General features: G+C 34.1%; 4 protein-coding genes across 10 annotated transcripts; 2 read left to right on the top strand and 2 right to left on the bottom strand.

The window, feature by feature from the left end:
• Positions 1–359: 359 nt before the first annotated feature.
• DIP-lambda (Dpr-interacting protein lambda) lies at positions 360–201,809 on the top strand. Of its 2 annotated transcripts, XR_012998994.1 has the most exons (12): positions 360–576; positions 63,323–63,384; positions 96,326–96,372; positions 156,254–156,356; positions 170,572–170,687; positions 170,962–171,147; positions 174,724–174,910; positions 183,167–183,298; positions 188,889–189,008; positions 190,891–191,061; positions 192,505–200,685; positions 201,668–201,809. XR_012998994.1 is itself a non-coding variant. In XM_031970408.2 (11 exons), exons 4-11 carry the CDS (start codon positions 156,302–156,304, stop codon positions 192,858–192,860), a joined length of 1,323 nt encoding a protein of 440 aa, XP_031826268.1. In that variant the 5' UTR covers positions 360–576; positions 63,323–63,384; positions 96,326–96,372; positions 156,254–156,301; the 3' UTR covers positions 192,861–201,120. The 2 variants fall into 2 exon arrangements, 1 of the variants encoding a protein (XP_031826268.1); XM_031970408.2 differs by lacking the exon at positions 201,668–201,809 and having other exon boundaries at positions 192,505–201,120.
• On the bottom strand, positions 201,136–204,200 carry Dbp73D (putative ATP-dependent RNA helicase Dbp73D). Its single transcript, XM_076369297.1, has 6 exons — positions 203,851–204,200; positions 202,944–203,659; positions 202,597–202,809; positions 202,305–202,512; positions 201,769–202,203; positions 201,136–201,582 (listed from the first exon to the last, which is right to left on the bottom strand). Exons 1-6 carry the CDS (start codon positions 203,871–203,873, stop codon positions 201,216–201,218), a joined length of 1,962 nt encoding a protein of 653 aa, XP_076225412.1. The 5' UTR covers positions 203,874–204,200; the 3' UTR covers positions 201,136–201,215.
• A 3,191-nt stretch (positions 204,201–207,391) lies between these two features.
• LOC116424210 (annexin B9) lies at positions 207,392–217,293 on the top strand. 6 transcript variants are annotated; one of them, XM_031970304.2, is made up of 8 exons: positions 207,395–207,561; positions 211,567–211,601; positions 211,841–211,882; positions 212,316–212,697; positions 213,051–213,130; positions 213,416–213,662; positions 213,931–214,112; positions 216,580–217,293. In XM_031970304.2, exons 2-8 carry the CDS (start codon positions 211,569–211,571, stop codon positions 216,628–216,630), a joined length of 1,017 nt encoding a protein of 338 aa, XP_031826164.1. In that variant the 5' UTR covers positions 207,395–207,561; positions 211,567–211,568; the 3' UTR covers positions 216,631–217,293. The 6 variants fall into 6 exon arrangements, with proteins under 6 accessions (XP_076225413.1, XP_031826164.1, XP_031826166.1 ...); XM_031970306.2 differs by lacking the exon at positions 216,580–217,293 and adding an exon at positions 215,770–216,026; XM_031970305.2 differs by lacking the exon at positions 216,580–217,293 and adding an exon at positions 214,858–215,223.
• A 1,830-nt stretch (positions 217,294–219,123) lies between these two features.
• CSP1 (chemosensory protein 1) lies at positions 219,124–221,332 on the bottom strand. The gene is made up of 3 exons (XM_031970314.2): positions 221,183–221,332; positions 220,338–220,567; positions 219,124–219,393 (listed from the first exon to the last, which is right to left on the bottom strand). The coding sequence occupies exons 2-3, from the start codon at positions 220,552–220,554 to the stop codon at positions 219,227–219,229; spliced, it is 384 nt and encodes a 127-aa protein (XP_031826174.1). The 5' UTR covers positions 220,555–220,567; positions 221,183–221,332; the 3' UTR covers positions 219,124–219,226.
• Positions 221,333–226,508: the final 5,176 nt, after the last annotated feature.

The raw sequence follows: 226,508 nt of genomic DNA, 5'->3' as shown, positions 1-226,508 counted from the left end.
GCAAGAGAGAGAGGAACGCAGGCTAGCTGTAGGTGGAAGACAGAAATCGAGTTACAGGATAAAGGGAGCTAGGTTGCGCGCGCTTTGGAAAAGGACGGCAGCTAACGACAAAAGCCAGAGAGAGAGAGAGGGAAAGAGAGAGGGAGAGAGAGAGTGAGAGTGAGAGGGAGAGAGAGAGAGAGAGTGAGAGAGAGTGATGGTGAAGGAGAGAAGTGGTGAGTGATAGAAGAAGAGAATAGAGGATAGCGAATACCAGGAAGGGGCGGCTGAAGTGGCGGCAGAGGGGAACGGTTGAAGCGGAGGGATGGAAAGTCGTGAGAGCGTGAGAGGGTAGCGATTGTGCTACAGTCGCACCGCGACACCCCCACGAGTGAAACCGCCGCGCGCGTGCCAATCCTCTGCCCCCTTGGCCGTACACGCGAGAGAGGGCCCGCGGAACAGTGCTATGCTTTTAAGGATCCCGGCCGAGGCTCTGCGAAGCGATATCCCGTTCTCGTGCCAGCCGCTTCGCCGTTCGCCCCGTGTCGTCGTCTCGGCCGCGGGAACTCGACGATACCGCTCGCGGGACACCTTTCGGTAAGTGGTTCGCTGCGTCTCCCGCCGGGATTGTTTTTCGATCAGGACGGCTGCTCTAGCTCCTCTTCCGTCGAAGAGGATGCCTGTTTTTTTGAGTGCTAGAAGAGGACGGGTTAATGCGGGTAGAATATAGAACGCGGTCCGAGGATACCTGTTGATGACCTCCTTAGGAGGCTGACCGCAGGTACCTTTACGTGTTGAGGTTACTTTGAGCGTTTCTCACGTGTGCGACGGAAATGTGCGGGACTTTGTGACGGCCAGTGTGATGTACCAGGTGATGGGATGTTTGGGGCAGGTTTTCGGGAGAGTTTGATTTGTTTCTGGGTGGTACCTTCCTGAGTTTTCGGTCTTTTTAGATTTTGGACTGTGTCGTGAAGCTCACACGTGACCTGCAGGTTTGCTCTTGGTGCGGTTGGCCTGTTCTTTGTGGGGTTCTTGAAAGGGTGATTCCTTTGAGGGGTACTTTGGGATGTTTGCGTGCTACGGAGGATCTTTGATTAATTGTTGACTGGCGGAGTAATACGGGTCTCTGGGTGTTCGTATGGTTTGATTGTAGAATGTTAACGCATTGCGGATCGGATATTTTGTTGTTAATTTTGGTTGGTATTTATCATCCAGTTTGTAGGTAAAAATGTGTTCGAGTAATTTATGGTTTGTATACAGTTATCATTGTCGTGTCGAATATTCTGTTTCAAGAAATGATTCGATATTTAACAGCATTTTTATAATTTTCCTATATTTTTTTGTAATCATAATATTTTTGAAATATATATCATTTTAAAGTTTTTATGTGGCAAAACGACGAAACGCGAAGTATTTCGTCACCCGGTCATAATATGTAAAAATTGGAATTTTCAAATCGCGATTAACCCTTAATGACTCAGAATTGGAAGAAGTGTAAATCGGTTCTGTATTAAGAGTACTCATTTAAAATATAATTTTAATCATTGGGAAGTGTATATAATCAACTCAATTTTAATTGAAGATTACCAGGCACAATTGTTAATCGAATTAACTGTTACATTTCAATCGTCAGGATTAATGTGAACTGAAATTACAGTTCGCTCGATTTTGACGGCTTGGTATGTTTTTGTACAGTAACTATTCAATAACGTAGATCTGAGTTGTTATGTAGTTTTTTGGAAGATTGTGAAAATAAAAAAAAAACAATTTTTGGTTAACGAACTTTGATAACATAATTTGGAAGGTGATGTAAAAATTTTTGATTTTTTACGTGAATCAATTTGATAATCTCGCCGTCGAACACTACTGGATTGTTGAGGGTTAAAATGCTACCAATACAGGAATAAATTAAATAGATTTTATTCAACACAATTGACAATATCATAATCATAATATATACAATTTTATACTTCAATGATTGTTTAAATTGTCGCATAAACGAAAAGTACGTGAATCAGTAGCGTATTATAATCGATCTTTACTCTAATGATCGGTTTTTCTTACTGAATTTTTTAGGATATTAATTATTGGTTTACAAAATAATTAGTTTGAATCATTTTATTGAATATGTAGGCACGATGATATTTGCAGTAGAAAGTGACAGAACAAGTCAGACACGGTCACCACGTTACCTTTGAACATGTTTTGAAGTTTTAATAAAATAGCCCCTTAATGGCGTGAATACACTTCACAACCGCTAATAAACTTGCAGTGCATTACAGTAACTAGACTGAGTCATAATTATTGGTAATAATAGCGAGAGAACAGTGTGGTTAATTTCTTTTAATACTTATCAATGGACTGCAGGTTTTTATGCAGATTCGTATATTTGATAATATCATTACAAAAAGTAGGGCAATTAAAAATGTTTTATATGTTTTATCATTCTATATGTGCTTCATATAATTTTAACAAATGATAACATTCAAATTACAAATTACAACTTTCTCCTATAAAGACTACTTGTCCACTTACGTTTAGTGTCTTGTCGACAAAATTCTGTAAATTCGCGACACATAATGTAACGAATAGCGACCGAGCGAAATTGGTTAACACAGAAGAAAGCTGTTCGGTCGATTTTGATTTGAAAACGCTTTCAATATTATAATTAACGAGGGCTGCGCCGGAGCTACGGGTTATTAAGCGTCTTTTGAAGATTGGCTCTTTGAAAGTCTCAGTGAACAGACTTTTCGGGGAAAAGTTTCGGAGCGATACGGTTTTACATAATAAATCGCCGTGTAATAGAGTCGGGAACCTGTTGAAGAACCTTCGCGTTATCACTACGCTTGATACGAATTGCTTGGCCGTGTGAGTAATGTTGACCGACTATAATCCGATTTCGAGATATTTCGTTGGAAAAAGCGCAGCTATATAAAAATTCGATTAAATAAATTATTATTAAAATTTTTTGAAGATACAAACCTTGTACTGTATTCGATCAATTTGTTCTTACGAAATAGACTCATACAATCGTGTTTCGAGAGTGTAAATTATTAAATAATGGAGGCAATTAAATATACTCTATACAAATAACATGATTTTTTGGAAAAAATTAAAATGCATATTTTACTATATATAACGATGAATGGAAATACTGTTAAAGTGAGAAAATTCTTACAAGGGTATTTACTAAATACATAAATGAGTAATTTCATTTTGAAAAATATTGTATGATATTAACACTAATGTTAAGTATAAGTAAATATGTAAAGATCAAACTTACATTTCGTAGTATATTGACTAATTTGAATAGAAATTCAAGTTTTTATAAATTAGCCATTCATGTAATTACACTATTGTTAATCATCTATTTTCAAATCAGTTAACTAATTTTGAGGTACAAATTTCATTTTTTAATACTCGTGTATGTTAAATATCGATTCAAATGTTGTACAAAGTTCATTGAAGGAATGTTACTCATTTACCGATTGTAATCACCTTCCTCGGAATTTTCTCACTGTACGAATACTATTTACTGCCGCTGTATAATTAATTTCTTCTCTTATCACACTTCACCTTACACATGTATAACAAACGCAAGAAAGTTTACTGATTAATTCTCGCAATCAGATACGATTGTTGCTTTCGTGATTCAGTTGGTGATTTACGTTCGGCGACTGCATATTCAACATACGTACCATTGTTTGACAAATTTTAACAATTAGTAGTTTATAATATTCGGAATCAAGTGATTGTTCTATTTGAATGTGTGTTCACAATGAAGTGATTAATCAAAAGCACAATTCGCGAGTTAGTTTATAATGTTTACCGAATTAATTTCAATTTATCCCCCTACTATAAACCTGAAATTTATTACTTTCCATTATTCATATTTCTACTATTATTTTCGAAACATATAATTTACAAAAAATTCGAAAAAAGTTCTCACAGAACCACTCGTAAGTTTAAATTATAATTTTCCATGCATTACGCACCATTATTAATTAATTCATCTACATATTTACAATTGTAAAGAAACGTTTCTCAAAAAACTGCAAAATTCCTTTGGAAAACCCTATTTTCAAATCAAATTACTTTACGTCCATCGTAATTATTATTTATATTCTCTACTCATTACCTTTATTAGAATAATTATTGCATATATTACTATCAGCAAAGTAATTATTTACCTCCTCTGTTCATTACTAATTACAGCAATCATGTGTCTTTATACACATTTCAAACGAAAACCGGCAAGCGCCAGATATACCTATTTAAAACGGAAGAAATAATAAGTTTCGAAAGCTAATATCTCGCTCAAAAAGAAAAAGAAATGAAAAATTCTTTGCGAGAAGCGCTGATGAGACACAGGGGAAAAAAGAGAAAATAAGAAGAGCGGGGAGGGAAAGAAAATTCTTTTAAACGGTCGGTGCAGAGGTCTTCTTAGTGAACGCAAGGACTTTGTATGTACGAATGCCGTAGACTTCTTTTGTTCGTGGCACCCTTTGCCAATTCATTCAGCGGCGACATATATGTAGCGCTCTTTCCTGAGCCACTGTGCTCGTTCCGAGCACCTGTGGACCGGCGTCCCTCGTGAACTCTCCTTTGGAGAACTGCCAATGACTTCCGGCTGACTCGTAGAACCTGTTGATGATCCCTCCCTACTTCTACGTTTCATGGAACCGAATTAAATTAATTCTCTGCCCCTCTTGTACGCCACAGTTTCTCTCTTTCTTAATTGTCCTGTCACTAAAATAACGCGCTCCAACCCCTGTCTGTTGAACACCTTGAATGGATATCTGGGACGTTTGAATGCCGGAGAGTGTCGGTCTGAATATCTCCAACTGCTGGGACTCACTTATTCCGCGTTGTCGTGGTGGTACTGATACTTCTGAGATTTCCGTGATTCCTTTTCCTTTATTGTCTTTTATTGTAACATTCTTTTTATATGGAATATTTGCTGGAAAACTTACTTTACGTTATCGTTGTGATTTCAGTACTTTACGCATTTCTGTGATTCTTTTTCGTTTGTTGTCCTTTATTGTAATATTCTTTCTTTTCTGCAATATCGGTTGGAAAAATTATTCTGTGTTAAGCAATGATGCTAATAGTTTTGGGATTTCTGTGATTTTTCTATGTTTATTGGCTTTTATTATAAAATTCTTCATTTTTTGGAATGTCTGATGGGACTTAATTATTTTACATTGTTCTAATAATTTTCATACTTTAGAAGGTTTCTGTGATTCTTTTGTATTTACTGTCTGGTGGGGTAATAATACTTCATTCTGGAATATTTATTAATGCCTGTTACCTTTTGAATGTTTTGAAAGCACATTTAGGAATATTTTGAATAAAACCGGGGATTTTAAGTAACAAACTTATTATTGCCTTAAATATATCAAATTGCAGACTTCCTTATTCCATTCTATTGCAGTAATTCTAGATTCTTTATTATTTATTAATCCATATCTTATTCTCAGGCATTATTAAATGCTTCACATTTTTTATATTATCAAAACGTGTAGTAAGTAAATTTATTTGTATCACAATTTAATAAACAACGGAAACCGGTTAAACATAACATCATACAATATGAAATCAATACAAACTCTGCTGGTGTAATCATCGTCACACCTTTCTCGTATTATCAATAGCACATAATCTTGCCCATCCACATATTAATATTTCGGTGTAGTATCATATAAATATCTATTATTTCGTATGATATTAAATGATTACCGATACTTTCGTAAAGTACCCAAGAGCTAATCCATACTTTTCGATATCCACGTGATCAATACTATCAGACTCAGTATCACAATTAGTCCACTGAAATCAATGATATTCTTTCAATATTATTCCGATTATTATTCATGTATAAAATTCTCATTACGCTTAACAATAGACTTACAAAAGTTTATTGTATACTTTATTCCATTGTTCCTAGAAAAATAGGCGTTTATTCGCATAGATCTCGGAGATTAGAGCTTCAAAAACAGAGAACTAGGATGCGCATTCACATTGTATTGTTTGCAAATTTAATATCCGACAGATTGACAGGTACCGCAAAACACCATTAAAACAGTTTAAACTTTATTAAAAACCTAAATCGCCAACTGAGTTGGCGTTTTAACAATGCTTTCCTGGAAACGAATCAACGAATTCAAACTTTCATTGTTATTCTGAGAGTTTCGTCACAAACGTCTCATCAACGATTCATCAGAACATAAATAAACTGCGGATTTGATGCAATTATAGTAGAATACATGGAACGAACTACTTCAGTAAAGTTTAAATGGTCATTCTGGTCAAACGACCTACGACAGTGGGCAATATTTAGAATTTTCTTTCTGGCAGAAAGAAATTAACTATAATTTTAACTCCCTTTTTAAATTATTCACTGTTCATCTGTGTTACAAAAAAAGTCGTTTTAAATATCGCAAATATATATTTTTAATAAACTTCTTTTTTTATACGGTGTGTTTGAGGTATTGCTATTTTCTACCGTGGATCGACAAAATGCCACCAAATTACGTTTCAACTATCGAAATTATCTCATTCTCCCAATAATTGATTAAAATATTTTGAAAAGTTTGAACCTTTTGGAAAACTTTATTTAACGACATCGTAGACGCGAGGGAATAATGTATTTTTTGTTGAAACTTTTCTTCGCTGTTTCTTACCGTTTTCAAGATAATCCACAGGAAAGAAAGATTTGTTTTTTTTCAAGGGGTAGTTTGAGTTCCTTCAAAGTAAAATTCGGCGGAAAAAATTGACTAGGCTTGACTTACTCTATTTACACACAAAGTTTTATAATTTTGTGAATTTCTGGGTGATACCTTTCTTCGTCAGTTGAGGTCAACAAAACATAGACCATCTTCCCAGATGAGAAAAATGTGTTAACACTAGGTTTACTGAACGTGTCAGTTTGACGCACGTTGAATTTTATAAACATTATTTGCTAATTATTTATGTCGACTTTGACTGATACAGTTGCATGATTGTGTATCCTAATAGTCTATATTTCAATCTCTAATTTCCAAGATTTAAATGAACGGTTATGCATTTTGCTAGGAACCACAATATATCATCGAATAGAAGACACATGATTTCGAACCCTGTTCTTTACGCTCGCAGATGTACGCCATAGAATGATCGATTTTTGAATAACTCCAAAAAGAACTGTGACCGTTCTTAATTACTTCCCTTACTGTATATGTTCAAGGATCCTGCTCCAGAAAAATGTTTTCAGCGGACGTTTCATTTGCCTTTCGTGGCCCGAATTAATATTCTACATTTTCGTCCGCCTCCAGAATTCTCCTCGAGTATCCTCTAAATGACCTTCGCCCGGAAAATATGCGCGTCCACGAGCGTAAGTTAAATATTGTTCGGGGAAACGACGAAAACAGAACGTTCGTTACGTCGCGTTGGTGTTTCCTTGATTCATTTATAACACTCGCAAGAACTTTCCCTTCTCGTGTTTTCTTTCGCTGCGCGGAACAAGTACGACTCCTCGCTGAATCCTTGTTCATTTTGAGCCGACATTGTCGTTCGCGAGAAAAGCTTTAGAATAGGACTTGGTAGATTGTTGAAAGCTCTCGAAATGAGAATATACAGATAATATTAACCCTTTGCATTTGCGGGATTTTTTAATAGAAATATTTAACGCTTTCTAATGATGATGGCCATTCTTTGAAAATACCTAATGAGGAAACGTATATAAATTAAGGAATAAAGTTATATTTGAATATTCCATACATTGGTGCATTATGCGAAGCTTAATATTATATATTAGTGTTTTTTATTATGCTATATCGAATCAAGTCATGACTGAGTGGTACGTCTTGAGTGCAAAGGGCTGACACTAGATCTGCTGAACACGTCGGCTTCACGAATATTAAATTTTGTAAACATTGTTTAGTACAATTGTGTGTCGTTTTCGATCGAAGTGCAATAATGCAAATTGCGTATTTTAATTCTTCGTCTTTGAAGTTCTAATTTCCAAGATCTATATGAATGAATTTCTTTCTACGAACCATATTTCTATGAATAGTATAATAAATGTCCATAGACATAGCATTAAAACTATGGAGTATTCAAAATGATTTACATATAACTTCTTATAAGTTATTGAATTAATTTCTTTCAGTTTCTATGGGAAGTTTATTACACGATGTAAATAAAAATATTAATTTCTTAAATATTATTGAATATAAATAGTTTTGCAATTTCTATGGTTGAAAGAAGATCATCGCGATAGATGATGAATGAAAATTTCATTTGAATAATAATCATGTAAAACTGCTCGGAATATTGAAATCGCGAGTTTCTTAACGGGGGTCGAATGAAAAACGGATCGCAGCGATGTGGTCAGCAGAACAAAGGCTAAACGCGTACCTAAAATGGAGTTACTGCATTATATCACGCGATTATCAACAGGTCCCTTACGTTTAAGCATTCATTGGCAAGCATCCAGCGGTGAGATCGAAGAGAAGCAACTTATATGCTCGTTCCTCTCTCGCCACTCTCTTTGCACCCTTAAATCTGATTTTCTTTGCAATAAAAGTAGCCATAAATCAAATTGACTCTGAAATGATTTTTAAACGAAATTATCTCTTTTCGTACTTTAAGATTACTGATTTATTTCGGTAACGTTGAATTGATTGAAGATTGAAATTACTGTGATCATTATTAACCGTCAATTACAGAAGTGATTATGTTTGTCGATGAAGACGTTCGTAGTAGTAGACTTTAGATCCTTGAAAGCAACTTTTTTGGAAATTATATTTTGTGTGCTCCGATGCTTCGAGTCATAACTTGAATAATGAACAATTGGTACTAATAAATGTAAATATTGATAGATAAGCTTAATAGACAATAAATCAAGCCAATAATTTCAAGCTTAATTTTTATCTTAAACCATTTATTAATCATCAAAAAATGTAAGGATTGATGAAGTTTTTCAAATGAAAGTCATCAGCCGTCACTAGTGTCAGAATGTTAGTACACATAAGACAATTATTTGTTCGATTAATCGGTTATCTGAACGCTAAACTTCCGAACGTTTGATATTCAACTACTTATACAATATTTTCCAAGATCGAGTAGATCCCAAGGATCATAGAGATCTCCCACTCATAGTGGAAAGCACTCGACACTATACGGGCCGTCGCGTTGTAGCCGCGACGAAGCCAAGCGCCTAGAAAATAAATGTTCCCCAAGCAGGGAAAGAAAAGCTACGAACGATCAGCCAAAGAACTTTCGAGAATACGTTCGCTAACACCGAAATCATTAACGGATTGCACGTGAACTCTATAAGTCTCATCGAAGTTTCTACTTCTGTTGTGAATGAGGCTTAAGTTGAAAGTTCCCGTTCCGTTGGCGGTTTTCAAACTATTGATATAAGTCGAATTTATCCTTCGAGTAATTGCAACGACCGGAGAAGTGTTCTCTTACTTCAGAGTACATCTTTCACACCAAGTATTTTCGATCTTTCGAAAATTATTTTAAATTGCTTCGCAGGCGAACACGGTTATTTGAACTTTTGTTAATAAATGTCACTTACTATTAATGTTTTATCGAATATTTTATTAAGTCGAATTGATGCAATGTGGGTAGTACCTTGTTCAATGTCTTTTCACTTGTCCAAAAATTTGGAAGATTCTGCTCACTAAAAATTTTGTAAATTTTATTTATTAAAAATTTCAAAAATTTTCCACGTTTATTGCTTTAAAATCAAATAAACTAAAATGGAATATTATTTTACATTACTTTAAGAAAAAAATGTTTATTGAATTATTACTTTTTGCACTTCGGTTTCGTTGTACCGCAAAATTCTAACCCTAAGGTTTACTCGGAAGCTGAAACACTCGAATCTGATCCGGGTCTCATATTCTTTGAACAGCTAAAGCTGGTCGGTGATTGGACGTCGCTCGGATTCGGAGCGAGGGAAGACGATTTCGCGATTAGCGGCTTGGAAATTGAATCAACCTTCCAATCGAGAAGCGTAGGTGGGCAAGGCACTTGTAACAGATAACCGTGGAAACTGTGGACGAGCTTATCACAAATTGACAGAAGCTACACAGCTGGGACGAACAGTGGTCCATTGTGCGCAAGTGTGTAGATTAATTTTTTACTATCAAAGTGTTTGACCACTTGGTTTGAAGTTCAATTGACGATTGTGCGAGTCACGCACATTTATTTAAGTCCTTCTTTTATAATACGATGACTTAGAGGTTTGTTCGCGAAAGAATATAGATAACAGTTACTTTCTGTAAAGTTAAAATTAAATATTTTAAAATCAAGTTAAAATTAAATATTTTCTATTATTATTATTTAATATGTAGTGATTTTTTACTATTGTCAGTGTTTGCGAAGTAACTTGGTGGCATAATCACTTAAAAAAATCATAAGGCAAGAAGTCTTTGTTTGACAGGTACATATTTCAGTTGTTTAATTTATTGCGCGTAAAACGAGAGATTTTTCAAACTAAATTTCACAGTTAACTGGTTAAAAGAACTAAAGAGTTAGTCATTATACATTTTTCCTTCAAATAAAAATGCGAAACGACGTTTCATTCGAGAATCAGTAATACCGAATGAATTATTGTCGACTTCATTTGAACAGAAAAATTCATTTCGTCTTTGGCAACGTTTATGGCAACGCATTTGGATAAAGACTTGCTCGACTCAGCTTATGGGTCGAGAATATCTCCCGCGACCGTAACTCTGACAGTATTCTTCAGCGAGTTTCGGTGATATATAGATCTTAACCGTATCTCCAAACGGAAATCTCATGAATTTCGGTCTTGATGGTAAATGAAACTCTCATGAATTTTGGTCTTGACCGTAACTGTGAGAGTGCGAATCTCCCATGAATTTTGACCTTGACCGTAAGCGCAGGTTATGCGTCGTTTTAAACCTATTTTCGATGAGTCAAGTTCATTATTCTGCAGTTTACAGAAGTATAGGACAAGTCTAATTGTTCATTACCGTTGAGATGATTATTATAACAATTACATGTTACTTCGATCATCAAGTTAGCCAAAAATTAATTATAGTTGTATGAAATATAACGATAAAATATAATAATATAATAATTTGTTATATATATATATAACTTGAGGTCTTCGGTCATTTAAAATTCGTCGTTACAAACTGTAAAATTTTGTCGTTAAATACATTATAACATTTACATCTATAATTGATAAAGAACAGTAAAATACATCTATGACTATTTTCTTCATGCGTGCATCATTTATTTATATGTTAATATGCTTTTTCTATTAAAACTGCTCCCAGTTGCCGGTAATATCAGCGAGAAAAAGCGTCGACGGTCAAGGGTTCATACTAAAGTATACCATAATACAATTATACACGAAACATTAAAATAAAATAGTTCTATCCTTTACTTCATACCATTTATATTTACATCAACTATAAATAATATCAATATTCCATTAGAAAGTGATCAATATAATGTTTCCATTATTTAACCTCTTCAGGGCCGAGTTTCTTTTTGAAACGGGCAAAGATGAATTTAGATTTCGTTCGAATGGAATTTATTTTGTCCATATCGATACAAATTGAACAATACGAAGACAGTGATAAAAATTATATGGAAATAAAGCAAGCGTCCGATCGATGGACTTTAACGTTAAACTAAAGTCAAATGTACACGTATGTGCCACTATTCTTGAGGAGGTTAAAAATTTAAAGACTTAGAGACTTCCTATAAATAAATAAATAAATAAATAAATAAATACAACCGAAATAATTTAACGCAACGAACAAACTTTTGACTGCGAAGGTTTAAAAAATCGAATTTTTCCCAGAAGTATAATTGATTATGGAAACTGCACCAGCTATTCAGTTGCTCTAAATAGCGAACGCCGATTCACCGGCTGTTTTGTATAAATGGCGGCCTTCAAGCGTGACCCCTTACAAAAACAATTTGCGGGCCCACGATTGGTAGACGTTCATTCCATGTATACGCAACCGGAGAACCATTAAACGACCATTTGCCGCGCAAATAATAGCTGATGCGCCGATACACTCATTGCACTCGCTTTTTTTTACTCTCTCTCTCTCTTTCTCTTCGTCGGCCCTACTTCTGCCTTCGTCCCTCGACCACCATGGTGTGCACCGTCGAATTTCAGATCGTGCTTTAATATCGGCAGCCGCTTAATCCGCAATGACGGTTTTTCTGGGATTTCGCCACTTTATTACAAAAAAGCTTCACTCCACCGGACGGCAGATGTCACGTATGCTTTTTTTGTTGGCCGCCGACCGTGCCACGGCTACCCATGCCGCTAGTGTGTAGCGACGCGTCCGTTCGTTTCAGATTTTCTTTGAAACGTGTGTTTGCCGAAGGCGCCGGGTATTCCGGCCATTCGACGTTAACTCGCGCGAAACCTGGCGTCCACGTTTGTCCACTGTTTCCATTCGGGAAATTCTTATTTCGATGATTTTAGCGTGCTTTTTTCAAATTTTTAGCCCCTTGCGCTGGAATATCTTTCAACGGAAATATTCATCGTTTTCTAACGAGATATAGATGACGTTTTTTTTAGCATTGAGTTGAAGAAAACTCGGATATAAGTTAGAGGACAGAGCTGATTTAATGCAATGTTTCTTATATTGGTGCATTATGGAAAACTTAACACTAAACGTATCGCGACCGGTTTTTAAATTTGATTGAAACTTCTGCGCTTTCTTTTGTTCATTTAACTTTATATCAATTCTTACATTGTCCGGTTAATCATTTTTTCAATTTTGATGTTTTCTTTATTTTCTGTTTCCACTAAGAATTTATCTTCTAATTTGTTTGATATCAAAATTCGAAAGCTTCAAACGAATAATTTTATTATATAACGAGAGATTGATATGTAGTTTTTTCCTAGTATTTAAGACTTCGACGTGTAAATCAGGTTTATTATGGAAAAGGTTTTTAAAAGTTTAAGAAACTTTCGTTCGCAAAGGGTTAAATATTAAACTTAAGAATTTTTTTTAAGTATGAAAGGTTAACTGCTTTATTTAGGCAATCGTAAATGAAAAGAACTGAATGAAAGGATGTTAATGAAATGAAGAGAAAATATTGTTACAATTAGATACTTTTGTCTTGAGATTTTTGTAGTATTTTATTTTTATGTATTTTCATTATTTCCATGTGTACATAATAATTTATACCTTTCTAGTTTTAGATATTATGATAGGTATTCATTTGTATTCATACCTTTTCTTTTCACGTTCTCCTTTAATATATTTTTCTTCAGTTTATTATATTTTTGTATTATACGAAAGTAATTTATTTTGTGATTATTTTTGTTGTAAGGGAAGCTATGATTATTCATTGAGAAGCGCACGCATCTTCCGATTGATATTATTCCAGAATTCAGCATCGTCTGGCTTGCGGCTGATAATGGAATAACTCGTAAAAACGCTGAACGTGCGTTGCTCAATGTATTCGCGGTGTTTGATATTTGTAGGGAAAATTAAAATCTTGACAAATGGGCGCCGCTGAATCGAATCGATAAAACCGCGCAATGAAACGACGATCGAATTAAGAATCCTACAGTTTGTGAATTAACTTGATAATTGGAGGGGACAAATTTATACTTCAAGGACAGTACAAGTTTTTATTCATGTTCTTATTTCAAACGTCATAATTAAAAATTGTATTCTAGAGAAAAAGTAGTAAAAAACAAATTCTACTGGAAATCGTTTATTTTTATGGGCGAATGTCAAAATGGAATTTAAAGAATATATCGTATTTAAATAACGATTTTTTAAATACTTTATCATTTAATATTACATCTAATATACGGTCCAATATATGGTGTCCTGATATTTCAGAATAAGATAAAAATAGAATTGCAGCTTTAACTTCGTTTTTAAATTATCCAGGCTCAAGAGTCTGTCAGAACTACGACGATCCGCTATTGAAGCTTGTCAGTCAGATTTAGGTTATGTTAATTATCAACGATCTCGGATGGTTAGAGATGGGAATTGGAAAACTATCAAATCGATACTATTGATTTGTGTCCTCAAATTATAACACTCTATCCGAAGATATCAAATATGTAGATATTAAGAAATATCGACAACTTGTTGGTCGAATTATTCTTCTTTTACGTTGAAAAGACACGAATACTTTGAAATTTGAAAATTCGATTATCATTATAAACAATTGCGTTCAATAAAATGAAACATGGCTTCCTTAAGCACTGAGATATAGTATCATGCTCTGGTTAAAGTACAATAATTTATAATTTCGCTCAGTTTCACGTATAACGTGCAACGAAATACGATTTCAGCTTTGGTTCATTACGAAATTCATACGCTCGACAGATTCTATATTTTTCGAGGCTCGCCTCCGTTTCAGGGAACAGTATCAGATGGAAAGCTTCGAGATTCGTTTCAATATGTACAATTTGTCGCCGGCTGTATGCTATCGTTCCCTACGAAGATCGATTTTGTTCTTACTCCACGATTCTATCCATTATACGGAATCGCTGAACTTTACATTTGCTTCGAATTTTATTTCGTTCGATTTTCTCAGCTCCTGCTGAACTTCTGACAAGAATACAAAACTCGGGACGAGAAATGCACGATATGTTTGGTAACTTCGGAGAAATTGAACCTCGCGATTCTTCAAAAAGCAGACGTATGATATCGTTCTCGTATTCTATGCCTGTCCGTTATTAACTGTTCTCTGTTGGAAGAAGGAGAGACTCTGACATTCGTTAGAGAATTAGAAAAATTTAGTTATTAAATTACATTTAGATTGATATATACTTTAGAATGAAGAAAAAACTTTATAGTTTAATTCAATCGAAGCATATAAGTATATTTTAGACTCACATGTTGCAGTAACATGTGTCCTAATATTCGGAGGTCATCGGTAACCCCCAAGGCATTCAGCGCGTTAAGAAACATAAATATTACTCCATTTTTTTTAATTCAAATGAAATCTTATCCACTCATCATTAACTACTATAATAGTTACACATTAATATACATTAGCCAACTCTTTGTTCCATAAATTGTCCATGACAAGTTGTATCGATCATAGCTGAAAAAAACCACAAGGCAAGGGGTTAATATTGACCTTGAGTATACGTTGGCGATTATCAATGCGCCCCCGATATTACCCGGTTAACCCCTTGCTCTATGATTTCTTTCCACACTGTGAATAATCTAACTACATTATTATTTATAATACATTGAAAATAAGAGAAAATTTCAGTCTAATTCTTTGTCAACATGTGCTCTAAGGTATAATCATTGATGACAGAAAAATAATATGTAATTTGCATTCAAACAAATTGAATAATATTTATGTTTGTTACATTCTGCTAGAAATCTTCACCACGAATCTAACACGATATTGTAGGGCAAGGAGTCAAGTTAAAGGACATGAGCGTTTTATGTATCACTCATTCTTTTCTTCTCAAAAATAAAAACGAAGAATTATTAATTCTTCGGTACCACAATTCTTACCACAGTAGTATCTAGTTATTTACGCTACCGAACATATTATATTATTCCACATCAGTTATCTTATAAATTATAATTATTTTCTTCTAATTCGGAAGTTCCGGTTATTGATGACCGTAGCAGTCAACGTGTTAACGGGTCAAAAATGCATCGATTCTATTTTTTCTTCTTCCGGAGAAATTCCCTCGGTTGCGAGACACCGGAATCGGTGAACTTTACATCCGGCCTCGACAGTTTCTCCTGGGATTCCATTCCGTTCCGTTCCATTCCGCTTTCCCCAGCTCAGTTTTCATCCCTTTTCTCTCCGCCATTCGGTCGGCTCCTTGTCAGAGCATAGAGTGGAGGTAGCCGAAGGATACCGCGGCGAGAGCATGCTGAGCATTTCAATAAACGACAGCAAGAATAGCGCCGGCTGCATTCCTCCTCTCCCTGTATCGTTCAGAATGCCTCGGCTTAACCGATCACGTGGGCTACCGTGGGACTCGCTCGCTCGCTCGCTTTCTTTTCTCCGGTTCCTGCGTGCCCGCCGCGCCGGTTACTAGTGGCTATCATTTCCGGTTTAACGTAAACCACCGGATACGGGACCGCGAGGAAGATAAAGCGCTGATGGCGTGATCTATCGTTGCTCCCGGTCGTACCGGTGAAAAAGAAATATGGCGGTGCATTTGTAAGTGTACCGCTGGCGAAAGTGGCGCCGTTAGCGGCGGTGTTTGTTATCGTTGTTTGATCATTCTTCGTGTTGTTTTTGGTATTGTGGAGGGAATGTTTGTGTTTTGAAAATGTGTGAGGTTATTGTCGAGAGTGATTTTGTTTGTTAGAAATATGATGTTTGAGTTGTTTGAGATGAAATATTCCATTAACCTCTTCAGGACCGAACTTTTTTTTACACAGACAAAGATGGTGTTAGTATCCGTTTAACTGCAGTTTATTTTGTTCAAATTGATATGAATCGAACAATACGAAGATGAACGAAGACAGTTATGGAAGTTATACAAAAATAAAGCAAGTGCCGTTCGATGGACTCGTCAAATTAAACTAAAATCAAATGTACACATATCTGCTAGTATCCTTGAAGAGGTTGAATCAACTTTGTCCTCCAACTTACGTACTAGTTTTCTTCAAGCCGATGCTAGAAAACCTCATCTGTATCTCACTGAAAAACGACGAATGTTTCCAGCGAAAAATATTTCCACCATACCCCATTCCATATTTTAACCCGTGCTCGCGGAATTCGAGCGCGACGCGAGAAAAAATGTCTACAGGTACCCATATATCCATATACGTATCAATTGCATAATACCTCCATCGGGACGGCAGCCGAAAAAAGAAGGATCTAGTCAATTCTGTATATTAACCATGGGCAATAAAATTTAATTAAGCTGTACTTGGTAAAAGCCCGACCCGCGCGTTGGCGTCGACGAATTTCGTGTGATCGTCGCACGGAAAATTGTACCGGCAGCCGTGACGCGCGGAAGTGGTGGAGGTAGGAAAGGGGTGGACTATTACATCGTCTGTAATGGAGTAGAAAGAAGGGTGGAGGAGAGCGTCCCGGAATCGCTAGGATATTCAAGACAACGCGGATTTCCGGAGGCCGATAATCGGCGGTGCATTAAAATCATTCGAACGGCGGCGCGTATCGGCGAATCTTGCCAATGCATTTAGCCGGCGAGCCCCCGCTGCATTTGCGCAGCGATACGCGGACGTATTAAAGCGCGGAAACGGGTCAGCCCGGGAAAAAAATCGGGAAGCGACGAGGGTACGAGAGGATGGGTGGTTGAGGGATGCTTTTAAGATCGGAATGCGCTGCGGAAGCTGCCGAAAGCCGGGAACAATATGTTTCGTGACACGGTCATGTAAGATTTCGACGGATCGTTTAGGCAGGATGTAGCTCGAGATCGATAATGCTAGATTTTGCTGACGACACGTTCAATATGATGCCGCTCTTTGTGAATATGTTCATTATAATTTGTAGGAAAGGTATCTAATAAAGGTAATTTGAAAAGAATTTCATTTACTTAAAAAGGGTTATTAGTAGAATTTAATAAACTTTATTCGTTTGAGTTAAAGTTATATGGGAACGGAGAGCGAAAGGGTACATGGAGGGATCGTAATGACACAAATTGTGGGTTAATAATGTAGATTCTAGAATTTTTATCATAGCTTAGGATATTTTTAACCTGTTAACTGTGATATTTTATTTGAGAAATCTCTCGTTTTGCGCGGAATGTAATGAAAAGGTGAAGGGTGTACTCGTCAAATGCAGGACGAATGCTCCTTGGGAATATTTTAATGAAAAACTAAAGCAAAACTTAAGCATCCAATATGTAACTTGACTTCATCTACTGAAGGTTTTGTGTACTTTAAACAATGTTTGTCCGTAAGGGGTTAATTCTTATAATTGATTATCCGTGTAATTGAAAGTTGGATAATTGGTGTTGGATAACGCTTCTTCGTAATGATGCTAGTTTGTAAACAATTTTTGTCGTTGCATAATTATTATTGACCCAATGAATTTCTTTGTTTCAATATTTGGTTATGATAATATAGATTAGAGGGTTATAATATTACTAGAGGTTTTTATTTTCTTATAATCTACTTGAAAGACACACCGAGTATCTTTCAGAATTGTTTTTAATAAACGAAGAATTCTAAGAAGTTTGTAATTATGGAGTATATTTTACATAGAACTCGACTTAATAGAATTATGTACAAAGTACTAACTCTAATTAATTGAGGAAGAATTTCTTGAGAAGATTAACAAGAAGTATACTGAAAACAGTCGAGAAATATTAAGGGAACTATGTTTAATTGGGAATGTAATGGCTTCGTTATCGGAATATTTCAATTTTTCGTATCAATGTTGGGCAAGGTCTAATCTACCAATTCCAGCAACTTTAAGAATCATCAGCAAACTGCAATGTTTCAAACAATAACAATTGTATAGCAATTCATTACAAATAGAAACTATTTTCTAAGTTTCATAAAAATCGATAAACACAGCAGACACAGCAGAATTATAAAAATGTCGAATTCAATATGAAATTTTATATAAGGCATGGGCACATGAAACATAGAAACAATACAGTTCTATTAAGAGTGGTATTAATTAGATATAAAATAGTTTTAATATTTCTTAATTTACTCTACATTCTTCTTGATACTATTTGCAAATAGCGTTACCGATATTTCATCAGTAAATAATGAGTATTTCTAATGAAAAATATTATCCAGTGCAAAGAGTTGAAAGGTCATTGCCGTGTGAAAGGTGAAGTGAGCCTCACACTACACTAAGGTACCGTCTCGAGGGTACATCATACAAGAAAGTATCATTCTTCGGGGAAAGATCTACGTGTTGAGTGCGAGCCACGCGCTTTTCCCGATAGGGGTGGCTATCGCTAAACGAACCACCCCGGATTTCCTACTCGAAACTCTCGAACTTTCCCCGACCATAAAAATGACCCGGCGGACGTTGAATTTTGCCGACATCTGGCAGCCACAGTCGGGGAATCCCTGTTTTCAACTTTCGAATAACGGACCGACAATTGGAGTTAAATGGACGAGCCGAAAACTGGAATACTTCAGCGTCAATAAAATGAATCGAGAAATATTTGTAGAAAATGTGCCAATATTAAATTGTTTAGAAGAAGGAAAGTTACCTAACATTATATTTAACGTTATGTTGTATTCACGTCATTTTTTAATACTATCAGTAATATGGTTAACTGCTGTTACCGATGACTTGCAAAAGGAAAATCGTATTTAGCATTGAACTGCATACTAGTATAAATGACTGGTCTCGGTTTCCTTGTTTTGCAGTTACTGATACCTTAAAAGCATTGAACATACGAAATGATTTCGAAAATAAATAGTTTCACTTGAACTGACCGAGTTCAAACTGAAAGTAATCTATTGTTACAATATTTATATGGACTACATATCAATCATATTAAATGTTCGGTGGTTCTAGAGTTAAATTGTAAATATATAAATATATAACAACAAACAATGAAAATTTGTCAATTTTGGCACTTTAATTTTAGAGTTTCGAAAAGCCTTTTGTAGTTTCTTTTTTCGATCGTTCCTTCGAAGATATTTAGATCTAATTAATTCATTCGCCGCGGCGGTCGACTTTCGTCGACTTAAGTTTCTACAATCAATCATTCGCCAGTGAAGCCGGGGCGAAATCGATTTGAAAGTTTTCCGTCGTTGCTGACGGAATCAGTTATTAAGCGGAGCGTAATATTTCACGAGATTTACTGTTATGTGTGTATACTTGTAAAAATCCGTGAATTTTATTTCCGGGGAATCCAATGTGTAGTCTTTTTTGTTTAAAGTTTTGCGATATATGGAAATTTAATTATAAGTTTTGGGAGGAATTGAAATTATAGTGGTTGTATTTATGGGCCTCGATATACTCCTGTCACCGATTGCATCAGTTTAAAAATTGTTTATGTATTTTGTGTATTACGAGAAAAATTTTATGCTACACGAGTTTCCAGATTTTACTCTGGAAATATTGATTATGCCATAAACTTTTTGTCTGCGAGCAATCTGCTGAGATAATCCAAGTTTCCTAATGCTTTCAATCAAATTTCATTATACGCTTTAAAGAATTATGATTTTCTTTTCACGAAGGTTATTAAATATAAAACGAAATGTACAATTTCGACTTTAAAAGTCTCCTTGGGTTTCTCTAAATAATTGACAAAAAGATAATACTCTAAATCGATGGTTCCCGAACTAATCACAATATAAACTTTAAATATACCATAAAAATATAAAATAAAAATATGAAAAAATATAGAAATATAAAATTTACCTGTTAGCAAAATATTTTCTACAACTCAAAAAGTACGATTCTAGATCGTAGATACAAGATCTTCTCAATAATCATTAACACTGGAACCATGTATTTACCACAATCGTTAAAATGGCAGATTTCAGTATTCTTATATACCAGTTATCGATATCTGAATAGTATTAAACATTCCAAGTGATTTTCAAAATAACTAGTTGAAATAACTCTTGAGTATTACGATGAATAATATCCATAATAATAAATATAAAATAATAAGGAAACCGAAGAAATATGTAGTGTCATAATTTTTATAAACATTACATATTAACCTTTTGCAACTTTGACTTTCCGAAGTATTCGAAACCTTTAACAGAGAAAGCTAAATAATACATTGAACTTTTAAATACTAGAAAAATGGAAATTATGTATCGAGCTATGGTTATTTAAATAATTCGATGATTCGTTTGCACTTTTATCTATTATTAGAAGATTAATCATATTACACGGTTGGTAGTTTTAATGTTACAATACTAAACTTTGAGATTCTACTTATCAGAATTAGACTATTTATGAAAATCTCTAAGAAAAATAAATACGAACTGACAAGAGAAATTACCGAACCCGGAAATTTGAAAAAATTATGAAAATCATGTGTAAGTAGAGTAAAACAAGACTAATACATAGCAATTTTTTTCGTACCAAATTTCACTTTGAAGGGATGAAACCACCCCCTGGAAAAGATGCAAATTTTTTTTTCTCGTGGATTATGTTGAGCACGGTAAGAAATAGCGAAAAAAGTTTTAAACAAAACATATCGTGTTTTTTCATGCCTATAAAATTGCAAAATAATATTTTTTAAAAAAGGTTAATGTTGGGGGTATTTTGAAAAACTAAATTTCGCAATTCTATAGACGTGAGAGAATAATATATTTTTTGTTTAAACATCTTTCCGCCATCTCTCATCGCTCTTAAGATAACCTACGGGAAAGAGAAATTTGCATTTTTCAAGGGGTGGTTTTATCTCATCAAAGCGACATTCGGCACGAAAGACAATTGCAATGTATTGACTTCCTCTATTTATACACAATGTTTCATAATCTTTTAAATTTTCCGGTTCGATAACTTTCAGAGATAGATCAATCCTCGATCTTCTTAGAACGCTCATCTCGATTCCGCGTTAAGAAGACTGCGTGCGTGCGTTGGGGGGGGGATTAGATCGATGTTGTCCTGACGCAGCGATTCCCCAAGGGACAAAAGGCAAATTGCGAAATAATAATTCAGCAATACGGAAACAATAGGCACTGAAAGGCGCATGCGGTATCGTTGTGTCGGGGGTGCACTGCCGCCAAGAGAAAAACGTTCTGCGGACCCCCACGCTGAAGCGTTATAAATTGTTCCATATGCACTGCATTAGAGTATAACGCGGCGGCTCAACCACGCGCCGGACGTACCGCGTATTTATTGCGATAGGTTTTCGCCGGACAAAATGCCGCGCACCGCTGAATTTATCGTTCCCACGCACAAAAACCACTTCTACCTCTCCTTCTGTCATCATTCCGTGTTCCCCCTCTTCATATTCATACTGGCTCTCCAGTAACTGGCCGCGTAAACGGGCACGAGGCTGATTTTACGTGAAAAAACGAGTCGAATCGGAAGAATAACGTTTATCCATTGGGAGCTTCGTTTCTGAGGAAATCGAGTTTGAAAATCTGTTCAGTGGATGTGGATTTAATCGACTATGTAAGGTAATTGAAGTTATAGTATAGACCAGCATAGAACGAGTTATAAACTGATGGTGTTTGTAAATATGTTAACGTAAGAGGGGTAGTTAAGGTAAAACGGGACAGTGATGTTTTTCATAAATAAAGAGCTCGTATCGAGTTGATATCGCGTGTCATGATTCTAATAAGTCCTCAATGTAGTTTGAGATCGACGGCAGAACAGTGCATGAGTCATGTTTCGATTAAAAACATTGGATATTCAGTAAAAATGTTTTGATATTACATAGATATCTGAAGCATTTTTTGCCTTCCGATTAAAAACTTGAATAGGATAAGTACAGTATTTTTGATACTTGAGTTATTTCTTTATCCCATGCCAAACTGTAAATTTTGAATGGTTTTCAAAATTATGATGCGCGGGGAAAAACGAAATATTTTAGGACGATTAATTGTATTAATCATTCCTTAGTTTTAGTGTTAACGAACAAATTTTATTCTTTCGTACAAAACCAGCTATCAAGTTGTACCACCAGTTGCCGGACACCCTATGCATCTACTTCCCTGTCTTTATCTTCCTCGCATTTCCAGCCTTGCACTTACTTGGTCTTCAGCGCGGTGTCATCAACCCCGCTCTCTCTCTCTCTCTCTCTCTCTCTCTCTCTCTTTCTCTCTCGATCGTTGTCGCAATTGTTTCTGTCGTTGGCCCGTACCTTGTCGTTTCTGTCTACTTTGTGTAAACTCGCCGGAGAGTGAATATATAGGTCGTGGGTTCGCGACTCGTCCGCACGATTTTGCGTTCATAGAATTAGACCGGGGGCCTGTGAATGAATCCGCGAAACAAGAACGTGAACTTCGCGGAAAATTTTCTGCGCGAGTTGAATCGGAATTTTGTGGTTGTTGTGTAGTTTCGTTACTATCGGTTGCACACGTAATTGCCGGTGCACTTTGAAAGGTTTCTGATTGGAGGTATAAAACCAAACTGAAATGTGGAATAAGTATTTTGCGTGGTGTTGTTCCTTTCTAAACGAATTTGAAAATTGGTGGATTTATCGTGGTGTTTATTATAAAATTAGTTAAGTTACTGGTTAATTAATTGTTACAATGCATTAGAACCTGATTAAAAATGATCCCTTCGTATTATATTCGTTGGTAATCTTTGAGAATGAAATGATAGTATAATTCGTTAATAATTTAGAATTTTTGTTATTTCTCGTAGTTCTTCGCAAAGTAAAGAAAAAATGTCCAAAGTGTTAAAAAGAATTCATTGAGAGAATGTGCCCGACTTTTCGTCGAAATTAAAGAGATGAAATTTTTATTAAAAGCTAAACAACAAGCTCTGAAAAAATTAAATAAAATTGTAACTCTATCCTGACTCAAGATATAAATTATATTAATTTTATTCTAAAATCTATTAAAATAGACTTAAGATAAAAAGTTACACATTCGGTATATAAATTATTTGTATTGTAAAGGGTACTACTACTAATGAAAAGATTAAATTTGAAAACTGTATGTGTTACCTTGATAACGGATTAAATAACAGAGTGATGGAAAGGAATCTGAAGCTCGATTAAAAAGTCTTTAAAAATCCGATTCACCGTTTCACGCATCCTCCTGTGATCATCTGCATTAGCTCGGTGGGATTTTAAACAAGGGGGATACAGTTTTGTTCACTTTCCATCGAGTTAAGTCGCGAACTAATCGTCTTTTTTCAGGGTTGATTATACCTGATGGATACGATTGAGCACGCTTCACGGCGCCGCGCGTCTTTTTTGCAGAAAATGGAACGAATTTTCTCTTCGATGCTTTTAACGGGCAAAATGCTTTCAGGATGGTGTGTTTTATACGTACGTCCTCCTTCGTCGGCTGCCGTGGCCACCGTAGTCTCATAGTTTTAGACGAACCGGGCGACGATGATTTTGTAAAATGTAATTCCGAATTAAACATTTTTACTACAATAGAATGTCAAAACATTACACTAACGAAAACTGTCGGTTTTGCTAACAGAAGTACTTCAATATTTGAATTTTCGAATTTCAACGAACAGAGAATTAAAACTTATTCCGAATAATAATTATTAAAATTCAAGAGTTCGATATTTTCTTTTGGAGTTTGTGTTTTTCTATAAAATGTTACTTTAATTTGAAGTAATTATATTCTTTTTGAACCTGATACTTTAGATGATATTTTATTTTTAATGTTATATCCATGATTTAAAATGGAACAGATAGCATTTCTTGTTTATTATTTCGATGTGTTTCGTACGTGTTTAATTTGTATGCGGAAGCAACTATTACTATCTTGTTGTTTCACCACATCCTGGTCTCACTTAAGCATATTCGGGTACAACCGCATTAACACTTTGAGCATATTGCTGCATAGTCATCGAAGTGCATTTCCAAATGCATTCAATGATACAGAAGACTACCCGGACTTCCGTGTTAGTAATACTCATTACGGAACACACGTTAAACGCAACTAAACAGACATACACGAGGTACAAGTTTCGCAGGTGCAATTTCCTTGCGGTTTACATCGGATTATTCTAATCTAGGCGATGCACTTTTCATCCAAAGCGTAGTGAAACAAGGATGAAAATTTGTTTATCAATTTCCTATATCTTTTTCTTATAGTTTATACATTTTTATACGAATCAACACTAGAACTACCGCAGTCGTGAAAATGACGAGTTTTAATTTCGTTATTTCGTATTTATTAATATCTTGAAAGTGTTGAATATCCGAAATAATTCTTAAAATAAATAGTTTCACTTGAATACCATAATGAGTATGTGAAGAAATCGCAAAAAATCTATTGTTACAATTTTTATAAGAATTACATGTTAATTATATTAAAGACTTGGCTGTTCTAGTGTTAACTGTTTGATTATTTGTATATGAATTTGTAGATTATACAGTAGATTAAGGTAAATTGGATGACAGGGTGCATTGAATCGAAACAAGAATCCAGGCCATATTTTTTATTTAGGATATTGTATGTCTGCCTTTTGTTCCTGTTTTTTAAAAGAAAGAATATTTATAAATTCTCTTTTATTTTTTGTTATGAATATTCAAGTATTTTAATTTGTTGACTATCAAACAGAAAATGGTCCAGTAGCTTCGGTCTACCGTGTAAATTTCAGAAACAGTATTAAAGTCTGTAGAATCGTTTGACGTTGTAAAATTTTCGAGAAGAAAAGACCATCTCGACTCTTCTATCTTGTTTCCTTCGGTAAAAGCATCTTCGACGAAAATCAACTTACGGGGGTGAAAATAGGGGCTCCACCCTTCGAAATCACCCTAGATGGATTATTGCAAGGTTCGCCTTCGTGAAGTTATAAAATAGAAACGTGTATCTTTATCTTTTATATTTAACTACTTGTAATCATTTTTCTCTTTTATATTTAATTATTTGCAACAATTTTAGTCTTCTACGTTTAGTTATTTGTAATCATTTTTATCTTATATAAGTAGTTATTTGTAATGATTTCTCTCTTCTATATTTAATTCTTTACAACCACTTCCATCTTTTATGTTTAATTATTTTGAAACAATGCATAAACTTTACTAATATTCTCACTTTCTTTTGCAAAAATATAATTTTATTTTCTTCGAGTACGATACTTCGTGAATTTATTATCTCCAGATAACTAGATACTGATCTGTAATCAACTACGAGACTGTTATAAAAATGATGAATTAAACAATTCCAGCATAATCTGTGAAAATAATATTTCTCTTTAATTGCGAACTCTGCTGCATATCTTCGAAACAGGGGGACTTACAATACACGCAAAAGAAACAAATTAAGGAGCACAGTCTGTATACATGATAACAATTACAAGTACGATAAATTACTTTGTTGTACTTTGCGCAGAAATTTATTATTTCTCAGAACATGGATGAAGAAAAAGCATTGTATGGGTGAAACGAAAAAATTCAGTAGATAGAGAAATTCTTTACGAAGAAAAAAGGAGACATTTGGTAGTACACTGAAGTAATTTCATTATTTCTCGATGCTTTTAGTCACTGAAAACGTTTTCCATATATTCGCGATATACATGTATGCTCATAAGTATATGCGAGTGATCCTCCTTCTTTTCGTTTTCTTCTTTCCTGCTGAATGATAGGGAGAGTTTTTGGTAAATCACCTAGATTCCCTTGTACCTACTTTTTCAAATTGATGCCAGGGATGAACGCGACTGCGCACACCGGCGAATGTTACTGTTGATTTAAGCGCAATCCCGCGAAAAATAAAGCGGGTGTTAGCCGGTAAATCACCGAACGAAAGTATCCAGCATTTTTCGACATTTTCCGACGGCGCGGATATTTTAGAAGTAAATTTAATTTATGTACCGCGCAACAGAATTAAATTTTTAAATGCAAGGAATTTATGAGATAATCTACAAATTTATATTGACATTATTTAGACTTATTATAAATAATGACAATAAACGTCAAACCCGTAAGCTTAAACAAAAGTACGTTACTTTAAAAATGGTCATTACTATGTAACTTGTACTAAATAAATTTGATTTATAATAAATATATTGAAATATTAATAAGCAAACATAAATACAGATTTTAATTAATTGGACAGTATCAGAGAGACAAACAGAATATGCAGTAAATACGATACAAATATTAAAAATCATATTTAATAAATTTTCACTAGCTCTAAGACTACACAGTTTCAAAATAAATTTCCAATTGCACCAGAAGCATTTGTAAGTTGAGTAATAAAATTTCCATAATTCAACAAAAATAACGAACAAAATCAATACCAAAAAAATTGATTTATAAAATATCTTCTCTATCTCTATAAAATATCTAAATAATTTAAAGCTTCGCTGAAGCCATACACATTTTCTTTCCGTAATTATTTGTTTCATTATCTTTATATTTTATTTTTGTCATAAGAATTGTTTGCATAACACGAATATAATATAAGTATAAATAAAAAAATTGGGAATATCATTTTTTATTCTATTTATCTAATTTTGAAATTTCTTCTTCTATGACTACGTAGGCGTACCCCGAAATTTTTCTTTGGAAAATATGCCATAGGAGTGAAGAGATTGAGAAACATTGTCCTAGAGCCTGATCAAGATTGAAATGAACTCAATCCATTCTCCAAATAAACGGTTCGAATAAGCATAATGAAAACCCCCCTTCAATGGAAACAAGTGGCAACAATCGGTAGCAAGAGGCCTGTGAAAATCTCTTTTCGAAAGGCTAACGGTGGGATTTTCCGGGGTGGCAGTGGGAGTGGGCAGATTGTGAAATCGATATGCCAATAATATTCGAGCCAGAACCGTATGCGCGTCCCCGAAATTCAAATTCCCTGGTCGGCTATGGCGCGGCCGATTATCGGCGGTGACGAGCCGGCAGTATATATAACGGGTGATTAATGAGCATGCCGATAGATGCGCGGCCCGACATCCTCTCGCGCCCTCGTCTGATCGGCCATGGCCGACGGATAATTTATTAAGATTCAAAAGGCGGCAACCGAAACGCCACGGGCTTTCTGCCAAGCTACTGTTGCTCCGGATTCTACGGGTAATCCTAGTTCACCGATGGGTTTCCAGATAATTATGTTCGACGTATCGTTGATGCGGCGGAAGTCCTTGAACCACCGCACAGCGGGCTGGATCAATGAAGTAGGTGACGTTTTGCCAAAAAGTCAACTTTCTGAAATCGATATCTACTGAGAATGTGCTGTGATTCTTACAAGGATGAAGAATTATAGCTTCTGTAGCATTTTTATAAGTTTTCGATAGTAGTTTATTAAGCTTTATTGTTGGAATAGACAGCAAACAGCAGTGTTTAATGCAAGTGTAATTTTAATTAGAAAAGTATGCTAAAACTCTGTTTTTGAATGAAACCATATGTATGTTAGAGTACGTATCTAGAAATGAAAAACCCTCACGGCTTTTTTGACAATGGCCCTCCTTTTTCAAAACAAATGAATTTTAAGTTTGTATGTTACTCTAATTAGGTATCATATGAGAGTCAGAGTCAGTACAAAAAGGGGGGTTACGTTCCGAAAGCTTATTAAAAGCAAAAATTCTTTTTACAATTCCATGTAAGCAACTTAATTTTTATTCAAAACATAAATGTATGTACAACACAAAATGAAGTTGATTAAACCACATTATACAAAGGTTTCCGCAATTTATCTTATCGTGTTAGAGCAAAACCGTTCTAGGATGCCGTGCTGTAGGAGGGCTGTCTGTATTTGTAACTTTCAGTTTCCTATGTCAAAAGTTCATGTCACCAATAAGAAGCCAATGTTCATGAAGCCAATGTTCATCCCCAAAGGATTCGTCATCCGGATCACATTTCGCCCGGCCTGTAAACATGGTGTTGCTTAAATGCCGCAGATTACATGTGAATATTGCTCGTCTCGCGATTTTCGAGTGATCCGACCGTGATTCCTAATGAATAGTCACTTCGTAGCGGCGACGAGTTTAACGCGAACACACGCGGGGGAAGATGGATGCGTGAAAGAAACGCGTGGCCCCCTTTCGCGCGAGCCGTCCTCGAAAAGGGGGATCCATTGTTTTCAGTTGTCGAGTACGAAAGGAGTATCGCGATAGCTGGGGTACCGGCAACTTGAACAGCCGAGAGCCCTCGAACGGTCGACCCGACGATTAAGTCGGAAAGTGTCTTGAAACTACTCGAACAGGACGCAAATAACGAATCGAGAACCACTCGAGACCAGTTTTGTTCCAGGTTTTGTGTATTCGAAATGGTTGATCCGCTTTGAACGTTGCACTCACCGCCGCGCGGGAGCTAGACGATTTTTTACGCTTCTTGTTCGCACCCCACGCTCTGGAAGACATTTATTAACCCTCGCGTTAGCAACAGGGTATCCATTTTTCAATTTTCTCCCACGTAATTTGCCCTTTTTCCGTGAAAGATCTGATAAAATCAATTCGATTCACGAGCTTTGTAAGGAATTTGGAAGCTCCGGTCATCAGTGACCACCGTAGCAGTCAACGCGTTAATTATCTAACAAAAGTTCAATATATAATTTCTATCTTCATTCAATAATGAAATAATCACCGAAGAGGTAGATACACAATTTACCCAAAAATGTTATAACAGTTTATTAATCTTAAAAACAACAGCTAACAATACTTTAATCAAAGAATTCAAATTTCTGTAAACCTCTTCAAGGATACTGGTACATTGTGTACATTTAATTGTAGTTTAACATTAACGTCTATCGAATGGACACTTGCTTTTTGTCAAATGATTCTCTTAATTTCAACCAAACAAATTGCAGTCAAACTGAAACTAAAATCGTCTTTGCCTTTTCTCAAAAATAATTCGGCCCTGAAGAGGTTAATTCGTTTAATGACTCTATCAAATCTCACGCGGAGCGCGTTAAAATGAAATTCGCCCAATTATCTTCGCAACACCGGAACATTCCCCCGTGATCATCGTACAACGTAACTCACACGCACGCAACCCTCCGGAATATTTCTACAAATTACATTTACACGATCCCTCGTAATCTTGGCATCAATTATATCCACGTAATTCGTTTAAAGTCTCTTCATTCTACGAATATAATACAAACTGACGGCGCCCCGGCGAGTATAATTCCCGTCTACGTTGAAGTGCAATTACAATCGGAACGTGACCGAGTAAACTCCGGTGTTTCAGCGGCGAGGGATGTGCGTGGCCGCATCCGGGATTGTGATGAGTGCGCGCGTATTCGTTCGGCTCCTCCGCGGAGTAAGGAAAACAGAAGAAAATCAAGGGCCTTCCCCGAGCGTTATACGATCCCGCGCTGAAAGCTCAGCTGCCCAAACCGTTCCCGACCGCTCTGCCGAGGAAAGCTAATCCCATCAAAAGTTTTCAGTATGTTTATAATCCACTAATCGCTCGCCTTTTCCCGGAACAATTTAAAACTTTCGCCGACGCCCGTTATCCCGGTCTCTCTCATCGCCCTCGGCCACTCCAATCCGTCGTCCTTCACGGGCCCTTCTCCTTAACCCAGACTTCATTTTGCGGCTCATAGATTGCCGAATTTCACGGAGTTACTCACCGTGCACCTTGCCCCCCGTTTTTTCTCTGTCCCTCTCGTTTGAAAGGTTTCTCTAGAAGGCTGGGGAGGTTTTTAACACTAATCGTACCGCGACCGGTCCGATGACCGATATTAAGATTTGATATAAATTTCTTTTTTGTTCTTGACAATTTAACCACTTACCCTATGATTTGTTTCGCAACTGTGCTTGATAGAATTATTATTATTATTAATATTAAAACTATCAAGGAGTTATACTGACTTTTTGAAATTTCTGTATAGAAACTCCAAGAGTGCACCTATTGAAACCTTAACTGATTTTCAATTCAGTTTGAGTATTGTTAAATCAATTTCTTTAATAAATTTATTTCTTAAAAAAGAATTTCTACTAATTGCAAAAAGAAGAAAGCAGGAATGAGTCCTTTTAACCAGTCTGGTAGTTTAATGTTAATTTTATCATTGGAATATAAATGAAATATTATTTTTGCATTATTAATCGTTAACCTTTCGAGAAAACTGGAATGAGTGTTAACTTCTATTCCTTGCCTAATAAATTATTAACACTAAGACTACTGTACAAATCAAAGTGACTGGTTTCGGTTTCCTCGTTTCGTAATTATTGATGCCTTAGAAGCATTGAATGTTCGAAATGATTTCGAATATAAATAGTGTCACTAGAATAGTATAAGAAAATAATCTATTATTCCAATTTTAACAGGGATTATTGTTTTATAGTTCTATAATTCTGCGATTTTTAGTAGGGAAAGCGTGTAGTTGATAGATGAATAATTAAAATTGAATTTTGAATGAAGGGGAAGATAAAAAGTTTGTTGATGAACTATTTTAATTAGCGAAAGGTAAATAGGAACTGATTCTTCTGAAATAGTTGAAGTTATTATTGTGTAGCTAATATTTGAAGTTGTTGAATTAGTCAATAAACCAATAAATCCTTTAAGTAGTAATTATAAATTTATGCAATGAGTAGAAACAATATTGATTATTTAAATGGCAGAAAATTAATTATTACAAGTTTTTACTAGTTTAAAAACTTTGAAGTCCTGTCCAGTGAGTATCTGAGTATAACGGAAACCAAGGGTAAAATGAAGTTGTTGAACTTCAGAAATGAAAGGTATATAACGAGCTTTTAACTTTTAAAACGTTCCTTTACTGTTTTATCTTAACTCTGTACATTGACACTTTAACTGTGTTTTAAGAATTCAGTGTTAAAGATTCGTTTACTTTCAAACGGATATTCAAAGGTAAGATATAAATATTAGGAATAGTTTTTTCATTGGAATTGTTTAAAACATTCGAAGCAGGATAAATATGGGAAATAAAGCACATTGTAATCTTTTTATATTAATACACTGCTTCGATCTCAAAAGCTGAAGGTCTTATCTTCAAATCCATCTACACCGTAACATCTCCAAGAAATCTGTTTGTCGCAAGTTGAACTTTCTCAGTGCAGAATAAATTTTCCTGTTTAACCGGAACTTCTTCCCACTTTTAAGAAAAGAAAGATTTCTTATTTACATAAAAATGCATAGACTAAAAGTTTCAGTTAATACGCTGAACTTTATAACTGTTCTCTCGGGACAAGAAAGATGATAGTCGTGAAATTAGTTATTTCATGTCGATATACTTGGAAGTCTTATCTTATCTGTTTTACAGGTCTCATGATCACAAAATTATTTTGTGATTAATTATTTTTTTTAATTTGATTTAAAATTTCCCGTTTTTCTTCGTTCATTTGACATTAAACCAATCCCTATATTATCCAATCGATTAGTTTTTCTGTCTTTTCTTTTGTTTCTCTTTCCAATATGAGAAATGTATCATTTAACTTGTTTAACTTCATTTTCCAGGTGATAAACCCGAAACAGTATTTATATTTATAACGGTATCTTCAAAATTTATTAATTCTAAAAATTCTGAATTTTTTTAAAAAAGGGATATATTTATTAAAAACAGTTTAACAGAAGTGTATTTATGAGTATTTAATCGAACAGGTGCATCTGTTTCGGTAAAATTCGACATTTCGTACGCATCGATCTAATACAACATGTTGATATATTTAGCGTTCATATGAAAGAGTTTTCTTATAATTGGTTAGAATTGAAGTAATCGATTCCATGAAATTAATTTTTCACCCTCTCATTTACGTGTCACGCGACATGATTGGTGTATCATCGAAAGAAATGGCAATCCCCCGATAAACGTGCTATTAAAATATTGCCGAGCGAGATAATCGGCGACTTAATCGTTTCGAGCTACAATCAAACCAGGTTTCTGCATTAATTTCACAAAACGGCGTGCGATATTAAATCACCTATTGGCCCAATGTAAACGAAGGGGAAGGGCTAGGGCAGCAGAGGATATTTGCCGAGAAGCTCATACACCTGAAATGGAAGTTTACTCACCTGCAATAACGAGCTAACTCCGAGGACTGGCCGCGAGTACACGCGAAATTGATTGAAAGCAAAGATAATTTTCGTTACTGCACAAAGGGATTAAAAGGGTATATCTGTCTATCTGGAAAACTCGCGTCGATATTTGGAATAGTTACTGTGAATCGTTGCTACGTTTAATATGTTCTCTCCTTTGTTTGGACAGCTCGACCGTTCGGTTTTATAAAATGGAATTAATAGTAATTAAAGGCAATGTTCAATTCTAAATATTAGACATCTGTGCGCACGTGTTTGCGTTACAGTTCTCTGGAATTTTCAAAAATGTCATGTTCAAAATATTGGAGTGAAAAGTATTGAGATTTGAAGTTTGAAATTTCGAACTTAAAATTTACAGTGTAAAATTTGAAACTTGAAACTTATTTAAAATTGTTTAAAGTTCAAAAAATAAACATCAATCTTTCATTGTTTGAATAATTAAATTATTCATTAGGCCTTTCGATTTTAGGTATCAAGGCTCGAAATGTTTAACACAGAAGCTCTTTTTCTCGAGATCTTTAATAGTGCTTGTTAAATAAATTTCTGCGCGCGTTTCAGGAACAGAAACAACCAATAAGTTGGCGGAACGTGCAGTAAATGTTTCAACGAAACTTTACGAAACGAATCATTTGATTTCACGGGGAAACGCACACGTCGGTAGCAGGTACTACGGTCTTTTTACGGGTCAGATACTGCATTGGATACGAATGATAACAGCCTAGCACGGTGTATCGCCGGGAAGGAGGGTAGTATACGTTTTCACGCTTCGTGTGAAATGCTTTTCTTGCATACTTTAAACACGCTTTAGGGATATTGAATAACATGCACGGTTTACCAAACTTACATGGTAGTTTCTAAATATACCATAAACCAATTTACTCGAATATTAAATGACTACAATACCTAACAAATTTATTCTCAAATATTTCCCTCATATCAAGGACAACTTTATTTTTTTGTAAAATGTATTAAGAAAAATACATACATCACTAAATATTCTAAATTATTAATCTTAATATTAATTATTATTTTAAATATAATAAATGATCTAAATTCTTAATAACAAGGTAGTTAGATTGACCAGAGCCCAGAAACAAATCATAGGGCATGGAGTTAAAATCGCTGTTAAAAAACGAATTGTTTTTATCTAATTTAAATTTGAAATTTATTTCTTTTTTGCTTGTTATTTTATTACCTATTGTATTATATTGTAAAACTCTTGCTTTGTACATTCTTTACACTTCATTTATATTTTTTCCATTTCTACAACTAGAGGGCATCTGCCCGTCAAATGAATAAATAAATAAATGAATAAAATGGACGAAAGAAAACACAGAATTTTCAATCAAATTTAAAAATCGGTCATTTTTCTGATTCATAGTACGGTTAATGATGAAAAGTTACATCGAGAGGCTATTAAAAAGCTAAAATTCGTGACGACATAAGCCGATATTAATCCTTTATGAGTACTTTAAAAGTATTTCACTGGTAATACTCAACATTTTCTAATGAGATACAGACGACCTTTTCTGAAACTAACTTGACGAGAAATCGCATATAAATTGAGGAACAAAATTATTTTATTCGAATATTTCGCATATCGATGCATTATACAAAGTTTAACATTAAATATTAAATATTACATATTAAATATTAATCTTCAGTCATTTAATAATTTAACCCTTTGCAGTCGAATATTGCCGTACTGATAACTTTGAGATTCGATATCTAAAATCGAAAACTGCGAAGGAATAATTTAATTATTCAGCTAACGAGAGGCTAACATGTGGTTTTTTTTTAATATTTAAGATTTCCATGTACAATTCAGTTTTTTTCCTGAAAAGAAATATTAGAAATTTAAGACAGTTTCGTTCACAAAGAGTTAATAGAAAATTGTCGACGATTAAGGATTAATATCAAATATTAAACTTCAATAATTTAATTATTGAATAATCTAATAAATTAATAATTTGGTAATTTAATTATTTACTAACTTAACAATTTAATATTGAATATTAAACTTTACAATTTTATTATATTAAATCAATTTGCGTTGAGAGGCACCTCTCAGAGTGTAAAGGGTGAAGAATGAATGAACAAGCTACCAAACTTTTCGACGTTCCCATCGGATGACGCGGAAACTCGATTTACGAATGGTTAATTATTTCGGTCTCACGAGCTAAGTGCAAAATTGAATTTTCAAACAATTCGTTACGCCGCGTTCGGACACGTAGGTATAGAATCTCGCACGCACGTCCGTTTATTATCACATTTGTTTTTCGTATCAAACCGACGTTACGCCTCCAATTTAATCCGCCCATGGTCCGAACTGTCCCGATTTCTCCCTCTACCCCTTTTCCGCTGCGATTTTAGTTCCAGCGCCCACCATTTTTCAATTTTATCGGTTCCAAAAAACTGGTCGGTTGACAGTGACGCATTTCGAACGCATTTCAACGTAATGCAATTCAAAATGCTTTGAAAAAAAGGGATAACGAAAAGTTTTCATTTCGATTCCGTTCCGCCGTCGTAACGTTTTGTTTTCGCTCGTGCATTTGAATGGCCCTGACGCGTGCACGTCCCCTCTCTCTGTAATTTCAACGGACGATATTGTTATTACACGGATCGTTTAATTGATTACAAATAAATTACCCGGAGTATTTCCAATCGTAGGAATTATAAGGTCTGTCGATTGTGTTTCGCGTGTAATGCAGTCCAGTTGATATGTCTGGAATATTGACGTTCGTGAATTTATGTTAAATTAAAAATATACATGGCAGCGAACGGAATGTATGAAAATATCGGAAACGTTTGTATCGTTCTTCTTTTTCAGAGATATCTACCGTTAATTAATAATTGCAAGAGAAACGTTGTAGAAATTAATTGTATTTATTCTCATATTTTTCATTTAAAATTCGAATTTTCTGATACCAATTTATAAGGTTATACTGTTAAAAAAAATCTACTTGGACATTTGAAGTTTTGAAAATATAATTAGAAACATGGGAAATAGTATTTTCTAATAAATATTATAAAAGGCATCACATTTTGAATATTGTACTTTCTTTTTGTACGCAGTTTATGCAGTTTTCCACTTTCAAATTTTGTTTTTATTTAAATGTATGAATAATTGTTGAAAATAAATACACTGATGAATGATAGAAAATTTTAAAAAGTGTTAAGTTATTTTATTTGGAAAACGAATGCAATTATTCAATTTCAGTTAATTTAATTTGTTAAATTATCAAAGTTATTTTTTATGTGTCATTTAAAAATACAGAGAACTTGTTAAAGAGTTTAATACTTTTTATTAGAGGACTCGTGTTACAGCGTCATCTTCCGTGCTATGTTCCCGTCTTGATGGCCGTCGGTCATCATTGTGCGTTCGACGACCGGTCGTACCAAAGAGGTTCAGATCAGTGTTAGAAGAAAATTTCACTATTTATTGAACGCTCGTCGTAAAAATGCCTTCGAGGGACAAGGATTGGCGAGTAAGTTGTATACTGCGTGGTAAATTCCAGAAACCGCTTCGTGATTGCACCCCACCGGCCAAGAACAGGTCGGTTTACGATCCCTCGTGGCAAAGTTCAACACCACATTGTTTATGGTACACGATTTCATTGAAATTATGTTGACTTCTCTTGTCCCTCTTTACGATCCAATGAAAACAAGCGTGTTTCTAGTAATCAATACACAGGAGTAGCTAATAAAATCGTTCTAAAGCACATTCTTCAAATTTTATCTAAAGTATATTTTCAAGATTTTATATAAATTGATATATTTCTAAGATTTTATATAAATTGATATATTTTTAAGATTTTATCTAAATTTGTATCTTTTTAAGATTTTATCTCAATTTGTATATTTTCAAGATTTTATCTGCATTTGTATATCTTTAAAAGTATATTTAGCTCATACCATTTGTCAATTTATTCTAATCAGCTATACTTTCTTCTAATATAAATGAATCCTTTCATTCTCCACAACACAAACTATTATTTATAAAAGGATAACAAACTCTATTCACATCAGAATAAGACCAAAAATATTGTCGGTTTTGAAATAATACAATTTTTTAGAGAAGATAAAACTATTTAGTTAATAGGATGTTCTATGATAGCAATCATTTTTAAAAATTCTTGTAGGGGGGTACAGTATAATATGACACATTACAGAGCTACTTTTTTCCATCGTGAGAGAACCACCGATTTACTCTCACTATTTTTTGTTCTCTCGTGCTCTCTCGTATTGTCTGCCACGCTCGGCGTTATCTTAATTGCCATCATGTCCGGTATCACTGGAAAGCTACTCTGTGGCTACACAGAGTAGTACGTAGCTATCTGGTGGAGTCTGTTTTAGTGGGTTGTTTTCATAGTGTCGTGGTTGGTGTTTTTAAAATGTCAGATTCAGACCCAGGCACAATAATAACAATGTTTGAAGTATTAATATGTGGATTATCGAAAAATTTTTAAAGTTAAATTTGTCAAAAAGTATTACTTTTGTAAAGGACACTTTTATACGACATCTTTTATTCAGATTTCCATTCATTTTATTTGTATCTTTGCATATTTCTTCAGGAATAAAAAATGAAGAGCTAAGAGTTAGACAGTAATTAAAGTCTGATTGTTTATATTGTCAATGAAATTTAAATATCCTCTATCTAACTTTGTATCATTTATTTCATTGAAATAACATTTAAAGTTTCGTTTACCATATACAAAGAGAACAGACTGAGGTATGCATTAGCATATTTTTTATGAAATAATCGCTTTCAATGAAAGTTTAAAGTATAAATTATTTTTTGACAAATAAACATTCTACAAAATAACCATTCATGTGGTAATCTTACCTCTCATATATTGTGAGGAGAAGCGAGAATCTGTGATTTGGAACAATTATCGAATTCAGTAACAAAATATGATACGGATTGAATGAATCAATGAGTTGTACAATAACTGTGTGTTTTTGTGAACAAGTGTTAAAAATGGAAAGTTGGTTAAGAATTTTCCTTTTATAATATTGAAATTTGAAATTTGAAATTTTCTTTTTGTAATATCGAAATTTAAAATTTGAATCTTGAAACTTGAAACAAAATATGAAATTATTAACGAAAAAGAACCTATCTTAAAAATTCCTCTTAATTCTTCAAAGCAAAAGAAGCACCCGAAAAACCTTATTATTCCCAAGTCAACCCGACACAATAATTCCATCATGCAACCTTTACTATCCAATCAAACACAAACCCTTCTCCGAATCTCGCAATCCGTCCACAGTTGCCCGAATATTAACGCAAAGAGCCAAACGGAATCCGAAACAATTCTGAAACAATTGTGCGCCGTCCCAGCGAACCTGCCACGATCGAGAAATTGAAACAGCGTTTTCCAAGCGGGCTGCGCGCTGGCAAAACTTCTAAACCGTAGAGAGAGCACAGTTCGCGCGCGCCCGTTTCATTTTTCGGTGGCACGTGCGAGTGCACAGACACGCGGAGAATTCCGTTTTAAAATCTGACCGGTTTACGCGTTCCGCTGTTCCCCGGTCTAAATAGGGAGGTAAACTGATACGGAAATTGAGATTCGCGAACAATGCAACCACGACCGTGGCCCATTGATTGCGCGCTTTCCCTTCGGCCGCGTAACGTTTCAATGAATAAAGTTAACCAATAAAGCATCGGAACCGTACACACCGTTCGCAAAGATTGAAGGTATTCTCGCGCGGCAATTCGACCGCGTTTCGTTGAAATTAATGCCATGAATCGTTTCCCAACGGCGCGCGCGGCTCACGGAAATTACAGGACGAATCGCGGGAGCGAGCTGCTCCGATCCCTCGGGTTTTCCACACGGAGAAACGGATCCTTCCTCGTCTCGGTTTAAACGCTCGAAAATTTCATTAGAGGCTCGCTCCCTCTTTTCATTCGAGCCTTCTTTGTTTCGGTTTTTTCTCCTTTTCCCGACCGCACGCATCCGGAATACCAAGCAGCCTTCCTCTCCGATGTTCCTTTCGGAAAATCGTTCTTATTGGTTCGATGTAAGAAGCGCAATCGTGATCGTTTCACTTGTTACCTTCGAGACTGAGTGACTCTGTTTCGGGCTGAATTCGTTCTTAACGGAATTCTTGGGATTTTGGGAATTTATCGTTGCGTTGGTGGATGTCTTTGTGCGGTCTTTGTGCGGTCTTTGTGCGTTGATCGTGGATGAGGGAAGATATAATTGGGAAAATAATTAGACAAAGCTATGGGCTTTGTAAATGTAATATTTATTTATATGGGTTTAGAGAGAATTCTATTATTCTTAGGAATTTTGTTTTTGATGTTTGCATGTATTTTTGAGTGCGAGTTAACAAAAAAATTTATATGTTAATGAGTTTTTAGGTAAGGGGGATATATGTTATTAAATGTGAATTACAATACAGTTTTGTTATTATAGAAATGATGAAACTTCAAACGTGCTTTGTTATATTCCCATTATAGTAGCTTTGAGAAATCGTAAATATGTGTTCATTGTAATGGAATTTTTCTTTATTAAATAATGCATCTTTCGATAATTTAGCAAGTACCGTGGATGCAGTAAAGACTGTTTTTAACTATAAGTGGAAAAGAACGCTAGAGAAGATTGATTGATGCTTGAGAAGATTGATTGAATATAGAGAAGTGAAACATAGAGGCGAAAATATTATATACAGTCATTTCATTTGAAAACATAAGATAGAAGAATAATTTTTCTACGTAATCTCTATTGTTTCCTTAATATTCTATGTAACCGTATAAAATGCAATATGCATATGCACTTGATAGTTCATCTGCGGGTTGTCGTCAGCAGTCACTACCAGAAAATTTCCTTGTATCTAGGGAAAAGAGACACTTATGCGTCAGACATTCCTTTGGTTAACAGCGAACGGGTGACATAACGCTACTGACAGACGACGAAATTCTCAGTGAAATCTCCACGTGTATAATAATCGGCAAAGCGATGTATGAACTCCTGCCTATCTCAAATCTTCTACCACTAAAACGGAAATTGTAAAGTCAAATACGTGTTATTTTATTAGAACATGTTCTTCCTTGGATTCTTAGAATGAACGTTCTTTTGTGTTTCAATATCTAGTAAAAATAATAAAATTATATCAAATATTGAAATATGTTTAAAATATTATGAAATATGTTTCAATGTATTTTTAGAATTTTACATATATTGGTAATGTTTAATAAAGGTTTGAAAAATATTGAAAGTAAAATGAAATTTGATTATTTGAAAGGGAAATGACTTATCACCAGATTATAGATGTTTGCGCAAATATTAATTCTCGTGATTCAATTTCGAGACAATTTCTACTGAAATTAAATAGAAATTAGTTTAATTCGTGAAGTATTATGAGTTTAAAATGAAATGAATATTGCAGTAAATTTTGTAGGCTATTAGAGGATGATATAATGTAAAAATCTTGCGCAGTCATTTATCATGAACATTCTCATTAACTTATTTTGTAACGTAAATGCAATGAATATGCGACATATATGAATAATTTTACAAAAGTTTATAGATGCGCCTCCGAATTTTTGTATATAAATATAATTTGACTCCAAATCCGAGCTTGAAAATTTCAAAACTTGCAAAACTTTGTTGTAAACATAAGAAAAGATAAAAATCTCTTTTTTCTAATTGCATTCGAATTTAATGAATTACATATAAAGGAACTTGTACCTGGAATTTATTGACTTATTTCTATTTTTCATAAAAATATGTTAATTTTAGCAAAATCTTCGAACATGTATATTTTCTAAGAATGTCTAAGAATTTTCTTTAAGGTACGCAAAAAATTGTAAGATACTTATTCCAAGTAGAAATTTATTGTAAATTTTATTGTAGAGTAATAAATCGAGGAAAACATAAAATGATAACGCGAATAAAATTCGTATCAATTTTTCACTCCACGTAAAATTCTTTTAAGCAGAAAAATAAGAACGATCTTCATATAACTCTTGAAAGCTAAAAACGTCATGGATAATATTTGAGAGATTCAAGTGAAATTGTTAACATTCCATTGCCAGGATATCTCCACTTTATATCGAAAAATTTAACACTGTAGACTTCGCGCCTCGACTTCAATAGTATTTTTATTACGCGATACACCATAAGCGATAAATTCTTCCGTTTTAATTGAATTTTCATCGGGCACCGCTCTCCCATTGTCAGAATTTCGCTCGAATATTTCTCAAGCAGATAAGTGTAATATTTAATGTAAAGTAATGTAATATTTAACGTGAAACTATTAACGGATTTATATACGTTTACACAAATTAGCTGCGATAATAATTCATATATTCATATATTCATATATTTGATTCATCTCTATTTTGTTTTTATTAATAATTCATGATAATTACATAATCAATTATTATATTATATTCATCATTTCTGGTATTAACTGTTACCAAATTTTACCAACAAAAATGATTACACCAACTTCCTCTCAATCCTACCATCTCCAAAAATTCAATTATCCAAACACTTCTGTATTACAATTAAAGAAAATTACAACAAAATTACAAAATTACTATCAACGTTCAGTTATCATTCACAACAAATTTCAAATAGAATATTCTCCAAAAATCTTCTAATCTCACATCACAGTGAACATTGGACAATTACAACATTTTGGTCTTGATGAGTATTTCAACAATCCAATATTCACCATAAAGGAGAGTAGGACTAAACAGAACAGATAATTGAACATACTTTTCAATTATAGGATAGCGATATCGCTCGCAACAGTTTTAAATTGTTTTTCCTCCCTTCTTCTCCCTTCTAACGGTCTCCTAGAGTTGTCACGGAAACGATTTACCCCACCTTGTAAACTAACTTGAATGCAATCTAACTGTACTAAATAAATAAACATTCAATTGTTTGAATATCAAAAGCTTCTGTTTTTCTATAATACACTCGGTAGATTTTATGCGCGATCTGACTCTGGTAACACCGACTAAAATGTACTTTCATCTTTTAAAATATTATTATTATTATTTTGTTTAGCTACATGAAATAAATAAGCATTTCTAAAACTTATACCAGCTTTTCCCTCCAATAATCTCTTTTCCCTCGTACCAATAGACTCTATTTACGCGTAAATAAGCAATTCATTCGCGTAAAACGAATCCACGTGGAACAGATTTCCACATAAATAAAAAATCAGGTGTACCCAACAAAAAACATTAGTGTTCCATTTCAAAAACTTCGAGTCACACCGTAAAATGCACTAAAAACCGCTCGAGTTAATAAAGAAAGGGAGTTAAAGTTCCAAGCGGTACGTGAAAACCTCGGGACGAGACAGATTTAAGAGGTCGGCCGACGGTTATTACGGTTCGAACATTAAAAATCCGTTACAAGGTAGCCGAGAGCTTGGTCTCATTTCTAATCGTCGCACGTTGCGAGGCACTTCCGCGTGGGAACTTCGCCGAAGCGAAGTCCGCGTGCCCGGGAAACTGCCGCACACGTGCGAACGGCGGAGGAAAAAGGGGTGGCCGGAGTGAATGGCGGCCGGCGAGCAGCTCATTCAGTCCAGAAGCGAAATCCTTCGCGTTTCACCGAGGCCGGCGTTGAAGATGTCGGGCACGTAGCACGGTTCCTGATCATTGCCCGAAGCTTACCGGCGAAGATATATGAGAACGGGGACGCAGGATGTCACGGCGCCTCTCACCGAAAAGTTTCGCGCGAACTCGAATTCCAGACGCCGCGGATTTCCCTCTCCCGCGGTCGTCGTTCATCATGCGCGATACCGCGCTGGAATTCCGCGAACGGCTTCAATTTTTCAACGCGCGCGCGACATTGTGCGCACGGAATGAAAGCATTCCGTTGCGATGCTCGTCGGACGGGCTTGTAACGCGACATTTCGCGGAGGTTTCGATGAAGTTTTTTTAATCGAGATGTATTAGATTTTGCATTCCGCGAGTTTTACACGAGATGGGTTGATGTTGAGGGTGGTTAGAGTGGAATGGAATGTGGATGAGTGATGGGGATGTTTTAGCGAATGTGAAGATTATTGTTGTAATTTTATGAAGGTAGTAAAGTAACTTCTTTGCTTTGTGCATAATATCTGGTAAAAGAATTTCAATTGAATTGTAAATTAACAATAAATGTACCGCGACTGGTCAACTGACCGGTTTTAAGATTTGATTTAAAACTCTGCATTTTTTTTCTTATGTCAACTCTTGCGTTGTGCAATTAATCAGTTTTGCATGAAGCAAGAAATACTAGGAAAATGTTAAAAGAACTTGCATACCAATAAATAGATGAAGGACACGAACTCAGGGTGAAGCTTGTAGGAGCAAGAAAGAGGACCATCAGTCCGGAGACAAGCCTGAGAGACGCTAGGGTGAGTGTTGGAGGGTGTATACACAAATCATGAAGGACTTGGACATAAGTGAGAAGGGCTCTTAGGTCCGCGCAGCCTTCTATTGACGGAGTGCTGGAAACTTCCGTCATATTACATATGTGCACATAATTCTGTACAAAAATCAGGTCTGAAGCGGTTAACCAATGAATGATCGGTACATTTACCTCAACCGCGATCGAGATCCGCAAGTGATACTGCGGAATGGCTGAATCCCATCGATGAACCGGATCGCACGGTGGTCGGAGAGAGAGAGACCAAGCCGGTGGAATCAAGTATTGGGGATGAGGGGGCACGCGTTGGAGAGGAGATGGTTGTCGGGCAGCGTTCCGCTGGGTTCTGGTCGAAAGCCGTGGGCAGGGTGTAGGAAGTCGGAGGCGAGGAGGTGGAGGCCGGCGCGCGGAGGACGCTCGAGGGGGTAACAGGTCGGATGTCCGGCAGTCCGTCACCGGTTATCCCCCAGTATCTCCGGCGTGGTCCACCGCGTCACACCGGGGCGGCCTCTGCAGCCATATCGCCAGCTACATAACAAGTCCTGAATATGCATATATATTCGACCGTGAGAGTATGTCCCCGGCGTGGGCGTGTCTGTGTGTGTGTGCGTGGATGCACGCAGTCGCTCATGCCGCTCGCGAATCTCGAAGTACCGACACGCGGAACAATCCTCCCGCGATCTATTCTCTTCCTCCCACGGTACACGCCAACATATTCGACCCTACTCCCCTCCTACCGTTGTGCATAGCCAATACTATGTACGGGGTGGCACTAAATTAGACGTAACGGAAGGTGATTCTGTAGATTTGATTAGTAAGGATGTTCGGAAGTGACCTCCATTGGGGTTGATAAGGTTCTGAAAGTAACTGTTTCGAACTGTTGCACACCTGACCCTCGATTTACGCGAGAATCTGTTCTACTTGGATTCGTTTCACGCGAATGAATATCGCGTAGAGTCTGTCGGTATAAGAGAGAAGAAAATATTGGATGGAAAAGCCGGTATAAGTTTTAGAAATGCAAATTTATTTCATAGCCAAACAGAAGGTATATTGATGACATTTTAGAAGACACATGTACACTTTATTCGATGTTACTAAATTCAGGTCACGTAAATTAAGATTCTGCATAAAAACTAGTGCGTAAATAGTGTTCTGATTTACCACGTAAAGAAAGTCCGCGTAAATCGAGGGTCATGTGTATGTTGGCTCTGAATGAAGTTGGTGTGGAAAGTCGGAGCGAAGTTATAACTGTTGCAGATATATAATAAAGTTGTTAGGTCGTTGAGCTATATCGATATTATAGTGGTTCTGTGTCAGTTATTTCAGAAATTACATAATTATAATTATAATTCAGAAATTACAGAAATTACATTTCAGAAAAGTAACAATTGTAACATCGTTAGAGAACTGATATAGGTCAGAACCAATATACCAAATAATAGATATAACCCTATTTCAGTACCTTATAACCGTTTCCGGAACCGGGAACGATATCATATCCGGTTTCAGTCCCTGTGACTATTACAGTATGGTATGGACATAAGAGGATATCCTTTACTCCCACATGCGAACTTTACTCAATCATTTCGTTCAAACCCGTGATTCATTCCAGACTATTTATCCCCGTGACGAGCAAAATAGGATACGATAACAAACTTTTCACCCCTTTTCCAAGGTCACAGTGAATTTTTCAATCACTTTCTTACATACTTTTCCATTAAATCACTTAAGATTACAAAATAAAAGTAAACAAATTAAGCGATAAATGTTTTTAGTGGAAACAGAAACAAAAGGAAAGACAAAAATCGAGAAACCGATTAATTGTACAATATAGGAATGAATATAAGAAAGAAACTACAGAATTTTAAATCAAATTTTACAACCGGTCATTTGATCGGTCGCGGCACGTTTAGCGTTAGCCTCTCCAGTGCCGAATTCTTTTTAAGAGCGGACAAAGATGATTTTAGTTTCCGTTTGACCGCAGTTTATTTTATTCAAAGTGATACGAATTCAACAATACGAAGACGGATGGAGGGAGTTATGAAAAACATACGAAAAAAAACAAGTGTCCATCCGACGGACGTTAATGTTAAACTAATATCAAATATACACATATGTGCTAGTATCCTTGAAAAGGTTAATGAATTTTCGAACAGAAAATTCAGCTTTAAAGTGCCTCCTATATATTACAGGCCACCCCGTGTAATATGTAGATCTCGCCGGCTGTATCCGTATTCGTGCTACCATGGTTGAAGCGTGCAAGCCACCCCTTTCCCTTTTCGGTCTGCTTGATCATGGCCGGTGGTCGTCTCTGTCCATCCCTCTAGCTACTTGACTTCCTGCCTCCCTCCGTCGACACCTCGCCGAGTCGTCCCTCCCGTTTCCACTCGGTCATCGGCGAAGCACCATTGACGCCAGTTCACTGCTTGCCAACACAGGGATTTATGACCGTGTACCCGGGTCCTGTGCCGTCGTCTCATATATTTACCACGCAATTTTGACGTATTGGGCTGCATTACGGGGATTCTAATTACTCAATTTCGGCGGACGACATTGTTTGGTGTCTTCGTTCGCTTCATACATTTTTTTTCGACAGAATCGAAAAATTGATTGTTCAAGTTGGCCGAATTGAGAAGTCGATCTTTTTCTGCTGTCAAGATGTTTTTAATCCTTTTCTAGGTTTGTTCGGTTGGCAAAATCAAGGATCGATCTTTTCGGTTGATAGAGGTAAGAAATTTATTTTGTCTGCTGTCAGGATGTTTTCGTTTATTTCAAGATTCTTTTAGTTGGCAAAGTCAAAGATAAATTTTTCGCTCGATAGAGTTGAGAACTTGATTTTTTTACTGTCAAGATGTTCTCGGTCGTTTCAAGATTTTGTTGGTTGACAGAGTTGAAAAATCGATTTTGTCTTGCTACCGAGGTGTCTTCGTTTCAAGATTCTTTTTGTGGACAGAGTCAAGGATCGACTTTTTATGTTGATGGAGTTGAGAAATTGATTTCTTCTGCTGCCAAAACGTTTTCGTTCGTTTTATGATGTTTTTGGTCGATAAAATTGAAAAATTGAATTTTTTTATTATCGATGCGTCTTCATTGGGTTCAAGTCTTTTTTGTGAACGGAGTCGAAAAATCGATTTTTCCTATTATCAAGGCTTCGTTAACTTGGTGGAGATTTTTCAGGCTGGCAAAGTTTGAAATTTCGATTTTCCTGCTACCAAGGTGTCTTTATTCGTTTCAAGATTCTTTTTGGTCGATAAAAACTCATTTCACGTAAACTCATATCACGAATAACAATAGACTCAGGACGTATCGACATATAAACGTATAATTTGCTCAGTACCGAGACTAATTATTGCGATTAATCAGTATCGTGTTACACACGCAACTAATTAATTCACAATTGATGGAAACATACAATCGTCGGACTCGTATCATTAAAAGTAACTGTGTCCTCGTAATCTGTGTTAATTGTTGAAAATGTGATTGAAAGATCCAACCAATTTATCTTGTAAACGCAATTTATAAATTTGTTTCGAGAAAGGTAATATAATTTTCGTCGATCCAAATACTTGTCTACTTGAACAAGTAATACAATTCTATTTTAAAAAACGAAAGTAATCTTAAAATTGTAAATTCTAATTAGAACATCTTCTCAAACAAATGGTTTGAGAAACAATTGCAATATAAAATAAAACACTATTTAACAATTAATTTATAAATAATTATAAATTTCATCCTTTTTTTAATAGTATCTAAGTTAATAATTTCTAGGTTAATAATATCTATGTAAGTAGTTAACTTCAAATATAGGGAAACATAGACGTCAATTCGAATCACATTCACAAAAAGAATCAGGTTAATTGAAGGAATTAAATTACATTTTTGGACGATAATATGTGTCAGGACTTTCCATTCTGCGCATTACGCATTATTGGTTATATCGAACAGGAATTAAGGCAATACCTACATTGACAATTAATTATTTGTACTAGAGAGCTTTGATATGGCACGGATTAACGTCGTCGTTGATTTCCAAATTTGTCAAGGCACTCTTCGCTAATTCGTTCATTAAATAAATGTTCGGAAGGTCTCATTTTTTGACGATATTTCGGTTCAATAATTTCGAGCAATTGTATTTTAACTCGACGTTCTTTCAAAAACATCAACGAAAAATGGTAATATTCATTATGAAACGTGAGCGTACGTTTACTTCATGACACTTCATTTATGATACACAGAACGGTCGGAATAATACGAATTAAGAGATTATAAAATTTAATTTCACCTATAGAAATATCTTTTTTTCATCTCTTCATATTGCATAAAACAGAAGTGTGTTGAATTTGTAATTCCTTTAGGCGATAAAGAAAAATTGGTATAGATAATTCCACTTTTGAAAATAATTGCTTCTGTATGGATTAAGATTATCTCTGATTCTTCCTTTCCGGATAAATATAAAAATATAAAGACATAAATAAACAATTGCAAATGATAATAAGAATGTATGAAGTAATAATAATAATAAGAAAAAATTATAAAATCATAATAATAAGAAGAAATTTTAAAAATTCTACAATACTAACAACAGTAGGACATTGCAAAAATAATTATAAGTGATAATAAAATATTATAAAATAATAATAAGAAGAAATACAATTGAATTATAAAGTAATAATAACAGTAGGAAATTACAAAAAAATGATAAATAAATAATTACAAATCATAATAAACAATTATGAAATAATAATAAGAAGAAAAAATTATAATTAAATCCCAAAGCAACAATAATAATGAGAAATTATAAATGAATAATTCTAATTGCTCGCTAAGAATATTAAAGAGGGCTGGAACTTCTCTTAACTTATCCAAACAATTACTCTTCACCCAAGAACGCAACCATAACCACGTGCACAAAGGCGCCAGGTAAATTTCCGAAAACACGCTGGTGGCTCGCCGAGCAAAGCTGGTTGCGCGTCAAACGGCACGCTGATTTAAAAGTGATTCCCGCGAATGCGCACTAAGAAAAAGGCCGTTAATGCGATCAAAACGCATTTACACAGAAAACGAAGCGCGCTACGAGCATCGGCCGCAAACAAAGCAAAGGTGTACAGGCATTAGGAGCAGTCTGCATTCGTGACGGGTCGACGTCCATTAAACTTCCAGGCCTTTCTTTTTTTATCAAGTCTGACCCCGCTTCGGGCGGGACCAGGAAGGGACTACGTCTGTTTCCTCTGGTAACTTTCAAATGGTCCGCGATCGTCGGTGTCAAACGGCGGGCGCAGTTGAATGAAAAAGGGAAAGACGTGGAACGATGGCCGCGCGGATAGCGAAACAGCGGCGGCGACGGGCTAGACAGGTAGTAAATAGACAACGGGGGGGGGGGGGATGAAAGTAAAGGAGGCGAATGGGCGAAGATGGGGAAAGTAGGGAACTTCACGCTGCCGATCTAACTTTGGGTTAATGAAGTTACGGAGACGTATTAACGCGATGAAAATGTTGTCTCGTTAGAGATAACGTGTGTATGTGGAAGTTTGAAGATTTTCTTTAAATTTTTGAGATAAGAATTTGAAAATTGAGAATTATAAAGGAATGATAATAAGAAGAAGTTACTTGAGTTATAGAGCAATAATAATTGTAAGAAATTACAATGAAATTATGAAATTGTAATAGTAGAAAATTAAAGGAATTCTAAAGTAACAGTAACAATAAGAAATTACAAATGCATTATAAAGTAATAATTCTAATTGTAGATTAACTGTGCCACGAAAAAGGCTCTTCACGCTGCCGATATAATTTTTAGATAATGACGTTACGTAGACGTATCAACGCGACGAAAATGTTGTTTTGCTGGAGATCACGTGTGTATGTGAAGTTTGAAAATGTTTCTTCCATTTTTGAAATAAGAATTTGAAAATTCTGGTTTTGATAAACAATGATTGGAAAATAGAAGATGGAAGTTGGGATAAATATTTTATTGTATAATAATATTATTGGAGGGAGAGTAAAAATAATAGGAAATGATGTGTTAAGTAGTTAATTATTGATTAGCTTAATTTTAATAGCTTATTGGTTGAACCGAAAATAGAAGTAGATATGTTATTCTTGTGAGTTTGATATTTTAGAAAAGTTAATAATAGTATTCAAGTTTACAAAATTCTATGGAATCTATGTCTACGAAGATTTGAAAAATTCTATTTTTTTTTTAGTGTCTAAAAAGAGTATAAACTCCACTGTATAAACTACGCAGTTAAAGTCTTTGAATAACATATATTTACTAGTGCTCTTAAATAATGAAACTTAATTTTTTTGATGAAGCTATATATTTATCACACTTCCCACTTTTTCATTTTACCCTTCAAATGATCGCTCCTAACGCAGTAGGTACGAGCAACTGAAAGTGATGCCGTATTCATGAAATTTAGCCAACTTGCTGATCGATGGCGCCCAGCTGTGAATATTTACGTAAGCTCGCGGGAATGTCATCGGTAAATATTTTTTATGAAGCATATCAACCGCGGACGGGATCGAGTTCAATATGTACTCGCAAATCAGTCAATTTAAATACGAGATAATGTTTCGCTGATTATATTTGCAGTGTTTTCGGTTTGCATAACCTGACTTCCATACCTAGGATGAGTAATTTGTAAGTTACAAGATAAATATTTATAAGTATTGATTAAATATTTTTACACTCATCAGACTTCTCTGCTTTCTAATTTAGCACAATACTTTAGTTAACTTGTGAGCTGTGTTTAATGAGTATGCACGTCACGAAAAAATGACAAGGTTTTGTAATTTTATAGTTATACATTACTTGAATGAAAATGTTTGAAAAAATCATTTGTCGATATGAACACGTGCACATACCAGAATAAGTTATATTTTCAAGGAGATCGCAATAGATAACCGGTTAATAAGAAACATCGTCGTATTAATTAAGATGAAATAACCCCAACATTCTAAACAAACACATATATAACTATATAACAGCCATAATTCTATATTTCACATAGGTAATATTAAGAAGAGTTATTGCATGCCTAAATACATATTTTATAACTTTAAATCACAATGTCAATAACATTAATTTCATACATCTATTCCATTTATCCATTGTTTGAATATTTTATTTAAAAGTTAAACGTACAAACACAGCATCTTTTTAATATCAGATCAATGCATAAGTTCTGCTCCAATTCAATCAACGAAATATTCGCCAAACACTGAGTAATTATGTATCTTAATTGAAATTATAATGACGAGCCACATAGAATCAAGACGAATCCTACGAACGACTCAAACACGAACGAAATTACAATCGAACCTAACGCGTAGTCTTCGTTGATCGTTACCGCGCTATAATTAATACCATCCTCGGCTGGCATTATCGATGAAAATTGCTTAATCGTATTGATTATCTCGCGGAAGCGAGACCGGTTCGAGCCGATATCAACGGACATCTAGTTTCCTGAACGGTGGGGCCGGCAGTCTACGATATATCATAATACGTCAGCTTTGTTCGAGGCATTCGTTAATTCAGTGACCGTCAAAATGGACGTGTGATTGACCCAGGTAATACAGTTAATTCGCATGACGAGCCGAATTGTATGAAAATTCAAGCGAACGAGCTGCCCCCACTCATCAATGGAATTTAATGGCCCGGGACCGGGGAATGGCAATCGGATAGCACACCGAAATCCGCTCGGAAGTGGATGCGCCGATGTTGATATATCCGTGCTCTGTTTACGGAACGATAAAGAATATTAACTCTTCGGCTGTTTTCACACTACAATTCCTGAATCTCGATTCATGTCGCCCCCGTACAGCGAGGGTGCTATCGCTACACACGCTCGAAAACTGTCGACTCTATAAAGAAAGCAGCTATTGACATTTCAATTGACTTAAGATTCAATTTACGTATTAAGAAATCGATTTCTTTAGTAATTTCGCAGAGAAGCATCTGTTATCTTTTTGATAACTGTGGAAGAAGAATTTATGAATGAGTCAATTTGACCCATTTGGTAGTTCTAGTGTTAAAAATTATAGAGGGGTTCCTCAGTGGGCCTCCTCGCGAGCCACAATCTGTGTCGATGTGACCGCGGGCGAATGTGGGGGTAAAGTCAGGGAGAGCTATTTGCGAAATGGAAGAAGTGGATTTGTGTTAGTTGGATTTTCCATGCAATTTTTGATTACTAATCATTATACATTTGAACACTATGAATTACAAAAGTGTAAACTTCATGTCTTAAAATGAGCTATGATTTCTTTTCAGAAAGTTACAACATGTTTGAACATCGGTCATTTATTATTTAAATTTATAGTACGATCTATATTACACTCTTACAACATAGAACACCATGAATACTTTTATGTCCTGTCAATGGCAGAAATTGAACGCACGATTCTTTTGCGTACAGAATGTTGCATGCCGGTGTTACTATATAAAGTGGTATTGTCACAATAATTTCACTATGAACAGCATTTTTAAATTTGTGTTTTCTAAGCAGAACTTTAAAGAAATTGATTATACTTTGCTTAGAATTTTGAAGTTATTATTTTAAACCGAAGTGGATGAAATATAAATTTATTTATTATTATATTGTTCGGAAGTAATTTTAAAACTGAAACTATAAGTTTCTCAAAAAGTTCAATTTTTTTTATCAATATAAAGTAAGAACGAGCCGTATATGATTAATATCTTAGAAGTATCAGCTAAAATGGTTGATTTTGATTTTATTATTTTACATTTATTATTATTAGAAAGCTGTTAATATTGAGTATGTAACATTAGTTATTACAATTGTATAGTTGTGTATTATTGATGAAAAAAATAATTATTTTAAATTATTTTAAAATAATTTTAGATTTTTATCTTGCATATATTTTTATAATTCAGATAGTATTTATAATACTTTAAAGTTTGAACTGTTGAAATGGATTCACCTAACTTGTCAGGTAAACGGTTCATAGACAGAACAAGATGGCTGAATCAAATTGGCTTCCACGACGATTCCGAGGGAAAGTTACGATCGAAGAAGGTGTACGCCTATACTTCGAATGCAATGTACTTAATGGACGAATAGCGAAACACTGTTTCATGGGTTTACCGTAAAAGCATTTTCGAAAGCTCCATTACGAGAACCCCAGCCCGAATTCGCCCAAAAGCGCCATTAACGGACCATAGTATATCTTCGTTTCGTCTAGGGCGAGGTCGCCGGAACTCTATTATTCGCAGTGTGTTTATTTACTTCTTCCTTTTATTTGTTATTCGTTAGTACACTCAAATTGATAAGAAAATGAACAGTTAATTATTTGGCAAACTTCATAATTGATAGACTTCTTCATAAAAACTTTAATGATTTTTGTCACGATAAATATCTCGAAAGTGTGTTCAATGATCGGACCAAACTAGTAATTAGTTTATTATGTTTCTTATATTATAAAACGAATGTGAAAGATATTACGAACGAGTTATGAAAATACAATTAAAAATTTAATATCTGAAGAGAGTTATAACTGAATAGGGCGCTTGATAAAATAAAATAAGAGGAAATGGCGTCGTAATTGCAATGAAAAAGCGTTTTGCTTGATGTAAAATGTTTTCCCAGATGTGCTGTTAACGCATCGCGAAATGTCTCCATTTAAAGCAGAAGCAGTTTGTTTCAATTAGCTTAAAGAGGTGAATTACCAACGGACTGTACAAGGAAAGCATCCATTTTGCGGACATTAATTGTTACTCGACGTTAGATTGTTATACTTTTAGTAGCATTTACACCGACTGCGAAAGATTAAAAATTCTGTTACATCAGTTCCACACTTTATTACTTCTTTTTCTGTCATTGTAATTGAAAAAGATGTTCTGTAATACTAATCGTAAGAAGGCCTTGAAAAATTTGTACCTGAATTTTAAAAATTAATAATATTGTCACGCCACTTATGTAATCGATAAGAAATAAGGAATTAAACAATCCATATTTTTTAAGTTATACAGAATTTGAAGAATTTTTGATGACGTTAGAATTAAAACGGCGCTCGTGTCATCATGGGAAATACTTACACTTTTTAATTCAAAATTTGATTATGAAGTTATTAAGCTATATCAGATGATTAATTCAACGACGCTATCAAAAACTAAATAACTAAGAAGTCAAACACTGAATGATTAAACCCTAGAATAAGCAACTTTATAAAACAGTCTTCACATATACATATATATGAACAACAGTACAAAGCCAGCAAAAAAACGATAAAAAATAAATTACTCTAATTAAAAATCACATCCATGAAACAACTATTTCCTTTTGCAAACCTTTGCATTCAAGAATATTTTTTTCAATGAACATAAATTATTTTCAGATGAAACGTTACCGATATTTTTCACCACAGTTTAAATTTTTCAAAATTCTTTAAATTCGAAAAATTGTTTAAAAATCTTATTTTGCAATTTTATGAGTGTAAGGAACAATGTACCTTTTGTTTACACTTTTTTCGCTATCCCTATGTTCTCAAGATAATCCACAAGAAAGAAAAATTTGCATTTTACAAGGAGTGGTTTCACCCTTTCATAGTGAAATTCGGCGGGAAAAGATTGCAATGCATTGACTTACTCTACTTACACACAAAGTTTCATAATTTTCGTATTTCCGGGTTCGATATCTTGTGAGTTAAACAAAAATAAAGAACTGTTAAAAAATAGAAAGACAAAATAAAATCGAAATGATTAGAAGATTTAAGCCATTCTCGAAGTAAACGGTTCATATATCTGTACCGGATATAGTATCTGTGATAATATACATTAAATTGTAAATATGATGCTTTTAATATTGAATTATTAGTAAAAAGTTTTAAGTATAGGAAAATAGAGATTTAATACAAGTTTCACATATAGCACAGTTATGTGAGTTAAATCTTTATTGTGGGTTAACCCTTTCGGTCATGGCGTCCTCTTATAAGGACATACTAAATAAATGCTTGGTGCGCCTAAATTCGGTAAATTTTATTGTTTGTAAACGTTGTTCTCATATTATCACCACAGATTCTATTTGACAATGGTGTCGACCTCTCTTGTCAAATTGTGTAATCACAAAATATAACTAGAGACGCACATTCAAGTGGACTCTTCCCAGCTGTCTTCGGTTAAATGAAATCTGTGTCTGAAACGCGCCTCTCGAGTGCAAGGAGTTAAACATGCAGATAATACTCTCTTCCCGGAACGCACTGAACAGTTCTCGCGGAAGAACTTTGTCCTAAACGCGAAGAAGTTATCGCGCGAAATCTGTAACGGGACACTTCGAGGGGACTCGCTTGATTCGCGGAGCAACCGGTCGTAAAGTTGACTTTACGGGATCCGGTGGAAGCATCATTTTTGAGGATACTATGGTCCCGGTGGAATTGTTGGCATAATCGTTCCATTGGTTCGCTGTATGACCGTTCTGGCCTTGCAAAAACGCCGACCGCAGTTTCCACCGGAAGTACCGTCACCGATCGGGAGAAGTACCGCAAAGCAGTATGGACGGCGCGCCGGTTGCCCGGGAGCCATTGCGATTCCGAAAACTTGGACGATTGTAATAACAATTCGACGAAGCCGTGGTATTACCGAATGGCCTCCTTCCAGGAGTATTGGCAGTGGTTCAGCGCCACGTGACAAATCCTTGGACGGGATTGACGGAGTAAATCAGAAAGTTTAATTCGATGGGATTAATGGCTAACAACCGGAGTAACTGGGGGCCGGAGTATAAAACAGCGTTCTTTATTGTCGAGTTTGTCTATTTGAAATGTAAGCACTGTGATTTTTACACCCATCGAGGAGATATCCGATTTTTTAGAAGGCAATGGAATAGGATTCGTGGCGGAGGGAATATAATTTTGAAAGGAATGGACTCTAATTTTGAAGAAGTTTGACTTTATTGGTTTTGGATTTAGTTTCGTTCATTGATAGGATATCTTTTTATTTTTTAAATGTGATGGAATCTTTTATAGATGCAACGTTTTATACTGGTTTTATAAATAAGAATCTATTTTTTTCAAGAATATTGTTAATACTCGTGGTTACCGGAATGGTGATCGAGTTTTGTTGAATTTTGCACGTGGGGTGCCGACTAATAAAACTTGTACGGTTCGAAGGACCACCCGATATAATCGGGAACAAAACTTAGAAATGAGTAGGAGGTGAAGTGGACTTTGACTATAATGCTATGTGCTTGATCGAAATTGCTAACTGATGCTTTGTAATCCGTACTTCCTACTCCGTACTCTGTGCTATGTACAATTTGAGCTGATACTTGTCCAAACTTGTTTCTCAACTGACTGGGCCTCCCAGAAACGTCTTCGACGACACCTCCGCAAGTCGTCTTCGCGGGGGTGAAGTCGTTCTGGTTGGCCCTTTAATTCTAGAAGTTTGTGGAAGGGAGAGACAGTCCCCTCCCTTCTTGGGTCTCCAAGTTGCTAATGTTAATAACCAATTCGTCCCGTTCGCAGTCGTCAACCGTGGCAGGTAAAAAAGCGAGAAACGCTTAGGCCCTTAAAAACACATGCTAAACGGGCTAGAGAGTTAAAAATGCTGGTAACTGGACGCCAGATGTGAACAATAGACAGCGAAAATGTACAGTAAGAATAGCGGGCCTTATGGGTCCAGGGATTTATGGCTGCCACGGTCCCTTCTCGTAATACCGTAAGAACGACTGCAACTTGCGACGAGACGAAGGCTCTTATTGCTACGAAAAAACTAACAAATGTACAGCTAAGTCTTAGAAAGATAAAAGTGTACACAAAACTAAAACTACGGTCGTTCGAGGGCCCGGACGAAACGGTAAGGCTATAAGTGGCCTTAACAAATATATTTCATGAAAAATAGTCTAATGTATTCATGTATAAAGTGATTCAATATTTTTGAACACATTCCAGACGAGTGCTTTTTTTAAAGGCGATTCCCAGATGTCGACTCGAAATAATCACTTCTACCATTACTGTTGCCATTCAATAGGAAAGGCATCACCGTGATATATCTCCTGGCCGTGTTAATCCAATTTACTGAATGTCTTTCTGGACAAATTGTAAAGGTTCTTAGAACTAAAAAGGAACCATTACTGTTCACTTCTTGTAATTCCAACGATCTTGATTGTAGGTTACCCCTTTTGAAGTTTTAGCTTGAAACGTTTTAATTTGTACACCTTTAACCTTTAACTTTTACCAGCAACTAGTAAAGTAAGTTAGTTTTTCGCTACTAACTGATAACTGCAGTTTAAAATCATTACACATATAGTGAGTAACTTGTCTAATTCGATAAGAACTACATTACACACACGATGTGTAATTCGCCTCGAATGGGTCAAATAATTTGTTAACAAAACCATAAATATTTAAGAAAGTTATTTACCAATTTTCTACCATTCAGATTATCAGTTAAATTTCACCATAAAAATCATCCATCTTGCTAACAACGTATACTCTGTAATTCGTACTATTCATCTCCGAATACTCATCTTTCTAAACACTCCAAATGTCAATTTCCCCCATGAAAAATAATCCAAAAGCACCCGATCTAAGCCTGCAAATCACATTTCTCTACTTCCAAGATCCGTCTCAACTATCAAAATCAGCCTTCACCGTGGAAAAACCGGAAAGCAGCGACCGCGATCGTGTCGAGCGAGCACTGATTCGGTTGTAATGAAAAACGCAGCGCAGTGTTACAGGGAAATAGGTATTCACGTGAAGAGAGCGTGTTGGGCGTGAAATGGAAATGTAAACGTTAAAACGCGTTAAACGACGGGGGAGGAAGGGAAAGGAAGGAGTGGCGAGAAAGGTAAAGAGAGAACCGGGTTCTTTTGCCTGCGTAGTCCGCGACAACCCACCCTCGGACCGAAAGCACTTTCATCGGCACAGATGTATGGGCATTGTGCATCATTACAAAACATTCGGCAATCCATTCATGGCCAGCGGTCTCGCTCTCGCGCGTAAATGCATGGGGCGTGAAAGGGTACGCGCCCGCTGGCTGCATGGCGAAAAATGTACCGCGGGGATATATATAGATATATATATTTATATACAGGCACGTAACCTCTCGAGAGAAAGAGCTCTTTACTTTCACCCTTCCTGCCGCGTTTCTTTCATCTCGGTTCTCCTCGAATCTCGTTTGATTCGTTACTTCGAACGGCAGAATTCATTTGTTTCAATGAAAGGAGTTGCTTTCTACGGTATTCTCGCTTCGATGGTTTCATCATTTGACTTTTACAAGTTTTTCGGTAGGATTGTTTTGTTGTTTATAAGTCGTTAGGAGAATGGAATTTCGTGTTTGTCGTATTTCTGCGTTAGTTCTAATGCATCGCGATTAACTCTTTGCCCTATGATTTATTTCGTAACTATAATCGATACAACTACTTCATTGTTAATAATTTATTAGGGAAAGGAAACATTTTTATCCTTATCCTGCGTCTACGTTTACTCCAAAGATTAACGATTGATAATAGAAAACTAATATTTAAGTTATATTTAAAAACAATAAATAACATTTAGATTTCTCAAATTGAGTTTAAAATCTTCCTCACGAATTTGACACGATATTGTAGGTCAAGGGGTTAACCCTTTGCTAGGCGACTCTCAGTCATCGCTTGATTTGATGCTGCGAAACTGTAAAATTTAATATTTAATATTGAACTTTACGTAATGCGGAATAATGATTTCTCTTCGAGTTAGTTTAAGAAAATATCGTATTTGTCCCATTAACATGGGAAATGTTAAATGTTTCTGACAAAATACTTCCGGGTACGAAGGGTTAATAATGGAAGATAAAGTTTAGTTTGGATTTGTGTGTATTAAATGATATTTGTTGTTGTTTGATTTTGCTTAGAATCTTTGCTACGAGATTGACAGAATGTTGTAAGGCAAGGGGTTGATTTTCTTTATATCTTGTTTGATGTTTCTCGTTTATTTTGAAAGCGACGTAAGTCCATTCACAGGCTGACTGCCACGGTAGTCACCGATGACAATTATAAGAAGAAAAGTGATGTCGAATCAAAATATTTAGCAACGTAAATGACGAAATAATCGTGTACCTTAAGAACTATGATGTTAAACCGTTAATAACTAATTCTAACACCACTTTCCTTTGTCATAAAAGAATAAGTGATGTACAAAATGCTAAAAATTCTCGTGGCAATAAACGCGTTAAAAAAACTAAGAACTGTTAAAAAATAGAAAGATAATATAGAATTGGAATTGTTATAAGCATTAACTTGGTTTTTTAAAATTATATTACATATATACTATCTATGATATGATACATTAAATCTAAAATATGGTGCTTTTAACGTTGAATTATTAGTAAAACGTTTTAAGTATAGAAAAATATAGAATTAATACAGGTTTTACATCCAGGAGAATTATGTCTTTTAATTTCTTTTAAACGTGACGTTCGCCCACGTGAAGTACCTTGGACAAGCGTTTTCTATAATCGGGTGGCATAAAAATTCCATTCAATGATGAACTCACGTAAATCCGTTACTTTCTGGTACGTGTAGTCGCATATGCATTCACGTAATGAAGTTTTCATGACGGTTAAGCATAGATTATGCTACAAATTCAAATTACGTATGTCGTGATACGTAAAATGATCAACGTATAAAATACAGTTTAATAAGTAAAACTATTATAGCTCAAATATTTTAGTATTGTGTTCGTTCATTTTGCAAGGAGAAAGTTGTCAGGTAGAAAATTAAGAAACCAATATTCTCATTACTACCATTCAATTATTAGGTTAACTGATATTCGTTATTGCTCGTAGAAAAGAACATTTACTCAAAGTTGCGTTCACAACGCCATATTAATTACAACAATTCTCCTTGTTTATAGAAAATAATACATTCTAAACATTGCGTTAGAAATTGCACTAGAAAAAAAAATACACCAAAAAATCCTATAGACATAAATATTTCCCTAAAATTGTGTTCACGACGCAATGTTTAGCAAACACAGCACCATAGAAAAGATACATATTAAATGTACAGCTGAATGCGAATGTTCGCCGCACAAGATTTTTAAAATGGCTGCTCCGTATTTTTCGTATAACTTTTTAATAAATCTCTATGTGGCCTATGTTTACATAACATTCTCTTCTTATTTACTGCCATAGAATATACGAACAAAGTTTCAGCATTAAAACCTGAAACACCCTGTATACTGCTCGTCGCGAATATTCGCCGCGTGAGATTTTCAAAATGGGCGGCTATACCTTCGCAAAGTTTATTCCCGGGGGTGGTTTGGCATGATCGCAGGCGCGCGCCGCGCTGCGACGCGCGTTTTGCTTTTCAGTCGTCATTTTCGTGGCGCCGGTGCTGTGACAATGGCTCTGCGATGATTTCAAACACGAGAAGCGCAGTTACCGCGCTTGAGAGTGTAATTATGGATGCCAGCCGAGGAAACCTGGAGTGCTGGCTGCATCTCGCCGTTAACTTACACGCGCGCCAGTTTGCGTTTCGTCTGCGCGTCGCGGCAACTCGCGAACTATGCCGCGTCAGTTCCCGGTTGACTTTCCGCGGGAGCCGTGTTCTTGAAACGGAACCGTCCCTGATAAATATATACACCGACTTCCCTAAAATTCTATGCGCCAACTTATATCGTAAAAGATAACATTTCAGCGGCCACTGATTATCAGCTAGTTGCAGAACAATGTTTGGACTAATGGACTAATTATTTTAGTTTGTTTTGTTATGTTGTTTGTTACGTTTGGGAAAGATATTAGAGGAAATGTTTAGTTTATCCGAGGGAAATTTGATTTAGAGATTGAGGAATATGAAAGCACAAGGATTTGGGATTCTTGATGTTTAGAGTTAGATTATGTTATTGACGTTATAATGATTTGTGAATTGTTGAATAGTATTTTTTTAGTAATATGTGCTGGAGTATTTTATAGTTTATTGTATTGTGAGGGTCATGATATTTGATCAGGCAAATTTCTATAAGATCAATCCAGTAAAGTAGTTTGAATAAAGTTCGAAATGTTAATGATTGTAACTGTAGTTAGAATTCTAATTTTATAATTTTCCTCTATTTGTACATTATTAAATGTAATTATAACACAATTCTTCTCTAACTCTTAGAATGTCAAAACAAATTATAGGTACTTAAATATACTGAAATGAACAAAGAGCTCAAAGTAATATATATCTTCATATGGAATTTCTAAGTATACTTCACAAATACAAGTTGTAACGAGCTTCGTATAATACCTCTGCTATTAAAAGGAGACATTTACTTCTGCAAATATTTAGCATGAGAAGCATGCTTGAGAAACATGCGTAATTTAGATAATGTATAAAAACGTATTTCATTGTAATGCGTGCGCAATCTTCGGACGTATGCAACGCGAGATGCATTCCGTACAGTTATTCCGGTTCAACTCAAGATGTCAGAAATTCCATTTCATTTTTCCCCTTCATACCTCCTCTATCGCCAAAAATAAGGTAAAAAGATCGAGATAAAGTCGTGCACTCGTGTTTGATATGAAAATTTCTCTCTCTCTCTCTCTCTTCCCCACGGAAATTTAACAGGATTAGAAGAATAACAGATATCATGAGCGGATGTGTTTAATCCATGTAAAATGCGATACCAAACTGGGATTTAGCGTTTCAAGAACTCTTTGTTACATTCGCGCATGCTGCAACAAAAATTATAATTTATTCCTGCGTTGGTTCTTTAATCTTCTTTCTAAAAAAATGGGCACTCCATTAATCCATTGGAACATGCATGTTACATAGCAGAATGTTTGTTTCATATTGAATTAATTTAATGTGGAAGTAGAGTTTTAAGAATTTCGTTATTTATATACATTCGTTAGTTATATCATTGAATAGTCTCGAGGGCGAAGTAAAATGCAGATGTATTTATTACATAAATTTTCATTTATTAATACATGTGAATTGTATGACAGAAACGAAGCTACGAGCAATTAAAATCCATTTAGATCTACCATCTCGGTGGAATATTGGAGGATTTTATGACAAACTTTTAAATTAACCGGATTGTGAACTTCGTATTTTATCATCCTACTTGTGCAGTACCTTTTATTAAAAATCTTCCTGTACAGCAAGCAGAAAATATTATTGCCTTCCCTCGCAAGTTACGTCTACGAGTGGAATTTATGAATTACTTTTATGAATAAAAATTGTAATTTTATTTAAAAAATAAGTAAGGACATTTGAGCGTCTTTTCGCGAAAAAAATTTCAACGGGTAGGTAAAATTATCCTGTGAAAGAGATTAAATGGATATATACACCTGTTTTAACGATGGGATTTGCAGTGGAATCTAACCTTCCACTTATGATGTATTAAGCAGCGACGATTTACTGGAAAATTGAACAGCTTTACTCGAAACAGCGACGAAAGTTTAAATTCGCACCTGAGACCGACTATGCTGTCACAAAAGTAGCCGAGAAAACTATTTTTGAATAAAAGCGAATAAAAGCCCAGAAAATATGTGAATGTAAGCATTCATTAGATAGATTAAAAAATGCGTGAATGGGAATGCTTGTTTTCATTCTATAGTCTAAATATAATTAAGGATTAAAATGATTGTGGCATATATTTTGTATTTATTTCTTCTTTCAGAGCTTAAGTAGATTCGCACTGTTAATCTAAAGCTATAAAATAGAACAAGTTTCGTCAATACACTATAATTTTTTACTCCAGATCTAATTATGTTAACATTTTTTTAAAAAAGAAAATTTAAAAATTTCAAAGATTTCAAAGTTTTAAAATTCTCAAGTTTTCATTTTTTCAAATTTTCAGAATTTCAAATGTTTAAACTTTCAAACTTGCAAGTTTTCATATTTTAAAATTGTTAAATTCGAAAGCTTTTATATTTCCGAATTCTAAAATTGAATTCAAAATTTAGAGAAGAACATTTTTATCGAGCTGACACTCTATTACAAAATCCAAAACGTCTTCACAGTTTCGTCGATTTCAAACAATTGTGCACCGTTAAAACTTCCACGAACTTCGAGAGGATTTATCTTCCCATTCTGGTCCATCGTTCCGCGTAATGGTAGTTTTGAATCAGACTATTCATTATTATGTTCTCTCAATAGTATCTTGTCAGGGGAAGATTTAAACCGAACAATATCGCAAGGACAATACCGTAATACTGCCGCAATGCAAAATGACTCTCTGTAGTGGTAATGTTATCTTATTAGTGAACATCTTGCAGAATCAAGATGGGGTTTTGTTATTTAGACGTAACTTAAACTAAAACTATTTTCAATGAAAAATACGTCTGTAGTGTTATTCGTTACTCAATAACAAATCACAATGAAGTATATCAGTCTATACTAAAATTTCAAGTTTCACACATAACAAAAAAGTAAATAAACACATCCTTTTAAAAACAAATTGTCCTCAATAATCAAAATTATAGTTTTTTAATAGTAACATTAGTAACATTAGTAAAAGTTGACCCCAAGCCGCATAATTAAAACACATATGCTGTAAACAGTTCAGAATGATTCCTCCGAGATTTCTGACAGCCAGTGGCCAGACCCCGCGGTGTATAAAATTAATGGGAACGCCGACAACAGCGAAAGGATTGATTGCTCGACTGAATAGAGGAAACGCGCGCCTAAGCTCGGTTATAGTACGGTTAGCTCCTCTAGGAACCCTGGTGGATGGCTGGTGTAGGGGGCCAGTCATTCGTTAGATTGGCCTCCCGTGTTAAGTAAGTAAGTGGACCATGAGGATGGGAGGGTAGGAAAGAGAAAAGACGGGAAACAGGGGGAGAGATAATACGTTTCCACCAGGAAAAGGGGACGTTCGACGAGTTCTTTTAGAAATGTCACTTTATCGATTCGTATTAAAAGTCTCTTCGGGGCAAATCGTCTTTCAATTGGTTTGCCGAAGTTGTCCTAAACTTCACATTAACAGGCCGATGCGGTTTGAATGCTGTGCGTGGTCATTTTTAATAGGGGGACCATGCGAGTGGGTGTTTTTGTGAGGGAGAAACATGGAAATTGATTGAGAACTTTCTTCTTATGGTATTGAATGTGAATTACTTTAATAATTATTTAGTTTATTTAATAACAATTTAGTTTATCTAATAATAATTTAATTTACTTAATAATAAGTTAGTTTAGTTAATAATTAGTTTATTTAATAATCATTTAATTATTACTCAATTAAATTATCTTTAGACCATTTTGGATGGCAAAGCTGAGATAATTCTGCATTTTCATAAATGAGAAGAGAATAATATGGGAGATTTGATTCAGAATTCTTTTTATATTAGGAACTGATGTGAATTACTTTACATCTGCTATTCATTTGTTTATTGATAATTCAGTTGTTGATTGATTAATTAAGTTTCTTAGGATTAGCGTTTTTTTTAAAGGCAGTTGTTAAAGTAAATCATTCCGTAAAGATATATCCTTAAATAGAGGTTATAAGAATTTAATAATTATGTATAGTATGCAGTATCTAATAATATTATTTATTACAGGACTACGATGCGACTGTCAACTTGAATCCATTCGAGGAATTTCTATCTTCTGTGGTCGCTGAGTAAGTGTACTAATTATTTGATATTCTTTCAATAAATTATTTTAACGATTTTGAACTATTCTCATTATATTCTTACAAAATAACAACAAATAAATTTTACCAATTAATTTTAACACTTAAATTTGTTGACGTATCCAATGTATTTCCATTTCAATCGTTTCAAAGAACGATTCCAAACTTTTGGTCAGTAGTTATCGTTCCAAATTGAATGATGGCGTCGTTACGTGTGTTGACGCTATTAAGCGCTTCAATTCACCATACTTTCTCGATAATACAAATCAAGTTACATATTCAAGCTTTACAAATTACTAAATTTCTTTCAACATTTAATGAACAGAAGAATATAATAATTTTTTTATTTATTTTATCAATTTTCTATTGTACTAACATTTATTAATCCGAGTTAACTCAGGATAATTTCAGTATTTTTGATGGCTTCATTGTTTCCCTAGTATAATTGATTTAACCTTTGGTTGTGAATATATTTTTCATAATACAGTCGAATGCTAAAAGACACGAATAAGAGATAAATCGCATTTTTAGTGAAATCATCAAAATATCTGTGCACGAAATATTCTGCTATTAGATTACCCGGAATTTTTATTCCATCAACGGAATCCGCGTCAATTTATTCTTTCCCTGTGACAACTTGATGTTAATCCGGCTCATTTAAATCACTTAGCGATGGAATTCTTAACGTAGTTGGTCACTTTTCGACCCAAAAAGTTCGCGCAACAGTGGGGAGATGTATTCAGCAACGCTCCACGGAGAAAACTTCGTTTGAATATATTCTAAATTCTTTCTGGCACGAGTGGATGGCCGGAAGATTTATAGAGGAAGGTTGTACTATTGACAAAATCCACAGTAATACCCACGACGGACCATAGATACTGGTTACATAAAAATCCCCGAGCATAGAATTTCTCTGGATTTAGATTAATGACACTGGATATTTCGATATATCCTGGTGACGACGCTTAGTAGCTTGGAAATACTGTGTGGCTCTCTTAAGAAAGAATTTCTACGTTTGAAATGTAAAATCAAGAAATTTCCAGTTTTTTAAATAGAATATTTAAAAAATAAAAATTTATTTAAATTTTCAACGAATGAAAAAAAATAGAAACGTGTTGGTATTTTTTATATGCTATGTAGATAACGATCGCCTGATGTTAAGAGATGATTTGTTGAAATGCGGGTAATATTGTTATTGTTAATGTATTTAAAGAAAGTGTTGCACCTACATCAAGTTGTAAACATGTGTTACAGTATAATCTTTCAATCTATAAACGTTTATATATTAAATTCAAACAAAACTATTTTCCACAATAAATCAACCTTCTCTACTAAAAAAAAGCCCAAATTCTAAGACTGAATAGTTTCAAAAAGGCATCCATTCTAAATTGGCATTGTCTCCAATAAACTCAAATAAAAATATTTTCCATGATGAAACAACCGCTTCAAAACCGAAAAAGTTGAAATATCACAGCAAATAAAATTGACCATCCTCCATTGCCACCAACCAAGTTTGAAGTCAAGATCCCGTCTCTCGACGGCAGAAATGGCCGCGATCGACCGAGCTGTATGCGGCATCCGATATGCGTGGCTTGCGGCTGCCGTCGAATCCGGAGCATGATACGTGTTCGAAGCTTCTCGACTTAAGTGCAACGCCGTTAGCCGGCGAAACTGACGTAACAATTAAGGCCGAAGTTTGAAAGCACGTGGTGAGCCAGACCAATCGGACTGGTTGTACCCGGGCGATAGTACGTTGCGCATTGTTACCGACAAATGCTTCGGGGGTTCTCTATAAGAGCAGACGGCGGGGGCCAATCATTCTGCTATTATTGGCACACCCTGAAAGGCTACGGCCTGTCCAGTAAAAGGAACCCGCGGAAACCATTTAATGGATAATCTATATACACTCCCGGATTTGCCAAACAATTATTCAGTTAACCCTGTTAGACGTAAAATTGTTCAGTGCACGGTGAAAAATCCTTGAAAACTTTCTTTGGTTCTGTGTATAGTTAACTCCTTGCCCTATGATTTCTTTCCCAGTTGTGCACTTCAGAGATAATTGTCCATCATTTATTGTGAAAAAAGAAAATTCTATATTTCTCTATGTCTATATTTACTTGGAAGTACTACAATTAAACTTTTCCGGTATGATTTAATTATGAAGATACATTTGTGCATGATAGATACATTTTATGTTTATTAAGGAAAACAGTATGTTTCATTTTATGATTTGTACATTTTGTTAATTAAAAGAATATTAATTCAAAGTGATCTAGCAAGGTACTACCAAATATTATGCCAATTTATTGTCAATTTTGTGCATGTCAAAATATGTTGGGGTGTATTCTATGTTTGCTCTAAAGTGGGTATAATAACAGATAACAGAAAGATAATTTATTTTAATTCAAGAGAATTGAGTAATATGTAGGGTTGATAGATTTTGCTTAAAATCTGTGTCATGATTATTATCTCTTGTTCTTCGATTTTCTTTATAACTGCACTCATTAGATTAATTTTGTCATTAAAAATTTACTGGAAACAAAGAAGAATTCTATATTTTTGCATGTATACAATATTTAAATAAATAAATATAGTTGAATCAGTCAAGTTATATTAACGTAAGTTTTTATTTGTTTAGATAGTTTCTCGTGAATAAAGGAAGAATTTTGTGTTAAACATTTATCTCCAACCACACTAGTTTCTAATATATTTAATAAAATTAAATTTTTGCCGTTAATTTCGGGGACTCCACAAAAAAATCATTGTCGAATATTCTTCAATAGCCCATATTCGAGGCAGATTTTATTAAAATCTGCATGTTTGAACTGGCCGATCTCCTTTGTCGGATCCGACAGTTCATTGGGAGCTTTAACTTTTACTCATTCAGCCCACCATAATTCGAAAACAAAAGAATTTATCCAAGGTTTATCGTATTATTCAAAAGGGTATAAAATCAGCTATTAAATCTGCTTTTTTAATAAAATTCAAGTGATCTTTTATTTTCTTTCTCTAGAAAGGAACATAAAAAAATACGAAAAAGTCATTTATACAGAAGTTAACGTAACGTTTATTAATCCAATTAAAGACGTTATATTTTGTGTCATAATATTAATTAAATTAAAAATAACCAAATGTATATTCTAATACTTCAATGTGAATTATATTAATTTTATTCATTATTGCACAGAATTATACATTGTAATTTACAATACATTAATTATACGTTAATTTATTATATAATTATTAATATTATGTATGATCAAATATTAATGTATCATTAACGTATTATGAATTGATAATAATTACAACCGATTCACCGAATTTCGCATCGTAACTTCAGAATGTCGAGAACGTTCCACTAGGTTCATTAAATTTGATACTTTTTTGATATTGTGTCTTAAATGAAATAACGAGTATCAAATTCACATTAAACTCATGTTCGGTTTAACATCACGCAACTAGCGTTAAATCGTTATCAATACTTCGCAAGCAAATTTATGTGCGCGTTAAGGCATTTCACATCTCTAGACGGAGTTTAAAACGATCCCATAAATTGTACAAGATTGTAAAATATGGGGAACGGGTTATCCAGTACAAAGTTGTACGCGGACAATTTTCTAAGCCGGAGTAAGACAGTTTTGTATGATCAATTTTTCGATAAATATATTTACTTACGGTATTAAATGACTTTAAATCAATCTCAATCAGCTTAAATCAATGAAAAATTCAATATTTTACGGTTTTAATTCATTCGATGGGAACACGAAGATAATGATAAAGTAATGAACAAACTTATAGAGGTATATACTTGAGAAGAAGCTATATTATTATTATTATATTTCGAATACGTAGAAAAATAAATGGAATATATATACTCTGTGAATTTATTTTGTGACAGAGTTCATCAATAAATATTTGTAAGAATGCTATATAGTATATAGTACTGGTATTACTTAGATGCTAATTAGAAGTAATCAATATAAAGATATTATTTTATATTACGTATTAATATTACCATAAATATTTATTGATAAACTATATCAGAAAATAAATTTTCAGATTATGTCATATACTATTTCTTTTTCATTTCTAGTATACTCATAAATAAAATAATAATGTGGACAAAATTCTTCCTTGTTATCCCCGCTGTACAAATTCGAATGAAATGTACGAAATTAAATTTATAAGTAGATTATATCTTAGTGGTTTACAGGTTGGTGCACCAGTTTTTCTCTGTTCTCGCGTGAACCACTAGATACTCCGGGAATTTTGTTAAATAAAGAGAAAAGTAATCACAATGTTAATTCAAGCGTCGCGAGGACGGTAAAAACGATGCGACTGATGAATTTTTCATCAATCCATGGGATGGTTATCATAATAGAAGTACGTTAATTGAATCTACCCTTACCAGTAGAATTTTCTTCTATCGTAGGAGGATTAAATTCTCATTATTCTTATCGTGAGGTAGCGTTACAGTCCTCGGTATGATCTAAATGAACTTTTATTGGAACTTTCTTTCGGACCCTTACATTATCTTACATTTTTCTCGAAAGTTACATATGCATAAAAGGAAAGTCTAATTACGTGGGTAATTTGACATTTACATATCAATGAAAAATAATCACATACATTATATATACATTATACACAATATCATTATGTTATTATATTATTACATTGTCATAATATTATATTATTACAATACAAACTTCGCGTATAAAATAATTCTTATATTCTATTAATATTAGCATTTGAATGATATCGCTAAAGTATATATTGCTAGTATAGATGTAATAATCTATAATCCGCTTCGAGTTACTTCAAACAATGAAAACTGCAAACAAACGAATATTATAAGTGGCAGCTATCTCGAAAGACCGCAGACCGCATCATAGATGGATGTAAACTAACGGCAAACACATAGAGTGTACAGAGCGACATAATTTCGTGACCGAAATCGTGTTCCGAGCGCTAACCGAAACGAGGATATTAACAAGCGCCGCGCCCCTATATTCCAAATACGTCTCTAAACCCATTACAAAACCGAATCACGCACTCTGTCTGAGAATGAAGACATTTACATCGACAAAACACACCGGAAACGGAGCAAAAAACGAAACTGGTTTTTTCAGTGAACTGTTCCAACGTTTGGTGACCTTAATTGTACTATGAACTTTCTTAACAGTGGAACTATCACACTGTATAAATTAACGGGTTTCAGTTTTCTTATATCGCAATTATTGACACGTTAACACTAGATTCACGTCCATTGTTTGTACAGTTTGTATATTTTTTGTTTTATTGTTCTTAGAAAAATTGGTGTGATAATACACTTTCAGTACAATTGCATCAATCAAAATCGACGTGAACATTCGTCAAATAATGTTTGTACAATTCAATATGCGTCAAATCGACGCGTTCGTAAAGTTAATATTAAGAGTGTTAAATATACGAAATAATTTGAAAAATAAAAATTTAGCTTCACTTTTGTACTGTAATGAGTATATGGAGGAACCAAAAAAATATATTGATACAATTTTTATAAGTAATAATTTATTTTTAATCTCTTAATTATATTTTACAATTACTTCCGTAGTCAATTTGGAATACTATAAGTGTAATATGTGGTATGAAAGGGTAATTGTAAATGTGATTATTTTGGTTTAAAATAATGCTACAGTGTCTGTTGAAAATGTATAGAAATGTGAATAATACACGTATAGTAATTGTCACAGTAATAATATGATATGATAAAATTAGAAATTCATGTTACTCGCTGAAACAACGATATCAAACTAATTGTAAGTTAATTGATAGACGAATCGATAGACGTAAATTGATTTGTGATTTACGGTCAGTCGGTTAAAATAATTATTCATCTCGCTGACTGATTCCTATAAAGCAAATTGGCTGAGTAACTAATTACGTAATGAATCGCGGTGACCTAGGAAATGTAGGATTGACATCGATGATTTTCAGTGATTTTGACCAATATTTGGTCGGCCAACCTCGCGTTCGGTAATTCGTGTTGGAAAACTGAAAGAATTCGTCATCTACTTCTAAGTCTGTGATCAATGATCCTTTTAAATATCGTTTCTATAAAAAACAGTGACAAATTTTTAATTCTCAAATTCATAAAATTCAATATACAATGTATATTCCTACTAAAAACTCGCGTAACACCGTGCATAACATTATCACAGCAATATTTAAATTAACTTCTGATTAATTGGAATTATAATCCGCAATTAAAATTCTCAAATAAATAATTTCAATTAATTAAAAATTTGGTAATATTAAAATTCAACAAATCTTCATCAAATATCTTATGCAATTAACAGTTCCTTAATTACATGATTTTGCCGAAATCTATCAAATTCCAATTAACAAAGGAACAAATAAAGTATATAATATGTCCATAAAATATCAAACAGTTTTCTGTCGAATCTTTAAAAACTAGCAGCTGCACATTGCTGTGATGGATTGCATTTTTGGAATTTGACCCAGAAAAACAGATCCGTCGCTAAAAATTAATGACACCCAGTAACTGTACCTGAAGTTAATCCTTTGCAGACGAATGTCGACATTTCCACGAGATAGAATTTTCATATTTGGAAAACTAACACGAAAAGATATTGAACTCAGGAATTCAAAAAGTTATGGAACTTCGTGTCTAAGTAGAATAAGCCAAAGGGTGAAATCACCCCTTGACAAATACAAATTTTTCTTTCTGGAGCATTATCTTCAGAACTGTAAGAGATAGCGCAAAAAAGTGTAAACAAAAAATACTTTGTTCTTTCACGTCTACAAAATGGTAAAATTAAATTTTTCAAGAAATTAAATTATTTTCAAAATTTTGAAAGATTTTATTTTACCATTATATAGGCGTGAAATAGACGTCATCTCTTACCGTTCTCAAGATAATTCACGGAAAAGAAACATCTGCATTTCTTCAAGGACTGTTTTCACCCCTTCAAAGTAAAATTCGGCTCGAAAAGAAATGCAATATAGTAGAATTGACTTACTCCACTTACACACAAAATTCCATAATTTTGTAAATTTCCGGGTTCGATATTTTTCCTGGTAAATCGCAAACAAATGATTTAATTATTTATACAGCAAGGGATCAGCGGGTAGTTTTCTTTCTTTCTATTATTAAGCAGTTGATGTATGGTTTAGCTTCATCGGCTGCTGTATATTTTAAAGAATCTTCGTCCGCAAAGGGTTAAAGATGCAAAATAGCTGTACCTGCGACATTAAGAGTGCAGCGGCGATGTAAACTCGACAGCGACTCTGATAGAGCTCAAGTATGTAGTTATCAGAGGCTGGCGCGGCCCGAGTTTCGTCTTGTTTCAAATGTTTATTCGCGGCCGGCTCGTAGTCGGCCAACACAACGAAACTAACACGGTTTCCGGACGATTTTGTCCTTGCAGCCTGTCCAAATGAACCGGGCGGCCAACTCGCCGCGGATGTTTACGGCGGACGTATGTAACACTCCCACGCTACCATCCCGTCAAGTTATGTACAAGCGGTTCCGGCTGGTTTGCGTTTACCACCTAGACTAGGCGAGCGGAACACAATGCCGAAAAATTGGTTTTCAACGTGCCATTAGCCCTTTCTACTATACATCTAATACTGTGTTTACATGAACTTTTTGCACGAGTTTGAATCGATACTTAAAGTTCTGAGAAAGAATTGCTTGCAGATTGAATTTGAGAATTGTTTTAGTGATTTCTTGGGTTTGGAATTAATTTATATCTTTTGGGGTAGAGTATAGTTTTTTATATGGATATTATATTATATTGTATAGTTATATTATATAATTTATATCTATCTATCTAGAAATATATAGAAAGAGAATTGGATATAATTGATTTTATAGTTGTCTAGTTAAATCTGTTTTCATTGAAGTTAACATTATCATTATTAATACCGTATTGGTAATTTAACAAACTATCTTTTGTTGCTACGTTTATGTGTTTAAAAGGAACATTTTCTTTCCCTATTAGAAATATTCGTCGCAACGATATAGGCATTTTGCGTTTCAATCTTAAACGACTCACCCTGTATACTGCAGTCAAGTCGTGTTCTGTTCCATACATTTCATTCCGGCACAATCTGAATATTTGCAACGTGCATGTGCAGGGAAATGTCTCCTCCAACTTAGAAATATATGTATGATCACATACAGTGTATCTAGTTGGTCTCAACGTTCAGTTCAGTCTAGCTGCTCCGTATGTAATAAAACTACTGGTATTGTCAGAAATGATATTATACGTATTACAAAATACGAAGATATGAACTATTAATCTGCAAATGTCGCTATAAATTATATGTATTAAATAAAAAGAAATTGACAAAATTGTTTGGTAGACATTCATCGAAATTAAAAATACTAACTTTAAATCAATTTCATTTCTTACTGGATTAAATGAAAAATTTGATAAAAATTAACTTGTGCTTGTTTGTAACCCAGACAATTAAAAACTTCCAATTTATTAAAGTCCATATAATACACAATTACTTTGATAATAGAAAATAAAATACCCTAACAAATAACGAAGTTGTTGATATAGAAATAATTATCGTAAATATAACTGAAATTTACTTTATTCTAACATTTTTCATTTTTTAAGCACAGTATGTTAAGAAATATATAAATAGGTACGTACAATTACATAAAAATCAAAGTAACATAAAGGTCTCTTCAAAACGAACGTCCACCAAGCAATCGACCAAAGCGATAAATCTCAGAATAAAGAGAAATCCACTGATTACCCAACATGTTGAAAATTCAATATTCAATTATACATTCAATAATTCAATATTCGACGAAAGCTTTCACAACAAACGTCCACCAAACAATCGGGCGAAGCAAAAAATCTAAGAATTAAGTAAAATCCGTCGATTATCCAACATGTCGACGGAAACTCGATCATCGACGAAGACGCGCGTGTAAGTGGGACGCAATCGTGGATTCCTGGAACGTTCGGGGACTCGGACGGATATACACCGGGTATTTCCCCCGGACAATGGTCTTCCGGGGAGCTGTTGATCGGCTCTTCAGTTCGCATAGTTCCTGAATAATCGGCGCGCGCCGGCAGCCGATAATTATTTCGAGTCTAGGAAAAGTTTCTGGCTCGCCGCCCCGAAGTTCGGATCGAGTTCATGGCTCGCTTAGCAAAAGAAGCAAAACCGTATAAAACCGATGGAACCAGCCGGCCCGCGTTCCGCGTCTCCGCTTCGTCCCGTAGGAATCGTGTTACGCTGCGATCATAAAGCATCACGAATAATCGTGGATTCTTGACCGGAGGAAAAAGTCCAGGAACTTAATTGGACGATTACTTTTTTATGCCCCCGTTCCGCGGAGAACTACGTTGCCCTCGAATTGTTTGAATCGTCGGCCGGACCCGTTGCTACCGCTCGTGAAAACGGGAATATTAAGGGTCCGACAGGCACGACACGATTCTAAAATTACATTGCGCCCAACGAGTGCATAGTCGTCCCTTTGAAATGCAGAACTTCCGGTGAATATAACCGACTCTTTTGGGCGTTTGAAGGATTAACGGGAATTCCTGCGATGATCAGTGAAAATGTTTCGATAGGTTTTACTTTGGATATCTAAAAGAATCTTTGAAGTTTCTAGAATGATTAGGAAAGCTATTCCTCGATTTATACGGTAGATTGATTCCCCGAAAATGTCGTGTAAATTGAAATTGTGTAATTCGAGTCCACTCTTCACATTGAGAAGAAATACACATGTAATAAATTTAACGAGTTCATATGGTACAGTATTATTTACTTATTTGTAAAATAAGAAACTGTAGACATATTTTTAGATAAACATTCTTTAATCCAACAAGATTGCATATATTCACAAAACAAGCGAATTAATGTAACTTCTGCATTTGTCTGACCTGGCCATGTTAAAGTGAAACGCAACTGCCGTGTAAATGAAGTTCTTCCACTCTTCTTTAATCGCGTTAAACCGAAATCGTATAATTCGAATGCCGTGCCAATTGACGGCTATGTATACACTTATTCCCCCATTTACATCGGTCGGTTCTTCAGAATACCGTGTAAATCTAAATCGTGGATCTTTGTATGTAAAACCATGTAAATCGAAAGCAAACCAAAATGTGCATAATTTAGTCAGTTACGTATTTAATTCTATAAATCAAACTAACTAAACATTGTGACAAAAAGCAAACTCGAATCAATGAAACTAATGAAATTACCATTTTCCCCAAAAAATTCTACAACTCAATACTGCTTCAGATTCTAAGAAGATCATCCTCCATTCACAAAAATGAATGCAAGTGAACAATGTGAATGAAATGAAATATCATCAGTGCTGTAATTGTTGCGGAGCGTACAGTACTCAATCGACTTCGACGCTAGGAAAATAAACAAAAACGACAGGAAGCAATCATATCAGTCTCTGTACACAGCCGGTAATTGAATGGCAATTCCGTCGACCGCAAGTGTGTAATGACACGAAAATACCCGTCTCGCGGGGACAAACAGAAACGAGTGTAAACGACCGCGAGTGTGCAGTCGGCCGGTGGCCCGCCAAAAATGAGTAAAGGCTGGCCTCCACTGACCAAAGCTAAACGGCACGTCATTAGCCACCGATAAACAACCGCGACCGGTTTTGGCGGGATTTCGTTCAAATTACGCCGGGCAGCTGGTGGTTTTTAAAGGATCTCGGGCCACATGAAACGTACCCGGCGCACAGTGCGGCTAAACCCCTGTTTTCTGAGCAAAACTCAACAACTTAAAAGGTATGAGTGATACAAAAAATTGCTTCAGACAAAAGTTGTATGGCATAGAACTACACATATGGTGTTTTTTTTTTTACATTATGAGAATATTATAAAACTTTTTCAATGACAATGGATATTTTACGTTTCGATTCAGACATTATATAAATAGAGAAATGGAATTTATTTGTGCAAAATTTATATTTTTTAAATGAAGATCATTTTGTATAGTAGGGACTATTTAGCAATGCATTGGCAACATTCAATTTTCGTTATGTGAATAATCGAATTTGGGGATTTTGTCCACAGGTGGCCGCACTGTGCGGCGTAATGGCGGTCCGACTGTAACGAAATATCTTGTTTCGATGAAATGATATCGTATCTTGAGAAAAGAAAATCGAGAGGTCTAGTATATAACACAAACGATATTTTATAGAACATTCTATTCTCAATGAAATCATTTGCAATACGACTCGAGAAGGAAGAATATTATGGTCCTTTTCGCATTTCGTATGTAATAATTGGACTACAGATTTTTAGGTGTTTATTTGAAATATAAATATAAGAAACATTTTGAATGTTAAAACATTTTAACATTTTGAAATCATCAACGAAAGTATTCTCGTAAGAAAATATTATTTTGCTTTATATTCAAATAATTTTTTATTATTTCATTTAGCATGCAGTGTGTAATATAGCAAAGTTTAGCCTTGATCAGCCTCTAAGGTCTTTTTTGATCCATATCGAGATTAAATTTTACTGTGACCTTTTTTAAGGGATCGATGGAAGTTAATAACAATTTTTTATTGATGCTCATGAGGTGTCTTCAAATTATCATATTTTATTTTAGCTGTATTTGTAAATGTAGAAAATATTAATACACTGCATATTGGGTACTTCTAAATTGGATCCTCTTCATCACTTATTTAGTAAATGTAATGTTGTAACCAAGAATTACGTTGACGTTTCCGCCATTGCCGTGACATTTCCCCCGAGTGGTCAGCTTCTTAGAAATCTATATATCTGTCTTTACCGGACGGTGACGCTGAAACGTTCCTCAAAGTTAAAACGGAACCAACAAACAACGTGAATCACGTGTGTGCGTCGATTCGATCGGTACATAAGTCTTTAAAAGCACACGCCCCGCGCGGAGGTGTAAAACAAACCGTCATAGGGCTCGTAGTCGAAAGATATCGACGCGCGGCTATCGCACGTTTCGCTTACCAGCCAAGAGTTATGATACTGACAAACGACTCTTACCGTTTCGTGTTTCCCGAGCCGTCGTAAAATTTGCTCTCGCGTGTGCTGCCTTTTTGCCATTCTGCAGCGGACACTGTGCTCACCTGCGTCTCGTTCGAATACAAACAAACTTTACGAGCTGGCTGTTCGTTAATCTCGGGATCCTTGGAATTGAATAACGCAGGTAATAAATGAAAATATCCTGTTTGCAAATATGAAAAGGTAAACGGTTTCTGTTATTCGATTACGTGGACAGTTGTCAGTTGACAGTTGTGTGGATAAAACCTTAATTATTGTAATTATCACGATTAAGGATTTATGTATAATAATAAACATAGACGAAAATTCTTTCCGACATATTTGCTTTCAAGTAAATCAAACTTCAATTGAAGACTTTTTGTATGATTGATAAGATCTCTAGGTTAAGGTCTCATTTAGCCAAAGCCTTTAGCTACCCAGCCATTGAGCTATGAAGGGTATGAATGGTCCAAATATGGTCTAGACTATGTAATCTAGATGTTATGGAAGGAAATTTGAGAATTTGGTTGGCTAGACGATTATCAGGACCTGGAGGGTTCTTTAACTTAACAGTGATGGGATTTCAAGCTCAAAGTGTCATTAGATCTGTAGCTCTACTTAATTAGCCATTCGTCTGGAAAGGTATGAATAGTTGAGAATGAGTTCATACTATGGTATTCAAACTCCATAAAGTAGTTTTGTATCATTGGCCTCATTTGTCTGTTCATTAGTAGTTATGTCTACTTATATTAAGAGACTTGTCTATTATACAAATCAGAAATATTGGACTTTGGGATTTTGTTTTAAGGGAACTGTTAAATTCAAGGCACGAGAAACAAAAAGATTTTAGATAAACATTTACTTATGGTTGGGAGTAACAGGGAAATGTGAATAGTATGTTGTTTAACTTCGTCCCAGAGTTGGAGAGAGTTTATGAGTTCAAGGGTATGTTAGGTGGAGAGGAAACGTTAGGTAACAGTGCAGCATAAGTTTAATTCGGTTTCCACTATTAAGTCTGTAAATATTACAGAAATAGAAAAAGCCATTAACTTGCTTAATTTTCGAATACGAGCCAGACTCAAAATTCATAAGGTTTAAATAATATTAATTTTACTTCGTTCTTGGACTTTAGAATTTCAAGTATTACATATTAATGTTTTAAGACGAAAGTTGGACGACTAACATGGACACTATACATCAGACCTTTAGACAATAAATTTAATTGAACAAATCAGAAAATCAAAAACAAATAATTTCAATGAACTCTGGCGAATAACTGGTATTTTGTAATTGTAAATTTCAAAAATGTATTAACGTTATAAACATATTTGACAGTAATATACAATGGAAAAATTTGCAAAATATTTCTTACAGTAACGTGCAACGGAGAAATTAAAAAAATTCACTTATATGTATTACTATACTTTTGAATGTTAAGTAGTTTATAAACATTTAAACGTCGACAATCTGATCATAAGGTAAGGTATTACGATATAACCTCATTATGCAGCAATCTCAGTGCGCCCAGTGTATTGTCGGATCTCATTTCAGTTTGTATTCAGTAATGAAGTCTTACGGTCGAAACTTCTTTCGAGTGTACGTCGAAATCTTCGTGAGATAGAAATAGAGCGAGAAAGTTCGAAACTGACTAAATCAAGTTACCAGAGATCTAATTAACGTTACCTTGGAGTAATGGATATCGGTGGAAAATAACTCTTCTTTCTGTTTTCTCAGGAAAAGCACATTAATTGTGAAATATTTCTTTGCGCAGTTCCTGTACATTAATTAACCGACCGGCCATACCCACGCTTGGACGATTACACATTGAAAATTTATAAAAATCTTCGGTACAGAATTCCAGTGAATATAATTACGTAAATATTATGATAATGTTATGATAATATTTTGTTTTCCGCATGTAAATAGGATATTATTTAATCTGAAATACGCTTATTTAATTAATCAGATATGTTTGTATTTTATAATCGAGTAAACTCTGACATTTGATATCTACTGCATAACATTAAGGAATCTATTTAAATAAGTCTCGTGTATGTATGCAATTACCTACTGCATCGATGTTGATTTATAAACATACTCTCTCATTAAATAGTAGAAATCTCCTCAATAAATAAAGAGAAAATGTTTTATGAGAGTTAATCACTAGATTGCGGTTTTTTATGCAATTATAGGAAATATAAGGTACAATACACGCGTAAAATGTAAAATACAATAAAATACAAATATAATACAATACGAAAAACAAGAAATATCGAAAGTGCAGTGCTCTTTATTAGATCTGAAAAAACAATTTTCAATTACACAAAACAAGTTTCAATTACACAATTGTTCAATTCATTTAAACAACGTCAAAAGTAATTTAATTCTTCTACTCATACAAAGAAAATCAACACTACCTATAAGACATGATGTATGAATACATTTCAAACATTATTATAAAAATAGAAACACCTGAACTATTAACAAATTTTCCATGAAATGTTCAAATTCCAATTATCCTCATCTAAATAAAAATAAAAGACTTGTTAATAGTGTGGAACTGGACGTATTGACGAACGATAAACGATGCGTGCGTGTATTTGAAATAAATGTTCTCGGCACTGGAATATTCCAGACTAAATTGACTTTTATATATTAATAATATTCATGATAAATGAATCTAGTATATTCAAAATGTACGTGAAGTCAAAACATTCCAGCGGGATTGAGATGAACGTACCCGAACGTATACATCGTACTTGTGTTTCGATTTTGATTCACTGTTTTGTTGCAAGTCGCGTAGTAAAAATATTCTTTATACAAATAAAAAATAAAACATTCCGTTTCCCCTGCAGTAGTCAGTGTGCTTTTATTTTTTCAGTGACATTTCAAATGTATTTATAAATCGTATACCATAGATAGTGTTAATCTTCTTCGCGTAGATACAAAAAATAAATGATTTATACACGTATGTTTACGCAACTTCGAGCGTAGCTTCGATCCGCTAGAATAGAAGGCGAGCAAGAATACTCGGGATTCCGCGAGAGGCAGGGAACGGTAACCGTCCATTGGGACCGGATGCTACCCATCGGGAACGAAAGAAGACGACGACAATCTGCTCAAGGAAGGCTGAGGAGAACGATTGGCGCCGTTGATACGCCGTCCATTAAGGAAAGCGCCTGGCGAATGCTGAACTTACGAGGACGAATGATGCGCGCCGCGCATCCTGGGAACGAGAGCCAACTCGCGTCCTCGTCTCCTTCGGGCGTTCGTGAACCGAAATACGATATACGGAGAGACGAGGTTTACGATGGAAAGGAATCTGTCGGAACGATCGGTCTCTGATGGTCCTCGATCCGGAATACCGTTCCAGACCGGCCGTCGTCAGACACACTCCGCCAAACTTCCACCCTTTGCCCGAACAATTTTTCCGCGTGCTCTAAACGTACACCGTTTCAATGCCACGGATATTCGTAGAAATCTGTTTTACCTCTTGGTTTGCGGATGCTTATTCTAGAGGTTGTTTCATTGTTTCTGGGACAATTGACGTTTCTTGTGGAAATCTGATTTGATAATAGGTTTGTGAACGTTTATTGAATAGTTTATTCTATTGTTCTTAGGAAAATTGATGTTTCCTGGGGAAATCTGGTTTGAAGGTTTGTAGGTGTTTATGGAACAGGTTGTCATATTGTTTTTGAGAAAACATTACGTCTGCGCACGTTTATTCTACAAGTTGCGATGTTATTTTTAGGAAGATTGAGGTTTCTCGTAGAAATTTGGTTGAACACTAGGTTCATGGACATTTATTGAGAAATTGAGAGAATTTGCGAATTGCGAGAGAGAGAAATTGATATTCGTTTATATAAATCTTGGAGATTAAATGTTTAAGGATAAATTAACATGTATGTTCATCAAGAAACAGATAAGATAGAAGTAAACGGTTAACCAGTTAACTGCATTTGTCCAGTGCACACGCCATCAAAATTTTTGTTTCGAGATTTCTGTGCTCGTAAAGGGGAAAGGAGTTTCTATGAAACGTGTGTTTTTAAGGTGAAAATGCTACATCGACGCTTTTTGGCTGGGTTCCAGATAGTTCGAGTGGAATGATGAATGACAGGGTATTGATAGTTCATTAATTTAAAATGAAGATTGTTAGTTGTGAATTGATGGTGTCCTGTGTTTGATCGGAAAAATGATTTGCTTTCAGAATTCAAAGTTACTTAATCGAACTAATTACAAATAACAAAGTATTAAATTATCAGCTTCAACAATTATACAGAAGTTGTAGGTATTCCTGTAATTTAATGAAATTTTAAAGAACGCTTTTCCGAAATTACGTATTTCTCAAACCAACAGCTTTATCTCTTTTGTTTCAAAAAATCTTGAAGCTTCAAAAAGCTTGAACAACTTTAAAACCTTGTAACTAGGGCCATAAAAGAATCTTAATTGTACAAATTTTGCAAAATATATTTTATCTTTCAAATAGAAGCTTTCCGCAAATATTTCTAAAATAGTGTTCTTCTCGATCGTGTATTTCATAGGAAACGTGAAATCCCATATTCTCACGCATCCCTTTTCACTGATCTGTTCTCCTAGGTATGCGATTCAGCAGATTTGCACACATTGCGTCCGAATATGGTCTCTCCCGTGCGATGACCTACTGACTATTCAGCGGAATCGCTAACAGTTGGTCACCCTTCTATCCAGTTTCCTAAAAATTCATGCGTCAAATAGAAACCAAGAAATTTCCATAGGTGTGTAACAAGGGAAATAATATGACTGTAAGAAAATTATTCGAACAACTGAGATTTAATACATTACTTTCTTTTCAAATCACGGAGAATGATATCCGGATCATAAAAACAACAACAAACAAATATCACATTACAATGGAAAATACAATCAAACACTAAACATTTACCACAAGTTCAATATAATTTTTTATACACACCGAAAAAAGCAAATTCTTAAACTTACTATTCAAAATTCTATTAAACCATTCATTAGAAACAAAAATTCCTTAATTCCCATTAACACTACAACTGCCGTACAATTCGCTATAACTGCTATCAGTTTCTTTACTTCGCAATGTAACTCATCTCATAAAAGTCTGAAATACCCGGAATTATATTACAATTTGTATAGCAATCACATATCAACCATATTAAACACACAATATCCTACCATTCCAATTGTCACAACAATCACATATAAATCCTACTAAACACTCAACATCTATTCCACCACTACAATCGCCACAATTACAATCACAAAGCACTCTACCGAAACACTGCCAGCACAAAAACACTGCGAAGCAGCCCAAAATTTCACCCAGGCAGTGAAAATCCGCGTGTCAGAACAGCTCAAGAGAGAGGTATCAAAAAAAGGGTGAAAAAGGTAGGAACAACGGGCGCGTGTCACGTGTGCACGTCAGCGCCCCAGCTCTCAGCGATAAAACACTAATCTCCGTCTTGCGCTGCGCGTTAATTCTTTTTTTTTCCCTGCCACGTAGCCTGCTGTCTACCTTTATTCCCTCCCCCTCGCTTGCGTTCCATCAATCCTGTTTCCCGCGTGCTTTTCCACTCTTTCAATCCTTCTTGCCCGAGCCATCCCCGCGCCCCAGCCGCCTATCCGGCGTGTAGGTATCTTGAAGAATGCAAGGGGAACACGGGGAACTGCGGAAAAGGAGATCGAGGTGTAGACAATGCGGCCGACCAGGGAAATGCTGATTCGCATTCCCGAAACGCCCGGTATTCCGGCGGTATTGCACGAAATTGCTACACTCTGTCCGCGTCATTCCGCGGCTGGTTGTTGCAACAACACGGTTATTTCCTCGTTTCCTTCTACATTCCGCTTCCCTTATCTTTCCGTTGATTTTACGCCCTTCCACCCGCGTTCTTACCTGCTCCAAGTTTCTCCTAGCTCGCTGATTTCATTTAAGCCGCGTTGATTTCTATCACGAAACGTTCGTTTCGATGGGAGCGGAGTGTGCTCCTAGTTGATTCGAAGTTTGCGGAGTCCCGTTGGGTTCGAGGGTTTTGTGTCTTTGGAAGTAGAGTTAGGTAAGGGTTTGTATCTAGGTGATTCTTGGTTTTTTGGAAGCTTTGTGTGGTATATGTAACGTACGTATGAGAGTTGAGAGTAATAGTGGTTTGAATAGTGTTTCTGAGGTGTTGGGGAGAAGTGGAACATTCTATTGATTTGTTAAATCTAAATATAGGTAACTTTATGATGTTGGTAGTCGTATTAATTATTATTAACTGTTAATGTTGGTAGTGCTTAATTGTAAATAATGAATGGTAAATTATTAGTATTAATAGTGTTGAATTAATAGTAAATAATGAATAGAAGATTATTAATATTAATAGTATTTAATTAATAGCAAAATAAATCTCTTAAATGAATTATGGAAATAGACTAAAATCGAATAATAGAAACGATATGTGTCTAATTTCTAAATAGACAATATCAAATATCAAATAAACTCAAAATTATCAGCAAAAACTGGTGAATTTTGGGCGTATTTTTCACTTTGCGTTTACAGTAACATTTCTGCAGTATTAAAGCTTGGAAAGTATTGATACAATAATTTCGTAGATTTGATTTCGCTGAACTGAATTAAAGTCACGGAGGGTAGGTGTTTCGTGCCCAACTGCAGCAGACATATCGTTTCATTTTTCTTTAGCTCGGTTCTCAGGTGCAGACCTGGTCATAAACATACGACTTGTAATAATGTCGACCACGATAACATAATTTACTTTTACACTGAACAGATGCTTGCCCTTTTTTTTGCATCAAATTATGCACACGATGAGGCACACGATCAAAAGCTCTACAATTGCTCGTTCATTATCGCATTACCGCCGTACAATTAGTATAATAACGAAACATTGCTTTATTGTCCAGTAAATACATGTTCAGAATATTAAGCAAATATCCTTAACACGAAAATTACATTGTCACGAATATAAAATTACATTGTACATACTTTATGCTCAACGAACAAGATAAAACGATTATGATAAAACGAAGTGCGTTTTGAATAAAACTTATTTAAGTAACTGATTGTTACAACTGAATGATATTAATGTAATCGATTATGTTCAAAAAAGAAAATATTTTATTCGGAATAGATTTAATTTTTAACAAGATCAGAGAGATTGAAACAGGTCGATATAAACAAAACAATGTTATCGATTAAAAGGAATAAATGCTTTGAACTTTAACCCGCGTTTCGAATATTTTTTAACAAATTACATCGATATTCGAAATTGCAATGTAATCGAGAAACAAAGACGATTTTCTAAATAACTTATCCAGAACAGAATAGATGACAATAAACAGAATCAAAATTTAACATAGAAGAATCACTCAATCACATATTTTATCAAAAGACATAATACCTATTTGTAATAAATATACTAAGACAACTACAGTGGAACATTTACTTCTTCATTGCATCAGATACAAAAATCTCCGTATCAAGCACATCAACCCACTACTAAAGGAAAACCTCAAGACAGACAAAACAGGAATCTCATATAATTTATAAAAATAATAATAACTCATGAAAATATTGTATAATATAAACGATGGTCGCTAATAACCGCAGCAATTAAATTAAAAATTGTATTGAAAATTCTGCGATTTTCTTTGTTCATTTAACTTCACACCAATTCTTATATTGCCCCATTAATCAGTTTTCAATTTTTGTTTTTCCTCCTGTTTCTATTTTTAATAAGAAAAATTCATCGTCTAACTTCATCTTTATTTTATAACCACTTATTTGACTGATTACAGTAGCAACAGATATATGCAAAGTGTCGGTACGTTTAGTGTTAACCCCTTCCTCCGTAAATATATATATATTTTTTTTTTAATATGAATTTTCTGAGGAGAAGCTTACAACTGTGCACTAATTAATCAAAACACATGCACTGACAGCTGATTTTCATCGGTTGATCGGTTCAACTGTCAGCCATAAGCAATGCTCCCCGTGTGACACAATTTTTCTTCATCTTTAAGTTTTCTAGCTTTCCGGTAATGTAACATGTTCGCGGTATATACCTATGTGTACCACTCCGAATGAAAGGATTAAACATGATTGAAAAATAGAACGAAGACGATTTTATAATAAAATTTTCTACTTATCGCGACCACGCACTCTGAAAAATTATATTTCCGATGAACATCGATTTCCATCAAGACAGAAAGGTAGTACGTGCACCGTTTCGAGCTACGCAAGTTCCCATCGATAAAAGGCGAACAAGAATTCCCCTCGATATCGGCCGAGCAAAACATATTCCGTTCTTCTATTTTCCATGGAAATTACTTTTATTTTCTTGTCATAAGAAGTCTTCATTCCGAGTATTTCGTTGTGTACAGAAAGGACAAGCGTGCTATCAATAATGTAAATAAGTACTCGAGAAGTGAACGTTGCGAAACTACGGTCGATCCTAATCCAGATCGGTTACTTGCAAGTCCTTTTCCTCGTGGCACTTCAATGGAAATGATATCAGTCGATAAATGTAAGAATCTGTCATGTGTCAAGGGTTTCACCGAGCTTTTATGTAATATTTATCGAGATTTCGATTGACTTGTATTTTAGAATGTGCACTAAAAACGATTTAATGAATGAATTAATTTAATTGATTTCTTAAGCGAAGCGAACGAGGACATTCATGGTCTTATATTCGTCTTTTGCATTGGCAGGTTTTTAGAGTTACTTTAGTATTGATGCCGAGTTATTTTCAATACGTCAGAAGCGAAACTGTTAAACGATAAACAATTCACTTCTAATTTTTGGTTTTATAATTATTGAAATTATGAAGACGATTTTGTAAAAGTCTATCAAATGTATTCATTGGTTTATTCGAATATTATGTAGAATAAAAATGGTGTCTTAAGAAATATTTTTGTAGTTTTCATAAGATGTTAAAAATATTTTCTCTGCCCGCCAACACTGCCCTTAGTAAATTATATTACCTGAATTCTATTATAAAGCCCTATTTTAAAATAATTTTAATTTCATTAAAATTCTATTTCATCCTATGATAATTCTAAAGTTATTAAGATTCCATTATGTTCTAATTTTATACTTATATAAATATTTTTCATGGAAAAGTCGACCAATTTTTAATAATCAATTACTTTCACACTATATAATATCCTCAAAAATTGATTCACCTAATTTAATACTAATACATTTAATATTAATATCAATTAACCTGTTAACTCTAGAGTTCAGTTTAATTAAGTTCTCTTCAATTTAATTTAGTTTAATTTAATTGAATAAAAATCTCTCGTGCTGCGTGTAATAAAATCAAAAATTGAAATATGTGACCGTCAAACGCGTAACGAATACACCTAGGGTATATTTTAATGAAGAACCAAAGCAAAACGAAAAAGAATCACATGTTGATCTGAAAAAATAAAGAGTTCGTCTTTGAAAGAATTAGTATTATTTCAAAGTTTAGGATGACGTGTACACTCGTCAAACGCAATTGACTGGTTCATTTATTTTAGATAATAATTCTCAGAGGCGTATAATATTCTCATAGAAGATTCTGCATCTTGTCAATAATTGCGAGAAGAGGTAAGTATCTGAAATTTTGATCCACCAAGTATTTCTGATGTTAATAGACAGTCTGCCGTAGCGTGTACAGTATTGGAGGCAGCTACATATTCGATATATCTCTATACTGGCTATATAATCCTCATCCTATGCCAGTAAGGTGATAGGATCAGGGAAACCCAGGATCGAAGTAACGGAAATTTGATTCCTCTAACCAGTAATATTGTACGTGACTGTTTATGCGTCTGACATATATACATATATTAAAGCTGTGCGAACACGTACACTCAGTGTACAGGGTGGGACGTTAGGTATAGGCATTTAACGATTCGCGAAACTACCTATAAAGATCAGACGCCGTTTAATTCGAATAAATGTTCATCCATCCAATGGCAATCGTTGTACCAAGACATCGTAATCATCTTATGAGCCATTTCTTATTTTTATGTCAATTTATCTTAATTTAAATATAATTTAACATGGTATATTTAATAATTTTTTGGAAAATATTCGGGAAAAATCAAGATTATGTTAGGTCTACCGGAAAGTTCTATTCGATAATGTCATCTCTAGTTTTCAAAAATAAACGTTTTCAGTCATTCTATAGAAATGGAATTTACGAACTGTTCCATCATTACCAACGATGGAAATTATATTGTTCAGTAAACATTACTAAATGTATTATTTTCTTTTAATTCAACATCGGTGGACCTCATATTTTTACAAGATTTCTTAACTGCCACTTATACATTCCTGTAATTTCGTCGAAGTAAAGGGAACGTTAACATATTAACCCATATATTAAAGCAACTTACAATTATACATAAACAATTCAGGCATACACGTTTATTCACTTAAAAAACAACAATTTCTGATAAGCTAAAAAGGTTTTTACACCGCAGGAAGCCTCATCAAGACAGTTTCATTTTATCGAATATCATAAATCTTGGTACAAAGCAATACACTGAATTTTCTTGAGGTATTGGTCTCCGCTGTTTTCATAATTGCTAACAACGCGCGAATGCGATAGGAGGAAAGGATCCCGCGGACAATTCGAAACTTTCGTCGGAGTCTTTCAATATTCCAGGGGCAAAGAACGTTTCTTTGGCGAGACAGGTTCGTCGAGAATTTCATTTCGTCATTCGGCAGCAGTCAAGACTGTTTCACGGGGCGCGTCGTGCACGTGTACGGGTCCGTGCCGCTTTACACGTACACGTGTGCATAAACGCGCCCGTCGATGTATATGCCGGTAGTGCAATTCACATTGAATGGAACGACGGGAATTAAAAGCTTCGCGAGAGAAGCTACACTCGCTTATGCCCGCAATTGCCCTTCTCCGTACAATACGTAGGTATTTCTCAACTATCCCCCCCCCCCTCTCAGTCCATCTCTTTTTCTCGTTCTATTTCTTTCATTTTCTTTGTCTCTCACTTTTTCAACCATTCTTCTTTTCTGTTTCTTTTCCACTCCCTCTTTCTCTTTGTCTATTTTCCACCCTTTCATTTTCTCTCTTCCTTTTTCTTTCTATATTTTCTACATTCTCTTCTTTCCTTTCTATTTTTCATCCTCTGTGTTCCTCTCTCCATTTTTCATTCCCTTTCGCTCTTTAATTTTTACTCTCTCTTTGTCTCTTTGTGTTTTTTATTTTCTTTCTATTTCTCACTCTTTCTCTTTCTTTTCTTTTCTCTATCTAATACACTCTTTATTTTTCAGTTTCCCTTTTTCTTTCTCTATTTTCCTCCCTCCCTTCTTTCTCTCTTCTCCTCTCTCTACTTTGCACCCTCTCTTTCTCAATTTAATCTTTACTCTCTCTTCATCTCTTACATTTTCTATTTCCTCTTTATTTTCCACCATCTATCCTCATGCCTATTTTTCACCCTCTCATCTTCCATCGCTATTTTTCACCTTCTTTCTCTCTTTACTTTCCATCCGTCCTCTCCCTCTATTCTTTGCTGCACCTTTCTCTCTCCTTTCTACCTCTCCCTCAACTCTCATTCTTCTTCCACCCTCTTTTCTCCTTCTCCCTCCTATCCTTTTCATTCCCATCAGATCTCCATCGCAATTGCTCCCTGTCTTTCCGTTCGTCGAAATACGTCTCCAAAAGAGTTCGGAAGTCATTTTAAAAAGGAACACCGGACCGAGCGAAAAGTTTAATTTCTCGTTCGATGCCATAGTGAACTGTTCGTCCCACAGCTCTAGGCGCGGTCCAGCGCTCGCGCACGCGCGCGCGGACCCTAGACCTATACGCGCATAAACGCGGCATTCTCATTTAATTCAATGACCGAATTAAAAGTTTTCTACGAGCGCTGTTCTTCGTTGATGCACACAATTACCATCTCCATGGAATTCTAATTTTAAACTTCTCGCCCGTGACCCCCCGCGCGGGCGCGCGTGTGTACGCTATTGCTTCGTTCCTTTCGACGAAACTTATGTACCCTCGGTTTCGGGAGTTAACGACTCGCCCGGAATGCAAGCCACAATTCAAAAATACCGTATCGCGACGCGACCGTGGAAGATTCGGGGATACTTCGACCGGTGATCAGACTCGGAAATCTGTCTGAATCAGGGATTAGGCAGTTTTAACAATATTTTGTGTTTCTTGTTATTCGAAATCTTTTAACACATTTACCGCCTGACGAAGACAGAGAATCGATGTAGTGAGTGGAAGCGAGATAGATACTGTCCGTCGAGCATCGTGGGTCGAGACGCGAGATTTTAGAGCGATGCCGCACGCGTCAAATATAAACATGCAATGAAGAAAAATTCAATTGTAGTAATTTATCCTTACCTTCTTAAATATGGTGCCGGTGAACTTCTGAAATTGTCGTGATTAAAAAGAGTCCAAACACGATGGAAATCGGACTAGTTTTACCGGCTTAATGTTATTAACGAAATTGAAGGTTTATTTGTCCCAAATCGATAGAACTAGCCCGAGTTTACGTCGTGTTGGGACTCATTTTCATGAGGGAAATCTTGACATTCCATCGGTGCTACGATTGAGGAGGTAAGGTTAAAGTTATTGCAATAGAGTTATTTAAGAGAAAATTCTTAAGATCGTTTTTTCATGTATTACTATCATTATGAAGATTATTAAATATAATAGTATAAGAAGTAAATATAATAAATACTTAGCGAATGAAGAGAATCTATTACTCAATCAATGATTATTATCTAAAATAATTCTATTATCAAAAATAAGGTAAAATTGTTCACTATGAATGTAGAGTTAGACTATTTTTGTTATTTAACGCTAACTTGAATTCCTCTACAATTTCAAACAAATTTTTCCGGTTTCAAAATTTTTTTTTTTTATTTTTCCCGCTGAACAGAAGAATTTCCATGTATGTGAATTTTTTTGCTGACCTCGGAAACCACGTGACTCATTTTGAACCTTATATTTGTGATCGCAGGCAGTTTCCGCACGTTTATTTGCCTTGCTTCAAGTACGGAAACGCTTCTTACTAATTTATTGTAGCGCACATTCAGACTCTTCGTAGACAGAATCTGTTTCAGGACGGACATTTGCAGCTGCTTTATTTTGGAACACTATGCTCCCAGAGAAACAGTAATTTACGTTGAGAATGGAAAGCCATTAGTAAACTTCTCATAGAAGGAGTGTGATATTCTATTACAACTTTTTATATATTTTAATCATATCCAACCGCTTTTAAAATTTCACATGAAAAAAATCAATTATTAATTAAGTGGTTTTGAACGAAAATTATTCCGCTGAACGTTTCATAAATGTTAACATTTGAAATATCGATTATTTCATTGGAAATTATGGATGAATATATTCAAGAGGTCAACAAAGTATCTGTCACAATTTTCTGTTTAATTAAAAAATACAAAAAGTTCGTGAATACGATGATAAACTAACAACAAACGATTTAAAAAAGAATTTCTTTTAATTAATTACCTTTTTGTTACACGAATTAACTTAGTATTAACTTAAATTAACGTAATATTAACGAACAAGTAATAACACAATTACTGCAATTTGTTTGTAATTTTCTCAACAATGCCTCCGGTATTTACACGGACCTCTTTATTTACTTTTGACTATCGATACAACGTTTCAAAAAGCGATACAAGACTATTTCAATTATTCATTGTTCAATTTCTGTTTTATACATACGGGAGCCAGCTCTTTTACAAGAAATGAATTATTTACGCGGCGGGTATTCCTTCTTAGATTCGAAGTCAAATGATTTTCCCTTCAAGTATTTGTTTCAGAAAATTATTTCTAGACGCGAAGAATGCTTTTCTTCGATGAAATTTAATAGTTAACCTCGGTACAATCCTCGAATATTTCGTTCAGTTAGGGTGCGCTGGCAAATTAAAATCAATATTCTACGCTACGTTGAATGGTTACGTAGATCCAGAAGAATGACGAAGGAATCTGTTAAAATCTCGGATCAAAGTGATGGAACTTTGATCCCTGGATCCGCCGGGACCGCTCACGCGTGCTTGTATTTGATAAATATGTACGTTTTGCGCACCAACGTCTGTAAAAATACTGCGCCACGTGAATTCCAATACACAGAGGAACCTGCGTCAGAAAAGTTGAAAATAATTTATGTTTCATTAAATTTCACTCTATTACTTTTCTTTTCTTTTATATTTAAGTTTAATTTAAGGTTGTCACATTAACAGCAAAGTCATTAGTAACCACCATCATTTGGATACATTACTTATTACTGAATAATACTTATTACATAATGACTCATTCTATAATAATATACTAGTTGTATGAATAATAATACAAAATTTACCGAATTTAGAAGGTTAATTTTTCTGAAAAATTTGAGCACATTTTGGATGCTGTTGAAATCATTTACGTTCGCCTTCACATCAGATTTAATGTTACAGTTGTTTCTTTTAGAGGAGAAATTGAGAGAATATTATTATTGCGTTTTGTTACTCGAAAATAATTTTAAGTTTATACATTTTTCAACTTTGTTTTTTCAAGTTTGTTCGGAACAATATTCCAAATTATTGGATTATTGTGTTTTATCTTGAGTTTGAATTATACAGAAGTATAATTAATAATTATATTAATTATATACACGTATAATTAACAATTAATAGAGACAATAAGTGTTCGCGAAATTGCATTTAAGAAATTTTACAAAAGTTTCTGTAGAAGCTTCCAATATTTAAAACACGGAAGGCTGAAAATTTATGAAAATTGTAACATTATACGAATTTTCTCAATTTTTCTTCTCTGGACTTAACCGCATTGGCTTCTGACCGACTCGTTTCGGAAACAAAGATGATCCGTATAATATGCAACTACCGAACTACTATCGAAAAATCGATTGCCTATGCTTGCACGAAGATCCTAGTTATTAATATTCACCCTATACAGCCTTGCACTTCATGTATCGCGTTTCAATTTCCCGAACCCAGTTGTATCGTTATGATATCGCCAACTTATACAGGGTGCAGGTCTACGCGGTGAGTATCGGGGAAAAGTGTAAAATGAAATTCTGGCTGCGGAGTCAATCGACGTCTGCGTCGGGATAGCCTCTCCCTGAAAAGCGAACTGGGTATCTACAAGCTACTTTTTTTCCACCGGATGGTAACAGCTCGCGTGGGCGCATATGCGAAGAAATACAATCCGTACGTGTGCGTGTACCAGGTGTGTCGAATATACCTGGCGCAGGTCGGTTCTGTATACGGTGAGCAGCGGACGGATCCGTTCGCGAAAAGCTGTTGCATTTATTTGCCCGAATTATACAGGCTATTCCACGCGTGACGCGCGGAAAACAATTTACCGATGGTTTTTGGTGGTGTTTTCTGTGCAATGAATTTACAAATGAATTAACACTTTGCGCTCGTGTGTCATGCCGGAGGTGACGATACAAATTTGTTCTAGAACTCGTATGTCATGCAAGAGCTGACAACACTAATTTACTTTGATGCACGTACTTAGATTATGCTGGAAATTGTTTGAAGAAGTACCACAGTTTAAACGATTAGAAATATTCAATCTTATTATGATAATAAAAATAAAGTAAATATAAAACGTTGAATTCTACTGTTGTCAATTACTTTAATTCATTTCTCTAAAAATAAATACAAGTTTACACTCATTGGAAATAAATCGAGTGCAAAGGGTTAACCTTTAACACTAGCTTTACATTATACAATTTATTTTGTTGTCCCTAGAATAATTGATATATGTTTGTTTAGATTTTGGAGATTAGGGGTTTGATAATAGATAATTAGTATATATATCCATGTAATTGCATCAATCGGAACCGTCGTAAACATTTACAAAATAATATTTATAACATAAACTCTATGCTACTAATTATAGTTACTTAGTTATAATGAATGCTTATAACATAACTCAACATATTAAAGGGATTGATAATTTTCAATAATTTATATTAATTTCATCCTCCACGATTCGCTTGCTGAAATGATCAGCTAGCAAAAATGGTTGCAGTCTAGTTGCACCATTCATAAAAAGTTGATATTGAAAAATTTCCAGCGGCAAGCGTGGAACGACTTTAACCACCGCGTGCGGTTTCGCGTACGTATGTTGGTGTTTCATTTCCGGTGGATACGTTCGTTTATAGATAACGACTTCCGCGTGGCAGCAGAGCTTTTTTTATGCGGCTCGAATCTTTTTCGGGTTTTCCTCTAAAAGCGCAGAGAAAAGGAGAGGAACGTTTATTGGCGACGTCGCGGAATTTCTAGCGGTTGTTTTAATAATGTGATATATCGTTGCAATTTAATAAAATTTATGACAATTTCCACGGGTATAAACGCCGGCAGGTTCACGGGGGATATGGAATGGACAAATAATAAACGGATAACGCGGATGACAACAGTGCTATTGCGCTTGATGCATCGCCATAGAAGAAGTTAATGGGGGTTCTCATCTGAATGACGCGTTCCGGTAAACTCGAACACGCTGCTGAGGTGTTACGGCGCAGTGACGAGTGGAAAAACTGGGTTATCTTTATTACGAGAATTACAAGAGAAGTGTATAATGAGATTAATGCGGAGTCATGTGGTTTAATCGTCTACGATATAAACTGTGAAGACTTGCGTAGTTACCGTTCCGTGGATTTGTAGAATGTTAAGAGTGTAGGGAATAATGTTTATGTCACAGATTTTGTGTATTAATGTAATTTTTATCTTTATTGTACGATTCGAGAATGAAATCATTCTTTCGATCGTATAATAATTAATCTCTCGTTACGCGAATGATGAAATTATTTATTTGTAGCTTCCAATTTTAGATATCAAAGGGAAAGGTTAAAAAATTCAAATAAATTTGAAAAGTTGTAGGGTTTTATTATTAATCAGTAAATTTTTATTTAGGTTGGCTACTTTATGAGTCAGCCTCTTCTAGATTGAAATAATAAAATAAAAGTAGGAAAATCCAGGATAAAAAAAACACTGTGACAACGACCCCACAGTAAAAAATCAAACTAGATCTAGAAAGTCATACATTCTTATCATTAAATCTTAAGACCCTATATTAAAAAACTATAATAAACAAAATTTGTTCGTTTTTATTTTCAAACGATGATTTTGTAATACTATTTTGCTAGGTTCTTCCAGGTGTCAGCTAATTCAAGCATAAAATAATAAAATAAAGGTAGGAAAGTCCAGGATCGAAAAGACCACGGTGACAACGACCCCATATTCGAGTATCCCCCCGGCAAAGCTCTTCCGGAGCTTATTATTATTTGTTCGACGACGGGCTCCGTATGCTGGGCTATGTCCCATGGCGCGTCCTCTCCTTCCGTATCAGATAATCCTTGGGAAAAACACTGGCACACACTCGTATACAGTCAGGAAATAGGCATAGGGGTGGACAGCTGCGAATCTGGAAGATACGAGAATGGTACCTCGGTCGGAAAGCCAAGCTTCGGCCAGGTTCTCATCGCCGCACTTCTTATCCTTCGACCTTCGTTCCTGTTTTTCATCATTTTCTCGATCCCTGGAAAACAAGCCGCCGTCCGGTAGCCTAGATCCTACTATAATTAACCCTTTGCGGACGTAGATTGTTGAAAGTATAGGAAACCTTCTGCAGATTCTGCTAAATTAAACATTCAATGCTTAAATCGTAGGGAATAATGAAACTGTGTACTGATTTCTTACTGGTCGAATAGCTAAATCATTTGTTTGTGATTTGGTATTCCAAACATGGAAGTTTGATTCCGACAAAATGCCGACGTTCGTCCGTAAAGGGTTAACCTTTTGCACTCGTATATCATGCTGAAGATAACAATACAAATTTGTTATAGAAGGTTGGAAATTGTTTGGGTTAAGGGTTCTTTGCACAAGTAACTCAAATGTATGTAGTACACTAACAAAGAGATGGAATTATTTTATTTCTTCATTCCATTTATAATTGCATTATAGGAATTTTGCTATCGCATATCGAACTTTATCATTTCACTGCACCAAACCAAATGTTAACTGTAAGTCGCCTTTCAGACGCAAAGGGTTTAAGTAGAAGAAACGTCCAAAATGGAAGGTGAATAATTATTATTAATGAACGTTTCATGTAGTATATATGTAATTATTAAATTTAGTAATAAATTTAATAATTTTAAATTCAATCTGTTATAAATTCATTTAAAATTTCAACAATCCTCCGCCATTTTGAGATCTTCTATTTTTAATTTAAGTATGGGATAAAATGAGAGTAATGGGAGCTTCCTTGATTAGTTTTTTAAATGGATGAAATTTGGTCTACGAAGACATTGAATTCATTGCTGTACCTAATGGCATGTTTTCGATTTTCTCTATTATAAACAAATCATTAGTGAAACGAATAAGAATGATTCTAAATTTCTTGCTGTACGTGTATTAATTACAAAATTTGTATACGTAAACACCGTCATACTTCGAAAGTTATTAATCCTAATAATTCAATTTTTATTAGAGTTAATTCAGAAATACATAATAAATACAAACTATCATTGCGATAAATGGAAAAATAATGTAAAATTCTTTTCTCCTAATTCGCCAATCTGAATCACTGTGTGTCTTTTTCAATTTTAAAGTATTTTTTAACGTTAATTTCATCTTAATGTCAAAAAAACTTGCACTGAAAATAATAACATACCTTTTAAAAACATTGAAAAATAATGAAATATCTTCTAAAAGAAGATTTAAAAGGTAATAAAACATCTTCTAAAGGAAGACTTTAAAGGTAATAAAACGTCTTTTCAAAAGATTCATAAAATAATAAAATATCTTCTGAAAAAGAAAGAAAAAACTCGTTTCACAGTCAACAATGACATAATGCGAGCATGCCTGTCACATTTGTCCCGGCGAGGAAATTAAACGCGCGGCGAACTGATGTCGGTAATGAGAGCCGAAGAAGGAGCGCTTCATTTTTCTCGTTTCTTCGCGATAACAGCGCCACCCTTTTAATCCTCCGTCGTCCCTTTCAGAACATTATCAACGTTTCCTCAATTAGAGTTTTAAGCGAGCGTTTAAGGCCGTGTAAAACTGGATTCAGAGTTTACAGTTTCGATGCGCGCCGCAGACGACGCGGTGCGAAAAACGGTTTGCTTTCATCTGTATTTTATTTTGAAGCGCAGGTCGAAAACGACAGATGGAGATAGGGGAGCAAGTTTCTATTTTTGGCGAATTGTCTTTTCGATGAAATTGAACTTGCCCATTTATACTTTCCCGATATAACATATAATATTCCTTTTCGTTACGGTGATGAAAGGTTGGAGTAACTACTTATAAGTAGTTCACATCTACCTCTTTTAAAACTTCAATTATCATTTACAAGTATTTAATGAGACGAAATATTCAAAATTTTTATAGCTACATATTCGAGCATCTCTTCACTAATTTCTACGACAAATTTGAACTGTTTATCGTTTTTAGTTTTTAAGTAATACTTGTTTCCTTCTAAACTTCGACCGTTTGTACAAAAAACCACGTTCTTCGAGAACTGAGGGTGGTCCAGCAATTTGGTTTTCGGATTCATATTTGGGGCAATCTTTCGTAACTGAAAACTGAATTGTGCGTGAAAATTTTAAATCTTTCATTATTAAATAATTTGTAGCTTCCGATTTTAAATATTAAAGCCTGAAGTCGCCATTATTGTGATATTCGTCACCAAAAGGTTAATTCAGTATTGCTATTCATTATCTACTCGTAGGCATGTTAAAAGTCGATGAAATAAATTCAGCTATTAGATAGTTGTAAATATTATAAAGTAACGAATTTTTATTGATTTTGTTTATTGAACTTTTTGTGCGATGAAATGTGAATCGCGGATTAAGTGACATTTTAGTATTCATATTTAATGAACGATGTTCGTTACGAGAACATGACGTGAAGCAATAGAAATAGTTGTCGAGGACCTGTAATACTTATGTGCATAAATAAACAGAAGTTCAGGAGTCGTGTAACCTCCGTCTCGGGCTTCGTGTTCCGAATATGATACCTCGATACTGGAGAGCTAATGAGTATCAGGTGAACGGATGATATTAGATGGAAGAATAATGTCCGTTTTGTCTGATATTAAGGAAACAATTTTCAGCAATTAATTAGTGACGATACATGCCGAATCAATTTTAGTTGTAGCGCATATGTAGATTTATTTTAATTATTACGTCACTGTATTAATTGCAACTATTTCTACCACTTTGCAATTATCGATCGACAATGAAAACGCCGCAAATGAAAACATATAAATGTTTAAAATTTTCACTGTAATATAGTATTCTAATTACACTTAACATGATATGCAATTTGTAAACAAAAATTTTAAATATCTTTTTATCTTTTACAATAAAAAGTAAAATATACGAATGATATCACGGAATAAATTTAGATTTGAATTTAAAAGTTATAGAGACATCAATTGGAGTTTATATATAAAAAGAATATTCAATATTTAAAAAAAAAGTGCTCCATTAAATTTATTTGGTACACAGATAAATAAAACTCACAAGTTCTTTTGCACACGTCGAATTATGTTTTTTTTATTTATTTCATAAATCATAACAGAACTGTACTTTGGAATAAAAAATATCCTGACAAAATATTCATATTTCCATTTGTATTCATTAATCTTCAATCATGTTCAAACACGTAAAGTAAAGAATTGGGAAAACTGCTGCACATGTCATTATTTAATTTATTGTGCACCATCTGCAGCTCGATTCATTTTAATCAATTATACAAATGTCAAATGTACTGTTCCATGGTACTTTATTACTTAGAATAACAGCGAGGAAAATGATGTATAATAAGTTATAAACATTTTTATGTTATTTTACGTATGCTTCGCATATTCCGTCCTGTACGTTAATTACTTTTACTTTTGTTACAGAATAAATAATAACGCTAACCGCCTCCAGTTTTGATGAAACTATACAGGTCAGTGGAAAAATTCAATGAATTAAATAAACACGTTCCTTTATTCGCAGTTTTCATTCCGAAAACAATCGGCTTTTTGATTAACTAGAAAAAAATAAGTTAAGATTTAACCAATATGACAATATAGACTATTCTTGTTGAAAATCTCGTTTCTTCTTGAGTTTCTTCTTGAGAATTTTTAAAAATTTTTACAGAATTCACAGGAATGAAAAATCAAATCTGACCATAAAAGATCCATATTGTCGACCACGTCAGTGAAAAACAGTGTTGCCGGGGGAGGGTTAAATCTGTTGTAGTTTAAAATCTTCATCACGACTTTTACAGAATATTATTGGACAATGGATTAAATAGAGAATCCTACGGTTGTTGGAAATCCTCGTCTTCAATTTTTTTTCTATTGAACCAGGACACTTCCAATGGAAAAGATCAAAATCCTCGTACCAGAAACAGCTGGCATTTTTTGCATGTTTTCTACGTGACAGTACATTCCCTCAACTCAGACCGAATCATATCCTCGGCTTCGGCCGCCATTTTTGTTTCAATTGGAACGCGAAAAGAATACAATGCCTGACATGTTTGCTTTTCGAACGCCATTGTTTTCGCTGTGTTGAACGGGGTTAGTGTTGCCCGTTTTGACAAGTTCCCTGTGCGTGACCACTTTTTTTACTATTAACGTTGACAACTCGAAACCATGAAATGACGGGAAAGTAAATACTTACACCTGAAAAAGCAGTTTAGAATTGTTTGTTTCACTTTATTTTGAGTAGAGAAAAGGGAACGTAAACGTAATTTAAAATCCAAAATTTGAAATTAATAATTTAAAATTTCAACTTTGAAAATTAATAACTTCGAATTCCAGCATTGAAAGTTAATAACTTAGAATTCCAACTTTGAAAATTAATAACATAAAATTTCAAAATATTAAAACCATTGCTGATCGCGAATGCATTAAAGCAAACATTTTTCAGCACAGCTTCGTGAATAATTAATAACGTAATCTCCAATTTCGTGAACACACGTTCCATTCGGTATGATATTCTTAAAGTTCTAATTGCGGAAGACACGCAAAGGACACGACAGTTCGCATTCCAACTACAGAAAGCTCTTGTGTGAAATTACATTGTAGCTACACCGTGCATTAAGTGATTCCCCGATGAGTTCATATCAGACTCAGTTACATGTTACGCTATTATGTCTCGGTTTTCCATATTAGTCAATTCAATTACGGGACTGAACGCATACCTGCGACGAATACGTCCGCTACATCCCACGATTAATCAACTTGTTCGGTTAGTACGGTTACATGCTGGACAATGTTCGATCGATTCAAATGAATCCCTTTGAAGTAACCGGCGCTCGAAGTATGTATTATTCGCTGCAACTATTTATTCACATTCCCGAATGATGTAAATTTAAATATCTTTTATACTTGACATACTTTACACCACGCGCGGTTTTATCTAATTTCTATCTATCTGCGCTGAAAGGATACTAAATCTGACTTGAGTATCTTATCTTTTTGCTGTTTGATCGTTTATTATTAGAATTCAATATTTTTTTGCCAATTAAAGTATCATCTTTTAATAAAATATTTCTGTCTTGTTTAATTAAAAATTGAACTATGTTTTACTCAAATGTTTTTGATTGTAGGTTACTTAATAACGTTATAGGTTCAATTTTGAAATTTGAAATTTGAAATTTTTAAATTGAATCTTGAAATTTAAAATTAAAAATTTGAAATTTGAAGCTTGACATTTGAAACTTGATAAAGAAGTTGTATTGGATAGGAATAAAATGGCGAACAAACGCTACGAAATTTTGGGGTAAGCCAATGCTCAAAGCGGTGTACCATTAGCATTGGTCGACCGCTAACGACGCAAAATCATTAATATTAATTGTTTCCCCGGCAATGGAACATAAGCCGCGTTATCGTTTCATCAAGGTAAACATGGAGTTCGGGAATTAACTGGAAAGTATCCGTGTAGTTCAGCGAAGTTCAACCGTCTGACCAAGTCAATCCATCGTCTAACAAGGTTATCGGTAGCGTTGATACATTCACTACTACTATGAAGATATATACTAGAATTAGTATTTACTAGATTCTGTTCATTCTAGGCTGATGAAATTCCAACCTTTATTTAGCGGTCTGTTTCATCCTAGCTAATCAAGTAGCTCCTTTTCCTCTGACTGTTATCCGACTCTACATACGTCCATCTTTAATCGCCTTTTGTGGCATCGCAAGAATATTGAAACGTTCGATTGGAACATCTCATTTAAATAAGATGGAATCTTGTTTACTTGGGTAATCGTTATCGGAACATTAGTTATCCAAACATTTGATTATCCTAACATTATTAAATTCTGAGTTAGATAGTAATAGAATTTAAATTGAATATTAGTTTTATAGATTGCTACACGTAATTGGAAATTTGAATTTTCCTAATAAAAATTTGTAGTAAATTGTAATAGAAATATGAAATTTTATTTCAACGTTTGATTGTCTCAACGTTAGTTATCCAAACGTTTGGTTATCCTAATGTTATTAAATTGTGAGTAAAAAGGTAATAGAACTTAAATTAAATCAGTTATCCAAGCAGTCGATTATCCTAAAATCATTAAATTCTAATTCAAAAAAGTATATAATTTAAATTAACTCTTTGCACCCCGTAGGCGCCTCTCAGTCGCCAATTGATTCGACCCAGCAAAATTATGGAGTTTGACATTTAATATTAAACTTTGTACAATCCATCGACATGTACAATATTAAAATAAAACAGCCTCTTTCTTTAATTTACGTGCGATTTTTCGTTAAGTCAGTTTGAAAGAATATCGTTGGTATTTGATTAAAAAATGTTGAGTATTTCTAATGAAAAACTTCTGGACTGCAAAGGGTTAAATATTATGTTTACAAATTGATCTGTGGAATTAGGAATTCAAGTCTATGTAATACATTTTTTTATTAAATTTTAGTAAAAACATAAAATGTTACATTTGAGCGAATATCAAATTACCCAAACATTCTAACTTAATTTTAACAATCAAAACTTCTGGTAACTCATTTAATATTTAGTTTTTCATTGTCTTATATATTTCTCTTCTATTTCTAATAAATTATTTAAACATTTCTATACTATCGACTAAGGTCTTAATAAATTATTTTTGTAAACATTTCGATACTATTGGATAAGATCTTAATAAATTATTTTTCATAAATATTTCTATACTGTCAATTAAGATGCTATTAAATTATTTTTCATGCACATTTCTATACTATGGACTGAGATCCTAAAGACTCTATAACATTTCAAAGAAGCTCAAGCACAAAGGACTAAACACTGTCGCCTCCGCAGCTCCGCAAAACTAATAACAACAAAAGGAAGAAAAATCGAATAAAATGAAACTTATTTACGTTACAGCCCCAATAATTCAATTCATGGTGTTATGGAATTAACATCGATCTCGTAAAAAGCATTCCGTCGAAGCTCGTAGATTTTGATAAGTCTCGAAGAAGGAGGACGACGTTAGAGAGAACTGTCGGAGTGATTTCTACTTAGTTCGAGCGAAACTACCCCCTTTCTCTACCCCCCTCTCTCTCTGTCTCTCTCAGTACAATCTGTCCATTGAGATTACGTTCCCGTGGCAAATTGGAGAATTAAAGGGAACGGCTTTCGTTCGACGTAGCTTTTGCTTTAATTCGATAACTAGAATGCAATTTAATGAGACCCAAAAGGGCGGAGGGATTCGAGCGTGAAGCGGCGAAAGATGGGAAAAAAAAGAGGGAATGGAAAAAGAGAAAATGGATGGTAGAATGGTTCTGATGGCACAACCGCTGCTTTATACGGCTTAATCGCTGGCGTTTCGTTTCTGCGGATGCAAGAATGTCACGCGAAAGCAGCGACGAGGCGTTCGTTTTCAATGGGGACACTCAGAACGTATGAAGAATCGAGAATGATAACGGAATTGCGGAAAGAATGGTGACTCGATTTCATAGAATTGACTTCATTTGCGATTAGAATGTGGATATCTCGGCGTTCGCGCCTTGTGGAGGTTTTTTTAACGGTGGCACTAACCGATGGATTTAAAGTGACTTTCGAATTGAGAATTCAGAATTTTTGCTTTGCAAATATTCAAATTATGATGACGTTTTCGTAGCAGATTGTAAAATAGATTTTGTGTATTTTATCTGTGCAGAAAACCTTTGTAAGAAAACCTTTAAATTTTGAAAAATTTGTTGTTCTGATTTTTATAAACAATTAGGATGTTTAAAGCTTAAAAGTTTAATGTTAATTAGATGTCAACGTAAATACGTTCGTTCTAATTCTAAAAATTTAATTAGTTCTGTTCGATTTAAACTATTTCTGTTTCTCAGTTTAATCGAATATTTACAATCAATTATCGTACAATCGGGTAAGGATATTATTCTTCTAAGAAATTGTGAAACAAATGGATTTAGTAATATGTAAATTAAAATTTCTCATATTTTTGTCAATTAGAATATTTTTATTGGAACGAGGAGCAACATAAATTCAGAAATAATAAGCAGTGAGACCCGTTTTGTGATTGTATTATCAAATACTGCTAATATTTTCAATGCATTTTTCAAATGCACTATTTAATTTATTAACCGCATGTGGTCAGCTGAATCAAACGGATGGCACAATCGCAAAGGAGATCCTCGATAACTCAAAAATATCGAGTAAAACTTGTTCCAGTGTTATTTCGTTTTTGGAACAATCGACTTCGAAAGTAGAAGTAGTAACAGTAAATCATAAATCGATGCGTCAGCCCATTCCTACCCAATACTACTTGCACGGAACGACCGTTCGAAAAAGAGCAACGTTGGGCCAATAAACTTGCAATCTTATTCGATAGCAACAAAAGTTTACAAAAATTACAAGTGAATTTTAGGAAAATAATCGATAAAGATGATATCCTTGATAATTCTAAATTACATAAAAATTTGCAGTCAAATTATAACCTTCGACCTATTAAATGTAGAGAATATTAAGATTATAATATAAACGTATTTTATCTATTTATTATATTATCGAAGATATTTAATGATAATATCGTGTTAAACTCGAAACAAACATTTTAAACCGAATTTGACAAATCTAAGTGTTATTTATGTTTCTTAAATCTAAATTAAATTTTACTTTCCTATTATCAATCGTCAATAATTCATTAACGGTTTGAAAATAATTTCTTATTCATTTGCAGCGAATTTAGACAGAGAATAATCATCAAAATGTTTTATGGTATACTATTTACAGTATTAATCATTTCAATGAACAAAATTAATGAAACTACTCTAAAATTATTGCATTGTATACATAAATTTTAAACCCAGCAAATAAAATAAAACATTTGAGAATCGTTATAATACAGTTCTTGAATTGTCATTAAGGGTACTATAAAAATGACATGAAGTTACAAAATAAGCTGGAGCGCTAACATAATAGCTAAGTATTGCTAAATTTAGATTATATATAAAAACTAAAATAAATCAGAGAAAATAGGCCAACGGTTTAAAAAACAATACTCAAAAAAACACCATAAAACAACCAACAAAAACACACTCTCGAAGTCCCTCTGTTAACACTAAAACTACCAAGCAGTTAAATCGACTCTGAAATTCCTCTACAAAAACTCCAAGAGTACGTCTATCGAGACTTAAATCGATTTACAATCCAGTGTGCGTATTGCTAAATCAATTTCTTTAATAGTTTCTCTGAGAAACATGTATCTTTTTAATAATTTCAAAAGGAAGATATCAGGAACCGATAATTTTGACCGTCTAGTAGTTTCAGTGTTAAATTCCGAATTCGAAGACACCCGCGGACCATTTGCTTCTCATTTCACAACGGCAAGCCCCGCGCGCAAGGGGAAATTTCATTATTACAATCTGTCAGCGGAGATGGCGCAGGGGAGGGGGGGGGGCTTGATCCTATTATTATGCCTGTAAGGAGTAATAAAGTGGCTTCGAAGGGTCGAGTTTTCGTTAAGCTGGACTAAAAATGGCAGCGAAATCCATTGGAATCGGCGGAGACGTTTCGAAAGGAGATGCGGTTTTCTCCATCCGGCCGTCATCCTGAAAACGAGTTTTCCGGACCGGCGGAATTCCCAGTCGGGAATTACTATCGCGAATCTCATAGCAGGATGTTCGTTAGCAGGATTTCTTTTCCCCCACCACCGGGCTAGCCGGCCAGCCAGCTGGCCACTCGACTCGAGTGCATTCTTATTCATCCGTTTTCCAGTCATTGTCAGGATCCCCTTCGTATAAGGCGCGATTCATCATTCGTTCCAGAAACTCCCTCGTTCGCCGAAGAACGGATGCTACCGGCGCGATTCAATAGGAGAAATTACGTCCCGCCGAAAAATCTCCTTTCGTTTTTCTGGAATTTCAAGAAGCGTTTCATTATTCGCGATCCCTCTTCCTTCTTTTCTTTTTTTGTCTTCTTTCTTCTTCTTCTTTTTTTTTGTTTACTCGAGACGCGTGCTTTAGCGATTCGAAATCGGATCGAATCGGGGAAATATATAATTGGATGGTGGTGGTTTTATTCATTTAGAATTTTGTTATTTCGTTTCATTCGGTTTGGACCGTATCCGATTACGGGGAAGAAAATTTTATGAAACAAGAAAATAGTCCGTATTCGGAATTACGCAGTAAGATGAATTATTTAATAAACGGTTATACACATGTACAGATTGAGTTGACGGGACAGAATGATATATGATATTAAAGTATAAATTTAAAAATAAAGTATTGATAATAAATGTACAAATAAAGTATTGATAAAATACAAACCGCACGCAAATCGTGCGCATGCCTTTACTTAAAACATTTTACGTCGATTATATTATCATTCAACCAAGTTATATTGTAAATTATATTTTTCGTTTATTATTTTCTATTTTAGGAAGGAAGATTGGAAATTCTTGTTCATATTTTGTTAGTAGTGTTGCGGTATTTTTATTTCTTTGTTGTCAAAGAAAAGACCATTCGATTCAGTTTGATCTAACCTACTTAGAATTTAATTGTATTATTAGCTTTCAACGTGTTCGAAGTTTGATATTTCGGTGCACATCCTGTAGAATTTCAAGACAACTTATTGTTAGTATTTCTTAAGTACTGAAATTGTGAAGTTGAAATTTCTGTCTTATTGAATATTTCAAAACTTGTTATGTTCAGATAAATAATTGAAAGTATAGTTTATATGCACCTGCTGTGACTGTTTATTATATTAAATGAAAGGAATTATAAGAGAAAACATTTCTATTAAAAAGATAAGGTTTCTTTTAAAACAAATGCTATCAGGAGTTAATCGAAATATTTTTCCTTAGGGAAAATATTGTTTCATTGTTCGCAAGACGTTATGGCTATTGTTATCAAGCATCCGACTCACGTGATACGACTCGAGAGTGATGGGTGATTGCACGTACAATGTCGTCGGTCTACGATATGTCAATCACTATTGATGACCGAGCTGCAGAGCCCGATCGGCACGTGTACTTTGTAATAATCGCTTTCTAATTGAGTTGCAGAATCCTCCTTCCTTATTTAGATAAACGCTCGTTTAATATTCGCTAGCTATTTCAAAGTAATTGTTAATCCTCTCTTATCTACAATTATTTCATCGTTATTTAAAACTAAACGATTAAAAGTTCAGGATTTCTCAGAAAATTTTCTATATTTCTTCCATTATAGGTTCCACTGTTAGGATCGCGATATAAGAACTATCTTAAATATTACTGAAATATTCGATTGCGCTTTGGACGTTTATTTTATATCTGCTATTATGGAACTATGAAATTTGGAATACCAAACTATGCATTTTGAACTACGAAAGTATGAAATTATGTAATAAGGGGTTTGAGTTATGTAACTATGGAATTTGAACAGGAATATAAGCGTAGCATAGTACGTACGAGTCAATAACGTAAAGTAATAATTTCTTTTAGAGTTATTAATTAAAGAAAGCTATTAATTAAAAGTTATTAAGTGAGAAAAGAGTTATTATAAAGAAAACATTTTATTCGTCGAGAAATATTAATTACAATTCATTAATTCAAATTGAAATTTGATTGATACTAAATAATTGTATAAAATTTTTCGTTTGCTAATTGCCGTTTGACATCTTCACGAATTTGACACTATATTAAAAAGTAATGAATCAATTATATCAATCTTGAGAAATTTCTAAATGTATCTCTGGTCAATAATACTCGGTCAACAGAAAACCGTTATCATTCATTTGGAAAAGAACTGCCAGAATGTTAATCTCTTACGATTTTCATATGATATTTAAAAATATTACTAAAGAGAATGTAGATCAATCAAACACATCATTTATACAGATTCCAAGAGTGTGGTATGACTTTATGTTGATGTAACTGTAAAAATTACAGTAGACCTCCTTACACGCGATTGAAAAAGTCGTTAAGAAATAACTGTGAAAGTGAGATTTATCATAAGAAACTGATACATGCAAAGGACGAAATTCGTAAACGTAAAACCCTGCAATACGGAATATTATCCTTATCCCATAATTTCTTTCACAACTGCGAAGGTAGAAAATGCTCATTTTGTATCTTATTGTATTTTAAAAAGTTAGCAATTGCTAATAGACAATATTTTAACTTATCTGACAAAATGAACAAATAACTTTTAAATTTATTTAATTCGACCGAACATTTGCATCGCGAGTCTGATTCGATATTATAAGAAAAGGGGTTATTCGTGTTATATGGTGTTCTACTGTAAATAAAAAAGAAATCTGGATTAATGATCCACTGTTCATTTCAACTGAAAAATGATCGGGAATCAGATAGTTGTTCGGTCGGCGAAGGGTATACATGGAAATCGCAGCGATATCCGTGCAGCGATACCGATGATTTCGAGCATCCCGCCGCTCTGTCCTAATTTCGAGTTACATTACATTCGTACAAGTGCAGGACTATCCCGGGACCGGCGCGGAACGTGTCGTTTGCTACCCAGCTGGTCCCCAATCAACGTCGTCTCGCTTATCAAACTTCCAGCTCGCAACACGCGGACGAAATGACCGGATTGAGGTGTCCGTCCGCCATTTGCATTTGAACTCGCCGCCGGCGCAACGTAGCGGCCGCACTCCATGCCAATAAGAATGCTCGCCGTAATTCCATGCAACCGGAGAATTCGCTTTGACAGCTATGAAACTTGCGTAACGAAATTTTTTCGCACCCGTTCCGTTCCGATTCGAGCGGCCCAGCGCACTCGGATTACGATGTACCAGGCTGGAGGAAAAGTTATTGGATTTTCATTGGTAAACAATATATTACGATACGCGAACAAATATTGTAAATAAGTGGCATCGAAAAGTGGAAGAAATTCGTTGAAAAAAATGAATGGTTTGACGAAATTTCATTTCATTAAGTGAAACTTGCCATTGGACTTATTCGAATGGTATGAGAATATTTGCTAAGTTTGAATTTCGACACTGAAAAGTTGTTATCGGTGTTTGTGTTTATATTGAATGAAAGTGTCAATTAATCTTTTTTGTGTCACTACGCAATAGGGCAGAGATTTTTCTACAAGAAATATTAAGACAAACTGCGAATCGCGATCATTTTTCAATGGAAATATAAATGACAATACAGAATGAAATTCAATAAAATTAAATATTATCCTAGGAACTGAATAAATTTTAATGAACATAATAGAACAAACACAAAATTCCTTTGTTCTCCAAAGGAATCCTTCTCATCACCAAAATAAACTAAACCTTTCAAACCCTCTCAAACCACCGCACACCAAACGAACAAACACACCCTAAACCCAAAAATCATCAAACCCCATTCAAACCCAACAATCCCGAAATCTTACATCCGAAAATACTCCTTACACAACGTAACAAAAACGTTGCAAAGTTAACGAGCCCCGAACTGCGTCCATAATTTTCCTGGGTCGCGGAGTTCTACGGTAATAATAATCTCATTCAGTCGAAGGGTGAAGACCTCTCTCCCCTCCCCGCTAGGGGCGAAATTCCGCGGAAGTCATCCCCGAAGTGTAGCAGCGCGCCGGAAGATCAGAGGAGCGAGCTGGTCTTCGGCTTCTCTCGATAACCTTGATAACGTTAATTAGAAGTCGAAATGAAATTTCCAGGCCCGTGACAATCGTTCCTTGGCGACCAGCGCAGCTGTGTACCCCGGTGTTCGCATGTGTACACGCGGAACGGACGTCTGAGGGGTTGAAAAAGGGGGGTAACAGAGGCGGTGAGGAGTACGGGCGGTTGGGAGGTCGGGCAGGGAGCGCAAAAATTGACGAAGTCTAGGAGGCAAGGGCCAGAAAATGCCCGAGGCGATGCCTAATGAGCTTCCTGTAGCATCGAGTCGTCGCTTCTATGACTGGCATTCATGGGCCGTGACAGCACGGTGATTCAGAACCCGGGAGCGAACGAGATCCGTGGCAGGGACGAGGTTCGCAAAGCCGATGACAATCGGCAGCCTAGCGCGGCCATTGTCTCTACGGCGGACCGGCCGTGGCTGGCTGGCTCGCTCGCTGGCTGGCGCGAGCAGCCTCGGCTGGCATTTTCAAAACGTTTTAATAACTCGTTCGTCCCTTTGGACCGTTTTCTGCTCCTTCACAGCGCCAGCGTGCTCTGTTTCTTCCTTGAACGCGGTTCGTCGCGCGGACGGGTAAGATCAGCCGGTAATTATGCGTGATTCTTCCTGGTGAGATAAAGGGGTTCATGATCGAGAGTCTGGGTTCCTTTTCTCTTTTACTCTTTCTTGGTATTCTTTTCCTTTCGCGCTGGAACTGGAGCTTTGAGAGAATGGGATTCGAGACGTTTTTATCGGGGCTGTGTTCGATGAAAGGGTGCGAAATAGATTGTCAGGTGGTGAGGAGTGAATTGGGATTTGGGAACGGGAGTGTTGGCAGGGTTTTGTTTTGTGGATGACTTTGGTGTTTGGGTGGTTTGGTGGGAGAGTGTTGTGTAGTAGGATATGTTGGGGAAGGATTGTTTAATTGTGCAGAAGTTGTGTGAACAATTTCGGATGAATTATTGTGCAGTGTGTAGTAATGTTATTATACTTAAGACACTGAAAAGGGTACAAATGTTTTATTTCTCCCCATGCCTTATAATGTAATGTCAGACTCGTGGTAGTTTTCAAACAGAATGTAGCAAACATGAATATTACTCAATTTCTGTGAATTCAATTCAAACATTATTCTTCTATTTTCAATTATTATACTTAAGAGCAAACGCAGGCATAGAATGTGTTTGGAATTCTTCTCTTTTTTCAATAAATTATTATCGTCTAACTATCTGTATCAATCATAGTTGAAAAAGAAATGATGGGTTAAGGGGTTAATTCTAATTTTTATGAATTAACCCTCAAAAATTTGTATTTGCGCAAAAACCTACAGTCCATTGATAGCGACGAGGATTCGGAATTTTCTACTGAACAGACTTCCGGCCGCAGCGTGACAACAGAGCCTCCGTATAGGAATTCAAAATTGCCTTTAATATTCATAAATTTCTGTAGGTTTTAATAAACGAGAAATTAAAATTCTTGTTGCGAAAACCGCGGTCGTCCGCAGAAGAGCGTGCGGCGGCCGCGCCTTAATGAAATAATATCTCCTCGACATACAAAGCTGCTGTTAACGCGGCCGCTGTGATTCTTATTCGCCAGAGAGTCTCTGGATGCGCGACGGCTAAAATTCCGCCGAATAGGTTTACACAGTTTATTTACATCTATGGCGCACTCTATTCGATTTGCGTCGACACGCACAAACATGTGCAAGCTGAGCAGGGTTCTAACTTTTTATTGTTAGCCTAAGATGCATCCTGATTGCATTTTGACGGGGAAAAGAGAATTCGCCGGGAATGCCGTCATAATAGCGACTTTGAGCTTTGACATTGAAAATTAAAAACTGCGAGTGAGTAATGTAATTGTTCGTAATGTATAATTCAGTTTTTTACAGACAGAGTTTTTGCAAGCTTATAAAATTTCAAATTTCAAACTTCAAACTTCAAGTTTCAAGTTTCACATCTCTAATTTTTAATTTCTAATTTCACATTTCAATTTTCAAGTTTTAAAAAATCCAGTACGCAAAGGGTAAAACATAACAGATTAGACTTTCGATGAAAATTTCAAATAAAACAATTATAAATGTCATTCAATTATTTTGTGTTCAAATTAAATTACTTTTCTCTTCTCAACTATTTATTTTCTATATTAAAATTTTACAACAGAACAACGAATTCTTACTTTTTATAATAAGTTATCAACGACAAAGCAGTTCTAAAAGGGCAGTTACAAAAAAGATCACAAGGTAATGGGTCAAACAAAGTTCTTCCGAATATTTCGTTTACGTAAGCCATCGACGACACGAACGCAACGCGTTCTACGCACGCCACGGGTGGTATTAATTGCTACAATGGCTAACAAATGCACTCACGCGGGAAGAATATTGTACAGGGAACGCTTGTAACCATCGAATGAATTTATTTCAATAAATGTTGCGCGATATTTAGAGTAACATTCGGTACATTCGATTTGAATAGGAAGACTGGTGATTTACAATGCATTGAAAGAAAATTTATTTAACAACGTACGCGAGAAAGTTTATTATTTGAAATGCTTGATGTATTTTGTTGAGTAGAATCATAATTTACGACTTCTTTTGTTCAATAAAGTTGTAATAAATTTTCAATGGAAACAATTATGTAGTTTATTAAATTATGTAAATTTCAGTCTGACAGATTTACTTACGAAAACCATCGAAGTATTATCCAATATTCAAAACAGAAAATTATTAAATAATTTGCTGACGAAATACAATATTTATCTTCTTGAAGTTTGTCTTCGGGTAAAAATATTTCCGTCCGCCATTTTATACGAGGGACGCGACAAAATAGCACCAGACTTGGAGTACTCTATTCAGTTTGTTTTAATATTCGAATAAATTTGAAATCGGCATGATTAATAAACGTTTGTAACAGATCCTTCAAAGGCGGAGAGAGATTTGACTTGAAGTGCAATTACAGGGAGTTCCTCTAATTAGCGACGTAAACGCGATTCAATTAGTACTTTGTAACCGTCAAAAACAGTTAATGAGCGAAGACGTTCCGCTTTATGACGTGTTGTTTTGATTACAGCGAGAAATCTCGAGAAATGTCTCGTAAACCGTCGATATTTCTATAGTAATATTTATGACCGGGACAATTATTTTGGTACGGTTACGCAAAATCGCGCGCAAATCAATTGTTGCTTAATTTACGCCCCCGGCCAAAATTATGGACGCGAGAATTGTTCATTAGAGAGGTATAGTTCTGTAATTATGTACTCATCAGTCGTCGTAATGAACAGCCATGCAACATCTATGTTTTAAGCGAATGCATCATAAGCATAACAATAAACAAGAACGCGAAATTGATGTATAATTCTGTTCCGAATGAATTGCGTGATTCAGATGGTTTCGAAATTAAACTTTGAGTTGCTGTGAAACAAACGGGAAAATCCATTATTTCATGCGATTCACTGCCCAATTAGTTACACAAAATTAATTAATTAGACAGAATTAATTTGAAACTTTCAAAACGTTTCCCTACGAATGTTCTACATATCGTTTTACTTTCTATTTAGATACCAGTGGTACATTCAATGGTTTCCCTCATCTTACTAAAACAAGGTTTTTAAACGATTTTCGTATACATTATGAAATACGAGGATTGGGAATATCTTTTTAATTAACACTACTTCAGATAAATCGGAACTTCAATTTCAAATCAGATTACAAATGCTCCCGTTTAACCAGAACACTTGTTTAATTTCAAGAAAATAAACATTCCTTAATTGCTCGAACATGTATGAAAGAGATATTTCAATTAATACAGAAATTTTAATTAATAAGTTTTTTTTACTAATAAAGTTTCAATTAACAATAACAGTTTTTTTCGAATAATGAGAATCGCATTTTGCAATAATTTTCTCAAAATGAAGGAGCTAGTAGTTATAAAGATTCGCTTACTTCACAACTGGGGTACGTGAAGGATAAATGACCCACTTTTTAAAAAAGCACCAATACAATATAAATTTCGTGAATACTAAACCAAAGAAAATATATTTATGAAAATAAATACATATAAGAAGGACAGTTAACATTTAGTCAACCGAATAAGTAGATCCTCCAATTATCACTTAGCAACTCATTGCCATTTATCTTGTTTATCTCCTTTTGTTCTTTAGTAAATCTTGAACTGAGGATATTTACAATTCATTAAATGCTCATCTTACTTTTATGAAACACAATTTCTTAATAAAATCTATTGAATAACTTCAATCAATGCTAACCCATTGCTCTACTATTTAAAGCAAATCTAGGCCAATTATAGCGACCAATATCTCACTCGCGTTGTGACCTCGAGTCTCATTCGCAACGTTTCTGTTTAGACCAAATTTATGATCACGAGTGAGACTCGTCAGAGTAGTGTAAGGAATGAAATAAAAAATAAATACACACAAGAGGCATAGTTAAATAAAAAATAAATACATGCAAAGAAAATATTCAGTACACCAGTAAAAACAATTGAGAATATAGATATCTGACAATCTAAACAAGATCGAGTCATCTGATCCAGATCTAAAGCCAGAAATTAATAACGTTCCGAAATTAACTATTTGAAACTGTTATACATCGGTACTGACTGAAATAGTTACAAAGAATCAAAATAAGTCATAACTGTTATTCGGTATATCGGTTCCGAAACGGTTCTATAATTATTATTTTTCTATTCTTGAAACAGTTATAAAGAACCGAAATGAAGTTCAACTGAAATGAAGTTATAGAATTGTTATTTTTCTTCATAACTGTTCTTCTAGCTTCTTCATAACTGTTTCAAGAACCGAAAAATAACAGTTATAAAACAATTATACAAGTGAAAGGTAACAGTTACAGAACCGTTTCAGAACCGATATTATATCCGGAAGCGGAACCAATGTAGCTCAGAGACGATACATTAAATAACAGTCTCCGGCTATTCCGTTTCTTCATAACTGTTTCAACAGACGAAACCGATATCATAACTGTTTTTCTGATTAAAGCCCTCACCAAAACTTAACATTCGCAACGCGTTCGTTCGACGCTCAATTCTATTTTCACCCATTTCGCAACGCTCGCCACCCCTTTTCGCGGATCGCCCAGCTACCGTATCCGAAATTCTTTCATTTCCAGCCGATTCTCGCGCTTCCTCGGCTTGTTCCCAACCCTTCTTTTCCCTCGCGCTTCCGATTTCGTTCTCCACCGCCCCCAACCTCCCGACCCCTACCCCCGCCGATATACGATGCAGAGAGGTGCATTACCGCGCTCGCATCGCCTGAATTTCCATCTGCTTAGCAGTGGAATCCGCTTTACGTGCCGCTAGAAAGAGAAGTCGTATTGCCTACCGATATATCAGTGAGAAGGAAGGAAGAGCACTGCGCCGCGCCGCGAACCTGGTAGAATAGAAGAGAGCCGGATGGTTGCGGGAAAAGGGTGTATGCTTGCAGAAAGGATGGAACGTTGGATCCCCTGAAACAGTAATTTTTAGTCCTTCGTCGAACGCTGATTACCGGTGTACTACTAGGACCCATTTGATTCGTAATCGAAAGTTAAAGTGTTCTTATGATATATATTTGGTCGTCGCATAAGTAATGCGGTTTTTAAATATTTCTTTTAATTTAACAAATAAAGATATATAAAATTGTTTTTAATCTGAAACATGTTTCTCTTCGTTATCTATAAATTATTCATTGCAATTACTTTAAAAGAGATTCTACGAATATCAGTGAGAACGATCTTATTTGCTAACAAGTTCCTTCTCTCTGAGTCGTCACAATCATGTATCGTTTGCTACATTTCGAAGACTCTTAATAATTTTCGAGAAATTAAAGGTAGTATACATGTGCTAGCATTTTGTCATATCATAGATATTATAATAATATATATTGTAATAGTAATATTGATTAAATTAAGTTAAAAATTTCTGCCATGAATATTAATCATTAGTTCAAGTATAATCGATTAATTATGAATAATAGTATACAATTATTCAACAGAGTTATGTAAAATTTGAATTAAAACAGTATAATCGAGCAAACATTAATGTGTAGTTCGCAAGCATAAAATTGACCTTTATTTCAATCAGAAGATCCTCATGTATATTTCTTTATCAAGATGAAGCTCTAACAAACTTTCAGTTCCGTAATACATAAGAAGTAGATAATTTCTATAAAGAGTTGTTCTAATGTACTACGCGTAATACAATCCACGGTATATATCAGGACACAGAGAGCAGCAACGAACTATTTCATCCATCGCCAACTTCCTTCCTGCAGTAACTGGCAAATATGCGAAATGATGCTCATGAACATCGATACAAGTTTGTAACGGACTACTACACGGTTACGTATTTCGTAGGAATTTCGGATATAATATACGTGGTAACGTGATAAAAGCCCCCGAAATACCAACGTTACGCTGACATTACGACAGAAAAGTTAATATTCGCATTCACGGTCTCTAGAAATATTTTCTCTAATGTACATGCATACCTTTAAAAGTGACTGTAACAATGAATTGATCGTGGAATTACAACCATGATGAATTTCTTTTGTCGGAATAATGTTTCATAAAAATAATTTGTGCAATTCAATTAAATTTGATTTAAATATTATCTATCTATTAATATGTGTGGATAATTAGTACTTTTAACATTAAGAATTAGATGGTTAATTACTTTAATTAACAGTGGTAATAAGTTTCTGTGTTAAATATTATTTAACATTTTATTTCATTTAATACTGCGTTTTAATTAGTTACTTGTTTACTAAAGAATGAATTTAGAGAAGGAAAATTTAATTAAGAAATTTACATCTCGATTGCAGTACTTGCTTACCCCATCTTAACTTTTATTTCGCGCACGTTACACGCGGCGATTAAAAATAATATTTTCACTTCGGCCTTAGGCGCAAACAATGCAGAACCGCAGCACAGATGGCCCGCTCTCCACATAATTCGACGCAATTTTGCATGGACATGATAAAGCAGTGTTTTAGAGAGAAAAAGGATTTCGGACAAAAGTGCTTTTAAATGCCTTTGTTCCCTTTCTCTCGTTGTGCTTTAACGCCCCGTCAAATTTTGATAAATGATTCTTTCGTAAAAACTGATATACTTCGATTTAATCTTCGGTATATAGCTAACGTATGGAGCAACTATTTTGTATTGTACTAACGAATAGTTGGAACTCAACAATTTTGAACCATTCTTTTGAAGATTCTACAAAATTGAAATTACAAAGGACTATCTCCTTAAATTCTAATTTGCATAGATTGAAATGAAAGTTTGTATTTTTTGATACCTACAAACTATAGCCCTATTTATTTAAATAGCCAACCCCAGATATTCCTTTAAAAATATGCTTTTAAACTACAAAAATCATAACATTCCGCAACATTAACGCAATACCATATTCAATCTGCTTCATCTAAACCCACACAACAAAATTAAAATCTAGTACAATACTCTACTCAAATTATTTCAATTTGTAATTTAAATTTTAAAAAGAAATGACCACATTGTAACTCAGAAATTTAAGAAATATATAATACTTCTGAGTAGACGACCAACATAACCTAACTTTCCGAAGTGCAAAAGAATTAACACTATATTTACCTAAGGTATTAAAATATACCTTCCAAAACTGTAACATAAAATTAGGCTCTAACTTCAATGATTTCTCCAAATATCAACTATTCGGTTTTTCGCGCAATAATCACACGGCGAAAATAGATAAAAACGGTATGAATATTCATTGATACAAATCAACGGTATTTTAAAGAAATTACGAGTATCATAAAGGAATTAAGGATCGTGATCCGAAAATAACATATTCTCCGTCCGAATATTCGATTCAACGCGAATGCCCCTCGATACGCATATGTATATGTATTTGCGATAGGCGAACACTTTTGTGATCCCCTGTACACCGTCCGTCTGGGGTATTATGAAGATCCGCTTGATAGAACGAGAGCCTGGCTTCCAACAGCTTTCCATGGATTAATCTTAGCTGCGAGTTACTCTAGTAATTTCCAATGCGATTCGACGGCACGATCTCCATGTTAATTAAACTTCGTCCGGCGAGCATAGCGCGCCGATGTATCGCATAAAGCACGGATGCACTTTTAAAGATCAGCTCCTGCTTTTTGGTTTCCACATTATGCGTGCACGCGTGCTGCTCTTTTCACGGCCTTTGCCAGTTCTTGTTCTTTTTCTCTGTGTTTCTCTGCCTTTCTCCCTCTTTTACCTGTTTCGTTTTCTTTCTATCTCCTTTTTTCTGTTCCTTCCTGTTTATCTCCCTTTCTCTCTATTTCTTCCGATTCCTACCTCTGTTTCTATCCTCCCCTCTTTTCCTCCCTTCTATTTTTATCTTTATTTTCCTGTTACTCGCACTTTTTCTTTTTTTTCTCTATTTCTTTATGTTTTTATATTCATTTTTCTATTCCTGTCTCTTTCTCTCTCTTCTTCCCTATTTCTTTCTTTTCCATCTCCCTTTTCTATCCTTCACTTTTTCTCTTTCTCTTACTTTCTCTATTCCTCTTCTTTTCTCTATAATCCTTTCTTTTTCCATTTCTCTTTCTATTTTCTTCTTTCGCTATTCCTCTTTCTATTCTTTTCTTTCTCTATTCCTCTATTTTTCTATACTCTTCTCCCTGTCCCTCTCTATTTCTCTATCCTCCTCGTTTTTAATTCCCCTCTCTTTCTTCTATTTTTTCCCCGCCCCATTCCCTTCCTCACTCCGTTTACGAGCTTTCCCATCTGCGAATTGGAAGAAAAAAGGAACACTCGATTCTCCTTCGGTTGGTTTTCCCGTCATTGAACTTTCGCTCGTGGATTTTTCTCTTTTCCAGCGACCGGGGCCGCGCCTTCGGATTTTCCTTGATTTCATCCGCCGTCCGTATCATCTTCGCCCTTTCTCCTCTGCTTTTCCACCTTCCTCCCCCACTCCCCCCTCCCCACCCCACCGCCACACACAACCATTTTCTGCGTCCTATTTTTTGCTCAGTTGGTTTTTAGTAATCTCGCCTCTCTGTTCGATGTTTCAGAACGTCGTCGTCGTCGTCGTTCCCTTCGCTTTTCTTCTTTTCCTGTCGCGTGACGAATCGATAGGGTTTTTCTTTCATTGAAGTCGAACTTCCGGATGTTCTGGAGTTTTTTGATTCGATAAACGTTACAACGAAGTTGTCTTTGCGGCACTTTTGAATGGAATACGATTTTTCTCGAGAATTGAAGTGTGGCATGAAGATTGTCCTTGGATAAGGACTATTTCTATTTGTGCTAATGAACGAAAGATTTGATTCTCGTTTATTAGTAATTCGTTGCTTGTTCAGACTGTCGCGAATTAACCTATTGAAATGGGAAATTGTCAAAAATTCTATTATTCATTTCTTTCATTGAAAATGTAGTGACATATTCATATTCACATTTAGAAATTTTGTGCAGTATAATAACTAGGTCAAAATTTTTTTACTTTACTGTGTTAATTCAGCAGTATCTGTAATGCGCTTGAGTGTTTCAGACAAATTAATTTTCTAAACTCATTATAATTAAGATATGTTTATTCCACAAATCTTGTAGTATTATTTATACTACTAGTATATTGTTATACAGTATGTCATTATTTAAGAAGTATTATTAAGTAATAAATAATGTATTCAAATGTTGGTGGTCACTAATGACTCTATTATTAACGTGACCACCTTAAAGCAAACTCAAATGAAAACAAAAAAATATTTTATAATCTTCAATTTAACCTTGCATTCGAGTGATTTAAACATTTTGGTTTGAATGAAATTTGTGATTTTTGGTACGCAACGATTCTGCGAACGTAATAATAGAATTCCATCTATTTTGCCTCCATTTAGAACTTTCCGTCGGCGCGTTTTCAAGATAAAGTAGAGAATAATATGCTGCAACGATGTTCAAGAATGTACACTATAATTCCACCCACACAAACACCTCGGTAACAACTAATAAGAAATTTATGAAACACAAATCCCTTAAGCGTATTATCATTTCGTCCCACTGACCTCAGCTTCTATTTACTTTTACTATTAACTTTCACACACTGTAAACCGCTAACGCGATTTTGCGTATATTCTGTACCATAAGTTTCCCAATGAGACGTGAGTATAATGTAAATGTAATAATAGCAATTCAGAAATAAACTGAAAACTTTGATTGTGTTTTTAAAGACTTCACTTGAAACTCTAATACAAGTTTCGATCGATAAATCACATTTTTCGTGTATTCAGAATAACCGTTTAGTTTCATAACGCGTTCGTTACAAAAATAAATGTTGCGAGAGTATAGCTAATGAGAAAGTAGTTAATGTGCAAATTTTCTTAATATACTTATACTTTTCTTAAATAGTAAAATATCGTTGAATCAATGATCACGTGACTTCGTTAAAATAGCGTAAATCGTCATATTAACTGTAGTAAAATGAAAACATAATTATAACCGGTTTAAAAATTACTTATATACTAATAAAATCAGTACATACAAATGGACCCTGTTTGTACAATACATTTATATTTAATCTTACAATTATATTCTATATTCTATATTCTATATTTTATATAATATATATTACATACATTTCACCTTAAAAAAAATAATATACAAAATGCAGCAATATATCTGGTCTACGGGGTCAAAGTAACATCCTTGGGTCACGAGGTCCCCTGCGCTGCAGTGCTACTGGATCGCAAGAGTCGGCCGATTCGTCGTTGTCAAAAGATTAACAATTAGCGGATCGTCGTATAATTCTCGGGCGGAACGGTGAAATTCCGCGCACGTGCTTCACACGCCAAATTTAATTGTCTGACCGAAAATAAGAGAGTAAAACAATCGTGAGCGCAGAGTACACGCGGGCATTAGCGGTGTGCGAACGAGCCAGGCTCACTCATAAAGTGCACCACCTGTCATGAAAAATTTCATTCTATTTACCCTCGTCCGTTCTCCACGCGAAATCGCCGTATTTTGGTTTGTAACATCAGCCTGAGCGGCAGGCTAGAAATTTCTATTACGCCCGCTATTAATCTGTCTAATTATGTTTTAGTAACCAGTTTGTATTAATCCATTAACCCATTCGTATTGGTATGTACATGTATTATTACATTATTGTCATTATATCTTGCTATATTATGTATACATCTATTATTTATTTTATTACTCGTTTTACATTATTTATTTATTACATGATATATCGTTACTGTATTATATACATATAAATATATAATAATAATATATAAATAATACTGATAATAATATAATAAAATCATTTTATTATTTTAGAGACCAGTTAAATTATTTAATAGGTATCAAATATAAGCCTGCAATACTTAAAGACGGTTCGACTTCTGTCAAAAAATTTCATTTGCCAAGAATATATCATATAAAACATATGGTCGTACGAATACAGCAAGTCTACTTCTCGATATGCTGTGCATTACAATTTTACGAATTCAGTTTCTCTTTAAAATTATATTATCCACAAAAGACACGTACATTAATAATTATTCTACAATTCGCGAGACTGCAAAAATGTCTATTACTTTCCTCGACCCACCGTGAATCGAACAGAGACTATCATTTTGTGTCCACATACTTTTTAAAAGCTTTTACCAAATTCAAGTTAAACTGATCGCCCACGTTTCAATCCTGAACAGTTGATCGAATCCGCTCAACTGTGAAGAAGCACGTACCGAGGGAGGGAGAGAGAGAGAGAGAGAAAGGAAAAAGAAACAAACTAGCAGAACCCACTATTGTTTGTATTGTACGTGAACAATGTGCGTGTGGTGGTTATAGTAGCCATAGGTTATAGCTGTAAAATTCTTTAAAAAACAAACCGGTGAAAAGTTAGATTAATCAAATCAATTAATTAAAAACGAAAATTAATAATGGAACGATACATTCGAATATTGTAAGCAATTCGATACTTGAACACGAACATTCTCTGTTTATAATCGTTCTTGGTAAGCTCTGATTATTAGATATCAAAATTGATTTAATACCTTCTCGTTTGATTAATTACAAATTATTTTGAAATGTCAACGTTCTTCTATCATTCCGGAATTTTCGATTGTTAATTTAAAGATGAAACAAATTCATAGAATCAAATAGTGATAAAGCAGATTATCAATTTATAATTATAAATGATAAGGGCAATAATAATTAGTGAATATAATCGTGATGTGAAACAGCGCCGAATTAATATATGCATTAAATATTTTCCTGTCTGACATAACGAAGTTTATTTGTACGGGTAGAATTATTTTGACTAGCGAGGTACCGTCTGCTGATCCCCCCGCAAGTGAGGGATCGTGCGCGTACTCCTTTAGATTAACGTGAAATCTTTAGACTGAGATGGAAATCGTTGTCTCAGACAATGTTTCCTCGGGGCGTTTGAATTCTACGAAACGACGCAGCCTTCGCGTTCGCTCAGGGAAGATACTCTCTTCGCTGCTTAACCCAGTAATGAGTTTACTCTCAACAATACTGGATTCAGATTGCTTTCACACGCGCACACACACACACACACACACACACACACACACACACACACACACACATGGATCAACAGCAGAGTTCGAAAAATAACTGAAAGTTGAAACGAGCCATTATCTTTAATTTCAACATTTCATCGATACGTTATTTCAAAATTTGATTTCAACATTTGTACCTCCAAACAATATTACAACTTATTACCATTCAATATTTTCTTCTGTAATTATTAATATATTCTATCATGAACTTGCGATTACTTGAATAATTATTCCAATATTTCATACTAATTCTTTTTCCACGTTTCAATATTTCCTATTTTTAATATTTCTATTTATCTACTTTATTCCTCTTTCATTAACAATCGTTAATTAATCTCCTACGGCGAACCTACAAATTCCACCCAATTATTCCATTTATTCCAAAGTTCCTTAAACCAGAGCCATTATTATTAGTATTCCCAAGTCACCGTAATCTCAAAATTCCCTATCATCAAAATTCAAATTATCCTTACACCATAAAAGCATTCGTATAAATTTATATAACTTTCACCCGCCCATTAAAAAGAATCACAGTAAAAGTGAATCTCTATTTGGATTGAAAAAGACCCTAAGCTCTGATCGGCGTGAAATCATCCCCAAATATTTTCCGTAGCTCCTAATTCCCTTCGAATCCTAAATCCCAAACAAAAGATCTATATAAAGCGGTCGAAAATTCCCGCAAACTGGGGACACAGGACGAACACAAGATACCAAAAGCAAGTAAAATAAAAATACGCGATGGGAATGCAGGGGCAGCGGAATGGAAGCGAAAAAAATAGGCAAAAGGGAGAAGGGCCTAGAAACAAATAAACCGGGTGAAACGGTTAAAACAGAGATAGCGCTGGAGAGCGCTGACAAAGAGAATAGTGGCGGTGGAGGGGACAGAGAGAAGAAGGATCGAGAAGTTTGCAGACAGTTTAAACTCCCCGCTGCCGTTTAACCCATTCTATCAATGGAAATCCGAGTAGTATACTACTTGACCATTCAACGGGTGAATAGCGAATATCCTCGACCATGTGGAAACTTCGTTTGCGTGCGTACTCTGGTGCCGCAGCTCGCGAGAGGGTGGATCGGTGAACAGAGGGGTGAGAAGATGCTGGGGGCGGATACGTGAATTTCTATCTGCGCGGCAGGCGGCATTCACGGGGGCGAAGCGATGAAACGGCGCCTTAATAAGTTTTTAGCGGGCGGCCTCCGCCCGTTTCGCCGTCCGATCAGGATCCGTAAAGCTGTCTCGCGGAATTTAGTATTAAACCGCGCGAACTAACCGTGGCCGGGGGGAAATGAAGCCGCCGGCTTTTCGGGACGTCTCACCACCCCCGCGCAATCGTAAATTATTCTTGATGAAATTTCGCGGGATTTTTGGAGCACCGCCGATAAACGCTATTTTGTTTAAATGTAATGATGAGGATTGATCAGGAGATTTGGAGCAGGTTTGAGACGCTTGCAAGATATTTTGGGGATTTTAGGATTGTTTCGTGATGATTGTGGGGAGTGATGAAGGTTTATGAATCAAAGTGGATTATGATTGTTTTTGATGAAATTTCGTGGAATTTTTTAATGATCGCCACTAGGTGCTATTTTGTTGGAGTGTAATGATGGGGATTGCTCAAGAGATTTGGAGTTGGTTTTAGTTGCTTATACGGTTTTTGAGGATTTTGGGTTTGTTGTTCGAATATAATTCTGAACAAAGATGAAGATTATCACATACGTTGAAATTGATTGCGAATTATTCTTGACAAAAGTGTGCGCGGCTTTTGGAAAATTGTAATACGCGTATAATGCTCAGTTATTGGTGTTTAATTAATATATTAATTAATCATTACGACAGTTTTTATGAAATTTCCATTGATGGTAGTTTAAATAGTTTCAAAGAATAAAGGCAAAAGCAAGGAAAGAATTTCTTTAGAGCTCCTATTTTTATGGAGTTTTTTAAAATCACACGTGTTGCATATTTATTTTTCTTCTATCTAGTACTATTATGTCATTAAAAATGCTAATTAAACTGAGTAAAAAATTCAACTAAGTGAGTATAGTAATTTGAATTTATAAAATTCAATTAACTAAATATAGTAATTTGAATTTAGAAAATTCACCTGAGCAAGTGTAACATATTAAAATTTAGAAAATTCACCTACCTAAGTATAGTAACTTGCATTTATAATATCCACCTGACTAAGGATAGCAATTTAAATGTATAAAATGGCATTAAATACTAAAATTTTTAATTAAATATAAACCCTTTTTTCGCCCATCGAGAAGCCAAGCTTCAGCGACAACGCGAGCCGTGAACACATTCTTTTTCCAACTGTAGAAGCACAGTCGCTTTGTGATTTGTTACACTTTTTTCGAAGCACCGAAACAGAATACATTATTCCCTTAGTGTTGAGCCTACTTTATTGTTACGCACGAAATAATAAAATTACATCCGCGAAACGTTCCCACGGCTATTATCGCCTAATATATTCATTGCTTTCAGTTCACCGTATTAGTTGTTTGGATGCTCGCGATAAAGGGAATATCGATTGAACGAAATGAGCGTATATGGCAGCTTATTTATTGCGCGTATAACACGTCCATAAAATTTAACCAACACAGGTGTACGCACTCACACATTCGTGTCACCGTCCAAAGTGGACTTTGATTCATTAATGTGCAACTAATACGCGCCGTTCCTCCAAATTCTATCTCCCCCTCCACCCTATAACAGTTAATGTTCGTCGATAGAAAAATATTAAATTATCCTATAAGTAATGTTGTTTCTCAAAAAATTTTTTAATGAAAACCGAAGAATTTTTTCGAAGATGGCATTAAAAGATTAATTAAAAAATGATAACACGTTATAAGTACATGTATTACATTTTTATACTGTAAGATGAGCGTAAAAGAAAACGACATTGATAAAAATATCAATAAAATATACATATATAATCTACACATATGTGTGAAGTTAGGCAAAACTATTATATTATCAAAACGGATAAACACTATAATAGGATCAGTGATTAAGTAGATACTCACATAACGAAACGATCCTTAGAGTTAATTATTTAATTAATTACCGTTTATAAGCATTCACAATACAATCATTAAAACATTGGCCATTTTTGCGACTACGTTGCTTCATATTTACAACAAAAATGAAATATTTTGTAATAGCAGGAATATAGTATATTTTAAATTATTGAAAAACCTTTGTGAATTCGTAATTGATTAAATCAGTATTAAATCGCTTTTTAATACATCAAATTACCTTTGAAACGTTTCAAACAAAGAAGAACATTTATTTTAATAAATTCTATATAATACACAATCTTCCTAAAATACCAAATCCAATAATGATTAACATCTTTTCCTGATTAATTCCACAATAACGTAAACAACGAAATCTACAAACATTCTATATGTACCGGAAGTATAAATTTAATAATGGCAATTACTGTTTATTTGAGAGATGAATGAACATTAATTAATAAACAGTTTCAAAAGTACACCAATAGAAACAACATTAATGATTATTCGTTGATAATTATTGATAAATTACTAATAATTATTTCAAAATGAAATTAATTATTATTCAATTAAAATCTCAATGCTCCCGAATAAAATCTGTCCTAAAACAAATCAAAGACAACCAATTTCCACGCGAGAATTCGAAACACCATTCGCGTGTATGACATACACGCGGATCGCTGTTCTCGCAATTAATAATGAAACGAACGGGTTCGCCTTTTTACCCGCATAGCGGCGCGAGCGCAAACATATGTAACGCGGCGGATGGAAACATCTAAAACACGTAACAAAAAAACGCAGAAAGAAACTTTAATAACATCGTTAAAGTATGAAGGCAAAGTGTAAGTGCGGTTTAAAAAAAAAGGAAGAAAGTGGAGAGGAAAATTCTTCCGGAAAAAGGGAAACCGCGGCCGCGCATCCACGCGTAAACGGCTAAAAGCTTCGTAGAAGGCGCAGCGGCAAGTGGCGCTAATTATTTTCAACGGCGACTCGGCGTGTGCCTGCTGCGAAGAGGAAACTTTCTTAACCCTTTGCATTACACTGATTTTTCTTTTTTTTTTTTTTGTTCTTTGATATTATCGCACAGCCTCACCGGCGCCTTTTCGCGCTGAAGCGTTTGGAAACGAAAGGATTCGTTTCTAGAATAAAACGTTACAAGTGCACAGTGTTTATGTTTATTTTGCGAATGTGCTTTACTTTAATGAAAATGAAACTTGAAATATGCATTTCGGAATGTACTGTTGTACGATACACTTGGGAAATTTGAACAGTCCGAGAGTCGAAATCATTTTTTTAATGAAATGGAATACAAAAGGTTAAGGTTTTCTGTATGAAAGAGATACACATATATATAGTTAATTGGTCTTTTAACCTTTTTGTGCCTTATGTATTCAATGAAATTTGGTTAACTGGATTTTGCTATTGAGAAAATGAATTGTTCAGCCTGTAAAAAAGATTTTGTTGAATTGTGATGTTGTCAATTGATATTAAATTGTCAGTAATAATAATAATACTCAATTAAACAATTTGGTATGATATTATTTTCATGTTGCATACTTTGCTCCGTGAAATTCATACGGAATCTACGACATCTTAAACTTCGAAATGTTAGCAATTCCTTCAACGATGAAGTATTGATTATCTTAGATAAAATATAATTCTTCTTCGTTTTGCTTTTGTTTTTCATTAAAATATATCTCAGGTGCATTCGTCCTGCGTTTGACGAGTACATACTTCATTGTTTGATTTTATTGAAACCAAAATGAGAGATTTTTGGAACTCTACATATAAATTCCACAATTAACAAGCCAATTCAGTCAATTATAGTATGTAATTCGATTTATTTGAGAGTCACCAGTAACTCTCATGACATTCAATATTTCAATAATTCACAAAATCTTGGTCTAAAATGGATTTGTGAACTGTTCTTAGGTTAATTAAATGCTATAATTACAAATGCTCGTATTAACGATTAATGGTAATTAATATGACAATTACCTATATTAGTAATCACTAATAACTAACATTACAATTCCTAATACTAGTGATTACTATAAACTAACATTACGATGCCTAATGTTAGTAATTAATAACAACCTACATCACAATTCCTAATTCTAATATTCGCCAACAACTGCTTAACGTTCAATTCTCAATATTAATAACTATTAATAACTAACACCATAATTCCCAATATTAATAATTAGTAGCAACTAATATTCCAATTCACCGTAGCAGAGCCAACGGTGCACCGAAAGGACAGTATTCCGGTTATTGTTGTACGCCACTGCGGAAACCGACGCGAAGACGAGAAACTTCATTCGCGTCGCGACCGGGAAACGACACGTTTTCTGCTAGTGACGTGCCCGCGCGTCATTCTTTAACCGGTCTCGAATCTGCGCCTGGTAGAAGTTTTCAGTTACTGAAACCCGGGAACGGGTCGGCGAGCTGCAACGAGCGGATTACCAGTGATAATTCGTATTAGCGACGACGCGACGCGACGCCGGGACCTCGTTACGCCGGCCGGGTTTCCGCCGCGCCACGAATCGCGCGTCACGCGCTCGCCGGCAGCGTGCCCGGTCCGTCCCGGGCACGCTTTGCTCAACTTTCGAACGTAATTAAAAACTCGGAGACGTTCTCTTGCGAGCTGGAAGCCCGTCGACTGGAATCGTCTTACTTTTTAGTTGGCTGTGTCGCCGAACGATTGTAATTACTCGATGCCGTGAATGCTGATTGCTACTTTGTGAAGCAACAATAGTTCCACTGGGATAACTATTGTTTTTGAGTTCTCAGGAAGTTTTGTAAGATTGCCTTTGGGTTAATTGGATATTAGTACGGTGTTATGAATAATGTTAATTATTGTTATTGGGAATGTTAGTTGTTAGTGATTGTTAACATTTGGAATTGCAATGGTAGTTATTGATGAGTATTAATGTTGGAAATTGTAATATTAGTTATTAGTGAGTATTAATATTGGGAATTGTAATATCAGTTATTATTAATTATAAATGTTGGTAATTACAATGTCAATTACTAGTTACTATTAATATTGGAAATTGTAATGTCGATTATTAGTAGTTATTAATATTAGGAATTATGATGTTAATTATTATTAACCATTAACAACAATAGTAATATCAAATATTATTAATCATTGATATCAGCAATTACAATATTAACACTCAATCAACCCAAGGACATTTCACAAACTCTTCTTTTCCTCATTCACTCAAAAACAATAGTTAGACCACATTCTAAGCCACTCATAAAGCAACGTCGGAACAAGAACGTAAGAGCAACATCTTCAAGTGCCAATATATTTGAAGCAAATACTAAAGCGACCATGCGTGCAGTTTTATACGACGTCGCAGTTACTTATAAATACGCCGCGGCGAATGCATTTTAAGTAAACCTTCGCCGTTGCCACCATTCATCCGAGACAAGGATTTGCAGCGGTACACCACCTTCCTCTTAAATCGCCGCCTGAACCGAAGCCCATAACTCGGGAATGAAAAGTTACACCGGGATAAGATATGTGGTTCCCGTAGCCACGTCAAGCGAAAACGCAAGGAAACCGCTTCTGCTTCTGCCCTTGTAAAGCGAAAGAATTTCTATGTGTCCTATCGTAAAATTTTCTTTTATAGTATTTCGATCGTCACGGAATGCTAACCGAGAGTCGAACGCAAAGATGGCTACCGGGTAAATTTAGGTTACTCCCTCATAGCTTTTTTTTATTCACTCAATAATTCCGAATATTCGAGGTCTATTTTCTTAGTTCTGACAATCGATGAGTTGGTGTTCCAGTTTCCGTCACGAGAACAATTATAAGGTTATCTATGTTATGATTACTCGTTATCTATTATCCGTGATTATCTATTTCATTATTTAAGATTGTTGTCGTAAAGTTATTTATTGATTGTATATCATGCGATAAACTGTTTTAAATATTTCAAGTTCGACGTGTTGTCAACTGTCAATAATATGACGTGACATAAATAAATTGAAGATTGAAATGAACAGAGACAATAACATTGCTTTTTCGTGTAAGCAAAGATTTTCTTATGCTTTGAGCTTACACTTTTCATTGAAGTGTTCGAGGAAAACGAAGGAACGTAAAAAGCTTCGGTTTTATGAGTCTTATGGGAAAGCTGCGATGAAGATGCGGAGGAAACGAACTGAATGCAGTTTCGCGCTCACTCGGAAAACAATGCAACGGTAAAGATAAAGTTTTTAGATTACTTTTACAGACAATGAATACATTGGTAAAATCAACGCGTTAAATAATAATTTAAAAATTTGTTCTCGAGAAACAACTTCGAATCGTTGCATGATTTGATGGAAGAAAATGATAAAATTTGATATCTATACATATTGAATTAAATTTTGTATAATATGTCAATACATTTGGAACATTGAAATAATATATATTTGTTACTTCATTTGTGTATAATCTCCCTTTAAGTTGATTTACAACAAAATATCATCTACATCTCAATATCAAATATTGAATATTTATAGTGAAAAACTTTTGATTGCAAAGGGTTAAAAAGATAATGATAAATATTTGAGCATATCAATCACTTAAATTACAAGTTTGCATACAATGTCCCACCATTGAACAACACTCGATGTTTATAAAATAATTATTAAATAATTACTATGGAATAAAAATTGAAAGTGTGTCTTAATATTTTCTTTTACGTTGCACACTTTTGCTACCGTAAAACCTGAGAAATTCCAGATATTACAGGAAAGATTTAGCCCACGCATACGTACGGTCATTGTCAGCTGTTCCAAATGACCCAGTAACCGATTCCGGTCGAGAAATGCATATGGTTTATGACAAGGCTCCATTGAGGTCCGTCCCACTCGTAAATCTTCCGGAAAAAAATTTCGCCGGGCCTATTCGCCTTTCCGGCAGTGCATTTTCCATTGTGAGACGAGTCTCTTGAAAAACTCCTACCGAATGGTAAACTTATCTATTTATATATCGTCTATATATATTTCAAGATGCACAACCCTTTTCAGAACACCTGAAACAGCACTTTCCGTGAAAAATTATGCATTCAACCGCTTGTAGTTGATATCAATCCATAATCAAAAATATTCATAATTTTCATCATTTCTAGAATTTTTATAATTTTCATAATTTTTGGAGTTTTTTTAAATCTATCTTTTAAACCACTTGAAATTAAACAAGTTTCTTTTTACATTGACATTTTCATCTGTATTTCTGGAGATAAAATAATTAAACATAAAATGAACCCTGGGAACATAGAATATCCTTTTTACACGAATGACTTTAATACAACAGAAAATAAAAAATAAAAATTCTATTGAAACGAGTCAAATATTTCTAAACAACATATTATCTGATAAATACACTTACTAGAAGAATATAAACATTCAAAACTTTCAAAATCTCGAACATCAGCTCTTTTCTAAACCTCCAATAATCTAATCCTCGCGCCAAACAACATATTATCTGTTAAACACATTAACTACGAAAACATAAACATTTCAAAATCACGAGAAAAGTCTCAAATCTCAGAAATTCCAAAATCTCGAAGGTCAATCATTTACTTCGAAAAACTCCAAAACCAATCCATCACGCCATCTATCCCATAAAAACTCTCCTAAGACAAAACGAAGCTTGATCCATTCCACAAACTCATGTATCCCCATAATTTTTAATGAAACTTCCTGGATCCTCTGCAGCTTTGGACCCGTGTCTCGGTTGACGCTTCGTTATCCTTTGCAATTGATTCTTAGCGAGAATTTGCCTCCGTGACGCCGGCTAAAAATCCGTCGTACGTGAGACGGTTCGCAATCCGCCGCTGTGACCGGGAACAGATAAGGGTGACTCTGTTTCCACAGAGAGGGAGAGGCCGCGTTAATAATTATGCACGGAAAAGCATGGTGGCGGTGCCACCCGCATAACAAGTGGACTACATTTTCCGGTGACAAAGAGTGACCCGTTCCAGTCAGAAGGACCTTTCCATCCCTCTTTTGCTGCCACCGCGCTCCGCATGATTCATCAGGAACAGTCTTTTACCTACTCCCCAGTGTCGAGCAAAAATTATTCATAATGACGAATCAAATAAAATTGATTGTTATTAGCGAATAACGTACGATTAACCTCTTGCTAAATGTTCCTGCTTACGCAATTTAATTTTGTTGCAACTTTATGGGTTTTTTACTTTTTCTACAATGTTGACAAGTTATTCAAGATAACAAGTAAATTCAAATTGATTGTTATTAGAGAATAACGTATGATTAACCTCTTGATTTAAGATGTATTTTGACTGAAACATTCCTGCTTATGCAATTTAACTTTGTTGCAACTTTGTGGGCACAACTGTTATATGGAGAAGTGGAACATTACTGGTTCAACAAAATTTAGATATGAAAGTAAAAAAATTATTTTGGTTACGATACTGCGGAAATGATCGAGTAGCGAATAACTTGAATAAGAAATTATCGCATAAATAACTCGAATAACTTGAATAACAAGTAGTCAAATGACATGAGTAACTTGAATAATAGATAATCGAATAACTCGAATAACGTGAATAACAAATAATTAATTAACGAATAACTTGAGTGTCAAATAACCGAACAACGATTAATTCTTTATTCGTTGTTAATTAATGATTACTTTTTTATTTGTTCTTGTTGTTCGAATAATGGCCAACATTGCCTTCCGGATGATTCATTGGGAGCATTCTTTTACCTTTTCTCGTATCACCCGAAGCTGTTGCCAGCCGGCATGACTATAAACGCCCGGGGGTTGCCGGAGGTCAGAGCCTGAAAATGGACTTCCAGAAGTAGCTACTTGCGAACGCCGCGAGATACTGGCTCGAGCAGTAATGGGACAGGGGAGCCGGCTCTGCAAAGTGGAATCTCTTCGCTCTAAAGTGATCCCGATTTCTTTTTCTTCTGGATATTAAAAGTCCCCCGGGATCGGGTTAATTGAGTAGAAAGTTGGAAAGCTCTTAATATTGACGATAACGTTCCACGTCGCTGGGATTTGTTTTTGCTACTTCACGAACGGTTGTCGAACGTCTGGTCGTGTTGTTTGTGACCGTTGGTATTGAATAGGTAAATAATATTTAATATTTTGTTCTTTTTGGGTATCACGGTGTCTTGATACTTAAAATAGTTATTGCGGTACTTGCTGAATTTTGAAAGGGTGAACTGGGATTGAATATTTTCTTTTTATATATTATCATAAAATAATATATAATTTCTGAATTTGTGAAATAGAGGAATGTCGATGAGTATATAGGTAATGAAGTAAAGACAATATTTTTATTTATTTATAGCTGTTGTTATATTGAAAATGAAGTAATGATTGTTCTGAAAACGTGTATTGTAATGTCAGTAGTATCTTAGCTGTATAAGATTATATTCTGTTTAGGTAAGTAGAATAAACCCATTCGTAGTTAGACATATATGATTCATGCGTATCCCTATACTAATAGTAGTATTTATTAGGATAACACTATACTTTAGTAAATTGATGATATAAAAATATAATGAAAAAAAGGAATTACATTAAGAAGAAATAATTATTTACATATCATTTTTAATTCAATGTTTAATCAAAATATTTTACTATTGTATGCATAATATAATATTTGTGGATAATTTATTCACTACTCTTACACGTACACCGCGGTACTTGGTTGTACGGAATTTGGAAACTCATAAATCAATACGAATAAAGTATATCAATTTCAGTTAGGACTTGCAATATATTTGAATTTATTGGACATAGAAAATTACAAATATTGATTTACAATTATGCATTTTGCGGTTTGCAGAATATAATTTTCATCGAGAACAAATTATTAATTTATTATTACTTTAGATTATAAATATTTAAAGTAATTTAATTTTCGTTCAATTTTATATTTTTTCCTACAATTTTCACATAAAATATTTCTCCATAAGATTCATTTTCTTAAAATAAACATTCTCATTGAAACAATATATCCTGCAGAATAATTATTATTTTCAATTTGGTTCACGCTAACAAATTCTTCATGACTAAAATATTCATGACTGCATAAATAATTAAAAATTAAAAGGCACAAACATAAAGCATTCAAAAATATCTATCACGTGAATATTATATTAATGTAAATTCATTTAACATGGTATATTAACTTCCCTGTGACGGAAGGTACGGTGATCCATTGCGTGCAAACAGGAAATATTAAATATGATTGTGATCGATGCATTTTATTATCCACTGTACATTGGATATCCTAACGGCGAAGTTGGAACGGTAATTATTAAAATTTTTATGGTTAATTACACATGTTTGCAAAGTTTCGAGCACGACGTTAGCGTATAATGTGAAATTGTACGGCGGAAAAAGTCAATAACGGAAGTATAAAAGTAAGTGGCATATACGTTAAAGTGCTTTAAAGTAAAACTGCCACTTGGAAACTTTTCACCTTTGATCAAACGATTAGGGGTATATACTTTGAGGAGTAAAGTTAATTGACCGTAGCTCGACGGCAGTTCATATGGTACCTGGCGTTTCTCGTTCGCGCGAAATTGTTAATCAAATGAATTGGAGAAATTACTCGAGTATAAAATCATCAAAAGTCCAGTTCAGTTCGTGAATAGTAGAATCTATAATCCGAACGATACGTTTCGAATCTTACGAATATCACGTTATAGTCCAGAATTTAAACAATTGGAATTGGATTAAAAATTTGTTAATATTACAGAGAATAACGTATATTTCCTGTGATTTTAAAAGAAAATAAAATGAAATTTTTGTTAATTTTAATTTTTAACTTATTCATTTTAAGACAAAATAAAATTGAAATATTAAATTTTCTTTTTTATATGTATGTGCAGAATAATTGAAAGTGAAACGGCAGAGTCGATTTTGCAATAAAGTGTAAGGAAATAATTATGGATATTACTTTTCGCCGTTTTGACAAGTTTGAATAGATTCAGATGCTAAAGAAATGGTATTGTGCATATGTAACATTAATTATTATGTACATAGAGATATGCAGTGTTTTTTAACAATTTTTCATTGTGTTACAGAAAGAAAATAGTAACCTTTTTAAAAAAAATGTAAACAACGGTACACTTGAAGTAGGTCACTAGAAGCACAGCAATTTCATTGCTCCTAATTTTCATTTTAATGCAGCTTGTAGAATGTTTAAAAATAAAAATAAAATGTAAAAATGTATAAAATTCGTATTTTATAAGTCGTATATAGGTCTACAAGTAACTACCTCCACTTTTTATCTCCTCAAGCTTTAGTGAAAAAATATGAACTGATCCTTTATCTATATAATTTCGTCAATTTTTTTTACATTTCGTTTTAATATTCTTAATTTATGCATCTCAATTTATTAACATTATTTTATTTATGTCAGTTTCATTTAACATTATATCAATTCCTATATTGTCCGATTAATCAGTTTTTCAATTTTTGTCATTCCTTTTGTTTCTGTTTATACTAAAACAAAATTTATCGTATAACTTGTTTACCTTTATTTTGTAGCCAGTTGATCGACTAGCTACAGTAGGAATAAATACTTACATACAAAGTGTTGGTACGTTTAGTATTAAATGATAAAAGTGAGAAACATTCATTACAAAATGCTTCGTGATTATTGCGTCTCAATGAGAACTTTGGTAGACCGTTTGGGACGGTGAATTTAAAATTGACGAGTTGCGCATTGGTTTTGGGATACTTGATGGTTTATTTGACTGGGAAACAGAAATATTCGATAGCTTAAACAAAACAGCCATTTTAAATGATAGAAATTAGAAACACGCATTACAAGGCAAAAACCTTGTAATTATTGCTGTTTTCAACGAATATACTTGTCACAAAAAAATGGCAAGGCGCTATGATATGATGAGTATACTCCTTTATTTTGTAGCTAGTCATTCGACTGGTTACTTTAGGAAAAGTTTCTGTACGGTTAATGTTAACACTACGTTTAAGAAACCCGTCAATTTGACGCATATTCAATTTTATAAATATTATTTGGTGAATGTTTAAGTCGACTTTAACTGGTGCAGTTACACAAACATGTATCCAAATTGTCTATTTTTCAATCTATAATTTTCAAAATCGAAATAAACGAGCCTCAACTTTTCTAAAGACAATAAAATAAACTATACGATAAATGTCTATAACAGCTAGTGTTAAACATATGATCATCGTTTATACTCGATAGCTACGAAGTCCAATGCGTCCCGAAATTGTCTAGACAAGGGCCTTGGTTCGCGTCAACGTCGCTTCGCGTAATAACAGAAGAGACGAGGGCGAAAAGAGGTTAAGTATAACGTTCTGCGATAATCTCATCACCCGCGAACGTGCCTGATACGTCATGACGGATTAACGCGGAGAATATCAATCACATTAATCAGTTTAGCTAGTTATCTACCTGATATTAATTAGATCTACAGTGAACGCCCGGTCGCGTGAAATGTCGCGAAAGGATTAAACAGGTATTCGGGCGGCGATCACTGTAAAACTTATGGCAACAGATGTCAGAAGCGTGAAATGTTTAACTGCGCAAGAAGCGAATATCGAGCTGGGCGCTGAAACGCTATAGCGCCGTCGAGCGACCCCCGTTCACCATTCCCGCGTCTTTCGCAGCGAATCGCAGCGACGTTAACCTAAGAAATGAAAAAAGAAGTTGTATAGATCCGATCGAGTGTGATAAAATAATATATTATGGTTGACTATACAAAGTGGACTACGAAGTGTGAGCAGCTTAGATTATTCAGCTGCTAGAGGTTCGATCAAAAATTTTGTTAGCTAAAATAACATAGTTCAAGAAGAACTTTAACATGATTGCACCAAACTTGTTGTCAACCCTTTTTTCCAGAGGTACCAAGGTCACTTCCGGCGCACGCAGATCACAAACCACCATTGACATTTCACGTTCGATTTCACGGTTGCATTTGTTAGAACTATATATCGTTAATAATGCGCTAGTAAAACGAAAAATTCCGTGCTTCTCCTATGTCTAGATTTACTGTAAACCATACAAATTGCTGACAAGAAAAATAATAATAATGTTTCATTTGAACTCAGGAGAACTGAATGGCATTTATATTCGCTGAACAATATCAGAAATCTTCGCCACTACTCTGACGCGACATTGTAAGGCAAAGGTACGGAACAAAATATTTATGTCAAGTCAATAATGATTAATACTAATTAATAATCTTCTTTAATAATCTTTAAGAATCTTGCAAAATTCTTCCAAGAGTTTTCTTCAGTCTTTTCAGATTTAGAAAAAAATATTTGTTATGGTGCTTATCGAATTCGTCTGAATATCCCCCAAAATATGGGTATACAAAAATTATAAGTTTATTTGTAAAAAACTTGAGGTGACCTTGATAATTCTGGACAAAACGGGTTAACAAAAAAATTTGGTAGAATCATCTTAAAGCTCTCCTTCACACTAAAACTACCGGACGGATCAAATTATCCCACTTCAGAATTTTTATTTTACAAAGTATTTAAGTTACGAATCGTTTTTGCGAAACATTTTTAACTAAACTTACGTATTTGTAGAAATACAAGACTAGAAGAATTTAAAGGAACGTATTGTTATAATTTTTATAAAAAATTGGAAATAGGTCATTCTAACTGTTTGATAGGTTTAGTATTAAATCATGATATTTTAGCTAACAAAATTTACGATCGAACCGCTAGAAGCAGAATAATCTAAGCTGATCACGCTTCGTGGTCCACCCTGTACATAAGATCTCGAAAACTATGGGAGATTGTAAGTACATAACGGCGACAGCTGCTATTACTATAATACTAACCTCTTGGCTGGTATTGAATCATCCTATAAATAATGCGATCTTTTATATTTCTATCGTTTTTAAAAATAGCATTCTGTTAGCAATTATTATACTTTAGATATTTTTATTTTTAGTTTTACTGTTTTAATTATGTATTATGCAGTTATTATATTTTAGATACTTTAGATATTTTTATTTTTATTATTTTAATTATATATTATACAGATATTATTTTTCAGATACTTTCGATATTTAGAATTTAGCTACTAACAGATATAAGTTATCTGTACATTAAAATTAGGTGGGCACACTGTAAATTCAATTGAATTTGTTAAATTTTTCAATTCTAAATCCTAGGACTGAAACGTATCTTACGTTTAAAGTTCTTCAAATAATTCTGGGTACAGCGCGGCAATAAAATTTAACGTAACATTAATTCTACCAAATACAATTTTCCGCACAGTTTACCAATCTTTATCGCGTACAAGTAGCAAGGTATAAAAAAAAAGAAAGACGAAACATATATGACCAGAAAAATAGTAGAATTTCTATTTTACACATAACTTTGTAACAAGGAATTTTCCAAGCGGACATGTTAGCCTTCACATAAATTTAGATTACACAAAACAAGAATTTATATATACACATATATACATAGCCAAAAAATTTCCGAAAATTCTTCAGTGAGCAAAAGAAATTTTCCAAAAAAGTCAGTATGACTAGGAAATTTCTAAAATTTTAATTCCAATTTTCCAAGAAACCATCCTATCGGTGAAACACAATTTTCTCTTTAATCAAATTTGAATATCAAGGTCTAACATAGCATAAGATCCAACATAATACCATAATACCACACAACAAAAGCAAAAAAATATGTGTCACCAAAAAATAAAAATTCAAATCTCCAGATCTAACCCAAGTCAAATCGAAGAAAGAAAATATTCTCTTTTCTCCACTTTGTATAGCATAACATACTATAACAAAATACTACATTAACAAAAAGAAAGAAACGTGTGTTACCAAAAAATAAAAATTCTAATCTCAATCCAATTTATTCCTAACCCAACACAGATCGAATTGGAGGAAGAAAATGTTTCCTTTTCTCCGATTCAACTAGCACAACACAGTAACACAATAAAACACAAAAAAGAGGAAGAACATGCGTCTAATCAGAACTGTTTATCTCCGCCGCGTCAACAATGACTCGCGTAAGAATATAATTCACTGACAGAAATTCGTTCCAATAGTAATCCATCGATCGAATCAAACATTTATGAATGCTGGGTATCCGGGTTAGAGCGGAAACAGCGGCAGCGCGTATCAACCGATGATGGGTGTAGGGGAATTAGCACGATTAAGATGGTATCGCATCGAACGGACAGGAGAACGAGGCGAAGTCGAACAGGGAGGATATCAGGTTGCCCGACCTCAAAGTATATGGCAAGTGAAATGGCCACGGTGCAGCGCTACCATCATGGCCGGTATATATATCTACGGTGGTATTCTGCGAGCGTGTTGCTCGGGATTACCGTAATGCAGGAACACCGGGCCGAAGCTGGCCCGGCTCCCGCCCTCGACTTTGGCTTCGCTTCTGGCTCGCACGGTCTCGCCGGCCAGCTAGCTCTGATGCTGAGTTACGTTCTACCCTATATCCCTTGGAACACACGCCCCGCGTCCCCCATATATACACCGACGGCGAGACCAGCGCCGGATCTAATGTCAATTCTGCCCGGACGTATTCATCAAAGTTACCCCTCGTGATTATTGCGTTTCAACGCGAACTTCGGCGAGTCCATTGAAACGGTGAATTTAAAATTGACGAGTTGCGCATTGGTTTCGGGATCTGTTGGTTTATTTGATCGGGAAATATGGAAATGTTCGCATAGCTTGAAGAAAATATTTTAACACTAAACGCACCAGAATCGGTCGAACGACCAGATATAAATTCTGCGTCTTCTTTCGTTCGATTCACTTTCTACCAATTGCTGTATTGTCCGGTTAATGGGTTTTTCAATGTTTGTCTTTTCTTTTATTTCTGTTTGTAGTAAACAAGAATTTATTATATAACTTGTTTATCTTTGTTTTGTAGCTTGTTATTTGAGTGGTTGCAGTAGAAAAAGTGTCGGTACGGTTAGTGTTAAATGATAAAAGTTAGAAACATTCACTGAAAAATGCTTCGCGGTTATCGGGTTTCAATGGGGATTTGGTGGATTGATTGGGACGGTGAATTTAAAATTGACGGGTTGCGTATTAGTTTTGGGATGTCTGTTGGTTTATTTGATTGGGAAATATACAAAGATTGATTAGCTTGGACGAAACAGGCATTTTAAAAGATAGAAATTAGAGACATGCATTACAAAGTAAAATATTTCTGATTATTGCGTTTCAGTGACTATTTTAGCGAATTGCTTAATCAATTAGCTGCTTTTTACGGGTATACTCGTCATAAATGAATGCCAAGGTTTCGTGTTACGACGAGTATACCCGTCGAATGTCGCCGCAATGACAACTTCGGCATCTAAAATCGAAAACCGGAAGTGAATACTTTAATTATTCAAGCAACGAGAGGCTGACATGTGGTTTTGTTTTTAGTATATAAGACTTCTATGCATAACTCGGTATTTCGCGAAAAGAAATGTTAGAAGGTGAAGACAGTCTCATCCGTAAAGGATTAAAATTAACATGCCATTGCTTTTACAAAACCAAAGATCACGAAGTGCAAGTGACTAATACATAGCGTAAACATGCGAAATTATAATAAAAAAATGTAATAATGTAAAAATTATGATGGTTAATTTTGTCCTCTCACAGCGATTTTCCGCCGAAATAAATCGCTTCTCGTATACATGATTATGCTCTGCGTGCACACAGAGCTTCATTAAAATCAGAATTTTCGGGTTAGCTGATTTTCCCTTGTTAGTATCAGGAATATCAAATTCATTTAAAATATTTCGCGGAGGCGTTAAGGGATAAATACGCGTTATGTTGCAGCGTATTATCGAGCATGAAAACAATATTTCCGTAAATATTTGTCAGCAATTAAGATTCCAGCTGTATAAGAATCATTTTATTTGATGAAAAATATATAAAATAGACGATGTAAAAAAGAACAATTTATTTGTTTGGTCGGTGTTGTGATTTCTAGCGCACCGGCCATATTCTTAAATTGTGTTTCATTTACGTCATTGATCACGCCAGTCGCCAGCAACGAGAACCTTGCGATCGACAGTTTCCAAACGAAGTTCTTTTCAATAGATGGATCGGAAGAGGCGACCCAATTGTTTAACCAGCACAGTTACCGGGCCAGCCTCCTTCGGACATTTTCCTGAAGATATATCGCAATCAAAATGTTCAAATTGAATCGCGATTTCTCGAGATTAGAAACGATTGAAATATTTCTGATTCGGTGGTAGTGAATTCTATAATTTTTATTTAAAAGCACACAGAACAAATATTAATAATTTACATGAAAAACAATGCGGACAAAATAAAGTAAACATAGAAATTGAAATTTTGAATTTGAAATGAAATCCGTGTGCAACGATTTTTGTCCACGAAATGCCTATTTCGATTATTACGAATAATACAAAAATTTGAACGGGGCTGTGCATATTGCGTCGAATAATTCCACATTATAATTACCGTTACGCTTTTGTAGCATTACTTAAATATGGAGATAACGTAAAATATTATAAGGCTATGCGAATAAAAAATAACACAGAAAGAGTTATTAGTTGAACAAATAAAATTAATTAAACAGAACGAGAGTAAATTTTTTGTAGGAAATCACGTTCGACGCTATAAACAAAATATATTTGTTTATCGTATTATATTTTGTATATTTTTGTAAATTCTATTTACATACATATTTGTATGAATATTGAAACATTATGAAAAATTTTTTAAAATAAATATTATTCAAAAATGCATTGAAAATATTTTTCAAAAATATATACGCTTAAAATATTATTTATAAATATATGCATTGGAGATAGTATTTGAAAATGTGGGTATTGAAAATATTATTCAAAAAGATCTAGGTGTGCTGAGAATATTATTCAAAAATACAAGTATTGGAAATATCATTCAAAAATATTATTCAAATATACAAGCACTGAAAATATCATTCAAAAATACATGTAATGAAAATATTATTCGAAAGTACATGCGGTGAAAATATTGACTCCAGAATATACAGATGTACCGAAAACAATATTCACTTTTCAAAAATATTATTCGTACCCAAATAAATCTGTACTTACACGTTCTTCTAAATATTTCCGGAGCAAATTTACGAGTCACCGTGTATTTACACAGTTTGCCGGATAAATGGCCGCGCGCTTTCATTTCACGTTGCGCCGTGTTTCATTTAAACTCTCGAACCGGGAGAAATTTAAATACACCCCCGGCCGTGACAGGTAATTACACAGAATTATAGGCTAAAGATCAGAATTTCGGATTGTGCGCCGAAACGATTCGGGTGTATATACACGTTATAACGGGTGTGCTGTGTACAGGGACGATCGTGTTGCGACGACACGCCGGAATACGCGCATGTACACGCGTAAACTCGGTCATATTCTACACGTCCCTCCCATAAATACATCCGGCGGATTGGTCGAATCCTCCATCAGCCGCAATGACGTATATCTGTCAAAATTGCATTTGGATATATTAATACGTCGCTACGCACGGCGCACATTAATCTCATTCGAGTCGCGACGAAACCGAAATTACATTCGATTAATGGATCGCTTCGATTCACCTGCCGACAAAAAATCTCGACTGAAGGAACACATGTTGCGTCTATTACAACTTGATTCAGGATTTTCTGCGTTTATGAAAAATATGGGCGTGTAGGATTTGAAGCAGAAGAGTGATGAGATCTTGACCTTTTGCACTTGAGACTTTTGAACTTTGATATTGCGGAGTTATTAAATTCGACGCTTGACCGCTCAAAGATTGAATTATTTCGTAAAAATTTGTATCTGATCTTTAATGTACATAATAAACAATAATCTGATGTATTAACATCCATATATAATGTCTGCGTCCATCAGAAAACGGGTGCATCATCACCGCCATCTAAAGACGATTCTTCACACAGAAATGCTCCGTTAACATTATAACTGCGTTTACTTCTAGACCTAACTCTGTAACTATCTTGCACATCTGATGAAACTTAAACATACCTGACAATCCGACGTTCAGATCCTTAGTCATTCCAACCCCTAATGTGAATCATCAAGGTCCAAATGTTTCCGCTTCTCTACTACCAAATTCTCCCTTTCCCGAGTTTTCTTAAATTCCATCAACCAAGAAGAAGAGCAAAATTATCCTAACCACGCATCTGCCAAGAACAAGTCAAAATCTCTACCTCGTATTTCCAACTCGGATTTGCCATCGCGTGATACAATAAAACACACAAATCCTAAGCAATTCTGGTTTCCTTTAGATCCGGACAAGGTCTCACCCTTTTCTTGGGAGTATTCCTCCCGTGTGTTGTGACAAACATAACATCTATAATACGTAAAGCTGTTGTACCAAATTCCAACAAGCGAATTCAGATCTACCTTATTAGCAACAATTGCTCGTACAACTTTCCTCTTCGTTGAAATGAAAAATTAATCTAACGGTTGCTCGACGGAGATTATTTCGAACTGTTGTTTCATATTACATTGTCTGCGAGTGCATTGCGTTTTTGCCGTGCTCGAAGTTCGCGAACATCATTATTAGCAAACTCCGGAGCGCACCCTTTGTCAGCAATGCGGAAAGCGGCGCGACGCCATTATCGTCGCGCGCATTAATTCTCAGAAGGTTGTATCGACGGGTTGGCCGTCCAACGGAAAAATTAATCGGACTGATTGAAGTCCCTCCATTCGCGGCAGTTAACAAGCACGTGGCAGTGGACTCCCGACATTTCGTATCTATCTGTCGGTTCGAAACCGGCCCGATAACGTCAAACACAAAACCCTGTACGATGCATAGCGTGCGCACTCCCCGAGTCGGCTGTTTACACGCCATTGTATCACGTGCACGACCGTCCCGTTTCTTTTCGCGCGATTCGTTGATTGAATTTTTACCTTTTCACCAAAAGGATTGATCCGAACCGGTTACTTCTGACCCCCGAGTTCTTTTAGAAAAAACAATAAATGTCTTCTTTGCACTTAAAAACAAACTTTACATATATTTTCGCTACACCTTCATTTCTCATGAATTTCTCGAAAAATGTACTTTCTGCAGTTCGCAGATTATATGCCTTGGAACAACTATATACCTAACCCTCAATTTACGCAACAAACCATTCTACGTGGATTCGTTTTGTGTGAATGAAAGTTCACATCTAAAAACTCGAAATACTGAAGCGAAATACGATTCTCTTAAAATTTCAGAAAATAGCTCTTTAAAAGTTGCTTATCCAATATAATTCTCGCATGTTTTATACAAAAGAACGGCATCCCCCGCGATCGACACATTCCTCTCTGAATCGCTCACATAACATTACTTTCGTTTTCTTATTTCCATCTAAAAGCGTAAAACGTTAAAATAGAATATAATTGACTTAAAATGTTTCATACAAGAGAACATCATTTTCAACGATCAACACGTTTCTCTTCAACCCATAAGATTACTTTTGTCTTCGTATATCCATCTAAAAACTTGAAACATCAAAACACAATATAATTCACTTAAAATTTCAAAAAATGATTCTGTCAAAGTTACTTACCCACCACAATTCTCCCATCTTTCATACAAAAGAACAGCATTCTCCGCGATCGACGCATTCCTCTCCGAATCGCCACCATAAATTCCCTAGATACGCGTTCCGGGGATCACCCTGCTCCGCTCAATAGAACCTCCTCGCGTTCGAGTTCGGAGAAACGGTTAAAGTGATTTTAATAGGCCGGGAACAAATAGAAAGGAATGGGTCGCTTTGTATAAAATATTCTCGCGATTGCGGTCCATTTCGCCGGGATTACTCCGACAAAATGGCGGACGGCGGAGAAAGGCGCGCGGCGATGCGATTCGATGGTGGAAACGTGTTACGAAAATACGTCACGTACCTATACGGAAGCCCGCGCGTTTTCGCGACGGAAAGGTGCCCGCGAGGAACAAAGGGATATTTTGCGAGTCAAATGTCATCGATTGCTCGAACACGTCTGAAGAATTCCAGCCGGGACGGCACAGGGAAACATTATACGGTCTCTCCTCCGTATACCTGGAATGTCTCGGATTTGACGCGTCTATTTTCGTCAAAGAAATCGAAGACGTAAGTTCGGAGAACGCTTGAGAAACTTCCGTGAATCGGTTTCTGTAGATGTTCGATTCCTTTTCACGCCTTGACGAGGGTTAAAAGTCGTCTACGCGTCGATACGTACTTTGACTGTTATGTTATTTGAATTTCGGTGATAAGGTAAAGGCGTCTAATATAGAACACCAGAATATTTCCGAAAATAAATAGCTTGATGTGCCAGTTACCATGAAAAACACTTAATCGGTGTGGTATTAATGGTATTTTCAATATGTGTTATTTTAAAAAAACACAGGAATAGATAATTGAATAAAAAGAAATAAACAGAAACGATATACCTCGCATTGTACAGGTCTTTTCTCTTCTCTAGTCAACGCAACCCTCTCAAAATCTCGCACAATCCGCACTTAAAAACCATTCTCTCCCCCACAAGCATTCTTTTTACTCACACTTCCAACAAATCCTCAAACACACCCCACTCTTACCACCACGCACTCATCATCCTCGCTTACGTATCCTTTGGAAAAAACCCACCAATCCTTGGGCCTGGTCTCCACGAGTCCCTTTTCTCCTTTATGACCCTTAGAACACTCGCTGTCCCACTGTCTTAAACCTACGATACTACATCAGTAATAGAAAACAACCATATTAATACTAAAACTAACGGATGAGTCAGATTGACCCACTTCAACATTCTCATTTCGCAAGTATTTAAATTGTGAAGACGTTTTTGTGGAAGATTTCCAATGAAATTTGTGTACTTTCTCAAATACAAGATTATTAAAAAAATGGAAATAAGTCGCTCTAACTGCTCGGTAGTTTTAGTGTTAATAATTGGACATCAATTAAGAATTTGTCATTGAATGCGAAGCATTATTGTGATTGGTAGAACGTTAAATTTTCTGAGAAACGAGTTAAATACACAATTTCTTAATATACATAGGCCAAAAAATTGCATTTTTTCATTATTTATCATCGAACACGTTTGTTTTACACTATTTAAAAACAATTTGCTGTAAATTTATTTTCTTTTTGGAATAATTATTATTTTTCTATCGAAATACGTGGGTTCCTAATATGGAACACGTTTTATATTGGATTCCGTAATGGAATCTTTTTCTTGAATTTTTTGTTAAGATCAATGGATCTTTTACTTCTATTTAATTAAGAACATGATATAGGTTACGTCGAAATTTTACGAATGTCAATTTGACGAAACGTTAATAGCTGAAGCATTAAAAACATTCATTAAATAGATAGTTCAGTAATAGTTATAGGGATCAGTTATATAACCGTATTATCTGTTCTTGTTAAAAATAATAGCTTGTTAACAGTCTGCAGCTCTTATATTCGTTATGAATCCGTTAAAATGAACGATCCAATTTGTCAGTACTAATGAAAAGTAACGGATTCGTTCGTATGGATATATTTACTTACCGCCCCGTCATTTATCGAATTAGAGCGCTCGGTTAGAGGATAGCTGTCGGCCGTCAACTTTGCCGTTTTATCCGTTGGTCAATCATTATAAAGTAGAATCCGGGAAACGATACAAATGAACGAAAAGAATTCTCGTGATTAAACTCGAAAATTATACAGAGAGAAAGAAATAACAGAAATTAATGTAAAAATCTTTTTTTAGAAATTGTCGAATTACTGGAGAAAGATACATTTATTTTTAATACATATTTAAGTAAGAGGATTGTTACTGAAATGAAAATTGTAATTATTTATTACATTATTTATAATAGTAGTGTATACAACAAAAGAATATATATTAAGGGGAATATATTACAGAAGAATAAATGTACGTTACTGTTACGTATGAAATATATTGAAGATATATTTCATATATATTTCATTATACGGGTCACTGTAATTCCACGTACAGATACCTGTTTTAGTTTTGCATGTCTAATAAAATAACATATTACATGTAATATAAAATATAAATTTTCCAAATATTTTACATTCATTGTACCTCAGCTCCTCAAATTTTTAATCACAGCTCCACATCCTATCAAACCAACCCACATTCGAATCTCAAATATCGTGAATTCCTTAAAATTTCTCAAATATTTCAATTTCTATCAACTGCAACCCCCCCCCCCCCAAGCTTTTATTTACAGCCACGAAAAATCCCACGCACACACGTGTCCATTAATTCAATGTTCATGGCCCGAGTTTTCGTGTTCGCGGGCAGACATCAGATTTCCGTGGGAAATGCTTGTTATTAGAGAAAATCGGATTCCGTTATCAAAGCGGGCGGCGCCGAGTTCAAAGTCAAATGGCAAAGCCGACAACTATGCCACGGTTAAAACGAACGTCGGGCCGAAGACAGAGAAATCGAAATTCTGAAAGCGGGACCGTGGCCGCGACGAAGTTGCCGCCAGTGGTAAAATATTACACGCGATCGCAGAAACGGCGGACAGAGTGGAGTAATAACGCCAAAGAGAACATTGCTGATTAGATTTCCCGCGAGGTGCAAATGCAGCACATGTCCGTGCCGGCCGCGGTCATGGAATCGTATTATCGGCGAGCGGAAAGCGTCGGGAATGAGGCAAACCAAGGAATTGTCGAGGAATTGCATACGTGCGTGGCTTCCACAATATATTACAATAGGCCATCAGTTAAAAAGCTGTCCGAATATTTTTCGGTGAAGTTTGATCGCGCTTTACAGTAATGCTCGTTTAAATTCCACAATTTCGGTTCCTGGCAGTGGAATTTAACCGAGTAGTATGTAAAAACAGGAGGAAACTATTTGCTTCCAGGAATTGATTCGGGCACAATCTAACAAAGGCAGAGAATCGATATAGTGAGCAGAAGCGGAATAGACGGAGTCCGTCGACCATCGCAGGTCGAAACGCGGGACTTCAAAGCAATGCCACACGCGTTAAATATAAGCATGTAATGAAAACAATTTTAATTGCAGTAATTTTAACCTTACCTTCTTAAATGTAGTGCCGGTGAATTTCTGAGATTGTTGTGATTAAAATGAGTCCAAACATGATGAGAATCGGACTAGTTTTACCGACTTAATGTAATTAACGGAATTAAAGGTTCATTTGCCCCAAATTGATAAAACTCGATCTATTTACGTCGTATTTGGATTCATTTTAACGAGCAGAATCTCAACATTCTCCTTAACCTGTATCTGTTTCTTTTCCCTTCATTGTATTTATCTTCTGTGAAATAAAAGTGTAACAAAAGTATATGTAAGGTTCGGTTTTAGATTTAAAGAAGAGACTTATTGTGTTTTCTGTAAGAAATGTTAGGAGGTTTATATTTTTCATCTAAAAATATGAGATTCTTCCTTATTATAGGTTTCACTAATGAAAGCAGTGTTAATAATATTTCTTACAATTTTCCTAAGATTAGATGTTCAGTTTCCAGAATTTTCAGAAGGAATATCAGATTCATCAAAAAGTAGAAAATTCTTGAATAATAATGTAAAACTTTAGAATACAATTTTTCAAATTAAAATTTAAAACTTACTTCTCAAATTGAAGTTTAAACCACGTAACATTTCAATTTAAAATAACACACAATTGGCCAAACCAAAATTAATATTCCATCATCAATCCTCAACAGCCACCAAATTCAATCACAAATCTTTCAACAACCAACCAATTCAATCACAAATCCCCCGAAAATTTAAACGCCTACAATCACTACTGCACCATCAATTTCTAAACACCGATTAAACAAACCTTCCCAACTCCACCTGACAATCAAATATTCCACAAACATAAATCCCCAATCAAGGTACCCAACTCCGAAACACTTTTATCTTAATTGAATTGTTTATCATAAAAACTAACAATTTATTTCACTGACGTTGGTCGTATACCTCCAATTTCCAACATGAAATTAACTTCTTTTCCTTTGTACTTGTCCTTTTACTTGCAGTTTCTCATAATCATTGCTAATAAACGACGTTTAAGTAATCACCTTTAGTGTCTTCCTCTATAAGTAGTCAATTCCTAACTAACAAATGATTAGTGACTACTTTCCTTGTTTTCAACGATAGCCAACTTTCGGCACAAGTGTTGAATTATCAAAAGCGTCTATAAAAATTGGATAATACGATTATTCTAAAAAAGTTCGCTTACATAGTGTAAGAAGTTCAAACAGCATTTTCACGCATAGAGTCTCTTTATTTAATAAAGGAGCAAGCATTCCCTATTACTCATGCAGACAATGTTTCTTAAGTAGTCAACTATCTGTACTTTCACCTTATATGAAACATTTCCCAAAACACCGCTTCGAAAGATAATCCTACTGCAGCGAACAATCGCGAAAAAGAGACGAGAGGAGCAGCCAAAGAGCAGTGTGCACCGGCGACTCACGTTCCCCATCGGGAGCGTGTGTCGAACGTATTGCTATCGCGAAGGAAACGGAATTGACAGCCGGGCAAAAGGGGCGGTTAAGTAAACGAGAAATTTTTCCGATTAGATTCCACGTGTGCGGGAGTGGGTGAGCGCGCGGTGTCTTTGTCGCGCTCGCCGCCCCGCAATATTATCAAAAGGCAAACCAAGGAAATGCTGAGCACATACGCGGCTGCCGCCCGACCCCTTCTACCCTGTGGACCCTATCAAACTTACGTAAACAGGTGTACACACAGGTTCGGAACGATGGAGAACGCCGGAATGGCGCGCTTGTCAAAAGCAGGTATCGAGCAGCCGGGGGACCACCCGCGGGTGGCGCAATTGAGCGAAAATATTTGTGTTTTTCTCTGGGCTCCATAAAATTTATCAAACGGCCTGCATTCGTCCGATCGCGGACAGGCCGCGGCGTATTGCTTGTAGCCGAAAGAAGAAAACGAACGAACGAATACGGACTTCTGTACTATATAGTGTTCCCTCAATCGTTCACGGTTCGGGAAAATCAATCCCGCACGGACTAGCCGCTATCTTATGTAACTGACAGATACAATAAATCTTCCTCGCGGTGTCGTTCGATGGTTCTCCTTCATCTTTTTCGTTTCCTTCCATCGCGGACTGTGCTGAAAGAAAATCCGAGAGCTTTAAAACTGGCTTACCGGTTACAGCCGGGACCGACTCGCGGGAATCTCGGAATGGGTTGTGTTTAAAAACGAGGGAATTGAAAGGTTTTGGTTTCGAGCAGTTTGCGTGCGTTTCTCGTGGGTTTCGAGGCTTTTGGGTTTAGGGGTTGAGGGGTTTTGTTGGTGTTTGATTGTGATTGAAGGCATCGAGGGGAATTTATTTTGTTGTTGTTTGTATGGTTGATTTATTGTTTGTGTCGCTGACGAAAAATTATAGTTCAATTGACTCAATTTTTAATCGGTTACGAAGTTTCATTCCGTGTTTAATGATAAATGAAAAATTGATGTAGGAAGTTAATTTTTATTTCGTTCTTGTTTCTGTAAAAATTTATCAATTATTTTTTATTATTTTTTAAGAGCTTGGAACGAATATATTTAAAGTTATACATGAAATAAGGAATTTGACAAACTATTTAAAAATACTGTGAAATTTCGTTACACTTTAACATAAATTCTTTGTTGCAATAACTTTTTCATTGACAACGATCCTCGATTGAAAGATCCACAATATTACACAGAATATAACTTCGACTACATATTAGAAAGACATCTGAACCCAAGTTCCCTTTTATAAATGTTTATTCCTTTTCTCTAGAATTCAACATCCAACAAATTTATGAAAACTTTTCAAATTTGTAGGGCCGAATTAAACGTACTCATAATATTGTTAATCGTTAAACTTCCATTCACTTCTTGCAAATATCGATCCGTTTATTCCACTAACCAACATCCAATAAAATGAAAACTTTTCAAGTTCCCAGTCTCGAATTAAATTTATACACAATATTGACAATCGCCAGGATTCCATTCACTAATTATAAATATTTATCTGTTTTCTTCGGTATTCATCATCCAAGAAATTTCTGAAAACTTTTCAGGTTCACAGGCCCAAATTAAATGTAGGCATTTAATATGCATAATATTGAGAATCGTTAGACATCCATTCACAAGGGAAAATACCACAATTGCACCTGCAGGCATGCCATTGCGGCATATGCTTCCCCATGAATTATGCCTCGGGACGGTTTAACACGGCGAAACAGTAATCGCGGATTCATGCGGGCAATGCAAACAACGATACTCATTATACTCGTCATAAAGTTCCGCGCGCTACTTGTATCTCACATCGTTGCCCACGCGTGTCGCTGTACCGTGACCATTCGAACGAGTGTTCGTTTCGATAGAAAACTATATTTAGAAATTCCGTCGGATACACTGAAAATTAGAAATCTTTTTCTAGTCCCGCAAACGGACGCGAGACTGCAAATATTGATCACGCATGCATTCAACGCTTGCAGTTTGTTTGCACGGCAAAGTAAACGATCAAATACAATATATTCGATCGCAGGGTAGATTAATACTGTTCGGTTTAATTTCCACTAATCATCTTGTTTGCTCGAATGTCCAGGATAGTCAGTACATGGTATCGGTGATCATCAGTTTGAAACATTCGTTTTGAAACGTGAGTGATTGAACGTTATGTTCACTGGCATAATTTATAATACTAATAAGAAAATATTTTAGTTTCTACATAATATTCCCTAAAGGAATACGTAGGATTTGTAAAAAAATGTAATTGTTCATACAAAAAATTATTGTAAAAATGTCAAATTATTCGTTGAAAGTCATACATAGTTTTCTAGTGAATCTTATGTAAATCTAACAAATGTTCTAAACCAAAATTACAAAATGGTACTAATTATGTAATCACTAATTAAAAGTTAATGGTACTGTTTTGTAAAAAGCAGAAATAAAATTATTATGATTATATAATAACTCTTATATCTCAAAACTTTCTTTAACTATCTCTATAAAATTAACAAATGTCAACCTGTGAATGCAAATTAAGAATGTATTAAAATACCAACATATTGGTATGTGACTTCAAAGTCAGGCGTGTCTATAGAAGGATAACACTAGAACAACTGTACCTGTCAAAATGATTTCGGTTTTCTTGTTTCGCAATGATTGATACCTTAAAAGCATTGAGTATTCGAAATGATTTCGAAAATAAACAGTTTCCCTTGAATACTATAACGAATGTCTGAAGAATCTGAAAATAATCTACTGTTATAATTTTTATGGGGATTACATATCAATCCTATTGAATACTCGGTAGTTCTAGTGTTAACACTAAACGGAACCTTAACTCGAGCGTGACTCGACATCAGTTTTATTTACAGGTGTGCTTCTTTGTCAAGATATTTTTAAAATAGATTATATAATTATGTTTTTTTCAATATTATTAGTAAGAAGAATCGTTTACATTACTCTCTACAAACTATCGATTTTTTAAAATGCATTCCAAATAAAATATCGTAATAATACGGAGTTATCGAGGAAAAAATGCAAAAGAAATTCGGAGTGCAAGGGGTTAATACGGAATTAATGCACAAAATAACTTTTGGGTAATAAGGTAAAGATTATATATTTTCATTTGTTCTTAACGAAAACGGAAAACTATAGATGCATTTTTTCATTTGAAAGTACTAGTCATTTGACCGGGTGTGATACATTTAGTGTTAAACTCCGTCTTCGACAAGAAAAAATGTCAGTGGCCTATTATAAATGTTACGCAGTGAAGATGGTCCAACCCCTTAAAATAAATTTGTGCAATCCGCAACTGCAAAATCTGCAATTCAAGCGGCTACAGTGCACAAATGAGACTTCCATTCACGTGGCGCTGCGTTTGTGTAAAACGGAGCCGTTCAATGTGTCGTCCACGCCGGTACCATTTTCGATGAGCGAAGAGGGTACGTCAACATGAGGCGATGCTTCGAAGGGCGACAGTCCCGGCGGTGGGATAATCTGTCAATCCGAAGAGCAACGCACACATTGACAGACTCTTATGGCCTGGGTTGCGAGTTACCATAAACGTGCAGTACCATATCGGAATAAAATATGTTGCACAGTGAATGAATAACCAAATAGACTTCTTTTCCGTGATACTAAACTTACATGCAAGTAAATAGCATTCGGATGTTACGATCAAAGATTTGTCTTTTTACGTTAAGATTTACTATTTAAAGCATTGTGCATTTTTATTGTTGTAATGATGTGTAATATTATTAGTATTACTACTGAATACTTGAAAGAAGATTAATTGTAATCAATGTTATAATATTGATAATAATATTGTTTATTTATATAGCGTTATTGTTACGATACTATAGAATATTATTGACGTTGTAATATTAATATTGACAAAATTATAACTAAATAATGTTACAATATTAATATTTCTAAACAATAAAGTTAGTTTTAAATGTTTAGTTATAATATTGATAACATCATAAAATTGCTAATAGTATACGCTTAGTGAATCTATTTGTAGATATAATCATAAACATTTATTATTTTCTATTTCTTCTGATGTTATACACATATACAAGCATTTGAATGTGTACTAATTATTATTACATGCAAAGATTCGTTGAAGATTTCAGAACACGATTTCGCGACAACCAAGAATTTTTCAAGACCAATTATGACTTTTTTAAAAAGTCTGATTGCATTATACTGTCATGCACTTATACATCACCAATTACAAGTACTGAATTATTCAAGACTGCTAAAACATGCGCGCCGCGGCCCCAAATTAACTTCTTCGCAAGATATATTCTAGAATGTAAATTGAGTTACATTTCCGGATAAAGTGAAGAATACACGATATCAGTGCAACAAACAGCGATATCGTACTCCTATATAAACACTGTAACTTCCAGTTAAATAAATATTTTGACTCAAAAAGAATTCTCTTGTTAACATAAAATAACAGTACCTTTTGATTTGTGCGAACCAAGAAACATTTATGCTCAACAAATTCACTTTAATGAATGACGTGATTTACAAAGACCAAAATTAAACTGGAGTCTGTTTTATGTGTTGATAATATTAATGCACTAAAATTTGAATACTGAATTTAAATGAATTTAATTTAATTGTTGGATATTAGAAGTCTTGGGAACCTTTAGGTTTTACTTTCCAACCTAATGTAAAGTAAATACTATTTTATAATTTCAGTATTACAAATATATAAACATTATACATTAGTATATTTGTTATTAACATCCATACAATAACATCAATCAAAATCAACTCAAACTGTCACCACAATCCCTTACATTCCTCAAGTTCCCACATAATCCCTCAAATAAACCAAAACCTATACTGCATTTAAAAAAGACTACCAAATTAAACAATGAAAATCCCCAAAAATTTCAAAATATTTCATCAAACGACTAACAAGGGAAGTTATCGAACCCGGAAGTTCAAAAAATTATGAAACTATGTGTTTAAATACAACAAGTCTGAAAGACAAAATTTCTTTTTCTTATCTCGAGAACGGTAAGATATAACGAAAAAAAGTTCCAACAAAAAACACACTGTTCCCTCGCATCTATAGATCCGCAAAATAAAAGTTCCCAAAAAGTTCAAATTCTTCATAATACCCCCATCACAAACCCTTTCCAAAAATTTCATAATTTTTCAATTTCCGGGCTCAATAACGTCTCTCGTAAATTAGACCGTTCGCTCTCCATCTCGCAGATCCGCGGCCGATTAAACGATAAAACGTGTTTATCTGACCGTGCGCCGGTTGACTCCGCGGCATCGCAGTTTCCTCAGCGCGAGTGCAACGGCGACTCCTTATCGGCGCCGCGTTCAATGCATAAAGCGTAAAGTTCATATCTTATGCATACATTCATAGGGGTAGTGGAAAGCCGCGGCAGAAGTGCCGAGACGAAAGCCATAACTTACGGTGCTGCTCCATCGTGCCCACCCCACTCGCTTCCACCCCTCTTTTTCGGGATGGCGGTATCGAAATACCCCGAGAAATCACGGTGGCTGAAGCACGTATGACGGCCAGTCGTGGATTCTGATACCGACCGACGAGGCGAGCACAAACCGATCAAAATTCCATTTCCCCTGTGGGAATTCATTCGCTACCCCCGGGGGCTCATTGAGAAATGGCCCACTTACCACCGCCTCGCGTACTCCTTTTATCATAAATCAATCGCTTGCGCCTTTCCGGTCGCCCTACGTCTTCCTCCAGCTTTTTTTCTGCTCCGTTTTCCATCGCCTTCCACTTCTTATCCCCTTCCCCGCGTTTTTCTTTCGTCCTCGTTCCCCGAGTCAGCTTCGGCCGAGTCCCCGCGCACGGGGATCGCTTCAATACTCCACCCCAGCACATCCACCGTCGCGACTAATGGTACACTCGACTATTCATCCCGCTGATGGTTACTTTGCTAACCTGTTAAACGCCTAATGAGGCGGCTTGATAACGAGTTTTTGCCCATCGAACGAGTCCGTTGGGAATTATGACACTTTGAGGGGTCGCGGGTTGGGGATTTTTGGAGGTTCGCTGATTGGGCTCGGTATTGGGGTTGCTGGAGTTGTTGTGTTTGGGTTGTAGGCTTTGGGAGATGTTTCTAGATAAGGCTCGTCTTATGTAAGTTACTAAAATTACCGAGCATTCGATATAATTAATATGTACTCCTTTTAAAAATTGTAAGCGTACATTTGTTCCAATTTCTGCTGGTATTCCTTATATGAACACTAGGTTTACGGGCATTTATTGTACACTTCATTCTATTATTCCTAAAAGAATTGATCCTCGTTTATTTAGATTGTGGAAACTGGAGATTTGATAGTAGGTAATTGGGGTACATGTCACTGTGATCGCATCAATCAAAATCGGCGTAAATATTTACAAAATAATATTTCTAAAATCCAATATGCGTCAATTTGACGCGTTCCGTAAACCTAGTGTTAAGTAAGTGAGATTATTAATTTTCAGAATTATTTATAATATTTAACATATTTTTAATATTGATCATTAGGAAATAAGAAAATTAAATCTAGTCAGTTTAACTGGTGTCGTAGTTTTAGTGTTAAAACTGTCGGGATTTTCTATGTGGAATCGAAAATTTCGAATAACTGCTTAATTATTTTGAAAATAAGGATTTCTTCTTCTGGTGTTATGACGCTTTAAAGGACGAATCTTCGAAACTCACTCTCTTCGTTAGTTATGTTTGATGTTAAGATTACTGAAATTGTTGTGTCTGAGGTTTTGAGAGTACAGGTGGATCCGAGAACTCTGAAACTTTCTGGATTTCGTATCTCAAATCGACAATTGGGAATAACACTTAAATTATGTAAATAACTAAAGGACTTCTTCTCTAATATTTAAGAGTTCAAAATAAAACGTATATTACACTTGCGAATAAGAAATTATTCACTATTCTCGAATAACTTCGCTCTATTCGAACAAGTTAATCAAAACATTCCTTAGAGATATTATACGAATAGAATTCAATTCAAACGGTGACCGACTCTGATATTTAAAAATTATCCAAGTCCACGAAGATCTAATCCCGCGATAAACTCGCTCAGTTAAAAATTCGACGATAAGAAATAGATCGATTTCTACCGATCAAATTAATTACCCCTTGTTCGCGGTATTCCGCAGGACGCTGTGGTGGTGTGTCAAAAACGTCATCGATCCTCCAACGCGACAGCTACCGCGGCGAGAATGAATCCTAGGCACAATGGAGTAATTAGAAAAACGAAAGTATAATGGCCAAACTAAAAAGTGGCTGGGAATAATGAGGCAGCTTTCGAGGGCCCTGAAAAGTGGCGTAGAGACTTAAGCACCTCGGTTACTCCTTATTCATTTGCCGCCCGGCTCTTTCAAGAGTCCCGCGGTAATCCGCGTGCGTCGTTATCGGTTAATTGCATTTCACGGTTCATTGTTCATATGCGCGGCCGTTCGTTACAGCTCGATACTGAACGTCGCCGCGAGTTCCGTCGACAAACGACGAAATAACGAGACGTCGTTGACTCTTAATAAATTGGCAACACGTCGATATTATCGATTTTAACACTTCACTTGGTAGTTTATGTTTAATTCTATATTATTTAATGGTAGTTTAATGAGAGAGAGAGAGAGAGAGAGAGAGAGAGAGAGAGATCCTGTTTTTACACTTATAATCACACAATCAATGATGTGTGATATCTTCGTAAATTAATCAAAAGAAGTTCAACTTTGACATATTATTATCAAAATTTTTTCGTTGAAAGTGGAATAAGTCCATTTGTAGCTAAAAATATTGCGTAATCAAATTTAACAAGTTTATAGTTTTATAAACATTATCCGAATTGATTAATGTTTGTCAATAATTTTTAAGTTGATTCAAACGAAAACCCTTGAATATCTCAATGTATGAAAAAATCGTCTTAAGCCATTAAAAAAAACGCCTTATTTGAATCTTAATGTTTTAATATTTTAATGATTTATATATTCCTTACTTGTATTTTGTAATTCGATATCACTCTAAATCTTCAATAATTTTACGTTCATCATTTTCTACATAAATTAAATTAAAAATATTCCGAATTATATTAATTTTCTAATTCTTTTTTTCTGATTTTACAACGTTAATTCTACTTTTGTTTCGATACAGTATCTGATTAGCGAATAACGTTGCTTACGTTGCTTCCTAACACGAATGACGCTTTGAAGCACGCATTTTATAAGACAGTTATGATAATTCAAAGTTATTGGAAAGAAAATGTAAAAAGACCGCTCGGAGTGCCAAGGGTATTAAGAGCTGCAACGGGAAGGCCGATAATTAAAGTCAATGGACATTGCATGTAGACCCGTAAAAGCATTAATGCGCGTTACCGAAAAGAATAAATTCCTTTCCTTTTTATCCCGTCGCTGTACGCTTAAGAGAAGTGTTCGTGCACGCTGTCCAGGCAATATTAGTGGACGTGGCGTAACACTTTCACACGCCGAATTAACCTTGTGTGAAATAGATGTGATGAAAAAAGACTGTATTTGTTTAATATTGAGTGAAAGGAATGTGTATATGTTTACAAAGTTAAAGTGTGTGTGTTGTCCAGTAAGTACAGCGTGATTGTTATGAACTTGTGATGTATATCTGTCTGTCTGTCATGTCTGTCAATGTCTCTCTATATATATAAAAGTACTGAGATAGGGCGGTGTCCTTAGTGACAAATCAGAAGGCTAAAACCCTCGGGGTGTTGCTAGTTATAGTTTTTTAACCTACGACCACATTACTAGTAGTGGAGGTAGGGGGTACGTTGTCTCTTCTGAGCTGTAAAGGTACCGGTGGCTGTGCGCTCAGGGTTTAGGTTGTTGAGCTGCCGTTTTTTTAATGATATGTATCTTAACCAAATAAACCGTGCCGGAACAAGAAGTTTGAGGAAAATTTAGAGTTAATCTTTTACTTTTTTAATAACTGTCTTGGCTGATCATGACTTTCAAATTTCCATCCCTTTATAATAACTTCATTCAGTAAAAAGAAGTTTGAGGTACAAATGAAACGTTAATGTTATGCGTTCTATAAATCTGTGAATTCAAATGTTTTTGGAAACATTCTTAAAGACCTGCAGATGTGTCATTATGGAATATTAAATTCAATTTGGCGTTAACCGCAACGCCGCGAAATGGAAATACAACATAAATATCACTTAAATATCATCGATGGGTTTCAAGTATTCGATTAAATATCCGATTAGTCCAAAATTCTAGGATGAGATAAATAAGAATACCATTGGAACCTTGGATATAATTTATAATTATCAATAGTTAACCTTTCTGAGCTTATCAGTTTCTGTAAATTTGGTAATAATTAATAACAAATAATTAATAATTAACAAGACTTGTATTCTACATTACAAAATATATCTGCTTATTATTTTATATTATTTCATACCGTTTTCATTTTATTTTTCGGACATGAAAAAATTAACTCTAAACCAAGACCTCGGAAGACGCTTCAGCGCAGAGTGTTTTTGTTAAAGAAGCGCGCTTCTTGCGTTCTGCCTCTGATGTTAAATAGCGACTCTCGCATTATAAGCCCGAAGACGCATCGAGATAATTAACAAGTCCGTTAGGCACGCAAACTACTCGAGCTTAATTAATGCCTTTGCGGACTTTCTCGGCGTGACATTCTTCCTAACAAATATTCTCGCAGTGAGCGTCACACCTATACAAGGTGTTAGCGAATAACTTAAGCGACGATTATCGTTTCATCTTATACAAAGATGTGAATCAAGAACGGGATTGAGCTCTCAACTTCATTTTAAAGTTATTAACGATTAAAATTCGCCTGGATCATTGTCTTAGCATCTCTTACGCGGAACGTTGCTATCCACGTTCGTATTACGCGCCACACTTGCGTAACAATGGCAGCTCGCGATACGAGAGGAACTTTGAATCGTGAATAACTTGACAACAAAGCGAATATCGGAATTTCGTCACTCTTGATTATCATTTTTATTCAACTCGAAGAATCGATTCTCAACAAACTGATGAATTATGTTTTAATTTTGTTTAAAATTATATGGTTATGATAATATTTCAGAGTGATAATACTAAAGAACAAATCTATTAATTAAAGGAAATTAAATTTATTAGTATTTTAATTAAACCAATAGATTCATGAAAGTAAATTGAATTAGCAGAGAGTTCAATTTAAATCTATAAATGAGGTATTTAATTAAAATTAGTTTAAATAAAATTTTATTTATCTAAATGGAATTGGTTGCCAATGAGTTAATGTATTTTATTAATGTAGATAAACTTGAATACTATTTTAGAAAAAGGTTAATATTTACGAACCAATAGTTATAATATTTATTTAAAGAATAGAATTTAAGGAGGAAACAGTGTAGGATTAATTTTTTTTTTAATTATATGAATACGATAATATTTTTATTCAAGTGACATGAATGTTAAATTTTAAAGTATTCTGCGTAATTTCAAAATTAAAAGATAAAAACTCAAAAACCATTGAAATCATTATCGTTATATAATCTGCAAGGTTTTCTATAAATAAACATATTTATAAATTAATTTTCAAACACTGAAGTTGAACTAATATTTATCCTCTTTATTACTTGTAATACAAGACCTATTTCAAATTCCAATAAAATTATTTTTTGGTGTTTATACGTTTACGCGAATACCATAAATATGCTCACATAAATCCGCAGACCATTAATCATTATTTATATTCCTCTCCGTGATATATTTCACGATGTCCCAGCGAGCAGAAAATTAAGATCCCTGTCTCCTTTGCTTTCAGATCGCCAACTCGTCTCCCGCACTGTCGTCGCAAAAGTGGTTAATTCTCATGGCAGCACGGAAACTCGCAGCCCTCCTCACCGTAATTCTACAGCTTAGTTTATGTAAGTGTGTTTCCGGTTCCCTTGACGCATCCGCTCTTGAGATTTATTCTCCCGGGCGTTTTATCTCCGTTATCAGACGATCGGAAGCATCTCAGTAATTCGATAAAGAAGCCGGGAACAGTTGACGGGAAAAACGAAATAAAACAAAAAAGGGGATAGAGTAGAGAGGAAGAGAGAGAGAGAGAGAACAAAGAACAATAATAACACGGCGGAACGATGGGAACAGTGACGGCTGAAAGAGGCAAATTGAAAGTCCGTGTTCGCGATTCCATCAACTTCTGTCGGCTGACTTCCATGAGAAAACCGCAGATGCGCCTATCGCATCGAAAACCTACACGCCCTCCTCCGAGGACAAAAATTCGAACTTAATTTCGTTACAGGTACCGCGCAATAACAATTGAAGTCGGTAACGTCTGGGTAAACATCGCGTCTGGCTCTTTCTTTGTGAGTAGGCACAGCACTGCACAAAATTGTATTTCTACAGTAAACAAAATTTCGTGGGAACTATTTACGATCGGTGAACGAATAATTTGATTTCGATGTATGTTTATCGTTTACATGCTAATGTTCGAATAAAGAATATGTAATATTGATGTTTGCATTTTGTGATGTGTTTAAGAATTACAATTGTAATTTGTGACATTGTGGTAGGTTCGAATTTATTGATAATAGAGTGAATAGATCGAGTAATGGACTTTTATGACTATGTGTGTAAATCAATGATTTCCATACGTTGTTATAATTTATGTTAAAATTTGTGAATTATAGGATATTGACAATTCCACTACCAATACTTTCTGAACAATAATTTTTCAAGTTGCTATATTTCATCAAATACAACGTACATTCTAATCATTAAAATATTATCATATGCAAGTGCAAACACAAGTTAATTCGTGATCGGTCAACAATATGGTACATACACGTGACAAGGACCGTGTTAACACTAGGTTCACGGACATTTATTGTACAGTTTATACTACTATTCCTAGGAAAATTCACGTTCGTTCATTCGGATTTTGAAAGTTAGATGTTTAAAAATAAATAATTGATGTATATACATACTGATGGAATTGCATCAATCAAAGTCGACGTAACAGTTACCAAATAGTGTTTATAAAATTCAATACGCGTCAAATCGACGCGTTCCGTAAACCGTGTTAAACATCTCGAGATAGATTGGAAAGAGGTCGGCGAACGGGAATCGAATTAACGACGGAACTCTTCGGTTTATTGTTGACGCGTTCATAAGATCCAACGGAAGAGTAACACGGAGCACAAGCGATGAGGCAGGGTCGAGAGGGGTAGGGCGCGACCGCCTCGAATCTCTTAGCCGAGTATATCCGCGTTGCGGTAGAATGGCGCCGCAACTACCCTACAAGGGCAATACATCGTGGTAGTAGGGTGTAGGGGGAGTTTGTAGAATCCACTTAAATCCGGTGTGATTTAGTTGGGCACGCGGCCCCCTTGGAACCTGAATAGCGGCCCCGTAGCCTTTCCGGTAAGTAACAGGAACCTCAAGGCTTTTTAGACTGATAGGAACGGTTAAAAAGCTATTCGCCAAACGGGACCACCGCTACTTAGTTATGCCGGTACGCGGATAAATGTTCCGCACGACCGTTGTTGCACGCCGCGTTTTCATCGCCGTGAACTTTATTTATCTCATCTCTGGACAATGAGAAACCGAATTCAAACCTTTGCACTCGATAATTTTTCCGCTATACGTGTGTCACGTTCGCAACCATGGTCACGTTTGAAGCATCCATATTGAGGGCCTTGCCTCTCTTGTAATTATTTCGCTCGATATGTTATTCATATAATTTTTTATCATTTAACCTATTAACTGTGGAATTTAGTTTGATAAATCTCTCGTTTTGCGCGCAATAAAATGAAAGAATGAAATGTGTACTCGTGAAATGCAGGATGAATGCAGTTAAGATATACTTTAATGAGAAATTAAAGCAAAATGGAGAAAAATTACATATTTATTTGAAAAAGTAAAGAATTAATCGTTGAAAGAATTAGTATCGTTTCAAGCTTTAAGATTACGGGTATACTCGTTAAGCAGAGTTAAGTGGCTGAAATGTTGTAAATACACCGAACAAAGCATTTTACATAAGCCTCGTATACATATATGTGATATTTTAATATAACCAAAGTTACAGTTGGGTATACCATAGGCTAAATGTATATTAACATTGTCATAGCAACGGTATGAACGGTATAAACCGACCCTCGATTTACGCGAAAATCCGTTCCACGTGGATTCGTTTTACGCGAATGAAAATCGCATAAATAGAGTCTGTTGGTGCAAGACAAAACAAAACGTTGGAAAGGAAAGTTGGTATAAGTTGTAGAAATATATATTTATTTCATATAGCCAAACAAATTAAATACTAAAATTCATTTTTCTAATGAAATACTAATGTTTTCGATGGTATTAAACGAAAATAATATACGAATTAAGGGATAAGACTAGTTTATTTCAATATTTCGTGTTCAATTGCGTTACATCAAATTTGATATTGTACTTATATATGATTTTATCATTTTTCTATGTCAAAATAAATGGTGACTATGTAAATTCTTTGTTTTCAATGCAAAAATCATTGTAAAAATATCTAAAGATGAATATACATAGCAATTTGTTAAATTTTCGTGAGAATAAAATGAAGTTGTGTAAAATATAATTTCAAAATTCAACGGTTGCCAATATGAAGGTTAACATGATGTAATGGAAATAGTAAATTTGATGTTGGTAAAATTTCTTGAAAAGGGAGCTGTGGTTAATTACAGGATGCCTGTGTGCATTATTAAATTTCCAATATTCAGAATTTGTCTATAATATTTATCTATGGCAATGACAATTATGTAATAATATGACGGTAATTGTCATATTATCTATTGGTATTATATATATCGTTCATCATTATCGGTATGCACATATTTGCTCTATAAAATATGAAATCGGATATAACACGACAAAATATCTCATCAATTAAGTGCGATATTTCTGAATATTCCGTGTTATCAAAGAGCATATTAATTTCCAAATTATCTCTGATAGATAAAATATTATGAATTTATACCAGGCAGTGTGTCATGTCCGGTTATTCGGAAATAAATCAAGGTATTTATCTTCTCAAACTCCGATGATTTCAATTCTTCAATTTATATATAATATATGCTAATTTGTTTTAACCTAGTACTGTGTACAATAAAAATCTTCAAAAATACATACGTTCTTTCTGACATATCTAAAATACATGACAAATTTTTTAAATAAATTATTTGTATCCCTGACGTATAAAATAACTGTAAATTATACAAAGATTAGGTTATTCAGAAATAGATCGAGGTACCTCTCATTTCAAACTCCGATCTTCCCAAATTTTTAATTCTAATTTCCAATCTATTCACGTTTACTATAAAAATTCTAAAACCCACGAAATTACATATTAAATAATTCAAATTTTCAAATTAAACCTCAGAATATATATGATTAACTTGTCCAAACAAGCTGCATAGAAATTGTTCTCAATTCTCGATTCATCTGTGATAAGCACCCAATTAATACTTTGAATACCATCAAAATCACCAATGTCTCTCAACCACATCAAACTATCGTAATTCTCTCAATGAAAGAGCACTGCATCTTTTGTTTAAACTTCTTTTACTATCTCTTACCATTCTCAAGATGATCCACAGAAAAGCAATATTTGCAGTTTACAAGGGGTGGTTTCACCCCTTCAAAGTGGATCTGTGACGGTCGCAATCCTATATTTTACATAAAGAAAATAAAATTAGTCCTATAGATATTGTTATTTAAAGTTACAAGCTACGGCATTATATTTAGCAACTCAGTAGATATAAAATTTCCGTCATCGAAAGAAAGGCTGGTAGCGAACGTGTTAATAATTTCGTACAAAGTGGTAAATTTCAAAACAATCTGGAATATGTAATCCAATAAGACTATCAACGTATAATATGTCTTTGGCAATTCTGGCACAAAAACATCACGACGTGCGTAGCACGCCTTTCCAGTGCAAGTGATTTAATCGGATAATCGAGGTTCTACTGTATGTACCTATATATCTCGTTCGAATAGCATTCTCGACGCTCACGCGCAATACGTTCGGTAAGCAGTGCACGCTCTGCGTGAATCAGGTGCAGCGGAATTATGACAGAGCCGGGGTGATTTACGCGGCCATGAAAAATTACATTTAAACGTCCGTTATCCAGCGAACGCGGCGCGAGGGAAAGGGGTAGGTGGGAAGTGGTTAACGCGCGGAAGTTCGCGAGTCAAGTCGTCAGGTAGCCCGTCAGCAGCGGAACCGACCAGCACGTTCCTCGTAAAATTTACGAGCTCCTTGAGTTTGCAAAAATCCCCGTATATCGCGCGCCGAAGATCTTCGCAAATGGAGATACGTTTCCACACGCGGCCACGTCGAACGACCGCGCCTGGGGTCCATCTTCATCGGATAGTCCGCTAATCCGATGACACGCGGAAAAGTCAAATTTTATTAGACTGTCACACGACGAGAATCCAATGAAGGGAGCGAGCGAATTCGAGTTGTGTGGTGACATCCATTTGGAAGAATAAAGGAGGGCCGAAGGTTCGGAATTTTAATGTTGCGGGGATTTTTATGAAATTTTGATAATGAAAGTATTGATTACTTGACGTATTAATATTTTAATAACGTATTAGGTTGTTAATTTATTGATTGAGTTGTTAATTGGGTTATTGGGTTGTTGAGTTATTGATTAAGTTGTCCAATCATTAAGATATTGATGAAGTTGTTAAGTTGCTAAGTTTTTAATTAGGTTTTTAAGGCACGAAGTTATCAATTATGTTATTGAATCATTAAATTATTAATGAAATTATTGTACTATCAGGTTATTAGTTAAGTCATTAATTTATTAATTAATTTACTGATCCATTAGTAACTTTTTAACAGTTTAACTATTCTGATAGTACCCGCCAAAACAGAAAAATTTGCATTTGAAACATTTTCTTAATAAGGAATAGTTCCATACGCAATTGCATTTATTGATTAAAATGTAACACCCTGTACAGTACCTACTGCATTTTATGTTTCATTGCCCACGATTCCCAGCGAATCGTGAATTAATCCAACAATACAATACATCCAACCGTAACTCCGAATCAAGGAAGTGCAAAATGTCAGAGGAAACAGCAATATTTTAATAAGTAACCCAGTTACGTTTATTATCAGTTCCGGCGAGGCTGGAGCTAGGAAATTTATCAGAAATTACAGTGAAGTTTATGAAGCGACACAGCGTAACAGTATGGGGTCGGATGGACGAAGCGTAAACTAGGATGAGGATTTAGTCACGGTACGATCACAGTTCAGTCACGTGGCCTGAACCACTGTTCGCCGCGCTGAAAACGTAATTGAACCATGAACAGTCATGGGTTCTTGATCAGCGTACAATAACGTTTCAATGTTTCGTTTCATCGCCGAATTGCGACCGCGGCGTCAATGAATTTCTATTATTTTCCGATACAACGGGTCCGAATCCCTGAATCATTCCGAACAACAAAGTAATCACCAAAAGTTACTGTTACACGACGATTCGAGTACAACGATTTAACAGGAACGAACGTTGTAAACAAAATGTTAAGTGTTTGAGTCGATTCGATATCGATCGATAAAATGCCGTGAAATTATTCGAATGTCAATTAGAAATTTGAGAACATATGGTGTTCAATCATCTTAAGAAATATTGTGATTCTTTTTGTTGAAAAAAAATACATTTCTCGGAGACATTGATCTGAAGTTGTTTGTTCGCCAGGTTTGAATATAACCGATCAAATATTAAAGTTAAGTCAACTTTGAAAACTTAATTTGATCGGTATGTCACAACAATTATTGAAAATACAAAATTATAATTACATAATTACATTTTCTATTTTAATTATTTTTTTTAAACACAAAACAGAATAATAAAATATATAAATAGCTATAATAATATTTTTTTCAAATTGTAATTTATTAATTAATCTTCACGGTTACTTTATAGAAGAAACATAAATGGCTTTAGACATTCTATACCTTATTTTACGACAACTATTGCACAATACCTAACCGATAACCTGATAAGAATTTCCCCCAAAATCCACTGACTACATACAACGAACGCTTCAAAGCGACGCGAAACCATAAATAAAATATTCAAATACGCCCGTTCATTCAATCTTCGCGAAGAAAATGCCGGTAGTCGCTTCCGGAGACCAGAAGAACCTCTTAAACAAAGAAAAGTACCCTTTTGATGAGCACGTGTTAGCGCGACAGGCTTTTTCTCGTCGAAGACGCGTCGAAGAAGATAACGCGGCGGCCGTTAGACAGAATACACAGGCAGTAAAGAAACGTATAAAGGACCGAAAGAAGGCGAGCACGAAAGAGAAAGAAAGGGCATTGGAGTAGCAGCCTCTGCGAGCCGGCAGATTATGCTAACGAGACAATCCCCACGGTATGCTGGGAGCGCAACCGACGACCGGTTTGTTTTATTTTTCCCGTTCAAGCGAAGTTTCCTTTCCTTCCTCCTTGTTCCGTGGCCCCTCAAAGACGAAACGGTTAACTTTATCTAGGATTCCAGCTATACTCGCCGCCCTGAGAAAGGGAAAAATAGAGAATCTAAGCGGCGCCGCACCCAGGGCGCAACGGGAAAATTTTAACGGCAGTTCTTTCCCGAAATGGATATCGAGAATGATACCCCGTCTTTCTACTTGTAGATACTTCGAGACTGGCTACTTTATGCAAACGGAACATGCATTCTGCGTCATAAAGTCGTTTACATAATCTTTTAGGTTATGTTATCGAGATTCGTGAGGGAGGTTTCGAAATTAATTTGGCATTTAAGAGGATCTTCAATCGATGTATGTGATTTTTTAATTTCTTCTGGAGGTTTGGCAGGAAATTGTAACTGTTTGAATTGTAAATTTTTCGAAAAATATTGAGTTTTTGGGGATTTTGTTTATTTACTTGTAACAGACCTTGTTATGCGCCATTTTCTTTTACAATATTCTTTTGCTTCCAATACAAACGGAACTGTAAAACTATATTTTATCCATTTTATCTTTTGCTTTCAATAGAAACGGAACTGTAAAACTATATTTTATCCATTGTGAGTACCTAACATAACATTTATCTATTAAAAAACTATTCTTCACTCGTTACAAAAATGCAGTAAACATTACTATATTTACCTGATTATAACGTAGCAGCAAGAATAAAACAAAATCGTTTTATAACAAATTAAATTCCATAATCATTAGCCTAGATATGATTGTAAATAAAAAGTAAAATAAATACAACGTGACCATTCTTACTTTTGCTCAAAGTTCGGGAATTATAATGGTCGGCAAAATGTTACGCGAATGTAGGTTGCAGAGCAGCGTTTCTGCGAAAGCCTTCCTGCCCCCGTGTCCTAATTTTCATTTGCCGTCGCAAGTACAGTGACGTGGATTGACAGGATTTAGGGGAAGAAAAACTTGCATTACGAGACCGGCTCGCATCTCGGCTCTAACTTCTATCTATCGGTGGGATTCCCCGGTTTAAGCCAAAATCAATAGGCGTGTGCTCTGATCTGATAAGTATCCTGAAGGAGGGTATTCTTCCCTTCTCCTACAAAAAGACCACTTTCTTTGTGCACGGGCGCGCAGCACGCGTCCCTGTGAACTTGAAACTCGAACGAAAGTCACCTTACCCCTGTTTTGCACCGACAGATTCATATAAATTTTCGGTGCGTACGGAAAGTTTCTGATAGGACAATGTCATTTAGGAAATCAACTTCATCTTAACCCTTTGCACTCGATTCATTTTCAATGTTGTTTGGTGTAAACTTATATTTATTTTTAGGGAAGTTAATTGAAGTAACTTTCAGCGGTAGAATTCAACGTTTTATATTGATTTTATTAATTATTATTACTATAAGATTTCATTTTTAGAATCTTTCAACGTGTGGTACTTTTTCAAACAATATCCAACGTTCAAATTTATATTGTCATCTCCAGCATGACATACGAGTGCTAAGGGTTAACATTAAATGTACTGGCAATTTGTGTGTATTAATTCCTATCGTAACCGGTCAAATAATTTATTATAAAATGAAAGTAATCAAGTTAGAAAGTAAATTTTTGCTAGTAGAAACAGAAATAGTAGGAAAGACAACAATTAAAAAGATTTCCACGTGCTAGTTAATTATTAATAAATGATCATAAATAAGAATATTAATAAAAGTATTAAAATACTTTTTACTATTTTATTTTATAACTACATATTTATCAACGTATAATAGTAAGAAATATGTTGTGCGTTTTAGCCGATGTTGCATGGATTAGGGATGAATTTATGATTCGACACGATGATAGTTCCCATTGGCATTCCTGGAGGATGGAAATATCAATAGGATTCTTCAAATCCTCTGTATAAAACGTAAAAAGGATGATCTCTTTTATCATAGAATTCCAGGCGTAAATCTAGAAGGATTCGTATGCGAATGGTAACACGATCACTAGAGGCGTATAAATTTATACCATTTTTCCCGGAACATATTATTATTATACGATGTTGTTTCACTTTAAAATCAAATACCATTTAAACCCTTAATAAATTTCATCCTATATTTTCAACATAGGTACATTCCCACTTCCACATTCTCACAAGTCCAATAAAATTTTAAAGGAAAAAGGGGTATTTAAATTTAATAATATTGTTCTTATATTTAAAATCAATTGTCAAAAATTAAATAAATATCAGATTTAAAAAAATATATTCAAGTTTAATAATAAATAACATCAAATAGGAAAACAATTAATTTGCAACCTGCTAACATACATTTCTTTGTTAATGTAATTCTCATAATTTCTTTAACTTCATTTGCTTCTTCAAATCTACTCTTTTATTCTTCATTATTTTGAATCTTCTCCACCCATGCATTTCAATTAAAAAAGTAAATACGGTTATTTCTATTATAACATAGACTTCTTAAAGTTACAAAATATACAACGCGAACATATATCTGTATTTTAAATTAATGTATTCAATTTACACAAGAAACGTGTTTTCCATAGAATGTTTGTACAATGACCGAGCAAAGAATCAAATAAACAAAAATCATTCTTACTGTAATATTGATAAAATGAAGTATGTTTTAAATATACTTAATATAAATCATTCATTTTTATAACTGGATGATATTAATTTAATAAATTATGCTCAAAGAAGGAAATGGTACTTTCCAAGTCGAAAAGATTTCAACCGTCGCGTCGGCCAGATTCGAAAGTGGCATCAAAACTGTTTGGGATTACAGAATATCGGGTCGCTTTACCACCGTCGGAATCAAACGATCTATTTCGAGAATTTGCATAAAGTAGTCCACCGTTACCGTCACGTCGCGGAGCTCGCGAAGTCGTAAGCGGATTCAATTTCCCTGACATACAAACTAATTACTGTTTCGCCCGTAGAAAGAAAAGTGTAGAAGGGAACTATAAGAGGTCGGCTTCGCGGCGTAAAGACCTGGTATCGAATGTAAAGTTATGAAACGAGTTCAGAGATCGACTGAATTACGAAGTAACGAAACTTTCAATTGGCTAAGAGGCTTACACCCAGGGGGCTCTTATTGTACTTTTGCGCGATGCCTCCTTGTTCGACTGTGTCTACTTACATTGTCAATATAAATTATTTATTCGGAACTCACGACGAAAAATACATATTTTTAAACCCTTGCCGTACAATGACGAGTGAGTCTCGTGATGAAGATTTCTAGGTTAATTTAACACTAGGTTTATGGACGTTTATTATATGGTTTATTCTATCGTTCGTAGAAAAATTGACGTTCGTCGGTTTAGATCAGTGGTTTTTGACCCTTGTAGTGATTGGCACTTCCTTGAATCTGAAAGTAAATTGTCACAGCCTCTTGAAAAATGTGTTCCTATTTCTTTAATTAGAAAATTACATCTATTACAAGATAATTTATTTATTGAAATGTAAACACATTAATCAAACACATTAATTGACTTGTACTGTTTTGGAAATCATGGCTTCAATTGGTAATTGTGTTTTAGTGACACATTCTGAAAATAATTCTACAATTCTCAAAGCGAAGTTCCAGCTGGCGTTTTTCATTTTCACATAACATGAATCTACGAAAATAAGTTAATATATAAAACTACATATAGAGAGAATATAAATAATGTTAAAAACTGTCTTATTATTCCACCTATTTATTTTGATTAATTTTTTGTGACAAAAATGGTAGAATCTAATAGAAACTTACAAATCTCTGCTTCGATAACTGACCTCGGTAAATCTAGAACCAGGAAATGTTTAGTACAATTGATTCATGGTAAAGCAGGATTGGGTCAGATATTGATTCGTTAACCAATTATTTCCAGTAGAACCTGAGGAAATCTTTCCGGAACATTTACCAGCAACGTGGTTATTTCGCTTGAAATGTAGAATCATTTAATGGAAAAGGGATGAAATGAAGATTTTGTAATGTCTGTACTATTATCCCGTTTCCCCTTTGAAATTATTAAATACTAAAAATTCTATTCTTGGTACACAATATGGTTACTCGATATTACGCATTATATTAATTATACAAAGCACATCATTGTATATTTTATTTTTAAATGATTTTCATCCGTAATATACAAGATTAGACTATTATTATATATTTGTAACATAAAAATCTTCAAAAAGTTAGAAACAAGAAGTTTTAATATAAATTAATTCACTTCACAAAATTGAATTTTCCTGCGACGGTTATTTATTCAATTATTATTGCTTCATTAAATTTGACAATAGCAAAGTCTTCAACTTAGAATTTTTACACACAAATCAATTAGAAAATCTTGTTTCCTACTATCTGCACAATAGTGTATAGTAATTGATACAAAATGTTGATAAATGTGAATTCAATTAATATTTATTTCTAGTCTTCCTATATATTTAATATTTACTTCTTTTCGTTCATATTCAATCACAGCTCATTTCTCCCTTATTTCCCAAGTACCGAAAAGATACAAACAATTTTCCTAAGAATCATTGAATAAACTCATTCCAGTAATAGACAAACTAATAAATCAACCAAACTTTCGAAAACTTCACTCTCACAGTTCGTTTAACACTAGAAGAATGACTAGTTCCGGTCTCCTTATTCCGCAATTATTGGTATCTTAAAGCATTGAACATTCATAATGATTTCGAAAATAAATAGTTTCACTTGAATACTATAATGAATAACCGAAAAAACTGGAAATAATCTATTGTTACAATTTTCATACGGATTACATACATTGATCGACAATTTTTTATCAACTCTTTCAAGACAAAACTGTCTTAAACTTCTAAAATTAGTTTCTAACTAAATAAAATCACGAATTCCTTATTTACGCCACTTTGTTTTCAATTCTTTATACCTTTTGAACCATTTGTATTTCGATGCAATAAAAAACAAACATTTTCGGTGATAAGAGCCAATTCTCCACTTTTCCATATGATGCAAGTGTATTAACTGTTTAAACCGAAGTCGTATAATTTGAATGCCGTGTAAATCGAGGACCAAGTGTACTCGGTTGGTTCCTGCGTTAATAAAGTATCGGCCGTGGCGCAAAGGCAACCGTCGCGTTGCGTCGCGTCGGCGAACCGACGGAAGCAACCGTGGCCGAACGTTTTAACTTTTCATCACGGTCGAACAATGGCGGCGAGCGAGCTCCGCCGTTCGCGAACCTCGTAACAAAAGTCTTCGAAATATCTCAACGTAGCCTTTGGCGAGAATCTGTATTTACAGAAAAGATTCCACCGGTGGCACGGCTGGAGTTTACCCTGCACGTGATGCAACTTCCGTTTCCCCCGAACCTACTTTGTCTTCCACGGCAGCGCCGAGACAACCTTTGCTACCGTCGGGTCCCGGAATCCACGGAATTTTCCGAGTTAGCGCGGAGCCAGCCCCCGTGATCCGAAAATCCAGATAGACATTTGACCCAAGCCGCTACTATGGAAAATTCAGTGTAATTTCGTTGCCCGTTATCACTGGCCGCCTCGAACACGAGCGAAACTGCCGAAGCTTCTGGCCGACGCGCGGTGGTTTGGATAGAAGTTGGTGACACTTCACCAGGGGTTGAAAAGCTTCCAAAAATAAATGTGTTAGGGCCTTCGCACACGAACGACACGTGTACGAACAACTGTTCTTTGTTTGAAAAACAAATAACTTGTTACATAATTAACATATACAAATCAATTTTTCTTCAGGTTAATACTGAAATATTGTATATTAATGTAAAGTTACGCTAAATGTTTTATGAATAATGTTTGACTTTTAGGAAATTGATTAAAGTTGATATTTCTTGGGAACATTGTTTTTCCTTATGATAATTTTACGTAAACCGGAAGAACATTAGTCTCACAACAGTATTCGTACCTATACAAATTACACTAAAAATACAATGAATGTATTAATAATCAATATTTGATTGGGCCTCCTTTGCATTTTATAATATTTGCAGACGATCTAAATCATCTGGCTTATGAGACAAATTTTGTTCATGTTTACGTAAAATTACATTTTTGTTATATTGACATGTTGTTTTGCAATAAAGTATATACAAGTTTGAAAATTTCGTTATTACAACATATATACCTGTTGATAAGAACTTTGACACTTGCATTGTAAACAAATATCAGTAGTTTAAATTCGGCAGTGCAGAAATACTCTTGTGATTAATTTTTCTTACTGAAACTAAAAAAAAGACAAAAATTAAAGAACTGATTAACCGAACAATATAAGAACCGATATACAGTTAACGCTAAAACTAGCAGACAGATCAAAAGGGCCCATTCCTGATTTCTTCTTTTTACGATTATTAGAAAGATAACAGAAGATTCTCTGAGAAATTACTGAAGACATTGATTCAGCAACGCGCAAACTCAATTGTAAATTAATAGGAGCCTCAATAGATGCACTCTCGAAGTTTCCGTAGGAAAATTGCGAAAGTCAATTTGACTGCTCGGTAGGTTTAGTGTTGTAATGGCCGGAAGGAAATGCAGAATTTTTAATGAAATTTGAAAACTGGTCATTTGGCCGGTACGTTTAGTGTTAAAAGTGAGAGGAGAGGAGGTTGAAAGGGGGAAGAAGTTACCGTGCGAACAAGATCGGAACGCTCGTAAAATTGTAGCATGAGAACGGAGCTTCAACAACCAGATTACGATTGCAGGACCCAAGAATTTTCCATTTATCGCCTTTCTTGCATGAACGCATACAAGAATTCGATACGGGAATATGGGTGAATTGGGTGTGCTCCACTCTCTCTCTCCGTTCTATCACGGCCTCTGTCTGTCACGCGGCGAAGTGGTGGACGGCCCCAGAGGGTGGAATCTTCTTCTGAAGGGAGCTTGAATATGTAATCGACAGTACTGCTTATTCATGCATGTATATCGACAGAAAATCGTCGGCGCTAGAATGCGCCTCTCTAAGAATTCATTACTGATTTCTACTCATTTTTCCTAGTGACTTTCTTCGCTGGGTGTGCGGTAATGCTTTTCCTTGAAAATTGAGTAACTGTGAATATTTACGTTGGAACATGTTTTCTTAGAAATTTGTTATTGATTTTTATTTAGTTTTTCCGTTTTATTTGTTGAGACTGCTGATGTTTCTTTTTGAAGATTGAACAACTGTGGATATTAACGATGAAATATGTTTTCTCGGAAATTTATGATTAATTTTTACTTACTTTTCCTATTTTATTTGTTGAAAATAGTCATGTTTCTTTTGATGGAATAACTAAACATCGAATGTGCAATGTTTTCTTAAAAATTGAATAATAATTTTGATTCGTTTTTCCTAATTTATTATTTAAAAGTAGTGATGCTTTGTTTAAAAAATTACTTAACGATGAACATCAATGTTGGAATATATTTTATTAAAAATTCGTTATTGATTTTATTTTTTGAAAGTGGTAACGTTAATTTTAAAATATTAACTTGAGCATTAACAGAACATCGTCGGTTCCAAACTTCTCTACTTTCTTCTTTCTGAAGAAATTCTGAATAAATTGAAGTTCTAAGGGAGCATTATATCAATATAATATATTAAAAATTGTTTATATCGAAACAAAATAATGTTTCTATAATGTTTTAAAAACTACCAATGATTACGGTTACTACATTTAAAAAAATTCTCGTTTCAGGTCAAACAACTTCGAAAACACTGCCCGAGTTTTTAGCTCCTTTGGAAAATCACACAGTGATCCAGGGTCGCGACGTATCTTTCACGTGCATTGTTAATCATCTATTACCATACATGGTAAATATGACGAATATTTATTCATATCTGTTTCGTTAATAAGGATATCCAAATTTCCATGTTATTATCCTCGAAAAATGAAATTTCTAATTCAAGAAAATCCTTACAAAAAATAGAATTTCATTTTGTCCTTTGACTTCAATTAAATTAATCAATTTCATTTCTATCTTTGTACAGTTTGTTTCGTCATTACGCAAGATAAAATTTCACTTTGCTTTTCAATTCGTTCAGTTAATTAATACCATTTTCATTTTCGTGAACTTTATTTTTCCAGGTGGCCTGGATAAAGTCCGACTCGCGAGCGATCTTGGCAATTCACACGCATCTGGTGACACACAACCCGCGACTCTCAGTCACTCACAACGGACACAACACGTGGAAGTTACACGTGATGAACGTTCAGAAGAATGACTCAGGTGTTTATATGTGCCAAGTGAACACAGTCCCTATGCGAAGTCAGGTGAGCAGAAATTCGTTTCTTTTCTATCTGCACCAGTTACATCACGTAAACAAGATATCTATACTTCTAAGTGGATAGCATGGTGAAAAATATGCTTTGAACAGTACAGTTAATTTAATAATTAAATTGAATATATTTTTTTTCGATGCTTTATATTACATTTTGAAATTGAATTGTTTACTTTGTATTTTTTTCTAAATCCTTATAGTCATTATAATTTTCTATGATTCTAACTAATAATTGTCTTAAAAATTCTGTTTATTATTATAGAATTATTATTGTGAATAATAATTAGAATAATAAAATATCTGATCATAAAGAATAAAATATTGTGAATAATAGTGACAATAATAACTATAACAAAATATTAGTTAAAATATCATTTGAAGTACAATAACAAATAAGAATGAAAATACGATTCCAACTGTAACAAGGAATAACAATTAAAAAATGTCATTTTAACTACAATAAAAAATAACAATTTAAATATCGTTTCATCTATAACAACAAATAATAATTAACAAGTATTTATCCCTCAATAACAATTTTATCCTGAGAAATACAATTACGCCACAATACGTACTACCTACCTTTGACAAGTTCACGCCCATTTCACACCGATGAGGATCGGACAAGGTTTGTCCGAGTAGTGCTGGCCGTCGAAGAAAAAGTTTCCGAAGCGGTATCGGACGAGAACTCGCCCAAGATAAATAGCCGCGGCAGCGGATGTTTCGGATCAAAGTAAATGGAAAGTTCCTCGCGAACAACTTCGTGATCCGCGTCACGTGCCCCTAGAGTGTAAGACCCGTTCTCGGATGATAATACTTACGGAATTGCATCCCGACGCGATGGTTAAATTCACGACAATTCCGGTTACCGGATTTCCTTAAACCAATGACAGACAACTCTATTCATTTTACTTTGCGAGACGCTTTTTAGCAAAAACTCTAAACCGTTGCTTCTGGGCACCTGGGCCCCGGGGAACGCTACTCTCTGCGCGCACCGACAACTTTCTCTACGATCGAGGTCTTCCGTTCTGAAATGGTGTTGAAAAACATTTCACTGGTCCGAGAAATCTATTCGAAATATATTGCGTTTAAATGTATTAAAATAACGAAATACATATTAAATATTAAAGTAATACAAAATATATTAATATATTATATTTATTATTGAACACGACAAATAAAATATTTTGCATTATGTGATTTACCGAATATTATTATATTTACTTTCACTCCTATAATAATATAGTACAATGTGGATTACTACTCTACGATGGAAATAGGATTGAGAAACACTGTTCTATAATATATCTTCCATTTTCTTCCGTGTCGTTTCCATTGGACTTTTATGCAAATATAAAATTTGTGCAGAAATTGGATTCAGGTGAAAATTTAGCGTTTCGATAAAATGCATTCTCACAGGTAGATTAAAATGAAAATTTCGTTAAACTGTATTATCCTTTCATACTTTAATTCCAAAGTGTTTTTATCTTAGATCTTTAAATTACGCAGTGAACATAAGAAAATCTTGATAGTTTGTTACAATCTTTTAAAATCTACAATTCAATCATCACTGAATAGACGTTTCTTACAAACTCCTTATAATAGAAATAATGGAAATCATATTTATTACTGAGCTTTTTAAAAAATCAAGTTTAAAATAATGACTGCAGATTTTCAACTTTAAAAATGTCTTATCCTTTGACTGCAGTAATTTTTTGCGCGTGATTGCTGCACGATTTTTCTTTATCGTATCTTTTATCACGTAGAAATACGGGTTTCAATCGGATGTTTAAGATGATTGAATCATTCTAATCCGACCATTTTGTCCCGTCTTGAAAACGACGTACGGATCGTAACATGTTAACCGGATTCTCGAAACTTTAGTCCGTTAATTCTATACAAGCTAAGCGTGCATGTGCTTAGGTCCGCAAGCAGGATACCGTCCTTAATCCTAGTGTATTTGTGCAAGGTATTACATGACCGCGACCTTGCAATCCGAGAACCTTCAACATATATACTGTACTAATCCAAAGGAAAATAAGTTTTCATACGGTATCGTAATTCATAGCTTGTAACTTCGTGCATGTCAATATACGGATTGTCGTATATTCTCTAAGAACATAAAATTTGAGTTAAAAAATTCGGAATTCTTTGTTTGAAATTAGTCGAAAGAATTTTATTTCTGTTTGTTTTGTCATTGTTAAGACGGAAAGCTCGTTTGAATAATTACTTTGGGATTGTCGTACTGTTGATTGATAAGATTATGTGTAATCATTTAAGTATTAAATTATGTAATTATCGGATTATCAAATTATTCGATTTCCTAATTACTTCACTATGCAATCATTCAATTATTTAACTATTCAATCATTTCATTATTGAACTACTTCACTAGTTAATCACTTAACGATTTGACTAAACACCTATTTAATCATTTAATTACTCATCTCATTTCGTATCCAAATATTAAACTGTTTTTAAATGTAAACAAATTTCAAACTCCCCACCCCATCTTTTCTAATCCGCAGATCATTAAAAATGTCCAACTGATCAAGAAACACCGTAATTTTGAAAATAGTGCTCTCCTAACAATATTTATAATTCAGCTGCATACACTGCAACGTCTATTTATTTCGCGGGTAAAAAACTGACACCGAAAAAAAGAACCGTCTACTTACCGTTCTCGTTCCACATGGAATTATAATCACCGTGAGATATACGTTGTTCGCGCCCGTGTTCGGACGCACACCGATTATTAAAATCAGGCGTCTGTATTATACACTCCACACGCACTTACACCAGCGAGGATAATTTTCCGCTCTAGAACGATACACTCGCAACCCTTTGCACTTTCCGGCCAGTCATCTCGCGTAATGCAGTTTCTACGCAGTTACTCTACACAATTAGTTGGGACGAAAGAGTATCTAAGTAACGGTCGGTCGGGTCCTTGGAAAAGGGAAATGACTTATAAGGAAAGGTATCGACCCTTGCCCTTACTCAGTTTTTAATTTTATTTGCAACAATTTCGTAACTGAGTCGCGAGGGAGTTGGACATTATTAATGGGATTCTTGAGGAGAATAATAATTATAAAATAAATGTGTGTTTCAAATGATATCTGAATAAATAATTTCCTATGTATTCAGGAAAATTATTATTTTAAGAAGTTATGTGAGATGATTTTATAAATGGATAATTCATTATATTATCAATTATTGTATTTTTATGTAGATGGTATGGTATCATAATATGAAAGTTAATAGTAATAATGTGGTATGACGGTATAATATATTTGTATTAAGTTTTATTACAATTATCAATGGTGGCATGTTTTAAGATTAATTATATTATTATATTAAATATCATTATTAATAAATTTAATTGCAACAATCAACCCTAAAAAGTTATAAAATGAATTATATTGTATTCTGTATCATTACCACTAAGTTTTATCATGACACTCAATGGTAACAACTTTGAAAGTTAATTATATAATATTCTATATGTTTAGTATTCAGTTTCTTTACAAACAATCGATCCTAACAAATTCTATTCATTTGTATTTTTCAGACAGGATACATGGATGTGTTGATACCGCCAGATATCATGGACGACGAGTCAGCTAACAGCATGATAACACGCGAGGGTGGTAATATAAGATTAAGATGCGTCGCTACTGGCTCACCGGAACCAACAGTCTCTTGGAAACGGGAAAGTGGCGCAAACATCACTCTCAGGGAAGATGGACAGAAGCAATGTAAGATTTCTCAACGTTTCAGCATAATAAATCATAATTATTTAGAATAGTCGACGCGTGACATAAATAAAATGATTAATTAATATTGTTATTCGATTATGCAATTTTTCAATTAAACGCGCATCGATTTCTGACAATTTTAGAACAATAAAATCTTCGATCAAACAAAACAACAATTACATTTCAAATTAAACATTCGTTAACATAAGTAACGTTAGTTTTAATATTTTCAAATGAAAAATCTAAATAAAATTGCACAAATGATAAGAATTGATTTTTATAAAAATAATTAAATGATAAACTGGAGATTTCATTCTTCGATTGTTACACTAAAGATTCACACTCATTATGCATGTAGAATGCACACCGGTGACACGCATCCATTTTACTTGCAAGATGACCCGTGACAGATGCACAGAACTATAGTAGACAATACACAGGGTGGCCTATTTTAATTTATCAATACAAACGTGGAATCTACTGGTATAAATGGGCACTATTGAAAATAAAATAGCTCTTGATTCAATAGTTTCTTGAGATAAATAATTGAAACTTGTTTATAGCGAATCAGTTATCGATTAAAGTATTAATAATTATATGATTTTATTGAATATTGACTTCCGTATTTCTTTCGTGTGTCCATATATTGATAAATTAACTATATTAAATTACTTCCATCAGGAAATCAAAAAAATTCTGTTCGAAATATTTTTTTCGAATAACAAACAACTTTGGAAATAATTGCATTTACAGTATAGAATAGTGCACCTTGTACATAATCCATGTGTCCAAATTTGTATATCATATTGTCACGAAATGCAATTGCACCCAGAATATTGTCGAAATATCTTTTTAAATGACGAGCAATTCTGAAAATAAGTGAAATTATAGATTAAATTGCATTCAGATGAAAACAGTGCACCCTGTACATACCTCGCGCGCCCGAATTTACGTATCATATTGTCACCGAGTGCAATTGCATTCTGAATGCAGCACGGCGTGCGCTGAAGATCCGTTCCGCCCGATAAAAGAGTACCAAAATTATCTTTGCTCAAACTTCGCGGGATGTAAGGGTGAAATTAGAAAGTTAATCGTCCCTTTAACCCGTTACAAGATAAAATCCAGTATTACGCGATATCGTTATCGTGTCATTATCATCTACGTTGGTTTCGCAAGGAACCGAATCGAGAACAGATCGCATAATCTGCCAATTCATTGTTCACTGCTCGCCTCGATAACGCTTTACAACAGTCATTTGGATTTTTATCGGTAAATAGAGGTTTCTTGGATATTTTCATGGGCCAAATACAAGTCTAAACACGGTCGTGCCTTGATTTTTATCAGCAAATAAAGGTTTCTTGTAGATTTTTATGCTGTAAACTACAAAGTTTCTCAGTTCCTTAACATTCGAGAAATCCTACACTTTGACAGTAACAATCGAATCTTTGTTTCATTTTTCAAATCATTGAATGCACAAATCAAGAATATATTAAATTTAATTCTTCTTTTCTTGTCATGTTTATAAAAACAACTCTCCAATCTCGAACTATAACAAAAAGAAGCATTGACTAGTAATTCTCATAATTGGACCACGGATTTCTGTATACTTACAGAAAATTCGAAAATGCATAATTGCATGCAATACACACGATACGAAAAAAATATATAAAATAACCAAAGTATAATACTTCTTAATAATATTCATTAAGAAAAACTATTTTCCATCATAACTCTATTTTTCAAATAATATTCTAACAACCTTGAACTTCTATAAAGATTCACATATTTATAATAATTTGGTTACATTATCAGCAGTGATCATAATAATCGTCAAATCCGATAGTTTTACTCCGAATCTCTTTTCCTAAGGAATAATTTTATAAATCTTACGAAATGTAGAAATTGTATCATTCGAACCAGAGAAAAAGTCTGGAAGAAAGAGAAGTATTATCTGAAAGTTTGATAAAAGGTTAAGGATCGAGTTAAGAAAAGGTTCGCCGGGTTTAACGGTGTGAATAAAGATGTCTGTCGAGACAATTCCTCCGGAAAGCTGGTAAACCTTTCGCGTGGCCAGCTATGTTCCTTCCGTGTCATTTAACGGATTAAGTTGAGTTAATTAAAATCATAAGCCATAAAATACGAGTTCGACTCGTGGACGCGGATCAGGGGATCGACAATATTGTTCGATAGCTTCGTAAACCTTTTGAGCACTGGGACATACATTATGCGGTTTGATACACAAATCTGAGTTTTATCTTTGTCCGAATGAATCAGTGTTATTATCTCTGCCAAGATCATTTGGAAATGTTATGAACGTTCGTTAAAGTTTATTAATTTCTAATAAGGTAATTTATGTGAATCTACGTATATTTAATAATGATATGAAAACAAGTTAATAATAATAATATAATAATATAAGGAAACGTAATAATGATATAATAATAATGTGACTATAATATAATAACAATATTATAACAATATTAATAAAAATGTAACAATTATATAATAATTATGCAATTATAATATAATAATAATAATCAATCTATAATCAATAAATTGGTTGATTTTTCTCAGTACATTATCAGTGTCATCCAGAAACCACTCGTTTTAAAAATATGACGATCAGAACATTCCTAATTTTACATTCTGCTTCTACGTTCGAAAGACAATAAAAGAATTTTGTTGGTGGGAAAAATGTATCCCGAGCACAAAGGGTTAAACAAGCCGCGGCCACTTCCTCGCCGCGTTCACTGGAAAAAAAATACGACTGTGCAAGATATCGGGGGCCCAGCGTCAATGCGGAATAATCGATTGTCTCGCGGCTCATTGTCGTTAATTAATTACCTTGTGGACAGCAATTTACATTTCAATGTGTGCGCGGAACATTTTACGGTCACATTTATCGCCGGATACGTGTTCTGGATGTCTGTACAGGGCAGTTCAAAGGTTGCTGAACGAAATTTACAATTACTGTAATTTTATTTTACATTAGAACTTAAATTAAAAAGGAAACCTGAAACATAACATTTGGAACTGTTTGATCGTTTTAGAAATAAAATTAAAAGCTTTTTTTATTAATCATCACATAAGCTTAAATAAATGTAAACACAAAGATCATTTTATTAAATATTAAATTTTAGTCGTTTTTTTTTATTTTTAATTATGCTAATATAAAAACTTATATAATAAGCTTCTAATGTTATTTCTAAAACAACCAGACAATTCAAAAATGCACATTTTGAGCTTCCTTTTTGATAATTCTTAAAAAGGTAGAAATGCTTTTCTGAGGAATTATTAAATAAATCAGTTTACTATTACACTCTCTTCAGCACACTCATTTTAAAGCTTGGCATTTATTCGAGCTTCAAAGGTGAACGTTTATTCGAATTGGGACAATATTCGTTAATGTCGGAAGTGCTATCAATTAATATAACAATTTATAACATTATAATCGCCCGGTTTTAATTAGAAATGCAATTATGGATATTTTCTTCCGCGATTTTTACGTCGAAATTATGAGACATTACTTTTGGATCGTGCTGCACAGTCGGAACGTGTCCTATATCAAGATCACTAGTGAATTATACATTGGATTTTCTCTGTCAAACTGGAAACGTGATTTATGTTACACGAATGCATTTCTCCGTTCCTCTTTTAATTTGTTCGTTGTAGCTTTTAAAAATAAATAAACCGATCATAACAAGTGGAAAAGAAAATAATAATAAATAAAAAATATGAAAACCCTTACATTTTGGACACACCGTAGATTTTTTAATACTGTCCGCTATCATTGGAATTTTACAAATTTGTAATTTTGCAAATTTCTAATAAACCAGTGAAAATACGCACTCTAAACATTAAGTATGGAGTTAATAGCATTTCTTTTAACCCTCAACTGCCATGGTGAAATAAATATACACTACAACTGTTGTTGGTCCGTGAGACCATAACTTACGATGCAACAAAAGCATTGTTTCACGAAAGCAAATAATATATAATTATAATATTTATAAAATTTATAATATTCACAATATAATATATTATAATTGAATTATTGTATAATTAATATAGGAAATATAATATCGATTCTATAATAATTATTCTTCGGTTTTGCATTTCGATTCTATATTTCAGTTCTATATTTGATTCAAAAACCGAAAAATAGTTATAGAACCCGATGTTATATAGAAACCTATATCGTGGCTATTCAACCCCTGGTGCTAAACAATCCTTTCCTTCGTTTCTTTGTCATATTTCGCGCGCACTGTGACAAACTGTATTAACGTGGCCGGATTATATATTTCGACGCGTGCAGATTACGAGATACGCGTTCTCCGGTAACATTAATCTACGTTTAATATACGTGCCTGTCCATTAAAGGCATCCGTTATTCAGAGACGGGAAGACAAGACCTCGGATAAATTGCAATTTCCATTGGTTAAAATATTGACTCCTCTTTAGTAATTCACTCGGCTAACCGTCGCATAAAATAAACATTAGCTGATACTCTGAACTCCCTCGTACCGATTGTAACCCTGGTATTTAGCGATTCAACATTGGTACTGCCGGCCTGCTATCCTGATACACGTTCCCTCTGGCGCGCATCGTCAGGCTTAATCTTTTCGAATTCCTTCCACGTTAATTCACTTCGCAGTACTACCTGTCCAAACTGAACGTTCAATTTCGTTTTAACAATTATATATTTGTAGATAAAAATGTTTCTTTATCAATTTTCGTGGGGATTATTTTGTAGTATATGTATTTCAAATTATCAAGTGTTTTTCGTATTATTGTAATATTACTGTTATAAAGTATATAATATATATTACTATTATATTACTATCACATTACTATCATATATTTTACAATGGTAATTATAATAATACGAAAAGTGCTAAATAATTTAAAATATCGAACAAAACAATATTTTCCAAATAAATTTCAAACAAATTTCGATCATTTAAAAATTTGATATTATACATTGTTTATAACTTCACGACCTCTAAATAACAGTAACCTTGAAATGACATTAAGAATAACCTTGACAAGGTTTCTTCTGTCATTCATCAGAAACAATTTTCGAAGTTGTAAATCTCCCAAGTTTCGAATATAATTTCGATGTGGAGCCGAAGCGAGACATCTTGTATTCCATTTCAACAAGAGGCATTCGAGTTTAATTTCTCATTCGACTTAAGCTCGCCGATTAATTTCACTTAAGCCGCCGTTCCTAAACGCATCGCGTACCGTTGAATCTGTTACAGCGCGGGAAGAGATTATTTAAAAATAATGATTTCCACAATATAATTTTATTTAATATTTATTTATTTAACCCAAGATGCAGGAGCCAGCCTTCCCTAAACAAATGGAAAAGAAGAACAGCTATTACATATCGATTGCTACTGTAGAATTGTGAAAAGAGAAAAGTTAAAAGAAGAAATATTAATAGTCAGCTCTTGGTGCATATGCATTTAAGTACATTAAGGGTAAACTTTAGAAATTTTTTTGTTAATTTATTCACTATTAAGTGAAAACTTCTGATTTTTTTCTGAGTGTGTAACTATTACCTTCTGGTTTATATTTATGTTTTTTCTAAGAAAAAATGTTACAAAATGACGCAGTTATTCGCTAGCTTCGAAATCCTTTTTCGTAAAATATCAATTGTTGGCCAACTCGATTGCAAACAACTGAAATATCCGAGGACAAAAATTTTGGTGAATTTATAAATAGAAATGTATTATCTAAAATGTAGCGTACGTATTTTTCGATATCTCAATTATTTAATTTTTTATAAACATTTGAAGTTAATTTTTTGGGGCAAATCAGGTTTTTGTGATTTGTTTATAAATCCACAAAAACTTTTATTTTCGCATACTTCAATTGTTTGCAATCTAGTCCGCCAACAATGGATATTTTACGAAAAGGGTTTCCGAAGCTAGCGAATAACTGCGCCATTTTGTAACATTTTGACTTAGATTAAATATAAACTAGAAAGTAATAATTACACACTCATAAAAAATCAGAAGTTTTCACTTAATAGTTATTAACAAAAAAAATTCCTAAAGTTTACCTATATTTAGGACGTCTCTAGGCGGTGTTCCTCTTTAAATAAATTTATTTTAATTCTTTCCACTTGTACGTCATGCTGGAGATTACAAGACAAATTTCTTATGGAACGTCGGAAATTGTTTGAAAAAGTATCACATGTGAAAAGATGATAAAAATTAAATCTGATAATAATAATAATAAGTAAAATAATAAATAAAACGTTGAATTCTACCTCTGTAAATCACTTTCATTCATTTCCCTACAAATAAATACAAGCTTACACCCAACAACATCGAAAATAAATCGAGTGCAAAGGGCTAACAGATTCGTGACCGCATTCAATTTCCCAGAGTCTATAGCTGAATACCGCAAGGATTTATTATGCAAATGTGTATGAATATAAAAAGTATATGAAAGACTATGTTATCAATATTTAGCTACAGATTTTGATATGTCGTACATTTAAGTGACCAACATTCTCATAAAAAATGTAAAAAGACGTAGGTCTATGTTACATTGTTGTACAAAAATTAGAGATGACGTAGGACTACGTTATCGGTGTTCAATTAAAGAATTTAGTCAAGTTACTTAAAAATACCAGTCTCGAATGTGTTAACAGTCAGAGCATAAAAGAAACGGAATTTGAAAAATATAAAATTCTTAGTATTACGTCTGACTTACTAATCTCGAACCATAAATTAATCGATAGCGAAGGGACTTAAGATAATCCCATAATTACAAACCAGGTACGCGAGCACTCTGAAATCTTGCTAATTTTTATGATGGTCAAGATACAACATTTGGACGCCACGTGCGACGCAACAATAAACTGCAACCGTAAAAACCCGTAAACATAAACACCAAATAAATGATTATATATCACGACGATGACGAAACGAACCTAGATTGTTGACAATTTCCCACTCTAAGACACAAAATAGACACACCCGCGACCAATGGCAAAATATATCTTTCCTCCACCCAAAAATGCAACTGACCAATTCTAAAATACCCAATTTTACATAAAATATGACGCTACGAGAATCAAACAGAACGCTACGAAACCTCTCAAAAGACACAACTCCACAAACGCGCAACTTTTACAAACGTTGCGAAATCGAACTTTGTACGCAAGTCCTCAAAATCTGTGTAGTTACAATAAAGTGTTCGTATACACTGACAACTCGCCGTTTGTCATTCTCCATTCGAAACAAGAACTCTTCTGTGTGTTACGACAACGTAACACTTAGAAAACATCATTTTATGAAACAATAAGATAGAAATTCGACAAACTTGAGTTTTAACACTTTTGGGTTTCCCGGTGTGGACGGCCCGTCGTGAAAATCGATTTTATTTCCGTCGTGGTCCCGATGTGGCGTTTTCGACGCATACTCGTGCAGGGTGAACAATACTTAGCCTTGCGCACTGATTCGCGCGCGCCATTACGCAGACATGGTTCCGGTTTAACGTGTGGCACACGCGTGACACGTCTGGTTACCTTTCACCCCTGACGTTTGACCGGGACCCCGACGATAATAGGAACAAGGAACGAATTGAGAATTAATTCTACAGCGGTGGGCATAGCCGAATTCGGGTTAATAGGGGAAACTGGGACAAGCCGATAGATTTTCGAGTTTTCGATTTTTGTAACAGTTCTTCGAATGAATTGCTTGATGAAAATTGTATTGAAATATACTTTGGCATTCTCTTTTTGTGTATTATAAGTAGAGATAAATGGAAAAAATGGTAAATATTGCTTTGTATTATTGTGTTTGTAACTGTTTGTTTAAAACTGGAATTATGGAGTAATTGATATTAGATACAATGAGATATACTTGTTATATATTAATATTATTCTTTAAGTAGGAGAAATCATTGAAATGATAGATATTAGTTTGGAATAAAAATATTGTAAATTTATAAGACTTAATATCTTTCGTCTTCGAAATTAAAATTTTTGTTCTATAATTTATTATATTATATTTTTATATAAACGGCCTTGAAATTTGAATATTTACAAGGTGAAAGGGCTAAGAAAAATAATTTTAACAGACTGATAGTTTTAGTACTAAGAATCGGTTCCGTCAACTAAGTAAACCTTATAATTAGTAATGAATATCGCGATCAATCAATATGAAAAATTTAGAGCTGAAAAAATAATGACGAACGATACATGGATACTTTTTAACGAAAAATTTTTCTTTTTTCCAGCTGTGAGAACTTACCAAGGCGAAGTCCTGGAGCTGAATGGCGTTCTTAGACAGGACATGGGCACGTATCTTTGCATAGCCAGCAACAATGTCCCTCCGACGGTCAGCAAACGTTATTCCGTGGTCGTCCACTGTACGTATCACTTGTCACGTAGCTACCATACACAGCCGGTCACTATAGCTGTTAATTGGCAGCGACCATTCTTGCGTTTCGCGCGTCCTCGCTAAATATACAGAGACCTGGTTAATTCACTGCGCTTAGCAGTGCCGTGAAATAGTCGTTTGAACAGGTTATTCGATTAAGCAAAGTTTGTCAACAAATACTCACGGTTTTATAACATTTTTCATAAATTATCGAATTGTACACCATGCTCACATTCTACTACTGTGGATACTATATCGCTAAAGCTTCAATTCTTTTATATAAAATTATTTATCTATTTAAAACCCTGTGTTTGTTCAAATCTACACAAATATCGAAACGTTATATTCGTAACTATATTTTGGATAAATGAATTCCCTAAGCATGGAATAAACTGGGAAAAGAGTAGCTTATTGAACTATGTGTCAAAGGACAATTAATTGCATTGAAACTACTGAACAAATGCCTCGAAAAATAAAAGGCTGAAATTTGAATAATACGTAAAAAATATAATAGAAAATTATTTCAATGAATTAACATCGAAACGAAAAAGATAAGTCAATTATTTATCGGTTTTTTCTAAAGAATCTAGTAACTTTGGTTAATTGTGAATCGATATATCGACGCAATCGATGTAATTGAATACCAAAACTTCACGATTCATTTGCGGCCCAATAAATCTACGAAGTTGACGTTGCAATAAGGGTTTAGGATATTTTCAACAGTAAACGTGTTAAAACTACGTCAATGCTTTGTGAATTGAACGAAAGAAAAACGTTAATCGTGTCCGCATATCTCTTCCTATTCATACTAATTACGGAAACGTTTGTGTTCCCATGTATACGGCCGCTTTAATTGCAAACCGACAATATCCGTAAAGTAGCCGTAAAGCAGGCCATTAAACGCTGAAGTTTATTTACCACGACGGACAGGAATGCTCAGAACGACGAAATTAAGTACATTTTTCATGGGGCTCACTTCGAAACAACGGATAATTGTTAATCAATCGTGACTGCGCCGAATTCGCTTGCATTCCAGCTGAATGATTCTCTGTAGAACGAACAAATGGCACAAAAATTCCATTAACGGAATTAGTGCCGGGAAAGGAACACGTAAATTTCATTTAATTCAATTAATTTACTGTTAATAGTATAATTATCAGTTTATATAATAAATGAGACTGTTGAGTGAATCAATATTCTTGAATGACATTTTTGTAATACACTTCATATATTCTTTGTCTGATTTATATCAGTTCTGAATTTCTTCAGAAGAATACAATTTTAAACGCAAAGAAATTATTAGAAAATAACTTCTTTAAATTATAGGTATTTAGCTACTTAAATAATTTAATTGATACAAGAACAACGTTTAACGTGATTAATGTGTAATCCTTATAAAAATTGTAAGAATAGGTTTTTTTGGGTTCTTTATATATTAATTATAGTATTGAAGTGAAACTATTTATTTTTCAAATCATTTCAGATATTTATCGCTTTTAATATATCAATCATTATGAAATGAGAAAATTGAAACTTGTCATTTTGACAGGTCGGATTTTTAATGTTAAAGTCAGTCGTCCAATTAACCCTTTACAGTCGAAACTTTTTCCACTGAATATACTCATAATTTACACTAGGTTTTACGGAACGCGTCAATTTAACGCATATCGAATTTTATAAATACTCTTTAGTAAATGTTTACATCGATTTTGATAGATGCATTTGTACAAATAAGTAACTACTCTAATTGTCTATTTTTAAACCTCTAATTTCCAAATTCCAAATAAACGATGGTCAACTTTCCCAAGGACAATGGAATAAATTGTACAATAAATGTCCGTAAACCTAGTGTTCATTGAAATTGATCGCAATTCGATTTTTCGCAACTTATTGGAATGTCGAACAAACACTGTTTGACAAGTTCCGTGTTCACTTGATGACACGACACGTGATTCTGTTTTTTTTTTGTTACGGAATTAAAAGTACCACTTCAAAGTAATCGTTTCGAATCGAGCGAAGAGATCAAATAAAATTCACCGTGTACATTTTGAAGAGTACGCAACGAGTCGAGTAGGTATCAGATTATAAAAAAACCTGGGAAAAAATGCGTCGCGGCTAATGGAGACCACTTCAATAGCGACACGGAAAATATTGGCGAATCAACTTTTCGATTTTTTTTATATTTCTTTCCTTTCGGTCTATTTTGTTTCACGATGAAAAATGACAGTGAAATATTTGTTAAATATCAGAAATTTAAAGATTATTGACAAATTGTGATAATATCTGTAATGAAAAAGATAAGAATTTAAAGAATAATTGAAAAGAAACTCGAATTTATAAATTATTTTCCAAATGTGAACTTATAAATTACTTTTACAAACTACCATTTATATTATATTTTTACAAACATAAAATCTCTCGCTTGCAGAGCGTTGATACAATATTTGCCGTGCCCGATACAAAATTCCAACAGAAGTCTGTTACGAATTCGAATACGCGCGAAGGCGTCGGACGGTTCAAGTGCTTACGGTTTCACGGTAAGCCAGCTGCGTGAAACATGCAGGTGCGCGATGAGGGAGCGCTGTACAGTTCCTTACTTTGAGAAAGTCGGTCCGCAATCCTCTCAGTCACATCCATTCGAAGTCTGGCATCCTCGTAAAGTTACGATACGTCGATTGGTATTAAGGAGAGAAGGAAGACACTTGAGATACAGCGAGCCCTAATTAGAATTTCGATGGATTCCCGGTTACGAACGCGTAAATTTCGATTGACATAAAGAAAAAACATTCTTGGAAACTGGATTCTTCGGTGAACCAGTTCTTATTACTCTGAGAAATTTCGTTTAACTCTTGCCTGACCAATCTGGGTCATTTTAGTACGGCGGTAACTATTGTCCTATTTATAGATCATCTTATTTCAGTTACAATTGACTCATATAAATATATGCACGTATAACTGCAACACATGCAATTAACATTATGCATAAAATTCAAGATAAAGCTCTTGCTTAAAACCTGGGTACAATAAAAGTTCCATTATCTAAAGTTCTGTCATCTAAAAAGACCAGCCACCATGCAGTAGTCAAACTATAAATAAAACAAAGGAAAATTCGGAGAATAATTTTCCTCAAACTATGATTTCTTAATAGTTCAAATTATACTATTATAAAAGGAAACAAATTCGTCAGAAAATCGATCGCTTCATTGAATTTCATTGAAATCCATTAGAATATTTATAAATAGATTCGTGATTAAACAAGTGGAATCCATCGATATAAGTTATACATTGAACAATCTTCTAAGATTTCATAGAAACCGATTTCTTCGGTAACCCATACGTTTGAAAATAGAAACATTCCAGTTTCTTGCTAGGATAAATCGAAAACAATCCCCGTCAGTTTATTAAGTTAGACGTTGGCTTCGCAGCAAACACAATATTTGCGTGGAACGACTTAATGTGCCCGTGCTAGAACACATGATGTCGCAGCTCGCGACTAGAAAGCGAGAGCGACAGAGAGTGCGTAATTAAAGCAACGTAAACACGGGGGTGTTCGATGCTATACTATGATTCCAGGATTAGGGAGCGAACTATACGCTGTATGTGTGTGTTACAATTACTTTACCGTGCCATTTGATTCTCGAACACCGGATACACCGTACCGCCATTATCGAGCGGTCCTATTTCAGCGCGTTTCAATTGTTTTCGAACGTTTTCTAAATTAATTGGCATTACTGCAGCTTCAAGTAAGTAATAGGTCACGTATTGATATGAAGTGTTCAATTTTTCTTACTCATAAATGTTTGTACTCCATTGTTGTTATTCCTTTATTTTTCATATAACCTCTGAACCAATTAACTATAGAGTTTACTTTCAAAAATTGAAATGAGTTTCTCTCATTGTGTGTGACAATAAAGTCAATCAGTGAAGTATATACTCGTCAAACGCAGTGCAAATATACCTATAATATATTCTAACGGGTATCATTCAAAATCTAGAGTGTCATACAATTTTGATAAATATTTTTGCACGTACGTACGTGAGGTTGACGAAAATCTGTTGATATTTCCTTTTTAAATACGTCTATCGTATTGTGAATCACTTTCAGTTTATATTGATGTTAAACTGGAATTTAATTTAATGACATGATATTTGTTTTTAAACTTCTTTTAAAAGTAGGAAAAAATTGTTTAAATTCTATTAAGCGTTTAGCAAGTTATTATTATTCTATTTATGAAAATAAACGTTAAATCAGAAAGTTGTATATAAAAGGAAGAAAGATTCAAAATGTACGATAGCATTTCAATTTGTATTTATAATTCTTATATTGAAAGAAAATTAATGTTAAAAATGTAACTTATGGAATCGAATACTTTTTATATTTATTATAAATATATTATACTTAATGATTATATGAACACATTGTAAATCTAAATGGAACGAAGGGAAAATCTAAGGTTTCGAGGAAAATAGATGCAAAGGTAGTTTAAGGCAGTTCAAAAAAATTCGAAGTAATTAAAGTAAAGAGCTTTAAATGCTTGTTTATATTCGAAAAATATTCTTCGTGATGGAAACGCTGTGCAATGCATTTATTAACCTCAAGGATGCTACGAAGCGTGCAACTATTAATTATGTTTTCATCACGTCCAATATTAACCGTTAGATAAATTACTATGAAATTACCTTTTCAAGTTGGCGATTTATCCACGTCGTTGCCGACAGGTAAATATTTGATCAGCCAGGCAGCACAGTAATTCGCTTACTCAGAAAATCTAGTGTTTTAACCGTGATACAACGCTTCTTATTTCATCGGGGTACCTGATTTATGTGGATAGCTTTACTTTAAAGGGCTATTGCGCGCTATAAGGAAATAAATTTCTATTTAATCTCCGTTTCTGTTTATACGAATAGAACTATCGTCTACAGTACATTATACCTACAATAAAGCACGATCATATTGATAAGGGAAATGAAAAATGTTGTGTTAACATTTTGTCGACCTCATTATTCATTGTGAAACCTGTCGCTTGGATGCGATATTCTTTCTAAAACGCAATATTCTCTTAATTTTATTATTAAAAAAAAGTTACCTATTCTTCTAATTTCAGGAATTTCTTAGGAATTTGTTAGGAAGCATTATGATCTGTTCTAATATTTTTTATTAGTACAAAACGTTATGGACTATTGTATTAATTTTATTATTAAAAAATGTGAGGTCCTATTCTTTTAATTTTAATATTAAGAACTACTGTGATCTATTTTTCTAAATTTGTTGAAATATATTATAATCTATTCTGTTAATTTTATTATTAAAAAATAAAAATATTATTATCTATTCTTCAAGACTTATTATTCAAAATCTATGACTTATTTTCTCAGTTTCATTCTTAACAAAATACTGAATTTTAGTTTCATTATGAAAAAATATTGTGGCCAAATACATCACGTCAGAATTAAATATTTTTAATTCGACGTAGGAAGCTCTAAAATAGCGATGTTGCTCTACAACTGTTGGCCAACCGAAAACGCATATACGTGATCGCGGCCATCAAACTATTAAAACGAATTTATTCGTGTTTCAGTCCGACCAGTCATAAAAGTGGTGAACGAGTTACTGCTCGCGCCAATTGCCAGCAATGTCCTTTTACAATGTCACGTGGAAGCTTCGCCGCACGCCATGAATACTTGGTACAGACGCGCAGGTAATGAACAATTTCAATTCAACACACTTCTTCGTTCATTCGTCGTCGTTCGATCCTTACTCTATCGCTTCTACGATTTCGAAGCAAAGAAGCGAATAGTGTTCCAGAATTAGACAACAAATAATTTTCGTTGGAGAAACGCCACGACGAAAGATTAAATCTTTGAGGACAAATGTCTTGATTTAAAGTGTGGTGTCTAAAATTACAAATTACAAGCAAGGAGTTTAATTATTCCAATAACAAAAGATCAATCTACAATTTACTTCTCTTTTAGTATTTAATCTGTTAACCATGCAATGTAATTTCAAAAATCGTGGGGCGTGTAATTAAAATTAACAATAACGAGTATACGAAAGCAAAATGAAGAAGGGTCAAGTAATTTAATAATAACGATTTACTAACTGAAATTATTATGCAAAAGGTTCTTGTATTAAGAAATCTTCTATTTAACCCCTTGCACTTGACAGATTTTATATGAACAGTATTTACCATTTTACGGTAAAATATGAATGGCACTTTGTATAAATAATATAGAGAAATGGTATATGAATTAAGAGACAAAAATATTATATTTCAGTGTTTCGTGAATTATTATATAATATTATACAAAATTAAATCATACATTATATTCTTCATTTCTTATCTCTTTTTTTTTAAGGATCAGTTCAAAATTCTTGTTCACGTTTTATTAGTAACATTTCAGTGTTTTCAACCCTTTACTCTTAAAGAGGAAACGATCCGATTCGTGTCGGTCCACCTTACTAAAGTTTAAAATAATATCTGTTTTCAAACTATTATAACGTATGTAAAGATCACATCTCTCTTCGTTTTTACTTACAATTAGTTTTAGTTTAGCCATCGAACAGTTGAGCTCCTAAACTAAATCTAAAAACTAAAAACATCAAAAATTTTGCATCAACCCAATTTGTTGACTCATTAGTTAAACGGAATTTTAGTAAAAATTAAAATAAAACAATAATAACAAAGGATTTTCGTATAAAATTATTAACCGCCATTCAATGCAGCATCAGTAACGACAGTATTCCAAATTGAATAATGGTAAATAGTGCACTACTCTTCTACTAGAAATAGACTCAAAACTAAGGTGTACATATGATTGCCAGTCACAGTTTCAATATTTTGTCAAATATTGAAGTAATAAAACAATGTATACATTATAACGTGCGCTGATTCTGGAGGGGTTAACTCTTTGTAATCGGTGTCGCCACTGTGGCGACATTTATAATTTGTCCTCGAAGTCGGCGTCACCAGCCTGGCGACATGATCTTTTTTCGGAGTAGTATTATTTTACGATCGAGATTGTAAGTGTTTATTATTCGTTACCATCCCTTTCTGATGTACACTGTAAGCAGTATTCAACAAAATATATTAATTTTAAAAAATAATCTGTATTTTTTAATATCCATGTATTTATTATAAATCACTTATAGAAAAATAACTTTAAAAATATAAATTTGCTTCTACTACTTAGTACTGCAACCAGAGAAATATATCATAGTTAATACTACCACCAGAAAAATTTTAGGGGTTAAAGTGCACGGTAAAAATATAAATATAAATAAAGTATGTAATTAGAAATATAAATTTATTTCGAGTATTTGTTACTGCCGCCAGAAAAGTGTGCCGATCGCGAAGGGTTGAAATGCACGGTAACTCGCAAGAAAAAGTCAGTTTTCCGAAAAGATATTCGAAACGCTGGCCGCTTGAGTCGAGATCAATTCGACAAGTATTACTTCCGGTCAGTTTTGCAAAAGCTAACCCCGGTCGCGACGCGTCGCGATACAAACGGCGCAGATGAAAACTCCGAGGACTGTTCCCTGGCAAAATTAAAAAGCCCGCAATATTCTCGTTTCACGTGCAGACGAAAAGCTGCTGCCCAGTGACAAATACGTGATGTCAGACCACGCGCTGAACGATTACACCCGGCAGATGAGTCTCACTGTCAATTCGCTGGAAAAAAAGGACTTGGGAGAGTATGTTTGCTCGTCAGAGAATGCTCTCGGGAAGGACCAGTTCGTAATACGGGTACAAGGTAAATATAATATTGACCGGCACGTCAAAAAGATTGTTGAAACGATGCAATAATTTTTCGTTATTTGTTGTTGTTAATTCAATGTCTAAAAACGTATGTTTACGTAAACATTCATGAGTATGAGAAGTGAGTCATTATGGAAGACAAATCATTTATTATAATAGTCTAAGTAAATGGAGATTTGAGAAGAAATATTTCAAATTTATTTATAAACACAAAGTTTTCTTTCATTCATAACTTAAAACTTATTCATATATATTTCGAGGTGTAATCTAAGAATTGGAGTTATTGAGTTCCAATTTAACACTAGGTGTATGGAAATTTATACTGCACTTTATTCTATTGTTCCTGCAACGATAGGAGTTTATTAATGTAAATCTTGGAAATTCGGGCTTCCAAAACGAATTAAGGAAAATTGGCATAAATTTCCGCGAAATAATCTTTGTGAAAATTAATATCCGTCAAATTAAAGGGTTCCGTAAATCTAGCGTTAACGAAGATTTTGGACAATCTAGATTATAGAAAATAACGACTTTGTTCATTGCTGTCCTGTATATCGAAACTGTGTTTCTAAAGTATGTACCATGTTATAAGAGAGTTAATTGCTATATATTTTCCAATATTTCCATGCAGAACTGAACCTGTCCTTTTTAGTTCTCTCATTACTTTATTTCATTCTACTCTATCTATTATTATACAAAGTTATACATAACCACTTGCTTATTTTGTACGCCGCTTCTGTCTTTATTATGTATTATTAAATTCCGACCATGTTTTGTAATATCGGCGAAACAATTACCGAAAATAAAGCACGATTATCTCGTGTTTCCATGCAGAACTCAACCTGTCCATTTGTATCTCTTTTATTATTTTATTTCATTCTATCTATAATTATCCAAAATTACACATATCTACTTCCTCATTTCGTATCTTATTTCCATCTTCATTATCCATCATTAAATCCTTTAACAATCATCTTCATAAAGACATAAAACCATACCAACATATGAACCGTTTCTTTTAAAAGCAGTGTAAGTCCATTTTCTCATACATTGAGACATTTGACAGTTGGCGTTCGAATGAACTTAAAAATATCGGCGAACGTTAACCAATTCGAGTTTTTTAAAACCATGAACTTGTTAAATTTTATCATGCAATAATAACTAATAACATAATTAAAGAAAAGAAACAATTGTTTTGCTATAATTGGACTCATTCCACATTCAAGGAAAACATTTCTGCGATAACATTTCACAGTTAAATTTCTTTTGATTAATTTATGAGCATATCGTTCATCATTGATTGCGTAACTAGAAGTATTAAAAAACTACAATTAACTTATTTTTCCCGAGAATGGACTTACACCATTTTTAAAAAATGGCTCATATCTTGGACATTCGTAAAAAATAAAGCGCCTTTATATTTCCTCTTCTTTCCATGCAGAACTGAACCTGTCCAAGGAAACGACTCCTAGCACTCTCTCGAGGAACATCGACCTGAGACCACGAAAGAAGCCAGTACAGAAAGGCAAGAAGAAGAACAGTAACGGCAGGCGAACGCACGGAAACAGATTCGATGATTTCGACGGCGCCGGGAACGACGAGGATGTCAGTTCCACGCAGATCATGGGGGGCAGCACTATCTACGAGGGCCACAGAACGGAAAGGCCGCTTGTTTCGCCGTCGTCCTCGCCACCGTGGGTCACCATAAGCGCCGCCGATCCGAAACATTGTTCTTCGACATCCTCACTAGCGATCCTCTTCTCGTTCCTCTACTCGACGATGGTTTTCCTTTTGTAAGGAAATTACAATTGACGAAAAGGACTGCGACTGGTGAAGAACAAAGATGGCGGATACTAAGGGATGGAATAAGGGGATGTTTGTTTATACGTGTCTGAAGCACGAGAATGATTTCGTGTTTGATAAGGGATGCTGGTTTCGCATTTTGTAATTGGTACGTCATGGTTGTTAGTTTCGATTGGAGGATGCCATATTCTTTTGTTGTTGCAATTTGAAGAAACGAAGATATCTAATGGTTCGTATGAAGGGATGAAATATATTGAAATGTGTAACCTTGATATTTATTGATGTTTAATTCTGATTATAATAATTGCGATTAGTTCATTCGTATATTTATATAGTTTTTTATTGCTTATTTTATATATTTTATTATAAAAGTATATGATATATATTTTTGTTACATTGCTGTATTTTATTTTATATATTATGAGCACGTTCAAGAAAGTGGATTACTTTTATTATTTCTATATTGTATAAATTCTATAGTAATATGGAGTTATAGTAACGATATAGTAAATATTAATATTGAAATAAAAAGTCGTGCAATTTTATTATACTTTTGCTTTTATTATTAATATGAAAAGCTTTCAACGAATAATTCAGTTGTTTCTATGTTCGAAAAGATATCGAAAGCCATCAATCGTTAAATAGAAAAACAATTCACAATTGAAATGAACTTGATAATTTTAACTTCCAGATGTACTAATTTTGAATTAAAAAAAACAAAAGATTATTGTATCTCCCAATGTAAGATAAACTAATTAAGAAGACAAATTCCACAATTATAAAAATTCGAATCAAGCACATTATATCATATCAAGATCATCTACATTCCTTTTGTCAGATCACTTTTATTTTACGAATATCTGTTAAGAGTTAACATTACCGTACCAATGCGAATGTGTGAGAAATCATCGAATCAATGAAATTCAAACAATTCTTGTGCGTGTGCTTGACCGATTAAGGTCAACTAAGACAGGAACTGTTCAGTGGGAGATGATAATCGCTTTAGGGAAGTCGGGTAACGAAGAAATCAGATCGGAAGGGCGCAAAGGCAAACGACGAAGAAAATCTGACGCCGAGAAGAAATACAGGTCTTCCTTTTATTCGACTTAACAAGGACGTACTTACTACTTTTAGATTGAGCGAGGTATAGTTAGTGTGGTGCGACCAAATAAGAGAGACTTCCTCCGATAACAAAAAAATGTTGTAAATACGATACATACGTACAATTCATAAGTACGTGAAGTTAGCGGGCATCGACTGATACGCGAGCTGATCTTTTTAGCGGCCGCGTGGAAATCAACGAACGATCGTACGGACTGTGGATTTATGAGGTACATGAAAAAAAAAGAATGAAATGAAATGGTCTTCATATCTATAAGTCTTCATATCGCGACAGTGTTGGAAAGGATCAGTTTAATCCGATCATCATGATTGTTTTCGTCGATCGCGAATTGAATGAACTCTTCTACATTTTATTATTTTACTTTTAAATTGTAATTATTTGAATATTATTAGTGAATTATAATTACTTAAATATAGGTTGTAATTATTTATATATAATTGTATAATTTACGATTAATCAATTAATATGGCGTTATGTTTCTTTAAGGATTATTTTATGCAATGCAAATTTGGGTATTGCAGACATTAGCGACTGAATTGATAGCGATGGTAATAAGTATAAGAGAAATATTATTTTAATTGTTATATTTATTATTTAATAATTGATTTATGTTATGTCGTGGCCTAGTTTTTGCATAATAAACGAAAACAAAGGTAGAAAATATATTGTTCTTCTTCTTCTTATTATTATTATTATCATTATTTTTATTTTGTTTAAACAGAAGAATGAAGCTTTACAGAAATATATTTACCTATTTCTGAATGAAATAAAATAAATAAAAGTCATTTCACAACTTTTCAGTTACTTTGTTAATAGTAAAATAAAAAGAGTTTTGTAAATGTTTGTCGCTAAGAAAGATACTAATAAAAGGGCCAATCACACGATAAGAGAGCTCATATAAAGATCTTTCTCCAAATAATATGCAAAGTGTAAAGAAACTTTTTTTCCTTTTCGAGAGTTCATTTGATGAAATGATATTTCTTCTACAACAGTGCAGCATAAGCCTATTAATTAGGTAGTAATATATATTTACGTAAAATTTTGTATGTGTAACAAGTAAGGGGTTGATTATGGAAGACCAATAATAATTTATTATCATTTGCAGGGCTGATAACTATCAATAAGTATGTATTTTCTTCACGAAATAGTTTAAGAATGTCTCTCTACCACAAGTAAATAAAACACATTACCATAAAGAAGAAGTCTTCCGAGAATTTAAACTTATAAATAAAGTTATCCACATTTATACGAGTATCATGATACGTACATATAATTAATCGTGTTTTTATTTTATATTTTCTGACACCGTATACAGAGTTAAATAATAATGGTTAACGCTTAATTTTCGAAGTTGTAACAATTTTAGTGGTTTTCTTTTGTAAATTACTTTTTTTGTAGATGCTTAGAAAATTTGAAAATCTAATCGACTCCCTCAATTGTATATTTCTAGTTGTATATCATATGCTGTTTCGTATAACAAATTCAAAGGACTATAATTTAAGACCGCTATAAATTGACCAAAATCAAAACACAATACAATAAGGTGTTACATTAAAAACACTAAAGCAATATGAAGCAACAAAATGCGTTATGCATTTTGATACAGCGTCGATATGTTGTGGGACAAAATTTTGAACTCGTGGTGTATTATATAATAAAATATAATAATTATATAATTAGTATATGATTAAATTATTTTTATATAATAATAATTATTATATAATCAAATAATTGAATGGTATAATTTAAAATTTAATAATGTTTTTATACTTGCACCACTGATTGGAATAATTTCTTTTTGACTGCTATAATTGTTACACTTATTGTTAAAAATAATTATTCAGACTTAGTAGTCTGCAATTATTAAATGATACAAATTATGCACAACATGTCTAACGCTATATGTATATGAAGACCGATAAATATTGGAGTTGCCGAAGTCAAACCGACTTCGGTTATTTAAGTAAAAAACTATGTTGCATTACGATAAAGAACATAACGCATAATACGTGCCGTATATTTGAGAATGTACGATTATTATTTATTAAGAACATTTCTAAATGTAAGTGACTTTGGAAGCTTCGCAACGCAACAATAGTTTTCTGAGGTTTTTGTTCACTGACACAGAGAAGTGTAAATGTAACTTTAAAAGACAGTGACTGTCAATTTTTGTTCTCAATTATTTGTTTATAACAAAAGAATGAAAAGACATTTCACAGAGACATTGTACCAATAATAAATCGATACAATATCAAATTAGAAGAATTTAAATCAAGAAACAGTGTTATGGCTGAAAATGTTGTTAACTTCGAAACCTAAACAAAAATTGGGTAATTGTTAAAATTGAATACTAACGTAATTGCACTACTAGCATAATTGAAAATCATGTAAAAAAATCCAAATAAATTATTATAGAATAACGCATTACTCGTCGTTGTTAAATAAATGGAATTAACATATTTTAAGATAGACGACTGAAGAGAAAAACGTTTATTCGGAACAGTATTGTTTCTAGAAATACATACTTTTCCAATGGAAATATTTTGCGTACAATTTACCTTAGTTTATCAACAAGACTATGCATTAAGAAAATGTTAAGTCTCTTTTATCTTTATTTATATTAAGTTTGTTTTTCTTCGAGTGTAATTAAATTTTGCAAATTATCATTGAGATACGTATAAAACTTCTGCTATAAATGATTCGATTGATAATTGTAGTAATAATAATTGTCCAAAATATTGTTATTACACCTTGTACAGTAAGATTCGGAGGAATTGATACGGAAGCGTCGCTGTAAAAGACTAACTAACTCTGCTTACATAATTCTAAGTATACGTTGGGTTGCTGTTCTCGTAAAATTATCAAAGCAGCTAGATGTTTATAAAAATTAAGAACCGGTATTCTGATTTATTATCACCCTGCAACTATCCATAAAAAATTATTAAACTAAATTTTGCAAAAATATGACTAAATAAAGCTCTTTTTAAAAACACCACAATTATAGTTACGCTTTTACTTCTATTTTTAATATTTATAATAATTTATATTTAATAAGTCAGCATTCTTGTAAACTAATTTTCATCGACAAAAGTTGAATCGATATTCTATAACAACATAAAGAAGTATAAATAAAATAGGTTCAAATAAATCGTTGTATCGTTTAATTTTTATGATGCATACATACAGTAAAAACTGTTTTAGTGAATAGTTGCATAGTGTATAATAAACGAAACATTTTTCGTTAGAATTATTTATGGCTACACTTTGCTTTCTGAAACACGCTGTGTTGGCTAAAAGATAACCGTTTCCACCAGCTCAGTAGCATATATAATAACATGTTCTTATATTTGACTTCTACGATGTTCAATATTATGATTTAATCAAAAAATCGCATCTCTATTATCAATGAAAAAAAAAGGAGAATAAAGATATTTAATACTAGAACGATCGTTTACAATGAAACCGTTTCGATAAAATCGAAGAAAATATATTAATACGTTCTGAACGTGACACGAAGAATCGAGTGCCATTGTTTTATTGCCAACACTTTAAACGAAAAAAATGATTCAGCAGGTTCGATTGTACTTACCGAAACCTGCATTCGAATTTTAAGAAAAATGTAACATTGAAATTCAAAGAATTCCTACGAGCATAAAGCACATTACACAATTGTTACGAATAAAAATCCAACCGACAGGAGCTAAGCTCGTGTAATTAAAAGTTAGCGATTTAAGCATACCGCCTACCGATTATGAATTGACCAAATTTATTTTGATCGCTTGTTAAATAGAACAACTACAATATCGTAGCATGTATGCAGAATGGAAGGCACGACAATAAGTATGTTATAGTAAAGTCCTGTTTCATTGAAATATCGCCTTAAGAACCTTCTGGGCAAGTACTATACAATATTCTTCCACGTATCATTAAGGTTCAGCGCATATTAGTAATTAGATTATGGATTTTATGCATTTATAGCATACATGATTGTGCGGGACTCGATACAGTAAAACGTTCAATGAAAGCAATCCTTTCTGTCAAGTTTCATAGGAGCCTCAATAGAATCAAAGAAGCTTCTGTTCGACTTCTTCCGATTGATCCACGAAAATCTATATTTGCATAAATATCGCTAATTCATTTCGAAAACAACTGATTAGCCCAACATTCAATTCTCGTAAATAAATTTAAGTCGCTCCTTATCTTTTGTACCGAACCATCACGATATGTATACGATATATTTATTTCCCTACAATTAAATAATCAACAAAATACTATATGTCTTATGTACATTAACCCATTAATACTTAAAAACTGAAAGGAAACAGCTTCTGGTGGGATTCAAATGAATTCGAAACACATGTAAATACATTTAATTGTATCATACGTCGGTATTTAATAGCAATATCAACGATAATGTTCGCTGTAATATTTTTCGAGACATTGGGTGTGTAATTATCGCTCTGAGATGCATGGATTGGTGCAATAGTCGAAAGAGAAATATAAATTAAGAGAAAAGACGCGAAATTTATAAAATAATATTATCGATGAACAGTTGATGTATATATACATATTATATATGATTGTGTATCGGAGCATCAGTGAGTATTAATGAGTTGATGAACATGAAAACGGGAGACCCGGTAGATTTTTAAGGGCAAAGCGGGGATCGCTTTGCGCGTTAACGTTGGTCGAATTATATAGATATATATGTATATATATGTTGCTCATTGGCCAAATAGATTAACTCCACTTTTTGAATTTTTTAAGATTTTATCACTAAAACGCTTCATTGGCTCTCGACTTTTCATATTAAAAATAAATTTTCTTATTATTAGGTGTGATACCACGACATAACAAAAATTCGATTGTTTATGCAGAACTTACAACAATAATAAAAATTACTTCGAAAATATACTATTTTGTATATTTTACATATTTTTAGATGAAAGCTAAATCTGTAGTAATAAAGTAACATACATGCTATTATGATTATTTAATTTTCTATTTAAAAAGAAATTTTGAAAACCGATGTATAGCTGTTACATCAATTTTCTCTACTCTTTGTTCTGTGGAATTAACCGATTTGCCTAATGAATGGCTCATATATATGTATATAAAGGAGAAAGAAAAGAAAGAAACACGCGGCAAAACTATTAAAAGTAAGTGAAGCTACTAAATATATCCTCTTATCGTAAGATTTACCACATAAACATAGCGAATTTATTGGCTCTAAGGGATTCGAAATACATATACACGGCAACGATACATATGAATCATATAGGACCATGTTTTATGTATGTACATATATCTATAAAGAAACAGAGAAAACGGATACGGACATTCAAGAAATATGCGGCATTGTAAATAATGTAAGTGTTGGATGGAATTCAGGCGGAATGAAGAAAGAGCAAACTATTAGAGGCAGGCGCTCGAGATACACACTGTATAATGTACTTGTAATTGTAATGTTGAACGGGACTACGTTTTATACGACACGGTGTAACTGTAGTCTCAGGGTGTAACATAATGAAGCTGAAAAAAGACAAGAATTTAATCACTCGTTAGGCACTTATCTACACCGTTAAGGTATTTACCGAATAAGTGAATGTGAAAACTTGCTCGTTCTTTAGATTTCTCACAACGAAGTTTCAGCGTTCGTCGCGTTTTGCGTTTTGTGCTGGGAAGGATCGTAGGTTTTATTCCTCCCTCTTGCAAAAGGATTCGCCATACTCGCATTTTTAACGCATTGACTGGCACATTGATCATTCGTAAACAATGGAAAACATGAATACATTGGAATATGCAAAATTTGATATATACATTAAATAGTTACGGTATTGAATTTATTATGACAATTATCTGGTTAACGCATTATGCGATGAATTCAACGGTAAGCATGCACTGTTGATGTAATGGTCAATATGTTAATGATGCATCGTAAAACGAGACTTTCCATGTTCGATGTTCAAGATTTTTCATGATTTTTAATGATAAATTAATTTAATTTAATTTATCTTAAATTAATTTAAGAAATTGTACGAATCGATGGGAAACATATTTTAACGTAAACGTTTTTAATCTGATACAGGCTTCCTTCTCCTATGAAGACTGCTTAATTGTTTAGATGAACGTTTCGAATTTGTTTCAATGGATACTTTCGTTTTCTTTGTCCAAAGATTTTATTTTTTGTAACTAAGTACAACTTTCGAAGAGTTTATGTTTTATTACGATCTAGAAGAGGCTATGGTACAGGATGTTACTATTTTACGTAAAGAATCTTGCAAATTTTACGAATTAATACAAAAATTAGGATTAAAGTGATCTAAAATTTGAACAAAGTATTGTACAAGTTTTAATTGATTATAAAATATGCAGACTTCAAATATTATGGATAAATGCATATCAATAATGTAGACTACTAATTGGTTTCTATTATTATTGCAATAAACTCTTCAATGAATTATACAAATTTCTGCTTAGATCTTTTTTTTACTAAACTCAACTTGTATCAATCATGTACTGTAATAACAATGAAATTGTTATTCATTATAAAATTGAAGCGGTGTTTATAATTCTGCGACATTATCATTTGTTGTATATCCGTGTACAATGTCGGATGTAGACGCGAAACGAACTCTAACAATGTTACGTAACGAACGAGTCATCGCAGTTGCACAACTGAAATCGTTTGCATAGGTATTCGTGTACATTCGATCGCTTTGTATTCCCAGATCTCGTTTCTTTCGTGCCATTTGGTTAGACTTTAATAAAGATTAAAGTGTAATCAACATTTTTCGAGAAATGAAATTACACACAGCAATAATAGTAATGTAATTATGTCTCTGTCGTTATTCGATACACGATCCTTTATCTTTTATAAATTCGAATTGTGAATAACTTGCCTTTGACATAATACAACCATAGAGTAACAGTTAATATACAGTTTAAAGATATCGAGACTACCTATAGAATATAATTGCGGTAGAGAACGAGCATGATGTACGATACTATTAACTTCAGACAATAAAATGTTATTATCGATGTTACCTTATGAACCGTATTTACTCAATTCCAATTCAGTCCTTCATCTACCGCTTAATTATTGTTTCATCGATTTTAGGAGAGTTAAAGGAGAACTTGTGCGAATGAAGTATTCAAATCGTTTATTAATATGTACAAACAAGATACTTAATTAACTCGCACATATGTACAAGAAGTGTTTGCCTTCATTCTGCAATTGTCGATTTAATACGTTTAACAGCTTTCATACGCTGTAGACTATTTTGTTTCTCTTTATCAAGCTCTTCCTTCAATTTTTGTACATGACTCGAATAACCCATAACGTTTGCGATAGAGTCTAATTCTAATTTCTCAATTTCTGGTACTATTTTATGAGCATTAGTCAACATGTGCTTAAATATTTCCACTTGTTTAGTTGTCAGAATTGATACTGCCGTTCCCTGTTTGCCTGCGCGTCCTGTTCTTCCTGCTCTATGAATATAACCTTTAATGTGTTTAGGGAGATCGTAAGATATAACTAACTGTACGTCTGGAATATCCACACCCCTTGCTAAAGCATCGGAACTCACGAGTCTGGAAATATAATAATAATGTAGCAATGTGTTGTAGTAACAAATCTGCTACATATAATAATGGCTTCTATAATGTACTTATATAGATATAACTTTTTGGGAATAAAAATGTATACTATAAAAATCACAAGGATAATGTATTATAAAGAGCATTACTGTTATGCAGTAGTATTTATATAAAACTTACATTTGAATATCTCCAATAGAAAATTTTTGGAGTACATCTTCTCGTTGTTTTGGCATCAGTTGTGCCGAAAGTTCCCCAACTTTTAAATCCTTTTCAGAGAAGAAAGATTGAAGCAGACATGTCAGTCTATGTGCAGTTTCTCCAGAATTTGTAAATATTAACGTTTTAGAAACCATATCATTTCTAATTAATATTTGAAACACAGCCACTGGTTTGTACTCTGTTGCACACTCTACTGCAAGTTCTGTTAATTCTTCAGGACTTGTGTACCTGCCTAAGAAATCGCCTACTTCTTTATCTAAGTTTACATCCTCATCTTTGCCTGATACCAAAACAGATGTAAACAATATTGGTTGAAAAAGACCAAGACGGCTCAATTTTTCTGGATCCTGAGATAAGGTAGCACTAAACAACAACTTCTGTGCTGGAGTTTTGCTGTTTGAATCACACAACCATATAACTATTAACGATTTAAATTATGATGTTAAAAAGATTAATTTCATTCAATATTTGACTTATTCTACTTCAATAATAACCTGTGATGTAAATTATACAGTGTTAGTCTTGGAGCATGAAGATGTTCAGGAAGATATTCTAACCAATCTGCAGCTCTGTCTGCTTCATCAATAACAAGGAATTGGAGACTATCTAAAGAAAATCCTGATGTCTTTAATATGTGAACAACCAAGCGTCCAGGTGTGGCAACAACTATATCTACCAGGGATATGTATTCTCCTCTAAGAGCTTAGAAATGAAAATAAAATATTTTATACCCTATGTTGAATAGTAATACTATATTAGAACAGTGTTAAGCATACAAATACATACTCTTTTTAAGGATACTAGTTTGTTCTCGCTCAAATGAAGATGCACCAGAAAGTAGACCAACTCTGAGGTTTGTATGAGATGTATATGCAACTGCTACTTTGTAAACCTGTGCAGCTAATTCTTGTGATGGTACAACAACTAAAGAACGTATCTTTGGTACTAATCGAGATTGTAATATTTGCACAATTGGTAAAATATATGCTAAAGTTTTTCCTAAAAAATGAAAAGAAATCACAAATGTGTACTTGTAACAACAATACAATATTAACTTATTTATAAATAATTAATAATATTAGTGAATAGTATATTTTAACTTATATCAATGAATAAAATAAATATGTACGTACCACTGCCAGTGGGAGCAGATACACACGTATCACGTACCCACCATCCTTGTTGCCTATCTTCATTACATTTCAGTAACCAAGAAAGCATACTCGCTTGAACAGGAAATAGTTTACAGATGCTATTATTCTTTAGATGTTCAATTAGTTTAGAATCCAGAACTGTATTAAATTCTTCTATACTTGGGCCACTATTTAAATCAATTGATATAACTTCTGGATTGGCCAACCAATCTGGTAATACCCTTTTAACTTCATATTTCTTTTTTTTAGCTTTTGCACCTAAAATTATAAAGTCTTTCTGTTGTTCTGGTATCTGTACTTGCGATTCTTTCGAATCTATAGATTTATTTGACTCTTTGTTTAATTGATCACTTTCATTTTCTATGTCTTCATTTTTTTTATTTTCCATCAAATTTTCTTCTACTTGCACATTATTTTTTTTCTTTTTCTTCTTCTTGTGTACTTTCTGTTGACTTGCATCTTCTGTTTCATTTTGTTGTTCAATACCATTATGAACAAGATTTTCATCAATTGAGACATCTTGTTCTGTACTTGTAACAGATTTATCGCATTTAGACTTTTTCTTTTTACTCTTAGATTCCTTTGTGAAAGAATTTTCAGTTGCCTTTTCTCGTTTACGCTCTTCTATTCTTTTTAAGAGATTAGATAAATGCTTTTTTTCATTTTGTTTTTCTTGTTTCTTCTCACCTTCATATCTGTTGACAAATATTAAAAAAATATATTAAGAAATGCGGTAAAGTAAGTCAGTTTCTAAAATTAAAACTCCAAATACTCTTAAACTTATAAAATACAAAAAGTAAATAAATATATAGATATACCATTAATTATTTTTGTTATTTATTAATTAAAATCAATAATATTGGATTGTATTTTCTATGAAACATACCTATTTATTACGAATAAACTCATTTGTTTTGACAGCACTAACCACGTGTTATAAGAATTTATAGGTTATGTACCACAGCTAGCATATCATTCGATACGCATTCGAACACTACCATAGTTTTTAAAATTATCTTTAATTTTTAGTATCACATTCTTCCTCCTTATTTAAACATATTTTACTCAATAAATCCTTTATTTATATTTTTTTAACAACTTATAAACAAAGTTTAAAAATACACAAAAATATTCAAAATATTTCGAAGTTCAACGTCCTATCAATGAATGGATTAAATCAAATCATACAAATTAATCTTTGATCAATGAAAACGTATAATTTACATGTTCCATTGTTTACAAATTTTTAAAGATACACTATGAATATTGTATAAAGACTTATATTTAAAAATGTTATTGCTAACATTGTAATATTAAACTTAGAGTTAAAGTAAAAATGTTTCAATAATTTATGTTAATCCAATAAATATAAATGATTCTATCGATATGTAAAATTTCACAAATATTTTACATAATAAAAAAATCAGAAAAAAATATAAGAAAATATAAGAATGTTAGATGTATATTTCAAATATGAACTTAAAAGTTAGTCTGCCAAATGAGAACATTGATTCACTGTATATTAGTAATAAAAATTGGATTTGTTGGATTATTCATTTGAATTTCAACTGCCTGGTCCGAAGTACCTTGCAATTACGCATCGATGCAAATACGTATTAAACATACAGATATGATATCATAGGTACACAGTTCATTACGTTTTTATATGTACGAGCGTTTCGTCATAGCTAAGCATTCATTCATCTCACAACTATCATTGACGTATTCGCATAGTATGACTCAGATAATAAATTCAAATTTGATCGAATTTTGTCATTCGTTGAGTAACACTAAGCTGCAGTGATATCTGACTGTGAAACATAGACAATATCATTGACCACCTCTTAACATAATTCGTTACATTTCTACTTGTCCTCCTTTGGTATTAGAAAACAGTACACATTTCTTGCTTATGAGCACATATTAACCGTAGTGAACGACAATAAATTGCTTCTACAGAATAAAAAAAATTATTATACCGATTCATTTATGAAATTTGTCTATATAAAATTTCAGTGTTATTATATTTTTTTCGTTACCACAGAACATAAATTTAATGACAGACACAAGGAAAATGCTACGAAATTTTATAAATCATTCGATATTTCCATTCATTAAAAATGAAATTATGTTTCAATGCAATCGATGATTTTCTTAATAGTTTTAATTATTATACGTGTATTTGTTGTTCTTTTTCATCGTATACATTTCAAAATAATTTATTATTGATTTTATATTAGAATAATAAACCGATTTCATTTAATCTACAGTATAGAATAGGAAACACGTTTTTGCAGTAGAAAATCTCAGAAAATCTCACAGATGATTGCCGTTGTTAATTCTTATTATCTATAAATGAATATTGCGTTGCGTTTGCTCTAAATATTGAATGCAACAAACGAATTTCAGGCAGCCCGTACATTCATCGTCTATCCTTGAGTTGCCGGGCGTAGAAACCGGAAGTGTTCCCGTGAGCAGTAATTACGACACCGGTAATAGCGGAGTGTGTCTCGAGATAAATAAAGAGAATGAGTAGCGTTGTTGCGCTCCGTTCTTACACTCGTCAATTCTTTTTTTTCCATCCGACGAACGAAAGATTTCTGCGGGCTATTCTTCTTGGTAGGAACCCCTACCAGACGATGAGTCATTCGACCATCACTTTGCACTTATTTCCTGGGAATCTTATTCCGCGCTGGTTCAGCAAACGAGAGCTACAATCGTGAATTTCCGTCACGCTTTCAGGCGCGTCTTCGCTTGAGTGGAACCCTCTAAAGACACATTTACACTATCGTCATGATAGATGCCCTCGAAAAAAAGCTTCCAACAGTTCCTAGAAATAACTTTTTCCGATACTTGTTAAATATACAATAGGAATCGGTATTTTCGAATTGTTCTGCAGTCTGCACACAGGCAATTATGTCAGAAATCCTTACTATTGGAGGACACTACTCGGCGTGATCAAACTTAGCCTGTTTCTTTAACAATAGAATTACCAGATGGGTCAAAATGAACTATTCTTGATTTCATCCTTCACTGTTATTAAAATGATACAAAGTTGGAAAAAATGAAAAAGTCGGTTTAAGTATTTGGTAGTTCTAGTATTGATTAATCATACCATGTACAGTTTAGTTCGAGGAAATGCCAAACAAACACTTGTTCAAATTCGTATACAGTTAGAACAGTTTTTTTAATGAAGTAGAAACTAAAACATCAAGACTCTTCGTGGCATCATTGTCCTCTTTATATCTCATGCTTCCAGCAAAATTCAGTTTATCCGATACGTCACTAAGGACATTAATTCCCAAATCTATAAAAAATGGTGTTACCCAAATTAAAACGACGTGAATTCTAGATGGATTAGACGAATTGAAGCTACGATAGAACAGTATTCGTTAAAACTTGCATTACAAGATTTCCTGTAAACCAGTGATTTCCAATTTGAGAGGCGCGGACTAGTGCAAAAAGAGAACAGAAACGTAATTTTTGTTTTTCTTATTTTTCTACTAATACATTTTTTACCATTTAAAAATATGTCTGTATTACTTCATGAAATAAAAGGAAAGGGGAGGCGCCAAAATTTTTTAAAGGGGAGCGTAGTAACAAAGTTTGGAAATCTCTGCTCTAAGTAACAATAACAAAATAAGATAGAACTAAAATCAAATTTTATAAAATATCGATTGCACTCGTAAAACACAGTTAATCGTTTAAATATAAACCACATATAACACAAAGTTTTGAAACCACTGCCGTAAATTTGCATGTCGTAAACGCATTAACGCTTTAACTGCCACATCACCCAAATTCCCTTACTCGTCCTTTACATGAACTTAAACATTAATTTGCTTGGTGACGTATTGAACGAACCGAATTTTTTTGGATGAATATATAAGAATAATAGTAGAGCAGTCGTTACGAGGAATCTTCATTTTTTAGTTTCCGCTTCGTTAACCCTTAGAACGCCAACGTCGCTGTAAGCGACGCCAGAAATTTCTCCAAAAAATGCCAGCATCGCTCTCAGCGACTCTTTATTTTAAATAGCTACAAATGTAATTATCAATGGAATTTTTCATATTTTCTCTTGAATTTATCGCTATCAAGAAGTAAAGAGTCGCTGGCACTATTTGGAAAAATTTTCAGCGTCGTTCGCAGCGACATTGACATTTTAAGGGCTAAATAAATTATTTCGACTGTACAGGAGTTTTGATGGGTATTTACTTGGCAGTCAAAGTATTAGGGTCCATTGCCCAGTGAATCACCAGCAATGATTCTCGTGTCAATGAAGATTCATGGAAGCGGTACGAGGATCTTCCTCGGGTTTCTTCTCAAGTAGAGACGCACACTTAACGATCTTAATCCTCCACGTCATTCGGCGTCTCTACGTCGTCCTCCCCACCAGCCAATTCCTCTCCACCACTCTTTATATAGTTCATCCATGATTCGATGCCCAGTCTACGCGCACACACGTAGCAACACCGAGCATCGACGAGAATTTACAAGCAACGGTTGTTATCTCGCTACCAACTCGATAAGCAGCCAGTGACAGTGTGGCAGTAATACCAGCCGGTGTTTTGACAATATCCCCAGTGCGGTGCGAAAGGTAAAGTGACAGTTCTGCTTACGTTGTTCGTCAACGTTGAAATTTTCGTAACTTTAAGGACACCCGGCAGAGTAGTTTCTTATCGATTACCGGAATCGATATCAACAACGTCAAAGGCGAAAGGGCACGCAGGTGATAGGATAAACATGAATCGCAACACTGATACCTCGATCGTCGAAGTATCTTTTCCCTTCATGCTAACACGTAATGATGTAAAAATAATTATTGAAAGATGAAGAGATAAGTGCCGGCAAGTTTACGTGTATAGAAATAGGTGTGGAATTTTGTTTAGTGAAAATTAAGTAGGTTCGGAATTTGTATTTGAACTAATTGAATATTTTTTGATGAATTGTATCGAGATTTACAGTTTTCTATATTGAGCTGTTTTGAATTGGAGTTGAATTGGAACTTAAATGTTTATCGGTTTTTTATCGCGAGATATTCAGGTATTTTTGTACTGCTAAGGTCAAGTACAGAATGTCATTTGTAATCGTTATATTTTTCTATTTTTTCTTCTCGTTAAGAACTTCATAATGTAAAAAGTACAACGAATATCCCTTTAATCTTTAATCCCTTTTATATTAAAGATTCTTTTGTATTGCCTAATTCAATTTATATTTTATCTTAAAATTGCAATGGAACTTGGCTCTTTTATTGCAATTTGGAAGGAAAATCATAATGGCTAAAATAAAAGTGGTTCCTAAACTTATAAATAATCGAATACATTAACAATATTACTCTCATCGATGAAATTAGATTAATTTATTAAAGATTGGTTACGTTGTCCCAATAGTAATAAAATATTTTGAGACTTCGATGTACACCGAGTATCCTTTATCTAGCACACTGCGAATTCTTGTTCTATTACGTTACTGACCTTGCCGGTGAAGCACGTCGCACGTAATATGTATAAATAACAAGTGTACTTCCTTTCCTAGCCTTCGAGAACAATTGAATGAAATTCTTCTTAACCCCCCTCCATCTTCCCTTGCCTGTTTCCTAACATTGAAAGCTTAACAAAAATCAGTATAATTTCTTATACGAAACATTTCTCTTGCATGAATCACTGCGGCGTAGAACAAATCATTCTACAATTAAAGGCGTGACTAATCACCAATCGCCTTGGAATGTTTCTTTTTTTATTGTATTGCTACAGACACCTGTCTACAATTTCATTTCATTTATATTTGACATACGTAATAGTCAATATTAGAAAATAAAGGATACATTAACTGTTGCTTGAATATTCGAGGTAATCGAATATTTTCTTCATTTTTATTGACTTCTCAATTACAATTACATTAGAGATATTTGTAATATTCATTTCTCCGTACAAAAATGTTCATTAATTTGAAAATAAAGATTAAAAGGTACACCAGTTATTTTCCGATGTTCTATTTACATATTGCTCAAACGTTTAAAAGTAACCGAAAAAGTACAAATAATCTTTAAATTCGAAACATTGATCTGTTTTTACCAAAATCAGATTTTCCACAGATCGTTAACGATAATAAACAAGAAATCTCAAAGTTCCCACTTAGGGGTTCAAAATATAATAAAACAGAATAAACTATTCAGTTTAAATTTAATTCGATCGGTACAATTACCTCGCAAGATTATTTAGATCACCGAATAACAGTCCACTGCGTGTAATAACCGAAATGAAACGGGGTTTGAAACTCATATACGCGAATCGTGTGTCGCATTGTTGAGTTTCCGTGCCATCGCGTACATTCTCCGCTTGGTGGCTCCCACCAGTCCAGCAAATATTTGTGACGAGAGAGTTGTTAGGTAGCCTGCCTCAGTCGAGCAGGAGAACCACACCGAACCGGCGACCGGCACGGCAGAAGAACCCAACGCTGAACCCGTTATTCCGTTGCAAGAAAGGTAACTCTAGTTGCCACACCCTCGGTTAGTTTTGCTCCTCGTTACACCGATCAATACGAAAACTTTCGGGCTACGCCGTTTCCGATAGTTTCTTGGCACGCTTTCCGGCGCCGCGGTTGACCAGCCAAAGACCACCGCCATTTGGTTTCCGTGGCATTTCGCGTTAACCGATGAGATCATTGCTCGTTCGGCGAATCCCTAATGACGCGGAAGCTATTTTCAAGGCTTACAGCTTAAACTCATTAACTGGTCCACTGTCACGTTAATGTTTTCGCTTCGACAATCGTTAAGACCAATTGTATTCTAATGTATAATAAGCCGGTATGATTAGATCTTAACCTTAACTCTTAGCCAACCGGATAGGATCTTCCACAGTTCCCTTAGCAACACAGTGCCATTCGTTTTGGTTCTTTTCTTTTTATTTAGTAAGTTTTAAACTGGGGATATATGCAGTTGATTGAATACTTTCTTCGCTTTTATAAAATATATTTTTAATGAAATCCGTTGAATAAGTCGAAGGTAAGGAAAGATATTCTTGTTTTTTGTTGGAAAATTAAGGACATTATAGATATAAGTGCAAAGTTTTTAGTTAGAGAATTACGGACAGGGGTTTCATTAGGCTCAACTGTGAGATAATGTTTTTGATGATCTAAAGGGGAATTTATATTATGGTACCTATAGAATTCGATTTTCTTTCATCTTTGTAATGTTGCTTCAACATTTGAGGATTTTATCGAAAGTATGAGACGATTTTATTTTGAATCTTAATTTTTTTTTATTCTTTTTTCTGCTTGAAGATTGGACAAATTTTGGGTGTAAAATTTGATAAAAATTTTTAGAAAACTTTAAGTAGAAGAATTATGGATATTATTGATTTTATTGATTTTACATGTGAAAGATAAAGTTTTTGATGATCCGATTGAAAAATTATGTTTTAATATATATCTGGCGGATAATTTTAATATTTCCGATGACCTAAATAACTCTAGTTTTCGAATTACGACGAATGACCGCGTTTCTGGATCAGTCGGGTGCCCTTATGTAGGATCGTTGCGATATCGTGTTGGAATATTTGGTTCCCTGTTTATATATGTATGTTTACGTGTCAGATGCACTTTGCTTTGCTATTAAAATGTGTGTATCATCGAACGTCGAGTTTCATTAGAAATTTATAGTAATATTGACATTGAGACAATGTCCGTGCTACATAGATATATTTAAAAAAAAGGAGAAATATAAGAAATACAATAATAATATTATAATAAAATAAGCATAAAATATTTGTTCCGCTAATTCACTACTTATTAAATTACTAAATTAAATTACTAAACATAATTTTCAGATATAGAAATATTCTTGTCACAATTTTTTAAATAAAATATTTATTGGAATTATTTATTTAACATGTTTGTTATGTCATTTATAACTTATTATAAATAGGTGCAATTTATTTTGAAATGTATAATTGCTACATAATTCCAACGGTAACGAAGATACTTTAAATGCTTCCTTTCTACGTGCATATTCATCGATTATGTCATGCTTTTATTATTTCGGGGCTGAAGTTTCGTGTGTATAATTCTTATCGTTAAATTGACGAAGTAAAATAGTATTTTCACTGTAATAAATTCGCGACTCTATGTATGTATTTATCTACAACGTCGCGTGACTCATATTCATGAGATCGAATGATTTAGGCGTGAAGGAGATTATACCGTCATGGACAGACATGAGAAACGTTATTGCATACGCGAATATTAGACTGTTGTTCTTCTTAATTGAATAATGTTTTGGAAGATATATGGCTCTTTGTTAATATAATTCATCTCTTCTCATTTTTAATGCGAACAGTTGAAGTTAATAAAAAAGTTACAAATCACAATTTATGAAAACGGATCTTAGATTACATAATTGATCATTTCTTTTTGTATTAACAGTGAGTAAATAATATAATTTTTTGTTGGCATCTTTCCAAAGTCAAATGTCAAATTAATTTTATTTAATTTACGACGACTTTGAGATTATACATTATTTTTGATTTCATCCTGAAAATATTTGCAATTAAATAATTTTAAATAACACCACTTAAATATAATTTTAAAACTTCTTGTTTTGTAGTTATGTCTTCTTCCGAGAATTCAATAGAGTATATAGTAAGTAAAACCATCTGTCAGGCGTGAAAATAGACGAGAATAGTTTAGTTGCTACGAAATTATGTAACCTTGTATATGTTTTTTGTGGGAGATGCATAAATGCATGCACACGTGGAGAATTTGTAATTTGCGACTTCACAGTGCCCCAGTCTATTGTCTGTATTCTTTTTCAATGTTGGAAAATAAAAAAAAATATAAACATCAAATACCTAATCACTCGTTACATTTACTTCTTACAGATAATCTGTACAATGTCGGCCAGTCAGTACTACCACGTGCAGGTAATTATCAAGCCTTCTATGTTTCATGCCAATCACTATCGCACCTGAAAAATACTTGACGTTTTTTTCTCAAGATATTTTTAATTAAAAAACAGTTTCACTATTGAATATTAAATAACATCACAAGCTATACACAATTCGTGTTCTTTATATTAACAACAGACCTTACCGCCTGTAATAATATTTACATAATTTACTACTTCAAATTTACCACAAATAAATAATCATTAATTCAATTAAAAACAGATATTAATATGTAATATATAAGTTGAATTGAATTAACAATTTATTTAACTTCCTTTAATGAAGTTTAAAATTAAGAATGAAATTTCAAAAATCTCCTTCCGCAAAGGATTAAACTAAATCTAAAATTTATTGTTATAATATGTACTCAAATAATTGTTATTTAATACGATGCCTTTTTTTTGCTCAGTGCACACCAACCGTTTACCCCGCTGACCCCTTCGACCCGGAGGAAGATGCGACCCTTCTGCGAACGGCGATGAAGGGTTTCGGTACCGACGAGCAAGCCATCATCGACGTGCTCGCTCATCGCGGTATCGTGCAGCGACTCGAGATCGCAGATAAATTCAAAACGATGTATGGAAAAGATCTGATTTCTGAATTGAAGTCGGAACTCGGTGGCAACTTTGAAAAGGCTATCATAGCGTTGATGACACCTTTGCCGGAATATTACGCTAAAGAGTTGCACGACGCAATTTCCGGAATTGGCACTGACGAAGGAGCTCTGATCGAAGTGATGGCCTCCCTCAGCAATTATGGTATTAAGACCATATCTGCTGTCTATAAAGATCGTGAGTATTAATTTTGACTAATTGTGCAACTGTAAAATTGTAAATATTACGACTCCTTCAGTTAAGGAAGCTCGAAAGAATGGCGTTGATTGAATCGTTCATTGGTCGATGTGACTAGGTCTACATTTTAATGTGTAATTGAATTTTAATTTCTGTTCAGTTATCAATTTTAGTCTAATCTGAATATATAACTAAACAATCTAAAATATATGACTGAAGACACTGTATTTTTAATATTCCTTTTCGTTCAAAATAGAACTATTATATATTATATTTAATAATTTAAATATAATTATATGTCTTTCCAGAATTAGGTATAGAAGTATAATAAAAATTCGATTGTATATTTGCAGTGTACGACAAAGAATTGGAAGAGGACTTGAAAAGCGACACGTCCGGTTACTTTGCGAGGCTGATGGTTTCTCTTTGCTGTGTAAGTATTTATTAAAACAATTATTTATAATAAATAGGAAAACTCTCACTTTTTGTGATTGTATAAGCAATCATTAAATTGTTATACTCTAAAAAGATAATTCCCTAGAAAACAAGTAAAAGTGTAACTTAACTTAACATGTAAGTTGCAATGGATGGTAACAATTTTCTTTTGTGAAAGAACTTATAACTAAAGATACTGAATCAGTGATCTGATAATCAACAAAAATAGATCAAAAGAATATGATATATAACGATTAATCGAATAAAAAAAATATGTTAAAAGGCCAGCAGAAATGAGAATCCAGAGGTTGATGCAGAGGCGGCGACACAAGATGCTCAAAGACTTATAGATGCTGGCGAGGGCCAGTGGGGAACAGACGAAAGTACATTTAATGCTATTCTTATTACCAAGAGTTTCCCTCAGCTGCGAAAGATTTTCAGTGAATACGAACGACTTTCCGGAAACAGTATAGAAGACGCCATTAAACAGGAATTCTCAGGATCCATTGAAGATGGCTACCTCGCAGTCGGTAAGGGAGGATATAAATTATGTTCTTCATATTTTTGCAATCTATCTTTGTGCAAATATTACAATCAGTCAACTTTTTAGTTTTTATTGTAGTTTTACTTTTAACATAAATAAAATATTGCTACCCAAGTACAATTAAGAAATAAATCATAACGCAAAGAATTAATGATATATTTGTCGTTGTTAATTAAAATATGCATATGTATTGCGATGGGTTAGCATTAATGGAAAAATTATGTCAAAGTGCATTTTATTTTACTATGTTCCAGTGAGGTGTGCTCGTGATAAGACTGCATATTTCGCGCAGCGACTCTACAAAGCGATGAAAGGAATGGGCACCGATGATACCACACTAATACGTATAATCGTGGCCCGATCGGAAATCGATTTAGGTGATATCAAAGAGACTTACCAAAACATGTATGGCCAGTCACTAGCCGGCGACATTGACGTAAGTTGAAACTAATGTTATGTACATAGACCTGCTGTCGAACCTTTTAGAATGATTCTGCAAAATATTCTTTTCTGCGCAATAAATTCATGCCTTAATTACCTATTACAATCCATCGAGCAATATAGAATCGCATAAATTAGTTATATAACTACCCAGAGATTCATTAACTGTTGCAAAATACGGTACAAAGCAGTCAGTATACTTTTAAGAAATTATTAACAAAGATTAACCAATCGTGATTCTTTATCGGTCCATTTTACACGGGTTAAAAATTACAAAAAGACCAATTGTTTTAAAACAAACTACTATTAAAACAATTTCCTTTAATTGTTTTAAAATGAAATATAAATTTGTAGTGGTGCTGTTCTTAATAGGAAATGTACTTCAATAGTACCAGTTACTTTAAAAAATATTATTTATCAATCTTAAAATTATACAAATTCGTTTTTCCAATCACTTTCGATATTTTCGACAAATTGATTGCTTTCACAGTTAAATCTACATGTACAAAATTTTAAAAATTCAACAACGAAATTCACATGATTTAAAATTCGGAAAAGTATTCTCGAGTTTGCAATAATACATCTTGCAGGACCATTCGTTGAGGTTACGACCAATGTCCATCTTAATGGTTGCACATTACAAACGTCGTAATTCTAGTGCCCGCACAATTTGTTTTTCTTAACTTTTTTACTTGGCAATACATAAAATTCGGTTGTCCATGACTTTCCATGAATTTCAGGACGACTGCTCGGGAGACTACAAGAGACTCTTGCTTACCCTACTTGGATGAAAGCATTTCATGTTCGACAGCCTCTTTTGTTTTACATCACACACTTTAGTGTATCTATTTATCCTTTGCGGCAGTTCGCGGAGCTTTTTGCCAGACGCTTTTGTCGGTTGTTCGTTATTTGAAGTTAATTCGATTGATTAACGGTGATTATGGTGTTGCGTGGTTGCCTTTTATTCTCCCCTGCCCACCCCCCACACATTTTATATGCCTGTTACAGCGACTCTACCGCGGATAATACGCTTCACTTACACGAGATACAAAAGTACGATTATTTTAGTCTCTGTGAGACCGGCCGAATAAATTGTATTAATAATTTCCTTGTTGTTATTAAACACCATTTGTTGACACTTATTACTTAATTAATAACAACCGTTAATAATGATCGTTCACGAGTCATCGCTCAACTAATTCTACTAATTAATCCGATCTGCTGCACGCAAGACTATGTACGATCCGATCAACATCGAAAGAGAACGATTATTAAGAATTGTTTGATCTTGCCTTATCGCACAACGTGCAAAATATACTTTTGTATTAATGAAATAGTATATAACAGTGTTTATAATAATATTGAAATAATATTACATACTAGAATGTAATAAATAATAATTAAATTTTTAATTACGAATATGGTAATGTTACAACAATACAATAGTAAATATTTTTGAAAAACCATCAAACGAACGGAGTAATCGTTTCGCGTGCAGTTGCGTCGGGAAACGTCGCGATTCCACGAGAATCGATTTACAGAACTGCGTGCATGTAATCTAAACATATTTCCGGCACAAATACAGTATTACACCATTTTGTACAGCATTAATATCCGCTTTAATTCTTCCTACATTCTGTTTGCATTTACAGAGTGACTGCAGCGATGAATTTAAGCGGCTTCTGATCGCACTTTTGAATTAATGAAAATCATGGAAGGGAATACGCGTATTACCTGTATACACATATATAATATATATATACGTATATATACACACACACATATATATATTTATATATACGACATAAAATTCTTTGTAAGAATACCTAACACCATACGTGAATAATACGCATTCCACTGTTAACTGTACCATCGACATCTATCTTTTTTAATAAAAGGAGAACAACAATTTTCACGTTCGTTAAACGCGGACAAATTTCATTTTATCATGAAAGTCGTATGTCTGTGCGCAGGGCTGCACCAAATAGAGAGTGCAAAGGGTGCATCGCGCAACAAATAAGTATTTACAGTGTAGCTTTCACGTTAGTTCCATCGACTAACAAGCTGAAACTACATAAGGGCAAGGTGATTCTTCCACTTTCGATGCTCGGGACGTCTCGGCTTGCCACGCATGGTTATTACTGGCACGCGGCAATAACAAAGAACGGAAGCGACACCGAATACGACAGAATGAAATGGAGCTATAGAGAATTTTGTCTTTTATCAAAACGTCTTACTTCTTCATATTTGTTATTGCCGTGCCCCAATAATGACCATGCGTCGAAAGCTGAGGCAGTTCGAGTATCATGAGTGGAAGAATCCCTTTGCCCCTGTGCACTTTTAGCTTGGTTGTCGATGAAGCTAACGCGAGAGACGTATAACACCTTGGGCGCGGCCCTGTCTGCGTGTGTGTTTTAGTGTGCTGTGAATCGAGAACCACCTGTGTCTTCTCTTTTTTGCAGAGCGATTGTCACGCTGAATGGAAAAGACTTCTGATCGCGATGCTGAATTAAAGACAGTGGTTCAGGCTTTGTGCGATAAAAAAACCCGTCCGGATTTAATACTCAATCGCTTTATCGACGGCATTTATATTAATGCAGCGATGTCCTGTGGAGAACATCGAAAATTCAACCAAAGATCGAAATCGAATATTATGAATTAAAATGCACGAGATTAATATATGGAGTATCGAAAATTCGATCGAAGATTGAAATCGAATAATCTGAGTGTTAATGTTTCGAAATTTTAGGTGGCCAAAGAAAAAGGAGTAAAGTAACTTTGCTGCATTTATACGATGTATTTTAATTGTGGATTTATTTGTTCTTTTTTTATGAACTGAGACGCTGCTGATATACATTCCGTTTCTTCTTCCAAGACGCCGTTGATAGAATAGTGTGCATTTTATAAATATATTTTTTACAGATTTTTTTTATTATTCTCTGTCTAGTGTTTTATAGATATATTTTCGTAAATGGATTATACGATTCGAGTATATTTGACAGTGATTCTTCGTAAGATTTTAGAGTCTGATTCTGTATTTGAAAAAGGTTAGAAATATTGATGGTTAATAATATTTATATTCAATTCCATGTATCGATGTTTAACAGGCAGCTTAAAAGTTTAGGTGTTTTAAGCTATGAACTTGTATTTTAAAATAAATGTCTGCTTAAAGGAAATTATGAAATGAATATGTTTTACTTGACTCTTAAAACAATGAACAACAAAATTGTACATATTATATTGTACCTTTTAATATAACATAATATATTTGATATAACATTTAACATAACATAATATATTTAATATAATATTTAACGTACTATAAATACCATTAAACGATAAATGAAAAATTAAGATTGAACCCAGTAACAATTTCAGGGTACAAAAAAATCAATCGATGAATTTTAATTTTTCGCCGCATTTTATTTGGACAAACTTCGGGTTTCAAAAATAACCGCAAAATAGAAAAAATTCTGTTAAAAAATGTTAAATTTAAAATTATAATTTTTTGACACTTTACACGACAGATATAAATGTATATACATAACATTAATACAAATAAATTGTTAATGAATTCAAAGATATTTGAATAGAACGAAAATAAAATAATAAAATGGCTTCCGAGGAATATAAATTTTTTAATAAGCGTAAAACGTCATCGAACGTCGGAAAACAACAACTGGAGACGGATAATGCGATACAAGTCAGCAGATCGATTCTTCGAGGATTAAGATATGGTAACAATGCGTTTATTAATACGATTAATTAGGTTAAGTAGACAATAATGTAAGTTAATAATAAGTGCGGATAAAATATCCTTGATAAAAATTGTTTAATGAAACAAAATTAATCAAATAAAATCAAATGAATATTTTCTTAAAACTGAATTTCTTCGAGCTGGTAATTTGATAAACAGTTCGAATAAAATAAACAGTTGATCATGTGAAATAAATCTTTTGAAGAATTAACTATTAATTAATTATTCATCTAGTATATATGAATAATTACCATAAATTATAAATGCACTATAATAATCTATATGAATTCGTCATTTGCTTACCAAACGTAACAGAAATGTTGAAAAAAGTATTCCACATGAAAATTACATTTTTTAATTATAGTAACGAACGAAAAAAATGAAACGAACCAGGAAATGGAACATGAAATAGACTACGAGGATGAGTGGATTAATAAATTAGCTGTAATCGACGACGAACACTCGAGAAAGAATGGTTTAAATGAACGTAACATAGAGAAACTTCTTCAAAGTCTTACTAGTAAATACGCACACATGAAACCCGAACGATATTGTTCTTCTCAGGCAGATAGAGTAAGGAATTTATTTCTTTTAAATAAATTAATTAAATAAAAGGATATTCTCTTTAAATAAAGATTTTATTGCACAATTTTAAGAATGAACACTGCTTTTTCATATTTATTTTTTTATAAGGATTCTTTATGTTTCTATTATGATTCTATTTATGTTTAAGAATTCAAATCGTTTATAATAATTTAATATATGATTAATTTCCTCAGTTCCCAGTAGTGAATAGAATTCAATCCTTTTACTATTTGTTATTTTCCATTTTAAATAATAGATGTTTATATAACAATTTTTTTATTAGATCATTCAAGATTCTAAACAATCCATAGTAAAATATTATTATACTTCAAGTCACGAATTATTTAAAAAGAAGTTTTACGAATGCAATAAATGAAATTTATTAATTAAAGGTAACTAATTGCTTGCAAAATAAAAAATCCGACGGTGTTAGTTGCGCAAACGACGTTGAAAGATACAAAACGTGCGTCGACGAATCATTGCGCGATGTTGTTCGCAAAGATGGCAAATACGAGCGCAAGAAACGTCGGAAAAAAGAAAGTTTTACGGAAGCATTCGAACGGAAATACCAAATTTCGTTTATAACAGAATCGAAGGAATAAATATATCTGTATATGTTAATTATCACTGATCAAATAATTTGCACGAAATATGAAAGTAATACATTTTATATATATTTATTCATCTTTATTTCATTCAAATGAATTACTGAACAAATATTACGCTACTAGATTCTTCGTTTGACTACTCATCTCCCAAGAATAAAATTATTGTGCTTTCCCGAGTTTCCTAGCATCTTCGAGTGTCTTTTCAACAATAGTGTTCCAGGTATCCTGATCGTTCTCTGCGTACCACGATACAATTTTATCATAGAATTGCACCTGCTTCGCAGTGCACTTTTTGCAGTTCGTCGTGAAGATATCAACAAACTTGTCTGTAACAATATGAAAAAGAACATTCAGAAAATATATTTATCTGAAGGAAGTCAATTAAACGCAAACTAGTGAAATATAATTGTGAAATATAATCAATATTTCTGTTTTATTTGAAATAGAGAATAGTTTAAAAGAATGTTTTAAAAAGTATCCTAAAATCGACTCATAACTCCATGTTAGCACACTGTCGGCTATAATTGTACCCTTAAAAATTACATTCATTGCATCCTCTGTTACGCGCAAGGAAAATTATTATTATAATTATATAAACTGACACTACGCTAATTATCTCACATTATCTTTTTCAACTGTGTAAGTAAGTACTTAATTATTAACTGGAGGGTGTTCAACGCGTTGTTGATATTATGATGATATTAATATATTTGACGTATGATATACTCTATTATCGTTTTAACTACATCAAAACATCATATATATATGACATTTATACAAAATACTTTGTTTAGTTTATTTCCTATATTTTATATGTGTAAGTAAAAGGTATATAAACAACTTATTATGTTAAACAATTGAACGAACGACACAACCACAACGAGAGTACAGTGAACGTTAGGTAATTACAACATTTAACGGGACCGAAAGGTTGCAATTATGAAGAGGTAGAATCAAATCCACCCTAAGAAACGAAAATTTTAGCATGGCGGACGCAGAAAGAGACAATGCAAGTGAAGGGAAACGAAAAACAGTGAATTGTAGCGTTCGGCAACATTAAAGGCTCGTGACGAGCTTGGGACTTTTCAACTCAAAAATCAAGCTTTTTTATTTTGATCGCGTTTGTTATGTTCTTCTGCTTAAACTGACACCAAACACGATAGAATTACGATTATAATTCTTTGCAGAATAAGCAATTGAAGTTTCAGATATAGAAAAGAACTGCGAATAGAAAAGAAGTCGCGAATATAATAATTATAAATAAATTTACCTTTGAAATACACGGCATCCGGTGTGACGCAAGGTCCTTTGTCCAAATAGCAGTTTTCATACTGCTTCCTAAGTTTACTATTTGTTAGAATTTCATCAACGTTAATATCGTCGTACTTCGAAGTATACGTTTCTGTGTCTTCATCCTCGTCGGCATAGGTTACCGCCAAGATGACCGACAGAACGGAAACAAAAAGCATCAAACTCTTCGAATTCATTTTGTAGTTTGAACTGAGGAAATAAAGTGGAAAAAATGAACTGCAATTTATAGAAATGACTGTTTAACGCGTTCACGCCGGCGTGCACCACCGGTGGTACACAGTTAATTTGTAACATTAAAGTAAATCAGTGTTAATAAGTAAATTATTTATTTACATTTACACTCAATAATCAGCTAAAGTCAGAAAACTAGACACGTAACAAAAGACTGCACTTCATTTTTACAAACATTGTTATTACTCTACAGTCTATGATTAAATATATAGAAACATTTCCCGACGTGAATGTGTTAATACAGATGAACTATCGATATGATTAACATTCCTTCCCATTCCTTAACACATTCCTTTGTAGCAAAAATAAGAGGGAAGAATTATTAATTATTTCTTATCACAATTTTTACTATTATCCAGTTATTTACGCTACCGAACATTTTTATTCAAGATCAGATATCTCTCGAATTATAATTGTATTCTAGTAATTATGAAGCTCCGGTTAAACAGTCAACGTGTTAAAATTATTTGGACAAACAAATTATTTGAAATTTCTGTTTCGATTAGCACTTGGAATTTTATAGTATTGCGTTTGATGTTTCAATCGAATAATGACACAGAGAAGAGAGTTTACCGGAAAGACGATGAAGAAACACGTTGCACCGATTCAATTGCAATTCTAACTATGACGAGACCGCGGAAAATCTACATATTTATAACTGGCACGCTTGTAATTATCGGATCACACTAAATAATTCCATGAAATGGCATTATATGCAATTTGTCAGTTAAAGGCGTGATTTGTACATTGACTATATTAATCAAACGGTTATTTGTAAAAGCGATAATTCATAGTTTTCTGTTTTCCACCCGTTTTACACACATGTTATTACGTTGGATTGAAATGGTTTTCGAATTTATCAATATTATTTTACAGCGATACACATACAGTAAGTATACGTTACATTACATTTAATATATTCTTTTTCAATTTTAAATGGAGTGCAATTATTGCGTTCAAAATTTTCGAGCTTAGGTGTATTCAAAGAGATTAACGAATTTTGTATAAAAATTTTGTAATTAGACACAGTTAAATAGAATGATTATTTCACTATATTATTATAAATAAAATTCTTTACTTTGTTAATGTCAGAATAATGAATTAAGGCCATAAATTGAGTAATTGAATAATTTGTGTCTAACTTATAGTTCCATTAAACGTCAAATATCATTTAATTAATAAAATACTAGCTACTGATAAATATAAAATAGTAAATAGTGGTATCTACTATATATTAAATAGTAAATTTATAAAATTCACAAATTTTGTATTGCTAAAGCATTACCAAGCATTACCAAAGTTACCATTTATGAAAAACGTTAGATAAACCAAGAAGCCAATATACTTGTATTTTCACGCGGTTTATCAATTCATAGAAGTATTGCTCTCGCGCAACAATATTATTAATACACTGCGTACCAGCTAATTTTCAGAAAACCAAATTGTGCGGATAGCAATTTTTAATGAGATTAACGTATACCAATATACATAGAAAAACTCAAATATCATATCGTAATGTAATATACTTTAAATAGATGATCAGTTTTGATCATAATTGACATGTTCATAAATGCTGTGGTAATTGGCGAATTTATATAACTAGTTACGTTTACATAAAAACAAGATTTCTTGTTACCAGTATTCAGTGTATTTCGAACAAAAAACTAATGAGATGAGAGAATAGTACAGCGTGTTATTTCTTACGTCAGAATACATAACTGTTAATTATATAAAATGGTACAAAAAGGTTTTCATAATAAATAGATTTATCACGCATGATACTATTGTGTAAACTGTCTACATAATAGTATTAGAGACTAGTAGTTCTAGTAGCGTTCATGCAGAATAGCTTTTAATTCTTTGTAAACCAAAATATATTTTAATTGTTTATCCAATGATATCAATACAAACATATATAGTTGGTCATAAAAAGCACTATAATTTTTCTGAAATAGAATTATTCTATAGAGTTTGGAGTAAATAAAATGAACAAAGAAAATAAGAAATTAAAAAAAGAAGATTTTAATTAAAAAACACTTACCTATTCTTCTTATAGTATCTGATATTCTTCTCCTTACCTTTTTTGTTAATTAAATAATTTGTATATTAGATATTGTTGTTTCCTTTAAGAACAATATAGTTTCCTATATTTTCTATTAAATAACGTGTATCTCTAGATACACAAAATCTCATTTTAACCAAACAAGTCATCGAAATGATTGAAATTAACATTACATAAGTTTCCTTTTTTCTTGTTGTAACATCAAGTTTATTAAACGCAAAAAGAAAGTAATAGCGATAACAAGTAATCTACTTTTAAGAAGTGTGGAAGAAAATCAGTGCAGAAATAAATAAATTTCAATGATTCTTGAAAGGATCGATTTATTCATGGCACGAATATTTAGAAAGAAAATATCGCCATTGTAATTGTGATAGTCGCATTTCTACATTTATACTTACAGCTAAACAAACAATCGATCAGCTTCAATCATAGACATTTGATCCAAGTAAATTACAAAACTCTACTCATTTAACACTTAGCCAACCGAACAGGGAGATCTCTCAGTTTTCCCTTATCAACGCATTGTCATTTATTTTCTTTATAGTTTTGCAATTCAATAAATACCTTTCTTGCTTTTGTGAAACATAATTTTTAATCAAATCTATCGAATGAGTATAATGAAAGTTAATGAAATGTGTTGCAGTTATAGCTTTCTTTAGGCAGTTGCCTAAGTGTTAATCTGTATCGAGCAGAATTAACGGTCAATAAATTCACAATCTCCATCGCAGAGAACGAGAATTTATTATGCGACCTATCAAACAATTCTCAACGAAATCGATCACTTAACAATTAACATTAATTAATCAATCGAAACAGAAACATCCCTCTTTCCTTCGAAATAATCCAACTAAAATCGAACACTTCAAACCATTTAAATTTATACAGTTATGATCATTCGTATGATATCTCTATTAACAATCTATATAATCATCATAATTATGATAACGTCTTATTAACAAGAACCCATAACACATAACCGCGAATTACAAATTCGTGGATTACGATTTATGTTACAATTTGTTTCACTTTATTATATATTTATATGTATATACTACAATATGTTCAACAACAAATTGTATGTATGCATATACGAATGCATATATTTTATGTACAAAGTACAGCGTTCTTATATTGTAATCGAATATATGTATCTCGCTATATTCCTTACGTAACGCAGTGGTTCAGAGAAAAATCTGTAGCACAAACATGTTTCCATTTTCTCTCTCTCTCTCTCTCTCTCTCTCTCTCTCTCTCTCTCTCTCTCTCTCTCTCTCTCTCTTTCTCTTTCTCTCTCGAATATGTGTAAACTATAGGAATGATCACGTTTTGTATAAATCGTCGTGGTTCCAACTCTCGCGTGAAATTGACTGGGTTTCACTCAACAGCTAGTGAATAACATCTTTTTGTCCCTTCACCCTTCACTATGATGCAAATCAACGGTTTCAATTGAACTCGTGAATTCCAAAACGGCACAGATCCCACTTTCCAACACGTTGAACGCCGCAATGTTGGCACTAGACTTACGGAACGCGTGAATTTGACACATATGAAAATTTATAAATAGTATTCAGTAAAAGTTCAAGTCGATTTCCATTGATGCAACTATGCAAATGTTTTCGAGGCTCTAATTTCCGACGTCTATATGAATGACCGCCTATTTTTCTTAGGAGCAATACAGTGAAGTGAACAGTAACCGTAAATCTAGTGTTAAACAAAATTTCGATCCCCGGCCATCTTCTTTTTATTTTGTAATTTGCGGGGAGTAACAAAATATTCATATATTATGATTTTGTAGCTATTTCATGCAACTAAGTAGATTTCTTATGTAAATTTAGTATGTACATAAAAATTTCTTCTCAGGCCATATGATACACACGTTAACGTTATTACAGATATATTTAATATTATTAAAAATGAAGTAACGAAGATATAAGTGTAGACAATGTTTGCAATAACAATAAAAAAAACAAGTATAGGATAGATGAACGAAGATGAAAAGAAAAATTGATTTTCTCAAAATGTTGATTGGTTGACTTGTGCTGTTTTGGAATCGCATGGCTTGAATTGTGTTCATCGTGCCAGTATCAAACAACTTTTACATGAAACGTACGTATATACAAAAATTGTTGATGTTCACTTAAATATTCTATATGCGGAGAGAGTATCATTTCACATGACGAAATTCATTTATCTTACTGCATTAATTAATACCTTGCATAAATATGTACATACGTGGTAAGCTTTCTTAATTAAATGTCAGTGAAATTTATTTCCTCCCCTGACTCGTTTTATCGTTAACTGTATAACGGAATGTCACGAACAAAAAATTCTTTCGTTAACCCTTTGCCATACAATTTTCATTAGAAAATTTGTCTAATTTTACTATCAATAATTCGCGAGTAAAAACAATTTTTTATTCACTGTAAATCCAAGTTTATTTCGGAAATGGAAAGATTGACAACAATTATCTTTTTAACGAAACATATTAATGAATAATCAATAACATTAACATTCGATTGTTCAAAAAATCTTCGCGAGTTATAGTAATAACAGCCGTTATTATACGTCAAAGGGTTAAGTAGGGTGGTGTAAAATTAATACGTCGTCTATGCAATCGGTTCTACAGATATACATTCGAACGACAAATAATTTTTCTCGAAAATATATTCCACGAGGATGCACCAACGTTTTTTTCCTGCTTGCAAAATAATTACATTGCTCTTCACGTTTAACAGGATCGGTTGTTGAAGTATTAACAATTCACGGACAGACCGCGACGTGACACGGAAATATTTATTGGACTGAATATTTTTCAGCGAACATGGACTTTTGTATAATTCATTTACAGACACTCGGATTGAACAGAATTTTCTTTTTTATCGAATGTTACAACTAAACAAAAGATCTTAATTAGAATAGGATTACGATGGGAAATAGTTTTTATTAACAAGTAGTATAAAAAACAAATTTGAATATTTTAATTATTTTCTCGTATTATGTGTATTTTATGCAATTTGCTCTTTCAAGAAGTTAATGCAACACCTGCTCGGAATTGGTTAAATATTATGTTGTGACATACGAGTTGCAGCAGTAATAATAAATAAATTTATATACAGGATGTCTCGTGCGTTATTCTCCATTATTTCTTGTCAGCCATGTTTGATTTCAACTACATATATTAGAATAAACAGTGAGTTTCCATGGAAAATGAATCTTAACCCCTTGCTTCATAAATTGTTTCTAATCAATCTATTAACAATTTTTCAACAGTAAAAAACACAACGTTTTCCTTGCAGGAATAATCTTACAATATGATAAGTAAATGAACACTATTATAAAGAATAAATAATTTATTAATTAATAAACATAAGTATTATTCATTATTATAAACATTGTTAACAAATGAGTAATTAATTAATAAACAATTTATTGATTACTAATAAAATTAATTATAATAAAACTTGCATAAATATCAATTAATTGCAAAGTCTTGGTTAAGTGACTAACTTTATAATTACAGATTTAGTAGCATTAAGTAATACTAAAGAAATGTTTTAAATAAATATTATTTATATTCAAAAAATCAAATGCTTTTCGCATGATAGGCCCGACGGAATTGTCCGAAGCAAAACAACTTCGCCGTTGTCAAGGATAATTAATAAGAAAATATTCTTCGCTACGTTTTATGCAGGACATCCTGTAGTTGCCATCACTTAAAAGTATTCAGATACAATTTTACATCAATAGTAGTGCACAATTATACTGATTTGTTTGCATTTAGGATCAGTTAACTTCACATATGAATGTTTCGAGCACGGAAGTGTTATAGAAATATTT

This window comes from Nomia melanderi, chromosome 7 (genome assembly GCF_051020985.1).
Source record: "Nomia melanderi isolate GNS246 chromosome 7, iyNomMela1, whole genome shotgun sequence".
Lineage (NCBI taxonomy): Eukaryota > Metazoa > Arthropoda > Insecta > Hymenoptera > Halictidae > Nomia > Nomia melanderi.
This window is presented reverse-complemented; position numbering and strand designations above follow the sequence as displayed.

Coding starts and splice junctions, on each gene's coding strand:
- DIP-lambda (XM_031970408.2), top strand. CDS start 156,302: ATGGCAGCACGGAAACTCGCAGCCCTCCTCACCGTAATTCTACAGCTT. Junction 170,688..170,961: donor ATCATCTATTACCATACATG/GTAAATATGACG, acceptor TTATTTTTCCAG/GTGGCCTGGATAAAGTCCGA. Junction 171,148..174,723: donor CAGTCCCTATGCGAAGTCAG/GTGAGCAGAAAT, acceptor TGTATTTTTCAG/ACAGGATACATGGATGTGTT.
- CSP1 (XM_031970314.2), bottom strand. CDS start 220,554: ATGAATTCGAAGAGTTTGATGCTTTTTGTTTCCGTTCTGTCGGTCATC. Junction 219,394..220,337: donor GGATGCCGTGTATTTCAAAG/GTAAATTTATTT, acceptor ATATTGTTACAG/ACAAGTTTGTTGATATCTTC.
- Dbp73D (XM_076369297.1), bottom strand. CDS start 203,873: ATGAGTTTATTCGTAATAAATAG. Junction 203,660..203,850: donor AGTTTATTCGTAATAAATAG/GTATGTTTCATA, acceptor ATTTGTCAACAG/ATATGAAGGTGAGAAGAAAC. Junction 202,810..202,943: donor ATCTGCTCCCACTGGCAGTG/GTACGTACATAT, acceptor TTCATTTTTTAG/GAAAAACTTTAGCATATATT.
- LOC116424210 (XM_031970304.2), top strand. CDS start 211,569: ATGTCTTCTTCCGAGAATTCAATAGAGTATATA. Junction 213,131..213,415: donor TGATGGTTTCTCTTTGCTGT/GTAAGTATTTAT, acceptor ATATGTTAAAAG/GCCAGCAGAAATGAGAATCC. Junction 213,663..213,930: donor AGATGGCTACCTCGCAGTCG/GTAAGGGAGGAT, acceptor ACTATGTTCCAG/TGAGGTGTGCTCGTGATAAG.